The following is a 280,928-nucleotide window of genomic DNA, read 5'->3' as shown; positions in this document are numbered from 1 at the left end:
ATACAGGATCTTAGTTCTCCAACCAGATACCCATGCCTCCTACAGTGGTAGCTCGGAGTCTTAGCTGCTGGACCACTAGAGAAGTCTCATAAGCTCTGTTGAACTTAAAAACAGATGTAATTCTTAGAAAGTTGAGCTTGCTCGGACTGTCTGTCCTGTATTGCCCTACCGTGTACCCTGGTACTGAAATATTACCAGAGAGTGTTTTAAACCGGTGAAGTTCTAGAGAGAAGTTTATTTCTCTTTATTGGAAGTTCACAGTACTGCTAATGGGAATAATTTTGTTGTGTTTGGCGTGCAGAAACCCTTGAAAGTATCAATTTAATTTTTTCCTCTTTCTGGTTAGACTTCTCAAAATGAAAATATTATTAAATTTGTATTTTTTTTCTTTTCGTAAGAAATTTCTGTTAACAGAGTTTACATGTTTTTTACTTTTTTTTTCCCCCCAAGCCCAAAGCACTCTTCTTTTCAGTTTTTCTCTGTATTAATTGTTACTTGTATTTTCTGTCTCAGCCATTATTAATACCCTTTATACATATGACCCTAAAGCAGAAGAATATACTTAGAACTAGTCCTAAAAAGGTATATATTTTTACATAAGCATTCAGAGTTTTCTGACACTATAATGCATTTTTTATTAAACCTTAAGCTAGCATCTCATATTTCTACATGGTTAAAAAACTTGAATCTTCAGCAGGGTATTAGTGTAGCTTAGTTATGTCTAATAGTACTCTCATTCTTCAGGTTTATATGAGTTGTTATAAAAAAAACTTGTTCAGATAGGCAGGAATGGAGACCAGTGATTAAAGGAAATCCATTTCCCATATGTTCAGCTTTTAGGAACCCCTCGTATGGGCTACTAATTTGCTTGAAATGGTTTCAAGCTTGGCATTTTCTACTTTTAAAGCAGGGTGGCCCAGTGTAGTTATTAAGGTCCACAGTGAATTGATTTTCAAGAAATGTACGCTCAGTCACTCCTAACCCAAGTTGATCTTACAGATCCAGACATATGTTTTTTCAGGGCCAGTCTTGAGGGTTAATAGTCACATGTATAGGTGACTTAGGGTTTTTAATTTGGATAGGAATTCTTTATAGTTGTTGGGAAAAAATATTGGCAAAATTTCTCAGTATCATAATATATGTGACCAACTGCTACAGATTTGAGCCAAAGTTTATTTGACAAAGTTTATTTTATAACTCAGGACTGTTTGAAATGCTTGTCCCAGAAACACTTGAACTTAATCAGAAACTGAGGAGACCACAATGTGCAGTGGGTGTAGTCATTTGGTCTTCCTGATTCCTCTCAATGAGATCAAGATAGAGTGAAAATATGGGCACCACAGTCTTCCAAAATTGTCTTGAACAGTGTTTGAGTGTTTCTTTTGGAATTTGAGTAGCTTTTGATGTTTTAAATAATTATTTTTAGCCAGGAATCTCTTCCCTCCCATAAGGGAAATAATGTCTCTCTTTTAATTATCTGTTCGGTTATTATGGGGATGGCTGTGGAAATGTAAATTGACTGAACTTATCTCTATAAATGAGCTTTTTTGCTTCTAGAAAAGTAGTTGTTTATGCAAACATGGGTATTTTATGGTTCTGGGAGCTCACTAAGGGCTTTATGATTATTTTTCACTTAGGCTCTGTGTTTGGAGTTGGGAATTGTTTACTCATTACTGCTGTGGTGAAGGTATTAGCTAAGTTTCATTTCATCATAGTTTCTGTATTTCAGGCCATCTTGCAAAACAAATTATTTTGAAAGATAACAGTTTTAGGTAGTGATGGTTATCTTTTGAGAGCTATAAAATATAAGCTTATAGCTTATATTTTTTAAATATCCATTCATATCATTTTCTCTCCTCACTGTCTAAGAAAACCATTAGAAAGTAACTTGTGACAGACCTAGCAGTTTGTCTTAAATTTGTAAAAGTTTCATAATGGATTAGATACAAAACCTTAAGATAGTTGACTGACTTAAAAAATACTTTCTCTTTTTCAGGTTAATAAAACTAGTTTGTTCCTTACCTGTCTCATGAAAATGATTTTTTCTTGATTTGGGAAATTTTGATTTTCTAGCTCTATACTATATTGTTACAGGTCATATGTCTAAAATGTTACATTGTCTGTTGACAGTGTTTTTTAAGGGTTCTTTTTACTGTACTCTTACCTAGTCTTCCTCTCCTTCCAGTATACTATAAACATTTAATAAATGTATTATTCGTTAATTGAAATGCTTTTAAAAAGTACAACAACCTGACACATTTATGCTTACTTTTCAAATCCCATTGAAATATTTGGGGTTTTCCCCATTGAAATATCTTTATTTCCAGAATGTAATTTTCTCTTTGCTTGAACTTTTCTGTTTTCAGGGAAGTATTCTGAGTAAGTCTACTTAATTTGAGGAGTTTTTGTATAGGATTAACTACCAGCTCTAATCTGCTTCTGATTTTTGGCAGCTAATGAATCCTTAGGCCCCTATCTGGGTGTGGACTTGCATTGTTAAGGGTCTGCTCATTGATTTCTGTCGATTCAGCAGTTTCTGTTGATAACAGCAGAACTGTTATTGTAGAAATGAGTTGGAGCAGTCGTGACTATTAAAGAAAAAAAGAGCAAGTACTTTTAGGATCTGCTGAGTAGTATAATGAAAGACTTGGAGCATGTTAGTCAAAGGATTGCTGGGCCATCGCCTGTTTCATATTCATCACATAGTCATGGAAATGTCTTTTGAAAAGACTCATATAAAGGGCTGTTCTGCTACTGCTTTGTGAAATGGAAGATTGGAATTAGTTGCTTAAATGGAAAATGTTCTCTTGTTGCAGCCTCTTTGAAATGTGCTGCTAGTGGGAGCTGCAGCTTCCTCCTGCTGACTCTGAGCCCCAGGCTTCGGTTGAGATGGTCCTTTCAGAAATGTGGAGCTTAGTTCAAGCCTGGATTTCAGTGGGTAGCACCTGGCATCTGTGGCTAGAAAGTCCTATGAAGTGTAAGTGCTTTATTCTCTCCTTGTAAAGAATCCCTTTTCCTTTCTTCTTTCTGCAGCTTAGCAGAGGGGAAAAGCAGTGAGCAGTGTACTATAGGGTCTACTGTGTCAGGATTTGGTTGCATTTTCTTAATGATTCAGTGATTAAAACAAGATTGCTTGTTGTTTGGATGCCAACAATTTTTAAACTCTCCTGGAATTCAAAATAAAGGGACAAATTATGACCTCTTAATATATAGTACTGGCAGTATCATCCTGGGTAATTTTTCACTGACAGTTTACTTAGAAGATTGTGATATTCAAGTTTCCCAGGTTTCTTTAGAGGTCACTCTTGTCTTTTATTCTTGTTCCAAAGAACAAATATTTGAAAAGAGAGGCACCATTGACCAGTGGATGGGGCAGCATCAAGATAAACAAGGATGCTTGAAATGAGAAGACAGCTCTTTTTTTACTTTGGTTCCACTTGACACATTTACACATGGAGCAGTATGGGAATTTTCTAGGAATTGTCCTAGGAAATACATATAGCTGCCATCTGAGTTTAGTTAAAAAATGAAAAACTATGATAGCATAATGAGCATTAGAAGATGCAGATTTTATATTTGGTTTAGTTGCCTCAGATTAGCTGCTTCTCTCTCTCTCTCTCTTTTTTTTTTTCTGTTTCAGAAATACTGGTAATATTTCAAAGTAAGGTCATTCTAGAAAAGATTCCCATTTAGGGAAGACTTTTAAAGTTTTCCTCCCCTGAGATTTTTCTGAGATTCTTAAATCTTCAGATTTTGGTTAGGAACATATTGAGCTTCATTTCATTGCTAAAGCAAAATATATATTGGAAACAAAACCAAGGCTCCATACAAGAAAGGCAAGCAGAGTTCGGCAAATGAGGACTCTGAATGAAAAACATCTCATCCTTTCAGGGCCCTTGTTTTCTTTATCTGTAAAGAACTGGTTTGCTTGTTTTCTCTTGCTCTTTCACTTTCTAAACATTGTGGATTCTGCTCTTAACAATTTACTCCCAATCCAGTAAGTATCCCAGCTGCCTAGCAAAAGAGTAGGCTTTGTGTTGGGGAAGTCAAAGAGGTGTTGTAGGTTTATGAGATGATAGCATCTTGTCATTTTGCTTCATATTTAGTAATTTAATATGTGCGTGTGTGCTTTGCGTCCAATAATTTACGACCCTGTGGTCTATAGCCCGCCAGGCTCTTCTGACCATGGGATTTTTCAGGCAAGAATACTGAAGTGGGTATACAGGCAAGAATACTCTAGGGGATCTTCCTGACCCAGGGATTGAAACTTGCATCTTCTGCATTGGCAGGGATTCTTTACCCCTGAGCCACGTGGGAAGCCCCTGATTTAATATAGATTTCTTTATATTGCTCTATGGCTAGGGAAGTTTTGAAAAACGCAGAAATAATTAAGGTTGTTCTTCGCGAAGAGTCGGACACGACTGAGCAACTTCTCTTTCACTTTTTCCTTTTGAAGAGCTTATAATCTATTAGAAAAGATGAACAAAGGCCCAAATAATTACAATATAAAGTACTACAATTGAACTGTTGCAGTCAAGGGTACCTCAGTAGTAAGGAAAAAGGATTTCTCCTCCAGTATTTTTCTTTATCTCTGGCTTTCATGAGTTTGAATATGATGTGTTTAACATTTGTTTGGGAGAGTTGGGGACAGGGTCATCATTCCCTGTTGCCCTCATCTGGGGTGCATGGTCTTCAGCACCTCCAGTGTCCAGTGTTCTCCTTGGTGGGGCTTTCTCAGTGATTGTCATCCCCTGTGGCATTCACACTCTATCTTGCATCTGGTGGGTCTTGTGCAGGATAAATTTTTTTACCCTTACTTCAGTGGTAGGAGACCTCTGTGGTGGTATTCTTATTACAGTATGATGGGCTTAGACCTTGTGCCCTGCCCTGTAGGGTGGAGGGTTTCTTCTGTTACCCTTAGTATAATAGCAGTGGGCCTTACTTAATGTGTGCCTTGCGGGGGTGGGGTGTGTGACATGGTTTGCTGCCCCTCCCACACCAAATAAGACTTTTATTCATTAGAGGAGAAGGGTCTAGTCAGAGCTTTTTGTATCCTTTCTGCAGTTGTGGCTACTCCTGTCCTCTAGGATTGTGCCACCAAAGAGGTTTTCTCTGGTTTCCTGCTCTATCCCGGTTCTTTCTCCTGAATATTTGGTGGAGTTGCGTGGATAAGAGCCTGTCAGAGCAGAGCAGAGCAGATCAGATCAGATCAGTCGCTTAGTCGTGTCTGACTCTTTGCGACCCCATGAATCACAGCACGCCAGGCCTCCCTGTCCATCACCAACTCCCGGAGTTCACTCAGACTCATGTCCATCGAGTCAGTGATGCCATCCAGCCATCTCATCCTCTGTCGTCCCCTTCTCCTCTTGCCCCCAATCTCTCCCAGCATCAGAGTCTTTTCCAATGAGTCAACTCTTCGCATGAGGTGGCCAAAGTACTGGAGTTTCAGCTTTAGCATCATTCCTTCCAAAGAAATCCCAGGGCTGATCTCCTTCAGAATGGACTGGTTGGATCTCCTTGAAGTCCAGGGGACTCTCAAGAGTCTTCTCCAACACCACAGTTCAAAAGCATCAATTCTTTGGCGCTCAGCTTTCTTCACAGTCCACCTCTCACATCCATACATGACCACAGGAAAAACCATAGCCTTGCCTAGACGAACCTTTGTTGGCAAAGTAATGTCTCTGCTTTTGAATATGCTATCTAGGTTGGTCATAACTTTCCTTCCAAGGAGTAAGAGCCTGTGGGTGGTGTGAATTCCCCCTGAGTCTCAGGGATTTTATAGTTCATACTAGCCCACCCTCAATCTTTATCAGTTGTTAATAATTTTAATTGAACTTTGATTACCTGGTTGTCTGGTGTTCCACATCTCTTCTTTGTCCTGCCACAGTTGAACCAACACTTGTCTTCTGTCTCCTTGGAGAGGTGTCTTTAATTTTTAGTTTACTTGCTTGTCCTGGGACCTGAGCTTCCTGATCATTTAAGAAAAGTTACTATGGTGTTTGATTTTATTTATTGTTACCTGGAAAGCAGTGTTCTTTTCAACTTTCTACATCTTAGGTGGATGTGGAATTCCACTCAGGCATGTAGATTCATTTATTTTAAACCCCACGAGATATTGTTGCTTTATATAATCAGTGTTCATAGATATTTACTCACATACTTAGCCTTTCCATTATTATTCTTCATTCCTTCTTAATTTCCATGTTTCCATCCAGAATTATTTTCTTTCTGCTTGAAGAACAGCCTTTAGTTTTAGTATTTTCTTCTTTGTTCTATTAGTAATGAACTCTTTCCTATTCTTCTTCCTTTTTTTTTTCTTTTGGTCTCAAAGTGTCTAAATTTTGTTGCATTTTGGAGGGATTTTTTTGCTGTAAGTAACCAACTGACAATTATTTTCTTGATACTTGATTCCCATTTTTTATGTTGGCAAGTCAGCTATTGGTCTAATTAACTGTTTCTTTAAAGTTAATACATATCTTTTTCTCTGGCCTCTAAGATTTTCCTTTTTGTCTTTAGCAGTTTTTTAGCAGTGTTATTTGATGTGCTTAGGTCTGGTTTTTCTGTCCTGAGGGTTTACAGAGCTTCTTAAACTGTGGCTTGGCGTCTTTTATCAGTTTGGAAATTCCTCAGCCATTATCTTTAAATATCGGCACCCCCCCTTTTTTTTTTTTCCACTTTTCTCCTGAGGTTTCAGTTGTATGTTTGTTAGATTTTTTCACTTATATCCCATATGTCACTTACATTCTTCCCCTTCTTTACTTTCTATCCTTTTTTGAATTTGTACTTCAGGTCTTATTTTTCTATTGACCTATTTTCTAGCATAGTATTCATGTTATGCTAGCATGAATTTCATATTTCATAGCATAGATTCATGGGGTCGCAAAGAGTCGGACACGACTGAGCGACTGAACTGAACTGAACTAGCATAGTAATCTTTTTTTCTGTTGTCCAATTTGCTGTTTAACCCTTTCATTTGGGTACTAATTTCAGTTAACATATTTTTCAATTCTACTATTTCCCTTTCTTTTTTTTTTTATAGATTCCATTTCTTAATGGAAATTCCAAATGTCTAATTTCTTGAATATGTTAACCAGCTACTTAATTTTTCCTGTTTATTTTGAAAATTCATAACTTGAAAGAATTGTATTGTGAACACTGATTCATAATAAGCTCTCTCCTCAAACTGCCTGTTCCCATTTGCTTTTTCTCTGTTTCTTTTTCTCCCTTTTGGAATCTTTCAGAAGTAAATTGCAGATTTTATAATGCTGTATCCCTAAATACTTTTGCATATTGTTTGTAAGAACAAAGACATTCTACTAAACTAAAATCATTGTCACATTAAAGAAATTGAACATTGATCTACAATTATGTTATCAAATACATAACCATATTCAATTTTCTCAATTGTTTGACAGATTCCTTGCTTTTTAAACATTTTATTTTCCCTAATACAGGATCCACTCAAGGATAATGCATTGTTTTTAGTTGTTACATCACTTTAATTTCCTGTTTTTTTTTTTTTAAATGATAGTGATATTAAAAAACAAATTCAGGCCCATTTTATCTTTGTTCTTAATATGACCCACTCACTATTTTGTCTCATTGTTTTCTCGTGATAGTGTTTAGCTTAAGCCGTTTTTGGAAGAATTCTGTATGAATGAAAAATTGTTGTTTTCAGCAGTGAAAGTGAATCACATATACTCACTTAAAATCTGTTTGTCCCATTACTGGTGATACTAAATTTTATCATTTTGATCGAGACATCACAGTTATTTTAGTTCTCATTTGATAATTCCATTATCTAGATAAGTTATTTTCTATTGTCTGTTTCTACCCCCAACCCCCTCTTTTGCTTTTATTTGATAAATACTGGATATATTGTTCATGAAAAGTTGAGATAATCAGTGATGTTTTTCTCCTGAGGTAATTTCTTTTGTTTCTGACAGGATTTTATCATAGGACCAGATTCCTTTAGTCTAAAAAGCCCTTAGATTTTGATAGGGATTGCACTGAATCTTCCCTGTAGCTCAGATGGTAAAGAATCTCCTGCCTACAGTGCAGGAGACCTGGGTTCGATCCCTGGGTCAGGAAGATCCTCTGGAGAAGGGAATGGCAATCCAGCCCAGTATTCCCGCATGGACAGAGGAGCCTTGGCGGGCTCAAGTTAGTGGGGTTGCAGAGAGTCAGACACGACTGAGCGACTAGCACTGCTACTGCTGCATTGAATCTGTAGGGAACTTGGGCCAATTTCAACAACTGTGGAAGTCTGAGCTTTAAACTTAGAATGTCTTCATTTATTAGTGTTTTCTTTAATTTCTTTCACAAGTATTTTGTAGTTTTCAGTGTAACAACTTGCTTTATTTCTGAATATTTTGTCCTTTTTGGAAGCTCTTGTATATGTGGTTGTTTTCTTAATTTCCTCTGCAGCTTATTTATTGTCAGTATTAAAAACAACTGATTTGGGGGTATTGACTTTGTATTTTGCAACTTTGCTGAATTTCTTTATTATTTTTAATAGGTTTGTGGGGAATCTTGAGTATTATCTACATAAAAGATCATGTCATATGTTAGCAATGATCATTTTACCTCTTGTTGTCCAATTGGAATGCCTTTTGTTTCTTTTTCTTGCCTAATAGCTCCGACTAAGAACTTCCAGTACTATGCTGAATAGAAGTGGGCATCTTCTTTTTGTCCCTGAGTTTTTTAAAGTTTTTTTAAGAGTTTTGAAAAGTTTTCAGTCTTTGAACATCGAAATGATGTTCATTGTGGGTTTTTCATATGTAGTCTTTATGTTGTGACAGTTTCCTTCTTTAGTATACTGTAGATTTCGGTTTTCTACTATTTAAGTTTTTTCTTTTTTTCCATCAGTATTCTTAAGGGGTATTGTTGATTTGTAAGGTTTTTTTTTTTTTTTTTTTCTCCTTGTAGTATCTTTGTCTGCCTTTGGTATCAGGGTAATGGTGGCCTCATAGAATTGGGAAATGTTTCCTCGCTTTTTCAGTTTTTGGAGTGAATTTGAGAAGGATTGGTGTTATTTCTTTAAATATTTGATAGAATTCACCAATAAAGTCATCTGGGCTTTTCTTTGTTGGAAAGTTTAGATTACTGATTCAGTCTGTTCACTAATTATAGTAATATAGTCTATACAGATTTTCTGTTTCTTCTTGATTCATTTTTGGTACATTGTATATTTCTAGGAGTTTGTCCATTTCATCTGGATTATCCAGCTTGTTAGTGTACAGTTCATAGTATTTCTTATCATCTTTTTTATTCCTGTAAAATTAGTAGTAATGTCTTTACCTTCATTTCATTTCTTTTTTCTTAGTTAAAATCTAGCTAAAGGTCTTCCCAGGTGGCTCAGACAGTAAAAAATTCACCTGTAATGCAGAAGACCGGGGTTCAATCCCTTGGTCAGAATGATCCCCTGGAGAAGGGAATGGCTACCCACTCCAATATTCTTGCCTGGAGCCTGGCAGGCTACCGTCCATGGGCTCGCAAAGAGTTGGACATGACTGAGTGACTAACACTTTGAAAGGTTTGTCAATTTTGTTAATCTTTTTCAAGAATCAAATCATGGTTTTTCTATGTTCTATTTGTCTTTGTTCTAATCTTTATTATTTCCTTTCCTATTCTAGCTTTGGGCTTAGTTTTTTCTTTTTCCTTTTTTTCTAGTTCCTTAAGATATAAAATTAGGTTGTTGATTTGAGATATATTATTTTCATTTAAGTATATATGTATAGCTATGAATTTCCCTTTTAGCATGTTTTCACTCCATCTTGGATGTAAGTTTTGGTATGTTGTATTTCCATTTTCATTTGTCAAGATGTCTTCTTAATTTCCCTTCTTTGACCCATTGGTAGTTCAATAATTGATATTTAGTTTTTTCATATTTGTGAATTTTCCAGTTTTCCTTTTGTTAATTTCCAGTTTCATTTCATCTTGCTTTATTTATTTATTTGCTTGTGTGGCATCTTAGTTGCCACACGTGGGATCTTTGTTGCATCGTACACATCTTTCATTGTGGCGTGAAGGCTCAGTAGTTGCAGCTTGCTGGCTCTAGAGCACAGACTCAGTAGTTGTGGTGCACAGGCTTAGTTGCCTGGCAGCATGTGGAACCCCAGACCAGGGACCAAACCTATATCCCCTGCATTGGCAGATGAATTCTTAAACACTGGACCATCAAGGAAGTTCCCTTTTTACATTTATTAAGACTAGTTTTGTGGCCTAACATTTGGTTTATCCTGGAGAAATTTTAGCCTTTTTGAGGTACATTTCCTGTTTCCTGTACTGGCCCAAACTGGAAATCTGGACTATTGACCAGTCCTCTTCCTTGGTGAGCTCTGAATTCCACTTTTTATCTCCCTATTCTTGTGAGATTCCCCAAAACTCTTCAGCTTCTTAAGCCTCTTGTCTTCCATTTCAAATACATATATAAATGCCTTGAGGGGAGAGGTAGAGCCAAATATTAGGCTGAACTCTCCTCTTTCTTGTTTCTGGAATCAGTAGCTCATGTTCTAGATGTTTTGGTAGTTCTGATGTCTTCAAACTAGTTCTTTTGATATTTAATTAATTTTTTTCTATTTGTTTTTGGCTGGAAAATTGGTGTAAAGCTGGCTAGTATGGTAAAACCAGTGTTGAGCTACTTGATTAGTGCTATGAACGTTACAGCTTCAGATTGTTTAGGGAGCATGTAGTGCATGAAACTAACTCCTATATATTAAAAAGCTTCACTATGCTTTCCAAAAAAAAAAAAATGTAATTTAAATTTTTACAAAAAGGATTTTATGATAACATTTGCATCTTCATTTTTTAAATGTATACCTTGGGAATACCTTATATTAGGGCTGCAAATTCATATTTATTCTTAAAGACAGTTCCAAAGGACATGTTAAATAATATTAAAACATCATCAACTGTGCTTGAAAAATAAGTCTTTGCATCCGTAAACCCAAGTTAACAGTTCTGCAGAGGGACATAGCTGTTCTGTTTTATTTTGTCTTTTGGTTCTGCCCTTCATTTTTGAGATCTCTATTTTTAAGGATATAAGGGTATTTGTCAGAAATACAGATAAGATTTATAGAGAAATAGAGATAAATATTAATCAGAAAGATACGATTGATGTTTTTTGCTAGTTTCTGCCATTCAGATTAAAGCACAACATGACACTGCACTATCAATGCACTTTTCCACAAGGGTTCTAACCTGGTGGGTTGACAGATTTCACTAGAGAGAAGGACTTCATACTAGTTTAATCTAATAAGCAGTACTGAGTTTTGTTCTGTTTCTTAAACACAGATATAGAAAAACCACACAAAGCAAATGTATAACTTGTTGAATTAAGGTAGATGTTTTGAGTGACTTAATCTTTTTCTCTTCCTGTTCTGTACAGGACTCTGGGTCATTTGACCTCTTGAGTTTCCCTACAGTCTTGATTTTGTTTATTACGTAGTTAGGATGCAGTTCTACTTTCCTGTGTATTTCCTGCAGATTGCCACGTGGATCCTGAGGCTTAATGAGGTGCAGGTTTGTTCCTTTGTCCTTGTGGTGATCTGCTCTTTCAACAGGAAGCACATAATGTCTGATTGTCTGTCTTCATGATCTACTACTGTGAAACAAATTATCCTGAACTCCCAAGACTTTGTGACTTAAACCAGAAACCATTTCATTGTATCTCATACCTTTGTAGGTCATGAACGTGAGGAAATTCAAGCAGGGCTCTGTGAATGATTCTTCTCCATGAGGCTTCATTTGGTGGATGGACTCTTCTGCACTCTGAGATGACTTCAGTTACATGCTTGACACTCTGGTGGCAATGGCTGGAAGACTTGACTTAGTTGGGCTTCATTTGCTTTCCATGTAGTCTTAGGCCTCTTTCCATTGTCGCTCTAGCAGAGTAGTAGTCTGAGTTTTCTTAATAGTAAATGTTAAAGAATTTAAGGGCTTCCCTTGTGGCTCAGGTGGTAAAGAATCTGAGTGCAATGCAGACCTGGATTCAATCCCTGGGTTGGTGAAGATCCCCTGGAGAAGGGAAAGGCTACCCACCCCAGTATTCTGGCCTGGAGAATTCCATGGACCATATAGTCCATGGGGTTGCAAAGAGTCAGATACGACTGGGTGACTTTCACTTCAAAGAATTTAAAACCACCACAGTAACCAATGAATATTTTGGGGAGATAGTTTGTTGTATTTTATCACTTATCCATGAATCTTGCTTGTAGCAATTATTTCTGAGGTGTTCTAACAGTGGTGATTTTCTATTCCCCTCCTTTCCTTTTATTAACTAGCATTCTAATGTTAAAAAAAAAAGATGTCTAATATCCTGCAAATAACCTCTCCTCGTTTATTTAGTTGTTACTCACATCAGTATGTACTCATGGATTTTGTTTTATTTTTGAATTATCCAATAGTATCATAATTTGTTACTCCCAGGTTTTGTAGTTTAGGCCATTGAGAGCTTTTTCGGTTGGCACCTATGTCCTTTAGTTTTTAAAATATTTTTCTGGCCTACATTCCTTGTAGTGATGCTGTTCTGCTCATTGTCGTCCCCGCCCCACCCTCACCCCCCATTGCTATATATATGGCATTTGAACTCAGCGGTTTCTTTTTTGTGAAATTAGTGTTTTGTTTTTTTTTTTTTTTACCTTTTAGAAGGAGGCATAGCTAAGGGAGTAGTATTTCCAACTTCATAGAGCTTCCTTTTCTGTTGTTTTCAGATAGTATTTACAGATATGTTGGTTTGATTTCTAAGATTTCCTGGCTTTGTTCCCTTCTTTTTTCCCTTTTGTCTCTGTTGTACTTGTTCTGTATGATATTCTTTTCACAGCAGTTTCTCCTCATTTGGGGCCTTGCCCTGACTTCAGTTTCAAGAATTGATAGAGGCTAGATGGTTCCATCTAGCCTCTTACGTAGGCCTGTTTTACTCACTTGCTTTTGGATTGGGCAAAACCTTTCTGTTTTCAGCTGCAGTCTTCAGATGGTTTCTCTGTTTTCTAGTGACTGCCTGTTGACACTTTTGATGTTCTCTCCTCTTAGATCCATTAGATACCTTGTTGTTTCTCTCTGCTTCTGTTTTTACTAAGGTTGAAACAGGTCTTACAGATGTCACTGGCATGTCCCCATCCACTTATGTTTTGGGGTTCTTGGAGATAACTAGATAATACCTAGTTTTGTTGTAAATGTCTATAGTGTTTTGGTTTTGGTCTTTAATTGCTCTTGTTTTCATTAGGGCACTTATGGTTATTCTAAGGCTTGCTATTGGCTATTTTTTAAAATATCAATTTGAGCAAGATATATTTTGATGGCATATTAAATCATAGATACGCTTAGGTTATTGTTTTGATAATGAATGGCTAAAAACTATGTGGCTTAGAAGATTTTTTATGACATGGTAGGGATAAAAAGTACAAAAAATTAATAAATACATTGTATCAAGAAGGAAGTTAATGTTTCAGCTTGGTTTTTATCAACTTATTACTTGATTAAAGCTAAGTTTTATGTCATTAAACATTGTGAGTTTTAGAGTCTCTTTTCAGTTTACCTTGGGAACTTATATAGGCCATTTCTTTGACTTTCCAATTATTTTTGGAAAGATCTTGAAGAATCATTGTGTATTACTTGTGAAGTGCTGTCTTCCTAAGAAATTAAGTAGATAAATCTATGTGATCTCTCTCTGTAGTTGGCTCTGTTATTGAATTGAGATTGAAAAAATTTTTCAGTCTGTTATTACCAGCCCATTTTAGCCTGCTCCCATGAAGAGGCCGGAGAAGGCAATGGCACCCCACTCCCCTACTCTTGCCTGGAAAATCCCATGGGCGGAGGAGCCTGGTAGGCTGCAGTCCATGAGGTCACTAAGAGTCATACACGACTGAGCGACTTCACTTTCACTTTCACGCATTGGAGAAGGAAATGGCAACCCACTCCAGTGTTCTTGCCTGGAGAATCCCAGGGACGGTGGAGCCTGATGGGCTGCCATCTATGGGGTCGCACAGAGTTGGACACGACTGAAGTGATTTAGCAGCATGAAGAGGCAGTTTGGTGTAGTTTATCAGTTGTTAATTAGTTGCCTACTTTATACTGAATGAGTTTGTTCCCAGAGTATCTTTCAAAATAAAACTTTTTTAAGTCTTACAAGTTTTTATAACTTGTAAAAAAGAGACCAAATTTACAGAGACCAAATTCTGTGCTTTCATTCATTCTATTTATTATTTCCATAGATGCTCCTGTGAAAATGATTTTAGTAACATATATAGCACTTTGGCAGATATAAAAACATAAGAAAAGTAAGTATGTGAGATAGTTTTTTTGCTGTTTTAGTCAGCAACTAAATATTGAAATGTGAGAGAGTGAGGTCGCTCAGTCGTGTCCGACTCTTTGCAACCCCATGGACTGTAGCCTACAAGGCTCCTCTGTCCATGGAATTTTCCAGGCAAGAGTACTGGAGTGGGTTGCCATTTCCCTATTTAAATATGAAATACCAATGTATTCTCCTATTTATGGATATATTAAGATAGCGTCCAAATACAATTCTCAGAGTGAACAAAAGCTTACTTTAAATGGATAAGAGAAGAAATATCCAACTTATGGATTAGCATTGGGAGCTATACAAAGACATTTTAGTTTTATCAGAAACTTTGAGACATTTTTCTTTATACTCTCCCCCTCTACACAATTAATAATTCTAATCAGCAAGGCTTAGATCTCTTTCTTCAATTGATAACTTTCATGCCTTCCTAGAATCAGAAGATTTTAGGTAGTACTTTTGTTGAGCTCAGCCTATAAAAATATGCAGTAGTTTAAAGTTTTGACTGAATTGGTTGGTAATTTATCTTTCAGATTTTTTCTTTCATTATACTTTAGTCTAAATAAGTTTGTGTGTGTATTGAGGTTGCATGGCATTAAGGTTGTTTAGAAAAGTAGTTTTTATGACTTTTTTTTTTGTCACTTTTAGGTTCATGCATGGGAGATTTCAGACCAGTTGTTACAGATCCGGCAAGATGTAGAATCATGCTATTTTGCTGCACAGACCATGAAAATGAAGATTCAGACCTCATTTTATGAGCTCCCCACAGACTCTCATGCCTCTTTACGGGACTCATTACTAACTCATATCCAGAACTTGAAAGACTTGTCACCTGTTATTGTAACACAGGTAAATCCTATGCTTCTCATTAGGAAAATTTGTAAGGCTATTTGGATTTATCAGGTTAATTTTGATTAGCAATGCTGGGCCATGAGAAGTGATGTTAACTTTTTAAAGACTCATTGCTGTATTCTTAGAAGTGAATAGAATGTGAAAAATTTAATGTGAAAAATTTAAATCTTTGTATTTATCTTAGAAGTCATTTGATATCAGACTAACTTAAATAACAAAATTGAGGGAGGTGTTTAGGTTTTCACAGTCACGTTATGTGTGTGTGCGCACATACACACACACTCTTATTACTTTGTAGATAATAAAGTACTGTCCTGGGTCAGAGGTCTACATAGTTGCCTTTTTAAAAAATCCTTTCTGGACTGATTAGCTATTAAAAAGTCTCATGAATGAAATGGTAAACTAGAGCATCTGGCCTTTCCACCTTAGATAGGGAAATACATTACAAAGGAAAAGTGGATGACACTTCAGTGAATACATACTCACATGTGTTCTCTGCCTGGCATAGAAATGCTCTTGAAGAGAAAGGAGGCTTTTGCATAAGACTTCAAGATAAGAAATGAAAGGAGAAGGGATATGGCACTCTATTACTGAGTGAGTCAAAGGGCTAACTGTCAGTAGCTTTGGGTTTTTGACAAAGTATATTTTATAAGTCCATGAAGTTCTGTGGTATTGCTAAATAAAAGTAAGTATTGATATAGTCTGAGGAAAATCTACAGTCTGTTCTTTCTGACTTCTTTTTGTTATGTTTTAATTTGGTTTTTCATTTTTAAAGGCTAAATTTTAAATCCCAGCAATTTGTAGTTAGCCCAGAAGAATTTACATGATACATAGCTGTGTGAGAAGAAGAGTGGTATCACAGTCTAAGTTGTCATATTGTTTGGAAGAAATTTAGTTTCTTTGCTTTCCAGTTAATATTGTTGGTTACTCTATTTCTGTTCACCTGTCTATTCATTTATTTAATCTCTCTTTTTACTCAGCTGGCCTTAGCAATAGCAGACCTTGCCCTACAGATGCCTTCCTGGAAGGGATGTGTACAGACATTGGTGGAAAAGTAAGTAGCTTGTTTTGACTATATGCTGGCATTTGGAATTACCATTAACCTATATAGAGAAATTTGTTAGCAAAAGCTGGACATTTGGATTATTTCCCCCAACTTTCCAGTATTCTTGCCAGGATAATCCCCTGGACAAAGGAACTGGTGGGCTATAGTCCATGGGGTTGCAAAAAGTCAGACATGACTGAAGGGACTGAGCATGCCCAAACTTTTGGCATAGAATTATTTATTATTAACCTTTGTTACAGTTTAAGAAAATGATTTAAAATTTAAATACTCCAGAAGTATGTCATGTGGAACGTTAAAGACTCATATAGTTTACACACACACACACACCCCCCCGCCACACCCACCCACACTCTTCTTGAATTAACTACAACAAAAAACCTTTGTTGTCTTGTGGATCACTCCCACTAACTGTCATATCAATGGTCTTTATAAAGATATAGTCAGAATGTTTATTCTTACTAATTGGGATTCATTTCATGTCTATAAAAAGGACAGTATTATTTTTAGATATATGGAGCTTGCTGCTTTGAATAAAGCATTTCCTCATGATCTTGGCAAGATAATCTTGATATTTGTTTGCATTTTGGCATTTGGTTAGAAAATTATTTTTAAACAAAGTGGATGTCCTTTTTACTACCAACTATAGTGTGTCGTTTGTAGAAGGCAATGGCACCCCACTCCAGTACTCTTGCCTGGAAAATCCCATGCAGTCCATGGGGTTGCTAAGAGTCGGACACGACTGAACGACTTCACTTTCACTTTTCACTTTCATGCAATGGAGAAGGAAATGGCAACCCACTCCAGTGTTCTTGCCTGGAGAACCCCAGGGACGAAGGAGCCTAGCGGGCTGCTGTCTATGGAGTCGCACAGAGTCGGACGTGACTGAAATGACTTAGCAGCAGCAGCAGCAGTATAGTGTGTCATTAAAACCTTTATGTAGATAGTTTATTTTTTGTTTTAAGAAACTTTTTATTGATAATATTATGCATGCTCCTTGAAAAAATTCTAGCAGTATGGAAGCTTTCAAAGTAAAAAGCAAATATTTTTGTCTCTTCCTATTCATATATTTTATAAGTAACCACTATTAGTGACTGACTGTACAGCCCTCTAGACTTCCCTTTAAGCATTTTAAAATAAAGAGATGTATATGTGTATTAATATGCATAAACATGTATTTTCTTCAGTTATATGTATTAATATGTTTCATATACTTTTTTCACTTAATTGTGGACATCTTATGTTATGACATAGATACTCATTATAATGTCTATATATTCTCCATTGTATGATATCTGTAACCTTTTTTATCCTAATATGAGGGACCTTTACATTTTCCCAGCATTTTTGCTATTATTAAAAAAAAATACTTGTGCATATACATCTCCATGTGTGTGTGAGATTTTTCTGAAAGATAAATTTCTGAAAGTGGAATTGCTGGGTCATAAATTATTTTGCAAGTTGAAAGTTTGATTTCTAGATGTCCTTCCAAAAGAGTGTGTCGGGTTTTCTCCCCTTTAACTATAGTGAGAATTCTACTTTGTTGTCATGGGTTATTCTGATGGCTGTTTTTAATCTTATGTGATTGTGTATTTTTGGGCTCTAAATAACTTATAGCTCTCCTCTTTTCTTACCTAGATATAGCAATGATGTAACTTCTCTGCCTTTTCTGCTGGAGATCCTTACAGTGTTACCTGAAGAAGTACATAGTCGTTCCTTACGAATTGGAGCTAATCGGCGTACAGAAATTATAGAAGATTTGGCCTTCTATTCTAGTACAGTAGTATCTCTATTGGTATGTTTGAAATACTGAGTTGCTGCCTATGTGCAAAAAGCTTTGGTGGTTATTTTGTAATTCAGTAGCACTATTGTAAAATAGCTTTCTTAGCAAAATTTGGCAATGATAATACTATGGCTTTTATATAACACTTTACAGTTAAGAAGTACTTCAGAAACTATACTTTTTGAGCTTCTAAGTAATGCTGTCAGGGTGGTATTGTCTCCATTTTATGAATGAGAAACAGGTTTTAGAATTACACAACTGCTAATTCAGAATTTGAACTCAGGTCTTCTGATTACATATCCCTTGTTCTCCTCCTTCCTGCTACCATCTGTAGGCTCTTGAGTAAGGACTGTGCTCCAGGAACTGCATATAAATTTACTTAAGGAAAGGATCCTCTCTAAGGGATAAATTGAGAGTTTTTGATAGGGTGGTGGTACAGGACTTTATTTGACCTTTGAATAATGTCATAATTATAGAATATACTGTTCTTTAATAAAAAATAGTTAAATGTGCTTGCATCCTTTTTGATTAGGTAGAAATTTTAATGTCCTCAACCAGGGTAGGTAAAGTTACGGTCCATGGGCTGTTTGTAGATGAAGTTTTACTGGGACACAGTCATGCCCGTTCAGTTACATGTTGTCTGTGGCCATAATTTTGGGCTAACACAGCAGAATTGAGTAGTTTTCACACAGACCATATAGTCTGCAAAGCCTAAAATATTTACTATCTGGCCCTTCTGTGGAAAAATTTTGCTGATTCCTGAACTAATAAATGGTATTAAATTGATTATTTAGCCCATATACCATTTTTAGGTTTTGTGTCCAGGTCAATTTCTCGACAGTGTGGTTATAGTAGATTATTTTTCAGGAATGTATTTCAGTACTTCAGCATCATAGAACTTTTCATTTGAAAAACAAAGTTTTGTTTAAAATTGTGTTCATTAGAAGTTCATTGGAAAATTACTTTTTTAAGTTAAATGTGTTTTCAATTAACCATTTATTTTAAAGAAATCGTGTAATAGAAAGTTAGAAAATATAGATAATCAAGTTACATTCAAACCATCTATCACGCTGTTAATCCTTTAGTATGTATCCTCTGTGAACATGTATACAGATTTTGAAAATCCAAATGAGAATATGCTTCACCCACCCTTCTGGAGCCTGCTTTTCCAGTCCTCCAGCTTCATCTTTCCATTTCAGTAAATTTTTGTATCATCTAATAAATACCTAGACCATATTCACATTTCCTGAGTTGGTCCTAACATATTATTTGTAGCATTTTTTCATATCAGTAACTAGTCTAGAACCATGCCTTGTATCAAGTTGTTATGATCACAGTCCCTCTTCTTCCTTTTTTCAAAATGACACTGATTTGTTGAGACTGGACTAGTTGTTTTATAAAGCATCTTCTTACTTCCTGGATTGTCTTTGTGTCATTTAGTTTGTTTTTCTGTTCTCTATAATTCCTCTAATTGGAAGTTACATCTAAAGCAGCTCTACTCAGTAGGAATTCCTCAAGAGAATTAAGCCTTAAATGCCCTAAGGTATCTACAGTTTCTCCTATATACCATTCACAGGATGATTGAGAAAATAGACACTCAAATCATTTTCTGCAGGACTTAATTCTTTCCCAGGAACCTGGTAAGAAAGACTGAAAGACTTTGATAGGTTAGTTTTAAAAGGTTAAATATTTTTAGCTAGAAAACAACTTAGATATTTCGTGCTGCAATTTATCAGAAGATATACGTTTTGGTTGACCTTCTAAAAGCATCACTTTGGTTAGTGATGCTGTGCTAGGATTGACTAGATTAGAATGATGACAGTTTGATTCTTCCATTTATTAAGTTTGTTTCTCCCCTTACAATATAATGCAGTTTGTATGAATGTTAAATTCTAAGTTTATAATCCTTGCCTTAATAATTTCATCGTGGTTTGCAAAATAAAGTTTTGCTAATTCTTTCTTTCTACGTGTATATTAACATTCTTCTAAGTTCCCACTAGAAAGGCAGGATGAATCTTTAATTTTTAATTATTCTGTTTTCTGTATAAGGATTTTGTTTTTAAGATTACTTAAATGTTACTTTTTCCCCTTGACTTTCTCTTTATGGTGTATTATGGGCCCATGAGTTTCATTGATTCAGGGTCTTTGCTTAAGTTATCCTTTTGATACTTTAAATGTTACAACTTTGGCCACTGGAGCACATCTTTATTTCCTCACAGAAAAAGGTAACTAGTAATCATCTAGTTACTGCTTTGCCCCAGATCTAGAACCCTTGGTTCCTTTTAGTATCAGTTTGGGTCCAGTCAGGAGAGAGAAACCACCTATTAATTTATTGGGACTATTCAATATAAAGAATGTTTAACTATAATAGGTATCTGTAGTAACAAGGGATTGTCTAATAAAAGGTAAAGAGAGCTCTAAAGAGTATAGAAATAAAACAGATACAAGGAGCAGTCATTAAGGTCAAGGCTAAGATAGAGTTTCTAAGGAAGGAAGAGTTCACCCCTCTCCCAGGACTGAGATTCAAACCCTGTTGGTGATGGTTTGGTCATGGTAAAGAAGTCACCGTGGTGCTGCATGCCACTGAAAATCTCTCCTCTCAAACTTGCTAAAAATCTGCTCTCTAGGAAGGCCAAGAACGTTGTTAGGGAAGGTATCTCACCAGAGGCACTCTGCAACAGAATCAGCTGGGTGTGGGAATGCCAGAGGAGGCTACTGGCCACTGTGTACTGTAGGCACTGGAGAAGCTAAGTGCACTCAATCTGTTGCTAAAGAAGAATGTACATTCCTTAGGGGCCAGGAGCAGTTTGCTGAAAAACTGTTGGTAAGGATGAGAGTTGGTGCTGGAGAAAGTGCTGGCCAATATACTGCAAGAGCTGGACACCAGAGAAACTATGAGTCTGGGGCTGAAGAAGCTGCATGTTCTTTAGAAGGCTGCTTAGTGAGCACACTAGAATCAGGAAGCAAAACCCTTTTCCTTCTGCACTTTCTCTCTAGTGACCTTCTGACAAAAAGTTAGTACCAGCTGGCACAGGACAAAAATATTTAAAGGGCCCAGATCCATTTTCACAGAGTAGTTCTAAAAGGGTGAATTTGGAGCTGAGAGGCAATAGTTCTGCAGCTGGCCACAGTCTTGCCTTTTAACTTAGCTCCCATAGGTGCTCTTTTATACATATTTAAACACCAGCGCAGTGGTGTAACAAGCAGATAGAAAATATGGAACTGCTACAGTCCTCACTTACATTGATTGCAAGGCTGTAATTGGTATATATGGCTTTTTTCTTCCACAACTCATTTCATGTTTTCTCTGCTGCTATAGGTTGAATATTTGTGTGTGCCCCTGCCTCGAAATTCATATGTTGAAAACGAATCTCCAAGGTGATGGTATTGGAGATGTGGCCTTTCGGAGGTGATTAGGTCATGACAGTGGAGCCCTCATGAATGGGATTAGTGCCCATATAAAAGAGACCCCAGACAGCTCCCTTCCCGTTTATGCCATGTGAAGACACAGTAAAAAGACAATTGTGTATGAAACAAGGAGCAGGTCCTCAGCAGAGACTGGTACCTTGATCTTGGACTTCCAGTCTCCAGAACTGTAAGAAAGTTTCTATTGTTTATAAGCCACCTGTTCTGTATTATTCTGTGAATAGCAGCCTGAATGGACTAAGACACCTGCCCTGACCAGAAACTTAGCTGCTTGGGATTCTTTACTCTGTGAATTTACCCAAGACTTCATTCCCAAAAAGTCTGAGCCCTCAATCATCCTGCCTTGTGGATTGTTGTTTCTATAGTTTTCCATTAACCTTTTGGGCTTGGAAGTAACAAAGAGACTCCCTAGAAAATCCTCTGGGTTCCAGACCTAGAACTCCTTGCTTTGATTATATAGAAGCAATACAGTGTTTCACTGGTAATTGTGATTCGTCACTCTAGTCTGTAAAGTAACTCCTTTTCCTGTTGGTTCAGTGGCATAAGAAGCTCCCATTGTCCAGGTGGTATTCTTATGTTCCAATTCACTGGAATTATTTTTGAGTTTCCTGTTGGAAACATACTTTCTTTGGGACCCAGATCTCCAAACTAATAGAGCTCAGAGTTGCCCATTACTGTACTTCCTTTACTCTGATACGAGTTTCTTGATTTGCTATGATACCATCATGGTTAGATGTGGTATTCTTTGAGTCTATGAATGATAATGTTGACAGAAGCATTATAAGCAGGGAAGACGGTTCTATATCCAGAATTTGTGCCTATTCCTATGAGAACAAATCTCTGCTTCCTCCATGATAGAAACCAATATAATCAGTGAACCTGGTCTCTGTGGCAATTGGTGCCACTGGGGACTCAGTGTTCGTCTCTGCTGTTGACAGACACTCATCAGTATTGTTTACCTGTTGAGCCTTGGTAAAGTGGAAATCCATGTTAATATATGTTTAGCCTCCATCCCTACTGCTCTGGCCACTTTGTTTATGAGCCTATTGAGCAAGCACTGGATGGCTAGGGAAAGAGGCTGACATTGTTAGAGTTTGTCATTTTGTCTATCTATCATTGGGAAATTCCACTATAGTGATGCTCTAGTGGGTATTCACATCAGGCAGAAATCTGTGCCCATTTATATGTCATTCATATACCTCTTTCTCAGACTTGCTTGTCACCAATCTTCCAATCTTGTTTCTGCCAAATCCCTGATCATCTATCCAAATGATTGACAAGGGTCCATGAATAAGTGGCGATCCAAATTTCTGGTCATCTCACTGCAGATATGGTGGACAACTATACATACTGCTTGAAGTTATGGCCACTAGGAGGGTTTTCCTTCAGCATTGGCCTTCACTGTGGCCCCGGAGTGGGCCTGTAATCCTGTAGCTGTCTGCCTTCAGGTGGTACCAGCATATGCAGATCAATCTGTAATCCAGGCTTGAATGTTTTCTTCAGTTATCCAGTTGTAAGGAACATCCCAGGAGGCCACAGGCATGGATTGAAGGGGATGAATCAATGTAAGAATAAGTGGTGTCAGAGAATCTGAGCCATCTATACTCATGTAACATTTTTGTAGCTTCCAAATCTTCCTGTACTCAACCTCTTTATATCATTTTCATCTGATGACAAGTCTCTTGTTATGCATGCCCAATCTTAAGGCTAGGTAGTTCAGTCAATACTTAGTTCATGGTGGGAAGGTCAGGCCACATAATCACCTGATGTCCTATGGATAGGCCTGCCCAGGTCTTATAGTAAGCCAGAAGCTGATTTTCAAAAGACAGATAGTTACCTGTAGAAGAGTGCATAGATTTGTTCCAAAATTCTAGATATTTGCACTATGATGTTCCTATTGGTACTTCCCAGAGACTCCATACACTCACTAAATGAATACTCTCAAGGAAGTATACTTGTGTCAATGTTTGGCTCAATCTAGTATTGTAGTCCAGCCTTCCTCAGTCTAACACCTTTCTGCGTGTTTCCTAGGTTTCTTTAGACACATTTAAGTGAAGCTTCACAGTTGTATTGGTGTATAAGTTGTTTCCTCCTATTCCCCTAGAACATTCTGAGATTTGACCCTAGTTTATGAGTATTATTGGGGATGTTTGTGGACGGTGTTGAAGAGATTGGGCATCTTCTTTCAAGGCCTCTGTCTCAGATGGGGTTATTACAGGGCTTTGAAGCTGAGGAAGGCTTGTGTCAGACACTGGAAGGCAGAGGCTACTTCTATTGGTAAGGGAGACTCAGAGTGACTTGGATTACCAGTTTCATTAGGGTCCAACTGGATGTCCCCATTCCAAACTTCAGAAGTCTGCTGTTTACCAGTCAATTTCAGAACTTTGACATGAGAAACTTGGTAGGACTGTAAATTCAACTGTTGTTTGTAATTCAGCAAGCCACACAATTAAATTTTGTATATGAGTTTGAGCAATATTATAAGAGCTTCTATTTAGAGCTGGAATGCTAGTCATGTTGCTAGTTCTCAGACTGTGACTTGAGCTGGGTTAACAGACCCAAGCTTGTAATTTTGTAAGCACTCAAATGACTAAAAAAAATTGAGCAGCCGTGATAGTCCTTATAGTTATTATTACTGCCATGATGATCAAGTGCATTTAGCTACTTGGACTTGATTTAGCACTTCATCATAATTGATGACAGGTGATATCATCATGGTATCTGAAAAATATTGATATACCTTGTGGGACTTAATAAGGTCTATAAGTCTCTCGTGTCTTTTGTCTTGTTTTAGAACTTAGAGGATTAAATTAGTCCACAATTACCAAGAAAAATATGTACTTGGCTGTGATAGAAGATACTAAAGACTTCTTAGAACTTTTTTCATTTAGTTCCCCCATTTTCTCTTTAATGTTTTTATTCTATCTTTTTATCTTGTCAGTATTACACTTTGTGGTCCATTCAAATGGACTTATTCCTAAATATTGTATTCAACTTTAAATTTAAAAAAATATTATTCTTCTTGCTCTTGAACTGAGCCTGGACTCTAATATTTTTCTCCCTTCATTTATTCTCCATTTTGTTAATTCAAGATCAGTTATTATTTATTCTTATTCAGTCATCCTGTCTGACTCTTTGCAAACCCATGGACTAGAGCACACCAGGCTCCTCTGTCCTCCCCTCTTTCCTGGAGTTTGCTCAAATTCATGTCCATTGAGTCAGTGATGCTGTCTAACCTATCTCATCCTCTGCTGCCCCTTTCTCTTTTAGCCTCAACCTTTCCCAGCATCAGGGTCTTTTCCAGTGAGTCAGCTCTTCACATCAGGTGGCCAAAGTATTGGAGCTTCAGCTTCAGTTCTTCCAGTGAATATTCAGGGTTAATTTCCTTTAGGATTGACTGGTTTGATCTTCTTGCAGTCCAAGGGACACTTGAGAGTCTTTTCCAGCACAATTCGAAAGCATCAGTTCTTTGACACTCAGCCTTCTTTATGATCCAACTTTCACATCCGTACATGACTACCGGAAGAACCATAGCTTTGACTGTACATGCACCGTTGTTGGCAAAGTGATGTCTCTGCTTTTTTAATACACTATCTAGGTTTGTCATAGCTTTCCTTCCAAGGAGCAAGCGTCTTTTAATTTCCTGGTGGTAGTCACCATCTGCAGTGATTCTGGAGCCCAAGAAAATAAAATCTGTCACTGCTTCCACTTTATCCCCTTAGGTTTGCCATGAAGTGATGGGACCAGATGCCATGATCTTAGTGTTTTGAATGTTGAATTTCAAGGCAGCTTTTTCACTCTCCTGTTTCATCCTCATTAAGAGGCCATTTAGTTCCTCTTCACTTTCTGCCATTAGAGTGGTATCATCTGCATATCTGGGGTTGTTGATATTTCTCCTGGCAATCTTGATTCCAGCTTGTGACTCATCCAGCCCAGCATTTCAAATGATGTACTCTGCATATAAGTTAAATAAACAGTGTGACAATATACAGCCTTGTCATACTCCTTTCCCAATTTTGAACCAGTCAGTTGTTCAATGTCCAGTTCTAACTGTTTCTTCTTGACCCACATACGCGTTTCTCAGGAGACAGGTAATGTAGTGGAACTCCCATCTCTTTCAGTTTTCCACAGTTCATTGTGATCCATAGAGTCAAAGGCTTTAGCACAGTCTGTAAAGCAGAAATAGATGTTTTTCTGGAACTCCCTTGCTTTCTCAATGATCCAGTGGATGTTGGCAGTTTGATTTACCTTTTCTAAACCCAGCTTGTACATTTGGAAGTTCTTGGTTCCTGTACTGCCAAAGCCTGTCTTGAAAGATTTTGACATAACCTTGCTAGCATGTGAAATGAGCACAATTGTACGGTAGTTTGAACATTCTTTGGCATTGCCCTTCTTTGGGATTGAGATGAAACCTGACTTTCTCTAGTTCTGTGGCCACTGCTGAGTTTTCCAAATTTGCTGACATTCTGATACAACACTTTTTTAACAGGATCATCTTTTAAGATTTTTAATAGCTCAGCTTGAATTCAATCACCTCCACTAGGTTTGTTTGTTGTAATCCTTCCCAAGGCCCACATGACTTTATATTCCAGGATATCTGGCTCTAGGTGAGTGACCACACTATCATGGTTATCTGGGTCATTAAGTCCTTTTTTGTATAGTTCTTCTGTGTATTCTTGCCATGAATACACATGAAATGTTCCCTTGATATCTCTAATTTTCTTGAAGAAATCTCTAGTCTTTCCCATTCTGTTGTTTTCTTCTATTTCTTTGCATTGTTCATTTAAGAAGGCCTTCTTGTCTCCCCTTGCTATTCTCGAACTCTGCATTCAATTGGGTATATCTTTCCCTTTCTCCCTTGCCTTTGGCTTCTCTTCTTCCTCAGCTATTTGTAGAGCCTCCTCTGACAACTGCTTTACCTTCTTGCATTTCTTTTTCTTTGGGGTTGTTTTGGTCACTGCCTCCTGTACAATGTTATGCGCCTCCATCCATAGTTCTTCAAGCACTCTGTCTACCGAATCTAATCCCTTGAATCTATTCATCACCTCCACTGTATAATATAAGGGGATTTGATTTAGGTCATACCTGAATGGCCTAGTGGTTTTCTCTACTTACTTCAGTTTAAGCCTAAATTTTTCAATAAGGAGCTCATGATCTCAACCACAGTCAGCTTTTTAGGTATTGTTTTTACTGACTGTATAGAATGTCTCCATCTTTGACTGCAAAGAACATAATCAATCTGATTTCAGTATTGACCATCTGGTAATGTCCATGTGTAGAGTCATCTCTTGGGTTGTTGGAAAAGGGTGTTCTATAACCAACATATTCTCTTGATAAAACTGTTAGCCTTTGTTCTGTTTCATTTTGTACTCCAAGGAGAAACTTGCCTGTTACTCTGGATATCTCTTGACTTCTTCCTTTTGCATTGCAATCCCCTGTGATGAAAAGGACATCTTTGTGTGTGTGTGTTTGTGTGCTAGGAGATGTTGTAGGTGTTCAACGAATTGGTTAACTTCTTCAGCATTAGTGGTTGGGGCATAGATTTGGATTACTGTGATGTTGAATGATTTGCCTTGGAAACAAACTGAGATCGGACTGTTGTTTTTAAGATTGCACCCAGGTACTGCATTTTGGACTCTTTGTTGACTATGAGGGTTACTCTATTTCTTCTAACAGATTCTTGTCCACAGTAATAGATATGCTGGTCATCTGAATTAAATTCTCTCATTTGAGTCCCTTTTAGTTCACTGATTTCTAAGATGTCGATGTTCAATCTTGCCATCTGCTGCTTGTCAGTGTCCAGTTTACCTTGATTCATGGACCTAACTTTCCAGGTTCCTGTGCTATATTGTTCTTTATAGCATCGAACTTTACTTTCCTCACCAGACACATCTACAACTGGGTGTTTGCTTTGGCCCAGCCAATTCAGTCTTCCTGGAGCTATTAGTAGTTGTCCGTCCATCTTGAGTGGTGCTGTACGGCATGGCTTACAGTTTCATTGATTTACGCAAACCCCTTTGCCATGACAAGGCTGTGAAACATGAAGGGGCTGAGATGATGAGTGCTAAAGACAATTCTCTTGATAAGATTATATTAATACAGAAGTGGAATCTAAGAAATATAGTTGTTTCTGAAACATATGTATCTTTGAACCAGTCTCTACCTCTGTGTAGCTCAGCTTCTCAGGTTAGAAAGTGGAGATAATAAAGATAATAATAGTATATACATACTTGTACAATTTTAGTGGAGGTTAAATGATTTAAGAGCAACAAGACAGTGTCTGGCAAGTAAAAAGCACTTTTAACTGTTATTGCTATCCTTCTCAGTATCATATCTATAAAGTGATTGTAAAAATATTTCATTTTTAACAATGTTTTAAATGTAAAAATTGGTATTATTTTTATAATTATTTTTTTCTTTTCAGATGACTTGTGTAGAAAAAGCAGGAACAGATGAGAAAATGCTTATGAAGGTCTTTCGCTGTTTGGGAAGTTGGTTTAACTTAGGAGTTTTGGACAGTAACTTCATGGCTAACAATAAGTTACTAGCACTCCTTTTTGAGGTTTTGGTAAGTAATGGCTTCATTTATGAAATGGCTTTTGTTTATTTCTGGCACATAGTCACTTAAACAGTAACTGCCCTTATGGGATATAAGAGTGTTTTCGGATGTTTGCAGTGTGAGTAGGAAGTGTATGGTAAGAAAGCAGCACTGTCCCTTCCTTGTTGCCAAATACCACATTAAGATATTATTTTTAGTGCTCAGAATATAATGTAGTTAGGTTTAAGAGAAAAGCAGTTTTATATGTAAATCATTGATTTACATATTAAAATTCAAGTAACAAAAGTACCATTGGCATCTTTTTCGTTATTTTTAAAGTATAAAGTTGTGTGTTTCTAATAATGACCATTGGGTGGTTGAGACAATTACAGATCAGAATATTATATTCGTAGTTGAGATAGTTAAACATTAAGGTATGTATAAGATGAATTTTGGGTTTTTGAGATTAAAAGTCATGTCTTTTTATATACTGGTACATTTCTTTCTTAAACTTTAAAAGTAATAATGGCTAGTAGTACATTCCTCTGTCTTGGTTGATGGGAGTGCTTAGAATAAGACTAGTTTTTAGAACAAGAAGCAGCAGTATCTCAAGCACAAATGTTAAATTGGTCTTTGGAGGTGGGTGTGACTTTGTCTCTTTCTCCCTGATGGTTTTCCTTCCATGAACACATATTAGGGTGGAAACTCTGTATTTCCATACTGGGTCTATGCTGGTAAACTATTTAGAAGATGCTGGCATGATATTAATTGATATCACTGGATTTAAGAAAGAAAAGGAAAATGGATTCTTCAAGGAGACGTTTTAGATATTATATATAATGTTTTTAGTGTATTTTTGCTGTCATTCTTGCATCAGAAGCTAAAATTCAGGAAAATTGAGATGCTAGTAATTGTTTTGCTAATCATTATCTTTGTTTCCATGTCTGTTGATGCCATACCTTAATGATAATAATTCTGATTTTCATCTCACCAGGTTGTGTGAAAGAGTAGTCAGTATTAAAAAATTCAGGTCCCACTTTTTTTTTTTTGAGTATATAAATATGATAACATATGAATGGAGGACAGTCTAAAATACACTTCATACTTCAGTGATGACTTTTGGGAACTGAGATTGGGGTAAAGAACAAACTAATGTGCCAGATATATTGCTCTTGTTTTCTCTATTGATCCAGTGTCATGACCAGTCCTCTGTTACTTAAGAATGTTTCTAGAGTCAGGGTCAAATATATTCTCATTCTTATATTCTTTCAGTGGTTTGCAGTCATGCCACATAAAACTAAATAGTTTGCTTTGTGCTAGGGTCTCCCTGGTGGTTCAGTTGTAAAGGATCTGCTTGCCATGTAGGAGACGTCAGTTTGATCCCTGGGTCGGGAAGGTTCCCTGGAGAAGGAAATGGCAACTCAGTGCAGTATACCTACCTGAGAAATCCCATGGACAGAGGACCCTGGCAGGCTATAGTCTCATGAGGGTCACCAAAAGGGTTGGACATGACTTAGCAACTAAACAAATGCTTAGGCCAGGACCTTATTATATAGCTTTTTTTCTTACAGTTTTTAAAAAATATTTTAAAAATAATAATTGATACATACAAAAGAGTAAATTTCAACATTTATTTAACTTTTGAAACATTGTAGTACAATGAATATTTTTGAGTTCACCACCACTCAAAGAATAACCTAGTTATTCTTTGTGTAATTTGTGTCTTTGTGCTTTTCCAACCCTGCTTTTATAGCTTTTTACCCCCTTGGAGACTCTAAATGTCCTTGTTTTTTATTATTCACAAATGACCAGTATGCCTTTACTAAATGTATCCAATCTCTGGACTGTTTAATAGAACCCCTAGAGGCCTCCCCCCTTGAACTTTCTGATGTGCTCTAGTTTGTGTCAGTTGCATCCATTTGCCATCCTGGGACTTTTCTTTACTCTGCTATGGATTGGATTAACCTTTTTTTTTTTTTTTTTTTTGGCCCGTCTCAGATACTTTCCTCAGAAGGCTATGTGGGAAATAAATACTGAGTTTTTGCATGCATTCTTGAGAAATGTTTTTATTTCATTCTTAATTAATGATTTAGCTTAGATATAGAGTTCCAAATTCAATATTCTTATTCTTCAAAATTTCCAAGGCCTTGTTTTCCTATATACTGGCAGGTATCATTACTAATGAGATGAGTAACTTGATTTTTGCTCCTTACCTTCTCTTTTCCCCAGAAGCTTTCAGAACCTCTGTTTAACCTTAGTATTCTGAAATATCACAGTAATGTGTTAGGTTTGAGTCGCTGATACTTACTTGTTGAACCTTTTCACTTTAAATAGTACTTGAATATCAGAAAAAAGATGGAGAAGATTTCCATGGAAAATAGGGCAGGGAACACAAGGCATTCCAGGAGGGACTAGTAAATGGGAGAAAATGTGAATTTTAGAAGTCATGTGACCATCCATGATTGAAGTACCAAAAGGCAGATTTGCTTGGCAAATAGTCAGAAATAGGAAGATTGATGGATGTTGTCTCATTGAAGGCCATGAATATTAGGCTGTTGTGCGTATATAAAGTACATGTTCAGAAACAGGCTTTAATTGCTATCCTATTGGATTACAGCTTAATTATCTTACTTCCCTATTCCTGCTACCTCCCAGCAACAGGATAAGACCTCATCAAACCTACACGAAGCTGCTTCAGACTGTGTGTGCTCAGCTCTCTATGCCATTGAGAATGTGGAAACCAACTTGGCATTAGCCATGCAACTTTTTCAAGGAGTCCTGACATTGGAGACAGCCTATCATATGGCTGTGGCACGTGAAGATTTAGATAAGTGAGTAATTATTAAGGGCAGGAGACCATACAGCCTGGGATTCTTTTAAGTCACCTTCTTTTCATTCATATTTTGCCACTGAAGCCCTGTCTCTAGCTTCAGTTATTCTTTAGAGTTTACAGCTAAAATACATACCAAATCTTAACTGTACCTTCAAGTTTTAACATCCAAAAATTTTCTCCAAATTATGGAAGGAAATGAGAATGAGATTGAAGAGACTTAAAGAGTCTTCTTCATCTCCAAATCTCTCAGACATGCTGCCACTTAAGTTTGCTAGATTAAAAAAAATAAAAACCTCCATTCTTCATGACCCCTGTGTAAATATATACATTGCATCCTCAAGATGCTCTGCTATTCACCTCTGAACCAGGAGTGGAAATCAAATGCAGAGGGAGATGTAGTGATCATGTAGAATAGTAAATTTTAGCACTTACAGAGGATAAGGCTCTTAAGAATTAGGGATGACCTTTGAAGTATCAAGTGTGATTTAATGGGAATTTTCTTCAGATGTTTTAATAATTGAGAATTTGAACTGACTTACATTTGCTTATATGTTTAAAAGTATATGATTTAAGGAACGATGTTTGCTAAGGAGATTGTGCTACACCATAGCAAATAATCACTACATGTCTCTTAGGCCAAGGATTGTTTCTTTATTTGATTAACTGTGTCTGTGAGTATGTGCACATAATATACAGATATCTGACTTGGTGTTCTTATTCCTTTTTCCTTTACAGAGTTCTGAATTACTGCCGTATTTTCACTGAACTTTGTGAAACTTTTCTTGAAAAAATTGTTTGTACGCCAGGCCAAGGCCTTGGGGACCTACGAACTCTGGAACTGCTTCTTATCTGTGCAGGGCACCCTCAATATGAGGTAGTGTTTACACTATGCTAATACCATTATTTTTCAATTGTATGTTGTATATTGTCTACATTCTATTATCTCCTATCCAGCTTTTTATTTGTGGGAAATTATAGTTTTATTTTTAATTAATGTCATGAAGAGTTTACTCTGCTGTGAATTAAAAAAAAAATTATATGTCAGCTTCTGCTTTGATTCTTTTCTGTTTTCCTACTTGGTTTTAGCTGGGCTGACTGATACATAGCATGAAGGAACCTGTTTGAAACAAAGCTTATTACTTTTCCAATGAGGCCCCCTCTCTAGCTGTAGTTATTATTTAGAGCTTTATAGCTTAAGAAATATACCAAATATTAACTGTTCCTCCAAGTTTTAAAATCCAAAAATTTTCTCCAAATTATGGATGGAAATGAGAATGGGATTCAAAGGACTTAAAGAGTCTTCTTCATCCCCAAATCTCTTAAGACATGTTGCCACTTTTAAGTTTATTAGAGTAAGAGAAAAAACAAAAACACAACTCTATTTATTTAAAAGGCTTTATCTCCTCTTAATAGTATACGAAGTGAGAAGAACTCCCAAGCTTGGTTAGCTCTATTTAAATAGCTTCATTTTGGATCTTTGATGGGAAAAGGATGGTAGGGCCCCTCTAAGGGAGGGGCCCAGTAGTTCTTGTGAGTCTCAGTGTTTTTTCTGTGATCACATAGAAGATAATATGTGTTTGCTTGACATACTTTCATGACAATATCTGGATTTTGTTGAAACTCAAACAGTTTTGGGCAGAAGTATTGTTCTACTTAATAATAATCTCTCCTTTAAATAGTGCCACATATAAGATAAGCTGTGGTTTGTACAGATATTTGCAGGTTTATCTGCTGAAAGGTGTTTTAATCTCAAAAAAATAATTTCAGAATTTAGGGAAAAAGACTAAATTTTAAAGAGATTTCTGTATATGTTTCTCTAAATTTAAAATTCAGTGTACTGCTGGAGAAATTTTCTCAGGCCTAGACAGAGAATGTAAAGCCAGTCATCTTAAATGTTGAGTTTTGGGTCTAACATGGAAAGATAATTTGGGAAGATAATAATCTGCTAGAGAAAAGGTGGCTGCTAAACTGGTTCCACTCATACTAGTTTAAAGTGTTTCTTTCCTATTAGCCCTAGTAATAATAAAACTGCTTTCTTTTCTGGTCCAAATAAACCATGTTTTCTCTTTCTGTTGATAGGTAGTAGAAATTTCCTTTAATTTTTGGTACCGACTAGGGGAGCATTTGTACAAAACGAATGATGAAGTTATTCATGGCATCTTCAAAGCTTACATTCAAAGGCTGCTTCATGCCTTGGCTCGCCACTGCCAGTTGGAACCAGATCATGTAAGTTTTCTTCTCTATTTAATCATGTCTTGATTTCCTCTTCTTTCCAGTGCTAACTTGAAAAGGAACTGAAAAGATAGAGAATAAAGCTAATGGAATCTGCAGGTTTTCTGTCACTCTAGCTTACACTGAGGAAGTCAATACCAGTTTAATGAAGAGTGCTATGCCTATGTAGAAAGAAATCAGTCCTGCTGAGTCGGTAATTCTTCTGGGAATTCACCTTAAATAATTCTGCTGAAGAAAAAAATTGTTATGTACAAGGCATTATCTATAAATGTAAAATATGGTAAATCCATTTACAAGAGTATAGAAGAGGAAGTTCCTTGGTTAGGAAATTCCAGTGGTTAGGACTTGGTGCTTTCACTGCTGTGGGGCCCAAGTTCAATCCCTGGTCAGGGAGCTAAGATCCTGCAAGCTGTGCTGTGTGCCTTCCCCACAAAAGAGTATTATAGAAGAGTTACATAAATTATTATGTAGCAACTTGATGGATCATAATGCAGCAGTTAAAAGTAATTACTTGACTTCTCTGGCCGCCCAGTGGTTAAGACTTTGCACTTCCAATGCAGGGGGTGCGGGTTGGAGAGCCAGGATCTCCTGTGCCATGCAGCCAAAAAAGTAAATGAAAATAAATAAAACCAAAAGAAACTATAGAAAAAATAATACATTTTAAAAATAATAACTTGAGATAGCAATAATTGGTATCCTAAATGAAAAAATGAAAATGTAAAATTTTATGCTGTGTATTTTTAATAGTATAAAATATAAAAAAGTGGTTGGATTAAAACTAAACACAAAAATGAAATATTTGTGTGAGGACATGGAAAATAACATGAGTCTCCCCTGAACACATAAGTGCAAATTTTTCTTTATATTACTTATGCTGATTTTATAGTTTAAAATGTAGAAATAACCTATTTGCTTAGAAGAAAATATACAAGAAATATTATAAAATGGTTAATTGGAAAATGCTTCAACCACATTCTTTGCTTAGTTATTTCAAATTTTATAGTGTTTATTTCATCATTTTGGTTGGGTAGTTTAATATCTCTGTCCTTCAGCCTATAAATTGGAGTGGATTTTTTTTTTTTTTCCTATTACTATTAAACCTGGCATGAAAACTGTCTGTGCTCTATATCTTAATGTTAATGTTGTCATCTGAGTTATGGTATTTTGTATTTCCACAGAACTTTAGTGATGATTTAGTTCAGTGGTTTTCACTACTTTTTTTTTTTTAAACTGAGGAGTCCTGTCCTCAGGATTCCATAGTGCTTGGAAGCATGATAAGTAAATAAAAACAGGGCTACTCTGGTTTAAATGGCTGTGTTTGCTTGATCCCTTTCTTCTCTCTGCTAGTTCTGTGGTACCATTTCCCTTGTAGGTAATTCCAAACATTTGTAGGTGTGCCGTGCTTCATAATTCATTATCTCATCCGAGTCAACCATTATTTCCTCCTCATTCCTTGACTTTAATTTTTTTCATCTTAAAGCAAGAATGTTGAATTAGATTAGCAATTCTCAGTAATACTAAGGGCTTTTCCCAGAAACTCATGGTCCAAGATTCTTACACATACCCATAACATAATTAGTTATGTTAATCTCATAATTAATCTCATAATTAGTAAACCTTAGTGTACTCACAAGGAGGATATTAGAGTAAGGAAAACTTCAGAAGCATGAAATGTGAATGATCTCTGTATTTTTAATGAAAAAATTTAAATATACAGCAATGGTGAAATAATTTTACAATGAATATCTGTATACCTGCTGCCTAACTCCTACCATTAATTTTATTACACCTGTGTTATGTATCTGTGCACTTATATAAAATTCTTTTTAAAGTCTAATATTCTGTTGTGTGTCTAGTTGTGGTAATGGTTGATTTTGGTAGATCTTGAATCATGAAGTTTCAGAGGCTTATTCAGTAATAAAAAGCTAGACTTTATCTATTATAGATAGACTTATATTCTAGAACACTTTCCACCTCCACCACTCCAGATTTTTCCAGCAACAGGCAGGATGTAGCTTGGACCTGCCAAAAAATGTTTCTCATAGTAAAGGTAGAGCATAGGTTGTATTGATTTGACATATCTTAATGTTTGGGATACTTTCTGTGGTAAAATATCTTTGTGATTTATGCAATTTATCTTTTTATTCATTGGGACTGAACTGCTTAATGGGTTTTTTATTCTTTTAAAAGTTAGTGAAAGCCTTAGTGGGTTTAAAACAAATGTTACCTGATTTGAAATTTCAGGAGGGGGTTCCTGAGGAGACTGATGACTTTGGGGAGTTTCGGATGCGGGTGTCAGACCTGGTGAAGGACTTGATTTTCTTGATTGGATCTATGGAGTGTTTTGCTCAGGTAAGCCCATTTGAAGATTCTCATCAGCTTTACCAGTCATTTTAATTGTGTTCACTTCTGTGTCTTCTCTAAGTGTTCCATCTTTTTCTTCAATCTTGATGGCTAAATGGGACAGTAGATATGCAGGTGCCTAGCACACTGCCTGGCATATAGTAGCTATGTTTATTTAGTATCTTACAAGCCAATTGCAGTGAATAGTTCAGTTATTGTTTTACACTATATTCTTGCTAGTGAGAGCTGTTCCACTTGTACCGTTGAAATGGAAGATCATAGATAAACCTTAAAGCCCCCAAGATACTTAAAGGGAATTTGGACCTAGCCAGGAAAAACAGATAAGTTTTTCTGCTTTTAATAATTATATATCAACTCCTGGCCATCTTAGTTATTTGGCGTTTCGTTTATTCACAGTTATGGTTAGATTCCTTTGCAGTTTCATCCCAGAGATGACTGTAGTAGAGTAGAAGAATCATGTCCTATGGCTTTCCTAATAATCAGTGAGTAACATTTTAGGTCATAAGGTTACAGTCATCACCATTCCATGTCACTTAACATTAGCATAATATCAGGTGGTTTTCATATTGCTGGATCATGCGCTGAATCCTGAAATACTGATTTTGATGGCTTATCAGTCATACTGAACTGACCTAATTTTGAAAATGGGTAACCCATGCATTTGGTGTATTTTGGGGTATCATCTGATTTAGAAAGTGTTAAAATAATTGTAACTGTATTTCTTTATATTAAGCAAAGTGTGTTTCTTGACCTAATCACAAAGGGTAGGGATTCTTAGAAAGCAGATTTAAGTGAGATCCCCACTAAATCACAGGCAGATGCTCTGTGCTCAGATTTCAACTCTTTTCTCACTGGCTCCGTGACTTTGAACAAATTACTTGTTCTCCAGACCTCAGTTTACAAATGTACATTAATTGTGAGTCTTGTCCAAGATGTGTACTGTGGAACACCAATCTCATGAGATGTTCTTTTCTGGAAAAATATAGTTCTGTCAACTAAAACTGGAAAATGACCTAAATAGTATATTTAAAGGTTCTGTGAAGTCATACAAGAGAATTGTTTAATTTCATTTTACCTAGCAGTGTGTTATTTGATTTCAGAAACCTAGACTAACAGCCAGTCACACTGCACTGATGGCTACACCCTGGGCAATGCCAGGACAGCTCTGAGTATTCTGCGTGCTCTCTCCCACCCACCCTTGCTTGGACATGGTATTGTGATGGGTGCTTCAGAACAGCTACTTTGTAGGAATTTAATCTGTACTGCTAGTGCTGATGCAGACAGGTAGTCAAAATAATAAACGTAAAGCCAATGCATATGCGGAGGTTTTACATCATTTTTAAGTGTGTTAATGTATTTATCGGTTACCAGACCAAGAAAAGACACTCATGTAATTTGTTTTGTTTTTTCCATAATACTATTTTGTAGGGGCAGATGATAATTTGATGTACTCTTGGGAATCTAAATGGATTTGTTTCAGATATTAAACTAGTGTTGATTTAGAGTTAGTGAAGATTTGAAAAATGAAAATACTATTCTCCCCTGGCTCTGAGAGATAATTAAATTTAGAAACAAGGGGCTGAATTTAACTAACAGGTTTTTTGTTTTGTTTGGAACTCTACTCTGTTTTTCTTTTAATGGATCCATAATCCACCTCTTCTTCTCTAGTTATATTCTACTCTGAAAGAAGGCAACCCACCCTGGGAGGTGACAGAAGCGGTTCTCTTTATCATGGCTGCTATAGCAAAGAGTGTTGATCCGTGAGTGTCTATAAGTCTTTTGCTGGGAACTCTTAATATCAGAGGAAGGAAAATTGCGCCATTTTTCCTCATGTGGGATATGTTTGGAAACTTGTAGAACTTCTTTCTTCTATAATGCTGTCTAGTCTTCTGACTTCTAAGAGACTAGTTCAGAGTAGCATGCATTGCTGATATCCATGTTTTAACCACATTTTCTATAGTTAAAATTCTTTTGTTCTTGATGCTAGGAAAAGAATGCTGATTTATTTTTCCAACCCAGGCTCCCTTGTGAAAGTTGGTATAATCAAAAATTTATTAGACTGTTAAATTGTTGGCACTTGCTTAAAAGCATTTGAATAGGTACTAATTTGGCTCTCACCTGCTTTTGTGATCTTGGGTAAGTTATCCTTACAAATATTTAATTATATTGTTCTCCTTTTTTCCTGTCTTGGAGAATCATTTTTAAGTTTCAGAGAGGCACAGCATAGTTATCATATTTCTTAAAAGAATAGCAAAATCTAAAGGGGAATTATTTTTGTTACTGCTGTTGGAAATTTTTAAATTATTAGAATTTGATTTCTTCTTGCTTAGCAAAGAAATCCTATTTATTATTTCAACATGAACCCTTAAAAACAGAATTTACTTTGTTCTCTGAGTTTATAAATTGATGCTGATATCTTTCAAATTTTCCTGTATTGTATGTAATCAGACACCTGCAGTTGAGCTCTCTGTACAGGGCTTTGGTTGGAGAGATGGTTAAGGCATGTATTCATAAAATGTACAGTGCTTCTTTCTTAGCTGGCTTTCAGGGTCTAGTCAATGAAATCTTATATACTTTCTAATCAGGGAAATATTTAAGGAGATCAGAGTTGGTTTGTTTTTCTCTATTAAGAAGTTCTGAAAATCCCATGGACAGATGAGCCTGGTAGGCTGCAGTCCATGGGGTTGCAAAGAGTCAGACATGACTGCATGACTTCACTTTCACTTTTCACTTTCATGCATTGGAGAAGGAAATGGCAACCCACTCCAGTATTCTTGCCTGGAGAATCCCAGGGACGGGGGAGCCTGGTAGGCTGCCGTCTATGGGGTCGCACAGAGTCGGACACGAGTGAAGCGACTTAGCAGCAGGTAGCAGGAGAAGGGCTCGGAGAAGGCAGTGGCACCCCACTCCAGTACTCTTGCATGGAAAATCCCATGGACGGAGGAGCCTGGTGGGCTGCAGTCCATGGGGTCGTTCGAGTCAGACATGACTGAGCGACTTCACTTTCCCTTTTCACTTTCATGCATTGGAGAAGGAAATGGCAACCCACTCCAGTGTTCTTGCCTGGAGAATCCCAGAGATGGAGGAGCCTGGTGGGCTGCCGTCTACGGGGTCGCACAGAGTCAGACACGACTGAAGCGACTTAGCAGCAGCAGCAGCAGTCTTGACTCACTTATCACACTGTTTGCTTTTAAACCCTTTTTGGTATCTTTTGGAACCTTCAGTAACAGTCTGAAGATTACGCTAATGATCTAACTGATTTGTGATTGTGTATGAGAAAGGATGCGTAGGGAGTCTCAACACTAGTTTAGTGCCGTCAGGAAACATAAGGCATAAATGAAAGATTTTATTTTGTTTTTTCTTTATCCACATTTCATGCCAACTGCATGATTACAGGTGTGGGTTTGTTTTTATTTTTGTTTTTTAACGTATAAAGGGCTTAATAGACTTAGTTTATCAGGAAGGAGCATTCTTGTGCTAATCCAGGATTTATTTAAACATCTTTCATTTCTGGATTACATTCTGGTCATTTGCGGGGCATCCTCCCCTCTGCTTAAAAGAACTTGAGCCTGTATCCTTGAGGGGTGAGAAAAAGAGAAGGAAAAGGAAAAAATAAACTCATGGAGCTGTGAAAAGTATTTGGATAACTTTAATTTTCCCTCATGTTTTAAGTCAGAGCACCTTTATCTATTCCTGCAGCTTTTGTCTTGATTCTTTAGTCAGTGAGCTGGGCCACCCATGCTTACCTGTTCTTAAGGTTTCCATTATCCAGCCGTAAGAAATCTTTTGGAGAATAACAACTAATAGGAAGTGGTCTATAAGAATTATTTATTCATTTAGTTATTCAGTAATATTTATTTATTGAGTGCCCACTATGTGCCAGGCACTGTTCTAGGTGCTGCAGATATAGGAATAAATAAAGTGAATTCACTAAAAGACATTGGTCCACAGTAAATGCCTACCTGTCCAGTTCAAAGAGCTTTATTTGATAGCAAGATGTGTCTTTAGACACTTTACTGGCATTTAGAAGATTAAGGAGCAGTATGCTTCTCAACTGAAACAATGATAACTTCCATTTCTGTCTTTTACCCCTTTTTGAGGGTTAAAAATTTTTATACCAGATTTAAGCACTTTTACCCAAATGGTTACTTATTTAGAAAGAAACCCTTAGCAATGATTTGTGTCATTGCAGCCTGTTTATTGGCCATAACCTCACCTCTGAAATTGTTAACTCTGAGTACTTGCCTTCTAAACTCAGGGAGAACAATCCAACACTCGTGGAGGTCCTAGAAGGAGTTGTCCGTCTCCCAGAGACTGTGCATACAGCTGTGCGCTACACCAGCATTGAGTTGGTTGGAGAGATGAGCGAAGTGGTCGATCGAAATCCTCAGTTCCTTGGTATGTGTGAACGCTCCCCTCTGTAGCTACTGCTTCTGATTTTTCTGATTTCGTTCTTCCTCTCTTACTTTTGCTTTTGTTCTCCTACTTTCTCTTTTATTGATAAGTAGACTGTTTCTAGACACCGAGAATAGATATGAGTTACTGCTCAATTCATACATTTTATAATCTGATCACAGTCTTTGGAGAAAGAACCTTTGAAAATTAGATCTCTAGATAGGGTGACAGTTTGCTACTAGTACTCTGCTTCAGCATAAATATTTCTGTCTTTGTTAGGCTTTGGCATAGGCTTGAGCTAATCAGACTCTCCTGTAGTTCTAACCTAGAAGCTGCCAGTAGACTAGAGCAAAGGGCAGGGCATTTCACTGTTAAATACATACACTATTTAAAAACTAAGAATTATTATTGAAACTAAGTAAGGACAAACTAAGATGAAGAGTGTTGAGTTGTATAACCTCTGGCTGTCTTGAAAAAATACAGATGTAAAATAATTTTAGAATTGAAAGTAAATTTAGAAAGAATTTCTTCTAATTCCCTCATTTTCAAGATAAGAAAAGTGGAGTCCAGAGAGACTAGAGAATTTATCTAGGTTAATATAAATAAAGTCCCACTGACACTCAAGACACATATTCTGAGAATTTTAAGAATCCTTAAATTTGTGAGTATGATTAAGTTTGATGTGCTGTGCTTCTCGCTTTTTTTTTGACTGTGCTGGGTCTTTGCTGCTGCTCAGGCTTTCTCTAGCTGCGATGAGCGGTGGCTGTTCTTCGGTTGCAGGGCACGGGCTCCTCATTGCAGTAGCTTGTGTTGTGGAGCACAGGCTTCAGTAGTTGCAGCATGTGGGCTTATGCTTTGCAGCTTGTGGGATCTTCCCAGACTGAACCCTCTCCTGCACTGGCAGGCAGATTCTTTACCACTGAGCCACCAGGGAAGCCCTGTGCTTATCTTTATTACTCCCTTTTGACTTGATTTTATTTTACACATGATCTCTTTTTTTATTGCCTGAAACTCTTACTTAAAAAGAGCTGTGTTGGACTTCCTTGATGGTACAGTGGATAAGAATCCCCCTGTCAATGCAGGGGACATGGGTTCAATCCCTAGTCCAGGAAGATTCCACATGCCATGAAACAGCTAAGCCCATGTGCCACAACTACTGAGCCCGCGTGCTGCAACTACTGAAGCCCATGTGCCTAGAGCTGTACTCCGCAACAAGAGAAGCTGTAGCAATGAGAAGCCTGCCTGCCGCAACTAGAGAATACCCCCAGTCTCAGAAACTAGGGACAGCCCAAGCGCAGCAACAAAGACCTATTGTATCCAAAAATAAGAGAGAGCTGTGTGTTCCTGTTCTCTTGTATCTGTATACAGAGCATATGATAGGTAGGCTTACATTGTAGTTGAGCCACTTTCAAGTTCAACATACCATTAAAATTTTTTTCAAAATACCTTATTTTCTAATTCTTAAATTTCTTCACTTATCTGCCACATCATTTGGCTTTCTCTTCTGAACAGTTTTTCCACAGAGAAACAAAGTGCATTTACCTGTTTGTTAACACTTATCATTCAGTATCACCTTGTGTATCGTTTAAATTTGTGCCTTAGTTAGAAGACACAGTGCTGCATATTCATACTTACTGTAGAATAGTCAAAATCACAAATATTCAATTTGTGAATTGAGAATATTTCAAAATATTCAATTTGAGAATCACTGAGGCCTATAGTATTGGACAGGGAAGCCTGGCATGCTGCAGTCTATGGGGTCACAAAGAGTTGGACACGACTGAATGACTGAACTGAACTGAATAGTATTGGAGTTACTTGGACTAGGTTTTAGATTCTAGTTGATTCTCATGCTAAATAGGCTGTGTGTTGTGGGAAAGCAAAGGTTCCTGCTGGGTTGCTGCCTTATTTTTCTCATTAGGCTAAAAATGGAAATAACTTTTAAATGGGCTTTCAGAGAGTATTTCTTTTATGATTTGGTATGAGGTTACTCTATAGTTCACATAAAGTGCTCTTTAAACATGGATGATTTTTCTTAGGGTTTTTTCATAGAAAAACTTTTACAAAGCAAGGTAAAGGATAAGTAGGATTTGCGGTATACAAATTTGCCTTTATAATCAGTTTTCTTAGAACACTTACATTGGTAACAAGTAAGACATAATGAATTAATTCCTCTCAAAGTGCTAAGGATCTGTCGCTGTGGTTTTTATAATTATAAAGAAGTAAGTGTAAAAGTGTCAGCTTTGGGTAACTTGTCATTGTCCTGATTAATGTAGGTGATTTCTTTTTTATTTTTTGCAAGTAATGATTAATCTGTGAGTATTGTGGTACTCTCTGAGTTTTGTCTTCTTTCTTACTTTAACTGTATTCTTAATACTTGGATGGTTATATCCACCAGTGTTTCAAACTGAGTCATTGGTTTTCAAACCGTGCTTTGTGAAGCCCTAGCAATAAGCAGCAGTTCATGTCCACAAGGTAAGAAATGCAAGATAAATAGATAGGCCTCGGAGCTCTCTGACACTGTCTGTCACTGAGATCAGCTCCATTTTTATATGTAAATACCTTGGGGTTTAAACATATTTCATTTTTTTAAAATGGTTCTTTTGCTTTAATAAAGGAGAATATAAATCTCTGTTCTAACAACCTAGAAGTTTTCCTTAAGCTTCAAATATGTGATCTTTATGTATGACTTTTCTCCTTAGACCCTGTGTTGGGCTATTTGATGAAAGGCCTGTGTGAAAAGCCTCTGGCTTCTGCTGCAGCGAAAGCAATTCATAACATTTGCTCTGTTTGCCGAGACCACATGGCTCAGCACTTTAATGGACTCCTGGAGATTGCCCGTTCCCTTGATTCCTTCATGTTGTCTCCAGAAGCTGCTGTGGGCTTGCTAAAAGGTATTTACTTAAGATATTAAGAAAGAACAGTCTCTAAGCCACTTCTGGGGATTATCTTGTGTCAAGTTGTATCCCCCTTTTCAGTTGCAATTTACTCAATGATGAGGAAGATCACTCTGGGAGGAGAGGATGTGTGATTATGTGTGCATGCATTCTTAGAATGTTTTAAGGCTGTATAACTAATTCAAAGTGCTTATAGAATTTATATCATGATCTTAGATTTTGAGTGGAGTCAACATATTGGAACTAAATCATAGTTCCTTTTTGAGTTGAAGGAAAGAATAAAAAGGGAGACCAAATAAGCATTGCTATACCAAAGAGATAGGTGGAAATTTAAAGGTAGTCTCCCTAGATCAGTCCTGTAACTCAAAGCCAGGGGTTCTGGTCACTTAATGGTCTTTAACCATTACTAATTAGTTTACACTGAATGACTGAGAGGCAAACAGCCAGGGTAGTGATGAAACTCAAAATAATAGAAGAATTAGAGATATTAATACTTGGGGAAAAGACTTAGACGAATGGCTATTTTTTAATATTTGAAGGATTATTTTATAAAAGAGGGAGCAGGTTTATTTTATGAGTAATTGATTATTGACAGTTTACTGGCTTTTAGAAAGAAAATGCTTTCTAACCATGCTTTCTGCAAACAGATTGGTGTGTCCTGTCAGGTAGTGAAGTTCTGACAGCTGGTATATCAAATCAAAGATTGGGTGATAGGACCTGTGCAGAACCCTGTAAGTTTCTGTGAGTGGCAGACAGCCTTGTCCGGATTGGATTACTGTTCTTTCTCACTTCTGTGATCAGGTTCCCTACCAGCCAATGTAACTATGCATTTTTAAGACGGACTTTATTTTTTAAGCATGGGTTTTTGTTGTTTCTCTTCAGAGGCGTAGATAATGAGGCATTAAATCAGGTCATATATTTTTTTCACTACTAACTGTGGGTATTGCTGCCATCTTGTAATTTTCTAGTGAAATTTAACCTTGATGATAGCATGACAACTAACTTGTAATAAAATGTGGTATCCCAGTTATATTGGTGGTATCTTCTAGATGGAGAAACCTTTTTAGTAACATTCTTTTCTGTAGGGATAAATTAAAAGGAAAAATTGTGTTTGTTAGATTTTTACCCCCTCTAGTTTTAAGTAAAAAATCTAATTCATGGTTATAGACTGTTAAGAAAAATCATTCAATATTTTATTCAAATTTGAAGGTTTGAATTGATTACTGTTCTTTTGAATAAAATTTTAGGAGATGAAAAAATAATAGTCAAAGGGTATAGCATAATGTGTAACCCTTTGGATGTTGGGGAGATACTTCAGCATTTGGTAGGGATTGTGACACAAGGGAAGCTGGATAGGAAGGATCTGGGCCTTCTGTCCCCACTTTAACCTACCTCTATTTCTTTTTTAATCTGTTTTATTGGCGTTCCAAGTTAAGATTTTATTTGGGGAAAAGGAGAAAGGGGAGATTTTTGCAACTATTTAAAAGTGAAATAAAGACAAACTTAACTATTACTGTTCTGTTCAAAGCGCTCATTTTTACAGGTAAAGAAACTGATGGTCTGAGAGAATGTCTTACCCAGTTCGTAGGGTCTGTTATGGTAGAACTAGAGTTAATCTCTAACTTCAACTCATTCTACTTCTTGGATGATAAGAATTGCCTATAGTACTTATCAAAAATAAAGGCTGTCCTTGACCCCTGGGAAGTTTGAGAACCATTGTACTATGCTATATAAACTAGCTTTGTCATTGGCCTTGTGAAGATTTTTAAAGTCTTTGAAGGATTGGAAGTGGAGAGACATATTTTAACATCTTTAAACCAGTAGGCTACTGAGGAGAAATAATTTAATATTAACTTCAGTTGTGAATGTCAATGTGAAAGTCTTTATGATCTTCCTAAGCCCAACCATAAAATAACAAAATACTATAATTTTTTAAAAAGTGCTGATCTTTTTAAAAGAATAGAACCAGTTAGCCTTTGTAAGCCATATACTGTAAACCAATGAATTACACCTCAGTGTGGCTTTTATTTTCTTCATTTGTGTCATCCTTTGTCTTTCAGGGACAGCTCTTGTCCTAGCCAGATTACCTTTGGATAAGATTACTGAATGTCTTAGTGAACTATGTTCTGTTCAAGTTTTGGCATTGAAAAAGGTGAGTCTAATTAAGAGGTGAAACAAATATAGTGTGTTTATATGATAGAAAAGAGAAAATTCTTTTATTTGCAGGTGGTCTTTTAACTACCTAGAAAAGTCAAGAGAATGAACTGAGACGTTATTAAAATTAATAAATTTATCAAAGTAGCTACATATATGAAATAAGTATTCCCAAATCAATAGATTTTCACTGTATCAGAAATACCATTTAAAAGATACAGTGGAGAAAACACCATTCAAGTTAACTTCCGAAACCATAACCTACCATGTTTCTTTGAAGACTGTTGCGAAAATGTCAGCTCTTCTCAAATTACATTTATGGTGCAATAGCAGTGAGCATACCAATGGTAGTTTTAGGAGAACTTGATGAAATGACTCTAAAGTTCATCTCTAATGATATACTGGTAGAAGTGTCTAAGAAATTTTAGGAAAGAAGAGGAAGCAATTTGCCTTAACTCTTAAAAAGATATAATAATTTTGAAGCTTTATATTATAAAATTATTATATAAATATATATTATATAGTATAATACATATAATCTATACTATAATAAGAATGTCTATAATATCCTAATCATTATTAAAGTAAATTGGAAAAAATTAAATAATACTGTTTTCCTTTTTTTTTTAAATATAAATGTATTTAAATTGGAAGCTAATTATAATATTATATTGGTTTTGCCATACATCAACATGAATCCGCCACGGGTGTACACGTGTTCCCATCTTGAACCCCCCCTCCCACCTCCCTCCCCATCCCATCCCTCTGGGTCGTCCCAGTGCACCAGCCCCGAGCATCCTGTATCATGCATCAAACCTGGACTGGCGATTCATTTCACACGTGATAATATAAATGTTTAAATGCCATTCTCCCAAATCATCCCGCCCTCACCCTCTCCCACAGAGTCCAAAAGACTGTTCTCTACACCTGTGTCTCTTTTGCACTGTTTTCCACTGTACAATGATCTATAGTAAAAGTTAATATGCACTCTTGGCCAGAATGCAGTAAGATGGAGGAAAGTAGTTTGCTAATATGAATTTAAAAGTTTTTACCATTTTGAGTAACTTTCAGGAATCTGATTAAGGAAATAGAGATTGAGACAGAGGTTGATGTACAGAGGCATATGTTGCCATGTTTGCTGTAGGTTTGTATGTTTAATGACTGGGTATTAATATCTTTCTGTCTCTTCAGCTGTTGTCTCAGGAGCCCAGCAACGGCATATCCTCAGATCCCACTGTGTTCTTAGATCGCCTTGCAGTCATATTTAGGTAAGAAGGGAAATGCCAGGTTCCTGCCCTGGGTTAAAATCTCTAATGAGACTACTATATAGAAGTAAGAAAGTGTTTTTTTCCCCCAGTTTCTGAGTACGTCCTGTAAACTTCTTCTGTCAGAAGACTAATTTACTCCTATTACAAACTGCAAAGGCAAATTCTAAGAATTTATTTTTGGTAAACTTTTGTCAGAAGACTTTAAAATGTAATTAATTCTTTTGGTCTCTGAATCAGTGATGCTCAAACTTTGAAAAGTGAAAGTGTTGGTCCGACTCTTTTGTGACCCCACAGACTGTAGCCCACCAGGGTCCTCTGTCCATGAAATTCTCCAGGTGAGAATACTGGAGTGAGGAGCCATTCTCTTCTCCAGGGGATCTTCCCTACCCAGGGATGAAACCCGGATCTCCCATACTGCAGGCAGACTCTTTACCATCTGAGCCACTAGGGCAGGCCCTCTCAAACTTCAACCTGCATCAGAGTCACCTGTGGTGCTTCAGTTCCCAAGGCCGCAGATTGCTGGGTCCCATTCCCAGAGTGTCTGATGGATTGGATCTTGATAGGACCCAAGAATTTGCATTTCTGATAAGTTCCCAGGTGCTATTGCATTGTAGTCCAAAGACCATACTTTCATAATCATTGCTATGTAATAGTGTATGGGGGCAAACAAATAATGAAGTCTCTTCCGTGACCAGGTGAAATTAAACCTTCTTTGATGTTAAGAGGAGCCTAATAATTAGAAAAGCATTAGAGCAACAGTATTCAGAGAGTGATCTTTCTTAGTTGCATAATATAACTTATGTGTCCTATAGCTATATCTGGAATATCAATTACTATTTGTATAAAAACCTATGTGGAAGAAGTTGAAACTGAGGTGCTGTTTTAGCTTGTTCTTACCTACAAGTATCTTTTTCTGAGTTGGTATAATGCTTTTCTTGTATAATTAGGGGAGCCCCTGTTGCATACCATTCTGAGAGCGTATTAACAGTCTTATTTCACAATAAATGAAAGAAAATCTGCAAAAGGTGAAATGCCTTAATGTAAAGAAAAATTATATTTTTTTATATTGGGCTTCCCTGGTGGCTTGGCAGTGAAGAATCCACCAGCAGTGTAGGAGGCTTGGATTCAATCCCTGGGTCGAGAAGGGAATGGCTCCTCTCTCCAGTATTTTTGCCTGGGCAATCCCATGGACAGAAGAGCCGAGAGGGAGGCAGTCCATGGGGTCGCAAGAGAGCTGGACACGACTGAGCAACTAAACAACTACGACAGCATATTTTTATTGAGTTGCTGTTGAGCTTTTTAAAATTAAAGACTTGTTTTCCTTTAAAGAGGTTGGTAGTTAAAATCATAGTTTTTGTTTTTTCCTGCTCTCCTTCAAGTTAGTGGATTCTAGAACTAGGTAGATAGGTGAATTCAGTGTATTGTGGTGGGCTCACATTGTGTATCATTGAGTTTAGAACTGTGGGAAACATCTTTGGTAGACCAGTTTCAAAAGCTTTTACCTTCTAAGTGCTGGGAATGAAGCAGTACTTGAGTTTCCGTAGTGGATTCGGACAACTTGAATATATTTATTAATTTGGAAAAAACTACATATTCAGGTTTATGAAAGAAAAAAAAAAATGAAAAGGATAGTTGTAGTGCCCCATACCTGCAGCCCATGTACCCAGAGTTGACTATCTGGTTTTCTTTAATTGGTGAGAATGATACTAAGTAAACTAACAGGGATTAGGGCTCTGTGTCCTTGATGAAATTGCTCTTCTTTCACTAATTTGGATCATTGTCTTTCCCCAGACACACCAATCCCGTTGTGGAAAATGGACAGACTCATCCGTGCCAAAAAGTCATACAGGAAGTAAGTACTAATCGATGCCTGTGGAATAAGGCTTTCTTCCTTTTTCCTTATAAGACTCTAGGGAGCTAAAGTGAGAAGGTACTGTCTTCTAGGTTCGTAGGAAGATTCAGTTTGTTGATATGCATTCAGTATCAATGAAAAGATGAATGGAACTATCCAACTAAATATTTTTGATTTTAGATTTGGTAAGAAAACAGGCTGTAAGGAAACACCGTGAAAGGCCAAAGTAAGAAGAGATTAACTGTGTGAATCCTAGAGTTGTTGAGAGGCCTGGTCAGTACTGGCAGAATATTTTTGACAAAGCTGATTAACCATCATAGCTTCCTCTTTGACAGTACTTCCTTTGTAAAAACTCAGAGTAACATGAGGATCAGAGGGCATGTTTTGAGAAGTGCTTTTCAGACTTAAGGGGAGAAACACCAGTTATCCTTGAGTGTTCATTGGTATCAGATATCTCTTCCTTTAACTTGTTCTACTTCTTCCCATCCTAAATCAGAAGTTCAGAGTTTAGGAAAATAGACATCTTTGTCTTTTTAGTAAAATTAGTCATGCTTCTCTTCTGTTGTAAAGAATTACTGTGCTTCCCTTAAGACGTGGTTGTTTTTATTGATGGATAGTGTATTGAACCCCAGCACATAAACACACACCCACTGACCAGAATCAGGCCATGTGTGTTCCTGTAAAGAAAGATTTCCCCAAATTATTTAAAAGTCAAATCAGTTGTTACCAACTTGGGAGCATTTTTCTCAGCACTTAGTTGTTCATTATTTTCTTCCTTGTGCTCTTTTCACTTTCGACTCAGATATGGCCAATTTTATCTGAGACTCTAAATAAGCACCGGGCTGATAATCGGATTGTAGAGCGTTGTTGCAGGTGCCTCCGTTTTGCTGTTCGCTGTGTAGGCAAAGGATCCGCAGCCCTGCTGCAGCCACTAGTCACACAGGTGAGTTCCCTGAAAGATGGAAAATGTAAAGGATACAGAGTTTTGAAATAGGAGGCTTTAGAACAAAAGCTCTTGCTAATGAAATGAAACACTTCAATATTTCTTAAATACAAACTAAAAAATATTTGAAAGATAAGCAGTGCCTGTGGTGGGTGTGTTATTTTTATGGCAAATAGCCTGTAATCTGTTCTGTGTAGTGATAGTCTAAATAGCAGCACATCTTAGTGTAAAATTCATACATGGGAATGATGTTAATGAATCAGCTCTTATGTATTAAGCATTTTATATTAATTTCCTTTCTGAAAATGTGGCAAGTCAAGCTTTGCTATTTCTGGCCTAAAGAGATTTTCTTTTTTCTTCACCATAGTTAGTTGTTCATATAAGTGTCTTATTTGTCAGGAAATAAATTTGACTCGTTCAATCAGCATGATTGGTATGTAATTATGGTGGTGTGGCTCTTGTACATGGCTCTCTGAGATCATATCATCTAGAATATTCTTTTGAGATGCCTATGACTAGTGACTTAATTCACTAAGTAATTTATGCTGGGGCCCCAACCTAACAGCAGGGCCAGAACTAGATTTAGGCAAGTGAGCTGCCATGACCTAGAATTGATGGAGGCAAGGCAAAGTGCCAATCTTGCATTTGCAGGACTCTGAGCAAGTACCTTCTCAAATTTTGCACTCATCTGTGAGGAAAGCTACTACAGGGCTTCAGGCTAGACCTCACCCACTCAACCAGAAGTGGCCTTCTCCAACTGGGCAGGGCATCTATTGGACCGACCCTGACAGTGAGTGCCCCTCAAGTTCTTAAGTTCTGCCTCACTCTTAAGGAAGCTCTTATCCTGAACCAGGGTCATCCTGTTGCTGTGTCAGTTGACACTTACATGATCACGCTTCCTTAAATTATAGATTTGATTGAAGTTTGTAAAGGTAAATATGTTAACAGAATTTTTTTAGTGATTTTTCTGCGTTTACTATACCCTGAGTACAACAGTATGTGTTACATTTAGACTGTGTTCAGTTCTGGTCAAGTGTCTTCTTCAGTGCAATACATCATGGGTCCTATACAATGTGGTTTAATTCCCCTTTGCTATTGGAGGATATGCCCATGACTTCTGGGCTTCCCTGGTGGTTCAGATGGTAAGGAATCTACCTGCAGTGCTGGAGACCTGGGTTCAATCCCTGAGTTGGGAAGATCCCCTGGAGAAGGGAGTGGCTACCCACTCCAGTGTTCTTGCCTGGAGAGTCCTATGGGCTGAGGATCCTGGTGGGCTACAGTCTATGGGGTCACAGTCAAATAGGACGAGCGACTAACACTTTCAGTCATGACTTTTATATTACTCTTATTCCAGTAGCATAGGGTAGCATCTTATATAGGAGGTATGTTCAAAAGTCTGTACATGTGACAAAAAACCTACAAATTTGAGGTCACTAAACTCCAGCCAGTGGGCTTGTCACTTGTTTTTGTAAATAAAGTTTTACTAATAGTCATGCTTAATCATTTAAGTATTGTTTATTGGCCATTTTTGTGCTTCAGTGGCAAAGTTAAGTGATCAAAAGATTATACAGCCAGCAGAGCCTAAAACCCTTTGCTATCTGGCCCAGCCTATAACTTATTCATTAAGTACAGCATACAATTTTGAGTATATAACACTAAACAGATTCATAGCTTCCATCTCGTATTCTTTTCTCGTGCCATATGCTGATAAGAGCCAATTACTGGACCCTTCCACCCCACCAGGATCAAAGAATTGAATTTATGTAATAAGATCAAAACATGTGTGTTATCATGGCTTTTTTTTTTTTTTGGCCTCACTTCTTGACTTGCAAGATCTTAGTTCCCCGACCAGGTATTGGACTCCAGGCCCCAACAATGAACGCACTGAGTCCTAACCACTGGATGACCAGGGAATTCCCCTGTGATGGCATTTTGAATAGATGAATGTATGGTGGCCTAATTTTTGGAGGATAGAAGGGTAAAAATTCTAAACAAATAATTTAAATACATATATTGTATTAAAATTTTTATTCTCTAGAGGTCTAGATAATCTTGATTAGAAACACTGTTCTTTACCCAAAAGATTAAATAAAAGAGTTTATAAACCAATTTAAACAATGCCTTCTGTCTCCTCTAAAATGAGGGGCATTTGATACTTTGTTCCTACTGTGATTGTTTTTTTTAAAGAATCATCTTTAATGCATATAAGAGCAACCTGTTGGTTAGAAAGTTTAGGTATACTTTATTAGGGCATATATATTTGCATTTGTATATGCAAATATAACAGAAACCTCGGATAATAACTTATGAATAGTTCCAGTCTGTAGTATTATACAACTCTCCTACAGCATTGTTTTGAAAAGGTGAAAGGTTGAAGGCTTGAAAGAACTCTAAATAGAGTACTTGAAAATTATTGAGCCCTATGGTTTAGAAAATGTTTCCAACAAGCTTTATTACGTTGTCTTAAAGAGAAGAGACCAATCTATCTCAGAATTTCTTCCCTCAGACAGCTACCTAAGCTGACACTCTTTGAGAGATGAATAATTGAACTAATTGGTTTTTCCCTTGGCAGATGGTAAATGTTTACCAGGTACATCAGCATTCCTGTTTCCTGTACCTTGGTAGTATCCTTGTGGATGAATATGGCATGGAAGAGGGCTGTCGGCAGGGACTACTAGACATGCTCCAGGTATGTTCTCTTGGAGGGTCTGAAGGCCTAGCAGTGTGTTCTTCACCATGTCTTTAATTCTGTTGCTTTTAGTTTGCTTTTCAAGCATAATGATTTCCTAATATGGAGGTAGATCTTCCTAGTTATTCTGTGGACAGCCTGCTTGGAAGAATGAGAGAGAGATTGACCACACAAATGTGCTGGTCATTACAGTTATTGCTGTCTAATTTATGTTCTCCAGAGATAGGATTTTTTGGGAAGGTGGACAAGTGGATTTAAAATAAAGGGATCTCTTAGCTCAAGCATGATTGTATTTTTAATTTCTTGCCTGAACAGCCAGTGAACTAGTTTACTTAGCAGGGATGGTCTCACCTTAGGGTAAATAGCAGGCATTGGAAAAGGCTTCTCATATACTGTTTTTACCCTCTCCTAGTCAAAGAGGGGAAAATATATTAGGGAGTTAAATCATGGTGCTCCTTTTCCCAAGATGTCTTTCCCTTTAAAATTGCCATTTCATAATTATTATTATTAAAATGTCAGCTACTCCCTTAGTTGACGGATCATATCTAGTACATAAGCACAGTTGTCACTTTCCGAAACTTCTAAAACTTTGAGATGACGTCTATCCAATTTCCTCAATAGAAGTCTGTACCCTAAACCCTTTCTGAAATGTAGACCTCATATGTGAAGACTGTTTATGTCAACTGAGAAGGATTTTTGTCTTCCCTTTCTTGATCTGAATCTCATCACAGTCTTTTTCTTATCTGTGCTTTACCTCTTTGTTCTCTGTGTATGTTGTGATATTTAGCAAGTCTGTATCCCATGGCATTTATTTACAAGCATTTGTTTTAAAATCATTTCTGTTTTAGGCACTGTGCATCCCCACCTTTCAGCTCTTAGAACAGCAGAATGGACTCCAGAATCACCCTGACACAGTGGATGACCTATTCAGGCTAGCCACAAGGTCAGTCCTTCTGAAAAGCAACCTTTTCTTTTATTGATCATCCTCATCATTGCTTGGTCTTGTCACCTAACACTTACCTGTTTCTTTCTCTGTAAAATGAGGTAAGAGAAGTAGGTAGAGTAATTATTCATAATCCAAAGTTAAATCGTGAACCAGAGTATTCCCATAAATGAAGAAGAGTTGGATAAGCACAAGGGGAAATAACTGAGCTCCTTTCATAAAGGAGGGAACACACCCAAGACAATAAAAATGAGTTTTGCAAGAAACATTTGACTAGACAGTCTCTAGAATCCTGTGTGGTTTTAATGTTTTGTGCTACTATGATGTCATGCTTTACTTCAGCTTTTTCCTTGAGAAGCTTAGCATCCTTAAAATAGAATCATATCTCAGAATACAATTTTTTTAGACTTTTAAGGTACTTTAAAAATTATCTGGTACTGTACTTCCCATTTCTGCTCCTAGCCTGCCGCCCTATTTGTTGCTTGTTTGTATTCATTCTTAGTCCCTAGCTCAGGAATTTGATCCAAATCAGTTGGTAATGAACACTTTTTTTGGTTAGTTTTTGGACAAGTTAGAAAACCCTTTTTATTTATTTATTAATTTTTTGAGTTGGTATGAGAAAACTTGGGTGAGCCGTCAACCTGTTTTCCTGGTGTGTTTCTTGAAAAATTAATCTCAAGAGATTCTCTTTGTACAAATGATTGCCTGGTAAAATAAATTTGGAATGTTATTTTACTTTTTCTTGAAGATTTTCTATGAACATTAGAGGATCTGAGAAAATTGGGAAGTATAGATTTCCCATATACCCTTAGCTTCCCCCTTCCTTCCCTCACAGCCTACCTTGCTATCAACATCCCCCACCAGAGTGGCCCATTTATTAAAATTAATGAACTTCCATTGCCACATCAATTTTAAAGTACTTACTTTACATTAGGATTCTGTCTTGGTGGTGGTATTCCAAGCGTCTTGTTTAGTCTCTAAGTCGTGTCTGACTCTTTGCGACCCCATGGACCATAGCCCACCAGGCTCCTCTGTCCGTGGGATTTTCCAGGCAAGAATACTGGAGTGGGTTGCCATTCCCTTCTCCAGGGGATCTTTCCAACCCAGGGATCAAATCTGTGTCTCCTACATTGCAGGCCAATTCTTTACCGTTGAGCCACCAGGGAAGCCAAGGTCTTTCTATGGGTTTGGACAAGTGTATGACATATACCTGTCATTACAGTAGCATAGAGAATAGTTTTAGTACTGTCAGTATCCCTATGTTTTACCTATTCATGTTCCTGCCCTCCACTACATCAATCACTAACAACCATTGATCTTTTTACTATCTCCCTAGTTTTGCCTTTTACCCTGGCTACATTTGTATAGCCTAATTTTGTAATTTTTACCTTGCCTATCTTTCCATACCAGGTTTATTCAGCGTAGCCCTGTTACTTTGCTGAGGAGCCAAGTTGTCATCCCTATCTTACAGTGGGCCATTGCCTCTACTACCCTGGACCACCGGGATGCCAATTGTAGTGTCATGAGGTTCCTACGAGACCTCATCCATACAGGGGTAGCCAATGATGTAAGTACAGACAATGTATTAAATAGTTTTTCTACTTGTATCTCATGATCACCTCATATATCATTCCTTAGGGAAAAAGAAACATCTCATTTGATCTGTGTTGGTAGGTGTGTTCCATAGTGGATCATTCACTAACCAAAATATCAATTAGTAGATTTAAGACAACCTATACTATGTGTTGTAAGCTGTATAAACTAGTCTAAACTGTCTCTGCTTCCAAGCCATTTGGTGTCTTAATTGAAGAGAGAAATAGAGTTGTAAAGAACTAAACAACAGCAGCAAGGCAATATTTGATTGTCAGATAAGTGATAAAAGTTGTGACTGCTGAGATCAGAGGAGGGAAAACTCTTTGGAAAGAAGTAGGTTGGGATAACTTTCTGGACTAGGAGGGACCACAGTGGAGCCATTTGGATGGATTGGAGGAAAATCTAAATGGGTATATAAATCATAATCAGAGAAAGGACTAAGTTTGTTAGTAGATTCTTCAGAGACCTTTTTGGCTGGAGGTAAAGTGGTTCACAGAATTTTCAAACGTAGATTTGACTAGATGTAGAGTAGAATTGAAAGTAAGGAAGAACAGTGAAGAAGTAAGTATGTGATAGACTAATTGAAGAGTTTTGACAGTAAAAAAAGAGAGGGAAAGAAGACAAATAACTAGAAGTGAAAGGCACTTTTAAAGGTTTTTTCCAACATATTAGAAATACGTATATTCAAAGACTAAAAGGAATAAAATAAGTAAGATTTTTTTTTTAATTTATTATTTTTGTGGCCACACAACAGCATGTGGGATCTTAGTTCCTTGACCAAGGATCAAACCCAGACCTCCAGCAATGGAAGTGCAGGATCTTAACCATGGATCCCCAGGGAAGTTCCTAAGTAAGATTTTTTTGATAGAGAAGATTAGATATTTTATAGAAGTCTTCTTTTTTCAGTTGCTTTTTAAAAAAGAAAATAGGAATACTTTATTTTTTTACCAGAATAAAAGGCTAAAAGGATCACTACCCTTAATCTCTAACCATTGTTTCTCTTCTGTGTTCTATTCATGAAAAACCTTAGAGTTAAGATTAATCTCAACTGAAGCTCTTACCCGTTTCCTTGAAACTAAATTCTTAATATTTTCTTCCTTGTGACAGACAGTGCACCTTGTGAGTCTAGCTATTATATATACTTTCTTTTCTGAGCAAGGAAATTACTAAAGGGGAAAGAGCACTTGCTCTTCAGAAAGTTGAAATTAGCACTTTCCTATTGTTCCTGTTTTCTTACAGCATGAAGAAGACTTTGAAGTACGGAAAGAACTAATTGGACAGGTGATGAACCAGCTTGGACAGCAGCTTGTAAGCCAGCTGCTTCACACGTGCTGCTTCTGCCTCCCCCCATATACCCTACCCGATGTGGCTGAAGTGCTCTGGGAGATCATGCAGGTTGACAGACCGGTAAGATTGTTTTCATAAGGAACCCACTTCCAGTCCTGGACAGTTTCTTGAGAGACTGACTCTAACTTTGAAACTAGTCCTATTGTATGCTCTTGGAACATAATTTAGGCACATTGCTAAGTTTAATTGTTAAATAAAGGAGCCAATAGAAGGATTCTAGAGAATATGTTTGTGTCACCGTAAGAATCTAATACAGTAGTATTTTTGTTTTTCAAAAAAGTACTCTTTGAGCCCTTGCAGAGTGACAAGTTTATTCCAAACATCATTGATAAGAGACATAAAATTTCTGTACTCTTACTTTTTAATAAATATATTTGGTTTCCAGGTAACAAAAACCTTATTATATACATTTAACTTTACAAAAAATGTTGAATTTGTAAGCCTTTGTTATCTCTTATCTTTCTGATCATGACCTTTCTAACAGGCTAAGATGATATGTCTTTATAGTTTTAATTTGCATTCCCATTATGATTGGTGACACTGAGCATTTTTTGTGTATCTGTTGGCCTTTCATGTATCTTTTTTCAAGAAACGTTTGTTGAGGTCCTTTGCCCATTTTTTAACTGGGTTATTTGGTTTTTTGCTAGACTTCTGTGGGTTGGTTCTTTATGTATTTTAGATACTAACCTCTTACCAGGTATATGGTTCACAAATATATATTTTTTCCCCTTCCTTAGGTTTTTTTTTTACTTTGTTGATGGTTTCTGTGCAGAAGCTTTCAAGTTTGATGTAGTTTCCTGTGTTTATTTTGCCGCTTGTGCTTTAGGTGTCGTTGCCAAAAGATCATTACCAAGACCTATGTCACAGTACTTTAGGCTTTTGTATTCTTCAAGGAGTTTCATGATTTCAGGTCTGTGTTTAGTCTTTAACCTGTTTTGAGTTACTTTTTGTGAGTGGTGAAAAGTAAGAGTCTAGTTTCTTTGTTTTACATGAAAATATTCAACTATCCCAGCATTGTTTGTTGAGAAAGCTATCTTTCCTACTTTGGATATTCTCATCTCCTTTGTCCTATATTAGTTGACAGTATACAATTTAGTTTCTTAGTGTTTTATTTCGGGAGATACTGTGGTTAACTTATGGGTCATTTTGGATGCCAGAATGTTGTCAATTAAGAATTCGTTCTTCCTGTTTGCCTCTGCTTGTTTCTGTCTGAGTGGTGTGTTGTCTTCCTTGGAGGCAACACTTGGAGCATTCTGTGGTACTTTAAACATTTATTGTGGAATATTACTTTTGGTCTAGTCTGTGGTGATCATGTGCTTAGTCGTCTGTGTCCGACTCTTTGTGACCCCATGGACTGTAGTCCACAGGCGCATGTGTCCATGGGATTTTCCAGGCAAGAATACTGGAGTGGGTTGCCATTTCCTTCTCCAGGGGGTCTTCCTGACCTAAGAGCTCGAACCTACATCTCTTGTGTCTCCTGGATTGGCAGGCAGATTGTTTTCCACTGTGCTACCTAGGAAACCCCATTGTGATCATAAATTAACATAGTGGAAAAACACATAATGTAAAAAATTTAGGTATAAAAAAGTTCTTTTACAGCTAAAAACTGTGACCAAAGCATACATCCTACTTAAAGACATGAAGAAAAATTAGAGCCAAAAAAGAAAACAAAAAGAGCAACAAGATAGAATTTTCTTAACCCAAAGACTAGGCAGTTATCACAAAGGAACTGACTGGATGTGACTTCTACTGAGAGAAATGACCTTAAAATCCTTAAGATTCTGGATTCATATTTGTATATACACTTTTTTAAATGTTTACTTGTTTTACTTTTTGACCCTGCTCTTTCTAGTACCTGAACTTTTGCTTTGGGTTGCCCTTGATCTCTAAGCTCAAAAGATTTTTGGCAGCAGTCTGATTTTTAAAATATTGCATAAGTTTAATGATAGAAACAATAATAACTTCATCCAGAAGAGACTTTACTTCCAAGGTAGAGGGCTTCATCTGAACTGATGTCTGCTGCCCCCTTGAAGGGAGCCTGGGCATGCCTTTATAGACTGTTCCAACCTTCAGTAGGTTGGAAGGCCAAAAACAGTACTTCTGTTAACTCCTTTATTTACTTCCAAGTGGAGCACTAATGCTACGAAGGAAAACTTGTGGGTTTTTGTTATTACCTGTAGGGTCTCAATTGAGTAAGCCCTGCCTCCTTTTAAAATGCTTATCCCTCTTCTCTGTACAGACTTTTTGTCGGTGGTTAGAGAATTCTTTGAAAGGTTTGCCAAAGGAGACAACAGGGGGAGCCGTCACAGTGACACACAAACAACTTACAGATTTCCACAAACAAGTCACCAGGTGAGTGATCAACAGCAGCTGGCGTATGTGGAAAGAATGTCTTTGTTTCTTATATCATCTTAGTTACAAATATACCCAGTAATATTTTTGTGTGTATACCTTTATAAATTAAAATTTTGTGTCTTCTTAACTCTTGAATTGCACAAATTGGTGTTGGAAACCAATCTGTGGGGAAATACCACCATGTGTGCCTGTTTTATTGTTCATATGTATCAAATATATCCTAATAGGTAAGTGGAAGCATTGTGTCTTCCAGCAGAACAACAGTGCCTTGAACAGCTCACTCAGTTCAGTTCAGTAGCTCAGTCCTGTCTGACTCTTTGCGACCCCATGAATCGCAGCACGCCAGGCCTCCCTGTCTATCACCAACTCCCGGAGTTCACTCAGACTCCTGTCCATCGAGTCAGTGATGCCATCCAGCCATCTCATCCTCTGTCATCCCCTTCTCCTCCTGCCCCCAATCCCTCCCAGCATCAGAGTCTTTTCCAATGAGTCAGCTCTTCGCATGAGGTGGCCAAAGTACTGGAGTATCAGCTTTAGCATCATTCCTTCCAAAGAAATCCCAGGGCTGATCTCCTTCAGAATGGACTGGTTGGATTTCCTTGCAGTCCAAGGGACTCTCAAGAGTCTTTTCCAACACCACAGTTCAAAAACATCAATTCTTTGGCCCTCAGCTTTCTTCACAGTCCAACTCTCACATCCATACATGACCACTGGAAAAACCATAGCCTTGACTAGACGGACCTTTCTTGGCAAAGTAATGTCTCTGCTTTTCAATATGCTGTCTAGGTCCAATATGCTATCTAGTGAACAGCTCACTATCCTTCAGGAAATCTGTATCTTTTAAAGTCCTTCCCAGCCCTTATCCATATTCAGGGGTCAAGAATGCAGGTGTCTGACTAGGTGAAGCAGTGGTTGTAAAATATTATGGAGCGATGTAGACTGATTGGGAAATTTTTGCCATGCCTAATTTAGAAGATAGGCAAATTCTAATTGAATGCAGGCCAAACGAAACCTCTCTCTGGGACACATTAGTCCCATGAGCCACTTGCTTACAACCTAGTTAAAATGTTAAGTATACATGTACGGGTTTGTTTGGTTGGTTTTTTTTTCTTACTGTAAACATAATAAACATTTTAAATATAGCTACATAGTCTTCCTAATTACAGTTTTGTAGCTGTAAGACATTGATTGATTTCCTTACAGTGCCTCTATTAATTTTCTTTTTTTTAGTATTATGAGTAATATTGAATATCTAGCCTTTAACTTCTTTTGACTCTTTTCCTTAAGAAATAATCACTGACTCAAAATTATGTGACTTTTATGGTTCTTGATAGTATTAACAACAGCAACTTAAACTGGATTTTGTAACTGTGTGTTAACCTTGCTCTGATATTTCTTTTTCTGTCTAGTCTTTAGAATTTTGACTAAATTTTAGGCAGTGGCTTATATTCATACAGTTGTGCAATGATTTTAGGTCCAAAAGTGAGTTATTGCAGTAATGTTTGTAATAGTGGAAAAGAAGAAGGAAAAAAATACATGTGATGATACAGAAAATATATATAAGAGATAAAGGGAGAAAAAACTATCGTATAACCCAATTTGCACTTAAGATTTTTTTGATTTAAAATTTTGATAAAATACAAACAAAATTTACTGTCTTAACTATTTTTTAAAACCATTTTTAAGTGTATTATTCAGTAGTATTACTACATTCACACTGTTGTGGAATTAACCCCAAATTTTTTTTATCTTGCAAAACTGAAAGTATATTTATTAAACAACTCCCCTTTCTCCCCCTTCCTCTAGCCCCTAATAATCATTGGTCTACTGTCTAAGTTTCAGTTCAGTTCCATCTCTCAGTCGTGTCGACTCTTTACTCATAAAATGAAATCATATAGTTTTTGTCCTTTTGCGATTGACTTAGCATAATGTCCTTAAGGTTCATCCAGCATTGTAGCAGGAATCAGAATTTCCTTCCTTTTAAAGGCTGAATAACATTCCATTGTATGTATATGTTGTATCTTCATCCATTCATCCTTTGATGGACATTTGGTTGATTCTGCCTCTTGGCTATTGTGAATGATTCTGCTATAAACGTGAGTGTATAAATATTACTTCAAGACCCCACTTTCAGTTCTTCTGGACGTATACCCAGAAGTGGAATTGCTGAATCATATGGCAATTCTGTGTTTAATTTTTTTTTTTTTCGCATAACTGCCATACTGTTTTCCATAGCAGCTATACTATTTTGCGTTCCCATCAATGGTACACAGGTTCTAATTTCTCCATATCTGTTTTTATTTTTGTTGCCTGTGCTTTTGGTGTTACATTCAAGAAATCATTACCAAATATAATGTCATGAAGCTTTTCCCCAATATTTTCTTCTGAGAGTTTTATAGTTTTGGGATTTACACTTAGGTCTTTGATTCATTTTGAGATAATTTCTGTATGTGATGTATGTTAAGGGTCTGACTTCATTCTTTTGCAGTTTTCCCTGCACTGTCCATTTTTCATTGAATGGTCTTGGTACCCTTATTGAAAGTCATTTATATGTAAGGGATTTATTTCTGGACTCTATTCTATCCCAGTGGTTGTCTTTATTTCAGTCCCATACTGTTTTGATTATTATAGCTTTGTAATAAGTTTTGAAATTGGGAAATTGAGACCTCCAACTTTGTTTGTTTGTTTGTTTCAAGAGGTTTTTGGCTATTTGGAGTCCCTTGAGATTTCATATGATTTCTTTTTTGGACTCTAATCCTAGGTTTATTCAACATAATCCTTTTATTCTACACAACAAAGTAGTACAAACACAACATCATCTAAAATACTACAAAGTTACAAAACTCAAAACAGAAAATTTATAGTACTAAGTCGACAATAAAGGCCAAAGAAGCAGTGTACACATTGCTGAGGTAAGCTGCCTGGCCACCATGAATACCAGCACAGCAGGGGGAACTGTGTTCATATGAATTTTAGGATAGGTTTTTCTATTTCCACAAAAAAATGTCATTGGGATTTTTGACTGGGATTGCATCGTATCTGTTGATCACTTCATTATAGCATTGACACCTTAACAATATTGGGTTTTCTAATCTGTGAACATAAGATGTCTTTCCATTTATTGGTGTCTTTAATTTCTTTCAGTCACATTTTATAATTTATTTTACTCTTTTTCATGCTGTTGTAAATGAACCAATTTGTACTTTTAAAAGCTGTTCTATTATATACACACACACACACACACACACACACACGCACGCAGGCTACTTTATTACAAATAATAAGTAGTAAATTTATGGAAAGATGTACATAAGATTTTCCTAACCTGTGCTATTTGTTGTTTTTTTTTTCATGAGCATAGTATATATACTTTTACAATTAAAACCAGACCTAGGTTTTTAAAAGGAGATAAAACTAAATGTTAATCTTTTTTTATGAGAATTGATTTCTTGTTACTCTCAAAAATAGTTTACTTTCTCATTCCCCAGAGTCTCCAATAATTTTTTTAATGTTAAAATCCCTAATCTTTGAGTATTACTTTTTGTAGTTTACAAAGTGGCCTAACTTCATGTCCCAGAAATAACTGACTTTGGGCCACAGATCAAGTGACATGCATGACTTAAAAATAGCATGTGACTGCCTTCATGACATATTTTGCCAAAGGAGGAGATCTCCTCTCTAGTAGATAGTCATATACTAATTGGGATAACCTTAAAAAACTCTCTCTTTTTGTTTTTTTTTAAACTATGAATCTTCCCAGTAGAAGTAGTATTCTACCTACAAGGTGTCTCAGGGGAAAGTATAACAGTTGTTTCTCTCTGCTTCTGTTTTTCTCTGTTTTATCCAGTGCTGTTCTTTAGAAGGACAGGATCATATTGGCCCTAGATTAGGGCGAATGAGAGCATGGGGAGAACCTTCAAAGGAGGACTGGGCTTAAAGTCAAGGCTGTTGGTTTGAATCTTGCCACTTACTGTTACTTTGCAGGAGATTTTTTATCTGTAAAATAGGGTTAGTGATACCTAGCTTATAGGGTTATGGTGAAATACCAAGTAGAAATTTAAAGATGATCTGGCATGTAGTAGGTGATCAGTGAATGTTAGTTCTCTTCTTGGAAAAGAGCCTGCCAGACTGTCATTATGTACTTGCAAAACTAGCTAGAGCATGTCTCCCTCAGCTCTAAGGCAGCCACCCACACATGGAATAAGTCTCTACCAAGTTCACATTTCCTCATCCAGACTAATACATGATAGATAGAAATACAGCATAAGTCTGAAATAGAAGTCATGGACATTCCATAATGTAAGGAAAATCTTGAGGCTAGGAAAATGAACCCAAATAATGCATTGCTTTGAACAAAAATATCTGTGATCTTTGTCCTGTAATACAGGAAAATAAGATACATTATCAACCTGGCCTGCTTGATTTCTTACTGCTAAGCAAGTTTTACAGCTCCTTCTTTAGCAGGCTGTGACATATGGTGGGAAATGAACAGAAATAAGAGGTAATGTTGAGGTTCTAGAGAAAGGATTTGAAATTGCTCACCTCCTCTTAGTAATTCTCTTTCTCTAGTGCGTATATTGCCCTTGAACCTTCTGTTCCACACATGACTCAGTCTCCCTTTTGGTTTTAAGGTCCTGTTACTCCTGCCTCAACATGCTGCTTTGTTTGCCATCGTAGCAGGGAGGGTAAACTGGTTCAGTTTCATTTCAGCAAGTCCAAGCCTGTTTCTCATATGTACTGGTAATTAATTCCCTGGCATTTTTAGTTGGCCAACTTGAAGAAAACTGGAGTTTCTTCATTCTAAAATATCATTCTTGCTTTCCAGATACTACTAAGCATGTCCAGAAGAATTTTTGCTGTCATTTCCCATTTCTCTTGTCTTGGTGCTTACTCTGTGAGTGTCACTTGCATGAGGATCTCAAGGTCAGAAGATAGGAATACGAAGCCCTGACACTAGAATAGGCCTGTATGGGGGTGTCTTCTTTCTGAATGAAGTCAGTAGTTAGAGCTTGATTACTTTCCATATGCACATCGGATGAAAAGAGCTACATTTCTCAGCACACTACTGGGATTATGGGGCTTGAAGAATAGTGACCATGAAATTACTCAAAGGTACAATGAAAGTCTCCTGGGCATGTATCTGGAGAAAACTATAATTTGAAAAGATACATGCACCCCAGTGTTCATAGCAACACTATTTACAGTAGCCAGGTCACAGAAGCAACCTCTAAATGTCTGTCAACGGATGAGTGGATGAAGACGTGGTGTATATACACAATGAAGTTCTACTCAGCCATTAAAAGGAATGAAATAATGCCGTTTGCAGCAACATGGAAGGAGCTAGAGATTATCATACTGAGTAAAGAAAGTCAGAAAAAGAAAGACAAATAACATTATGTGGAATCTAAAATATGACACAAATGAACATATTTACAAAACAACAACAGACAGATAGAGAAAACAAACATATTTACCAAAGGGGAAAGGGTTGAGGGAGGGATAAATTACACCACATTTTCAATCAACTCTACTTTGATTATTTAAAAATAAATAAATAAAGGATAAGGATTAGGATGGTGAGACTAGAAGTCAGAAAATTCTACAAAAATAATGGCAATTTTGAATGAATGACTATAAATAAATAAATAAGTGTAAATTAAAACAATCCCTAAATATTAAATACCAGGAGGACTGAGGCAGAAAACAGAAAATAGTTCTAGTTTTTAAGGAAGTTTTTATTTTATTTATTTATTTTAAATCCATTTCTTTGGACTTAATCACCAAGGACACTTAAGTTAAACATTGACTAAAACTCTTGACAGCAGAGCAGTTCTGACAGGATTGGGGGCAGAAGCTGAGCTGATTCGAGAAACTAACCATACCTCATTTCACCCTGTCTCAGCACAGTTCTCCTGTACTTGTATTTGGGTTTCAGTACTTTTTCTTGTGTCATGAAAGAGGCTAAGAATGGAGTTGTCATTTCTTTTCCATAGTTAACCAGGATCTCTGGCTGAAGAAGGGTAGAATTGAAGAACATGTAAGGCTTTAGGATCGCAAAAGATTTTGAGTCTCTAACATTATCCTGAGTTTCTCTCTTTCCTGTTGTTTTAGTCCCTTATAATAACAGTAGCACACCACACAGTGACTTTTCTAGAGTTACATATCTTCCTCCTTCATGACTTTCAGAAGCATGCGTGATAGGGGTTCACTCACCAAGGCTGCCTACTTAGAGTCAGTGTTGATTTAGAAATAGAGAAATGTTATGCTTTTATTGAAACATGTTAAATTCACAGGGCAAATGGCAGAATTTCCATAAAACTAGAAGATCTTCTTTAATTTCCTTACATTTTTAGGATGGAGGGAGACTAGAAGAAAGTTTCTGTTTAATCAAGTCCTGAAATCTAAATCAAAGTTCTTGGTGATGTTTCAGACCCTATAATAAATAGCTGGGGAATCCAGATGTAGGCACTTAAGGTGATGGCTCTCATTACCTTCTTTTATGCTGGATCACGGTTAGTGATTCCCACTCTGACATTTAACCATTACAGGAAGGAGAGAGCTTTCTTCTGACATTGACTCCTAGGCTATAGGCTGTGGTCCCTGATGTTTTTCAGCGCCAAAGAGAGTGCCACATAGGGTGAGCATATTATTAATTGAATGTGCTTTGTTTTCCACTATTTTAGCTGAGCCTCATGTTCAGTTACCATATTATGAAGACTGGCAGAAAAGAATGCAGCTGGCATCAACAGGTTTTTTTGGTGACAGTCTTAAGACAAAGGAAGCCTTTTGAAAAAACAGGGTCAAATGAATATTGGGCTATTCATACCACCTAGGCATCTCTGTGCTTGCCTGAAGACCAAGACCAGCTTCCTCCTCCTCCCTTTGTTCATACCTTAACCCTTTCCTCTCTCCTCTCCCTTCTCCTCCCACAGCATGAAATCTTGAGCAGCCTGTTCAGCTAGACTGATTGAGAGTTACTTGCTGAATTGGGCTTTAAAACAAAATGTGCTTTTGGAAAAGAATGAGGAAACAAGGGTACCTAAGTTAGCTCAGTTCATAGAGTTAAAATGATCCACCTTAGGTGAATATGCTTGCTTTTTTACTTTGAGGGTTCTGACTTTTCTTAGATTTATCAAGGACTTTAACCAAGTATTATTGTTATTTGGCCGCACAGCATATGGGATCTTAGTTCCCTGATCAAGGATCGAAACTTTGCACCCCTACAGTGGAAGTGCAAAGTCTTCCACTGTTCTACCAGGGAAGTCCCACAAACAGGTTTTATTGTTATAGCAGCCTATATTTGTCAAATGCTCTTTTGTTACTATTCTGTTATCCTAAGCACTTTACATACAGGCATTGATTTAATCCTCAGAACATTGTGGGGTAGATAATGGATGAGGAAACTGAGGCAGATGCTCAAAGACACAATGAAACCAAGATTTAGACCAAAGCAATTTTTTCTCCAAAGCCCACTCTTTAAGGGCCACATAGCTTATAATTATTCCCATATACAGTAGTTAATATTTACCCCTGAGTTACAGAAAGATCAAAAGTAGGGTCAAGAGCAGAGCTGGGACAGTTCTCAGGGTCCCTCTAAGTTGTGGTTGCTTTTCAGTGTATTATACTTTTCTTATCAGGCAGGGACCAACCTACCTTTCTTTTCTTTTCCAGTGCTGAGGAATGTAAACAAGTTTGCTGGGCCTTGCGAGACTTCACTAGGTTGTTTCGATAGCTCACACTCCTGTACTGTGCCTGTCACCCAGGTGAGTGGTGGCTGTCAGGAGTACTTGAGGGTGGGCACAGGTTTTAATGCCCAGGCTGGGACTAGTACTATAGCTGGAGTTGTGGATGCCATTCACCCCCATAAGAAAGTTACTGTTGCAGAATATCTTTTTAAAAAAATTCCTCCCTTCCTCTTCTTACAGATATTTCCAGAATGGTAAGTATGTGTGGTGACAGATGAGAGTACTTTTCAACCTGGCTGTTTTGGTGAAAACAGTGCTGGCCTTAAAGCCATGATACATGGCACTGCCCTCCTAAAACTGATCTTTCAGATTTGAGGAGCAAAGAGGCTTGTTCTTACCAATTTTTATAATTTTAACACTGAAATGCCAGGTTTTTGACCGAGGCAGGAGGTATAGGAAAGCAGCTGGCCTATTTGTCTAGCCCCTGATCATCACCAGTTTTCTCCATGGACTTTCTGATTCCGAAGTAAAGCAGAGAAGCTTAGCTGAGGGAGGGAAGGACCGAGTGGTGGGATCTGGGTGCCTGTTTCTTGACTGAGAGAAGAAAGGCAGCTCTCCTGTAAGCCCACTCTGTGATGTCTTAAGCCAAATTTATCCTTCTTGGAGGTAATTCTTGATGAATGTGCAGCCCTCTCATTGGTGGTTTTGTGATTAAATGCTTTATGGGTGAAGATGCTGTTCAGCGGTGCCTCCCATACCAGAAATTGTTCTAAACTTTGGTTTTTTAATTAGTAATATCATTTGGAATCCTCAAGTTTTGCAGTGTCTGAATAGCTAATATTGATGCACATAGGGTTATTTGTGCGTAGCTGTGGGTATTCATAGCTAACATTTATGGAGCCCTGATTGCATGTCTGGTACTGTCCTGAGTACTTTGTATCATGTACAAAGCGTATTATATACTAACTGTAAGATAGTCCTCACACAGTCCTCTGGATTAGTTACTATTATTATTTCCATTTTACAAATGAGGAAATTTGTAAATGAGATTTGAAGATGTTAAGTAATTTGCTTGATGCCACAGTCAGTAATTGATAGACCCACAGTTCACTTTTCTGGTGTCAGAATCTTCACCTTTACCCACTCTACTTAAAGCTTTTACATAGTACCCTTTACATAAAGTCTAGATCAATGGTTTTTAAACCTTTTTTTAGTAGGCAAAGCCTTCTTTCAAAATAAAATCTTGCATGAAACCCCAGTATTTATTTAAGCAGACTTAAATGGAGGTTTCCAGGTTTGGTTTTGGAGTGGGCAGCCTGGATCTGCTGGCTACTCCTTACCCCTACATATTACCCCTGAGCACACTCAGAATTGGAAAACAATGACAGACAGTATTTCATTAAACCAGTAGCTCCTTTAAAATCACAAGGTAAAAAATCCAACTACTACTTTTCCTTTGTTTTTAAACTGAAGTTCTTACATCAGAGGCCAGAGTGAGGTACTAGAGCATGTATAGAAACTTCTGCCTTGTGGTTGACTTTATGACGTGCTTGCCATCTCCCGGACCACAGTTAATTGACTGTCTTCTTTCTTTTGTCAGGAATGTCTTTTTTAATTAGAAGACAGGAAGAAAACAAAAACCAGACTGTGTCCCACAATCAGAAACCTCCATTGTGGCAGAGGGGCCTTCACCCGCCACCAGGGCATCCCGCCAGACAGGGAGAGACTGCAGCCTTCCAAGGCCACCCTGCGGAGTTCCTGTTTGGGGATGTGAGGGAGAATCAGCTGTTTAGAGAGATGGCTGTGGCCTGTCCGGCGTGGTGGGAGGGGAGCTGGTTTCCTGGTGAACTTGTTTCTAAAAGGAAAAATAATTTTAAGGAAATAAAAAAGGAAAAAAAAAAAAGGAAAACTAAACTGAAACTACAATTGAAACATTCTCCTGGTAGCAAATGACACGCACACTTACATACATGCACCCACACACACACATGCTAGCACGCATGTGTGCACACAGAAAAATACAAGTACAGAACTGTCTGCGAAACAAAAGCATTTACTTAGGGAAGATGGGAATTCAAATGAATTAAACAGCTGCAATTGGAAGGAAAGGGTCAAGATCATCTCTTAAGGTTTTCTTTTGTCCTTTCCTTCTCTCCTCCCCTCTCTTCTTTTCCTTTCCCCTTCCTCTTTTAATGAAAGTGAGTCAAAATTTCTCCTCGTGTCCCAACTCGTGTCTGGTCCCAACTGTTTATTCTCACCTTTAGAGTTGTTCACATAAGAAGTAAGCAAGGCACCTGTTCTGCTTTTTATCATGGTCACATCAATGATATTAGGACCTGCCAGGGCCAAAATTCATGTATACCCCAACTCTGACCCTACTCAATCTCTCTAAGTCCACTTCCAATCTACCTTGGATTGTCATCTTTGGAGAGAAGAGCCAAAATTAGGGTGAGTGGGATACAAATACTTTTTTCTTTTAGTTTTTTTTTCCTTTTTCGTTAATTTTTTACCCATAGACTTGAGAGAGGAAAACAGAAGGTGGGAGAATGGAAAAAAGTGTTTACAGGGCTAACTATATTACTAAAAAATGTGGAAATCATTTGACTTCATGGGGGGTGAGGCAGGAGAGGAAAGCTGAAGCAAGCCCTGATGCTTTCAAGGAACTGTAGCCCTGCACAGGCACTGGACACAAGAACATGTTCTGTCTGGTGGTGTCGCCATCTCAAGAACAAATCAACAGCAACAAAAGAAAGAAAAAGAAAAAACAATAAATTTTTAAAATTTAATCAGTGTTTGTTTTTCCTTCCTTTCACTGCCTCATAAATCTGAGATGTACAGCTGGTGACTGCCTGAGTGAATAGTCTTAGTTGTTCTCTAATAGATGTCTGGGTACGGAGGTTGAAAGCCAGGCCCCGCCCAGTGCCCAGACCGTTCATATTTCAGGGGAGTGGCTCGCTCTGCGTCTTTCATTCTTCCAGCTTACCCTAAAACTCCTGCTATGTTCTGTCCTCCTGTATGGCCTCAGTGGGTAGGAGAATGGGTCATTTGGCATGTTAAACAAAATGTAGTGTGTTCTTTTTGCAGTGGCCATCCAAGTAGATTGTATCCTAACTACTGAATAGTCAATCTTAAAAGAGCCCTGTAATGAAGAGTCATTGACATAAAATAAGCTGCATGTGTTTAAGGTGTACAGTTGGTAAGCTTTGACATAGGGTACACGCATGAAACCATAAAGACTAAGTTCTTTTCCCAAAAGTTTCTTCATGCCTCTTCCCATCCTCTGCCACACTCAAGTACCCACTGCTCTCCTGTCATTGTGGGTTAGTTTGCATTTTCCTGAGCTTTATGTAAATGAGATCATACAGTATGTTATAGTAATTGGGCTTAGAGCTAATAACCTTGACCACAAAGTTGCATCTAGCATTTGGAGTCCTTGAAACAAACCTCTCTGTATAATATCAGCTCTGAGTTTTATTCTCTAAAGAGGCAGTGTAATAAATGGAGAAAAAAACTTGAGTATGGAACAATATTTGGAATAAGATGATCAAATTCTGGGGATCAGCACCTTACCTTAGCCATCCTGCTCATTTTCTGGCTAAACTAAATTTTGAAGCCTAATTCAGCCTTAGGTCCTTACAATGACCCATTGACTTTGGTCTGTTTAAGGAATTTGGCTTTTATCACAGAAAGTCGTATCTGGGACTAAAAGATGTAGAAGACTTAATACCACTCCCCAGCCACCACAAAATAGCCTTTGGAATATATATCTTAGTATATATCAAGAACATCTCCACAGCTACAATATTGAAAACCAGAACTGTTACTAATGGTTCTCACTGTACTTTTCAGTGTCAGATTGTTTAGACTACTTAATACAAATAGTCTTGCTAACAACTTTTGTCATAGCAAGGATACCCACCTATATTTCAGTTTAAAAGGATCAGTTTACTGTCTGGGATCAGGTATCCTAATAAAATACTGTCTTCCTGCTTGACATTGTCTAGTGGGAGTAGAATGAGTCTTACACCTGAATTAACCTGTCATAAAGTTCCCACGGAGCTGTTCCCTTATTTCCATGACTGACTTAGCCAAGAGATTTTAGTCATGATTGTGTGAAACACAAATCACCCATTGGGCCTATTCCCAGCAAGATTTTACTAAGGAGAAGTAACTTGTAATTTTTGTACCTGTTCTATAAAGATCAATAACTTGAGAGTGTATTGTAAATAAGATAGGATCTTTTGGATGGCATCCACACTTCATGAAAAGTACATGTCCACATTGTGTAGCTCTGGTACTAAGTCGCTTTACAAGGATGAAAGCCAAAAATCCAGAGAAGTTAAATATCCAAGATTTTGCAACAAGGTATGCCCAATTTTGGTGAGATGTATTACTAGCAAGTGAGAAGGTTGCCTTGTGAGAACACTCCTCTGACAAAAATGGGGGAAAGCTATCAATATTCTCTCCTACTGGACAAAGACTGAGAAGTTCTTCAGGTTAGTGAAAAGCTGAATAAGAGGAAGGAGTCTTGAATTAAAAAGGAGTATTATGTCGGATACAAGGATGAACTTGGGGAGAAGAAGCCTTGAAGAACTGAGGGAAACTACCGCATGCTAAAGAGGTGTATTCATCCCCGGGATCATGAGCATCAGTATTCTGTGGATTCCAACCTGCACGCTAGCAGAGGCCACCAGGGCAAAGGCCACTACCAAGTGGATCTGGAGCCTAGTGGAGCAGTGAATGGCAACGCTCCTGGCTTTAACTCTGGAACTTAATGATACTCGATATCTGCTACTATGGGGCCGGCAGAGCGGGGAGGGGGCGGGAGTGCAGTGGCTAGTGTTCCATCCATCACTGGCTACTACAGCACGGTTACCCTCCAGGAAATGATGGCCAGGTGTGCTGCGGTTTTTGCTTTTTGCTTTCATTTTTGTTTTATATAAGAAATCAAAATGTAAGTAGAAGCCAAAGGAGGATCCTCAGCAGCCCACTGCACTGCCTGCAGTATTGGAGAAGTCAGTCCAGGGATGGTCGCCTACTTCATTATTTCATCTACTCTGGTGAGAATGGCAGTTCATCTCTGTGTCTTCCTTGCAAAAAACCATGAGAGACATTCTAAAATGTACCCTCCAAGCCATCCAAGTCATCCAAAACCAGGGAAGTCGGAGAGCCAGTTAAATCAGTGATAGCTAGGGAGACACGATCACTAAATGTAAAGCAATCCTTTGGATAGGGTGCTAGAACAGAAAAAGTATGAGATTAAAAACTAACGAAATCTGAATAAAGAGTGGAATTTAGTTAATTAATAACGGTGTGTTCACTTTGTTTCATTAGTTGTGACAAATGTTCCATAGTAATGTAAGGTATAGTGTGAGATGTCAATAGTTGGGGGAACTGAGTGTGGGTCATATAGGCACTCTATTAGCTACTTTCCTGTAAATCTGAAACTATTCTAAGATTATTATTTTCTTTTAATCACTAAAATCTGCACAGGCCACTTAACCATATGAAGATGCTCATCCTTGTTCATCATGAGAAATGGTAGAGATACTATTTCTCACCTATCAGATTGGCAAAATCCAAAAAATTGGCATTATAATCTATTAAGATTGTGGGGAAACAGCTACACTCAGAGATTTATCTGGATTTTGAAAATATTTAAAATTAGACACATTTTTATCCTTTGACCCAGAAGTCCCATTTCTGTGGATTCATCCTAAAGATATATTGGCAAAAGTAATAAAAAGACATATGCACAAGCTTATCCACTGTAGTGTTGGGAATTTAGATGAGAAAGACTATGAAATGATAATTATTGAAGCTACTACATGGGAATTTTATACCATTCTCCCTACTTTCACAGATGTTAAAGATACTCCATAATAAAAAGATAACAGCAAAATTGTTCAGGTCAGAAAATTACATCTATAAGCCAGATTCAAACAGTGAGCTCCCAATTTGTATGCATTGTCCTAATATATTTAATAGCATATGAATATACATGAGGCTAACAGATAGTAATGGTCCTTAGTTGAGATCCAGCCCCTTTTCACCATTTCTTATGGGAAAATTGATTTGGACAGGATCTTAGACTCTGCACACATTTAAAAGTCCACGTCCTTGCTTCAGCCGGCTTCCTCCTGGAAAGCAAAGCCAGCCAGCCGAGTGCTTGTGAAGGCCTCACTGACTCATCAGCCTGGAAGGCAGGCCCTCCCTGTGTCAACAGCCCCAGAGCAGGAGGGCAGGTGCTGGGGTAAAGAGAGCTAACTGGCAGGAGAAATACAGTCCAGTAGAACAGCATGGGAGCAACTGGTGCTGAAAAATAATAACTGAGTCTGTTTTTAATATTTATTAATCCAAAAATACATAAATGTCCCCTTTCTATCCCAGGTTCTTAGTTTCTCAAGGGAGGTAGCTGCCAGACTTAGTATCTGGTGTAATACTTAATCTCTCTCTGGATGTTGTGAGGAAATGAGGCTCAAACTGTGTGTGTGTGTGTGTGTGTGTGTGTGTGTGTGTGTGTGCACGCGCGCGCACTCAGTCGCTCAGTCATGTCTGACTGTGAAGCCATGGATTGTAGCCCAGCAGGCTCCTCTGTCCATGGGATTTTCCAGGCAAGAATACTGGAGGAGGCTGCCATTTCCTCCCCCAGGGGATCAATGCTAAAGCTAGGGAACTCCAAAGTCAGGCCCATGCCCTGCAGAGGACCTGCCAGGGAGGTCTGACCCCCAGCACTTGGCTTTTCTTGCCTGAAGAAGTGAGGCACCCACAAGAAGGGACTGCTCTGGGGCAACTCCCTCTGTACAACTAGGCCCCCTGAGTTGGCAGAGTTCCTTCCCTCCACACTGATGCTGATGGCCAAGTTCCCCCAGAGCCAGTCCAGGAGAGACATATGCAGGAAGACAGAGTCCTCAAAGCAAAACTGGCTTCCAGCTTCCCTCAGCTTCTGAGGAGAACCTGGAACTCAGGCCTCTTTTCCCTCTTCTTCTTGACCCAGATCCGATTCTGGAGACCCCAAGATAGGACCCTGCTGCTCATCAGGTGCCCCCAGGAACTTTTGCCCTCCACATCTCTGCACAGCCACCCAGGAAACCTGGGCCAGTCACCACCCACAGCCTCCTTACTGCATGCCAACTGGGTGCATGGGCCAGGGTCCCTGTGCAGCACTGAGGCCTGGCATGGCAGGGGTTTGGGCTACAGGCTGCAGATGCTGCTGGGACAGCCAGATGTGATGGAGCTCCTTGAACTGTTCCACCATGCGGTCTTTGAGGTCTGGGTTTGAGATCTGTAGCCGGATGCTATCAGCTGACCAAGAAAGCTCCCCCGAGAACATCTCCAGCAACATCCGGGCTGCTACGGGTACCACCTAAGCGGGTGAAGAGGAGACAGGATGGGGTGAACTGTCTGGATCGGCAGGGCTGTCTGATCGAGTTATGCATGAGGGGATCTACCAGAGGGCAGGTGGTAGTTCACATCTGCCAGAAGAAGGGGCACCAATTTCTACTTTGTAGAAAAGCAGCTTATGTGTGAGCAGTGCCGGTCCTCAATTAACTCTGATCGCTGAATTCACCCTACCCAGACAGCCCTGCCCCTCACCCTGGGGCAAGGGCCCAGGATTTCCCAATATTCAAAGCAGAGTTCAGGAGGTTGATGATGGGAGTATACCTGTACAGTGATGAGCTTCTTCTCCCGGGGTTTGCAGTCAGGCCACTCCTCCCCGAAGCAGAAGAAGATCTCAAATGGAGGTGGGGTGTTGGTCTGGCCCTTCTGGAATAGGATGAGCTCTGCATTGAGAGTAAGACCCTTAGTCAGAGGCAAACACCAGGCCCCTGGATGAAAAGAGACCCAGAGAAACATGAGGTGGGGCCCTCACCATTGAGGAAGTCCTCCAGGCTGAAGAGCTTGGTCTTGACCTCCCGTTGGATGGGGTTGGGGTGTGAGCCCTGGGCTGAGGCGCAGGGCCCGCTCCAGAACACCTTGCATTGGCACAGGCGGATGGCATACAGATCCTGGCCTTGTAGCTGAAGGATGAGCCCACGGTCCAGGACGTCCAGCAGCTGGTTGGTATAAAAGCGCTGCTTCTCGCTGGGGATGTCCTCGGGGCTGGGGAAGCGCACTTGCTCCAGGCTCACCGGGCCAAAGAGCTCCACCTGCTCCTGGGTGGCCTCCAGTTGGCTGTAGAAGAGCCGGCAGCCTTGAGGGTTGCTGATGGTGAGAGCCCGGGGTGGCCGTCCCCGGTACTGGAACTTGATTTCCAGGTCAGTCACTGCAGGACAGAGAGGCAAGCCCACCCCGCCCATGAGCCGCATGCCTCCCCATTCTGCCATCCACTGATCTCTCCCTCTCTGCCCTGCAGCCAGGCCATCATCAGTCCCCCCCACTTTCCTCCCAGCCAAGCAGGGACTGGTATGGGCATTTTTGTTCTTCTCTTTGTCATCCTCCACCCTCCTAGCTGCTCCTCCCTGCCCGCCCTCCCCCCCTCCCAACCTCCCGTGGGTTCTTACGAGGCAGCATGTGGGGGCTGATCAACAGGTCGGGCAGGAGGTGTTCGCCTGTGGGGGCCAGGCTGGTAGACAGGGGCCCAGGCTGCGGTTGCGAGCTCGGCAGGACCTCAGAAAACACCTCCCCAAAGTCAGCGGCATTGCCAGGAGCAGGGACCAGCAGGTTGGGGCCTGGAGCAGGGGGAGCCAACACCACAGGCGGCTGGAGAGTGGGTGGCCACTTGACATCCTCTTTGGGTAAAGAATAGGGTGCCATGGCAGGGCCGGGCTGCACTGCTTCTATAGAAGGTGGGAGTGGACAAAATTTTTATGTCACTTCTAGGAACTGCCTCCAGGCTCACCTACTCCCAGCCCTGGGCCATCCCCCAGCCTCCCTTCAGCCCCCTCCCAGGTACCTGTGGTCCCCGCAGCTCCTCCTTATACTAGACCCCCAACCACATCACCTCCCAGCCCCACCTGTGATGCTCAGGCCTGGTAACATCTTCTGGAGCTGAAGAGAAGACACAGGCAAAGGAGGAGCGAGGAGGCCAGAGAGAGAAGGAAGGACAGGTTATTAAACTGATCCAATGCTGAAGAATGAGACCCACAAGGCAACTCCCTGGTCTTCAGCTTAGGCGAGGCCAGACACTCAGGCCCAACTCTGCCATCCCAGGCATGTCAGTAGGCTCTTGGTACCCCAGTTTCTGCCTCTGCAGGTGGGAATACCTGCTAAGCCCCAACTACTGAGGCTGAGACCATGCGTGAGCATGTTTTCTACCAACAGAGTCCCAGGGAGGTTCAAGGTGGTGACTTTGTTCTTGTCCCCAGAATCCCAAGAGAAGAAACCCAGAGAAGGGCTGCAGAAATGGCAGCAGGCTCCAGAGGAATGGAACTGCCCAGTCCTGCAGTGGAGTGGGACAAGCAACCAGGCCTAGCGAGGCCCAGGGCAGCGGCACAGGCTGCCAAGCACGCCCCCAAGCTCACCTCTTCCTCTTCTTCTTCCTCAGCATTATCCTCACTGGGCTGTGACTCTGCAGAGGAAGACAGAAATGAAAGACCGGAAGGTAGTCAGCAGGGGAGAGGGAGGCTTCAGGGCTCCAGGTGGCTTCTCTCCTGCCCAGAGCTGCCCAAATACAGAGGGAAAGGCCACACAGCCACCAGCAATCACTGGGGACACCGCCCCTGACCCCACGGCGCTCCCCTCCCTGGGTCACCCGACCTACATTCACTGGGTCACCTGACCTACATTCACTGACGGAGCCAAGAACCAGGATCGGGTGAGGAAATCAAACCCGGCGGGGAGGGGCCTGGTCCATGCCAAGCCGCTCCTAGCCTCACCAGTGATCCACTCCTGGGAGCCCTGGGTTTCTGCCCAAGTGGCACGTCCCCAACCACTGCACACTGGAGGGGCCCCAGGCCTCCATGCATAGCCCCCTAGGTGGCCCACATACAGCCAGGCAGGATACCTGCGGGAGCCGGGCCATTGGAGCAGACCTCGTAGATCTTGTAGGGCTGAGGCGGCATGTCCCGGGGCCCGTCATAGATGAGGCGGAAGTCACGGCTCTTGTTCAGGGCACAGCGCAGGTTGGCCTTCCACTTGGCCGGATCGGCCTCGTCCACTCCCTCGGTGTACTTCCCCGTCTCCTTGGCCCAGGCCTAGGGCAGGAAGACAAGACAGACAACCACAGAGAACCTCTCCCCTCACCGAAGCCCAGCCCCTTCAGGCTGGGGGGAGTCACTGCTGTGAATGAGAGCATCACACAGGCCGAGCCCAGCGCCCATCTGCAAGGTGGGAGTTAGGAAGCCAGTCTCTTACGCCTCCAACAAGCTAGAGGAATTCTAGATGCTTTGAAAGGCATCATATTCACTAGTCTTAAGGTGGCTGCTGCTGCTGCTGCTAAGTCACTTCAGTCGTGTCCGACTCTGTGCGACCCCATAGACTGCAGCCCACCAGGCTCCCCCGCCCCTGGGATTCTCCAGGCAAGAACACTGGAGTGGGTTGCCATTTCCTTCTCCAATGATGAAAGTGAAAAGTGAAAGCTAAGCCGCTCAGTTGTGTCCAACTCACAGTGACCCCAGGGACTGCAGCACCAGGCTCCTCCGTCCGTGGGATTTTCTAGGCAAGAGTACTGGAGTGGGGTGCCATTGCCTTCTCCGTCTTAAGGTGGCAAACAGGTATAATCTCTAAGGAGGATGGGATAACATGGTGGATAAGAGGGGTCTGGAGAAGAACTGGGTTTGGATCGGAATCTTCCACCGCCACCTGTGTGCCAGGGCCACATCACTTTGCCTCTCTTTGTTTTGGTCTCCCCATCACAGCACCTGCCTCACAGTGTGGTGGTGAAGACTCAGGCTTAATGCCCATAAAGCTCTCTGAACTGTGTCTCCCCTTGGGATGGACTCTGTACACTTGGGCTGTTGGTATTATGATGATAATGATTTTTTTGTGGAGGTGGAGGGCCTCACCATGTGGCTTGCGGGATCTCAGGTCCCTGACCAGAGATTGAGTCGGGCCATGGCAGTGAAAGCACTGGAGTCCTAGCCACTAGATCACCAAGGAACTCCCAGTACTGTTATTTTGGAAGGTAATTTGGTTGATCTCAGGATTACACATTTCCATCCTTTAACCCAGTAATTTGACTTCTGGGAATTTATCCGACAGATAAAGATGCATCCACACAAAAGCTTGTGCATATAAGCTTATTCATTGCAGCTCTGTTTCTAAAAGAAAAAGACCCTCAATTATCTAAATGTCCATCAATGGGGGCTGGTTAAATTATGGCCAACCCATAAAATGGAATATTGGGCAACAAGAAAAAAAAAAAGGAGGAAGTTTTTTATATACTGACATGTTGTAATCTTCAAAAAATGAGGTGCAGAAGAAGATGTAAACATCTACCATTTTTGTCAAAAGTAGGCGAAAGGATCGGAGAAGGCAATGGCACCCCACTCCAGTACTCTTGCCTGGAAAATCCCATGGACGGAGGAGCCTGGTAGACTGCAATCCATGGGGTCACTAAGAGTTGGACATGACTGAGCAATTTCACTTTCACTTTTTTCACTTTCATGCATTGGAAAAGGAAATGGCAACCCACTCCAGTGTTCTTGCCTGGAGAACCCCAGGAATGGGGGAGCCTGGTGGGCTGCCATCTATGGGCTCGCACAGAGTCAGACACTACTGAAGTGACTTAGCAGCAGCAGCAGGGGAAAGGATAGGCACATATTTGCTTGCCTATGTACAAAAATCCCTTAGGAAGGATAAACAAGAAACTGAGAATACGAACTGTCCCAAAGGAGGAGGTTGGATGTCTGGGAGACTGTCTCCCATTTGGGAGACTTGTTGCATTTTACACTTTTTTAAATGTTGAATTATGTGACCATGTTACTTATTCAAAAATGAGAAATGGATTTGAAAGGAACCTTGAAAAGACAAACACTACGTGCAAAAACTAAGCAACACATGGCCAAAACTTTAAAAATAAGCATTCTCTTCGACCCAGAAGAACTCTAGGAACTAATCCCAAAGAAAACCATTTGAGATGTGCCAAGGATAAGAGTTTAGAGGGTGTCCATGGCAGTGTGGTCTTCAACATGGAGACACTGAAAGCAACCTAAGGTGTCCCAAATCTGGCATTTGGTGACTAAAGTGTGCTCCCTGCTCCGATGGAACATTCAGTGGCATTTAAATGTGGCATTTGTTGGAATGGGAACGCCGGTCCTGATGTTGGGTGGAAAATGCAGGTTACAAAATAGAATCTATAGCTTGATTCCATCTTTTGCACTTCATATACACATGGAGAAAACTGATAATACAAGCAAAAAATATTCATAGTATTAAGATTATGGGGGAATTCTGTGGTCCTTTAAGCGCATGTGTACACCAAATGTGCATCCTGGACAGGCGCTCATGTGTGATGAAAAAGTACAACGAGGAAGAGGAGGAGGAGTTACCCGAAGGTCTCCTGGGGCCCCTCAGTCCTCACCTTGCTCCGGGGATCGGATTAGAAAGGTTGCCCAGTGGTGATGCCTGCAGCCCCTTAGCCCCGGCCTGGGGTTGCTGGCCACAAGGCAGCTGGAAGAGTGGCCAGTCTGATGTAGGGGGGAGCCCTCTTCTAGGGAAGGGCCTTCAGAGGCCCAGGGCTTACCTTGAAGATGGTGTTATCTCCATCATGGCTAGGGCCGTGCCGTGTGGCATGACGCCAGGGGATGTAAAACAATTTCTTTTCCCCGTTGACCCACTGAAGCCCTGGGTACTGGCAGCTGTTGACCTGGGCCACCAGCCAGGGCTTCAGCCGCACGCGCCGGGGCGGAAGCAGGGCGGCGGGGGCCGGCTGGTTCATGGCACAGGTGTCTGCCAGAGAGAGCGGGGGCAGTTAGTACACATTAGAGGGCCGAGCCATGGCCCGTAGGACTCCCCCTTCCTCCCAGCACAGGAGGCCAGAGTCGTTCCAGCCTGTCCAGATGCTTAAGTCAGTTTTCCTCTCTAAGCATCAGCTTTCCTGTCACAAGGTCCCTGAGTCTGGGCTTTGTGTTTGAGGGAAAGGAAGGAGGGGTACACAGCTGCAGTGGACACTGTGGGTGTCCCACCCAGACGTCCTGTGCCCAGCGGGGCAGCAGTTCCCCAGCTGCTGTGAGTCCAAGCGCAGCACGGAGCTGCCCATTGCCGGAGAACTGCCCTCAGCTGCCCCACTCCAGGGCCAGGCCACCCCGCCACTCTGTGGGGGAGAGCCCACAGTCAGTGAAACACTCAGGGACAAAGGGCTGGTCCCCTTGCTTCAGATGGAGCAAATGTGCGCTCCAGGGTCCCCACAGGTTCTAGCTGAAGCCAGTATCCGGCTGAGCCCACATCCTTGCTTAGCTTTCTTCTTGCTTCCCCTGTTCCCCTCCCTCTCCCTCACCAAACCAACTTCCAAGAAACTCTGCTAAGACAAGGCAGAACCTGTGAGTCAGGAAGGGGTTTCCACACCCAGTCCTCAGAGCTTCCTTCCTTCCTTGGTTTCCCTCAGGGATGAAGCTTCCCACCCTTCTCCGACCTGGATATCTTGAAAGAAATCCCATGAGCCAACTCCATCTACCGCCTGAATTGCTGGCAAGGACAGTGGCCACCAAACTTAGAACTTCTGCTTTTCAAGGCAGCAATTTCCTAGACTCTGGTTCCTCCACCAACCATGCATTCATTCAGCAGCACCTTATGTTTGCTGTGGGACCCACACAGATAGGGTCCCCACCAGAGGGAGTGCCACCCCCCACCCCAGGCCACAGACTTGCCTCCCAAGTCAGAGGCCAGCTGGCCACAGGGAATCCCTGCCTCCTCCACTCCACCTGCCAGCTCCACTCCCCTCCAGACCCTGGACTGAAACTTCTCTTGAGCCCGCTTTCACTCTGCTCCACTCCTGCATGGTTTCTCCCCTGCACTTGCCCCTCACCTGTGAGCCCAGGGTCAGCGACAGAAGGGACGGAGCCAGCATAGCCCCCCGTCCCGAGACTCAGAGAAGACTCTGTCGATGGGCAAGGAAGGAACAAAGGGCTGAGCCACACGGTGAGAAATGAGGCTGCCTCCCACCCTGGGCCCTAGGTTTCTGAGCACATGTGAGTTAGGTGGGCGTGTACTTGTGTGTGTAAGAGGACACACGCTGCGCAGGCACCATGCTCCTCTCCCACCGCCTTGGTCCACCCGTCCCCTCTAGAAGATGCTGCACAAGTGATGGAGAGGGAGTGGTGGCCATGACGGTGGTGTAGGGATGGGGTGGGCCAGGGTCTTTCTCAGAAGTCATGCTTCCTGGAACAAGCGTGCCAACACTAGCCCTCCGGGCTGGGTCCCGCAACACTCACAGCTCCCTCTCCAGAGCGCCATGGGCTGCCCTGGACTCTCCTCCACTGAGACAAGTGGGGCTCCTATTCCGCCCACCACAGCCTCCCCCACCCAGACGTCTTGCTTACTTTCCAGGTCAGGGGGCAACCTCTTCAAGGGCAGGAGTGCCTCCGGTTCTTTCTTCCTCACCACTCGCCCCTCCTGGGCGTCTGCATTTACTGGACCAAAGTAGGACCTAAGGAAGGCCAGCCAGATGTTGGAAGCGTCCGTCCTCCAGCTGTTTATCACCCCACCTCCACCCCACTGCCACCCCAACCAACCCTGCCCTCCCCAGGATCCTCCTCCGACTCAAAGGTGAGACCAGACCCAAGAGGGAAGCTGTGAGCACTGTGAGGCAGTGAGGGTCTAAGGTGGGCAGGCTTGTCCGGGAAGGGATGACTGAAGGAAATGAGGTATCTGGGTGGCTGATGTAAACACTCAGTGGGGTGGGGATGAGAAATACCCCCGTGTGGCAGAAAGACTAGGGTTCAAGTCAAGACCAAGACAGCCTCCCCTGCGACAGACTACATCCTTGCTGAAGAACCTTCTGACAGCTAAAGCCACCCAATCACAGGCTGGACTGTTGCTGGGAGCAAAGGCTTCTGGGAGTACACAAGTCTTGGTGGGCTTCCTGGCCTGCACTGGGATACACACACACACACACACACACACACACACACACACACACACATCATCATCATCATTATCCAGGCCTGCTTCAGAATGTCCCCTGAAATTCCCTGCCCAGCACCTTTCTGGGTTGTAACGGCTAAGTGCCACCTCCACGCTGCTAAGGATTCTTGTCTGTGGGCCTCTCCCCAGAGCAGTGCCCAGCACTGGGCTGGGACAGAGAGGATGGGAGAGCATCCGGCCCTGCCCCCAGGTCTCAGAAGATGGGTGGCTCGGTTCCCCTTTCTGCACTAGCCTCCACCCAGCCCTAGGGGAAATGAAAGTGGCCAGACCGGACAACTCGGAAACCTGACTCACTATGAGCTGGGGGAGGGAAGGGATGTGGAGAAAATCACATTTGGGTCCCCCCGACCAAATGCTCCATCACTCATCCTGTAGCCCATCCCCCAACCCTCAAGCCCGCTGGCAGTCATCATCCATTGTGTGATTCACAGCATTGGAGAGCTTCATCCAATTTGTGTCTGTAGCATCCCCATGCCTCCCAAAGGCCTGGGTCCTAGAACAGACGGGCGACAGTCACAGCAGCAGGCCATTCTGGCTGCGAGAAGGTGGACCGAGGAAAGTTCTGTTGACAGAGGGCAAGGCAAGCTTCCCTGATGACCCCCACACATGGTCAGGCCTGCAGCTGTGCCAGAGGTGGTGAACTGGGAGGCCAGGAAGGTCGATTTCTCTGCCCAGGGCCAGGAGGAAGTCAGGGCAAGGCCTGCCGCACTGCTCTACAACACAAACCACTGACCTCTTGGCAGTAAGGTGCAGCCCCTTCTAGCAGCACAGGGAAGGACTCTGGAGAGGGCCTCCCACCTAAAGCCTGGCCATGGCCAAGAGAGGGTCTGCCCAGCATGCCACACAGGGAGCTTCAGCCACAGGTTTCCCTGCATCCAGGGGCATCAGGACCAGGCTCAGCATCAGCTCCCCAAGGAGGCTGCTTCCTGCCTGGAGATGGACTTAGACCTGATGCAAGCTATCCCAGTGCCAGGAGTTCTGAATTTCAGTGCCTTTGCGCTCCATCCCTACTTCCATCCTGATAGAAGCAGTCACTCAGATCCCCAGGGGGTCCCAGAAGCACAGCCCTGAGAAAGTCCATTCTACATCCCTCCCCCACAAGGAAAGCAGCTCACGAGGTAAAGAATCTGCCTGCACTACTTTGCTCTAGAATACCAGGTTCTAACTCTGGGTGGGGAAGATCCCCTGGAGGAGGGCATGGCAACCCACTCCAGTATTCTTGCCTGGAGAATCCCCTGGACAGAGGAGCCTGGTGGGCTACAGTCTATGGGGTCGCAAAGAGTCGGACACAACTGAGCAACTATACACACACACACACACACCCCTCGTGGCTGCTGAGAGGAGGACTTGACTTCCCATCAGGATGCAGGCTGGTCAGGGGGTCTGCCCTGATTCCTCAACAGCTGTGCAGGTTTGCAACCCCCAAACTAGCCTTGTGGATTAGAACCCTGAAAGATGGAGGAAAGCCGGATGAGCATACATCAGCTTCCATGGAAACATCAAAGGAGGAGTGGCCTGCTGAGGACCTGTTAATGTTAAGTCGCTTCAGTCATGTCCAACTCTGTGTGACCCCATAGACGGCAGCCCACCAGGCTCCACCGTCCCTGGGATTCTCCAGGCAAGAATACTGGAGTGGGTTGCCATTTCCTTCTCCAATGCATGAAAGAGAAAAGTGAAAGTGAAGTCACTCAGTCGTGTCCGACTCTTAGCGACCCCATGGACTGCAGCCCACCAGGCTCCTCTGTCCATGGATTTTCCAGGCAAGAGTACTGGAGTGGGATGCCATTGCCTTCTCCGGCTGAGGACCTGAGGAAGGCCCTATTATAGGGGAAGGGGCAGCCCAGGAGCATCTCTGGAGGTACACAGGCCCCACAACTCCTGAACTCCCAGGAGCCAGCCACAAGGGAAGCCTGAACACTGTGGGTACCAGGGACCCTCTAGGGGAGGAGGCTCTGCAGCCCCCAGAACTGCGCGATCAGCAAGCCCTTGCACCTCCTGAATTTGATTCAGACGTTTCCCGCAAACTCCACACCAAACTCCTGGAGAAGGCATGGGTGCCCTGCGTCCATCGAGACTTTAAGCCCCTCCCCCTCCGGGGGAGACGAGTTGAGACTCCAGGGCGGCAGATGCGGGCAGAAAGACGCTTCCCTTGGCTTCCTCTGGGGGCACGGTGGGGTAAGACCAAGGCGCAGGGCGGGGAAACCCCAGGGTTAAAAAAAGGGTGGTTTCCCAAGGCTTCCCTTGAGTTGCTGGTAGCCCCAGTACCCAATCCTATAACCCTGCTCTGGCCGGGCTGCCTCTCCCGGAGACTCTAGCTTTCTCCATCGACGCTGCCCTCGTCCTTATTGGTCCTGGTCACTCATCCCCGCTCTGGGCGCGCAGGGAGCCCCAACTCGGCTCTGCTCTCAAGATCGTCCCCGCAGGCGCCGCCCGGGGCTGCTTGGCCGCGCCTCCTGGCCCAACCCACTGAACTACCCCTACTCCCTCCCCGGCCCTGAGCTCTGGTTTAGGGTCTGCCTCTCCTACCGCTCCTCAGGGTGGAGGCGCCCCCGCCCTCATCCCCGCTCTGATGGGCGCAGGGTGGCGGCGAAGCCAGGGAAGTCCCCTCCGCCCCAGCTCCCCAGGGCCAGATCCGGTGCCTCCGGGGCCACAGAGACAACTGCGCGCCCGGGCCGCGCAGGTGTTCACCGTCTCCTATCCCACAACACTGTCACACTGGTCTCGCTTTCCCTCCACTTTTAGATTCTCGATTGTTTCCTTCTGATGTTCGGGGGAAGGCTGTAGAGGAAACTAGTCTACGAAGTATCTCGTCCGTGGTTCTTCTCGCTCAGGAGGGTTAGCACCTTCTTTTCCCCGCTGCAAGTAAAAGGACAGCCGGCGCCTCGCCTGACACCATCTTCCTACCCACTCTCTGCCCTAATTCTTGCCGTTGGCCTTAAGATCCAGGGAGAGATGAACCTCTTAAACCTCATTCTGTTACTGGAAAGGATGAGGGGAGGGCTGCCCGGGGAAGGCGGATCGGAGCGTACAGAATTCTAGGGGAAATCGGGGCTTTCCCTCCATGGCCCCAGGCGGGCGCTGCCCATCCACCGCAAAGGCGAGAGGAAGGGAGAGAAGCCGGAGAGCTGGCGCCCCTGGCATCCGTGCGGACTCCGCCGCCCGCGCCTCCGGGCTCCTCGGGTGCCTTCTGGACCAAGGCTGCTGGTGCGGGGCACCGCACTCTGATCAAGAAATAGGAGCATCTTGGAGGCCCCCACAACGGCGGGGCGCGCCCTGCCTTGGGCGTTCCCCACCCTGAGCTCGGGCACCTGGAAGAGCCGGACGCTGACCCCTCCCGCGCGCCCGCCCCGCTTCAGTCCCCAGCCCGCCGCCGGCAGGTGCCCCGCGGGCGCGGAGAGGAGCGCGCGGCTGCCTGGACCTACCTGTCTGCTGTGCGCCCGCGTGGCTGCGCCCGGGAGCCCCGGCCAGGCGGTGGGGCCGAGCTGCGCTGTCCTGGAGCCGCGCTGTCCTGGAGCCGCGCGGGTCCGCCCGCCAGCTCGCCACTTCCGCATCACCCGCCCCCGCCCCTGGGCCGCGGCTGCCCAGCCTCCGTGCGCTGGCAGCGCCCCGCCCTGCCCCGCAGAGCCACCCTGGGGTCCCCACGCAGACTCAGCGACCGAGGGACGGGGCTGAGCCCCGGGCCAGATTGGTTCCCCTGCAGCCCAGGGCCTGGCGGAGACGCGCGGCAGCGCAGTGGCCTGGACGGACTGCTGGGCTCCTTGAGAAATCTGGAGGCGCAAGAGTCGTTCGACAACCTCAGCCCCCCACCCTACCCTGCCATAGTGATCGGCTGGGCCCGGGAACTCTCTAGCCTGTCCCTCCGGGAGCTCTAGATCGGTGCGGACACTGGCGATCAACCGAGCCATGTACGAGCATGGTGGGGGTACTAGTCGCCCCTGGCCTTCGCCCCACGCGCCCGCGAACCCTTCCGAGGGTCGCCCAGTAACCAGCCACTGGCATCCAGACTCAGACACTCGCTCCACGAGGTGCCTACAGACAAGGATGCTCAGGCTACTCTGATTCTTTCTAATCTTCAACCTTCGCATCTGCCTGCCCCTGCTCCCCCTCCCTGATCGCCTTGGGAACCTCTGTGGGTCAGCGCCTTGGTCTCTTGTCCCACCTCTTCACTCACCGCTACCTTGACCATCCTTCTGCCAGTCTGAACGTTTTTTGGTTTCGCAGGCAGGCCTCGCTCGCTGGTCGCAACCCTCACACTGTCCAGTTACCTCTCCTGGAGCATTCTTCCCTTGGGAACTCCTGCTCCTCTTCAAATTTTGTTTCAGCATCACCTCCTTTGAAAAGCTTACCTTGACTTTGTCTCCTAGGTAGGGTTCCCAGACCCTGAGGCTTATCTTCACTGGTTTTCACTTAGGAGTTTAATGTCTGATTTCCACTAGAATCAGCTTACTCAGGAACCACACCTGTCTTTTCATCTCCTATTTTCTATAGTAATTTTTAATAAAAAAACATTTTTATATGAAGGAAATTTATGTCAATCGATTACATCTTAGATAGAAACTAAAATATATAAGTTCTAGAAAGTACTCTTTGCCCTTTAAAGTTTAGCACCTGTATTCTTAACAAACACAGGGGTAGCAGTTAGTTGATGAATCAGAACTTTGACCTTCCCTTCCTGCCTCCATCTCTGTAGAAATACCTGGGTTAATCTTCACCCCTGATCTGTATCATTGCTCGTTATGTGTTGTCCTTTTTCTCCTCTCTTGCATTTCTCTCCTTCTCCCCCACTCTTGTAGCCCTAACATAAAATAGAAATATAATCTTATATAAGTATTGTATTATTTGCATCTGTTGAATATGTCACTATTTAAGATTTTTAAGATTTAAAGTGTGAATGCAGAAAATGAGAATAGGGAGATCGTTCTGTATTTCTTTCTTTAAAAGTGAAACTGCTGTTTAAATTGACCGACTCTTAGCGACCCCATGGACTGCAGTCTACCAGGCTCCTCCATCCCTGGGATTTTCCAGGCAAGAGTACTGGAATGCGTTGCCATTGCCTTCTCCAAATTGAAAATAGTTCCCCCCAAAATACAAACCTTTTTCATTGGAGGTGAGTTGTGCTTAATAGGAAGTATTCTATGTTGGACTAGAAAATATATCTGGAATGATCATCAAGAAGAGTCTTCTTTTATTGCTAAATGCCCCACACTCACAGTCTAAGGGAGGCTAAGACTAGGATTCTGCACCCTGCCCGCCCCCAGCACTATCCCCAGTCCTCAGGTGAGGCCCCCCACCCTGAGAGCCCCTGAACTTTGTTTAAAACCATTTGGGGGATTTCCCTGGTGGTACAGTGGCTAAGACTCTGTGCCCCCAATGCAGGGGGCCCAGGTTTAATCCCTGGTCAGGGACCTGGATCCCACCTGCTGCAACTAAGACCTGGCACAGCCAAATAAGTTTAAAAAAAAGAATCCTCTGGAGGCTGTGTGTAGAAGAAGGGGCACTGCCCTTGAGCTTGCACCCACTTCTGCTGTGTTCAAGCTCAGGGGCCTTAGGCGGGTCCTGTGAATCTCATTTCCTGCGGTAAAAGGGGAGGTGATGGTACTATTGAGATCGCAGCATTGGCATGAAGCTCCAGGGCCAGGGGCTATGCAAGGGCCCCACACCCCTTGGGTTCTGCCTTCCCCAGGTTCAGGGGAACCTGAACCAAGAAGCACTCTGGGCCAGAGACACGGCATCAGGAGGATGGGGTGGAGACAGAGAGCATCTCTCAGACTCTTCCAAAATTCAAGGGTCCCCTTGCTTCCGGATGCTGACTTATGGTGAGGCTCAAGCAAAGGAGAAGTGAGACTGCACCAGTGACCCCATGTGATCACTCCAAGTTCCCCCGCAGTGGGGCCGAGGCACACGGGGAACAAGGAGACGTGGCCTCCGCAGCGCTGGGAGCCTCGGCAGAGATGTGTGTCCACACCTCTCACTTCCAATGGTGAGACAGCCTCTGCCCCCACTTCCCCTGCTTGGGGCATCAGATTGAGGGTGTGGTGAGAGGCCTGATTCCGGTTGAAGCCACGGTGCGTGTGTGTATGTGCAGGGGTTGGGGGTGGGGGGAGCCACATCACCAAAGGGAACCGAAAGCCCAGTGTGAGTGGTGGGGAGAGAACCTAGAGGTCCTTCAGGCAGCCGGACAAGACCCCCTCCCGACTCTAGACCCGTCCCCTCAACACAGCCCCGGGACCCACCCCCACGCCCCGCCTCCAGGAGACCCGGCCCCTCAGTCTGGGCTGTCAGGCTTCCCAGGGGCCAGCCTGGCCCTTAGATATTCACCCCCATTTCTGGGAACTTGTTGGTGAGACACTGGGCTCTGGGATCCAGCTGGCCCAAGCCATACCCTGGCTCTCCCCTCTGGAATGGTCTGATCCTGGGCAAACCTCAGACTCAGAGGACCCCCAGGTCCTGCCCGTAATGTGAGAATGATAACCTGAGAGTCACAGTGAGCCCTTCAGCCAAGCCAGGTGAAAGTAGCCAACCAAAGTCTGCTTGGTCTAAATACCCCTGCCCTCCTGGAGTTCCACCTGTGGAGCCAGACAGACAGTCAGTGCCTCAGGAACAGAGCTGGGCCAAGGGCGCCCTGTGGTCTCTGCACAGGCTGAGCAGAGGTGCCACGTGGTCTGACCGGGCTTCATGCTGCCACTCTGGCTCCTGCCTGCAGAGGACATGACACCGTATCTGACACGCATCACCATGGCCCAGGACACCACAACTGGGGCTTCCTTCCCCTTTCTCACTAAACCCTCCTCCTCGGAGCACTCTGAGGTGTGAGCTGGAAGTCCCCCACTCGGCCAGCACTGTCACGCTGACGCCTCTAGACCTCACGTCCCCTCTTTCCCAAATCTGCACTCTTTCTTCAAATGGCCTGAGTCCCAGGAAGCTCCGCCGCCGCCCTTGTCCATCCCCAGGCCCCCTGAGAACCAATGCTACTTCCCTTTTCCTCCATGGTCAGCCCCTCTCCTCTCCCTAATCCTCAACAATCTGGCGCCCACCCTTTGCCCACGGATTCTGCTCTGGACCTTGGACCCACAGCTCCAGCAGTCCCTGAAACCCTCAGGTATGCCTCAGAAACTCCAATCTCTGTGTCTCTTTCTCACTTCAACCCTCAGATCCTGAGATTTCACTATTGCTTTTCTCCCCATCCACTGTAAATAAATCAGCTCGGTGTCTAGTGTCCTCCTCAACCCCACGCCACCTGCCCCCTGCCCTGCCTCTTGGTGCAATCGTCATTGGTCCTTCTGCCAATTGTCCCCCACTGAGACATGAGGATGCCTTTCACCCAGATCCTCATCTTCGCACCCCTTCCTCCCATCTGCCCTTAGTCTGATTCAGACTCTCCTACAATCTGCTTAGTTCAGTGCTTTGCTTACACCACTTCCCTCCCCTCTCCTGGGCTGTGTCAAGGAAGGGGCCAGGGCCTCCATCCTTCCTGCCAGTCTGGAGGACTCACTTTAGAGCATGCAGCTGTTGGACAAGGAGGAAAAGAAAGAGAAGGAAGTCCAACCTGGAAACAGCAGCCCTCCAGGGCTCTGGCAGTGGAAATGGCTGAGCCCCTGCTTTGTGGGGGAGGCCAACCCAGTTCCAAGGGAACCAGCAAATGGACTTCAGTGTTCCAGCTTGTCTCAAACAGACTTGGCTGAAGCCTAGAGTTCATAGGTGTCCCCACTAGAGAGAGGGTTCCCATCTAGATGCATAAGGACCACCCATCATAGATGTGGGAGGCAGGAGGCCCCGTGGCTTCTCAGCCAGATTCATCTCAAGTCCCTGAAGCTTACAACCAAGGCTCAGGATTCCCCTTGGGGCAGAGACTATTGTCCCTCTAAGGTGGAGGGGGTGTGTGTGTGGCTCAGCTATGTCCAGGATGGCAGCATCAGCCCAAGGACACAGGGGGCCTCTTCTCAGCTCACATCTGGACCTCAGGGTGGTGGAATGAGGCCAGAGCCACCCTGGATGGGAAGGGACACCCAGGATGGCTCTGGGAGTCCAGAGGAGGCACTCTCTGACCTGGAGGAGCTGGCACGTGAGATTATGGGAGGGAGCAGGGGGCAGGATATTTGTCCCACGTGGCTTCTCAACACTTCATTGTGGGAAGGGGATGTCCAGGCTGTCCCTCTGGCCTTCTAAGGAGTGGGCTGGCTGGGGGTCGTGGCACGAGCACATCACGTGTGTAAAGGCAGGGCAAGGAGCTCCTGGGGGCCCAGGAACCAACAGAGCTGCAGGTACAGGTGTTTGGTTCTTCCCAGCCAGGTACCCTTGGGCCAGAGCTACCGCCCTGTAGGAATCAGGCCTGGGGGCCCAGTTGGGGAACCCCTAGGCTGCTCTGCTGCTTCTATGGCCTCTGATGTTGGGGGCAGAAAATCAAGAAAGCAGAGGGCCCTGAAGGCTGAGGACTCTGGAGGTGGGGGAGGTCTCCTAGGGCAGGACCACTCCTCCCAGAGAAGGGGAGTGGGTTAGGCCTCTCTGGAGAGGAATCCAGAGGGAGTTCTTACCAGGCCAGTGTCCTGGAATCTCAGTGTTTCACAGTTTTCCAAGCCGGGAGCCAGCTGGCACTCTGATGCCCACCCAGGACCCTGTGCCACGCAGACTGGACCCATGCCACACTGGTGGCATGCAGGATCCAGGAGTCTCTGCTGATCTGTGCCAGTCTGTGGACCAGTCTCCCCTACTTCTTTCAGCCTATCTTCCTCCCTTTCTTCTGAAGCAGCACTTCCAAAGCTGCAGGGAAGACGACACGGCCTGACAGCTTATCCAGGCCCATCAGTGACTTCCAGGACAGGGACAAGTATTTAGTGTGTAACCCATTATCCACCAAACACGGGTCACATTTGATTCTCATAACAACTGTGCAAGGCAGGGATATGTACTATCTTCATTTCATAGATGAAGACACCGAAGTTCAGAAAGGTTAGGCTGTTTCCCCAAAGGCACACAGCTACTAGTAAAATGAGGCACTGGGATTTGAACCTGACTATGAGTGATCTTTGATCACTTTAAAGTCAGACAGACCTTGAAGTCAGGTCACAGCTGTCTGATCCTGGGTAAAGCATTCAGCCTCTCTGAGTCTCAGTGTCCTTGTTTGTAAAGGGGTTTAACACCCTACTGTCAGGAAAGAACTGCTATTCAGTAGGGGGGTTGGGGGTCGGGTTGTCTAGCCCAGTGCCTGGCACACAGCAGCAGAAGTGATGATAATTTAAACATAGCAGCAGCTACTCCCCAGAGTACATCCTGTGTTCTGCTGGTTCTGGGTGGCTACCTCACTACAGCCAGCTGTCCTCGCTGAGTCCCTGGGGTAGGCAGAGCCAGAGAGGCAGGCAGATCCCACCCTCTGCCAGCCCAGAGCGCGCTGGGACTATCCTCCCACCTCCAGCCGCCCACCCAACACTGGGAGAGGAGAAGGAGCCGGCTGCTAGAGGCCTCCTTCCTCATGCTCAGGCCCCGGGGGATGGTCTGTACAGAAGATGTGGCCTGTGTGTGCTGGGGCATGCTCATGGCCCCTGAGAGAGGCTGCCCACTCCCCAGCCGCCTCACCCTCAGAAATAGGCCCAGGAGAAGGTGTAGGGTCACAGAACAGAGCTGGGTGGGTGGATGGGGGACTGTGGGAAGGGGCTGACCGCCAAGGGGGGGCAGTATGAAGTATGGGAAGGGTTCTCTATCCTGATCTGATTGTGGTGACAGGTATACAACCCTGTGCATATGCCAAAACTCAGAACTGGACACTAAAAAGTTTTCACTGTATGTAGGGCATTAAAAATAAATAAAAAGGGCACTCAGAAAATCCAAATTCTACATGTCAAGAAGTTTTAGGAATAGAGACTTCCCTGGGGGTCCAGTGGCTAAGACACTGTGCTCCCTGTGCAGGGGTCCTGGGTTTGATCCCTGGTCAGGGAACTAGCTCCCACATGTCACAAGACTTCGCATGCTGCAACAAATATCCTGTATGTGGCAACTAAGAGCCAGCACAGCCAAATAAATGAATAAATAAAAATAACTATTTTTTAAAAAGAAGTTTTAGGAATAGGAATAGCTTAAGAAATGTATTTAGCTTGTAATTTTCTTTTCATGGAAGCAAAAGACCTATATATGGTAAACTGGCCTTAAAGAACTCTTTCAGTAAGTCTTAGATAAAAATTCTAAATAATTTTTAAAAGAAAAGTAAAAGAACAGGCTCAGAACACAGACGCTGGGGTGGTGATTGCCCCGACCCTTTCCATTTCTTCTTCCCTCTGCCTGGCTCTTCCGCCCTTCCCCTGCTTGTCCTGACTTCCTCCCGCTCTCAGGAAGCTGAGTACTGTCTCTGGGGTTTGATGACTTCTCACAGGCCCCCCGACTGCCCCAGGGACTCAGAAAAGGGGGCCACCTCAGTGTGGGCAGCTCCAGATAGGAGGCGTATGAGGCGAGGTTGTGGCAGGATGCAGGTAAAATTAAATGGAAGCAAGTTTAGAATATCTGCAGAGATGTGAACAAGATTGGGCTTCCCAGGTGGCGCTAGTAGTAAAGAACCCGCCTGCCAATGCAGGAGACATGAGACACAGCTTTGATCCCTGAGTTGGAAAGATCCCCTGGAGGAGGGCATGGCAACCCATTCCAGTATTCTTGCCTGGAGAATCCCATGGATAGAGGAGCTATCCGTGGATAGGTGGGGTTACAGTCTGTGGGGTCGCAAAGAGTCAGACATAACTGAAGCAACTTAGCACGCATGAACAGGATTGACAAAGCCACTGTGAAACTTCCAGGCCCCCAAGGTGAGCATCAGTAGGGAACTCACCATCCACAGAGGGTCTGGGGGGGTGGGAAGGGGGGGTTGGGGGGGTTGGGGGGGTAGGGGGTCCATCTGTTCCACCCTCCTGCCCTCTTATTTCTTTCCGATGCCTCCCCTTAGCCAATTCCGCCTAGAATTCAGAGGCCAAAGGACCCCATGTCACACAGGCCCAGCAGCTTTGGGGAGTGAAGTAGAGCAGAGAAAAGCAGAGGGTGGTGAGGATGGGGGGGCAAAAGGTGAGAAACCAAAACGCTGGGAAGGGAGGACTCTCCTGGGGAAACTGGGGGCATACCCTGGTCCCATGGTTACCTCAGGCTTCTACCGAGGGCCAGCCAGCCATCCTAGCTCTTCCATGGTGGGAGTTCCTGGATGAATGAATGATAGATGGGAAAAAGAATGGGTGACAGAATGAATGGGAAGGGGTCTGTTTCTATCGGCACTAAGAACAAGGTGGGTCCTTTTCCCCAGGATTTCCACCTTTCCAGGCCTTTAAGGAGTACTTCCTAAGTACCCACTTTGGGGCCCTACAGAGGACCCTGAGCAAAACAAGCTGAGGTCACGGGCTGGGCAGGATGGGGCGTGGTGGGCCATCAGGTACAGGGGGAGCCTGAGGGTCCTGCAGGATAAAAGGCCTGGCTCCTCCTCTGTCTCCCCGGAAACCTTCCCTCCCCAGACCCCACCTTCTCCATCAGGGAAGGACATGGGCCGGGTTCACTGGGCTCAGTCAGACGTTGGCGCTGCCGAGGAGCGGAGGAAACCGAGGGACCTGTCACCTCGAGTAGCACCCGTGTGCTCATCCGTGGAGCAGCGGCCATGCTCCCCAGAGCAGGCCTCCTGGTTGGCGGAGCAGCGCCTGGCCTTGGACCCGCACACACTCTGAGTGCCCTGGGAGGTGGGGCTGGTAGCTGATGGGGAAAAGGAGGGTAGCCACCATTCCCACTGAGCCCTGTCGCCTGTTGGTGCCTGGGGGCTGAGGGGAACTATGGACCAGCTCAGGAGTCCACACTGGAAGGTATTTGAGGGGCAGGATGGAGCCACAGGGGCAGCCTCCCGGGAGCCTGACTACAGGGCTACCAGTAAGTCCTGCCTGGATCTTAGAATGCTCATTTCCCTGAATGTGGACCTCTGCCCTAACTCAAAATCTGAGGTCCGTGCAGCCCCACAAAACTCCATCACAACTGCAGCCTGTATCCTGGGGCCACCACCCTGTGGCCATCTCCCTGGCTCAGTCCTGCCTCCTGTGGCCCATCTCTAAGGCCATCTTTCTTCAGGCAGCTCTCCTGCCCACTTGCTCTGCCCAGGACCTTTCCCAGGGACAACTTACCTGGATGGGACAGGAAGACAGTAAACTGTCCACAAGTAAGCCCTAGAATAACTGCTAAGAAAACAGGAAAAAGTTTTTTTTTAAAATCATTAAAGGAATAATTAAAATGTTATACAAGAAATTACTGACTTGGAACTTGCCTGGTGGTCCAGTGGTTAAGACTCCATGCTTCCAATGCAGGGGGCATGGGTTCAGTCCCTAGCTGGGGCACTAAGATCTTACCATGCAGCATGGCCAAAAAAAAAAAAATTCACTTAATACAAAAGGAGGCAGTCTAGGAGAAACAGAGGAACAAAAATAGGAATGATATATTTAGAAAACAAGTAAAATCCTGAATGCAAATACAACTATATTAGTAATGTGAATGAATTAAACATTCCAATCAAAAGGCAGAGATCATCAGACCAGATTTAAAAACAAGATCCAACAAAATACTGTCTATAAGAAGCATACTTTAAGATACAAATAGATTTAAATTAAAAGGATGGAGAAAATTTTATCATACAAACAGCAACCATAAGAAAACTGGAGGCACTATAGTATCACCAGACAAAATAGATTTTAAAACAAAAAACGTAACTTAAGGTAAAGATGGACATTTTATAATGATAAAAGTATATTCCATCAGAAAAGTGACAATTATAAACGTGTGTACCTAACAACAGATGCTTACTCACTCCACATGCAAAAACTAACTCAAAATGGATCAAATCCTATATGGAAGAGCTAATACTATAAAACTCTTACAAGAAAACACAGGGATAAGTTTTTCTAACCATACACTTGCCTATATTCAAAGCTATGGTTTTCCCAGTAGTCATATACAAATGTGAGAGTTGGACCATAAAGAAGGCTGAGCGCCGAAGAATTGGTACTTTTGAATTGTGGTGCTGGAGAAAACTCAAGAAAGTCCCTTGGACTGCAGGGAAATTCAACCAGTCAATCCTAAAGGAAATCAACTCTGAATATTCATTGGAAAGACCGAAGCTGAAGCTCCAATACTTTGGCCACCTGATGTGAAGAGCTAACCATTGGGAAAGACTGCTGTGAAAGACTGAAGGCAAAAGAAGAAGGGGTTGGCAGAAGATGAGATGATTAGATAGCATCACTGACTCAATGGACATGAATTTGAGCAAACTCTGGGAGATAGCAGAGGACAAAGGAGCCTGGTGTGCTGCAGTCCTTGGGGTCGCAAAGAGTCAGACATGAGTTAGCAACTGAACAACAACAACCATATACTAGGCAATGACTCCTTAAATATGACACCAAAAGTACAAGCCACAAAAGAAAAAAACAGATAAATTGGACTTTACCAAAATCAAAAACTTTTGTGCTGCCAAAAAAAAAAAAAACAAATCATAAAAAATAAAAATGACCCACAGTATGGGGAAAAAATATTGGCTATCTATATACCTGATAGGAGAAGGCAATGGCACCCCACTCCAGTACTCTTGCCTGGAAAATCCCATGGACCGAGGAACCTGGTGGGCTGTAGTCCATGGGGTCGCGACTGACTTCACTTTCACTTTTCACTTTCATGCATTGGAGAAGGAAATGGCAGCCCACTCCAGTGTTCTTGCCTGGAGAATCCCAGGGACGACGGAGCCTGGTGGGCTGCCATCTGTGGGGTCGCACAGAGTCGGACACGACTGAAGCAACTTAGCAGCAGCAGCAGCAACATATACCTGATAAGTGACTTGTATCTAGAATATATAAAGAACTCTTACAAAAAATAATAAAAAGATAAGTAACTCGATTTTTTAAATGAGCAAAAGACTTGAATAGACATTTCTCCAGAGAAGAAACATAAATGACTAATAAGCTCATGTAAAGATGTTCAACACGATGAGTCATTAGACAAATGCAAATCAAACCACAAAGAAATACCAATTCACATTCACTAGATGGCTATCATCCAAAAAATCAGATGATAATAAGTGTTGTCAAGGAAGTAGGGAAATTAAAACCTTCATACATCACTAGGCTTCCCTGGTGGCTCAGAAGGTAAAGAATCTGCCTGCAATGCAGGTGACCTGGGTTCAATCCCTGGGATGGGAAGATCCCCTGGAAAAGGGAAACGCTACCCACTCCAGTATTCTGGCCTGGAGAAGTCCATGGACAGATGAGCCTGGCAGGCCACATTCCATGGATTGCAAAGAGTCAAACATGACTGAGTGACTTTCACTTTATCACTTATCACATCCCTGGCGGGAATGTGAAATGATGCAGCCAACTTTTGAAAACAATTTGGCAGTTCCTCAAAAAGTTAAAGTCACAGTTACCATATGCTGTAGCAATTCCATGCCCAGTAATATACCCAAGAGAAATTATGGCATCTGTCCTCACAAAATCTTGCACACAAATATCCACAGCAGCATTATTCATAGCAGCCAAAAAGCAGAAACAACCCAAATGTCTATCAGCTGATGAGTGGATGAATAAAGTATGGCACATACACACAATGAAATATTACTTGGCAATAAAAAAGAATGAAGTACAGATACATGGTACAAAATGGATACATTATGAAAACACTATGCTAAATGAAAGGCCGGACAAAGGGCTACTTACATGAAATGTCCAGCATAGGCATACACATAGAGAAGAAATGTAGTCGAATGGTTGCCTAGGACTGCGGTATGGATGGTGGCGGGAAATAGTGGGGGAAATGCTAAAGGGTGTGGGGTTTATTATAGATAAATGTTCTAAAATTGATCACAGTGATGACTGCACAACTCTGTGAATATATTAAACTATCAAATTGTATGCTTTAAACAGGTGAATTTATGGTGTGTGAATTATATCTCAATAAAGCTGTTACCAAAAGCCCTAGATGAGTAGGAGTTTGAGATCAATACTGGGTGCCAAGACATCTGTGGCCTCAAGATGGCCCCAGCTGTGGTTTTGACCCACTGGCCTCCACCCCCTGTCCCTCTGACCCCCTCTCTTCATATGACCTGGAACAGACAGCTGCCATTTCCCCTCCCTCAGCCCAAGATCTTGCTTGTGTCAAAACTATGGAGTGGAGCTATGGTGCTGAGTGAGGTCAGGGCCTTGTCCAGAGGATCCTGGCAAGTCTTGGCCCCAACTCCTGCAAGATTCTCTCTTCTGGCCAGCCTTCATGGGAAGGTCTGCATGGGCAGCTTCCTTCCTGCCCGCAAAGGAAGTCAAGAGGCAACCATTCAGTTACATTTCTTTACACTGCCATTCGGGGACAGGACCTGGAGCCATGGCAGCCACGTGGGGCTGTGCGCTGTGCAGCTCGAGGAGGCCTCATTCACATCCCTGCCATTGTGAACCCGTTACAAAACTTTCCCAGCCCATGGAAGGGAGAGTTTTGTAATGGGTTCACAATGGCATTGTCTTGTTAAGCTCTCCTTTTCACTAATTTGCACAAGGTTGCCTTACAGTCTGAATATGTGCTACACAGAGCTATTTGTATTAAAATGAGTTAGGGTTAAATAAAGCTAAAAATTTAGATCCTCAATTGCACTAGCCATATTACTACTAGGGGCTCAGGAGCCCCGTGGGGCTCTTGTATTGGACGGGACAGATATAGAACATTTCCGTTGTCACAGAAAGTTCTATTGGACTGTGCTGCCCAGAACCAGCAGAGGAGGTTTTATGGGATCTTGAGAGCAGGACTATGAGGCATTGGAAGAAGAGAAATGGGTGGGAAGAAGAGGAAATTGCAGGCAGGAAGCCACACATATTTCCTCTCCTCTTTGCCCCACCCTCTCAGCTTCTTCATGCCCTAATGATGTCCCCAAGGGTCATTATTTGTGAAAAAGAAAGTCAAAAAAGAGATTGGGGAAGTCCCAGTTTTCCCAATCAGCCCAAGACTGATTGGCAAGCTCCCCTCCAGGCTGGAGAACCTCGTGGCTTCAAGGTCCCTGTGTGGTGCCTGGAAATATTCTGCCAGTACTACCCAGCTCCAGATGCTGGCTCTGTGGCAAGGTTCAGATAGGCAATCTGACTGCACTGGTCTCTCTTTACCAAAAAACAGTAGCAGAAAAACACACACACTCCTAAAATCCCAGCAGGTTCCATCCAACAAGGAAGTACTGAGTTCCAACTCTGCTATTACCCTGTGAGCAGTGATGGTCAAGTATGTGGGCTGACATTGGTACTTGAGTAGGTATGCTGCAATTTGGCATGATCCCTGGAATACAGTGGGAGGGACCCCTGCAGGCATTTTAAGGTGCAGAAGAAGTCCTTTCTGGAAGGGGCTGGCAGCCTAGTTATTCTGAATCAGGCAGAGGAGTGGCCAGCTGTGGGATACAGCTGTGGATTAGAATCAGATCTGTGATAAACAGCGCTCAGTCAGGGTAACCTTTGCTTGGGGTGAACATGATGTTGTGAGCGGGGAGAGAGGATCCTGGGTAAATATGGAGGTGGAGACAGGAATCACCAAGAAAGGAGTTTCAGGGGCGAGTGGGTGACTTGCAGGGGCAGACTGGGTGGGGGAGAGATGGGATCCTGCACGGCCTTTTCCCAAGCACCACACCCAAATGAAACCATGTGATGCTCACAGGCTTGCATGTGGTAGTGTGGGCCAGGAGATGGGTGTGGAACAACAGACCTTGTTACCATTGGTCACGTTGGGGGGACTGATAAGCAAGGAAGAGCTGAAGCAGGTGTCATGATGCACTTTGCCTTTATAACATTGTGATAGCATACCTCATTTGTTACAGCTGGCATGGTTTGAAAGGTTGCTGTCGTTTAGTTGATAAGTCATGTCCAACTCTTTTGCGACTCCCTAGACTGTAGCCCACCAAGCTCCTTTGTCCATGGGATTTCCCAGGCAAGAATACTGGAGTGGGTTGCCATTTCCTTCTCCAGGGGATCTTTCCAAGCCAGGGATCAAACCCAAGTCTCCTGCATTAGCAGGTGGATTCTTTACCACCAAGCCACCGGGGAAGCCCCAGACTTGAAAGGCATTAAGTACAAAATTTAACAATTTCCTTATCCCTATCTCCCTCACTCCTTATAGCAACCTTTTGCTTCCAGCCACAAAATCCAGAGGAAAATCAACCTGCTGCTCTTGTCAGTACAACCGGAAGAAGGGGAGGAACAGAAAGTAACTTATGTTGGGTTCTTTTGTGTACCAGGCGCCACACACGTGTCAGGCACACATCACATGTACATTGCCTCATTGGACTCTCCCAACCTACAGCAGTGGTTATTACTTCCTTTTACAGATGGAGGGGCTTCCCAGGTGGCTCAGCGGTAAGAATCTGCCTGCCAACACAGGAAATGCAAGAGACGTGGGTGCGATCCCTAGGTCCAGAACATCCCCTGGAGTAGAAAATAGCCACTCCAGTATCCTTGCCTGGAGAATTCCAAGGACAGCGGAGGCTGGCAGGCTATAGTCCATGGGGTTGCAAAGAGTCAGACACAACTGAGCACTCGTATGCACGTATTGCATTACAGATGAAAGATTTTGGCTTAGGGAGGTAGAGTATATGTGGTAAGGTTAGCATATAAGCTAAAGGCCCAGGAGAAAAGAGAATTCCCCTCCAAAGGGGTTAGCTAAAGAGAAGTTTAATAAGGGACCATTTACAGGTCTGCAGACATGGTTAAGAGAATCACCAGGGATGCTGAGGGCCAGGAACTTGTTAGCAGGGATCCACTGCCACCCTCTGGGCTGAGCAGATAAGGGGCAAGAATAGTGTGGTGAGCAGGAGGCCAGGAAGAAATACCCCAACCACTCTCCTCTCCTACCCACAGGTCCTGCCTGTGCCTCTCTTTGGCTCACCCAACAGGAAGACAGAGGGCATGAAAGCCAGGGTGAAGCAGTCTGTAAGGCGTGGAGGGGGAGGATGAATGGAAGAGGTAGATCACTCAGCACAGACAGTAAGTGGTGGAGCAGGATTTGAACTCAGGACTCACTGACTCTAGACCCGGAGCCCTTCTGCTGCCATACTGAGCTACACACGCTACTGTGCGCACAAGCCCTGCTGAGTCACAGACGTGGGGACACCCTGTCGAGTAAGGACTCAAGCCTGGGCCAGAGTTATTCCTTGTTTCTGTAGCCAGAAAGTTCCTGGCTAAAGAAAACAAGAAAGCATTGGTTTTTGGTGAGGATGGTGGCATCTGGTTCCACTAGCTGAGCAGAGAAATATGAGCCCTTTATTCCAAGCCTGACATTTGCGTGCACCTAGGGTCGTGTGTTCGTGCCTCTCCCTCTGCCAGGGGCCACGTCCCGTATCCCTCGGCCTGGCCCAGGGCGTTCTGCCCATTGCTCTTTCTGATTTGTTCATCCCTATATTCCTGTATCTGGCTCAATACCTGGCGCCAAGAGGCTGTGATCAGTTGTGGTTGAAACTCAACTGCCTCTCCCAAACAACACCCTTTCCTGGATTTTTATTTCACAGAGTGACTTTTCCAGAAGTTTCTGTACCTTCTGTGGCAGACAAAGAAGGCTAATGTTAGCTTTTCAGGTTGGGCTTCAGCAGGAGATGACAATGATGTCGATAAAAATAATAATATGTTTTGGGTGCTTAACACGTGCCAAGTACCGTAGAAAGACTTCTACAGGCATTGTCTCATTGACACCTCTTCTGCGAATTCTTTCAGTTCAGTTCAGTCGCTCAGTCATGTCCGACTCTTTGTGACCCCATGGACTGCAGCATGGCAGGCTTCCCTATCCATCACCAACTCCCGGAGTTTACTCAAACTCATGTCCATTGAGTTAGTGATGCCATCCAACCATCTCATCCTCTGTCGTCCCCTTCTCCTCCTGCCTTCAATCTTTCCCAGCATCAGGGTCTTTTCCAAGGAGTCAGCTCTTCTCATCAGGGGGCCAAAGTATTGGAGTTTCAGCTTCAGCATCAGTCCTTCCAATGAATATTCAGGACTGATTTCCTTTAGGATGGACTGTTTGGATCTCATTGCAGTCCAAGAGACTTTCAAGAGTCTTCTCCAACTCACCTGCACCTTAATCCATTCTCCAAAGCACACACCTCTGCAAACACGCATCCTGGCAGCGTCTCGCCTCAGGCCCCAGCTGTCAATTGCTCCCATCTTGCTTTGGAACTTCCCTGTTGCACGGCGCTGGACACCTCAGGAGCCCACTTGAACACTTGTTCACACCTGACTGGGAGCAGTGAATGCCCTTCGAGGCTAGCGCAGGGGAAAAGTGTTTCCTCTTTCCAGCTGAGCTGCTTTCACACAGATGGACCTGTGGGATTGGACACACAGATGCCCAACACAGTGATCAGCTCCTCCACAAGGCGGTCTTGTATCAGCTTTCCATCCTTCCCACCCCTCATTCCTGCTCCCTGGGATCATATTCCAAAATAAACCCACATGTAAGCCTTTGTCTCAGGCTCTGCTTTCAGGGAACCGAGGTACTATCATTACCCCTACTTCACAGGGGAGGGACCTGAGGCTGAGAAAGGTTTGATAACTTGCCAAAATCATATAGCGGATAAGGGTGGGGCCACTGAAACATTTAGGAAGGAAAGCAAGGGTATGAAATTCTCCTCTCTGGGAACAGGAGATTGGATTTACCAGGGATTTTTTTTTTTTTTTTTTTAATTTTTGGCCTCATTGCACAGCATGTTGGATCTTTGTTCCCCAATCAGGGATCAAACCTGGGCTCCCTGTAATGGAAGCATGGAGTCCTAACCACTGGACCACCAGGGAGTCCCCTTACCAGGGAACTGTAATAGAATTTCTGACGGTGTTGCATGTCCACTGAAGTTTGTAGATATGAATTTGAAGTGAATCTAGTCACCCAAGTGTGGGGATGTTCTCCAGCGATACTCAGGTGCTCTGACAGAGGATGGAGGGGCTGGAGTGGGCACGGTGGGAGGGCAAGGGTGTGGGGGGCTGGCCAGAGCAGGAAGCAGCTGGGAGCTGGGGTGGCCAGGGCGGGTGCTTGGGTTCTTGTGGTGATATGGAGTATGGGCCCTGGGGCCCCAAGGGCCTGGCATTGAATCCAGGCTCCGTGGTTTACTTCCAGGGTGATTTACCTGACTTCTCAGCTGACTTCGCAGCTAACCTGACTTCTCAGATTCCTCATCTGTAAAGCGGGAATGATGGGGTGACCAACATCCCAGAGGAGAAGCGATAAGACCTAATGCCTGTGTGCCAGGCCCTGTGCTGAGTCCTCTTTCCAGCCGTTAACTTGCTAACCCTCACACACCGATGAGGTGGGTGCCGTTAGAGCCACAGAGAAGAAAAAGTAGCCACTGAAAGTTAAATGACTTGCCTGAGGTCACAGCAGAGAGCATCAGACTCTAGACTGACCTGGAGTCTGCTCTTAGCCTCTCCTCCACCCAGCCTCCCGGGGCCCTGCTTCTGACAGACATCACTTTCCTTAAAACTGGTGGGAGCCCAGCTGCCACTTCCTTGTTCCTCTTCCAGCCAGCTGGCCCTGGTGCTCTTCTGCTCCCAGGAGCCTGGCTCCAGGCTTAGCCAGGCCAGGTCTCAGAACTGGCCCATAGCTGCCCTTCCTGCCCCCTGCTGCCAACTGCTGGGGACCTTTCAGGGGTCCACACTCAGTGTGGGGGGGTTGGGCGGGGGCGAGACACACCTTTCCCTTATGGAGCTTGGCGAGGGGGCTAGAGGGACCTTTAGCCCTGTCCTGGGCCGAGGGTGGGGAGCTCTGGTTTTCTGGCTTTTGTGGCTGGGGCGGGAGGTGGGGGGGCAACGACTGCTATGGCGGGATTCGTAGCTCCACCCTCCATGTCCCTGGGCCTGTGAGCTGGGGCCCATCCCCACCTCCCCTGCTTCTCAGCTGCACCGAGGAGTTTCCCAGGCTTGCGGTCCACGTGACCAGTGTCTCTCACTTCCTCCCTTTGGCCCCCTCCCCCTGCGGAGCCCAGGGCCTAGCCCGGCCCCCTGCCTGGACTCACAACGCCCCCTCCTCAGGCCAGGCCTGAGCCCAAGATCTGGAAATGGGCTGGGGAAGGAAAGTCTTGGCATTTGGGGCCCAACCTGGGGCTATCAGGAAAGAAATGCAGAGGTGGAGAGAGGAGGAGGAGGAAACCAGGAGTCCTTGACTTTGGAGACCTGGAGCATCACCCCTTGTTTTCATTTGTTTACCGAGCACTTAATCTGTGCCAGCCACTACCCTACCCTAAATTCCTTATCTCCATAGTCTCGCTTAGTCCTCACTGCAAGTCTATAAAGTAGATATTATGACCAGTTTACAAATAGGGAAACTGAGGCACGAAGTTAGAGGCCTACGGGCACGTGGAATTGGCTGAGCCAGGATTTGAACCCAGCTCAGTTTGCTTCTCCTATACACAGGTGAAGAAGGGAACCCCAGGGTGGCAGAGTGACCCAAGGGTCAGGGAGACCAGCGGTCCCAGAGCCCAAGAGTGATGAATTTGTGGGGGTTTTTTTTTAGGACTGGCTCCTGGACCCTATGCAACAGAAGTCACCCCCACCTGTTTCCAGCTTCTGGCCCCCCAGGCACTCTCCTGCACCTCTGAGCCAGGGCTGGGGTCAGGATGGGGCCTGGGGGCCCCGGGTGGAGGTGCCATCAGGGAGGCAGGCACCACAGGCCTGGATGACAGACACCAGAAGCCCTCCCTGAACAAAGGCTGGGTGGGAGGCGGCCTGGTGTGTCCCCACCCCCCCTCCCAGTGCCTGCTGAGCCAAGACCATAGTCAGCAAGGCGGGGCGAGCATGGCCAGGGCCGCGGCCGTCCTGCTGTCCCTCGTTCTGCAGCTCGCAAGCCAGACACTGGCCCCGGGGACCAGCCGAGGTAAGTTGGGGTGCTGAGGGTTTGGGGATAGCCAGGTGGGACCTTACCTCTTGCTCAGCCCAGTCTGAGGGAACAGCTGGGCTGGGAGGGGGGCTGCCTCCTGGGGCCCTGCCTTGCGGTGTGTTTGCCTCTCCGGCCAGCCTGAGTCCTCCCCATCGGTGGAGGAGCCAGCGTGGTGCCGGCAGCACAGAGACTATGACATGAGGTTCTGGGGTCCTGGGGCAGGAGGGGGCTTCCTGCTCTGGCCTCGGGAGGAATTCCTGCAGGCAGCGGTGGGGGAGAGGCTGCCCTGGAATCTGGGAGTCTGAAGTTAATTATTTGTCTTGAGAACAGAGGGGGAAAAAAAGAAGGTCCGCCATGGGAACTGGCTTTGAGTGTCTGTGTCTGGCTTTCCTCCAGAAGGACTGGCAGAAGTAGAGGGGTCAGTGCATGGATTGTGTTGGGCGGGGGAGGCCGGGAAGGGAGGGGAGCTGAGGACAGTTCCATGGGGAGCAATCAGGCTTTGCACAACAACCAGGAGCTCTTCTCTGCAGATCTCTCCAGGCAAAAGACTGGCTGGATCTTCCCTGAGGTCCCAGAGGACCCCAGCTTCTCCTAACCCCCTGACTGTGTTTGCTTAAGCAGGCAGGCAGTGGCCTGAAAGGAGGAATCATGGGGCATGGGGTGTAGAGCTGAGGTGAAGGGTATAAGATACCGGGACCACCCTTGGCCACCCTTCAGGGGGCTGGAAAGGGAGCTAGATACCACACCAGGAGAGAGAGCCATTCCAAGTGACGACACCCTGCCCAGGGTTTGGGTGTCAGGGTTTAGGAGAGTGGGCTGAAAAGCTAACAGGCACTTGGGAAAGGTCACATTTGGATTTGCTGCTGGGCGCCTTCAGATGTGGAATTTAAAGCGACTGTGCCAGGAGAAGAGGAGCAGCTGGAGGCAAGCAGACTTCAGCCTCCAGAGTGGAGATAAAAGGGGAGAGGAGCAGAGCTGGGGAGATGGGGTGGGGGGATAACCGGCTGAGAGCAGAGACTGATGGAGTTTGGGAGGGGTACCAAGAGGGCAGCTGAGCCCGATTTCTAGGTAGGTGGAGGTGGCATCGAGCTTCCCAGGTGGCGCTAGTGGTAAAGAACCTACCTGCCAATGCAGGGGACCTAAGAGACAAGTTTCAATCCCTGGGTCAGGAAGATCTCCTGGAGGAGAAAATGGCAACCCACTCCAGTGTTCTTGCCTGGAGAATTCCATGGACAGAGGAACCTGGAGGGCTACAATCCACGGGGTCGCAAAGTCAGGCACGACCAAAGCAACTTAGCACGCACCACAAAGGTGGCGTTAACCAAGCCAAGGAACTCAGGACAAAGCAGATTTGGACAAAAGAAGACAATTTAGGTTTTGGACTAGACTTTCCAACCCACTTTGGTGGAGGCAGTCAGGGGGCTGGGGAGTGAGCGACATTGTGCCCTTGCTTCCTTGGACTAGCGTTCACCAAAAGCCCTTCCAGCCACCCAGGCCAGCCTCACTAATGAGATGCCTCTGAGAAAGGACTCTTCCCTTTCCCTCCTCCCCTTTCTCCTCCTCACCTGCCTCCTGCTCCAGACCCTCTGCTGCCCTGCCACCTCACCCAGAGGAGGGATGATGTTTGGGAACCAAGCCTGGAATCAGATGATCCCCATCTGCATGGTCTTTATTTTCCTGACTGTGGAATAGAGATCAAAGTGAGGTGAAAGTGGCCTTCCCCAGCCTCTCCCAGGACCCAGTGTCATCTAGAACCCGGGACAGGCTGTCTTCATTCTGATGGAGCCTTGAAAGCTAGTAGGGGCCCTGCCAGCACTTTCCCCAAACCCTTCAAGAAATGCAGCCACATCCTGCTTTCTGGAGCACACCCTGCCCAGTGTGGGTTGCCAAGCCCCTCTGCCATAGGCCTGGAAAAGAGTGGCAAGGCTTGGGCATGACAGCAGGGGGGAGAGTTGCCCATTGCTGTGCCCAGAAGCGGTGTCCTTTCTGAAGATGAAGCCGAGCAGATGGAGGCGGGATTTGCTCACAGACCCCAGGTCCCTGAAAGCAGGCCCATCTTTCACTGGTCTGTCTCCCTCTCCTGCTGACTGTGTTGACTTGTGGGCCCTCCCAGCATGACATGTCAGTTCCCCAGGCTGTCCCTGGCAAAGACCCTGGTCTGAATAAGGCTGGATGACCCTGGCACATCCCCCATGGCTGAGGACCCCTGCAGAGTCAGAGCAGGCTACAGGGAAACCTGGTCTGTATCCTCCCCCAGGCTCCCAGTGAGCTGGGATCCCTGGGGCTTCTACCTGCCTGAGGTTCTTGTTACTGTCGTTCAGTCAGTAAGTTGTGTCTGACTGTTTGATACCGCATGGACTGCAGCACACCAGGCTTCCCTGTCCTTCACTATCTCCCGGAGTTTGCTCAAACTCACGTCCATTGAGTCGGTGATGCCATCCAACCATCTCACGCTCTGCCACCCTCTTTTCCTTTTGCCTTCGATCTTTCCCAGCATCAGTGTCTTTCCCAATGAGTCGGCTCTTCTCATCAGGTGGCCAAATTATTGGAGCTTCAGCTTCAGCATGAGTCTTTCCAGTGAATATTCAGGGTTGATTTCCTTTAGGATTGACTGGTTTGATCTCTTTGCTGTCCAAGGGACTCTCAAAGGTTTTCCCAGCCTCACATTTCGAAAACATGAATTCTTCGGTGCTCAGCCTTCTTTATGGTCCAGCTCTCACATCCCTACGCAGCTACTGGAAAAACCATAACTTTGGCTATACAAACTTTTTTTTTTTTTTAGCAAAGTGATGCCTTTGTTTTTAACATGCTGTCTAGGTTTGTCATAGCTTTACTTGGGAAAACTGGTCTGGGTCACTTTTGTCCACCCAGGGCACCCTCCTCCTCCTCCAATGCTTTCCAGCCCCTCACAGACCATCTCTCCTTCCCAGGACGGTGGGTTTGGCAGGTGGACAAGGGTGGGGTATAGGACTGATATTGGGAAGACAAACCCAGGAAGCCTTGCTAGCCCCTCACCCATAGGCCCTCCCTGGATTCTTGTGCCTTTAGGTGGGGCCATCTCCAGGGAGCCCCTTGGCCTTGCTGACATCCAGGACTACCAGTCAGAGGAGCCAGCCCACTCCTCAGCCCCTGCTGGGGTCCCCGAGGAACAGTGGCGCCCCCTGGAGGAGCGGCTGGAAAGGCTGGAGGCAGAGGTCACGGAGCTCAGAGAACAGGTACCATTGAAGGTGGTTGGGTGTGCAAGGGGCAGGGCAGGCCTGGCGTAGTGGGAAGAAAGGAGGGAAGGGGAGCCTGTGGGACCCTGAAATAGAATTTTGTTTTAAATGCACATATAAAGGCTCTTATCTGAACAGTTAACACTGGTTCTTTCTTACACGAGAAGGACCTCCAGGTATCTGTCAACCAGATTTTCATTTTCTTTCATGTACTTGGTGGACATTATGGAGTGCCTACTTCATATAAGACATTGTCAGGGAAGATTTTGGATGGATAAAGATCTTTAACTGTTGGGTAATGGGGACTGGGTCCCCTTTTGTCTAAAGAAGAGGACTGGGGGCCCATGCTCCTCTGGGAGCCTGTCCAGACCCCAGGCCGTGAGAACTGGCGCTGTCTAAGCGGGATGCTGCCCGGAGGTGGGCCCACCTCTACTCCGTCAAGTTTCCTTCTCATCCTGCCCTGGCTTTCATACCCTGTGAAGACAGTGGGGGAGGCTGAACCAGTGCCTCCCACCCCCACCTCTTCCCCAGAACAAGGACCTGCAGGGCAGGGTGACGCAGCTGGAGTCCTGTGAATGCCACCCGGCTTCCCCCCAGTGCTGGGGGTCGGGTCAGGCCTGGCCCGAGGGGGCTCGCTGGGAGCCCGATGCTTGCACAGCCTGCGTCTGCCAGGATGGGGCTGCAAACTGTGTCCCCAAGCCCGGCCTGGCCCACTGCCATGGTGAGTGCCATCTGCCTGCCCGCGGGTACCACCACCCTGGGGCCTGGAGATGGCCCTGAGTGACAGCACCGTGTCCTCCCTAGGCTGCAGCCACAATGGTCAGGCCTATGGCAATGGGGAGACCTTCACCCCAGATGCCTGCACCACCTGCCACTGCCTGGTGAGTTCTCACGGACCCCCGGGATACCCCACCCCTGTCCCCCTCACCTCAGCTGCCTGTCGCTGCAGCTGGTGTGCAGAATGTTTAGAAGGGGGCGTTCTACCTGCCATCCCTCCAAGCCTTGCCTCTGGCAGCCTTCAGTTGATTTTGAATTGTTGTGCTTTCTGGAGCTCAACCCCCGCAACACACACAGAGGGGTTCTTATCCTCCTGTACCCGCTCCTCACCTGTGCACCCTCAGTGTCCCCCACTCATGCGTCTGTCCCTGTCATCTACCTGCCTCTTCTCCCTCGCTTGGCTCCACCTTCCTCCAGCCTTCCCTTATTCACCCCTCCATAGGAAGCCCTCTGTTCCCTTCCCAGGATCTCCCCACTCTGGAGATGTGGCTGGCTCTTGAAAGCGCTGGTTTCCAAGGGTTGAGAGTGGCAGGAGATGATGGGGGTTGGGGAAGGACGTCCCTTTTCTGCCCTTGGGCCAAGGGTAGCCTGCAGACTCTGAGCCCGTTCAGCCTCTTGCTCCTCCGGTGGGTCCCAGCCTGGGAGGAGGTTTTGGTTCTGGAGGATCACCCTCCAGAGTTCCACCACCTGCTTCCCCACAGGAAGGAGCTGTAACTTGCACCCAGAAGCCATGCCCGAGAGGACCCTGCCAAGAGCCAGGAGCATGCTGCCCACACTGTGAGCCCGCTCAGCTTCCTGTCTGCCCCAGCCCCACTTCCCACACTGGTTCCGGGGCCCCCAAGCCTGGCCTGCCCCCTGCTAGGTGCCCAGAGGGTGCCCGCCTGCTTGCTCCGGTTTAGGGAGTTTGGAAGCGAAGTGCAAGTCAGCAAATGCTGCCTCTGGCCTGGGACTGAGCCAAAGGCTTGACATGATCTTCTTCCTTCCCTCTGGGAGCTTCTAATCTAGTGAGAAGATGAATTTACATAGCTAGTGTAATACAAGATTTAAGAGCCAGTAAACAGATTAAGAGGAAGCAGAGAAAGGTAGTAAGTGGCCAGTTGCCAGAGGAGAGGGCAGGGAGGGCTCTATGGACAATGGGTCATCCAAGCTGGGTCTTCAAGGGAGAGTGGGGTTTCCACAGAAGGAGGGTCCTCTGCACACCAGAATGCGGAGATACGTGTCACAGCAAATCAGCCTGGGAAGGCCAGTGGGAACAGGCTGCTATAAGCCTTGCAGTTTGGACATTCTTCTGTGGACAATGGGAGCCATTGAAGGCTGCAGAGCTGGAGTGTGGCATGTTCCAAGAGGCATTTTTGGAATATTCATCTGGTATGGGCTAGATGTAGGAAGAGCAGGTAGGGGGTTATTACATGCCCAGTGGTCTGGGCATGGAGCCAGAGATGACAGTGGGCTACAGAAGAAAGGTTGTTTCTAAGGAACATGGTTGTATGCCATAGAACAGTGGACTCCGAGCTTTAGGAGACTAGGACCAGTGACATGAAGAGAGCTGGGCGGAAGTGGAGGCAGTGATTGCTGCGAAGTATTACTAGCTCATAGTTAGGAAGATAAGGTTTCCAGGTTCAGCAAATAAAAACAGGATGCCCTGTTATATTTGAATTTTAGATAAATAGCACATATTTTTAAGTGTGTCCTGTGCAATATTTGGGGTGTACTTATACTAAAAATTTTGTGTTGTTCATCTGAAATTCACATTTGAGTGGGTGTCCTATATTTTATCTGGCAACCATACTGCAGGAAGAATAGCAGCTGGTAGTTTGAAAGGTGGGACAGGGGTCCAGGCACTGGTTGAGGTCTGGCGATGTAGCCTGAAAGTCTTGGCCAAGATGAGATGAGGAGTAATGTCTTTGGAGTCATTAGATCTCAGTGAAAAGGGACACACACACACACATGTGCCCGCACGCGCACGCACATAGCTTGTAAGATAAATGGTGCCTCAGGGCCATTGCTAGCCCATATGATGTCTTAGAGAGCTGACTCATTTGAAAAGACCCTGATGCTGGGAAAGACTGAAGGCAGGAGGAGAAGGGGACAACAGAGGACGAGATGGTTGGATGGCATCACCGACTCAATGGACATGAGTTTGAGCAAGCTCTGGGAGTTGGTGAAGGACAGGGAGGCCTGGCATGCTGCAGTCCATGGGGTTGCAAAGAGTCGGACATGACTGAGCGACTGAACTGAACTGAACTGATGATGTCTTTGGTGAAATTTTTAAAAGTCACTCTTCCCTCACTGCTTCCACGTGTTGTAAAATGATGGGCCTACTGATATTAGAGTCAGACAATATACTGCCATCTGCTGAAATGTTGTAGTAAATATACAAATCTGATTCTCACCTGAACAGTGCCCCTTTGATGTTGCGTCCTTGTCTTTGGCCCCAATTCGCTGGGTCTCTTACTTGGGGCCTGGCCCTGGTTTTGCAGGCTGCCCTGGAGGCTATAGGGATGGGGAAACGTGGCAATTGGAGCGCTGTGTTATCTGCACCTGCCAGGTAAGGGAATCAGAGCCTGGCCCCAACTACCAGCTACATCCCTGCTGTCTGGCATACCCCAGGCCTGACAGTGCTAAGCCTGACCTGGGGGCCAGGCAGGGCTGCTGCTGCCACCCTGGCACTGAGCCCTGGAGCTGTCTAGGCCTCCACTCGGCTTGGGCAGTGGAGAAGGCAGGAGGGCTCAGTGTCTGTCCTGCAGACAGGGACAGTGCGGTGCCAGGGGCCCTCATGCTCAGAGCTCAACTGCCTGGAGAGCTACACCCCACCTGGGGAGTGCTGCCCCGTCTGCCGGCCAGGTGACCTGCCCTTGTCTTGCCTACCCCCCAACCCTGGCCTCAGCCCCAGAGGGTTCCATACCTACCTGGGGTCATGCCTTCCCCTGTGTGATGACCACCCACCTTGCTCTCTGCTGACTAGCTTGTCTTTCTGGCAATCCTTCCCAGGCTGTGAGTATGAGGGGCAGCTTTACGAGGAAGGGGCCAACTTCTGGTCCAGCTCCAACCCTTGTCTCCAGTGCTCCTGCCTGGTGAGTCCCCCGCACCTTTGCCCAGGCCCTGCTCCTCCTGGGATACCCGTGCCTGCTCTGGGCCGCACCTGCCACACTTTCAGCCTGGTGCCAGAGAGATCCTCCCTCCATCCCCGCCCTGTGGCCCAGCCTGCTCTCTCTGGGAGCCAGAGCCGGAGGCAGCACAGCTGTGGGTGTGTTACAGAGGAGCCTGGTTCGCTGCGTGCCCACGAAGTGCCCGCCCATCCCCTGCCCCGAGCCAGTCCTGAGGCCTGGGCACTGCTGCCCAACCTGCCAAGGTGAGAGCCCCTGCCCCTTCCCTGGTGGAGCTCCAGGTGGGGCTGTTAGGCTGTTTCATCAACCCAGAGCTCACGCTGCAGACCCCTGACCTGGGGGTTCCGTCAGCGGGGGAGCTGCGCCTGACCACACCTGCTCCAAGTTCTACCCTTGTCACTGAGCACTTGTGTGCCTCTGGGAGAGTTACTCCGTGCCTCAGTTCCCCATCTGTAAGAGGGGGATAATGATACTGTATATACCTCGATAAACATTGACTATTACCTGCTTTGCGCAGACACCCGTGGACCCTCGAGGCGGACCACTAGAGGGTGACACTGAGTCACAAACTAGGACTGGCAAAGGCGGGATTAAATTACACGCAGATACTATACAAACTCAGAGGAAGGAGACCTAGGGGAGACCTCGTCCAACCTGGGCACGGAAGGGAGGGCGTCCTGGGGGTGGTGGGTCCGGACTGAACCTCAAGGCTAAAGAGCAGTTCGCTAGGTGAAGGACAGAGGGCATGCCAGGAAGAGAGGGCAGTTTGGGACTGACACTCCATGTGAGGTGGGCGTGTGTTGGTTGGGAAGGCGCAGGCTGGTGGGCGTGGCTTACACTGAGAGGTGGGGGGGGAGGGCAGAGACAGGTGGGCGTGGCCATGCTGGCCCTCGAAGACCTAGAAAATCAGGCCAAGGAGCTTGGGCTTGACCCTGCCTTGGGTGCTAGGAAGCTGGGGCAAGGGGTCCAGGCAGAGGCAGGATCTGGTGGGGTTTAGGCTCTGAGGAGGACCCTCAGAGGGCATGTGGAGGAGGGAGGGTCTGGCTGAAATTTCCACCAGGCTTCCTTTCTGCCTGTCTCCCCCAGCTCAAGGCTGCACAGAAAATGGTTCTCACTGGGAGCATGGCCAAGAGTGGACCACCCCTGGGGACCCCTGCCGGATCTGCCAGTGCCTGGTGAGTCCCCATGCTGCTCTGAGGCTGTCCCCACCACTACCCGACCCCGGGTCACCCAGATTCATTCCTTCACTCCACTGAACACATCCCAAAAGGCACTGTGAGGGGACAGAGATGGAGGAGACCCAATTCTGGAGGCTGTGAGGCTGGGGAAGGGGTCGTGCCCCATATGTCCAGTTCCAAGCACAGTAGGTGGGCAGCATGTTTGTGAACCCAAACAAGGCGCTTCAGGCTACAGGAGGAGTGAGGCTGGGCAGGCAGGATGTGACGGGGGCACAAACTCTAGGGACGGAGAAATACAGTTGATCTGAGATGTCCGGAGCCCTGCTGTCTGAGCAGGAGCCACTCCGTGTGGACACTGAGCCCTCAAAATGTGACCATCCTGTTTGAGATGGGCTTTAAGGGTAGACTATGCACTGGATTTCAAAGACATATAATGAGAGAAAGATGCATAAAATGTCTCATTAACACTTCATGTTGATTACATGTTGAAATAACTTCTTGGATACATTGGTTTGAGTGGAATATAATGTTAACATTTAGTTCCATCTGATTCTTTTTCTTTTTGAATTTTGACTACCAGGGAATTTTAAATGACATACGTGGTTTGTGTTATATTTCTATTGGGCAGCACAGATCTAGAAAAACTTCGGGGTGGGGTGGTGTTTACTTAGGTCTGAATGAGTGAGTAAGAGGAGGAATGGGGGGACACTCCAGGTGCTATAGACTGAATGTGTGCCCCCCTCAAATTCATATGTTGAAATTTTAACCCCTACATGATGGTATTAGGAGGTGGGGCCTTTGGGCGGTAATTACTTCTAGAGGGTAGAGCCCTCATGATTGGGATTTTGTTGTTGTTCAGTTGCTCGGTCCATGGGGTCTAACTCTTTTTTACCCCATGGACCGCAGCACACCAGGCTTCCCTGTCCATCACCATCTCCCAGAGCTTGCTCTAACTCATGTCCATCGAGTCGATAATGCCATCCAACCATTTTGTCCTCTGTCATTCCCTTCTTCTCCTGTCTTCAATCTTTCCCAACATCAAGGTCTTTTCTAAAGAGTTGGCTCTTCGCATCGGATGGCCAAAGTACTGTAACTTCAGCTTCAGCATCAGTCCTTCCAATGAATATTCAGGACTGATTTCCTTTAGGATGGACTGGTTTGATCTCCTTGCAGTCCAAGGGACTCTCAAGAGTCTTCTCCAACACCACAGTTCACAAGCATCAATTCTTCAGCACTCAGCCTTTTTTTATAGTCCAACTCTCACATTCATACATGACTACTGGAAAAACCATAGCTTTGACTAGATGGACTTTTGTTGGCAAAGTAACGAATGGGATTAGTGCCTTTATTTATATATATAAAAAAAAGACCCCAGAGGGATTTCCCTGTGGTCCTGTGGTTAAGACTCCGTACTTCCATTGCATGGGGCACAGGTTTGATCCCTGGTTGGGGAACTAAGATTGTGTGTGCCACAGAGCACAACAAGTACAGCCAAAAATAAAAAAAGACCCCAGAGAGCTCTCTTGCCCCTTTCACCATGTGGGGGACACAAGCAAGAAGACAGCCATCTATGAAGCAAGACTGGGAATATCCCCTAGAGGAGGGCATGGCAACCTATTCCAGTATTCTTGCCTGGAGAAGCCCATGGACAGAGGAGCCTGACAAGCTACAGTCCAAAGCATCTCTAAGAGTTGTACATGACTGAAGCAACTTAGCAGGCACTCATGCTTGAAGCAGGAACGGGCCTCTCACCAGACATTGAAACTCCTAACACCTTTATTTTGAACTCCCTGGCCTCCCACACAGTGAGAAATTTTTGTTGTTTATAAGCCACCCAGACTACAGGATTTTTATTACAGAAGCCTGAATGGACTGACACCAGATATAGGGAAGAGTCAGGGCAAAGCCTGGGGGAGAAAGGCAGAGACACGAAGGCCTCACGTCCAGGCAGGGTGCACGCCAAGGAAGGCTGTGATTCAGAGGGCTGAAGCCAGAGCCACAGAGCTTCCTGACAGCTCAGCAAGGACGAAGGACTCCACTGTGAAGGCCATGGTGCTCCCACCCCCTTGTTACCATGTGCTTCCCTGCTCTGTTCACACTGACACCCCACATCCCCACCCCACCTGTAAGAAACACTCATGGGGCTGGAGGTAGCGAGCCAGGTATAGGTGTGAACACCAGGGACTGGGTCTGTCTGGGAAAGACCGTGGGGAGTCGTAGCAGCTGTGTGTTTGTTAAGTGTCAGCTTCTGGAGGTGGATGCCACACCACATACTTATCTTATGCCCATACAAGGCTGTGAGGACAGCACTATTATTGTCTCCTTAAAAATTTTTTATTTCATTATTTTAAAAGTTCTTTATTGGAGTTTAATTGCTTTACAATGTTCTGTTGGTTTCTGCAGTACAACAAAGTGAATCAGCTATCAGTTCAGTCACTCAGTCATGTCCAACTCTTTGCGACCCCGTGGACTGAAGCATGCCAGGCTTCCCTGTCCATCACCAATTCCTGGAGCTTACGCAAACTCATGTCCATCAAGCTGGTCATGCCATCCAAAATCTCATCCTCTGTCATCCCGTTCTCCTCCTGCCTTCAATCTTTCCCAGCATTAGCGTCTTTTCCAATGAGTCAGTTCTTCCCATTAGGTGGCCAAAGTATTGGAGTTTCAACTTCAGCGTCAGTCCTTCCAATGAATATTCAGGACTGATTTCCTTTAGGATGGACTGGTTGGATCTCCTTGCAGTCCAAGGGACTCTCAAGAGTCTTCTCCAACACCACAGTTCAAAAGCATTCATTCTTCAGGGCTCAACTTTCTTTATGGTCCAATTCTCACATCCATACATGACCACTGGAAAAACCATAGCCTTGACTAGACTAGAATCAGTTATGCATATACACATGTCACCTCCCTCTTGAGCCTCTCTCCCACCCCTCTAGGTCATCATAGAGCACCGAGCTGAGCTCCCGGTGCTATCGCAGCAGCTTCCCATCAGCTAGCTATTTACACATGGTACTGCATGTATCTCAGCGCTACTCTCCCAACTCCTCCCCTCCCCTACCTCCTTCCCTCGTGCCATAGGTCCATTCTCTACGTCTGCATTTCTATTCCTGCAAATAGGATCATTCTCTTTTTTTTCCAGATGAGTAAACTGAGTCACAGAGAACTTTAGGTGACATGCCACGTTATACATCTGTATTTGTTTTTAGGGCTGCAGTAACAAAGTGCCACAAAGAGTAGCTTAAACAACAGTGATTGGTCCTCTCATGGTTCTGGAGGCAGAAGTCCAAGACAGAGGTGCTGGCAGGGTTGGTTCTGACTGAGAACTGTCAGGGAGACTGTTCCAGGCCCCTCTCCAGCTCTGGCGGCTGGATGGCAATCCTTGGCACCCTGTGGCTTCTGCCTTTGTCTCCACATGCTGCTCTCCCTGTGTGTGTCTGTGTCCAAATTTCCCCTTTTTAAAAGAACACCAGTCGTTGGATCAGGGACCACCCCCTTCCAGCCTCACCTCATCTTATGTGATTACATCTGCTACAACTCTATTTCCAAATAACGTCACATTCTGATGGGGTTAGGACTGCAACATAAGAATATGAAGGGGGACACAATTTGCTCATAACAACATCTAGTTAATGGATAGCTAGGACTCGAAGGCTGTTTTGCTACCTGGCTACGCTCTGATGGCCCCTTCCTCTGCCCCCCACAGGAGGGCCACATCCGGTGCCACCAGCGGAAATGTGCCAGTCTATGCCCATACCCTGCCCGGCCCCTCCCGGGCACCTGCTGCCCGGTGTGTGATGGTGAGTCAGCAGGTGGTCAGGGGATTGGAAAGCGGATGGACAGCCTATCACAGGCCTCCTAAGAAGACCAGGACACTGACTGGCATGTGGCCCTGAGGAGGGTCTCAGGCACCGTCTTCCCAACAGGCTGTTTCCTAAACGGGCGGGACTACCGCAGCAGGGAGCCCGTGGGCTCTGGGGACCCCTGCTTGCACTGCCGCTGTGCTGTGAGTGTGGCTGCCCGGCAGGGAGGGGCTGGCGTCTGGGCCTGCCTCTCGCATGTTGACCAGGCCTTTTTGGCAGAACGGGAGTGTCCAGTGTGAGCCTCCGCCCTGCCCACCCACACCCTGCAGACACCCAGGCAGGACCCCGGGGGAGTGCTGCCCTGTCTGTGACAGTGAGTGAGGGCTCCAGTCACCAGGGGGAGGGCTAGCCGCTGCCCCAGGAGAGGCTCTGGGTCTGGGGGTTGGGGTGGTTGCCTCTACAGAACCTACAGAAGCCCCCTTGAACCAACCTAAGCTCTGTCACCAAGGGTGAGGGACGAGTTCTCACCTCGCCTCATGGCATGCTGGGCACCTGGGGGCTGGCGGAAGCTGGCAGGCAGGGCTTCCTGGAGGACACGTTTGACTGTCCTTATCAGGATGGGGGGGCGGTGGAGGCCTCAAGTGTGGTGAGACTTCCCCATCAGCCCCCAGCCCTGTCCCCCTGCCCCTCTGTCCTCCTGTCCAGGCTGTGAGTACCAGGGACACAGGTATCAGAACCAGGAGACCTTCCAACTCCAAGAGAGTGGCCGCTGTGCCCGCTGCTCCTGCCAGGTAGGCAGTCCTGCTGTCTCACATCCCAGGTCTGTCTTGTCCCCTGAGGGCCTCTCACCCAGCCTCCCTCCTAGGCTGGTGAAGTCTCCTGCGAGGAGCGCGAGTGCCCAGGCATGCCCTGCACCCTGCCTGACTCTGGCCCCAAGCCCTGCTCAGGTGTGTGTATTGGGGGACGGGGCAGGGAACAACCATGAAAGGGTGCTGCTCACAGCAGCCAGGAGTGTTTCTTCACAGTAAGGGGGGGCACATCCCTAAGTCCACCAGCCATTCCAGAGTGGGTTCAGAGGCTGCTGTGGGGATGGCAAAGCTAGGGTCCTGGGAAGGGTTCTGGGTAGTCTGGGAAGGACAGGGATGGATGGAGGTGCCTGGGTTGCCATGGTGACACGCATTCCCTGCCTCACACCACTGTAGTCTGCGTGCTTGATGGAGAGGAGTTTGCTGAGGGTGTCCAGTGGGAGCCCGATGGCCAGCCCTGCACGACCTGCTCCTGTCAAGCTGGGGTGCCTGTGTGTGGGACTTTGCTCTGCTCCCCAGCCCCCTGCCAGCACCCCACCCAGCCCCCGGGTGAGTGCCCTGCCCCGAGCTAGCTTTCTCCCCCATGCCTTGACCAGTTCACCTTGATGGGTAGGGCTCTGACCCACCTGCCCTGCCCAGGTGCCTGCTGCCCCAGCTGTGAGAACTGCACTTACCATGGCCAAGTGTATGCCAACGGGCAGAACTTCACAGACACAGACCCTTGCCACACCTGCCACTGCGAGGTACCTCCCCAGGCTTGCTGCTACCCGGCTCAGCCCCTCCCAGGACCCACCACCATTGCCCTCTCACCCGCTCCCAGGATGGGACCGTGACGTGCTCCTTGGTCAACTGCCCTCCCACAACCTGTGCCAGGCCTCAGAGGGGACCCGGCCAGTGCTGCCCCAGGTGCCCAGGTATGTACTTACTGCACCTGTGTGGCTCAGGGGACCCTTGACTCTAACACTCCATGGCCCCTTGGGCCCTTAGTGAAAGTGAAAGTCACACAGTCATGTCCAGCTCTTTGCTACTCCATAGACTATACAGTCCATGGAATTCTCCAGGCCAGAATGCTGAAGTGGGTAGCTTTTCCCTTCTCCAGGGGATCTTCCCAACCCAGGATTGAACCCAGGTCTCCCACATTGCAGGCAGATTCTTTACTAGCTGAGCTGCAAGGGAAGCCCAGGAACACTGGAGTGGGTAGCCTATCCCTTCTCCAGCAGATCTTCCTGACTCAGGAATCAAACCAGGGTCTCCTGCATTGCAGGCAGATTCTTTACCAACTGAGCTATCAGTCAAGCCCCGCTTGGGGCCTAACCTTAACCCTAACTTTAGACAGCAATGGCCTTCTGAATTGTTTTCAGTCTGACACAGCTTGGAACTCTCTGGAACTCACAAGGCAGGGGTGGGAGACACGGTAGACATGTTTGTCCCTTCATGTTACTACACCCACCCTTCTCTCCCATCTTGCACTACTTCCTCTTCCACTGCCCGCACACCTGGATCTTGTGTATCTACCTGTACAAGATGGGTTCAGATGACAAGTGTTCAAGTTTTCCATACCATAGGCTGGGAGCTGGGATGTGGTGTGCCCTGATCCCCACCCACATGGAGAGTGTGCAGGGCACAAATCACAAACACAGGCAGGCACGTGCACTCGCCCTTCAGCTCTTCACCCTCAGAGGCACACACATCTGCCTGCAGGTAAAGGGACTACACACATACACACACGCGTGTGTGCTCACAGATATACCCTTGCGTGTGTACACAGCCCCTCCTCCTCCTCTCCCTCCATGGGGACAGCTTCCAAGTGGCACTTCCGCGGTGGCTCTGGACTCAAGGTGGGAGGGGCTGTCAGCCTGCTCCTTGTGCTGTCTCTGTGCCCCCATCCTGCCCACCCCCCACCCCACTGTGCAGACTGCGTCCTGGAGAAACAGGTGTTTGTGGACGGTGAGCGCTTCTCGCACCCCCGAGATCCCTGCCAGGAATGCCAGTGCCGGGAAGGCCATGCCCACTGCCAACCCCGGGTCTGCCCCCGGACCTCCTGTGCCCACCCGCTGCCTGGTGTCTGTTGCCAGAACAACTGTAATGGTGAGGCGAGCAGAATAGGGGGTGGTTTCCGGGATTGCTTGGCCTTTAGGCCTGGAGAGGGCAGTGTGCCCTTGGGGGAGGAGGGCCTCCCCCGGGCCTCTAGCTGCCCTCTCCTCCAGGTTGTGCCTTTGGTGGGAAAGAGTACCCCAACGGGGCCGACTTCCCCCACCCCTCCGACCCCTGCCGTCTGTGTCACTGTCTGGTGAGTCTGCCATGCAGATGGGAGGAGGAGTCGGGGGAGGGAGGGTGGGGCTTGGGGAGACCAGGAGAGGTCAGCCAAGATCAGGGTGGGAAGGTATGGGGTCTCCTCCACCTTCTACGCTAACTGGCCCTGGCCTGGTCCACCTGTAGGGAGGCGCTGTGCAGTGCCTGGCACGCCGCTGCCCACCCTTGCCCTGCCCAGAGCCGGTCCTGCTGCCCAGAGAGTGCTGCCCACAGTGCCCAGGTAGGCGCTGAGCCCCTCGCCGCCTCTCCAGGCTGGATCCCCTCCGCAGCTTGTCCCCAGCCCCACTGATGGAGGCTCTCCCCTGCAGCCGCCCCCTCGGGCTGCCCTCGGCCAGGGGGCTTGGTCCCCGCCCGCCACCAGGAGCACTTCTCCCCGCCCGACGACCCCTGCCGCCGCTGCCTCTGCCTGAACGGCTTGGTGTCCTGCCGGAGACTGCCCTGCCCTCCTGTGCCCTGCACCCACCCGCACCAGGGGCCCTGCTGCCCCTCCTGTGACGGTAATGCTCTGGCCATCCCCCTCCCTGCCCTGTCCCCCCTTCTTCCAACTCCACCCCTCGCCTTCTTGGTGCCCCTCTTCCTCCATGCCCCTCTTTATCTCCAGGAGGGTGCCACCTCTTTTCCCCACTTCCTCCTGGCCTGCCCCTCCCACATTGGGGTTCTCACTAAGAAAACGGGGAAACAGTGCCCACCTGATCCACAGGGCCTGGCAGGGTGGGGGGTGGTCTCCAGGATGGCTTGGCCTTTAGGGCTGGGAGGGCAGCGTGCCCTGGTAATGCACCTGGTACTCCACGAGCCCCCAGCCCCTCTCCTGCCCCCCTAGGCTGCCTGTACCAGGGGAAGGAGTTCGCCAGCGGGGAGCGCTTCCCTTCGCCCACTGCCAGATGTCACATCTGCCTCTGCTGGGAAGGCAGCGTCAGCTGTGAGCCCAGGGCCTGTGCACCTGCCCAGTGCCCCTTCCCTGCCCAGGGTGACTGCTGCCCTGTCTGTGATGGTGAGGAACAGGGACTGGGGGGTGGGCTGGGAGGGCGGGCTCAAAGTCTTCTTTACTGCCCAGCGCGCATGCTAAGTCACTTCAGTCATGTCCGACTCTTTGCGACCCCATGGATTGTAGCCTGCCAGGCTTCTCTGTCCATGGGATTTTCCAGGCAAGAATACTGGAGTGGGTTGCCATTTCCTTTTCCAGGGGATCTTCCTAACCCAGAGATCAAACCCAGGTCTCCTGCGCTGCAGGCAGATTCTTTACCATCTGAGCCACGAGGGAATCCCCTTTACTGCCTTCAGTTCAGTCACTCAGTCATGTCCAACTCTTTGTAACCCCATGGACTGCAGCACACCAGACTTGCCTGTCCATCACCAACTCCCGGAGCTTTCTCAAACTCATGTCCATAGAGTCAGTGATGCCATCCAATTTACTGCCCTGGTATGGATCAAAGATATTTATTATGATAAGAAAAAAATCCCTGGACTAAATTCTAGGTGGATTTTCCCTATAGACTGGACAAGGGGCTTCTTTGCAGACCAAAGGGGAGAAAGTCTGTCCTTTGGCCAGTCCATCCACCCCCCTGCGCACCCCGCCTCCACTGCCAGCACTTAGCCCTGCCCTTTGCCCCCAGGTGCCCTTTGAGCCCTTGAACTCAGGCCAGGTCCAAGCTCAGAGTCAGACGACCGGTCTCCTCTCTGATTTCCACTCCTCCACCTTGGCCTCCCTGTCCTCTCTTGAAGGCTGTGAGTATCTGGGGGAGTCCTACCTGAGCGGCCAGGAGTTCCCAGATCCCCGCGAGCCCTGCAACCTGTGTACCTGCCTCGGAGGCTTCGTGACCTGCGGCCGCCGGCCCTGTGAGCCCCTGGGCTGCAGCCACCCACTCACCCGAGCTGGGCACTGCTGCCCGACCTGCCAGGGTAGACCTGCCCTCCCACTGCCCCTGTCAGTGGGTCTGGTCCCTGTCACCCTCCCCTGAGACAGCCTCGCAGCAAGCCCACACCCTGGATTCTCCTCGGGTTCCTCACCCCATTCTCAGCCTCCTCTGGGTCTCTGCTGTCACCTCACGCTGACTGTCGTACTCACCAAATACGCAGAAGGTCTGTGTGGCCAGACCTTCACGTTCTTCGGCTGTCACCCTGCCTCCCTCAAACATGTCACGAGGCTCGAAGCCGTTCAGTGATTCCCACAGCCCTTGAGTCACCCAACACGCCCAGCACCTTCCTTCCCTCCTGGCTTCCTTCATCCACCCTCCCAAGCCCAGCCCACCTCTCACCTTCATTTCCAGGTGCCCCTCCCTCACATCCGCCTCCCACCCCGGCCTGTGGTCTGCGATCTTACTCTCTGTCCTCCCCTGCTTCACGCACACAAGTCTCTCCACCGTGGTCTGGCCAAAGTCTTTCCTCCCATCCCTCCCCTTCCCAGCCATTCACCTCTCCCTTTCGGACTGTAGCTAAGCTTTGGTAGAGGACCCCAGGCCCGGCTGTGGTGTGTGGCCCGGTGTGTGTGTGTGTGTGTGTGTGTGTGTGTGTGTGAGTGGGTGGGTGGAAGGCTCCGCTGATTGCAGCCCCTTCCACTGCGTTCCCTTTTCTGCCAGGATGCCTCTATCATGGGGTCACTGCTGCCCCTGGAGAGACCCTTCCTGACCCACTAGACCCCGCCTGCTCGCTCTGCACCTGCCAGGTGAGGTGGTCCTCTGGGGGCTTGGGAACCCTTCATCCCTTGATCCTCCTCTCTGGCAAGAAAAAAGGTTATTCCTCCTCCTGGGCTGCACTCTGCCTGTGACATCCACTGGGAGCAGGATTGGGTTCAGGTCTCCCGGGGCCGGGGCAGGGGGTCAGTACGGGTACCCCCCACGGCAGGGCCATGTGCAGCCCTGTTTGAGGGTGTGATGACACGGGGGTTGGGATGTGGCCGGGCGACCTCTCTCCCCCAGGAAGGCTCCATGCGCTGCCGGAAGAAGCCGTGTCCTCCAGCTCTCTGCCCTCGCCCCTCTTCAGGACCCTGCTTCTGCCCCGTTTGCCACAGTGAGCACACACGCCTGCCCCCACGCGCTTCTCTGCCCCTCCTCCCTCCCTCTCTGCCAGGCCTGAGGTGGGACTGGGCAAGGTGGCTCGACCCTGCAGCCTCACCCAGGACACGTGTCGCCCACAGGCTGCCTCTCTCAGGGCCAGGAGTACCAGGACGGGGAGGAGTTCGAGGGGCCCACAGGCAGCTGTGAGCGCTGTCTCTGTCAGGTGTGGCAGGGAGGTGCCCGAGGGGCTGGGGGCAGGGGGAGCAAGCCACTGAGCCTGCCTCTCCCACAGGCCGGCCAGGTCAGCTGTGTGCGGCAGCGCTGCCCGCCCCTGTCCTGCCCGCTCCAGGTCACGGAGCTGGGGAGCTGCTGTCCTCGCTGCAGAGGTGTGCCAGGCTGATGGGGGCTGCCCCCTTGTTTCCGTTGCTGGGTCCCGTATCCCTCCATCTGCCCCACCGCCCTCCCCTCAGCTGTCCTCCAGCCTTTCCACCTCCCTGTCCACCCTTCTGGCCTGCCCACACCTCAGGACTTGAGCTCTCACCATGCCCACCTTCATCTCTTCCTTTCTGTTCCTGCCCCTGGCCTGCCCAGCCCATTTCTCCTTCTAGACTCTTACTGGAATCTCCTCAAAGCTATCCTGTTCCTAACCACACCCCATTCATATCGGTTCAGTTCAGTTCAGTCGCTCAGTTGTGTCCGACTCTTTGCGACCCCATGAACCACAGCACACCAGGCCTCCCTGTCCATCACCAACTCCCAGAGTTTACTCAGACTCGTGTTCATTGAGTCAGTGATGCCATCCAGCCATCTCATCCTCTGTTGTCCCCTTCTCCTCCTGCCTTCAATCTTTCCTGGCATCAGTGTCTTTTCAAATGAGTCAGTTAGTTGCATCAGGTGGCCAAAGTGTTGGAGTTTCAGCTTCAGCATCAATCCTTCCAATGAATATTCAGGACTGATTTCCAGGCTGTCACTGTTTCCATTTCCCCATCTATTTGCCATGAAGTGATGGGATCAGATGCCATGATCTTAGTTTTCTGAATGTTGAGTTTTAAGCCAACTTTTTCACTCTCCTCTTTCACTTTCATCAAGAGGCTCTTTAGTTCTTCTTTGCTTTCTGCCATAAGGGTGGTGTCATCTGCATCTGAGGTTGTTGATATTTCTCCCAGGAATCTAGATTCTAGCTTGTGCTTCATCCAGTCTAGCATTTCTCATGATGTACTCTGCATACAAGTTAAATAAGCAGGGTGACAATATACAGCCTTGATGTACTCCTTTCCCAATTTGGAACCAGTTTGTTGTTCCATGTCCTTCTAACTGTTGCTTCTTGACCTGCATACAGATTTCTCAGGAGGCAGGTCAGGTGGTCTGGTATTCCCGTCTCTTTAAGAATTTTCCAGTTTGTTGTGATCCACACAGTCAAAGGCTGTGGTTCATAATGGTACTCATGATAGTTAACATTTGTTGAGTACATACCATGTGCCAGACCCTGAGTTAGGCACTTTATACACACCATCTTATCAGGTAGGTATTATGATTAATTATTTCCATTTTACAGGTGAGAAAACTGAGGTACAGAGAGTTAACATAACTTACCTGTGGTCACTTAGCAAGTAGGTGGCAGAGTCAAGATTTGTATCTAGGCTGCCTGGTCCTAGAATAGGGGTCTTTTTTAGCCTATGAAGAAGACCCTAACCCCATACACTGCCCCAAATGGTATAAGAACCATGAGTATCTGCTTAGCCTGGGAGGTAGGCAGGACAGAACAAACCTCCATTTAATGGGTAAGGAAATTGAGGCTTGGAGAGATGGAGTTACCTTGGGCACATGACTAGTGATGGAACGTTTCATTCATCCCGTGCATGCCTACTAAGTCGCTTCAGTCCTGTCCGACTCTTTGCAACCCCATGGATTGTAGCCTGCGAGGCTCCTCTGTCCATGGGATTCTCCAGGCACAGATACTGGAGTGGGTTGCCATTTCCTCCTCCGAGAGATCTTCCAGACCCAGGGATCCACGCTGTGCCTCTTGTGTCTCCCGTGTTGGCAGGCAGGCTCTTTACCTCTAGTGTCACGTGTATGTATCGCCCTCCTGCCGCAGGCCCGGTACTGCTGCTGGTGCTGGGCTGTGACGGGCAGCGCTTGCTGCCTGGCTTGGGGTCTAGCAAGCAAGCAGAAACAGGATTAGAACCTGGGTGTTCTGACCCTGACCCGGTGTCTTTCCCCTCCAGCACACACAGGGGTTCTGTCCCAGCTTCCTACTCCAGCCCTGAAGAAGCCCCTCCTGGTTACCCACATGCCCAACTGACTATGCAGAGTGGGGCAGGGGGTCGGGGCAGACATGCAGAACCCAGACTCAGAGCTCACCCCTGCCCACCTTGGACACAGGCTGCCTGTTTCATGGGGAGGAGCACCCCGAAGGCAGTAGCTGGAAGCCCCCTGACAGCCCCTGCTCCTCCTGCACGTGTCACGAGGGTGTCATCACCTGTGCCCGCATCCAGTGTGTCACCTCCTGTGCCCAGCCCCACCAGGGGCCCAGTGACTGCTGCCCTCGGTGCTCTGGTATGCCCTCGATGCCCGGGGAGGGGTGAGGCGGGGGGTGGCAAGGAGGCAGAGCCAGTCAGCATCTCCCTGCCATTGCCCTGGGCTGGGTGGCCCCCGTTCTTATACACACTCCAATCTCTGAGGTTGGGGGGTCCAAGGGGCAGAGAACCCCCACCCCCGGCATGGCGGCCAGTCTGAAAGTTCCCTGGTTCTGTTCTACTCTTACCCCACCCCACCCGTACCCCTCCTACCCCCCCACCCCCCCAACCTTCACCCTCCAACAAGACTGTGAGCATGAGGGTCGGAAGTATGAGCCAGGAGAGAGCTTCCAGCCCGGTGCAGACCCCTGCGAAGTCTGTGTCTGTGAGGTAGGGGAGGGCACCGTGGAGGGGCAGCCTGGACACTGTGGGGAGCAGGCACTGTGGGGTCAGGGACAGGCGTGTGTCCCTGAGGCCAGGGAGTGAGGCAGAGGCTCCGGGTGAAGGGCCAACAGGGCCAGGAAGTCTGGGGTTGTGGGGCAGGCAGTGTGTAGGCCCATCCGGCTGGAGTGGAGGGTGGTGTGGGTAGAAATCTGGGGGGAGGCACCTGGGAAGTGGTTGGGGACCCTATCGGGGGAAGTCTGTTTGAAAGCACGGTGAGCCAATGGAAGGGTTTTGAGCAGGCAAATGATGTCATGGATCAGGAGATTAGGCAGTGGGACTGGGGAGGGAAGATGCCCTGAGCTTGCAGAAGGCTCAAAGGTCACACAAAGGCTCATGCCCAAGTGACTACAGGAGCAGGCACCCCATAGGTCACCTCTGAGGATTGGGGCGGGGGGTGAGGGGCAAGTCTGGGGAGAGGTTGAATCTCTCTGCAGACGGGAGTCTGACCTGCACAAGGCAGACAAGAGGTGCCTGGAGTCCAGGGGAAAGGGGGCGGCTCTTGGCTTCCGTGGCCCGGACCCCACCCTCTGCTCTCTCGTCCAGCTGCAGCCCGAGGGGACACCCAGCCTGCGCTGTCACCGGCGGCAGTGTCCCCACCTGGCGGGCTGCCCCACCAGCCAGCTCCTGACCCCAGGCCCACAGCAGTGCTGCCCGACCTGTGCCGGTGAGTCCCCGGGCTGGGGGAGGCCAAGAGGGCAGGGCTGCCATCCCCCAGAGTGACACCAGAAGGGCCAGCCAGCTCTCCTCCACAGTCCCAGCCCCTTCCTCAGTCCAGTGGGTTGTTCTAGAAGCCCACACCCTAGCCAGTGAGATCTGTACGGCCCTAAGGGGAAACCAGGGAAACTAATTGTTGCTGGGAGAAATATCAATAACCTCAGATACACAGGTGACACCACCCTTATGGCAAAAAGTGAAGAGGAACTAAAGAGCCTCTTGGTGAAAGTGAAAGAGGAGAGTGAAAAAGTTGGCTTAAAACTCAACATTCAAAAAACTAAGATCATGGCATCTGGTCCCATCACTTCATGGCATATAGATGGGAAAACAATGGAAACAGTGACAGACTTTATTTTCTTGGGTTCCAAAATCACTGCAGATGGTAACTGCAGTGATGAAATTAAAAGACGCTTGCTCCTTAGAAGAAAAGCTATGACAAACCTAGATAACATATTAAAAAGCAGAGACATTATTTTGCCAACAAAGGTCTGTCTAGTCAAAGTTATGGTTTTTCCAGTAGCCATGTATGGATGTAAGAGTTAGACTATAAAGAAAAGCTGAGTGTCGAAAAATTGATGCTTTTGAACTGTGGTGTTGGAGAAGACTCTTGAGAGTCCCTTGGGCTGCAAGGAGATCCAACCAGTCAATCCTAAAGGAAATCAATCATGAATATTCATTGGAAGGACTGAATGAAGGAAGAAGCTGAAGCTGAAGCTCCAATACTTTGGCCACCTGATTCGAAGAACTGACTCATTGGAAAAGATGCTAATGCTGGGGAAGATTGAAGGCAGGAGGAGAAGGGGAAAACAGAGGATGAGATGGTTGGATGGCATCACAGACTCGATGGACATGAGTTTGAGCAAGCTCTGGGAGTTGGTAAAGGACAGGGAGGCCTGGAGTGCTGCAGTCCATGGGGTCACAAAGAGTCAGACGCAACTGAGTGACTGAACTGAACTGAGCTGAAGCCTGCCACCTCTTGTCCAGCAGGTGGTGCTACAGGTTTGCAGTTGTGCAGGCTGCTGGCTTGTTGAGGGCAGGGATCTTAGGACCAGAGGGGCACTGGGTGGTCCAGCTACAGAGGTGGGGAGAGCTATCCTTACCAACACCTGCTAGAATGTGCTGTAGGGGGAGAGAAAAATAATTATACTTATTAAGCACCTACTGTATGCCACGTACTGCTGCTGTTGTTCAGTCACTCAGTCATGTCTGACTATCTGTGACCCCATGGACTGCAGCACGCCAGGCTTCCCTGTCCTTCACCATTTCCCAGAGCTTGCTCAAACTCATGCGCATTGAGTCAGTGATGCCCATCAGCCATCTCGTTCTCTGTCGTCCCCTTCTCCTTCTGCCATCAATCTTTCCCAGCATCAGGGTCTTTATTAATGAGTCAGCTCTTCAGATCAGGTGGCCAAAGTATTGGAGGTTCAGTTTCAGCATCAGTCCTTCCAATGAACACCCAGGACTGATCTCCTTTAGGATGGACTGGTTGGATCTCCTTGCAGCCCAAGGGACTCTCAAGAGTCTTCTCCAACACCACAGTTCAAAAGCATCAGCCTTTAAGGTGCTCAGCCTTCTTTATAGTCCAACTCTCGCATCCACACATGACTACTGGAAAAAACCTAGCTTTGACTAGATAGACCTTTGTTGGCAAAGTAATATCTCTGCTTTTTAATATGCTGTCTAGGTTTGTCATAGCTTTTCTTCCAAGGAGCAAGCATCTTTTAATTTCATGGCTGCAGTCACCATCTGCAGTGATTTTGGAACCTAAGAAAATTTAAAGTCCGTCACTATTTCCATTCTTATTAAGCACCTACTGTATGCCACGCACTGTACTTGGTGCTTTTAATAAACAGTTTCACATTTAATTCTCACAGTTACCCAGTGACGAGGAATTTTACAGATGAAGAAATTGAAGTTCAGAGAAATTGATTAATTTGCCAAAAATGGCACAGGCTCTGAGTGCTGGAGCCAGGATTGGACCTGGGGTACCTGGCTCATTGTGCTTCCTTCCAGACAAAATGAACAGAAGTGGGAGGGGCAGGCCAGGCAGCCCCATGGTCCTTAGTGACCTCAGGCTGAGGAAGCCACACTTTGTCCATTTCCAGGCCCCCCATCCTAGCAGAGTTCCTTGTCAAAAGTCCAAACTTTTCTTGGCTGAAACAAAAGGAAATAGGATTTATCTTCCCTGGAGTGACGGTGTTAGGGCTATAAGTATATCCTGGGCTCAAGAAATCCTGGGGCACAGTAAGGGCGCAGGCAGTCAACGGGGCTTTCGTCCCTGCTCCCCCAGCATCTCCCATACTGCATTCTTGTCTTCACAGAGGTGCTGAGCCACTGCACAGAGCACCTGCTGGGGTCTGAGTTGACCCCACCAGACCCCTGCTACAGCTGCCAGTGCCAGGTGAGCCCTCTTTCCTTGGGGGCTCCTCCAGCCCCCTCTTTTTCCTCCTCTGTAGCTGTGACTCCTCTCTTTAGCATCTCCAGGCTTCCCAATCACACCAGCCCACTTATCCTGAATGTCACATTCCACCTAAGCCCTGTGCCTTCCCTGCGGTTTCTTCCTGTGCTGTTCCTATGCCCTTCCATAGGACCTGACTTGGCTCTGCATTCACCGGGCCTGTCCTGAGCTCAGCTGTCCCCTGCCTGAACGCTACATACCCCCTGGGAGCTGCTGCCCCGTGTGCCAGGGTTCGTGCCCAGTTTTGTTCTGCATCCTCAGGACATGAGCCGGGTGGGAGACAGGAGGCATGGTCTATGGGCCAAGTGGGCAACCTGGGGTGTGGACTCCGAATGCAGGCTTTGTTTTTTTATAGAAACAGAGGGCTGTTCGTTAGAGGAGGGACCCGTGAAGTGGAGGGAGGCAGGGAATGGAGCCTGGATTCTCCAGGGCCAGCCAGAGGCTTGTCAGGGGGCTCAGGGACCCCAGGCCCACTTAGCAGGGCATCGCACTGCTGAGCTGGCAGTCAGACCAGAGAAAGTTCCAGCCTCTGGCTCTTTCAGTATCCTGGACGCTCTGGATATCCTGGGCGCTGGCGTAAGGTCTGCCATTTAGTCGGCCATGGTGCTGCTGGTTGAAGAAATTAACACCCTTAGGGTACTAATTAGATGGGGTGGGCACTGCCCTGCCCTGGGCCTTCAGGGTGAGCTCATGCAGCCAGAATGACAGTGCTTCCCCATCCCCATTTCTTTGTCCTCAGAATGTGTGGTGGAGGCTGAGGGCCGGACAGTGGCGGATGGAGAGAGCTGGCGGGACCCCAGCAACGCCTGTGTCACGTGCACCTGCCGTGTGAGCTGGGGGAGGGGGGTGGGGGGTGGAGGACCTTATAGACAAAAGTGAAGGGCCTCAGGACACTGGACCAGAGAACATGGGGTCTTCCAGGTAATTAGAAAAAGGCGCCCCCTCTGAGTGAGAGGGCAGAGGTACCCCTGTGTGAGGACAAGCAGCTGAAGGTGATTTCACCCCCTACTTGATCATGAAGTGGGTGCCCTTGTAGGAGAAGGGTTGCTTGCCTAGTCCCTGATGCAGAAGTGTGAGGTCAGGGACTCCAAACCCTATCGGAAGTCCCTAGAGCAATGACATTTGTCTTCAGCGGGGCCATGTGGAGTGCCGCCTGGAGGAGTGCCAGGCGCTCACCTGCCCTCGCGGATGGGCGAAGGTGCGGGAGGCTGGCAGGTGCTGTGAGAGATGCCAAGGTGCGGGCCAGGGCCATGGGGCTGGGGGTCGGGGGCGCGGAGCGAGACCCAACGCGAGGGACGGGCATCTGACTCTCGCCACTTCCCGTCCCCTCAGCCCCCGCCCCGTCGTGCGCGCACCAGGGCCGGCAGGTGGCCTCCGGGGAGCGCTGGGACGTGGATGCCTGCACCAACTGCTCTTGCGTGTCAGGCACCGTGCGCTGCCAGAGCCAGCGCTGCCCGCCGCTCTCCTGTGGGCCCGTGAGTGCCAGGGTCTGGGGCGGTGGGATGGGTGGGCATGTGGCACAGCCCACCTGAATTGGAGCACCGGGGGAAGTAGGACACCGGGCTCGCCCGGGTCGTGCAGTGTCTGACATGGCCACGAGGTGGCGTCCTGACCTCCGCCAGCAGGAGCTCGGGAGCCCCGGAGCCTCCCTGGAGATGCTCGGTCCTCCGGGGAGGCTCAGCGCGGGGCCTGGCCGGGAGCGCGGCGTGTCTGACCGTGTGCGGGGCGGAGGCCAGGACGAGGCCCCCGCCCTGAGTCCCGGCAGCTGCTGTCCTCGCTGCCTGCCCCGGCCCGCTTCCTGCATGGCCTTCGGAGACCCTCATTACCGCACCTTCGACGGCCGCCTGCTGCATTTCCAGGGCAGTTGCAGCTACGTGCTGGCCAAGGACTGCCGTGGCGGGGACTTCAGGTGCGCCGCTCCCTCTGCCTTTCTCCCTGCCCGCCTCCCACACCCGGCCCTGCTGACCTCTGCACCCGGCCTCCCACCCGCAGCGTGCACGTGACCAACGATGACCGGGGCCGGAGCGGCGTGTCCTGGACCCAGGAGGTGGCTGTGCTGCTGGGAGACGTGGCCGTGCGGCTGCTGCAGGACAGGGCGGTCACGGTCAGTAGAGCCAAGGATCCGTGGGCCGGTCGGTCAGCGCTGTCCCCTTCTCTGTCCCGACCTCGCTCCTCCTCCCACGTCCCTTCTCCAGGTGGACGGGCGCCCTGTGGCCTTGCCCTTCCTGCAGGAACCGCTGTTCTATGTAGAGCTTCGGGGACGCACGGTGGTGCTGCACTCCCAGCCGGGGCTCCAGGTGCTGCCGGGGCCAGTGCGGGGAAGGGGGCGCCTGTTCTGTAGGAGGGGTAATACCAACTACCTGCCAGGCCATGGGGCCAAGGAGCTGAGAGAGTTCTGCGGGATTCTAGGGGGAAGAGGAATCAGGCCTAGAGAACTCCAGGTGTGATGAAAGGAGTTCTGAGCCTGGTTTCCAGCCGCTGATGTGCTGGGGCTCTTAGGCCATTACCTTAAGCCAGTCCTCTGAGTGAGTGAGTGAAGTTGCTCAGTCGTGTCCGACTCTTTGCGATCCCATGGACTGTAGCCTACCAGGCTCCTCCATCCGTGGAATTTTCCAGGCAAGAATACTGGAGTGGGTTGCCATTTCCTTCTCTAGGGGATCTTCCCTACCCAGGGATGGAACCTAGGTCTCCCACATTGCAGACAGACACTTTACCATCTGAGCCACCAGGGAAGCCAGTCCTCTGGGCCTCAGCTTTCCCATCCTTCAAGCAGGGGAAGCGGGGGGTGGGGGGGTGGGGGTGTGTGCAATGTCAACTACCCTCTCCTAGGTGGTTTCAGAGATTCCAATTCCCATGTCAAAGAGTAATTCACTCCCTTGCCTCCAGCCACAAGCACATTTGTAAGTATACAAAATATGGCTTATCTACACTTAGGATGGGGCTTCCCACTTGACACTAGTGGTGAAGAACGTGCCCGCCAATGCAGGAAACATAAAAGACGCAGGTTTGATCCCTGAGTTGGGAAGATCTCCTGGAGGAGGGTATAGCAACCCACTCCAGTATTCTTGCCTAGAGAATCCCATGGACAGAGGAGCCTGGTGGGCTATAGTCCATGGGGGTCGCACAAAGTCAGACATGACTGAAGCAACTTAGCACACACAAAAACTTAGGATACAGACTCTATTTGTGCTTTGTCCTCTGTAAGGCCTGAATGCCCGTGAGGGAGTGAATCTCTGGAAGTGGGTTGCATTTCACGGGGAAGCCTAGCTCAGGGATGATGACGGGAGAAGGTGCCCTCCTGAGGGAGCTGTGTTCACCTCTTCACGTCTTCTGTGTTTGCCCAGGGCTGACACCGCAGGTGCCTTCCTGGCCTTGGCCAGAGCAAGCCTCCCTTCCATGAGGCACTCCACCTGTCCTTTCTCCTCCCCTCCTGCAGGGGGCATGCTGACACACCATGGAGACGGGCCCTGGGCTTCCTGGGGCCCCTGGCTTTCTCCTGCTCTCCAGCCCCTGCCTCTCTGCACAGGTGCTTTGGGATGGGCGGTCCCAGGTGGAGGTGAGAGTGCCTGGCTCCTACTGGGGCCACATGTGTGGGCTCTGCGGCAACTTCAATGGGTTTGCCCAGGATGACCTGCGGGACCCTGAGGAACTGCTCCGGTCCACTGAGGCTGCGTTTGGGAATAGCTGGCAGGTGAGTTGCACAGAAGTGAGGGGTTGGGGGAGGCACAGTTGAGCCTGAGTCTCAGAGCAGCCCTCTGGTAAGGAAAGGGGGGGTTGGGCTTTGGGGCTTTCAGGAAGGTCTGGGCTCTTCTTGCTTGTTACAGTGCTTGGGGGGCGGGGGGCGCCTGTTGGAAGGGATCTCATCAACTGAATCCCCAAGGCCTACTTCATCACTCGCTGACTCTAAGTCTCGGACAAGACACTTAACTGCTCTGGGCCTTGATTTGATAATCTGTAAAATGGGGGAAAGGAAAAGTAGCTGATGCTTTCTTTGCTGTTCTTGTAAGGAAGTTTTTGAGACTACAACAAAACATTTGGTGCAAAGCTCTTGGAAGAACATAGCACACAAAAGTCAGCTGCCAGGCCGCTGACCTGATCAAGGCCGCCTTCCCCATCTAGGTCCCAGAGGGCCCAGGACCTGGTCGGCCCTGTTCCAAGGGCCGTGAGGTGGATCCATGCCGGGCAGCAGGGTACCGTGCCAGGCGTGAGGCCAACGCCCGGTGTGCGGTGCTGAAGTCCGCCCCGTTCAGTCACTGCCATGCTGTGGTGCCACCAGACCCCTTCTTTGCTGCCTGCGTGTATGACCTCTGTGCTTGTGGGCCCGGTTCCTCCTCTGACACCTGCCTCTGTGATGCCCTGGAAGCCTATGCTAGCCACTGTCGCCAGGCAGGGGTGACACCGGCCTGGCGGGGCCCCACACTCTGTGGTGAGGGGGTAGCGCCCAGTGCAAGCTGGGGAGGGGGTGACACGGAGGGCTCAAGTCTGGACAGGAAAGGTTAAGGGAGGGTCACGGGGTTGGGTGGGGAGCCTGGGGACTGGATGGTGACCCCTCCTTCCACTCTGCCCACAGTGGTGGGCTGCCCCCTGGACCGCGGCTTCGTGTTTGATGAGTGTGGCCCACCCTGTCCCCGCACCTGCTTCAACAAGCACGTCCCCCTGGGGGAGCTGGCAGCCCACTGCGTGCGGCCCTGCATCCCCGGCTGCCAGTGCCCAGCGGGCCTGGTGGAGCACGAGGCCCGCTGTATCTCACCCGAGGCCTGCCCCCCTGTCCTGCTCACTGGGGACCAGCTGCCCAGCACTCCACGCAACCCCAGCCAGGAGCCTCAGGGGCCAACCTGAGCCCGGACGACACTGACCGGGACTCATCTGGACATGAAGTTTCCTTTTGGCGAGCATCTCCTGCCCCACCTGGGTGCTGGGAGGCTGGGCGTGGCTCCCACAAAGACCCCAGCTGTGTTGCATCAGAAACAGTAAACTCAGGGTCCACCCTAAGGTTTCCTGGTGTGTATGTGTGCTTCCTCCTGGTGCTGGGGTGGCGGGGGAGCTGTTTGCAATGTGCGGTCCAGAGGTCAGTGTCCAAGAATTGGGGTGGTGGCAGCTATGGGGACTCAGACCCAGACCGTACACACTCCCTGAGCCTGCATCCCTGGGCTGCCCTGCCTGCCACACCCTGGGCTGCCTGGGAAACCCTGCCGTGGACAGGAGGAGGACCCAGGAGTCCCATCCCAGCCCTGTGCTTACATGTCGTAGGCACAGCCTGTGGCCCCTCTGCGGGGGCTTCTGTGGATCCTTGTGCAATCGTGCAGGGGCTGAGGAGCCCAGAGAAAGGACTCAGTCCCCACATCGCATCCCCTTTCCTCGTGGTTTTGGGGATATTGAGAGCTCAGGCACCCTGTGGGCCACTCTAAGATCTGGTGACACAGGGACCCCGCGCCTGGGGTGAGGAGTGGGAAAACAGTATGTACGTGATGACACGCAGACCCATGAGGGACTACACACACAGACCCTCAGAAGCCCGGAGAAGTCCACGCAGACCCATGAAGGACTACACACACAGGCCCTCAGAAGCCCGGAGAAGTCCACGCAGACCCATGAGGAACTACACACACAGACCCTCAGAAGCCCGGATAAATCCATGCAGACCCATGATGGACTACACACACAGACCCATGAGGGACTACACACACAGGCCCTCAGAAGCCCGGATAAATCCACGCAGACCCATGAGGGACTACACACACAGACCCTCAGAAGCCCGGATAAGTCCACGCAGACCCATGAGGGACTACACACACAGACCCTCAGAAGCCCGGAGAAGTCCACGCAGACCCATGAGGGACTACACACACAGACCCTCAGAAGCCCGGAGAAGTCCACGCAGACCCATGAGGGACTACACACACAGACCCTCAGAAGCCCGGAGAAGTCCATGCAGACCCATGAGGGACTACACACACAGACCTTCAGAAGCCCAGGTAAATCCACGCATGCACCCCGTGTGTGTTCGCAGCTACACCCACCCCTGATGGACATGAGGGCAGGGGACACGTGTGCAACTTTCAAAGACATCCTTATAGGGAAAAGAACCTGGAGTCTGAAATTGAAAAACAAAAAATCTTTTTTGACAAGAAAAGTCTCTTTTCAAAGAGAACTCTTAATTCTCTCTGCCACCTATCAGCTGTGTGATCTTGGTGTTTTAGGGACCTTAGCTAAACGATTGGGGTTGGGGGACTCAGTTCTCTTGGTGGGTCCCCCAGTATTCCAAGAGGGTTGAAGGGAGAGCCAGCTGAACTGAGACCCCGTGCCTGCTTGTTCAGCCCGCTTCTGCTGGGGCCCCTTTCAGGGAGCTGTTCCAAGACTCAGGCAGGCCAGGATACTCCTGACAGCAGGGGAAGATGACAGACCGTCTCATATGCCCTTTCTTCCCCCTTGTCGTAACTTACGCAGTGTCCTCACCCTTTTTATCTCCTGTGTTGCGGGAAATAAACAATGACCACAGACGGTTTGGAGCAAGCACTAGGGAAGTGCGTTACAGTTCACACTTGGGACCACATTTTCCTGGAGCCTGTTTCTTGGGCTGTGTGTCTCCAGATGAGGGAGACAGTGCCCTGTGTTAGTTAGGGCAGCTTACACTCTGGGGCCTGATCTTCTCATCTGTGGAATGGGGATGAAGATGATACCAGTTGCTTCACAGAGTTGCTTCAAGAAAGGATCACACATCCACAGCAGCATCTTGTGTCCTGGCGTGCAGTAAGCTGTTGGGAGCTGCTACCTGTCTGGGCATGTTGTTGTTCAGTCGCTAAGTCGTGTCTGACTCTTTGCGACCCCATGGACCGCAGTACACAAGGCTTCCCTATCCTTCACCATCTCCCAGAGTTTGCTCAAACTTATGTCCATTGAGTTGGTGATGCCGTCCAACCGTCCCATCTTCTGTTGTCTCCTTCTCCTCCTGCCTTCAATCTTTCCCAACATCAGGGTCTTTTCCAATGAGGTGGCTCTCCGCATCAGGTGGCCAAAGTATTGGGTATATGTCACATCTATAATGCAGTTGCAAGCTTCATATATACAGTTTTTTTTTAATCTACAAGCTACTTTATTTCCATTAGAAAAATATTATCTCTATAAAATTTGGTCCAGTTTCTTCTCCTTTACCTCTACCATTCAAACTTTAATTTTACTCAAGTAAAAGCAGAATCACATATTTGACATAACAAAATACTTCGCATCATTAAATTAAGAGTTTAATTGAATTAGGTGTGCTCATTCTTATTCTGCAAGAATAGTAACTCATCTTTCCTGCATGTTATTTCCTTCTACTTTTATTTTTCTGAGTTAAGTAAGGTATGTTTGTTTTCCCACACCCAGCAATACAAGTGTTATAGAAGTGTAATTTATAATAGTGGTAACTAGACTCATCATTAATCTTCAATTCATGTTCTGCTGCTGCTGCTAAGTCACTTCAGTCATGTCCAACTCTGTTTGACCCCATAGACGGCAGCCCACCAGGCTCCCCCATCCCTGGGATTCTCCAGGCAAGAACACTGGAGTGGGTTGCCATTTCCTTCTCCAACGCATGAAAGTGAAAAGTGAAAGGGAAGTCGCCCAGTCGTGTCCGACTCTTTGCGACCCCATGGACTGCAGCCCACCAGGCTCCTCTGTCCATGGGATTCTCCAGGCAAGAGTACTGGAGTGGGGTGCCATTGCCTTCTCCCCAGTTCATGTTCAGTTCCCCTTATTGTATGATATTTTCATAGTATTTCAACCTTACACTTTCCAACGTTCAGTTCCCCTTATTATATGGTATTTTCATAGTATTTCAACCTTACACTTTCCAACAAAGATTAAGCTATTAGTTAAAAAATATTATTAAAATTCCAGACTGAAGAACACTGGGCCCACTTAGAGTCATGCTATTGCGAGAGGTCTTTGCACAGCTATTGCTTTAATCTCAACACAGTCTCCTTTGGGCAAAGCAGCAACCTGGTAAGCAGCTCAAGCAGGAAAGCTACTCTGGAAATATTGTTTGTAGATGTTATTGACAGTATTGAAGTCATTTATGTCAGCCAGCAAAACAGTTGTTTTTACCACATTCGTGAAGTTGCAGCCTGCTGCTTTCAGAATTTCACCCATGTTTGTAAGAGCCTGTTTAGTGTCTTCTGCCACCCTTCCTGGCACAAGTTGTCCACTTGCAGGGTCCATGCCTAGGTGTCCTGAAATGTAAATGGTCCTGTCGACTAACACAGCCTGTGGGGACCAATGGCCACTGGGGCTTTCGCTGTGCTGATCACTTTTCTGATCAAAGATGACATGGCTAACTTTTTCCCTTGCTGCCCCTCGGAGACAACTATCCAGTATATGACTCTTGCTCATGCCTCTCGGGACTCCGTATATATAGTTGACATTTGAACAACATGAGTTTGAACTACACAGACACACTTATACTCACAGTTTTTTTCAGTAGTAAATACTACAGTACTCCACCATCCCGACAGGTTGAATCCTCAGATATAGAGGGCGGATTGTAAGTTATATATGGATTGTTGACTGCAGCAAGGGTCGGGGCTGCTAACCCCTGTGTTGTTTAAGCATCAACTGTATACACAAAGCAGATGTTCACGCGGGGCTGCAAACGAGCACCTGCACACACCTCTCTCTGTCAGAGTCACAGTCCTCACCCCACACTGCCACCCACGTGGCCAAGAAACCTGGATCCAAGTCAGGTCAGCGTCTCTATGAGACTTGGCTGAGGCCCAGGCCTGGCTCAGATGTCAGGGCCCTGCATTACTGAGCTCAGGAGCCTTTGTCTCCTTCTTCCCCCTGTCCCCAGCTCCTGGCCCTTCTCTTCTCCAGGAGCAGCAGGGAGTGGGGTGGGGGACACCCTCCCAGGCCCCCAATTCCATGGAGCAGGCAGCCACCCTGGGGGACCTAGGGCTCCCTTGTAGCCCCAAGCAGGCCTTGGCCCTGTACCAGCACCTCTTCCGGTACCCTGCAGGCCTAGACCAGCTCCAGGCTGCCCTGCGGCAGGTGAGGGCCACAGGGCACCGTCTCTGAGAGGGCAGGTCTCCGTGGGGTCTGATTCCACATTGCCTCCCCAGGTGCAAGAGGGCCGAGCCTGCCCTTCGGTCCTGGAACTGCCCACCGTGCTGCTGCAGATGGAGCGGAGCCAGCGGGCCCAGGAGCAGGTAGGGTCAGCCGGCCAGGGGGTACGGCAGAGGGCAGGGCGAGTGCCCCCTCACGTCCCAGCATCCCACCTTCCTGCAGCTCCTGTGGGATTTGGAGCTGCTGACCGGGGCAGGGCTGGGCCTCTTCTGGCCACCCTGGGCCCAGTTCTGTGGTCTGAGGGCCCAGGTCCAGCACGCACAGAACCAGCACAGCAAGCCCTACAGCAGGACCGATGACAACGCTGAGCGGCTGTCGAGTGGGGTGAGCTGGGGCTCGGCTGAGAGCTGGGGGTCAGTGAGATACTGGGGCACTTGCAGCGGTCGAGAAGTGGGAGGAACATGGGCTTTGGGTTCAAATCTCTGCTCTGATGCTTCTGTGGACCGGAAGCCTGTTTCCTTCCTCGGCTACAGGATGGGGAAGATAAGAGCTCTTTTCAGAGGGCTGCTGGGAGGCCCATTAACTCATCTGTGTAGAGGTTTAGCACCCTGCTGGACATACAGGACTGTTCCGGCCTGTTACTGTTCCGTAATGAACTGTCCTAGCCCAATCAACTGCATGGTGACTCCATGCCTTTAGCCATGGCTGCAGTGAGAGAGGAAAGCAGGGCTGATGGGGCCCCGAAGACAGAGGCGCTGATGCCCAGGTGCCCCTGAGATGGGACTCCGAGTAGCCCCAGCCCCGGGTCCCTCCCTCCAGGGCTGGTGGCCCTCCCCCTGGCCCGCCACCCCAGGAAGGACGGTGCTGTGGTGACTGGAACCAGGATGTGCCTCCCAGTCCTGGCTTGGCACCCCACTGCCTGAGACCCTTTGGGCAGGTTAGTAGCTGTAGCAGGAGTAGGTGTTAGTCATAACTATTGGGGAAGTATCCAGCAACCATTTTTGGCCAGGGCTACAGTCTCATCTGAAGGTTGGAGTGGGTAGGAGGGATCTGTCTCCAAGCTCCTTGACTTGGAGGGAAAGGGGAGGGGTCACACAAGGGCACAGAAGCCAGGAGATGGATCCCTGGGGGCTGTTTTAGAGGCTCCCTACCACACTGAGGGATGATGCCACGTGGGCTGGGGTACCCCCCCCCAATCCTTCCAGAATTCCAGGCTGTGCCCACCGCCCCAGACTGAGGACTCCCTGAGCCAGAACCATCAGCTCCTGGAGGGGTAAGTCTCCATGGAATTCCGTCCACTCCATGTTGCCACACAAAGTGACCAAACCCAGGACCCTTTGCCCTGTCGCCCTCCAGCACCCTGGCCAGTGACCCCTCCTCATGCCCCTAACTCCTCCTGGGGCTTTTACTCAGTTGAACCCACGTGGTTGCCCCACAGTCCCTGGAAAGGATAACCTCAAGTTCCAGCTCTTGGCATCCATTGGTGGGTGCAGAGGAGGGGGAGGGGAGGCTGCCATGGACTGAGTTTGGGTGATGGGGTGGGAAGACTCCTGCAGCCTGCTGTGGGTGGGAGTCCTATACCCCCCCAACCCCCCACGCAGCAGAACCAGAAGCAAGAGGTGTGCCTGAGGCAGTCCTTGCACTCCTGCAGGGGGCGGGCAGCGGACCCGCCATCAGCCCCGGATCTGAATGAAGCCAGCCTGGATGCAGACCCAAGGCAGGAGAGCCCTGGCTTGCCTGAGGAAGGGCCCACATCTGGTACTTTGACAGGAGGGGTTGGCAGCCAGGAGAACAGAAGCCCCTGGGTTAATTTCAGTGACATGGATGCTGAGCTTAGGTTGGGGCAAGCCGGGAAGCCATCGCCCCAAGTTCCAGGATTCTGGTTCATCCTCACCTATTCTTCCCCCCACCTATCTTTTTGTGGGGGTGCCAGGGCAACCAGGGACAAAAAGTAGGTTTTCTTTTTTAAAAAATAATTTTATTTATGTATGTATGTTTGGCTGTGCTGGGTCTTCATTGCTGCACAGGCTTTTCTCTAGTTGCAGTAAGAGGTTACTCTCAGCTGTGGTTCAGGCTTCTCATTGCAGAGGCTTCTCTTGTTTCAGAACACAGGCTTCAGTGGTTGCGGCCCTTGGGCTCCGTACTTGCTGCTCCCAGGCCCTAGAGCACAGGCTCAATAGTGGTGGCTCACAGGCTTGGTTGCTCCACCGCCTGTGCAATCTTCCCAGTTCAGGGATTGAACCCGCGTCTCCTGCCTTGGCAGGAGGATTCTTTACCACTGAGCCACCTGGGAAGCCCCAGGTTTTCTTTTCTATGCCAACTCCACCTGACTGGTGCCAGCCATCTCAGGCACTGTGTCCAGGAGGATCCTGAAGCTAAGCTGGGGCTCAAAGGAGAGAGTGCTGGGAATGGCTGTCTGTCCTCCCTGTCCTCCAGCGGGGACGGAACGGAATGGCAGCTCCAAGCTGCCACCCTCATGCCAGGCACTGGGGAAATACAGGGGACAAAAGAGACTTGGCTAGTCACTTGTCCTCATCTCTGAGGAGATCGCAGCCTAGTGAGAGAGTGTGACAATAAGCAGGTGATTAGAATTCATCAGGATGGATGCTGTGAGCCCTGGGTCTGTTCATTTAAATGAAACAGGCTCTCAAATGATTGGTTAAATAATAAGCCTAGCAAAGTCACAAGCTTTTCAATTGTGACATTGTGTATGGGCAAAAGAAGGAAAGTACAAATGATTATTTTCTGATTGACAGAAATTTTACAAGTATATTATCTCTTGGGACTACATCGGCGGAAGATATCTATTACATCATTATAACCAGTGAAATAAATGATCCAGTAAGACAACAGATCAGAATTACAGAGGGACAGGGTTGGAGGCTATTTTCACAGTTCATGGCAATAATTTCTGAAGGCTTGGGACTCGTACCAGATGTCTTTGTTCAAAACTCTTCCAAAGACAGATTTGTTTTCACAGAGAACATTCCCATTTGGTTACTGTTATGAATATTCACACATTCATGTTGCATAAAGATGGCATTTCTTGTGAGAGTTCTCAATTTAAGACCTTATGAAATCAGGTTCTTTTAAGTGGTTTTATGAATGCAAAATGATGCTCCTTCCTCCACAGCTGCAAAGGAGCAGCGACATTTCATCTCTTTTTTTAGATTCCTTTTGTTAATTATAAAGACTTGCAGTTTTTAGACTAGCCTCTGGCCTAAAATTCCACTTCTTGAATTTCATTTGATTTTGCCTTCCAGAAACCAAGAAAGAGCTAAAGAGGATTATCCTTAATAATAGAAAAGTCAGGCGCCTATTGTGGGGCTGGACAGGACTTCGTGTCTTTGCCACAAGAACAAAGTAGGGGTGTCCTTAAGAGGGACTGGTAACCCTGGCAGGCCGTCCCTTCCTGCTCCTGGGCTGCCTCTGGCAGTTTTGAGGAAGACGGTGTGTAGGTTCCTCCAAGGTGGTCCTTGGCTGGGAGGGTGAGGAAGATGGGGTCAGCTGTTGGCAGGCAACCCTGACAAGCAGACACACAGCAGGCTGTGTAAATAAAGGTGGGATGGTGAGCTGCGAAGGCCGTGCAGTTCCAACACCAGCCCTCAGGGTACCCTACCACCACCACTCGGTTCAGTCCCCTCACCTGCTGGGGACTCCCTGGGCTTCCTGGTTCCAGTTTAGGGGTGTGCGTGTGAGGGGCTGGGACATGAGCAGACATCTGTCTTTCTCCTTCAGGTTGCTTCCAAGAGCTGAACGCTACCACCAGCAGTAGCCCTGGAGAACCAGGAAACTCAGAGTTCAAGGTGAAAGGGTGAAGTTGCCTGGGCAAGACCCCTCTCAGATGGGGGATAGCAGAGGTGGGGTCTGACTGGGAGGAGACTGCTCGGGTGGGAAGCCCACAGCCAGGTGGAAGAAGGGGCCGTAGTTAAAGCACCTTTTAAACTACATAACATGGGTTTGGGGCTTCCCAGGCTATATAGTCCAGGAGGTTGCAGAGTCAGACGTGACTGAGTGACTAAGCACAGCACAGCACAACATTTACAAATTCAGGAGTCAGGGTAGGGGCCTAATGGAAGTAAGGCCCACTGGGGCCCTGGGGTCTCCAGGCTCCTCCTGGAGGGAGGATTCCCTCACAAACCTGGGACAAAGTGTTCTTCCTTCCTAGGACCTGGCCCAGAAGCCAGAGGGGAGCCAAGCAGAGCCCACGCCCCAGAGGCCCCATCAACTATCATCCAGAAGCCTACAGGAGAAAAAGCTGGCTCAGGGAGCCCCAGGACCCCCAGGGCTCCCCTCCCCGGGCCTGCCAGAACCCCAAGATCCCCTGGAGGGGCTGGGCTGGAGCTTGGGCCAGGAGAGAGCAGAACAGAAGAAACTGCTAAGGATTGAGATTCCTCACAGTCAGAGAGAGGGGGACCCTCAGGGTCAGGGTAAGAGAGAGAAGACAAACCAGTGTCCGAGCGGGGAGGCCACTCAGGCTCTGATGGAAGAGGTGTCTCAAGGTCAAAGGTGTGAGGGCCTCCAGGGTGAGCACAGAGGGGCGCCTCAAGGTCAAAGCCAAAGTCGCCTCAAATGCGGGAGAAAGGAGGCCCTCCCAGAGCCGAGTGCAGATTCTCCCCGGGGTTCGGAAGAGAAGATCGTCCAGTCTCCCGAGGGCAGAGACTGTATCCCACCTGCCTGGGAAGAAGCTCGGGGAGAGGGGCCCCGGGAGAAAGGCGGCTCCCCGGGGGACTTCTGCAGGTCCCTGGGGGAACGGATGGGGCAGCCTGGGGGAAGGGCGGGCACAGGGCCCCAGGGAAGGCCCACCCAGCTGATGCAGGTTAAGACCGATGGCCTGAGAGGAAACAGCGCACCGGCCCTGGGAGCGCAGGGGCCCCTCCGGGGAGGGTTGCGGGCTCCGCTTCCGCTCGCTGGGCCCCCGACTCGGCCACTGCTCCCAGGCCCAGGAGCGGTGATGCTAGCGGCCCCATGCACTGCGGGCTCCAGGCAGCGGGAACGGCCCGCTGCTCTCCCAGGGCACCTGGGCCCGCTGCGCGATCCACACTCGCTTCAAGGCCCAGGAGGAAGCCCTGGCCCCGCGGAGCAGGAGCTGGGCGGCTCCACGGGGCTTCCGGGCGCCTTCGGGAGACCGAGGGGTGCTGCGGAGGCCCCCAGAACCTCGAAGACCGCCTGGCCCGAGCCCCTGAGCAGAGACCGGGCGTCGGCGAGCGTGAGCGCCGCGCAGCAGGCGTCGGCTCTGCAGCGGCTGCTGGAGCTGAACCGCGAGGCCAGGCGCCGGCGGCAGCGGGACCGCGAGCAGCAGCGGCTCCGGGTGCGCGGCCGGGCCAGGCGGGCGGGGCCCAGAGGGGCGGCCTATGGGCCACTGACAGTCGACTCCTTCAGGTCCTGGAGCGCCTCCGCATCGCCAGGAACCGCCACTGCCGGGTGCACCCCCTGGAACCCCCACCGAGCCCAGCTCAGCTCCCACCACAGGCAAGACCCCTAGGAGAAGGCGGTGGGGCCACAACGACCCTGCAGGGGCGGGGGCCAGTGGCCGAGCTGGGCGCGACCTGGATCGCTTTGACTGGCGTCTATCCCGCACTTGGGATAACACCTGCGGAGCAGGCCGACCCTCCAGAGCACAGAGGGTGCTGCCCTCTGCTGGCCGCTTCGAGCCCGGGGGCCGGGAGGCACCGGCTGGCGCTCAGCGTTCCGTCCCGCCCCAGGAGGACGCGGCAGGGCGACGACGCGCCCTGCGGGAACAGCTGGAGCAAACGCACCGGGAAAGGACCGGGCGGCTGCGAGCCCTCGGGGCCAGGTGAGGGGACGGGCGGGGAGGCTTGTGGAGTGGTGGCGGTCACTTTTTCCTGACATCTGGAATGAAAGTCCACTCTTCCCCAGGAACACCCAGAACTTCCAGCAGCTACTGTGGCCCCCCGGCGCCGCGGAACCTGACGAGCATCGCTCACCCTTCTGAGGCCCCTCTAAGTCTCTGATGAATCCTCAAGGAGATGATTAAAGAGACGGGGGGTTAAGGGAAAAGCAAGAAGGCAACCGGCAGGTCAGAGGGAGTTTCAGAAAGGCCCAGAACGCAGCCTCAGCGCCTGGGAGAGCCAGACACAGACACACATGCAGCTTCGCCCCACCAGGAGGTGTGTTATTTCTTCTTCCCTCCCCTAAGCCCTCTGCCCTGCTCGAGGTCAGAGGGCCAAATCCCGGGGATCGAGTAGCGAGAAGGCCCCATTCTTGCGGAAGAAGGATTCAATGCGGCACATCTTGCAGGAGACCAGTTCTTGCTTCACTGGGGGGCCTGGGAAAAGATGTCAGAGGCCAGGAGTGGGTTCCTGGGAAAAGAATGGGCAGAGCAGAGGAGCCCTGCCTGCATAGCCCTATGAGTCTGCCTGTGTTGTATCCACTTTATAAGTGTGCAGAAATAAAAAGAAATGCTTCTGAGAAGCGGGAGTTACAGGGAAACAGGGAGCTGGCTGCCCGCCCATCCGGGTCAGCAGTGATCGCCAAATGCCAGTCAGCTGTGTGCCAGCACCCCCCCCCCTCCCCCAGCCTCGGAAGCCTTCACAGAGGCGGGTGGTGGGACTCCCAGCCGTGCTTGCTACAGGGACAGACAGAGCTGGACTTCTCTGGGGCAGACAGGGCTTCTTTCTACCTTCTGCTTTCATTTGGAAATTGTTCCCTTTCCTCTCCCTTTAGGGAGAGGAAATCCTGGGGCAAATCCTTGGGCCCTGGGGGGATTTTTTGTTAAGGCCAAATTTCAACTGTTTATCCTCAATCATCCACCTTTTCTGTGCAGGAACTGGAGAAAACACCTGACTGAGTAGTCTCACTTGAAATTCATGACCACAGCCAGCAAAGGAACTCTCATCAGGCAGCAAGCCCAGGACACTCCCTGGCATATTCTCTGTCCCACACCTTGACTCTTCAGCTCAAACTACACCACTGCCTTCGCTCCTCTCCCACCCAGCTGACGACTATGAGTCAATCCAGATGGACAGCCTTCTTGCCAATACCACGTCCTTACATATCACCGTGTTCCCCCCAACCCTGCACCTTCTCCCTGCGTGATCCAGCCTCTGGAGCAACCTGGGTGAGCCCACCCACTCTCAAGGCTTTAATTTAAAGAGCACCTATATTCTGATAACCCCCAAACCTGTGCCTTCAGCTCTGACCTCACTCCAGAGGGCCAAATCACCGACACCTCCAGCACAACATAGCAACGCTGACCTTCACACCCCCCGCACTCTCCCTACCCCCCCCACCCCCGCCACCCCCCAGTCTCCCCTGCTGTAGCTGCTTCAGTCAAACACCTGCGTGTTACCATTGCATTCTCTTCTTCTGTCATTCAAACCACCAGTAAGTTCCATTGAGTCTTCCTCCAAATCACATCCGGAATAGATTTCAGCTCAACTGCTAATCACTCTAGTCCAAGCCACTGTCATTTCTTGCCAGGATAACTCAACCATCTGCCAGAGTTTGTTCTTAACCCCGAATAGGCCACAACCTACAGAACAGTCAGGGTGATTTTTTTTTAAGTAAATCAGTATCATTCACCTGCTTAAAACTCGCCGTGGCTTCCCCTTAAACTTAGAATAAAACCCAACTCCTCCCCCTCGTCAGTTAGCTCACTCGGCCTTTAGGTCCTGAGAGAGGCCTTTCCTGACAATCCATCCTAAAGCGCCACACGCCCCTGCCTCCTCGCCCATCACGTCGTTTCATTCTGGAACTTGGCCCTCTCTTGCTCTTATGTTTCTCCACTAGAATGGATGCCCCCAAAAGGAGTGTCCATGTGTCTCGTGTGTCTAGTGCCAAGAGCGCTGCCTGGCTCGTGGCAGGTTCTCTGTGAGGTGGATAATTTCTGGGAGGTTGGGGCTCACCCAGCTGCCAGCCGTATGTGAAGTTGGTGGTGATGGGGAAGAGGTAGCGTTTCTCTGGCATGTCCAGTTTTCGGGTGCTGAGGTAGCGGTAGCGGCCCTGGAAGTTGTGGGAGATGCCTTCGTATAGCAGGGCCCGGGTGGCAGGCGGGACTGGGTACATTTCTGACTGAATAGGAGCCTCCAGGGCGGGGCTGGAGGCCCTGGAAGGAACTGCTTTGGGGGCGGGCGGGGGTGAGAGTGGAGCTTTGGGGGGCAGGGTTGGCAGCTTGAGCGGCAGGTGGGCTGCAGCCTTGGCCTTCTGCTTGGCCTTCACCAGGGACCCATACTTGTGGTGCCACTCGCAGCGCAACATCTTCTCCCTCAGGTATTCCTCCTTCCAGAAGTTCTGCCGCACCGTGTCCATGCTGAGCTGCCGAGACATGGTGGCAGAGGAAGGAGCAGGCACGGGGTGCCTGCCACCAAGGGGTGAGCACAGCAAGCAGAGTCCCTCTGACAGCAGGTGGCTGCCCAGGGACAGTCACTCGGCAACCGTGCCTCACCTCACACAGGGCCATGCCCTCAGCACGCTTCACCTGCCTTGCTTGCTGGGGCAGCCTCAGGCCAGGGCCCACTGGCTAAGAGCCTTGACCCCCAAACCTCTTGCCAGACTCAAGCTAAGTATCTCTGGCTTCCAGGTTTGCTGTGGTTCCTGCTTCTATCCCTTGAGGTCCCGACCCCTCCCAGCCAATACAGACTCAAGCGGGGGCACCAGGGGTCTGGACGCAAGCCTGCTTCCATTCCCCCTGCCAGAGCCGGTTACCTTTAATTCAGAAGACCGGGCTGGCACAATCTTCCTGGTCTAACTCTTCTAGGCCTGGGTCTTCGGCAAAACCTTTTCCAGCCTTGCCAATCAAATCCCCCCCCCCTCCTCAAGAGCCTCCTTCCACACATGTCGTTTCTAGCACCCAGCCTCAGATTGGAGAGAAGCAAGAACGTTATTTTAATTTAACATCAACAATGACACTGTGTAACAGCACAGGGAAGAGGCAGTGGAGAGAAGATACTCAGGTTTCCTGTACCCCAACCAGCCTTAATTTTAATGGCAGAGCCCCAGCAACTGGAAGCCCCCCAGCTCTGGTGCATCTCAGTGGAATGGGAAGGGGCAGGGAATTGGAACTCAAGAGGCTAAGATCTTAGAGAAGGGCTGATGGCAAGCCCAGGGAGAGGCCTCAAGGCAGAGGAGAGCCCTCTAGCGCAGGTCTTCAGCTGTGAACATGCCCCTGGCCCTGCGCAGGATGGAGTCCTTGGCAGCATCATACGGGTGCTCCTTGGACGGGATCTCCAGTACGGCGGGAATGGAGCGCTGGTGGGCGTCAAGGGCGTGCCGCACCATCTCTGCGATGTACTGGTTGATAAGGATGATGCCGATGTCATCCCGGTTTAGAAACTGCCTGGAGGGAGAGATGAGAAGGGAGTCTAGGGCGGCCCACTCTGAGCTGGTGGGCTTGGCCACAGATGTAATGGGCTTAATCCAGAGAGCGCAGTGGACAAGAGAAAAAGGTGCTACACTTAACTCCACTCCGTTTAGAGTCAATTTCATTCAAAAGCTAAGGGCATGGCTTCTACCCCACCCCCACCCCCGCCGCCTGGAAGACTCCCAAATGATCTGCTAATGAAGATGAGGGTGCCTGCTGGTGCGTTCCTTGTGCTGCCTTCAGGTAAGAATGGGAGAGGAGAAGACTATATATGCCAGTCTCTTTGTATCTGCATAAAGAAATAAGCAGAAAGATATGGAAAAAAAATACATGGTGAAGGAAGTAATGAAGTAGAAGAGGTCAGGGGTTGAGAGTGTGACTTCTCAATGTGTAGATCTTTTAAAGATTAATTTGTAAACCACATAAACATGTTAACTTTTCAAAAGGAAACAGATTAAATTTCTAAACACAAAAAAAATTTTTTTGTACCACACCACGTGGCACTTGGGATCTTAGTATCCCAAACAGGGATCGAATCCTTGCCCCCTACTGTGGAAGCATAGAATCTTAACCACTGGACCGCCAGGGAAGTCCCCATAAAAATTTTTAAGGGGGGAAGGCGTTGTTCAGACCACTCATGGTCTATGCTGATAAGGGCAGGGGGTGGATCAGAGGGGAAGTTTGGCCTGAGCCAGGAACAGCATAGGAAGAGGAAAATCAGTAATGAAGGAATCATACTTTCCACACAGAAGAAACCTGGCACTGGGCTCTTATTTTCTTGTGACCACCCACACATTCATTAATTTATTGACTCACTAAAAACTATTTACTATTAAAAAAATAAAAACTATTTACAGAGTAGTTACTCTTTACCAGACACTAAGGCAGGTTAGATTTGATGATTTCAGAGGTCCCTTTTGGTTAGAAACTTGAAAAGATCTTGAAGTAAAATTTGTCCTTCTCTCAAGACAACTCGAGTCACTTTACCAGACTGCTTAGAGATCAGCCTCCTGGGTCAGGGCTGATCATACCCCAGGCAAAAGAAACCAGTCTCAGCCAGCAGCTCAGGGCTGGGCTGTTTAGGGGAAAACAGGCAGGAGAGGTTTGTTCCTGGCATTTGGCATAGGGGCTCCAGAGAAGGGGTGTGGGAAAGAACAGAGGGCTAGCGCTCTCAACTCTAGTCACCAGGTCACCTCCTGGATTAAAGGACATGCCTGCACCCACAGCTTGAAGCTACTGCTTTTAATCCGGGACAGGAAATGAAGATTTGAAGCGCAAGGTATCAGTAGAAGGTAGGACAGTCCTGATATTCTGTCCGCTGAGTTCAGGACAATGGGAAATTCCAAAGCAGACTGAGAGCTGAAGGAGCAGAGTGTGGCCCTCGCTTAAGAAAGGCAGAAAAGGTGAGACTGGGTTCAAATCTTTGCTCCATCTTTTTCCGAATTGTATGACTTTAGTGTGTGCCTTTAACCTCTCTGAACTTTAGTTTTCTTACCAGTAAATGGGAATAACCCCTATCTTACATGATGATTGTGAGCTTCTAAGGGAGAAAACACTTGAAAGCCCGAGCCCACTGCCCAGGTGTTCACTGAGTGAGTGGTTCCTTTAGGAGTCAACTCACACGAGTCCAGCGCTTGCAATGACCGGGGCCTGCTCTACCGGTGAACCGGGAGCTGAGAGTGGCCCTTTCCAGGCCTGGGCACCCTGGAAGTTCAGCTCTGGCGGGACAGGTTGGACCAAAGGGCGGTGCCCGTCCTACATGAGCGGTTCCTCTTCTTTCCTGACACACGGTCATGTGAGGGGGGGCCTTTGTGGACCCGATCTAGCCCTGGTCCCACCGAGCCCCGAAAGGGAACTTGGGCCGCAGTGGCCTCCTCTCCAATCGGTGGACCGACTTTCCCGACCCTCGAGGACGGGGTCTGACACTTCAGCCAGTGTCGCCTCCCGCCCCCTCCCCTCCCCGCGCTCCCACCAGGCAGCAGAGGGTCCAGTTCAGGCCTCGCGGGCTACCTTACCGGAAAGTGTCTTCGATCTCATTGATGGTAGTATCCTTTTCCACCACCAGGAAATTAGGGTGGCGGTTCTTGTTAAGCTCCCCTATGCCGCCCAGCAGGAAGCCAGTCACAGTGTCCTCGTCTCCGATCACCGCAATTAGCTTCCCCCTCCCCGCCATCCTCACAGACCACCCGAGATCCTCAGCGACCGCCGGGTGTCGCCGAAGCCCCGCCTTCGCAGCGCACAGCCTTTTCGGCCGCACCCCCACGCTTTAGACATGCGCAGTTGTACCATTCCGCCTCCTGGGAAATGCGCATTAGGAGCAGAAGCGCCTGACTCAGAATACGCCTGCGCCATAATGGGAGCCCCGAACGCGGGGACTACGATTCCCAGAAGTCCGCGCGGCACAGTCGACTCGCGCAGGTAAGTTCGCTGGTTCTTTAGCCAGGTGAGGCAACTGCTGTTAGACGTCTGGACGCCGAAGGAGAGACGGTTTCTGTTCTCCAGGGTAAGGTCCGAGTCTTTTTCGTGTATGTATGTAACTGTGGCACGTAGTTAACAACTAGTACATATGTGCTCAATTAATAAAAGGATAGATAAGTTAATGATGATACTCTTTCGTGAGTAGTGTGTCAATTGCTAAAATGTGAAACGTACGTGGAAGCACCCATCAGGTGTAACTAACCCATGGGGGAGAGGAGGCGCGCGAAGAAGGCCGCTAGCTGGATGAGGCTGGTAGCGATGAGGACAAGAGGGTGTTGTTAGGAAGAGAAACAGCACGTGTGAAGACTTAGGGACTAGAGAGAACTAGTGCCTTTAAGGAAAGGAAAAGAATTTGGGAGTTATCCTGAGGACAGAGTTATTCTGAAGCCACTGAAGGATTTTAAGCAAGAGAATGATACGGCCAACTTTATGTATTAGCGATAGGTTGAGACCTGTGCTGTGTGAGCAGGCAGGACTGAAGGAAGAGAAACCGTTGTGGGAAGAGATGATGGTGGGCAGAACCCAGGGAGTGGGAATGGGGAATGTGAGAGTCTGGTGGAAACAAGAAGTATTTAGAGACAAAGAGAATAGAACTGGTATTAGATATGTTTGGGGAAATAGACAAGATGACTTCCAGGTTTCTGGCCTGTGCAGCTAGATGGACGGGAGTCACATTCCTGAGAGAGTGAACTCTGAGATGAACATGTTGAAGGAGAAGGGGCCACTCGCTCCCCCTCCCTTCTAACAAACAGGCATCCTGGCATCTGGCATTTGATCTGTGGGTTGAGAGCACTTGAGCCATCCGGATGGTCTGGTCTGGTGGTTACATGTGTGATAGGCTCGGGATTTTAACCTAAGTGGTATGAATCTCGGCCTTGATACTTAGAGGTATGATTTGGGACTCATCACCAAAATTCTCAGGACCTTATCTCTTCAGGTAATAATGTGCCCATCTCACAGATCTGTTAGGATTAAGTGAGGTAGAGTCCTTACATGCTTAGCAGCTGAGGCCATGCTACCACTGAGGGAGAGCAGCGGGACTGGATATCCATAAACACATCCCCTCACAGGTGGAGGGCAGCAGGAGGAGGAGGAGGCCGGCAACTTAGCAGGAAAATGCTCCCCATCTTGGGGCGAGGTGGGAGGGGAGGCAGAGAGTGAGGAAGGACGTGAGTAGAAGCACTGGCTCGGTGCCTGGCACAGGGCTGGCCCTTAATGGCCATGAATGGCTGGGAACTTGAGAAGGGATCTCGCCCTTCAAGGGTCTGTCAGGTGAGGGAGGGGGCTGTGAGAGCACCCCATTCATCACACACACCTTCATTCAACCAGCCTTTATCAACTGTGGCCATGGAGAGGCTGAGGACATGAGATTGATAAAATACAGTTTCTGTCCTCAAGGAACTCTCTCAGGACTGAAGGGAGAGTAAACATATCACAGGGAGGGAGATGGACTTACAGAAAGAGAGGCCCTGGAAGGGTCTTGAGGGGGAAGAGAAGGACGAGAGGAGCCAGGAGGCAGACATCCTTTGAGTGAAAAGGTAGGGGATGGGCATATTTGGAGCCAGGCCACGTGTGTTGGGTTTTCTCTGGTCAACCCACCACTATGTGCCGAATGTCTGGAATGAATCTAGAGCTGGGGGATCAGTTGAGTGAAGCTGCCTTGCCCTGCTCTGGCTACTCAGTTGCTTATTTACTCGTTGGTCACACCTGTCTGTATTCGACCTCCTAGGTCAGGGAGCGCAGTCTGGTGGGGCAGGCCCACCCTCAGATTCACTGTTACAGACTAGGGTAGTAGTAATAAATGCAGCCAGAGATGTGCCCCAGGGCAGCATGAGAGCTGGGGGGCAGGTCTGGGAGGATAGGGAGGGGTTCAGGAAAGCTTCCTGTTGGCCAGGAAGGTGAGGAGGGTGGAGAGGCAAGGATGTTCCGGGGCAGAGGCCCAAACTGCAGCACGTGGGTCTGGGAATCTAGAAGTTGTGAAGAGGGTAGGAGGTGGAGGGTGTGGTGAGAAAGGGTACACCACCAGCTTGGCTGGAGGTTTCAATGAATGGGTAGGGAGGCTCTGGGGGCCTTGTTAGGACACGTAGACTAGACTAGAAGGGAGCCACAGAAGGGTCTTAGACCAGAGAGGGCCACAGTTCCTGTAATGTGACCACCCTCCTCTGGCTGTAGTGTGGTGAGCTGGAGGGAGCTGCTGGTGGATCAGGAAGGAGGGACCAGTTCAGGAGGGAGGCCCTAAGCAAGGTCGGGCTGGAGGAGACCCAGCTTTGACCCAGGACCTAGCTGGAGTGACAGGTTCCTGGGTTCGTTTGTGGTTCTGCCTGCCTGCTGGTTGAGGAGCATTCCTGCATGAGCCAGGGGTGACTGTTTTTTAAGGTCCTGATTTTGAGAACATCCTTGAGCTCAGTCTGAACAAAAACTGGCCTCCCAGTAGTCCCTGGGGCAATCTTCTACAACACAGTGTCCCCCTCCCTCTCCCACCCCCAGCTCTCCGGGAATCTGAGGACTAAGCCCACATCCCTGACATGCCCCCCTTTCTTTGCAGCATTCTGTCAACATTCCAGACCTCCCCAAATAGATGGCCCAGAGGGGTGCCTCTCTGCCCCAGGCCCTTCCCCTGGACCTGACTCGGTCCTCGAGGGGACAGGCAACCAGCCTCTGCCTCCCAAGGCCTGGTTGAGGGTCAACAGCCAGAGCTGGCCAGCCAAGGAAAGCGCACACACACAAGGCACAACCACACCTCTGCGACAGGCCGCACTTTATTTGGAGTTTTCCGCCTAAACGGCTCCCAGCTGAGCCGCATGACATGTGCAAAAGCCCCCCAGAAAGCTGGGCCTCGCAGTGTGTAAAAAAGGCCCCCCCATGGGGCAGAGCTGTGCAATTATTAAAAAAAAAAAAAAAAAAAAGAAAGAAATCAGTCCCCCAGGAAGCCTGGCTGGGGTCTCAATCGCCTGGGGCCAGGACGTGTGTGCAGCTGCCGCTAGGTACACTTTCTCCTCTGACTGTGCTTCGTTTTCCAAGTTAACGCTCTGGGGTTGTGGCCACCAGAGGGGCTGGACGCAGTCCTCAGCGGCTAGGAGGCCTGGCTGGCAGTGCGATTTGAGGGTGACCTCTCTCACACATGCAGACACCCCCAAACACGTGCTCCTCCACTGGCCTCAGCCCCACCAGAAAACACAGGGCTTCCCTGGCCCCCCAACCCCCAGTTCACCCTCAGGTCACATTTGAGGCGAGGGACACTGCCCTGAAACACACAAGGCCCTCCAGCCAGAGGGCCTGGCAGCGAGGGGGCAGTGCCACTCCGTCCACATCCCAGGGCAGGTGTTTGTGTGTCTGATTCTGCGAGCGTGCATCTGGGTGTGGCCCGTGTGTGTGTGTGTGTGTGTGTGTGTGTGTGTCTGTCTGTCTGTGAGTGTGTCTGTGAGTGTGTTTGGCCAGAGGTGGGGGCCGAGGCTGGGGGGAGGCACTTCTGGGATTCAGGGCACATTGACTTTGAAGGGGCTTCCGGGGACACTTTCATCGCCCCACTTGACGATGAGGATGTAGTCCCCTTTCTCCTTGACGGTGTAGGTGACGTTGTACACCCGGTTCCCCATGTGCTTCACGTATACCTCCTCACAGGGGGTCTTGGGCCCGTGCACGCCCACCATCATCATATTGGTGCCTGGAGAGAGAGGCAGCGAGGGACAGGCTCACCCCCAGCCCTTGGCCCCACGTTCGCGCACACTTGCCCACCCTGGGAGACCGCCCCCGCTCCCCCGCTCCGCCTGCTGCCTGCCTGCTTTGCTGCAATCCACAGTGAAGGAGTTCTTCTGGCCCACAAAGGCCTGGGACAGCCCGGGGCCCCGCGTCACCACCTTGCTGGCATCTGAGGAGAACTTGGGGATGGAGCTGTAGCTGGAACCCCGGCTTGAGGACGACTTGGTCACAGTCTCCACCAGAACCGTGGATGTTTCATGAAGGCTGTGGCCTCCAGAGAGCCGGGGACCTGAGGGGCAGGGTGGGGTGGCCACAAGCCGGGTCAGAGGCCTGCTCTTCCCGAGGCGGTAGGCCCCGTGTGGCAGCTGACAGCCCACGTTCCCTTCCTCAGCTGCAGCATCCTAGGAGCAGCAGCCCATTTCACACAGGGCTCTCGGGCAGGCCTGTCTCCAGGTCTGGGGCCTCCATGGCTCTGTCCACCCTCCCCCACCCTTCTGGGCTTTGTCTGGGACCCCAAGTCACACGGTAGGTAGAGCCCTGCTTTAAAAAGGAACAAGTATCCAACCAATCCTTCACACAGCTTCCAGAAGGAAAATCAGGTAAATGTCTGCTGAGCTCTGTCTTCTTGGAAGCCAGAAATGGGGATGCCAGGAGGGCAGAGTTAAGTGAAAACTTGGGGAGCCACCGCAGGGAAAAGATTAGTCAAGGGATGGACAGTAGAGAGGGATTTGATTTTTTTTTAAATGATGTGCACGAGTCCACACATAGAAGGTGGGGAATGGCACGTTGTGTAAAGCCAGGCCCACTTTATTCCTGGTAACCTGAAACACTGATGTTTGGGGCCAACTCTGACCCGGATGTGAACAGCCACTGGAGCCAGCCCAGGATAGGCTTCCAGCCCAGGGTGGGACCTCAGCCCACCCAGAACACTCACCTGTGACTTTAGCCTTGAAGGGGCTGCCCACGATGTGCTGGGGGCCACCATACTTGATAGCAATGAGGTAGTTGCCAGGAGCCATGGGAGTATAAGTGACCACGTGACCCTCGGGACACTCCCGACAGTCCAGCTGCACCTTGGAGGGGCCATCAATGGTGACAGACAAGGCCCCTGAGCCTGCATTCAGGGTGTTGACGATGAACTCTGACGACACGCCTGGGGACCAGAGGTAGCAAGGATGTAGGTAAGAAGGGCTTGGGGCCCAGAGCTGGGATGGGCCCGGGCTCCCCGGAGCAGACCTCTGCCAGGACTTGGGGCTCATCAGCACTGTCCCACCCCTCTCCCCAGCCCCAGGCACTCACCTGTAGTGCCTCCCTCGAGCCCAGGACCATAGGCCGACACCAAGCCTGGGTCCCCAGCCTGGCTCTGCTCCCCAACTCGGATCTTGAAGGGACTGCCAGGGATATGAGCACCGTTGAACTTGACGTCGATGGAGTGGACGCCATTCTCGTGGGGGATGAAACGGATGGTGTGCTTGTCTGTGGGGGCAGAGGTTGGTGGGTGAGCCTTAGTCTTTCCCCTCCCCTTTCCAGAAGGTCCTAGCCTGGCAGGGACAGGCCAGCTCACCACTGTCCAGCTCGGAGACATAGCACTCCTCCACTGCACCCGAGGGCGTGTGCACCCTAGCGTCGATCACGCCCCGTGCGCCGTTCAGCTGCACCGCAAAGGACGCCGGCTGATTCACCTTGAGCCCGGTCTCCTGCAGAGACCATGGAGGGTGCTCAGACTCCTGGGAGGGCCTGGAGGGCTCATGTCTGCAGCCTGGCACTGATATCCCTTCCTGCCTAGCCCGGAGGCTCCCTCCTCCCACCCCCAGCTGCCCCCTGCCGCCTGACCCAGCTTAGGGAGGCTCTGAACAAGGCTGTGATGGGAGGCAGACGCTGGGTCTTTGGCCTTGGCAACCACCTGCTATAAGGTGGGGCCACCTGGCTGTGCCGGGCATGGTCGGGGACCAGAGATGATGTGTCCTGTCCTGGCTGGGGAGGTTAAGACCCAGATACCATAAAGCTGGCCTGATAGCAGAGAACCCAGTGCTGGGATGGGAAAAAGAGGCATGTGGGCTGGACTGCCCTGGGGGCACTTGATGGGGAAGGTGGGGCCGATGGGGAGGTTTGGGGGGGCAGGTGGTGAAGATGAAACCAGTTCTAGGATGGGGAAGGGGGCGGAGGACACAGCGGCACCTGAGGCTGCCAAGACTACCCCAAGGGGCAGCTAGCATAGCTAGAGCCCCCTGTTGTCCAAACACTGGGAGAGAGGGGCCACCTGTCTGGCCCTTCCAAGGTCACTGCTAAGTCCCTGGTCACATGGGCATACCATCCTCTACTCCTGCCCATCCCTCAGGGTGGCAGGAGGGCCCCATCCCCCCCGGGCACACACCTGGAGGCTGGTGACAGTGAGACGGCGAGCATCATCTGAGAGGGAGGCCACGGGTACCACGAAAGGGCTGTCTGGGATGTGCTCGTCGTTGAACTTGATGGAGACCTCGTAGTCACCTGGGGAGAGAAGACCAGTCAGCGCAAGCTCCAGGACGGGACAGCAGCGGGGGAAACAACCCCACCCTGATCTCAGCCCCAGACAAGCTCCTAGGTCGAGCTCAGCTCTGGAGACACATGTTCCCAGGAGTGTAGAGTGGAGGGAAATGGGGCAGAGAAACTGCAGCGGCCCAGGTGAGGGGTTGGTTTGGGAGCCCTGTCTCCTGCCGGGGCGAGCAGAAGCCTGGTCTGGAAAGTCAGGCAGGCCCAGCAAGATGCCCACCTGGCTCCTGGACGACATAGGAGACCCCGCACGAGCCGTCCTTGCGGTCCTCAAATGCAATTTCTGCCTTGCTGGGACCCTCCACGGCGATTGATAGGCCCCCGGCACCTGCTTCTCGGGTCCAGATGCTGAACTCGGCTGGAGACAGAAACGGGACAGGGGCAGCTCTTCAGCACCGTCACCCACCCTGCTGGCTGTCCTCCCCCATCCCCCATCCCGGGAACCTACCCCCTTACCTGGCACGCCAGCCACCCCTCGCTCCAGCCCCGTGCCTCCAGCCCGCACCTTGTGGGCACCACCTTCACCCAGCGGCCCCACGGTGAACTGAAAGGGGCTGCCTGGCACATGCTGGCCGCGGTACTTGACAGTGACCGTGTGGGGCCCCATCTCCTGGGGCACAAAGCGGACGCTGTACGCGCTGTCCTCCCCCTCCACGATCTCGGCAGCTTCCGTCTTGCCCGACGGGCTGGTCACCTGTGCGGTCATGTCCTGAGAGCTGGCCTCACCTGCAGGGGGTGGGGAGTGTCAGGGCGACACCAGGGCTGCTCCAGGCCCTCACCCTTCCCTCCCTCCCTCAGTAAACACCCCCTCCTCTGCTCAGACCAGCAGCCTCCCCATCCTGTCCCGAGGGACAGAAGGCCCACCTCCCTGTGAAGAGCCCGGCCCGGTCCTGCTCACCCTCCTGCTGCCGGGTGATGCTGCCAAAAGAGCCCAGGCGCTCCCGGCCCAGGAAGTCCCCGAAGACGGCGGGGAAGGGGTCTCCGCCAACCTGGGTGGACTCCTCCACCCGCACCTCGCGCTTGGTCTCCCCGCCCCGCGTCTTGCTGATCTCCGTGCGCTCTGTGCGGGTGTATGTGTGGCTGCTGCGGGTGAAGGTGCGTGTCAGGCGCTCCTGGGCGGACACCATCTGGAACCAGTTCCCTGTGGGACACGTGGAGCAGGCGGAGGGGAGGGAGGTGAGAAATAAGCCAGAAGGACAGAGGCCCCGGGGACAGGCTCTGGGCCGTCCCGCAGCCCCACCCCACCAGGCTCTTCCAGCGCCCACCTGGGATCTTGAGGTTGAGGTCACAGGTGCTGCCGATGGTGGCGATGGATGGCGCCTGCCTGCGCCGGGTGATGCTTTCCTTCATGCGGCCCTCGCCGGTGACCTTCACTGTGAAGGGGCTTCCTGTAGGGACAAGAAAGAGTGGGTCAGCCACCTCAGGTCACTCATCTCCAGCCTCCTGGCCCATCCCGGCCACAGCCCAGAGCCTTACCAGGCACGTGCTTGTCAGCGAACTTGATATTGATGATGTAGGTGCCGGGTTCGGTGGGGCAGTAGGTAACTTTGCACGTGCCATCCTCCATGTCCTCACAGTTGATGTCCACCTTGCTAGGGCCTTCAATACTCAGCCCCAGGCCCCCATAACCTAGCAGGAGGCAAGGGACACGTCTCCCTCAGTCCCCACTGCCATCTGCTCTCCCCTCCCCAAACCCCAGGCTCCGCCCAGAACCGACACCCAAGGAGCATCGTAACCACTAAGGAAAGATGGCTCAGTAGAAGGAGGGGTGAGCCAGGCAGTGACCCAGAGGGTCAGGGATAGGTAGTCTGGAAATTTCTCTAAGGCAGGCCTCTTGGGTTTTGGTGAGTGAAGGAGAGACAGACTCAGGATGGCTGAGCTTTCTCTTAGACACAGGAGAAGCGACAGGGGGACATTTACTCTTCCCAGGTGGGCCCCAGAATGGGAATCTCAGCAGAGACTGGGCCAGGAAGTTCAGGAGGGGAGGTTATGGTCCAGGGGCGCTGTAAAGGAAAGGACTGGTCCCCACTTGAGGCACTAGCTACAGTGAGGGGTCTCCGGGGCAAGAAGCACCTGCATTACGAGTGTCCACGATGAACTCCGCCACCTGGAATGTGTGTCCTTCGGACAGGCCCTTGCCCCAAACCCGCACCTTGCTAGCATCCCCAATCTCAGACGGTCCCACCAGGATCTTGAAGGGGCTGTTGGTGACATGCTTGCCGCTCTTGCGCACGCTCACCACATGCTCCCCAACTTCTTTGGGGGTAAAGGAGATGCCTGTTGAGGGGGAGGTCAGGCATGAATGGAGCTCTGGGCCTGGCAGTAGTCCTTTCCCAGCTCCCCCACCTTCCTCCCCTGGGCCCCTGCCATGGCACCACGCTCACCGATGTGCCGGTTGGGCAGACGCTTCAGCAGACAGGGCTCCTCGTTGCCCGAGGGGGCACGGATGCTAGCGGTCAGCTGGCTCAGGTCACTCTCGGTGATCTTCAGGGACACATCCGTGGAGGTGCCCACATTCAGCTGTGACGTCCTCATTGAGTCATCGCCTAGGGGAGAGTTGCCATGTCAGGCGGGCTGACTCCAGGCAGGCCCTGCCCTCGTGGGGATCAGGAGGCTCCCTGGACTCAACAGAGCCTTTGCCCACCCCCCTCAACCCCCAAAGCAGGCACAGAGAGACTGGGGAGAGCACAATCTCCATGCACATGTTAGGGGCCCGAGATTAGGGATGAGTCAGCACCCCAGTCCTGAATGGGTTAAACCTCTAATTTACATAAATTTAAATTCTGAGTCAGGTAATTTAGTAGGACCAAAAAAAAAAACTGAGACTAGACCGCACAGCCCAGTTCCCTTACCTGCTGTGTGTTGCCCCTCCGGGCCTACCAGTTTCCTCACCTATCAACATCCTGACTTAAAAGACTGCGAGAGTGTGTTTCAAAGGGTAGCTGAGTGTTTCTCACTTGCTGTAGAGAACAGCGTACTCCTTACACATATCCAAAAATGACCTCTTCCACCTGGAGGGCACCCTACCCTAAGCACCCGAGACTTGGACGTGCCGGGCTTGCACAGCCATCGTGTGCCGGGGTGTGCCCACGCATCCACCCACCTGTGATCTTGGCTGTGAAGGGGCTCCCGGGGATGTGCTTGTCGTCGAAGCGCACGATGATGCTGTAGTCCCCAGGCGCCGTGGGGAGGTAGGACACGGTGCAGGTGCCGTCCTTGTTGTCCTTGCAGGTGATCTCCGCCTTGGACGGGCCCTCCACGGCCAGGGACAGGCCCCCTGTGGGTGGAGGCGGGGCCGCGGTCAGAGGGCCTCACCCCTGCCCCGCTGCCCATCCCCAGCCCCTGCCGGAGCTCCCCTCACCTTCCCCGGCATCCTTGGTGACAATGGTGAAGGTGGCCGGCTTGTTGACCATGCCATGGCTCAGGCCTGGTCCGTAGGCGCTGACGTGGCGGCTGTTGATGGCGTCCACGTAGAACTGCAGGGGGCTCCCTGGGGGTGGTGGGGGAAAGGGGGCTGGGTCAGCAGTGAGCACAGGGGCTGCCTGAGCCCCCCTCGGACCCCCACACCTTCCCACAGCCTCCCCGCCAGGCCCTGCATCTGTGCCGACGGGGCCTCCCACCAGGACACCAGCCTTCCTGGGGCCTCACATGTGTCTGCACACAGCACATGCTCAATAATTATGAGTGAAAGAAGGCCGATGAGGAGGAAGTCACTGTGGGCTCCCCTCAGCCCGGCTCAGCCCCGACTCACCAGGGATGTGGTTGCCGTCATACTTGATCCCCATCTGGTGCAGGCCCTTCTCGGTGGGCGCGTACCTCACTGTGATGGTGCCATCCTTGTTGTCAGTGATGTTGGGCCGGGCGGTCTTCCCAGAGGGCATCCGCACCTCCCCTGCCAGGCAGACACGGGTACGTGTGGGACCCCAGTTTCTCCTGGCTCCACCCCCTTGCTGTCCCAGGCTCCCCCGCCACCAGGAGACAGCCAGGAGGCCTCAGGGTGAATCCTGACCTGGGAGACAGAAGGCTGGAGTCTTGAGTTCCAGCTCTGCTCAGCTTGCTGTGTGACCCCGGGGAGCTTACTTCCCCACTCTGGGCCCCAGCTTTCATCTCTTAAGGAGGAGCTGGGCCTGGACACATGTCCTCCCTTGGGGCCATCCTGCCACGGGGCCCTGGGGCAGTACCTGTGAGTTCCCCTTTCTGCACAGTGAAGGGGATGACCAGGTTGAAGGGTCTCAGCATGGACTCCATGGGTTCTGCAGGCACCACCGGCTCCTCTGTGGCCTGTGGCGGGGGAGAGGGAACAGTCACTTGGCTGGGAAAGGTCTGGGAAACTCAGCCTGGGCCGTGACTGAAGTCAGAGAAGGTGAGGAAAGAGCAAGATGGTTAATGGTGAAACCAGAGGGCAGAAGAGGCGCGTCAGCTGCAAGAGAAGAGGTGCCGTGCCCAGCTCCGGGATCCGTCTGCCCCGCCTGACTTCCCGCCTGCTCCCCAAGATGGCCCCCAAACCATGCCCCGGCCCTGGCCACTGAAGAAAAGAGATGAAGGAAGAGGAGACGGGGGGCGAGTGTGGCCCAGGTGGGAGGGGCAGTACCCAGTGTGTGGGATAGGCGCTGGGCCGGTGCAGCTGCGGCACGTCTGGGGGCTCCTCCACGCGGGGCATGGCCTCACACGCCTGGGAGGCAAGGCACGGGAGAGTACGGGCTGTGACAGGCCAGTCCCCACCAGCTCGGGTGACCACAGGCTGACTCAGAATGGCCCAGGGACCTGATACCCTGGGCTGCCCCTAGGGCAGGATGGCTATCTTGGGTGCTTTACTCTCCTGAGGGCTTCCCTGTCCTGCAGGGCCACCTGAGGAGATGGACGGGGATGGTGGGCCCGGGGGTCAGGTTCCACCAGAGAGCTGCCTGACGCCCAGAGGGGCCAGAGGCAGGGCTGCATGCCTCCTGGGTTGGGAGGCTGCGGGAAAGCACAGGCCCCACCCTGGAGCACTCTGGGCCCAGGATCCATCGAACGTGAGGACGGGTTCTGGGGTTCCTTGCTCCCACTAAGAGGGCCTGGCCCCCCTCCCTGCCACCCCCAGCTCTGCTGTGGCCACTGAACTTACCAGCACGTGGAAGGGGCTGTTGGGGATGTGCTCGCCTCCGAAGCGAATGGTGATGACGTACTTGCCGGGCTCGGGCGCCGTGTAGTAGATGTCGAAGGTACCGTCGTGGTTCTCGACCACATCCACGTCGAGCTCCGCCCCGTCAGGTGTGGACACCGTGCACGTCACCTTCCCCTTGCCTGCGGCTTTGGCATCCACTGTGATCACCGTCTCCTCCCCAATCTGGATGCGAGGGCCCAGGCAGGCACCTGCCACACAGGAGTGCCCGGTCAGGGGTCCGTGGGACCTGTGCCCACTCCCCCCGCTCAGTTCCAGCTGCCCCCATCGCCTCAGCCCACACCAAAAAGAGAAGAAAAAGGACACTCACCCAGGCCGTGACCTCCAATGGACACTGGAAATAGAGAAAAGCGTAAGCCGCAGTGTTACGGATGAGCTGGGGTGGGGGTGTGTAGGGAGGGGAGGGGCAGGGGTGGGTGCCCACCTGTGACCAGGCACTTGCTGGCGTCCCCAGTGGGCAGGGCATGGATGCGGAAGGGCGAGTAGGGGATCTCATCGCCGCCATACTTGATGGTGATGGTGTACCGGCCGCTCATGTCCGGGAGGTAGGACACAGTGTACGTGCCATCCCCGTTGTCTCGGATGTTGGCCTTCTTGGGCTTACCCTCAGGGTCCTGGGGGAGAAGCAGCGGTTAAGGCCTGCCTGTGCCCAGACCCTGGCCTGAGAGGTGGGCAGCACAGACTCACCAGGATCTGGACAGTGAGCAAGCCCTCCCCAGCATCCCGGGCATCGATGGTGAACTCCACGGGCAGGCTGGCCGGGATGCCAGAGGCGTTGAGGCCAGGGCCGCTGGCCCGCACCTTGCTGGCATCGTGGGCTGGAAGCACCTTGATCTTGAAGGGGCTTGAGAGGCAGAAGGGATAGACAGTTGGCTGAGATTCAGGGGGAGAAGGAATCTCATCTCATTTTGGGCCTGGAATACCCCCTACATTCACGAGCAGGGAGAGGAGTCCTGGCAGGGAGGAGGGACCAAGTCAAGCCTGAGTCTTAGGGGAGGGTCACAAAGGTGTGGCCCTGACAAAGCCTGGGCATTTCTTCTGCACTCTCCAGGAAGATGCTTCAGATGCTTTGAAGAGAGGCTGCAGGAGGCTGCCTTGTCACACCTATTTGTAGCCACATGATGCCTTTTCCCAAGGTGCTGATTTTGTAGCTAACTAGGGGGACAGCCCAGCCAGAGGAGAGCCCCTGGGGCTGTGCCACCTCCAGGGTAGAGAAGAAGATGGGCAGGGGGCCCTTAGGAAGAGTGGGATGGTGCAGCAGAGAACAGATGAGGCGTAGACAAGTAGGGGAGTGTTTGCAGGGCCCTGGAGTGGCCCTGCAGCTGTGGCCCTGGTGAGAGCTCCCCAGAGCCCAGCAGAGCACAGAACCCCAGGCTGGGCCTCACCTGCGTGGTACCTCCTGGTCGGCGTACTTGACAGCTACTGTGTAGGGCCCGTCCGTGGCTGGGGTGTAGTGGACGGTGTGGGTGCCATCCCCATTGTCACGCACCTCCACAGGCTCGGCCACACCTGGGCAAAGGGAATAGTCAGCAGAGCCTCCTGGCACCCTTTCCGTCTCCTTCCACCTGGCCCCAGACACTCCATACCTGTGGGGCCCAGCACGGCCACCTGCAGGGGCGCCCGGCCAGCTTGGCTGCAGTCCACTGTGAAGGTCTGGGGTACCCGGGCCCTGACGCCGGCTCCCAGCCCTGGGCCCGAGCACTTCACCTTTCCAGGGTCCACCACATCTTTCACTGGCACCCGGAATGGACTCCCTGCAAGGAAGACGGTCGTCAGCCCCAGCCCACCTGCCCCAGAAGGTCTCCCCGACTCAGAGGACCCAGGAAAGCGAGGCTTCCCCTGCCTTTGAAATGCCCCTGGGATACCAGACCAAATGTGCAAACACTTAGAAACTTGCTAAGAAAATGTAACAAGGAGAAATAAACTTGGCTACAGAATATATACCCCAATAAAAATTAATAAAAGTAAAATTTAAAAACAAAAACCAAAAACTTGGCTACAGGCTGAGGCAGGGTGAATCCACTTATTTAGGCCACATGCCTGAAAGAAGGCCCTCCTAAATTAGTAAATTGCTAAAAGAAGTATTTGTAAAAGAAAATGAATTTTTTCCAGCATGAAATTAGATAAGTAGGGCGGGGACAGTCCCATTTCAGCAAGCCCGGGTAATGTGATAATTGAAGACACCAACCATTCCCCACCCCTGCTGGAGGGGAGGGGGGTTCCTGGCTTTGCTGACAGAGCAAGAGGGTGTGAGAGGCTGTCCTGACACTGGCTTGGACTGTGAGTGATGGAACTCACCTGAGATCTGGTGCCCCAGGCAAAAGGGCCGAGACACCAGTGCTGGGCCTCTGGGAATGAGCTGTACCCGCCGCCCTGCCTCAGCCCTCACCATGGCACCCGTGCCTGCCTACTCCTCGTCCCTCCTGCTGGTTTGGGGCTTTGCTCCTCCTCCTACTTCCTTCCAGTTTCCCTCACACGGAGCAGGCCCCCTGCTGGCCTCCCCGACACCCCCTCCCGCCCCCAGTGCACACCTGGAATGGGCCGGCCCCCGAAGGTGATGTTGACGTCGTAGTCGCCGGGAGTGAAGGGGATGTACTCCACGGTGCAGCTCCCGTCCTTGTTGTCCTTGCAAGACATCTTGGCTTCCGACGGGCCCTCGATGGCTAGGCCTAGGCCCCCGGTGCCAGCTCCCCTACAAGAGGACAGCCCTACATCAGCGCCGCAAGGACCAGTGAGTTGGGATGGAGAAGCAGGTGAATAGGGGTGTGGGGCCAGCTGAGAAGAGACCAGCAGCTACAGCAGGGAGGTTTGCAGCCTTGACAGAGGGTGGGTGGGGATGAGGTCCACACAGCAGGATGAGGGGGAAGAGCAGGTGGCTGGGCTCAGGGTGGCCACAGCATCAGGGTCAAGTTTAGGAAAGGGGCAGGCGTACCTGGTTTCCACAGTGAAGCGGTTAGCTTTGTTGACCAAGCCCCCCTCCAGGCCTGGCCCGAAGGCCCGGACACGGGTGGGGTCACAGCCCTCAGTCACGCCCACGCGGAAGGGGCTCTTGGGCACGGCCACGTCATCGTACAGCACCTCCACCAAGTGCGCTCCTGGAAGTCAGCCACACGGCTCAGGTCAGGGTGTGCGCGGTCCCCACCACCCGCCCCTCTGAAAACGCTGGGGCCAGACCTCCAGCGTCCCCGCCCAGCCCGCCAGCGTCCCGCCCAGCCCAGCCCCTCACCCTCTTCGTAGGCTGTGTACTGCACGCGGTAGGTGCCGTCCCCGTTGTCGGTCACGTAGGTGTCCGTCTTAGCGCCCGAGGGGTTGAGCACGCGAGCCGTCACATGGTTCCCACCCGTGGCTGTCAGGGATCTCGCATCCACAGTGAACTCAGTGGTCACTTCACGCAGGACACCTGGGTCCCAGGAGACGAGCGCTCAGCCCTCACATGCCTGCCCACCCCTGCCCTCCCTCCCCAGCTCTGAGGCGGCGGCTCCTCTCTACCTGCTACTCCCCAGCCTGGACCATCCCCACAGCCCAGGCCCTGCTTCCCATAGCCCCTGCCTTCCCTCTCTTCAGCACATAGTGACATTCTGCTCACCTGAGTCTCCCCACCTGGCCGTGGGCCCCTGGAGCGTGGGGCTGGCTCTTCCAACCCTCTGCATGCCCCACCCTGCCTGGCCCAGGGTCTGGCCCCCAGCAGATAGTAACTCAGTCACTGAACTGAGCTGAACTATCTCCTGACTCTCGTCGCCCTCGACCCCAAAGCCTTCCCTCTGTACCATCAAATGCAAGATTCTTTGATTTTCAGATCGGCTGATGAAAGTTGAGGATGTCCCAAGGAAAATGGCCACAGGCAGAAGCAATCTTGCCACCCAGACCAAGGCAAAGCTCCATGCCCTGCCCTTGGCTTTGATACCTTCTCAGGGGTATCTGAGCCCCTAGGACGCCAGTGCTGCCCCCCAAGCCCTCAGCCCCGCTTCCCTCTTCCCCTGACTGGTGACATGACCAGCTCCAGGTTTCTCTCACTCACCGTGCGGCTCCACACCGGGCCCTGAGACCTTGACCCCACTGGTGTCGACTGCGGGCTGCACATGGACGCGGGTGGGGAACTTGGGTACAGGGTGCCCGCCGTACTTGATGGTAATGGTATAGGTGCCAGGGAAGGCGGGGCTGTAGGTGATGTGGTAGGTGCCGTCCGCGTTGTTGTGGATCAGCACCTCGGCCTTGACGCCGGCGTCCGACAGGATCTCAATGGTCAGCTCGGCCTCGCCCGCCTCTGAGCAGTCCACAGTGAAGGTGGCTGCCTCCCCAGCCTTGCCGCGCTCCAGGCCTGGCCCACTGGCCCGCACCTTGCTCGGGTCAAACACGGGCCGGATGGTAGCCTTGAAGGGTGATCCGGGGATGTGGGCTTCGGCAAACAGGATGTTGATGGTGTACTCGCCCGGCTCCGTGGGCAGATAGCTGACGGCACAGGATCCATCCCCATTGTCCTGGCACTCGATCTTGGCCTCGCAGGGGCCCTCCACGGTCAACCCCAGGCCACCGGTGCCCGCTCCCTTGGTGTCGATGGAGAAGGGCGCTGGTGTACCTACCAGCCCGCCCTTGAGACCAGGGCCATAAGCACAGACCTAAAAGAAGGAGCAGGTGTGTGGGTTACCTCGACTGGTCCCACGCCCAGCCTTCGTGGCTCCCAAATCAGCTAAGCACTTTCAACTGTAGCAGCTCCCACAGGCTGAGTCCTGATAACAATTCCACGTGAGGAAACGCAGGGAGATTAAAAAATCTGTCCCGGCTGATGGACCTGGGGTTGAAGCCCAGGTCAGATCCAAGGCCAGGCTCTTAATAACTAAGCTGTCTTGATATGAGTATATATGGAATGGATAAACAACAAGGTCCTACCGTATGGCACAGAGAACTGTATTCAATATCCTGTGATAAACTATAATGGAAAAGAATATTTTTTTAAATGTATGCATTTGTATGCATGTATAACTGAATCACATTGATGTACAGCAGTAATTAACACAACATTGGAAACCAACTATACTTCAATAAAAATATAAAAAAACAAAAACTAAGCTCTTGCAAAGGCAAGTCCTGAGCTGGGGGACTGCCTCGGCTCTGGGCCCTGGCTGTGCTCACCCCAGGACATAAGGCCTCTGGCCTCGGCCCCTGTGAACTACCCACCTTCCCTACAAGCCCCTAGCTCCCACCCGCCCCTACTTCCTCACCTTGGAGGGGTCAGGGGGCAGGACGCCCTCCACGGCGAAGGGGCTGCCAGGCACCGGGTGACCATCATAGGTGATGTCCACCTTGTAGGGCCCCTCCTCAGGGGGCATGTAGCGCACCGCCTGGGTCTCAGCTCCACCGCCAGGCTCCAGCTTGCAGGGGATGGGTCGTCGCGAGGGCGAGGTCATCCGCACATCCAGCTGGCCCTGACCGCCAGCCCCTCGTGTGTTCACAGAAAATGCCTGTTCCTGCCCCACAGCCACCTCTGTGTGGAGGGTGAGGGACACGGTGAGCAGAGACTCCAACCCACCGCCCCCCTCAACCCTTCTCACTGCACGGGCAGCTCCTGCCCCACTTACTGCTGTTGAGGCCTTGAACCTTGACCTTGCTGAGGTCCAGTGGCGGTGCCACGTTCACCACGAAGGGGCTCTTGGGGACAGGGTCTCCACCATAGGTCACTGTCACTGCCATGTTGCCCTAATGGGTACAGCAGGAAGTCAGAACTGAGGGGCTGAGACCCAGCCCGCCAACATGTCCTTGGCCAACACAGACCAGAGGCTCAGAGACCCACGGCTCAGAGACGGGGAGGCAGGAAACGGGCCAAGACGCCAAGCAGGCCCTCTGGGACTGGAAGAAGGAGCCCCACGCCCCCAGTCAGCCAGGACAGGAGGGCCGGGGAGGGGGCACACCTGCTGCACGGCCGTGTACTTGACGGTGTAGGAGTAGTCGTGGTTGTCGATGATCTCGAAGTCTCGCACGGCTTCGCCCTTGGCGGCCCCAGCAAAGTGCACGTCCAGCTTGGCCTTGCCAGCTCCCTTGGTCAGCACGGTGAAGTGAGTGGGCTTCCCAACTTCCACACCTGGAGGGCCCATCCCGAGACGGTGGTGAGGGATTGGCGGCCACCCCGCCCCACCCCAGCCCTGCCCCACCCAGACAGCTACCTGTGCGGTTCAGCCCAGGGCCCTCTGCCTTGACCTTGCTGGCATCGTGGGATGGGTCCACCTTGATGTGGAAGGGGCTGGCGGGGATCTCCTGGAGGGAGAAAAGGCTTGGTCAGGGTGGACACGGGCAGTGTCTGAAAAGAGTCCCTTGTCCCTTTTGCTTCCTCTGAGGCATGCTGTCCACACACAGGAAGTGCTCAGTCAGGGGCAATAGAATTGTCCCCAGATGACAGCCTCTCAAGCTGCTGGCTGGGATCGGGTAAGGGGGTGAGGTTAGGGTTGATAACCAAAACCCAAGCACAGGGTACCTGGTTGGCAAACAGCACCATGATGGTGTAGCGGCCTGCCCCCGGAGGTGTGTACTTGACTGTGAAGGTGTCGTTGTCATTCTTGATGATGTCAAAGTCGATGTCAGCCTCTGAGGGGCCCACCACGCCAGGGGCACACTTGATGCCAATGCTCACATCGCCTGAAGGGAGGCAGGCACGAGGCCATGAGTTGGGGGCTCCACAATCTCCTGCACGTGACGGGTCCCACTCCGGGAAACAGGTGGAGGGCACCAGCGCCTCCTGCCCGGACACCCCCGGCTCCGCCCCCACTCCCTGCTCCTGGACGCACCTTGCCCCGCCTCGCTGCAGTCCACTGTGAAGTAGGTGGGCTCATTAGCCTTGAGGCCTGTCTTCTCCACGCCGGGGCCGTACACCTTCACCCGCTCAGGGTGGCTGCCCTCTCCCACGTTTACCTGTGGGGAGGAGTCGACGGTCAGCGTGGGGCCCCTCCCTCAAGGTCCATCCCTTCCCCAGCACTTCTAGGCCCGGTCTTAGCCTTTTCACAGGGGCCATGAAGTGGGGAGTGGGGACAGGGCCCAGAGACTGCCAACATCCCTCCACTTGGGGTTCCACCCTCCCTCTGGGGTTGCTGGCAGGGGGCACGGGGCTTGGAGGACACACCCGGAAGGGGCTCTTGGGCACGTTGACGCCTCCCCAGGAGACGATGATGGTGTGCTTAATGGGCTTGGTGGGGACGTAGGAGCAGCGGAAGGTGCCGTCGCCATTGGGGATGACCTTGATGTCGATGGGGCAGCCGTCGGCGTCCTGTGGGCATCACCCAAAGCAAGGTTCTTAGAGCGCCCCGGCCGTCTCAGAGCTCCCGCGCCCTCTGCTGGGCTGCTTGCCCACCATCAAAGCCCCTCCCCGCAAACAGATCACAGACCTCCAACCACTGGAGCCTAGTGCCAGAGCTCTGGTGGCCAGGGCACACCCTGGAGAGCTGAGGAACCAGGTTCAGGGTCATCTGTGTGGCCTGGTCTCTGAGCCTAGGTCTCCAAAATGTGTTGTCAGGGGAAAAGGCTCAGCTAAACCAATGTTCTTAAAACTGAATAAACAAACTTTCAAAAAAGAAACATCCTCCTGGACCAAAGAACATATTCATTAACCTCTAGGGGTCAAAGGACACCATTTTGAGAAACTCACCTGGAAACCAATGTCTTAACCATCTTTAAATTGCAAATGGTTAGCATAAAAATACACATCTGGTACAATGTTTTTTAAGATTATCATCAATAAGAAAACACAAAACTTTAGACTTCCCATAGTTCAAATGGATTCGTGAGCATCAGTCCTGTAATGCCTTGAGGCCCTTTTCTTTAACCTACCCTACCCTCCCAGGGCGAGGGGCAGAAAGACGGGGCAACACCCTACCTGGGCGTAGAGCTTCAGGTCTCCCTTGCCAGCAGCCCGGGCATCGATGGTGAATTCCGCTGGCTTGTCCACAATGCAGCCGGTGGGCTCCAGGCCGGGCCCAAAGGCCTTCACCTGTGCAGGGGCAAGAGTGGAGGGCTGAGCTGGGGACGGGAGGAAGGTCTGTTCACCCTGGCGCAGGCCGGGATGCGGGAGCTGGGGACACACCTTGTCCGGGAAGCAGTCGGGTGGAGCTGGGTGGATGTGCGCGATGAAGGGTGAGTCTCGGATGTCCTCATCGTCACAGATCACGTGCACCGCATACTCCCCGGGCTCCGTGGGCCAGTACCGCACGTCGCAGGAGCCGTCTCCCTTGTCATCACACTCGATCTTGGCCTGCGAAGGCCCCTCAATGGAGAAGCCTGGGGCAAAGGTGGGGGAGGGTCAGGGGGCACCAGAAGCGACTTGGACACCCAGAGAGGTCCCCCATCACTCTCCCAGCATCACCACCCCAGTCACACCCATTCCAGCGCCTGTCTCATCTCAACACTGGCCCAAATTCCTGCCTCCTGCCCCCCAGTCACTCCCCAGTGTCCCTCCATTACACCACTCCCCGGAATTCCCACCTCGGCCACTTACCCAGTGTCCCCACCTCTGTGCCAATGGCCTCCACCACAAAGTCGGCTGACTTGCCCACCTGGCCAGTTTCCAAACCGGGACCCCAGGCCCGGACCTTCTGTATGCCTGCCTCTGGGCTCACCTGCACCTCAAAGGGGCTGGGAAAAGAGGCAGCTGGTGTCAACACCCCGAGGTGCCCCCACCAGAGGTACCCCTCTTCCCTTTGCTCAGAGCCCCAGGCAGCCTGCCTCCCTCCGCCCACCCTGTGAGGGCCCAGGCTGGAGGGCTCAGGGCTGCGTGGTGCTCACCTGCGGGGAATGGCGTAGCCGCCCCATGTGATGGTCACCACGTACTTCCCAGGCACCACGGGGTAGTACTCACACTCGAACACGCCATCCCCGGCCTCCCGCACCTTCACCGGCTCCTCTGTGCCTCCTGAGGAGACGTGGGAAGCGGAGGATCAATGATCTGTGCGTCTCCGCATCTCAGTCCCCTCAAGGACCCCTGGGACTGTGCTGTGGGACAGTCCCTGGCTGAGGACAGCGCTGCTCGCGGGCACCGTGAGCAGGCACCGTGTAACAGCCTAGTGCAGCCTTCCCAGCTTGCAGCCTGGGAGGCTGAGCCAGGCCGGGCGGTTCACCTGAGGTCCCACAATGTCTCTGGTCAGTGTCTTTTTGGAGCCCCTCCCCCAGGGAGGGTGCACAGTGCTGTCATTGCCCTCAGGGGGTCAGAAGCACTGGCTGCCTTTCCTCCCAGCTCCCCGACCCCCCACCACGGCCCTGGGCCCTGGTACTCACTTGGTCCCTTGACTGTGACCTTGAGCTCCCCACTGCCAGCACCCTTGGTGAACACCTTGAAGTCAGCCACTTCTTTGACACGCACACCCTTGGGCTGCAGGCCCCGCCCAGAGGCCCTGCAGGCGTTGGGGTTACAGGCTGGGAGGAAGAGGAGAGGTGAGGTTGGGGGCGCTGAGGGGCCCTAGACGGAGCCTCAGCCCTTACCACCACTCATCCCCACCTCACTGTGCGCAGTCCTGCTGACCGACCCACCAACTCCCGTCCCCTTTCCCCAGGCACAGGCCGTGGCCTCATGCAGCCCTCCCCTGTTGCTCCCTGGCGCCCCCAACACAACTGAGAGCCATGCTGGGCAGGGGGCAGCCACAGCGCCCCCAGACCTCCGTCCCCAGGCTGGTTACAAGAAACCCTTCCTTCGGGGCTCCTCCAAGTCAGGATCACTTGGGACAAAGGCCGGGCGGAGCCCAGAGCTAAGACAGACTGGGAGGGGCCTTTCATTCACCCCACGGCCATCCACCTAGAGCCATCCGAGCCTTCTCGGAGCCACCACAGCAGCTTCAGGAGCCGAGTCATGCCCCAAAACACTCAGCCACACCATGGAACGAGGGAGGGTCGTGGAACGAGAAGCCTGCCACAGATCACAGGCAATGCATGAAGGTCAGCCTGCTGCGGAACGCGGCCGGTGGCAATGACTTTGCTGCTGAACACAGACCAAAGGACAGGGATCTCAGCCTGCCACGGGACACATAAAATGGCACAGAACCCAGGGGGTGCCACCAAACAGGCAACGATGTATCATCCATCCAGGCCTGCCCCGGAACACAGACAAACGGCACAGCGTCCGGGCACTGCCACATAACAGGCGACAGCACGGAACCCAGACCCTTCCCACATAAATCACCAGGCCAGTCCCAGGAGACCAGAGCTGCCACAGAACAGAGGCAAAGGCGCGGAACCTGGGCCTGTCACAGAATGCCACGGAAGGGGGGGGCGACTCCACCCCGCTCGGGCCATGCCACACAGCACAGGTGAGGCCAGTCAGCTATGGCCATGCCCGGCCCGCCTCTGCTGGTGTGTACTAACGTGGCACCACTTTCTTGGCCTGGTGGACGATGGGCACAGAGGGGGCAGGTGGCGGCGGCAGGGGCTCTGAGTGGCGGAGAGAGAGTGGGGAGTCACTGCCTGAGAGCCTGGTGCAAGGCGGGCCCATGAATATGCCCTTCCGCCCACATGGTCCGGTCACTTCCCCCTCAGCCCTTCTACCATGGCCCCTGTCTGGTATCCTTCACAGTGACCTGACCGTCCTCGGGGGCAGGGGCTGACAGACGAGCTCTCGGGAGCCCCACCCCTGGGCTCTTCTTTCTGCCCACTTTAAGCCTGCAGAAGGCTCCCCCTGACCCCATCCCCACCCACACCCACCCCCCGGTTGCAGTGCTTCATTTTCCATAAGTCCTCAGACTCGGTGGCAACACTCTGCGTCCTGGCCTTTGGCGAGGGGGGTCATGGGGGTGGGTGAAGGGCCTTTACCTTCTGCCACGTGGACAGGGAAAGGACTGCGGGTGATGGGGGCTCCGGCGAAGGCCACGTGCACTGTGTGGGGTCCCTCCATCACAGGCCTGTATGTGCAGCGGAACGTGCTGTCGCCCTTGTCCTCCAGGGCCACCTCCACAGTGTCCCGCCGGCCCTGCGGGTCCACGATCACCACGGCAACATCCCCAGTGCCGGCCCCTGTCACGACAACAGCCGTCAGCCTCTCCTGCTCGGGTTTCCTCACCCTGAGACCATGGCCCCCAGGCTCCCCCTCCCAACCAAAAAATAGTCATGGGGTGTCCCTCCTGCCCGGGTTCCCTCACCCTGAGACCATGGCCCTCTGGCCGGGCCCTGCCTCTGGCCCCCAGGTCTCCCCACCATGAACAGTCATGGGGTGTCTGGTGGAAGGGCCCATCCCCACCTGCGGTGTAGATGTCAAAGTACGTGGGTTTGTTGGCCACATTGCCCACGGGCTCCAGGCCGGGACCACGGGCTGACACCTTGTTAGCATCTCCCAGGGCCATGCCCACGTTCACCTCAAAGGGGCTGCGTTCGATGTTCTGACCAGCAAAGAGCACGGTCACCTGGAGGTCAGAGGCCAAAGGTGAGCTTCTAGAAGAAAGCAGCTCTGAGAGGGGGGTTGAGGGGCGGGGCAGAGCCAAGCGGGGTGGCAGGCGGGTGGGGCTGGTGCATGGGGGTGGGGCGGGGTGTGAGCTGAGAGAGGGGTCCATTCAGCCAGATGCAAGGATGTGAATGGAGTGGGGAAGACATGGGAGGGCCTACAGGGGGATACCTTGTGCAAGCCGGCGACCTTGGGCACGTAGGAGACAGCGTAGGTGCGGTTCTTGTCATTGTTGGGAACCACCTTGGCCTACGGGAAGGGAAACGATCGGCGTCAGAGCTCCTCCTGACCCCACGCCTTCTGCAACCCCTATGGTGAGGCCTCCCCCTTCTCCAGCGTTGGAGGGTGCCCCCAGCAGCCATCTCCAGCCCATTCCGCTGTTGGTCCGTGCTCTTGTCTGATCCCCAGTGGCCTCTCCATACCTCCTCGGTGTGGCCCTCAGGATCCTCGATGTAGACCAGAACCTCGCCTACACCAGCGTCCACTGTCTGCACGGTGAAGTGGGCAGGCTGAAGCACGGTGTTACCCTGGGGCTCGATCCCTGAGGGCGGAAGGCAGAGCCGCAGAGTTTAGGGAAAACCATCCTAGCCCATGTCCAGCTGCCCAGCGAAGACCATCAGGGCTTAACACATACCAGGCCCATAGGCGATGGCCTTCTTGGGGTTCACTTGCTTGGAGCGAACGGGGGCGCCAGGTTTGAGTTTGGCCTTGGGGAACTGGGACAGGTAGGTCATGACCGAATGTTCATCCACGTTGGGGTCCACGATCTCCTCGGGAGCAATCACCTGCCAGGGAGGAAGGGAGTCAGAAAATGTCCTCTGTCCCCAGCATCCTGCCCAGGTAGACCCAACCCCACCCTGGCCCTCTCCGGGTCCCTTTGCCCTCTGCCTACCTGGGGCACCCCGAGCCAGTCGTCCGCCTGCTGCATGGCCTCCCGGGCGTTCTCCACAGGCTGGTTGGGGTCCCAGGCCTCCCAGTCAGGGCAGAGGCCTGGAGAGATGGTGGAGAGAAGCAATGATGAGGGGGAAGCGGTCAGCCAGGACACAGAGCACTTGCTCCACCAACACCCTCCCAGGCCATGGGTTCACACTCCCTTCCCATACGGCCCCAGGCCCCTGATCAGCCGGGTTCCTGCTGACCCCCAACCTTACAACCTGTCAGCTGGGATGCCCATCACTGTTTAGACACATTGCAGCCCTCCCGAGCACCAACAATAAGGCCTTTCTGCCCCAGCTGACGCAGCCTGGCACCAGTCCTGCCAGCCGGCCTCCGGCCTGCCCAGGCCCCAGCACCAACCCTGAACACCAAACCCCAGGGAGCGCACCCCTCGCAGACCCCCCGCCTCATTCCAGCAGCCTCAGGGGTAGGCAGTCCCCGTCCCACAAGTGCCTCTGACCCATCTCCTGAAAGGTCTCCTCACAGCTGCCCTGAAGCCCTAGTGTCCATGCGCTTCCCACACCAGCCGCAGAGCATAGGGCTCTCTCTGCTTCCTAACTTCCGCCTCCGGGAAATGAAGGCACTGAAGGGCTTGAGAGGCTGAGTTCTCTCTGGCCGCCTAGAGCCCAGCCCTCCTGATGGGAGGACAGCTGAGGCAGCCACAGGTCCCTCCTGGGAAAGGCTGCAGGGTTAGGGGGTGCTGGGTCCCAGCCAGAGCTGGCGGAGGAGGGTGATGCTCCCTGGCAGGGAGGGGACCAGCTCAAAGGCTGGAATCCATGACTGGCCAGAACAGCTGAGCTCACTGCTGGCAGCCGAGCCAGCCGTGGGCAATGGCTCAGCAGCTGGGAATGCTTCCCAGGCGGCCGGTGCCCCCTCCTCCCACCCTTTGCTCCCCAGCTGACCCCAGGCTCGGGGAGGATTCCCCCAGGGGGACATGGCTCCAAGAGGTGGGGAGATGACAGATCGTCTCAGGAGATGAGGGTCAGAAAGGGAGCTGTGCGTGGGGTACTGTTCTCATCTGTGATGTCTAAGTCTTCTCATGGGCCCTCAGTGGCCCCCACCTGCCCAGGCCAGGCCTGGGTCACCTGCCAATGGGGCAGTGTCCCACCAGCCTCAGACCACATCATCCTGGGCCTTAACCCCTTCTCAAAGCTATCCCAGGGGCTTGCAAAGAACAGCCTTCTCCAGGCCTAAAGTCCTGGCCTTCTCTCTACAAGTCCCACCACATTTTCTTTCTGCTGGCTGAGCAGAAATGACCCTTGTGTAGCAAAATAGGAAGTTCACGGAGCAGGGAGTTCCAGGTCCCCGCCGGCCTCTGATTCAGTTCCGCCACAGATAAGCTGTGTGACCTGGGACAAGTCACTGGCCTTCTCTGGACCTCAGTGTCCTTGCCACTGCAGGATCTGGCAACTCATTGGGAAGGGTCCAACTCCAGCAGTGATTCTCAGCTGGAGGAGGAGGCCCTGATTCCCCCAGCCCTGGGACACACATTCTGACAAACACAAGCCTTGGCATCACCAGCTCATCCCACACCCCTTCCCGGGTCGGGGAGCCACAGTATGCCGTGGGTCCACTCACCAGGGGCACAGTTGTCCACCAGGGCGCCCAGAGCTTTGCCGTCCTGCCAGTCCCGGTTGAAGTTGGTGATGGGCAGCTGGGGCACCTTGTTCTGGATCCAGCCGAGTAGACGCTGCTTGGGTGTCTGCTTGCGGGCATCCTCGTCGTCCTCATCTTCCCACATGGGCATAGAAATGGAGTAGTGTAGGATCAGGGTCCAGATGAGCCCCAGGATCAGCTTCAGGTTCCCATCCACGATGGCCTTGCTGTCTGCAGGGAGGAGGAGACAAGCAGGGCTCATGAGGGCCCCACTTCTGATGCAGCACCCTCCCTCTCCTGGCCCAGCTTCTGAGGCTGCTGCTTAAGCGTTGGGTCTGGACTCCTCCTCCTGGAACCTACCACTTCTCTGCCTACCACTGTTGCATCCCGCAAGGCCCAGTCTTTGATGTATCTCCCACCCGCTTCAGAACATGGCTGCATCCCAATATGTCCCTTGGGCAGGTATTTTCAACTCTTTGACGGCACTTGCATGGGCCTCCTATCAGGCTACAAGCATCTATACAGTTATGCAAGATTGTAAGTCTCTAGGGGCAGACACTGTTTTGTTTTGTTTCCTTTCTTCTTTGTGTGATGTACAACAAACTGTACATATTAGAAAGTACAACTAGATACATTTTGACAATATGTGAAAAATGAAAACATTAGTCGCTCAGTCGTGTCCGACTCTTTGCGACCCCATGGACTGTAGCCCGCCAGGCTCCTCTGCCCATGGATTCTCCAGGCAAGAATACTGGAGTGGGTTGCCATTCCCTTTTCCAGAGGATCTTCCCTACCCAGGGATTGAACCTGGTTCTCCTGCACTGCAGGCAGATTCTTGACCATCTGAGCCACCAGGGGAGCCCTACCTTTGACAGTATGTGCATAACCACGAATCAAGATAGTAAACACTTCTACCCTTCCTCAAAGTTTCCTTTCTTTTGTGATTCATCGCTCCTGCCCCTCCTAGTCTATACTTTGAGACAACAATCTGCTCTTGGTCACTATACATTAGTTCGCATTTTCCAGAGTTTTATATGAATAGAATCATAGAGTATGTATCTTTTTTGTCTGCCTTCTTTCACTCTAGATACTGTATTTTTCTCTCCATATATTCAGAGCCTAGAACTTAGTAAAATCTCAATAAATACTGGTTGAATGAACATTTTAAAAACTGAAGTTGGAGAGGAGTGGGACCAACCTGGTTCCAGCCAAATTCTTCTTTGAATGCTATAAAATGCTTTTGGAACAAAGTTCTGGGAGGAGGGGCTGGGGACAGTACACGTTCTGTTAATGGCAGGGACCAGTGAGATTTCACAAGAGCTGGGGGAGTGTTACCCATGTGGACTCAAGTCTCAGGAGCTGAGACTCTAGACCCATCCCGTCCCTTGATAAATATTATGGACCAGAACTCCAAGATTTGGGGGCTGGCGGGGGTGGTGGTGCGCCTAGTTCCCCCATAACAGCCAGAGAGAAACATCCAGGAGCTGGAGGTGGCCTAGAGTATAGGTCATTGGAAACCAGCTTACTTGTAAAGGACAAGGCAGGCCTGAAATCCACCAGCTTCCCTGAGCACTGCTTTCAGGAGGTTGGGAGGGGGTGAAAGACTCAGCCTTGTTTACTGGTGTTACCCGAGAGATGGGAAAGCGCGGTGTTGGAGGTGCCCCCTTACATATCTTTTCCTGCCCGCCCGGCCTAGATCTTGAAAGACAGCCTTTAGAGAGTAAAGATCCCAAAGGTGTCTCCTCTTACGTATCTTTTCCAGAATGCGCCCCCACACACACACCCTGTCCCCAGCATTTCCCCAACCTGCCCCCTGGAGGGGAATCTCAGTCTCTCTGTCCCTCTGATCTTGGGCTCTGGTCCCCTTGGCTCCCCCACCCTTTCACTGATTCATCCTTCCTTCCCCAGCAGCTCCCCAGGCCCGCCCCCTCTCCCCCTGGCTCTGCTGCAGCACAATGGTTTGGCAGCTTGCAGATTCCATGACACACTCACTCCCAGCCTCCCGGTGCTTTGGTGCGGTCTCTCTCAAACACACACAGGCCCAGGACACTTTCACACAGCCTTGACACCGAGGGCCTCATGGCCTCTCACTACCCTGACAGCCTCCAAAGCTGGTGCTGACACACCCAGAAGTGCTTCTTGCAAACTGAAGCCAGATCCTTGGGATGGAGGCCCTGAGGCCGCGAGGATCACCAGGATTGGGAAGGGGTGGAGGGGGGGGGCGGGTGAGGGGGGTCATTCATATTTGCTGCAGGGAGAGGTTTCTCCCCAGCAACTGGCTTTGGGCCAGACAGCAAGTGGCAGGAGAGGGGTGGATCCAGAGTCCCACTCTGGGAGCAATGACCTTCCTCGCCCTCCTCCCCATTGGAGGCCAGGCAGAGGAGGGGAGCTCTGCTCAAGCCAGGCCTCTTCCTTCGTCGCACCCCACTGGGGATACCACCAAAGGGGTGGGAGGAGCTCCAGAGCCAGTCCCTGAGGGCACCCCAGGCCTTCGGTGGAGTGGGGGGAAAGGAGAGGACCAGTGAGGGAGGGGCCGGGACAGCTGCTGCCCCCTCCAGCCCCTCCCTCGGCGGTTGGCTCCAGGAGAAGGAATAGCAACTGGGGAACAGCTGCGGGGCTGAGCGGCCTCTAGGCCTCTTTGTTCAGAGGGGCGGAGGGGGCGGTGCGGGTAAGGAGGGCACACCGCCCCTTTAACCCAGACTGTGTACCCGGCCCTCCTTCAGAGGAACTGCTCAATGCCCAGCTCCCACTCCACTCCTGGAAAGGGACGTGGGGGTGCCTAGAGGCTCACATTCAGTCCTGAGATGGTACCCAGAGAAGCCCCCGTCCCAGCCCCTTCTCACCACTAAGCGGGACCAAGGGAATCAGAGGAAGCAGAAAGGGGGAACCCCTGACACCTCCTTCCCGATGGATGGGTAGCCGCTGCTGTCTGTGCCCCCTCCCCTGCAGCCTCCGCCTCGGGCCCAGCAGCTGAATTGCTGACAGCTTATCTCATCGGCCGCGGGAGTCAGCCACTTGGCCCAAATGGGGAACAGTTCCCCGCAGGAAAGGGAAAGAAGGGTTCCTTCCCGCCCCCAAGCCAGCTTTCCCTCCTTCCCCCTCTATTCTGAGAAGGCCTCTCCACACACAGTTGAGCCAAGGGGGCTGGAGCCAGAGGCACCGCTGTTGGGGAGGGGAGAGGTGTGCGCTCAGGAAGGATGAGGCCAGGAGAGGGGCCAAGCGCCCCCGCAGCGGGGAGGGGAGAGGGAGGCCGAGCCATTTCCTATAAAGTCTTGGTGAGGCCCCAGGCTCTCCCCTCGGGATCCCACCTGGGACAGTCAGTCCAGGCGGTCAGATGGTCAGATCGCAGCTGCCAGGGGGGTGGAAGGGCCCAGGGCTGACTCCTCGCTGACCCCTGCCCCCCCCCAACCACACACACTCTTGGGCAGCCCTAAGTCCCACTACACACACCAGGGTGGCCCCCTCCCCCACCCCCTGTCCTCAGCCTTGTCCTCTGGAAAGCTCAGAGACATCTGCTGTGTCACGGAGGCAGGGCTATTTCCAGGCCGGAGCGGGTGGGGTGGTGGGGGGGCAGTATTGGGGCAGGAGAGGGTAAGGCGTAGAGGGGACTGGACAGGGCCAAAGGGCCCCAGACTGACCTCAGCTACTAATTCAGGAGGCCCAGAGATGCCCTGAGGGAGGCTGAGGATGGACAGACCTTCAGTTATCTGAAGAAATCTCTGGGGCAGCCTGGGGGTAGGCATTGGGCCCCCTGTGAAAGTCCTCTTCTGGGGCCCTGGGGTGCACCCCATCAAGGGGCGCTTTCCTGAAAATCACATCAGGACACTTAAGAGTTCACCATAGGGGTAAGGGTCTTGCCCAGGCCCCCAGCCTGAAGGGGTGACTGCAGAGCTGAGAGGGAACAGCCAACTCCTAGGCTCTCAGAACCCATCCTTGGCTCCCCCAGCTCTCCAGCTTGGAGTGCCTCCCCGCCCCCACCCAGCACTGACACACCTTCCAAATCTGGTTACACTCAATGACTTCCTCCCTTTTCCAGGCCTTGCCTCCCTCCCCTCAGCCCAGATCATTAGCTGTAGCCAATCGGGGCTTAGGGGGTGGGCTGGGGCCGGGAGTGGACTGGAGGGAGCCCCCTCCCTGGCCCGCTGAAGCTGATGGAGGACAGGCAGGGGTTAAGGCTGCCTGCGCTCGCTCAGAGCCTTTTTAGGTTTCCGAGGCCGGGCCCTGCCGGCTCTGGCCCCTGGGCCTGAACCCAGCTGCCCAGCACATGCCGGCGGGGGGCCCGGGCCCCGTGCCCGCCCAGCCACCCGCTCTCCCGCTCTCCTTGGGATCCCTGGGACCGGGCAGCGATGGGGACCTGTCTTCAGCCTCTCCTCCCCGGTGGAGGTGCTGGGAGACTGGGAAGCCATTTGCTTTGTCTGGGGTGGAGGGGGCGCCCCCGGGAATCGGCAATGAGCTTTGGCCCCATCCTCTCAAGCCTGGGCTGAGGGTGCGGGTGGCAAAAAAGGAGACGAGCGGGTAGAAGCAGGTTGGCCAAGAGCGTGCGAGGGGGTCTGAAGCTGGAGGGCTCAGAAACGGCCTGGGCTGGATGCCCCCGGGGGGCGCCCTCGGGATGCCGGCCGACCAGAGCGGCGTATGAAGGCAGAGCCCCCTCGGGAGAACCGGGGCAGGATCCTCTCCCGGTGCCGGGCCCCCCACCCTCAGCCCTGCCTCGGCTCCCCGCGCGCCCTCCCAGCCCCGAGCACCCTGTCCCCGTGGGCCAGCCCCTCGTCGGGGTACTGCCCCCTCGCCGCACGCACTGACCGATGGACACCAGCTTGATGTGCTCGCGTTCGAGGAACTCGAGGGCCACGGACACGTTCTCCAGCTTCATCTGGCGGAAGTTGGGGCGCGGGTGGAACTTGCGGTACATGCGCTTCTGGCTGAGCACCTCGAGCAGCGCGATGAGGCGCAGCCCGTCGCTGAGGTCGCGCTGCAGGTCGGTGAGGCGCTTGCCCACGCACTTAAGGTGCTCGTTGCACCAGCGCGTGAACGTGTTCTGCTGGATCTTCTTCCACGGCGCGTCCTCGGCCAGGTCCTTCTCCGTGGACGGCATGTCGTCCACCTCGTCGCCCAGGCCGAAGCCCGGGGCCTCGGAGTAGCCGCTGTTGTTCATCATGCTGGCGCGGGCTGGGGCGGGGGTTGGGGGCCGGCGGGGCTCGGGCTAGTGGGGCGCTGTCCGGGACGGGACCGGCGGCTGTGCGCTCCGCGGCTCTGAACTTCTCTCGTACCCCTGGCTGGCGGGACTCGGGCGGGCCTCCTCGGCTCCTTGGCCGCGCTCTGTCTGTGTGTGTCTCTCTCTCCCTCCGGGGGCGGAGCGGTGCTCTGGAAAGTGCGGGCCGGGCTGAGGCGGGGGGTTTAAGAAGCCCCCGGGCCGCGTCCCCCCCGCCGAGCCCGCGGCCCCCGGGTCCACGTCAGAGCGCCGGCCTCCCAGGAATGCCGCCCGGCCCGCGGGTGGGGGCCGCGCCGAGCCCGCCGGCCCCGCCTCCCTTCCTCCCCTCCCTCCCCTCCCCTCCCCCACGCGGCCCTCCGTCCAGGCTGGGGTCCCGGGTCTGCGACCCCCACCCCCGGGGAAGGAGGCTCTGGCCCGAGGCCGCCAAGCTGGACAGATGAATAGTGGAGCTGGAAAATTAGGGGGACTGAGGGCTCCCAACACCCCAAAATTAAGCATCGCTAGTCAGAGATGAAATATATACCCCCCACCCTGCAGGACTAAAGAGATGCAAAGGGAAACTGAGGCCAGTGGTTAGGGCAAAACACGCTGATCGGGTGTTGACAGAATTTTCTGGACTGGTTGGTGGCAGGGCTGTTGACAGGGCCGGGGAGACCTGGCTGTTAGCCCAGGGTATTGTCCACCTGCGGACCGGCAGGGGAAGTGTGTGTGCTTGTGTGTAGATAGACTGAGAGGAAGCGACAACTCCGTGCAGGCCGATTAGGGAGAAGGCCTGGGTGGGGGTGTTCCACATTACAGGTAGAAAAGTCTCCTCTGCAACCAAAAAAAAAAAAAAAACCTCTGCAACTCCAGGGTCCCAGGGGAAAGACGGATGTCACCCCTGACTCAGTGTCCCTGTCACCAGTCCGTTTGTCCTCATCCTCTCAGAATGAAGCTGAGCTCAGGAAAAGTGTACCCAGTGAGTCACACTGTGCCCCCTTCCCCCAAGTCTGACTCAACTAAGGTGACGCGAGAGGAGGCAGAGCCTCTGGCCTGTACTACCAGGGAGCCCCCTGGGCGGTGTGCCCATTTGGGCCACTGGGCAGATCCTTCCAGTCAGAGGGCAGGTTAACCAGACAAGAGACAGAGAGCCCTGCCCAGAGCAGCCTCGGGGAAGTGTGATGGAGGCTGGGGGACACGGAGAGCCCTAGGGAGCCCTCCAGGAAGTCTGGGCAGGACTGGGCTCAGGATAAGCCAAGGGCAGCTGACATCAGGGAAACTGAGGCACTCAGAGCAGTTGGCCTGGGATGAGGTGAAAAAGCAGTAGAATATACTTACATAAAGAAACTATGTATTCTGAGATTCTGTAGGATAACATGTATTCCACACCTCCTGGTACCCCCTTTAGGCCAAATTTCCTCCACTTTCCCATCCTTCTGGACCCTTAAGTTTGGGCCCCAACTCAAGTTGTGTGATGACTGAAATTGGGCATGTTTCTGGTGAATCATTTGACCTTATTGCTCTTCCCCAACCAAGCCAAGAGAAAAGGGAAGGGATGGTGGGCATCTCTGTGAGGGAAGAAGTTCAGGAGCTTGTGGGGAGGGGGGTCAGCGCTAATGGTGAAAGGGCTCCAAGAATGATTTCTTTCCCTTCTCATCAGTTAGGGAGGGGGAGGAGGAGAGAAGGGACCAGAAACAGAAAAGGGACCTGCTGTGCGTGACTTCAGTCGGGGGGAGCTCTGGGGGCCCTGAGAGTGACAGGCGAGATATAAATAGCTTGGGCCCCACGGCTCATGTTCTGTCGGCTGCCTGTGACGAGGTGCTCAGGAATTCCACTCTCCTGTTGGCACCCCCTTGCCTGTCTCCAGAACTCTCGCTCCCCCCATGCCACCTTTGTCCCATGGCCAAGACCAGCCATCAGCCATCAGTGTTGTCTGTCTGCTTGAGAGGCTGAGCTCTCCTGTGGAGAGATGCCCAGCTCCTGGGGACACATGACATGTAGCTGGGTCTCACAAGGGAACTCTGTGTGTGTGTGTGTGTATGTGTGTGTGTGTAAAAAGGCAGACTTCTGACACCCAACCTGAGATGCCAGTTTGGGGTTCAATGATGAAGAAACTGAGATATATAGATCTGGAAAAGGATGGATCCCTCTTCCTGAGCTCCTAGGGAGAAGAGAGAGGGATAGAGTGGTTTTGCTTGGAGCTGACAGCATTTTACAAACCCTAAAGGCTCATAGTCTTGTTTTGAGGGTGTTTCCCAAGGTCCTCCAGTAAGTTGAGGTGCTCTCTTAAGGTGGTAGGAGTTCAGAGGGAAGCCAGCAAGTGGACAAAGGACTCCCCTCTCCCACTTCTTGTTCCCTCTCTTTGGGAGAGGTCTGTGTGCAGTGAGTGAATGGTTGGCAGAGGGTGCCTGGTGCCAAGGATGGTTCCCGGCACCCTTCTCACACCTCCCCTCCCCCCTCACCCCAGAAACCAGAGCCCGTTGCTCTCCAGGATAAATCAGGGCCTGACTCAGGCCCCAGCCAGCCAGTCACAGTCAGCTACCCAGGCACAGGTTGGTGACTCAGCCCTCAATATAGCCCATGAGCCCGGGCCGGGCCATGAGAGCTGGAACAGGCCGTGCACAATGCTGGTCCTGGGGCCTGCCAAGCGGGGGCCCCCTCCCGGAAGAGGGCTGATGTGCTCCTCTTGGAGCCAGGCAGGGGCTCCTGGAGGGGCTTACAGGGGCTTTCATCAGCTGAATATTTGGGGGCTTTGCTGTGTGGCTACAGACTGTTTATAGCCCCCTGACTCACCACCCACTGACCTGTCTCAGGAGACCAGGTTTGGCCTTTCACCTGGCCCTGCCTTTCCTACCAAGGGGCACTACTTCTCTGCCACCAATGCTGGCCATATTTAACTTGAGCTGAGAAGCATCTGAGTGAGCAAGTCCATGTCTGAAGGGCCATGTCTGAAGATCCTGTGTTTCCATAGTCATCTGTGATGGCACCAGGCTGGCCAGGCTCCCAGCAGGCACTTTGTTCAGTCTGTGATACTGACATGGCCCTGGCCCAGGTGTGGTAGGGTTGGGAATATACCTAGGCTGAATTCCAGCCTCTTCACCTCTGGTTCTATAGCCATGATCAGGCAATGTAACTCTTTGGGCCCTCAGTCTTCTTATCTGCAAAATGGAATTAATAGTACTCTCATAGGGATTTTTTTTTTTAATGGGTGAAGATGTGAAAGTAGATAACAGGTAAAATGATTAGCATGGTGCTGGGCAGCTCATATGTGATCAGAAAAAACAGTTTGCATCCTCTGCTGGTATCCTGGGGACCATGTGGGTTCTAGTGAGCTGGGCCCTCCTCACAGCTACCTCTGCCCTGTGTGGCATCCACTGCCAGCATCTTCCTCGGCTCCCCGTTCCCTTCCTTGCATCCTAACACTCCACCTGCCAGAATCAGAGCCAGAGTACTACTTACAGTCGTTAGAGCCACCCACCCTGCCTCCCAATAGCAGCTGGTCGTGGACAGAGGTGGTAGGTGGTGTGCCTACCATGTGGCCTGGGAAGGGAAAGCAGAGGAGGACCGTGGTGCAGGGAGAGAGCAGAAAGTTATGCAGAGGGCAATAGAGGGGGGGAGATGGAGGCCCCTGGAGGTATTTTGAGTCCTTGGTTCTATCTGTACCTGGGCCAGGGTGTGTGCTTGCCTGTGACATCCCTGTAGATTTAAAGCTAATTCAAGGGACTGTTTCACATTCAATAGGTAGACCTCTTTAATCTACTCCAGTTAACAGTGCACCTGCAAGACCAGAAAGCAGGGTCCAAATCAACGAAGAGCACCGTCTTCTAAGATGAGCCCACAAGGACAAGCGTCCTAAAGGGAAGAGCTCCATATTCTAAACAAAAAGACTGCAGAAAAGTACTACTTTCCTGTCATTGCAGGTGCTGGGTTTGGGCCTGAAAAGAACCAGATAAAAGTCCTTAATGGAGGCTGACTGCCTCCCAGAACATAACCTCCATCTTGGCTTCAAATTCGAAGTTAAAGCAATGATACTCTGGTGGGTAATCTTCCGGTCCTTTCCACCGCACATTCTCCAGCCAACTGGTGGCTGGACTAAACTGGATAAAAAGCACAGTCTCAACAGCAAGGGGACAGGGTAGCAGGTAGATTGTGAAGGAATTTCAATTAGGTTACAACTGAGAATACACAATCTAATATAGTTGAAAGCAGTGCAGCTCAAATTTTATTGTGCATACTAATCAACTGAGGATCTTGTTAAAATGTAGATTCTGTGTCTGGGTTTGAGCTGAGGGTTGAGATTCTACCTTCCTAATGAGTTAACAATGCTCATGCTGCTGGTCCGTGGAGCCACACTGAGTAGCAAGGGGCCAGTCCCCTCTAAATCCCTGTCTTCAAAGAGGAGTCATTTAGAGGGAGGCAAAAGGGACCTGTGGCACTGCCTTCAATCTGCCTACGTGCAACCCTGTGTTTAGGGGCTGGTCACCAGTTGGGCCCTGGCCCCAGGTCTCCCAGGGGTCCCAGTCAGCCTTGCCACTCCTCTGGGCTGCACACAATTTTAAAATCTCCTAATTCTAAATGTCTTTGCTACTCCCCCTAGGAAAAGACTGTGGAAGAAATGAATTCATTTCGTGCTCAGCAGTGTCCACCCCAGTATATACTCGATAGGTATGTGCTGCTTTGGATATTTGGAGAAATGAAACAAACTCCCTTGGTATCAGGTAGAAAGGAGGCAGAGATAAGAGTACCAGGAAACCAGCAGTTATGGGGACCATTCTGCCCACCATGGTGTATGAATACACTTGGGGACTTTCTTTTATTAATTTATGGCTGTGCTGGGTCTCTGTTGTTTTGTGTGGGTTTTCTCTTGTTGGGGCGAGTGGGGGCTACTCTTCGTTGTGGTGTGCAGCCTTCTCATTGTGGTGGCTTCTTTTGTTGCAGAGCATGGGTTCTAGGGTGCATGGGCTTCAGCAGTTGAGGCTCGCGGGCCCTAGAGCACAAGCTCAGGAGTTGTGGTGCCTGGGCTTAGTTGCTTCACTGCACGTGGAATCTTCCTGGACCAGGGGTTGAACCTGTGTCCCCTGCATTCACAGGTGGATTCTTATCCACTGTACGACCAGGGAAGTCCCTGTGGGCTTTCACATGGAAACATCCATGATGAGAACAACCTGTCACAAAGGGTTCTGCAGGAACGAAGGTCAACAGGAACACTCATAAATTATTCTCATCATTCTGCTTGTTCCCTCTGCCTTGCTCCAAACTTCAGGAGGCTGACCTTGAAAGACTGTCACCTGGGCACCTCTGCTTTCTAGCTGCTAGTTGGGATCTGCCAATGAGACACACCAACATAGAACTGGCAGGTGAGAAGAGAGGGAGTAGCAGCATGTACACTGCCCATCTCACCATGGCTCTGACAAAGGCCGCAGCCCCTGTAGCCACTGTGTGTCTGGCCCACACCAGGTTTCCAGCTCTTGCTTCCTCCCCTTCCCCCTTCAAACCCATGATGGCAGCACTTTTCCACTATTGCTGGTGCCTGGTGCTTGCTTAGTCGTTCAATCGTGTCCAACTCTTTAGGGCCCTATGGACTCTAGCCCGCCAGGCTCCTCTGTCCATGGAATGTTCCAGGCAAGAATACTGGCATGGGTGACCATTTCCTACTCCAGGGGATCTTTCCAACCCAGAGATCATATCTGCTTCTATCTCCTGCATTGGCAAGTGGATTCTTTACCACTGAGCCACCTGGGAAGCCCCCTGGTGCCTAGGGACTTTGCCATTTCTTGTTGGTTCTCCTACCTCTGCCCTCTGCACAGTCTGTTCACTCAGAACTCTTCAGTTAAAGCTTTTCTTTTTTTCTGGTCTGCACTGCATGGCTTGTGGGATCTCAGTTCCCCAACCAGGGATTGAACCTGGGCTGTGGCAGTGAAAACCCAGAATTCCAACCCTGAGGCTACTGGACTCCCTTCAGTTCACTGCTAGGAGCCTGGGTGATTTTAAGTCTTCTTTGAGGGAAAATAGCTCAAGAAGTCATAAGAACTAAGCCATGAAGGCCCCCAAGATCTTCTCAGGGCATCCTCCTCACAGGATCCAAGGGCAAGCCAGGTGGCCCCCCTCACACAAAGCACCCAGATGATTCAGTTTCTCTTCGCTCAAATGAGTTCCTCGAGATTGGGGTGAGTGTGGACAGAACAATCCATTTGTGACTTGGCTGGCCACACAAGGAGCCGACCTCATTGCTGAGGTCACTGGCCGGGTTAGAAATTGTAGGGAGGAGCCAGACCCTTAGTGAGTACCTGGTTAGAGGGGAACCACTCTGTTCTGGTTGTGTTGAGGTGCTGAACAAGTAAAAAGCCACAAAGTCTTGTAATTCAGTTGACATTTAATTACAAGGAACCCAGGTTCTGAGACAGGGCAGGAGATGGGAGCCAGCAGTTCCCCGTAAGCCTGAATGGCGGAGGCTAAGGAGATGGGGACACGGGGAACATGTGGGTGGGGTGGGGCCGCTGGCACAGTGTGTCCTGCCCAAAGCTGAGGGTAGTGGCCACTGGGAGTCTGCCCCACGGCTGGCCCAGGCCTGCCATCACTCCATGAGGCAGAACTCTGTCTCTTGCGGTCGCATGTTGGGTAACACATACAGAGCCACAGCTGCAAGAGCCAAGAACACCACAGGCTTCCACATCCCAAACATGTTCTGTGGGGACCAAAGACAGATGGTGAGTGCCCAGCCTTCTGAACCCTTCCCTAAGTCAGAGAACGCCCTGCCTACTGGTGCTGAGAGATACCTCAGCAACATCATTACGGTCCAGTCTCTCTTACCTCCTGGGTGACCGCTGCAGACAATGAGCTCCGGCACCACTAGGTATCTGGAACAACACTGGATCACCTGAGTGGGCTGCCTCTACTCACGTCCCATGGGGTGGAAAGAAAACCAGCCCCTGTGTGTAGGAGGCAAGCTCAGGAGCAGATTTTAGAGCATCCAAATGGTTGCCATAAAGGATTAGATGCCATGGCAGGAAAAAAGAGGGTAAATTTAGGTCCTTGGGAGAAGCAGAAGCATCATTAGCTTGATGGAGGAAAAGTGAACTCAGAGTCAAGAAGGAGGATGTTAAGACTTGGGGGGAGAAGGGAAGAAACTGCACCACGGAGTATAAGCCAACGTGAGGTTCTTATGCAGCCCAGACTGTCTGTGGAGGATGATATCCTTAAAGGATGAATTCAAGGAAGCCAGTCACTGGCCCTGGGAGGCAAACACCAGGGTCATTAAAACACCTCCAGTCACCGGGCCTGGTGACTGGCTTCCTGAGCATGTGCTAGAATAACTCACTACGCTAAGGATGCATTTGCTCAGAGAAAAATGGGTCTAAGAAGACTTTTCCTGGGGAGTGCTGCCTCATTTCATTGTGGCATCACTGTTATGCCTTTTAGGTGTACTGTTTTCACATTTACTTTCTGTTTGTCCTATTGTTTTCTGTTCTGTTGTTTCTCCTTTCTTGCCTTCCTTGGGTTAATGTAAAAGTAATTATTGAATATTATCTTTTGGCCTTTTGGCCATACCTCTGTATTCTAAAAAGAGGATTTTTAAGCCAAGTATAAAGATCAAAGAAAATCTCCTACATTTGTAGAAATAGGTACTGAGAAGAATAGAAGATATGAAATGAAAGAAAAGCAAAACCATGTTGGAAGTGCAAATACAGAGTAATTCATGTGAGAAGATAACTGAAAAGGGAGCTAGAAAAAACATTTACTCAGATGCTTACAACCTGACATGCATTGCGAAAAATGTCAGTCTGGGACTTCCCTGGTGGTGCAGTGGTTAAGAATCTGCCCTGCAGTGCAGGGGATGTGGGTTTAGGACCTGGTCAGGGAACTAAGATCCCACGTGCCACAGAGCAACTGAGCCTGTGAGACACAACTAAGACCCGATGCAGGCAAATAAATAAATTAAAAATAGAAAAATATTAGCCTGATGTTCTTAAAGGAGGAAAGAGCTGAACCCATAAATATGAACTGGTGGCCTTTTACACTCGGCAGAGGCGAGACTTTAGACTGGTTGAGGGGAGGGTGGGTGTGGATGTCCCTAAGGAGTGAGTCATGTCAGGCTTTCTTTTCAGACTGCATTACTGAATTGACTGATCAAGAAAATCCGTGTTTTGGGGACTTAATCAATGTGTTTGACAAGATTTTCCATGCTGTCCTTGGAAAGAATATGAGAATCCAAGAGCAGGCTGACAGCAGCCTGCTGCATGAGCACTCACGTGTGACCAGTGAGCCTGAGAGCCTGCAGAGGGCCTCCAGAGGCTTGCCCTCACCTGTAACTCAGGTGAAGACGAGATGGTGGCTGGTCACCCCTGAGCATGAGGTGAAGGTGGGAGTGAACATATTTTGAAACCACAGGGCCAAGAGAAAAAACAAACAAAAACAATCTATAGGTGAGAACAGTGGACAATGAACTAGATTTCACAGAGCTGAATGGAAAATTCTGTCTTGGATCCAAAAAATCAACTGCAGGCAGAGGACAGGGAAAGAATGCTCAGCATATGCAATGTGCAAAGGGGTTTTATAAACAATACATGAAATAAGTTAGCAATGTGATATTAGTTAGCAAGAGAGCCAATGAGATCTGAGGCTGCACTAAGAGGCTGCTGAATGGTGTCTTCCTAACTACTTGGAAGTAACCAAGGAAAACTGCTCAAAATAAGGAGAGATACAGTGAGACAGGATGAGAATTCTTTTTCGTTTTTTTTTTGGTCACACAGCATGGCATGTGGGGTCTTAGTTCCTCAACCAGGGTCTGAACCCATACCCTACCTGCAGTAGAAGCACAGAATCTTAACTACGAGACCACAGTGAAGTCCAAGAGATTAGAATTTTATCTGATGCTAATACTAAGACCTTAGAATCTGATTCACAATTTACTGGCTGTATTACATAACCTCCCTAGGCCTTAGTTTTATCATGTATAAACTGACGATAGCTACCTTGTTGGGTTGTTGCGAGAATTAAATGAGTTGATACTTACAAGGTGATTAGAACAGTGCCTGGCATATAGTATGCATTATGTAAGAAGAGTATGTGCTCATTATTATTTTTGTGGTGTTCTATCATTTATAAAATATTTTCATATACATAAACTCATCTGTTCCTCATATGAGGAAGCCAGAGGACTTACCATCTTTTGCTTACATTTGAAGAGACTAATGTTCAGATTATCCATTTTTCCCACTGGGACTGAGCTGTAAGTAAGAGATAGACTCACCCAACATCCCTGCCACACTTGCTACTCGACTCTGAAGCCTCAGTTCCTAGATGGGGGTCGGCATACTAGGGCGCAGCCAGGCTCTGGGCTAACAGGTTCCTCCCAGAGGACCCTTACCCAGGAGTTCCTTCAGCTCCCTTGGACCAGGCCTGGCTGGGTGTGAATTGGTGAAAGGTTATGGCTGAATGCTTTGGGTCTCATCCCACAGGGAGGGACTCAGAAATCCGGGAGTGTAGAGGGAGAGAGTCCTCACACCAAAGGAGTTAGACCGTCCGACAGGAGTAACTAGGATGTCTAAGAGAAGGGAGGAGACGGGTTGAAGAGAAAATAAAAGGTGAGGAGGAAAACAGGAAGGAGAGAAAAGGAAACAGAGATAAATGCTACAATGAATGGTCCAGCAGTTACTCTGAACCTGCGTGTGCTCTGAGCCAACTGCACCCCATTTACAGGGATGTTAGAAGAGAGGGTAACCCACTCCAGTGTTCTTGCCTGGAGAATCCCAGGGACGGCGGGGCCTGGTGGGCTGCTGTCTATGGGGTCGCACAGAGTCGGACACTACTGAAGCGACTTAGCAGCAGCAGCAGAAGAGAGCCCGGGTGATGGAAGTGGCAGGTGAAGCATGAGAAAGGAGCCAAAATGGGCCAAGGGAGAATAGTTTATGGGTTCTGGAAGGGTTCTACTTTGGGGTGTTCTACATTCTACCTCCTGAACTTGGTGTCCTGTTAACAGATCAGATTACGTGGACTGGTGCCCAGAATATATCAGTTTGGTTCCCTGAGAACACAGCATCTCTGGTGAATGGAAACTTTTCACCAATACCACATCCTCTTCAGAAAGTCTAGCTTGGGAAGCCAATTACAACAGAATCTGACCCCTCAAAAGAGATGTGGGTTTCTTTTTCTGATTTTTTTTGGAGACCAGAATTCCCAAACCAGAGAATGTCTCAGTAGGAAGTATATAATATGGTGGAGTTTGATGCCAAGGCTGACAGACAACTGAGACTGCCCTCATACAAATGACCCTGGGGCTCACAGCTCTCCAGACCTCCTCTCTCACCCAAGGGGGGAGGCGGTAATTAATGGTTATAGTGAGAACTTAGCTCTAGGGCTAAACAAAGACAAAGAGCAGCCAGGCAAGCCTTGCAGTCAGACATCTCTCATTGGAAGTAGTTGAAAGGGCTCTGAAAGTAGCCACAAGGCTGCAATCATCCAGATTTTTCCAACCCAGAGGACAGAAACTCAAACTGTGTCAATGGTGAGCATTCCAATTCCCCACACGTTAGGAAGACATGCTCTGAGATGCTATGGGCTTTGTGGTAGCCCAATGGGAAGCCAGGACTAACACTCAGTCATTACTGTCACCTGTTGTAAAATGGCAAAAGCAAGCAGCAAGCCACTGAGAGAAAGGGTGAAGAGGAGAGGCCAGGGCAACCTGCAACCCCCTCTACCCCTGGGAAGGAGAGGACGCAATACCAGTACCTGCATTAGGATGACGTCTCGGCCCACCAGCACCAGAGCAAAGCCGATATGACCACCAGGCCTACAAGAGGCAAGGAGAAGATGGGGGGATCGGGGGCGGGGGATGACTGCAACATGTCAAATGAGGAAGAGGCACGAGGAGAGACCAGGAGATGAGAGATGGTATAAAAAGACAAACACACATGAATCCAACAGATAATGAAGATGATAAAACAAAGGGAAGAGAGAAAGAGATTAAAAGGTTAAACAACAGGTCAGCAAGAGCAGTGGTGTTTCTTTTCCACAACTCGGGCCTGGATCTTCTCGTAGGTGGCCTGCAGAAGACGCAAAACTGAACGGGTTAAAAGCAGCAGCTTAGGTCCAATTCGGGACCAGGTTTCTGGCTTGTCATATCCCACTTGTATCTTGTCAAGCCAGAATTATCTGCACCAAGACATTTCTTGTGGATCAGTACCTCTGGCAAAGTGAAGCTCCAGGGAGTAAAGCTGGGTGCTCCAGATGTGCAGGATGTCTGCTCCGCCTGGGTCACTCTAGGAAGGGCAGTCTCCTGCCAGGCCACCTTGCCCTTTGTTAGCCATGTGTTTTGGCTGCTTTCCACCAAGTCTGTGTTCTGGGCTCTGGTCCCTACCATCCCCTGGAGTCTGATGCTGTCATTGTGAGACAAAATGCACTAAAACAAGCTGACAATGGAGAAGGTCTAGTTGTGACTGCAACCGTCTTCCAGACAGAAAGTGGATTTGCAGGTAGTAACACATATGCCAGAGAAGGCAATGGCACCCCACTCCAGTACTCTTGCCTGGAAAATGCCATGGACGGAGGAACCTGGTAGGCTGCAATCCATGGGGTGGCTAAGAGTCGGACATGACTGAGCGACTTCACTTTCACTTTTCACTTTCATGCACTGGAGAAGGAAATGGCCACCCACTCCAGTGTTCTTGCCTGGAGATTCCCAGGGATGGGGGAGCCTGGTGGGCTGCCAGCTATGGGGTCGCACAGAGTCGGACATGACTGAAGCGACTTAGCAGCAGCAGCAACACATATACCAGTAGAGCTGCCTGTAAAAGAGGCAGGACCCATGGAGGCAAAGGGACATCTCCATAAGCAGACACAAGAAATGTACTAGATTTTGAAGTAGAAAAATCCAGGCTGCTGTCTAGAAAGATGGCACATGAGGCAAGGAGATCTTTGAGGAGGAGGTTCTGAACAGGCATGTGGCGGGATATAAAGACTTCAAAGAAATGGAACCCTGCAGGAGGGGCTGAGCTTACTCCTACTTCCCACATCCTAAGTCAAGGTCCTCTGTCAAAAGATTGACAGAGAACTATAACTGGGTCCTTGGCCAGTGCCACAGACTGACAGAAAATTTCAGAAAACCTTAAGAGTTGACTGGGACATCCCACCACAAGAGACTTACTTTCTTACCCTGTGTTCAAAGGGACAAAAATAATCAGTACTGTAAACTGAGGACTTCTTCAGATACTAATCAAACCCTTCAGAAATCAGAGCCCCCAGTTAACTTCAACCAGGGCAGAGATTCAGCTAGTATGTTCCTGTATAGATGTACCAGTTTTTAAAATATAGAAATGCTTTTGTACTGTTGGTATGTTACCCAGGACACTCCTGTCCAACCTCCCAAGATCTGGTAACTAGAGGGTAAGGGCTCTGGTTGGCCTCCTGAGATTGGCCAACGGCCCTACTGTACAGATGGAATGTCCCAGCACTTCTGATGGGCTCCGCCCACTTCCTCATGCCTGTAACACTATATAGAACCCAGGAGGCACACCAGCCTCTCCACACCCCTCACGGCAACAGAAGTCAGCCCTAGAGGTGCACCTCGGGAAAGCAGGACTGGATGACTTGCCCAGGCTGACAGAAATGCCCATCAGTGTCCTCAGCGCAGCGCTAGCAGACGGTGACGAACCCTCCTGAAGTAACAAGGGCTACCTCATAGATGTAAGGAGGTGGGACTCCAACCAGCACGCCACGGTTCCCAGAAAAGGTGGTCCCCACCTCCACTCCCATTTCCCCAGTAGGGTGCCTCAGAGCTTCCAGCTCTTGTTCCTGCCGAAGTCCATCCAAGGGCTGGGCCTCCCCCAAACACTGGGCACTTGCAACCAAGATCCCATTTCCCCCACGATCTAGCCTTCAGCTATGGTTACCTTTTTGCTCTCAGAAAGTTTGAGGGGGTTGCTTTCCTCTGAAGCTCCTTCGTCATCCTCCTCCTCCTCCTCGTCTTCGTCCTTACCCTCCTGGCTGGGGAACTCTTCGTCTTTCTCCTCCTGATCGTCTTCGAACTTAACCTCTTTAGGACCTGATGGCTCAGAAACCATTCCGTCCTGGGATTCCTCCTTTGTTTCCTCCTTGACTTCCTCCTCCTTTTCCTCTTCTGTTTCCTCTTTCTTCTCCTCCTTTGTTGGACCATCCAAGGATGTGTGGCTGGCCTTATAGTACAGCACCACCTCCAGATTCTGTGGGCGGGGGCAGGACCGGGGATGCTGCTGTCACCTTCAGGAGGATGCTCAACCACCTCGGGAACACGTGCTTCCTGGTGTGTCATGGTGCATACACAGTACTGTGTCCCAGGACCCAACTGATGCCCCTGTGCACCATGTGGAGGGTAGCCACACCCAACTTCTCTGTGCCTGTACTACACCTATCTGGGACTACAAACCTACCTGGGACCACACACCTACCTGGGACCACATGTCTATCCGGGACCACACCTGCCTGGTACTACACCTATCCGGCTGTTAGCCATTTCCAACAGTTCCCAGAGCTAAAGATCCTACACCTCAACTGCTGTTTCCTACCCTTGCATGGTGGCTCCCATTTTATCCAATCTTCTTCCATCTTTGTGTACACAGGGCTTTGAATAAATTCCTTTCTTTTCATCCATTTGGTGCTTCTCTTGGGCATGTGTCTAGGAAAACAACCTCCCACCCCTCCACAAATTGCACTGGGCTACCTGAAACAGTCATCTAGCCTGGGGGCTAAAGCTCCAGATCCGAGTGGTCCGTATTCTACCCTCCCCTTGACCTCACAAGAAAAGGGAGGACCAAACCACAACCAAGATGGATCTACTCTAGACGAGTTGAGACCCCAGAAGCTTCTCTACAGTGACCTCATCTGGTCACAGTGGTGATGAAGATGAATTTTATTCCCAGGATCTCTGGTAACTTCCTACTCGTCTGACTACTAAGGTTACTACTCACCTTCGTGGTCTCAAGGCCGCTCTTGGTACTCTCTAGGCTTGGCTTGGCCACCTTTTTATTTTTCACCCCATTGGCATTCTTGTTCATGTTCTTGTTGCCATTCTTGCCCCTGATTTCCTTGGTAACAGAAGACTTCTTCTCTTTGAGCTGGCGGAGCTCTTCCTGGCAGCACTGTAGCTGCCCCTCCAGCTGCTCCTGCACAGCCAGGAGCCGCCCCTGCTCATCCATGCTGGCCTGGTACTGCAGCTGCAGCTCCCGCAGCTTGGCCTGCAGTTCTTTGATCTGTTGGTAGTGGAGAGCCCATTACCCGTGGCTGGGCCTACGTGATCAGTCTGGCCCCTGCCTGGGGGTCCCGGCCTCAGAATCTCCCTGCTAAAGCCCGGGGGGAGGCAGATAATACAGAAAATGTGAAAACCGTGGAAAATGAGCCTCAAAAACAGTTTTACAAAGAGGTTCTCCCTAACTTGAGGCACCTGACTTACATCTAGTGTAAGTCTAATGTGATTAAAAAAAAAAAAAAAGGATGACTTAAATTATGCTTTTACTATGAACTGGTGGGGGAATGACTGCTGGACTAACTGAACCATGGGACTTGACTCAGGCTATTTCTCTAACAGGTCAATCATTACTATAGGAACTGTGTCATATCCTTCTGAGACCGGACTGGGCTCCTGCACCTTGCCCTGGAAACAAAGGCAACTGCCAACCCTGCTCACTCCTCACTGGTTTTTGTCCTTCCTGGCTTCTGGCAGCACACTGTGGCCCCCGAGGTAGGTACCAACACTAAGCAACGGAGGCCCATGTGTTTCCTGCTCTCTGAGCCTCTCCCATGCATACAGTGACCCCCACTGGACAGTGGACTACTCCTGGTCAGAGTCAATGCCCTCTATCCCATTCCTAGGGATGCAGAGCACTCTGCTTGGTATTATGAGAAATCCAAAAGACCCGGCCCTGTCCTTGAGGGGCTTACAATCTAGTTAAAGAGACAAGGTGGAATACACACAAACTAAAGAAAATTGGCAGGTAAAAAAAATGCAACTCTACAGAAGTGCTCTAGGACAAAAGAGAGAACAAAATGGCAGAGGGGAAAAAAATCATTTCAAGAGGTCTTGATGATCAGTAAATTCCAGAACAGTGGGCGCCTGAGAAATGCCCGTCAGAGGCCCAGCAGATTGCCCCTGCTGCCTGGGGTTCAGTCCCTGCTCCGTCCCTCCACCAGGAGGACGGCACCTGTACAGAGCTAGCAGTGAGCTCCCGTCTCACCCTCAGCCTCTCTGAAAGGACTCCAACCTCCTTGGGTTCTGGGGACACCTATGAGAAGCCCTGCCTCGCTCGCTGAAAGCAGTTACCTCATTCTTGTCCTTGTCGTTTTGGGAGGCAACGGGCTTCTCAAGGCCTTCCATGCACTCCTTGAATTCCTTCTCGCAGGCATCCAGCTCCTCCTTGAGCTCTTTCTGCTCATCCAGCAGCTTCTTCATTCGCTGCTGCAGCAGCGTGTGCTCTTCCTGGCTGAGCTGGTACATGGCCTGCACACCCTGCAGCTTGATCAGCACCTTGGCGACCACGTCCTCAAGGTGCTGTGGAGGGCGAGGAGTGAGGAGGGCACCCTGAGGAGCCCCTGCCCTCCACCCGCTCTCTTCGCTGGGCCCTTTTTTCTCATGGGTACAAAACACTGGCCGAAAGGATCTGAAGCTGCCCAGGGGGAGAACACTGGATTTCTTCCCATGAAGAGCACATGACTGTGTTGATGAAAAGTCCAGAATCTTAGACTTCCGTCCAGATGGAACTGCATCTCCATAGGAAGTGGGGAGAGCACCTCATTCATTTCCTGACGGTCACCCAGCTCAGCTCTGAGCCCGCTGCCCACTTCACCTCTTGGGCCCTTCCCCGTGGCCTCTCCTAATGAGACAAGAACCATTGTCCCCTGTCTGACCGGACACCTGACTGCCTTTACCTCCACATCTCCAGGCTTGGCCAGCTCGTCGTCCATGCTGCTGCTGACGTAACTCTTGTGACAGGTGTCGGAGCTGCTGCTGCTGCCATAGCTTCTCTTATAGGTGTCGGAGCTGCTGCTGCTGCTGCTGAGGTAACTCCGCTGATAGGACTCACTGGCACTGGTGCTGCTTTCGTAGCTCTTGAGGAGGCTCTCTTCGCTGGCCTGGCTGCTGCTGTAGCTCTTTTGGTAGCCCTCATCGTCATTGATGTTGCAGCTCTTGTGGCAGTTTTCATTGCTGGTGGTTGTGCTCGTGTAACTCTTCCTGTAGGAGTCCAGGCTCATCTTGATTGAAGGGGACTGGTCTTGGAGCAGCTGCATTTCTTCCAGACAGAGCTGCAGGTCAGCCTGCAGCATCTTCTGCTCCTCCAGAAGCCGTTCCTGCTCCTGCTGCAGCAGCTCCTGCTCGGTCTCACTGGCCTCGTACAGCTCCTGCAGGGCCTGCATCTGGGCGATGATCATCTTGGACTGGCGGGAGTGGGTGGGGAGACACCAGCGTTACTTCAGATGCTGCGGTCCTTCCAGTGGAACCCCTCCTGGTGAGGATGTCTGATATCCCAGGTCAGGAAATGGCACACCTGGCCCTCCCAGCTCACTGCAGCCCAGGACTTCCACTTAGCCTGCAGGTACCTGGCATGTTTCAATTTCTTACTCACTGGAGAAAATCTCCTAGGGCAGACACTCCGCAATTTCTGGGCTCTCATTTCCCCTGGCTTCTATGCTCTGGTAACCTCCTCTCTCCCTGGAGCAGCACTGAGTGGGTCTCAAGGTCACTCAGCCTCCCGTCTCTCTTCTTAGTCAGGTGGATCCATTATCCTGACCTCTGAGGCTCAGTCCCCTCCTCCACTCCCAATTCTAAAATCAGCCCTGGCCACGAACATGAGCATATGAAGAACTCCTCCCTTGGAAGATGAAGACTTCCAATCAGGGTCTCACTATGAGTCCCTCTCCTGCCTCAATTCCAAATCTGGCTTCTGGGCATGCTTCCTGGGCCCTCTGGGTCTGGCTTCTTGGCAGCTGATGCCCAGGATGAGATCTGATCAGTTAAGGAAATATTTTCTATTTCCTGGTCTGGTTCCTGGTCTCTGTTATCCAGGCTGAAATCGGATGCCCCTGGAACCTGATCAACCAAATCACACGGTTTGGACTTCTGCTGCTCTATGCATCTATCTGCCTGTCTAGGCTAATATCTGAACAAATCGATCTCACCTAAATGGAAACTGTCTTCCTGCTCTTCCTTGCCTACACTGAGGCCTCAGACCAAATGCATCTCCCAATCCCGAACATACTTGTTTAGAAATTTCCACTAGTATGACCTCAGAGGCCTGACCACTCACTGGTGTTTGAGACACATGGATTCTCTAGTCTAACGCCTCTGACCTGGCTGTTACTGCTGCAAAGTTCCAATCCAATGAAGACAGTGAGGTCAGTACCAAGAACCCCATATGCTGGGAATTTCTCTTAGAAACAAATGGCCCCAGATATACCTCATGTAGAATACCAAAAGGTTACAGATTTGGATCACTGGAAAGCGAACTTCTCAATCATCAACCAGCTCATGAGGAAAAGACAACATGTTTAGAGTCCGTCCTAAAGAACCCAAACAAACACTAGGTTGATCTACTTCCAACTACATCTGGAAAATGAAGTATTAAAGAGACTGAGTTCAAAGTATCAGGAGATCACAGACTTCCTGATCATCACAGTGCTTCAGCTGGGCATCCATCCGGAGGAGCAGCTCAGGCCTGACCTAAAGCCGTGACTAAGGAACCCATGAGTGGGCTTCAGCTTCCTCTCTGCTCCTGGCCCAAGAGGCCTTCGGAACTCAGACCCTGCTATGGAGCCCCTTTCCCTAGCATACTGCTGCCCCCAGAACTGTCTCCCTGCCTCTTGCTATGGTTACCTTGTTGTGACCACACTTTGAGGACTTAGGCCATTTGGGATCCTCGGGATTCTCCAACACTTCCCGGAAGCTGGACTCCTTGAAACGGTGCAGCGCTCCTTGCAGTTCTAACTGTTCTTTTACTATGTTCTCTTGGTTCTGTATCAGTTTCTTCTGCTCCTCCTGCATGCCTTGGTAGAGCATCTGCACTTCACACAGGTCCTGTAACTTTGTGAGGAGCTCCTGACTCTGTGAGGTGGAGTGGAAGGAAGTGGGCGGCACTGTGATAGTTACACGGAAAGACCTCTGCCTCCTTCCCTCTGGGGACCCTTCCCTCAAAGGAGTTGGCTTTGCTCAGCCCACCTGGGATAGGAGGGGAGTCTTTCTACACAGACCTGCCAGTGGAGGAGTAAAGACCTCCTGTGGGTGGATGTCTTTTGCTTTTTACAAAGTGATTTCAAGGACATTTTCTCCAGATGGACTAAATATCTAAAATGCTGGACAGATTTCAGAGTTGAGGTTGTATTTCAAGATTTAAAGCCCTAATTGGCTATATTGAGCAGTTTTGTGTGAGGAGACTGGTGAGAAAGTGAGGAGTTAAGACAAAGTTCCTTTTGCATCCTTTCACTTCTCCTCAGGTCGCTCACATCCGGGAAGGGCCTCGCAGCTGACGGCCGCCCTGGCCGCCATTACCTTATGGAAGAGACCAGACTTGGGGAGTGGGAACGTGAGCCTGTGCAGCTCTTCTTGTAGCTGGCCCTGCTCCTCCTGCATTCTCCTCTGCTCCTCCAGGAGCTCGCACTGCTCCATCTGCAGCTGTGCCATCTCCTTCTGGCTGGCCTTGTAAGTCTCCTGCAATTCTGTCAGTCTGAAGAGCAGCGCATCACACTGTGGATGGGGCGGGGCACGCAGGGTGGTCAGCGGACCACGCCTGTGTTCTGTCCTGTGATTCACGAGGGTCTCCCTCCCTGTGGTCACCTTAGACTGATCACCCCAAGCCCCACTGCGCCCCCTAGAGGCCTAGATGTTGAACGGGAACCCCAGCAGGCGGCTCAGGGCTGAAGTTTGGCTGTGCTGGATATTTTGCCTACTAGTCCTCTCTGAGGGTGGTTTTCAAGACAGTGTTGGCAATGCCCCTCCCTTCTTACCTCCCCCTTGCTTCTTTCCTCTGGTGAAGACCATTTTCCCACCGTGCTGGGAATTCTAGTTCTCCAGTTGTTTCTATAACTGATAATGTTCCTTACCAATAAGGATATACTTTCACCCTAATTTCCCCCCATATTTGTTTTCATAATCAGCTTTAAGAATCTTTAGAGAAGTACGGACTATTGCTAAGCTAGGGTTGAGAAGATGAAAGTATCCTATGACTCCAAAAACCCAATCTTCTAGTATCAGACTAGTCTCAATGCTCTTTTAGGACTAGAGAAAAGACTGCCTCTGTGTGCCAACATCCTTCTCCCTTCCTATGGTCCCCTCCCCTAGTAGAGGAAGTGATGAGCGGGATATGGACCCCCTGGACCTCTCAATGGAGTCGATGTGGAGGGAGAAGGGAAAGTGAGCCTGGGTGTAGAAAGGCAGGTGGACTACTACGGCAGCCCAAAAAACATCTCCAGCTCTGTGTCTTCGGAAGGCCTTCCCCTGGAGACATAGCCTGCTGTGGCAGGAGCAAATGAGTATTCTAGGAGTATTTTGCATCATGTGTTGACATTTTTCCATTTCCTGCCAGTGATCAGGAGCTGAAAGTACTCAATAAGGCTAATTAATAATGACTTGCATTTTACACACTATGGAGAAAAGGGAAAGTGAGGAAGGAAGGCCTTATGGATCACCAGGATTTTTCACTAAAACAAAGTGAGGTAAGAGTAATATTCTGCTCAATTTAAAAAGGGTAAGATTTGAGTTGAGAATTTAACTACTCTGAAGTCATGGAATAAATCCTGGAAAAGCCCAGGTTCTTCTAATAACCAATCAGCACTCAGGGCACCAACCATGCCTTCTGACAAGAGCAGCTACAATCTGCCTCAGAAAACTGGACCTTCTCTTTCTAGTTCTAACAGTCATAGCTGTGCATATGGGCCTACGTGTATGTTCTCCTCCACAAATGACAGGATATCACTATAGTTCTAAAAATCAAGTATAAAGTCTACGCTCATGGAATCATGTGTAAAATCTTCAGGTGTTCAGACTGGACCCAGATGTATTGATTCTACTAAGCTGTAGCTCAGGCTCAAAGTGAAGGTCAAGTCAAAGTTTTAATGTTAACAGCATGGGTTCTGCCTCTGTTCCCTGCCTTTCCACACTCAGCTGTGACTGGACAGGAAGTCCATCAAGCCTTTCGTTTGCATGACTTCATCTCTTGCCCCTCTACTTCCTCTCTCCAAGGCTTGGGAGACCTCACCTGTCTTAGTTACAATTACCTTATTAGCACACTTCCCTTTGTCCTCTAGGATGGACTGGGTGCTCCTGAGCTGCTGCAGCTCCTGCTGGCAGAGCAGGAACTCCTGCTCCAGCTGGTCATACATGTGCTTCTGCCGGTCCAGCGTTTCCTGGCTGCATTGGTACAGCCGCTTCGTCTCCTGCAGCTGGGCGTGGACCTCTGCACTCTGGGGTGGGGACGCAGACCCCGCCATTATCCCCAGAGACCCATGGCCACTCTCTCCCCTCTCGGGCAGGGGCTAAGGGGTCCTACCCTGTCCTTTCCAGGTCTAGGGGGGAACTCCCTGAGATGGACCAATCCCTAACAGGCTCTCCACAGATACTGGGGGCTTCCTCTCTGGGGAGGCAGGGAAGGGAAAGGGCCTCCTTTCTACAGTCATTTTGGACTTAAAATCACAGGAAGCCGAGCGTGTTGTGACCCTCTGAGGTCACCTTTCCACTGGGCACAGTCATAGTTGTGTATACGGACCTACATATATGTTCTTCATGAATGACAGGATGTGATTATGGTTCTAATAGTAAGGTATAAAGTCTCCTCACCAACAGCTCCTCCATAGAACTACCATCCCTTTCTCCTGCGGACCCAGCCTCTCGTGGGAGGGTCTGCCGGGCTACCTTCTCCCTCACCTGAAGCTTGTTTTACCTTCTCGCTGCTCTCCTGGTAGGTGGTCACAACACCCCTGAGGTGCTGCACCTCGGCCTCATGGCAGCGCAGAGTGTCCCGCAGGTGCTGCTGCACGTCCAGCAGCTTGTCCTTCTCACATGAGATGCTCTGGCACTGCAGCTGCAGCTTCTGTAGCTGGCACTGTAGCTCCTGCGGTGGAGGGGGCCTGGGGCAGTGCCTCTGCAGTCCTCCACCCACTCACTCTTCTGCTGGAATCGCCCTCAGACACAGACAGTCTGAGAATCCACTGGTCCCTGCCCTGCACTTACAGGCTGCCCTCTGGTCCAACGGGGGACTCGAGGGCAGCTGGAGTCCTGGACCTGCAGTGCCATACAGGTGGCAGCTGGAGCTCTCTCAATGCTCTACTCTTCTCCCCACCCTGCCCACATCTCTTGGCACCTGAGCAGCCCCTCATCTCGGGTTGCTGTTACCTTCTCACTCTGGCTTTCTACTGTGCTTTTCATGACTTTGAGCTGCCGGAGCTCAGCCTGAAGTTGTAGCTGCACCTTCAAGAGCTCACTCTGTTCATCCTGGCTAGCATCGTACTTCTGCTGCAGGGCACAGAGTCTGGTCTTCAGCTCCTCGTTCTGTGGTGGGGAGGATGTGGGAAGAGTGGTTACTCGCAGAAATCAGCAGACCCCTCTCCACACCAGAGTGGTTCTTTTTGCTGAGCGGACATCTTGAGGAGCTCCCCTGGGCATTAGCATTTAGTTTCTTCTCTGCAGCAGACGCTCCATCACGACTACCATTCTAGAATGCAATGCTGTGTGACTTCTCCACTTGCTCTCCAGTTGGCCGTACCCCTGGCTGCAGGCCAAGAGTCAGTAGAGCGCAGCCCACCTCTGTCTTCATCCTCCCTGGAAGCGGTAACTCCAATCGGGCCCTTCTGCCCTCCCCTGGTGCCCGGCCCTATCCGTGTTTACCTGGGTGACGCTGTGGGATGTCTGAAACCGAAGCACCTCATTCTGTGCACACTTGAGCTCCCTCTGCAGCCGCCTCTGCTCCTCCTCGCTGGTCCGGCGATGGTGATGTAGCTCTTGCAACTCACAAGTCAATTTCTTACACTGTGTGGGAAATGGAACAGGAAGCCTGAATTACTACAGGGACCATATGAACTCTGGGAATGGACCTAGGCAGAGTATGGCAGTCCTTTTACTGGAATATTCCATGAAAGGCACACAAGTGAGACCCCAGAGTCTGATCTCTTGCCATAGCACCTGTCTCCCTTGTTGACCTTGTGTCTAAGGAGATGCTGCTGACACAGGCCAGGAGAAGGTAAGAGCGAGGCAGTGAAGGAGCTGGCCTTTCCCTACCTTGCTCTGCATGTCATGCATCTGCTCCTTGGCTCCCAGCAGCTGCTGCCGCAACAAATGCATTCCAGGATCGGGCTCCAGGAAATCCTCTTCTGAGGTCTGAGACTCTGCTGACCTCATAGTCCGTAGCGTTTGGGACTCCAGCCACCTTTCTGTTGCTCTTCGTGTCCTGTAATTCAGAACCCCAGAGCCACGTTCGGGAGAGCGTTCTGCCCAGCACAACCTGCCAAGTATGCCTGGTCCTGATGCCTTCATTTTAGGCAAAAGACAGTTAAGGAGCCTTCTCTTGTGATTTACCTCTCAAACACACTTGAAGGATGACAGAAAAAGTCCCCAGCACCTCAACCTGCAAAGGCATGTCTGGCTCTGAGAGACCCTAAGGGTACTAGTCCAGTCAGGCTCCAGGCTGGGACTGGAGTCAAGCCAGCTCCAATTTGGAGGCAATGCATCCTTAGACTGGATCAAGTCTGGGAGGACAACAAAGGAATTGCTTCTCCTCTACTCCAGAGCAGAGCCAACCAGACCTAACTGCCTACAGTGGAAGAAAATGAAATTTCAGAACTCGCCCAGCTCTAGTCCTGAGACATCTGGTTGGATCCCCATACCTGCTTCTCAGCAGTATTCAAACCCTTCAGATACCATGGGAAAGACCAGCTCTCCCACAGTGGAGGAAGGCTGGGGAGCCTGACATCTGCCTTCGCCGGTTCTACTCAGGGAATAGCCCTGTCCTAAAGAGCCCTGTGGGCCTGTGGGCTGTACCTCTCACTCTCCAGATCTGCAAGCTGCCCTGTGAGGCTGCTGTTGCTCTCCTGCAGGGCCCGGTACTCCTCGTTCAGGAAGTGGTAGCGTTCCCGCAGTTGCAGCAACTCTTCTGCAGAGGACAGGCGGAGAGGTGAGACCCCAGGGAGGAAGCACAGATGACCAGCCCCCAGTTTTCTAGCCCAGAAATCTGGCTGCATAAAGCTGAAGAGTTTCTTTTTCTAGAGATAGATGAGATATCCCATGCAGAGGTTTAGAAGACGGGGCCCAGAAAGTTTCAAGTTGCAATGGGTCTTTGTCCTCTTTCAGTGTGCTGCCCTTCTTTTCAACTTCCCAGAAGACTGGCCCTGGGTGTCCATCTTCAAAACTTCAAGCAAGAGGGCCGGGGTGGGGGGTGCGGAGATGGCAGGGGAAACAAACAAAACCAACCAAGACAGCATCTTCAGATTTTTAGGAGCTTTTGAGGGTTTAATTAATTAATTGTGAGGGTTTTTGGTTTATTGTATTTAAAGTTCCCACTCAACTGTTTATGGTTAGTGCCCTTACACTTTTAGTACAAAAAGCTGAGAGTGTGAACTTCCAGTCCTCAGCTTTCAGAGACAACCCAGGCATCCTTGCACTTCTTGTTGTCCTTTTACTTCCTTTATCATCACACCCAATCTATCGGCCTGCACGTGGTCAAGAATTCTTTCTAATTATCTTTTTTATCTGCCAGCGAAAAAGCTCACCACAACTGAACCTACAAATCATACATCCACAAGCATCAGCAGAGATCTGGTTAAAATGCCCAGCATAGATCCTAAGTTCCAGATACCAATACTTTTTCATGATGTGAAAATAGAAACACACATATCTGCTTTGTTTTTTCATGATTAAGAATTAATTCTCTCAGAATACTAATTCTGCTGATGTTTAAAGAACACTAACTTGCTCCAATTAGAGCCCAAGGCCTATCTTTCCCGCTCTAAGAGTCAAGGCCTATCTTTCCCGCTCTAAGAGTCAACACCCTGACATTCACTTCTAGTGTTCCTTCTTTAGTCCAATCAAAAGTCTTCGGCATACTCCAGATTACCATAGAAGGAAGGAAGGAAACTAATCTTTAATAAAAGCTAACCATGTGCTAAGCATTAGACCGGATGATTCCCGCCTTGGCGTTAGTTGTGTATGAGTGCTTTCAGCATACTAGGCATTTCATTTAATCCCCAAAATAGCCCTATAAGGTTTTCTTTCTTTCTTCCTTTTTAAATAAACTTTTAGTGTTAGAATAGTTTTTGATTTACAGAAAAGTTGCAAAGATAGTGTGAAATTCCCTGGGAGTATTTTTACCCAGCTTCCCCTCTTGTTAACATCTTTCCATGGGTACATCTGTCATGAGTAAGGAATGAACACTGGTATATTACTGTTAACTAAACTCTATACTTTATTCAGATTTCTCTACGTTTTCCCTAAGGTCCTTTTCCTGTTCCAGAATCCCATCCAACTATTAAGTTTTATTAATCAATTTTCACAGCTATGGAAACCGTGAGATAATAACCAGGCTAAGTTTATCCTGCTAATTAGCAGAGCTGAGATTCTGAACAGCCCAAGCCTTCCAACTGTGTTAGCCTCCTTCTCAGAGTATATCAGTCCAAAGGCGCTTCTGAGAGGCCTGTTACAGCTGGGAAAACTTGCAGTTCTTTTGATTCCTTGTTGACTGCCTTTGCTTGACCTGGCCTAGTACAGGGCCTCCCATTATACTCAGATCATAAATCTAGCCTCAGAATAAAGGCAAAGTCTCTGATGTCATGAAGCCTAGCAACTCACTGGGAGACTCTGAGCAGAGCTCTAAGCTTTTGTGTACCTCATGTATTACTAGAAATAACCTCTGTTCCTCTCCAGCTGTCTTGTGCTCTGGTTTGTTGCCCCCTAAAACTTCTACTTGGGGAGGGCTGTGCACTATGCTGTGCTTAGTTGCTCAGTCGTGTCCAGCTCTTTGTGACCCCATGGACTGCAGTCCACCAGGCTCCTCTGTCCAAGGGGCTTCTCCAGGCAAGAATACTGGAGTGGGTTGCCATGCCCTCCACTCAGATTCTTTACCATCTGAGCCACTAGGGAAGCAGGAAGGGCTTTAGCACAGGCAAATCAACAAATGTACGATGGCTCTGTGAGGAAGAATTCTCAGGGAACATCTCCATGGTACTGTTTCTTATACCATCATAGATTGGTTATATGACCTCAAGCTTTTCTCTCTTACAGTCTTGAATCTCACCTAGAAGTTTCTTCTACAGGTTCCCAATTCATGATCTAAGCCCACCTTCTTGCAGCCTAGCTCCCTCTGTTTGATTTGACTCACAGACCGGGAGGAGGGCTCACTTTCTCATACCTTGCATCTCAGAGAAATCTGAGAGACTGAAACTATTGGAAGGGTCAGAGTTCTTCATGTCTATTTCTGCACGGAGGGAGGTGATCTCCATCTCGTACTCTCCTCGGATTCGGTCCATGTCCTCGAGTTCATTCTGCATCCGGCAGATGTCCTCCTGCAGGGAGGCTATGTCACTGTTGTGTTCAGTCGCGGAGTCCTCCGCTGCTTGCCGCAGAGTCTGGATCTCAGCCCGGGCTAAGTGCAACTCCTGTTCTATTTCCTTAAGTTCACATTCCTTTTCACGCTCTAACAGGGAAATCTCCTCCCGCAAGGACCGCAGCTCACCTGCAAAGCCCAAAGATGATATTGAGATGATCAAGTTATTGAGATGATCAAGGTAAAAGGCAGGTTTATTTCTTATCTGGAAACTCCTGACAACCTGGTCTCTACCCCATCAGAGAAGTACAGCTTCACCTGATGTGGAATAAAGGGAATACCTAAGAGAACAGAGTCAATCTAGGTAGTAAGGTGCAATAGGAAAGCAGATCTTGAGGCTTTGCATCAAAAACAAATTAGGCAAAAAAAAACAAAAGACAAACAACAACAAAAAAAACAAATTAGGCTACCCCAAGCAAAAAGTATTAGGTACTTCTATGAAATCACCTAACAGTTAAAGACCAGACCTAATTTTCGGCATTTTACTTATGCCCTGAGTCTTCCCAAAAAGTATCTTACTAAAAAAACACTTATAGATTATTCTCATCTATTCAGTCTGGGAGCTTAGAAATTACAGAGGCTCAGATTTTCAACGAACTGCTTGTGTAAGTGCTGGTCCCAAAACAATGTGTATTTAGAGCTCACAGCTGAAATTCAAATGTAAGCTCATAGCAAGGTAATCAAACAATGGGGAAATAAACTAGATGCCAATCAATAAGGGATTGTTTAAATTGAAGAAGATGAAATAGAATATTGGCTGCCATTTAAAAGAAAGTGGCAGATCTATAGAGAAAACATGAAAGGGTTTCCATAATATACTAACTAGAAAGAAAAATGAGCTGCAAAATACATGGTATTATCCATTTTTGCAAAAATATTTATACGTATAGTATATAACACAAATATATAGAGACATAGAAAAGGGTCTGGAAAGATAGAAGTCCTCAACCATAAAACACAGTTGCTGCTAAGGAATGATTTAGCATGTGAGAGGGATTTTTACTTTCCACATTATATATATATATCAGTGCTTTGATAGTTTTCACAACAAGCCTATATTTTATAATATGTTTTAATGTACAAAATAAACATGTCAGAGCTCTCAGTATCTGTGGAGCATCTCAGGGTTTCTGAATAGAGGTACTCATTGGGAATCAGGAGAACCTAAACGTGGAGCAAGAGTAAAAAGATATTGCCACCAACACAGAATTCAAAATTTGGGGGTCAGGATTAGGAAATTAGGATTCAGTTAGGAGGGTCAGGACTATCCCACAAACTCTTTGCAAGGCAGCTTCTCCCTAACCCTTGCCCTCAACTCCCTTCAGATTTCAACCTTCCCTAGCCTCTCCCCCAACCTTCTCAATAAATTAAGCGAAGTCCTTGATTAAATACTCTCATAGCCCCTTGTACTTTGCAGCGTGTGCGTTATTAAAACACTGGCCTCCCCTTCACTTGCAAGCTTCATGAAGACAGGAATCATGTCTGTTTTGCTCACCATTATAGCTCCAGGATCTGCCAGAGACCCTAGCATAATGTACTCAATAAATATTTGCTGTATACATGCATAAATGAGGCAGGGGATACATCTAGTTCACAAACTTTTACTGACGACTACCGGTGCAGAATTGTATGTTTGGGTATTAAAAACAAACAAACACTAGAACAGAAAATGGAGGTTTGACTAGAAAAACTTGGACATACTACAGACATAAACGCTGAGCCGATGGGGAGTCCGGAGGCATGGGGGAAGGTCTCTGGCCCTACACTGCCAAGCTCACAGGTGCAGTTCCGGGCACACCTTTTGCCAGTCTTCCTTTCTCTACAAGCATCCTAGCTGTCTCCTCTACTTAGTCTACTCAACAAGTATTAGTTGATCACCTCTGTGCCAAGCCCAAACATCTCTGCTTAGATTCTCTGACTTCCTTCCTATTCGAAGGAAGCCAAGTCCTTGCTCTTTTTACTACTGAACAGTCTGCCCCTTGGAGCATATAGCCTAGTGGGGGAGACACACAAGTCACCGGCCATTAGGATAAAGGCCCCGGGTGGGTTTTCTGTCAGAAACCTCCACTTCCCCACTCTGCCCCTGATGTTCAGGTTCAAGTATCCCTGAGGTTTTCCTCTATGTCTTTAAAAAAAAAAAAAAGGACATTCTCAGATCCACTGAAGAATGACGGAGGGTCAACCTTGAAAAGCTCTTAATTAGAAACACTCAGGGGCAGCGGGGTGGAGCTTGCGGGCACCAGGGAGGACCTTATCTGGAGGCTGGGCTGGGCGGCCCCTCACTGGGGCGGCCTCGCTAGGAGTTGGAAAGGCCGGACCGGGGTGCTGAAGAGGGAGCGCCGGTTGGCAGTGAGACTGGGGCCGTCGGGGCGACGCCGAAGGCCCTGGAGCCGGGCGAGGGGCACAGAAAAATCAGTTCTCACTCACTGGTTATGGCCTCCATCTCACTGGCCCGCCCCTCACCAAGCGGTCTCTCTGTGGGGGGGCCTCCCGCCGCCGGCCGGTCCCAGCCCCCGAGGGGCTGTGGCGGCCGGAACGGCCTCTGAACACCAGCTACCTCTGATCAGGGCCGCGCGCGCCCCCTCTTGGCGGAAACGGGCAACGCGCGTGCGCAAGGACTCCTCCGTGGGGTGGTGTTTGGGCGCCTTCCCCAAACCTTCCCTCATAGCTCAGTGGGTAAAGAATCTGCCTGAAAGGTAGGAAACCCGGGTTCGATTTCTGAGTCGATCCCCTGGCAAAGGAAATGGCAACCCACTGCAGAATTCTTGCTTGGAGAATCCCATGGACAGAGGAGCCTGACAGGCCATATATAGTCCATGGGGTTGCAAAGGTTGGACATGACTTAGTGACTAAACCACCACCACCACCCGCCGCCCCATCCCACCCCTGGGCTTACGTGAGGTCTAATGCTCTAGCGGATCCTTTCTTTCATCATACCAACATGATCCAGTGTGACCCATCCCCCAAAAACGAAACACCAGGAGCTGTCCCTTGACTTCTTTTCCGTTGTTTCTCTGCTTCTCTCCAAGACATGACTACTGGAATTATGCGTACTCACCTTCTCCATTTCACTTCCCCTTTCCTCGTCAAGCTCAGTACAGTCAGGCTTCTATCTTCACTGAAACGTCTCAGAGCCCTCCGTCTTGCCCAATCCAATGGCCGTCTTACTTAGCAACTTTTGACAGCACTGATCACTGTCTCCTTGAAGCACTTTCTGCTCTTGGCTTCCAGGTCACCAAATGCTTCAGTGGTTCCTCCTACTTCAGTCTCTGTTCATTTCTCATTGCCTGTGAGACTTTTAACTTTCAGAGCATCCCTGGAACCCTTTTCTCTCCTTTTCCTGTATCTCTCCATGTGATTTCACTGTGATCTCCCATGGATTCAAATGTAATCTATATGCGAATGACTCCCAAATTTATATCCCCAGTCCTGATTTCTCCCCTGGTTCTAGATTCATATATCCAGCAGCTTCCTTTAATATATTGACTTAGATGTCAATAGCCATTTCAAACTCAACATGTAGAAAACATGTCTTAAAGGGTTCTCCTAGCCCTGAAATTTGTTCCTTGTCAAGTTGTTCGCATTCCAGTAGATGACACCACCATCCATTCAGTTTCTCAAGGCAAAGTCATCTTTCATGCCTCTCTTATCCCCCAATCCAATTCAGCAAGTCCTGAGAGCTCTAAATTTCAAATTGTATTCTCAATCATCTCCATTTCTACTGCTCTAATCCAAATAACCACCATTTCTTTGCTGGACTATTGCAATTATTTGCTGACCAGACTCAACTGTTTTGACTCTTTTGTTGTCATTCAATTTCCACAGAGTAGCCAAAGTATTCTTTTAAGAATGTAAAGTGGATCATATCCCTCCAGCCCTGGCTAATACCCTCCCATGTTTTCCACTATACTTAGAATACAAGTCAAACCTCTCAGCTGGCTTATAAGGTCCTCTGTAATCTGAACTCTCCCAATTCTCAGAACTCTCTCTTAGCAAAATCCCCCACATGCACTTTGCTCCAGCCACGATATCTCTCAAACACATGAAGCTTATTCTTGCCTCTGGGCTTCTGCAGTTGCTAATTCACCTGCCTGGTATGCATGTCCCTCAGATCTTCTTCATGATTCAGGTCTTAGTTCAAATGACCCCTTCTCAGACATTTCTAACTACTCTATCAAAAATACACTTCCATCTTACCCCCATCCATATCATATTGTTATATTTTCTTCCTGAACTGATGGTGTTTGTCTGTTTTCTGCCTTTCCCATCAGAATATACTCTTCATTAGGGCAGGGATCTGATCTATGTTGTCCATAGCTAGTCCTCCAAGTATACAGGCACTCAATAAATGGTTGATAAAGCATATAAATCAGCCCTATTTTACGGCTAAGGAACTGAATCTCAAAAAGATAAAAGTGACTTGCTCAAGATCACAAAGCTTGTTATGTGCCAGAACTGGGCTCAAGAATCTAGGTGACCTGAGAACAATGCTCACACTCTTTCCCCAGAGCAACATGGCTCCTGCAGTTTCTCTCCCTCCCTGAATGGCAATCCACTCCAGAATTCTTGCCTTGAGAATCCCATGGACAGAGGAACCTGGTGGGCTACAGTCCATGGGGTCGCAAAGAGTCGAACACGACTGAGCGACTAACACTTTTACCTCCCCTCCCACCTCAGCACCTTTATTGTCTACTTTTCCTGTTTTATTTTCTACCTTTGCTTACGTCTTCTTTCCCTCCTCCTCTCCCACCTTGGCTTGCTCCTCTCCAGGCCTGCTTGCCAGCCTTCCTTATTTTTCCATTTATACTTCTCTTTTGGCTTGATCTCAGTTCTGCCTGGAGAGTCCCTGCAGTTTTCTAGGGCAGCTCCCCAAAACCTTCCCAAAGCCCACAGATGTAACAAAACCTGCCTCTTTATTTGGTGGCACAGTGGACTGTAGGATGTCTGCCTTGCTGCTTCCCAGAGACGTGGGCGTTAGAAACAAAAGGGCTTTGGGGGCCACTAGGCTGCAGTCCATGGGGTCGCTAAGAGTCGGACATGGCTGAGCGACTTCACTTTCACTTTTCACTTTCATGCATTGGAGGAGGAAATGGCAACCCACTCCAGTGTTCTTGCCTGGAGAATCCCAGGGACAGCGGGGCCTGGTGGGCTGCCATCTATGAAGTCGTACAGAGTCAGACACAACTGAAGTCACTTAGCAGCAGCAGCAGCAGCAGCTCGGTCCTCGGTAGCAAGAGAAGCATTCTCATCTGAGTCCCCTCCTGTCACTTCTCATTGGCTCACCACTCTTCCCATGATGCTCTTGGAGGGATGGGGGAAAAAGTAATATGGTTTGCAATTCAACCCTGACTACCTACCCCTGGCACTGACCAGGAGAACAAAGAAAAAGGGGAGAGACTGAGGGGAGAAGAGGGAGTTAGCCTCAAGGAAAGGGGGTGAAATGGGAGGGCAAAAAAAGGGAAGGAGGAGGGGGACAGAAGAGTCAGTTAGAGGTGCAAAAAAAAAAAAAAAAGGAAATTAAGAGGGTAATGGAGAGATGAGGAGAAAAGGGTAAGAATAGTAGAAGAAAGTGAGGAGAAAGTACCGAGTTCGGCTCCATTGGTCTGCTGTGCCTCTGCTAAACCCTCAAGACACAAGTACTCGGATGACTGCCTACCCGCCAGTCCAAGTGCAAGAAATTACCTTGGAGCTGTTGGATCTGCTTAGTGAACACCTCTGCCTGCTGGGCGCTGGCCAGCCGCTCGTCCTCCAGGAGCCCTGCAGGGACAGGGGAGCTGGTGTCAGGCTGGGGACCCAGTGCCTTTGGGCCCAAGCCCTCCAGCCCCATCACAGGTGCTCACCCTGCAGCTCCAGAGAGTCATCCTCATGCTGCCCTGCCAGCTCCCGGGTTTCCTCCAGTTCTGCCACCAGCCGCAGCACCTGAGCCCTTAGCTCCTCCAGCTCCGTCTCCGTGAGGCTCAGGCCTCGGTGCTTGCTCATCGACAGGGAGCCCGCGTTGCCACCTTTCTGCCCTGAATCATCCTCTTCTTCCATCTCTTCTTCCTCCTCTTCCTCCTCCTCTTCCTCCTCATAGAGAGCTGGGAGTAACACTTCCCCTAGGAGAGAACCCCCCCGCAACATCTCGCCAGTGAGTAAGAGCCAACTTTCTTCCCCAGTCCTTAGAGGGCCCTCCACCTCACTGTCCTTAGAGGGCAGAGATGGTATAATAGTGCCACCTGCTGTCCCCCAAGGAGCCCCTGGGCAGCACCTGCATGCCTGAGGAGCCCCGAGGTGTGAGAGTCAAGTTTGGAGGTATCCATCCCCCTCCCAGGCGCTTTCTGGATCAATATTGCCTCTGGGGCCTCCAAGGACTGCCTTCAGGTGGACTGAACAGCCAGGGACCGGCTTGCACAAGGATACCTGCTTCTTCCATCCTTGTCTCTGGGTACAAGTAGTCAAGAAAGGATTCAGACACTGGGTGTGTCTTTAAGCCAAACAGGGCAAGAATTACAGTTTGGGGGTTTGTACAAAGTTTACAAACGATCCAGGTGGCTTGTGAGAAGCTAACCTTTCCATGATAAGAAAGTGTTGCCTGTCAGTAGGCAGAGAAAGAGAACATCTGAATGAAATGATCTAAAGGATTTACTGGACAAACACTGGGGCCCTTCCAAACATATTCCATTGCATAGCCTTTTTGAAATTTTCTACCAAGTCCACTTTTCTTTTCCCTGCTGAGTGTCTGGGGGTCTCCTTTCCTCCCCTGCTGACCACAAGGCAGTTTTTAGGGGGAAGTCATAGGTTGTACTTGTGTGTAAAAGAAAGCCTGCCATTTTAATGAGTTAAGAAACTGGGGTGTGCTGGTCTCCAGTCTCTGGCTGGCAAGCACCCCCTCCTTTACTGCAATGCAGTTCCTCTAAATAGCAAAACCTTATCTGGATGGCAACTGTTTTGTTTTAAAATTCTGAATCTCTGGTCTGGTTTTGTCCAGTAACCACAGCCTAAGATTCATCTGGGACCCCTGGCATCATCTGTCTCCCCGGGGTGGGGGGGGTGGGGGCAAGATTGTCCACACTGGATGTGCACAGGGACCTTGGGACCCTTCACAGGAAGTCCTGGCAACAGGACCAGCATCCTTCTAGCATCCTCCGGGTGTTGGCAGCAACTGCCAAGTCACATGGGTGTGGTGGGAATACCTATGTGTTGGGAGGTTGGCCTTTTCAGCAGCCCCCTTCCCAGGCTCCCTCTTTCAGGCAGTAAGATAGCCTAGAGAACCAAAGCCACCAGGCTTCCATTTGAAGTCAGTGGTGGCAGCACCAGAAAGACAGTTCACATGCTCACTTCCCTGCTTTTCAAAATAAGAGACAGCTTGGGATCTGGGTCGGGAGGCAGAGAGAACAAACCCCCTGCTGAAAGGCTGCTTCAAAGCTCTGTCCAAAGAGGCCTCTTTCTCTGTCTGGCAGCTCCCTCGGGACACACAACCTGGTTAGCTGGTGATTAGAACCCCAAAAGGATGTACCTTGAACTTCCCTCAAAGCCTGAGCCCTGAGGAGGGCTAGCAGGTGCTGAGCGGAACTAGGGGGAAGGTGTGTGTCCTGGCTCAGAGTTCTGGAGGGTCAGAGGGAGGAAGGAAAATTGGGTGAGGGGGAAGGAAAGAAAGCTTTATGGGAAAACTCACCCTCCATAGCTTGCATCCCCCGCCGTTCCAAGGACCCCCAGCGTTGGCCCTTCTTCCTCTCGCAACCCTCGGACACCTCATAGGAGCCTAAAGTGGTCACTGTGGGTCCTGTGAGCAGGGAGAGAGGAGGGATTGTGGTGGTGCCAGGGTGGTTGGGGTGAGGCGGGGAGGGGAAGGGACACACCTTCTAGCCCTTCGGAGCCCTTGGGGTTTTCATTCCGGTGGAAGTACTTGGCTCACTCTCCCAGGCACTGCGACTCCTCTCCCCAAGCTGCCCCTCAGGCTGGGCCTCTGGGGACCCCGCCCTGCCCTGCCCATCCTCCTCTGCAACCTCTGTTCCAGGCTCCTCTCCCTTGCACAGGCAGAAAGGGTGTGTGTCTCTTTAGCCCAGAGGGGACAGGGGGGTAAGATGGACAAGAATGGCAGAGGATGGGAGCCAGTAAAGAGGCTGAAAGGGTGAGGTAGTGCGCCTAAGGGGAAGGTGGGGAGGGGGGCCGGCGATGGCTGGCGGGGGTCGCGTGGACCGGAGCCCCTCCCCTCCCCTCCATCTCTCCCTAGACTTCGTGCACCCCACCCGCGCCCCGCGCTCAGAAGCTTTAGGGGTGCGAGCGGGTGCAGGATCTGTAGAGACCCTAGGGCTGGAAGCAGTATGAGGCTGGAGAGTCGAGACTGAGAAGGCTCAGGGCAGGGACTGCCAAGGAGGATGCGGCCAGTGTGGGGAAGACCCAGCCGGGAAAGATGGAGACCGGGCCCGGGTTGGGGGCAGGATGGAGGGAGGAGGAAGACTTCGGACGTCAAGGTGGGGAGTAGCGGAAGGGGCAGAGGCCGTGGGGGTCTGGGGGGAGGAGAGATGGAGAAGAGGAAGGAGAGGCATTGGTGAGGTGAGGGAGGGGCGCTCTGACCTGGGCCCGGGCAGCTCCAGCCCGAGGCGCCCGCGCCGGCCCCGGCGCCCGCCTCCATGGCCGCTCTCGCCACCGCCGCTGCCTCCCGGAGCAGACGCCGCCGCCACCGCCGCCGCCGCCGCGAGGCCGGGTACCAGAGCCGGGTGCGCCGGGGAGGGAGGGCGGGCCGGCCGAGGGGGCGGGGCCTGGCCGGGCCACCTGACACCGCCCCCGCCGCCGCCCGGAAGCCGGTCGGCCGCCGCAGCTCCCGAGTTCCCCGAGGCCGAGCTAGCGGGCGATGGGAGGAGACCCGCGAGGAGAGTGCGAGCAGCCAGGAGTCGGCTGCGCGGGGGGACCCCCTCTGCTCCGTGTGCCAGGATCCCGTCTCGCTCGGTGATGAGGCAGGAAAACCAAAAGCATGGACGGATCCTCCCGGCCTGTTTCCTGAAAACACGCGAATGCTTTTCCACTCCTCTGGCTCCCTACGGCGCAGGGCGCGCCCCCCAGCTCCGCAGTCGGCGCGGACCCCGGCCACCCTCCCCAGCCTCAGAATTGCGTGAGGGCAGGAGCGGGGAAACTGAGGCCAGGATACGTGAACTCGGGGCCCTGATCCTTCTGTTGTCCTTGAGTGCGCCCCTCACCAAGCCAGAAGCAGGGACCCTCTTAGGAGCGGCGGCTCCGTGGCCCTACACAGTCCTTAGTGTCCGAAGGCCGCCTTTCTCCACCGCTTGCCTTCCTACGAGCCCTACTCCCGGTGGGCTGCGAGCATGACCCCCACTCATCCTGCACGCATAGCCTGTTCAGGGTGGGCACTGCTGATTTACACTCTTAAAAATGGGAGATGTGAAACTTCCGCGGGCTTATTTCACTTAACTTCATCATTCATTCAAGGAACGTCTACCAGGGGCCAGGTCTTGAAGAAGCAATTGTTCTCACATCTCTGAAGGTCTTAGCTAGGAAAAATATTGGTACACTTGAGAACTGGGGCGTCCCAGGACATCCAGAAAAGCACTGGGAGATTCCTAAGCCAGGGACACACACCAGTCCCTTCTCTCGCCCATCCACTCGCAAGGTCTTTGGCATATATTGTCTTTGTCACCGCCACAGGCTCCCAGGTTCACGAGCCCTCCATATTCTTCAGGGGAGAACCTTTCTTCACCTGGACATCCCCTACTTATCCTTCAACACTCAGCAGGGAGTCATCTCTAGGCAGCCCTTCCTAACGCCCCCTCCCACCCCATTATACACACCCTATCCTCCTTTCTTTCTAGGGCAGTGCCAGTCACTCAGGGTTGTCATGGTCAGGTTTTTAATTTTCTGTCTGCCCATTTTCTTGAAGACTGGGAAGCTACCAAGGTCTTCTGTGTATCTCTAGCATCTGACAAATTCTCTTACACGTAGAATGAATGAGTAAAGGTAAATCTCCCAACTTCACATCTGTATATTCTGCTTATCATTTAGTATATGATCTCACACTCAAGGAGTTCAGTGTTGCCTGTTGACAATAATGTTGCCTCTCAGCCTCTGTCTCTCTTTCCCTCCCTCCACACCCTGCCTCCTCTCCTCACCTTTCTTCCTCCCTCTCATACTCCCAGCTCAGTATGTGCTCAGAGAGATGGTGAGCACAGATCAAGATGTTTCTTGTGCTCCCTGGGGGATAGGGCTCCACTCCGGACCTTGTGGTTAATGTGATCCAGCTGTGGGGAAAGACTGCTGGGCAAGTCCACCCAGACCCCTTCCAGAGGGACTGCTGTAGACTTTAGGTTTGTCAAAACTTGGGGAGCAGAGTGCTTGTCAGGGATGGTGGAAGGGGTTGGCATCAGGAAGATGAAGGGCACAGGGTTCCCAGAAATGACAGAGTCTAATGCTGGAAGCAGAGTGACTCTTTGTTCTGCACCAGCCCAGCTCCTTCTGGTTCTGACTGACCAGCAGGGTCAGTTAGCAGACCTTGACTGCTGACCTCTTGGCTAATAGAGGGAGGGACTGGGAAGGCAGTTGTCAACTATAACATCCAAGGGTCCAGGCTCTCCTCAGGGAGCTCTGATCCTGAGTATTAGGACTAATCTCTCCTTGGCTCCTGGGTGCAGGTCATCATTTACCCTTGATTTGAGGAGTATTCAGGGGACACCTGAACCAATCTATTCTAGGGACCCAAATGTGGGTAATCCCTGAGCAGAACAGTACTGGGTTGAGCATGAGAGTGGAGATAGGAGGCAGGAGGTATGGGGGGAAGTGGACTGCGGTCCAGGGATGCATCTCTGAAGGGCTTGGAGTGCTGGGAATGCCAACCAGGTGATCAGCTTAGGGGGATGATCTGAATTAATCCTCATAATCCCTGGACCCAGGACTCAGCCTCCCTCCTAATCCCATCCCAGCAGATCATCCTCTCTGAAGACTGATGCAGCCATTTATCCCCATTTACCCTTATTTCTAAATACCTAGATCCTTTCATTAAAAAGAAAAAAAAAAAGAAAATCTTTTAAAGATGCATAAAGTACAATACAGAAAGTAACATAATAAATATCCATGCACTTACCACTGAAATCTAACAACTGTTCATTTCTTGACACATTTGATTCAGATAGCCCATCTATTATATATTTACTTAAATATATGTATTTACAAACAATGGACAACATATTGTCACTCTGGTTATTTAACTTATATGCAGAGTAGATCATGTGAAATGCCGGGATGGATGAATCACAAGCTGGAGTCAAGATTGACAGGAGAAATACCAACAACCTCAGGTATGCAGGGGATATCACTTTAATGGCAGAGAGTGAAGAGGAACTAAAGAGCTTCTTGATGAAGGTGAAAGAGGAGAGTGAAAAAGCTGGCTTAAAACTCGACATTCAAAAAAACAAAGATCATGGCATCTGGTCCTATCATCACTTCATGGCAAATAGATGGGGGAAATGTGGAAACAGTGTCAGATTTCATTTTCTTGGTCTCCAAAATCACTGCAGATGGTGATTGCAGCCACAAAATTAAAAGACACTTGCTCCTTGGAAGAATATCTATGACAAATCTGCTGCTGCTGCAGTCGTGTCCGACTCTGTGCGGCCCCATAGACGGCAGCCTACGACCCCATAGATGGCAGCTCCCCCGTCCCTGGGATTCTCCAGGCAAGAACACTGAAGTGGGTTGCCATTTCCTTCTCCAATGCATGAAAGTGAAAAGGGAAAGTGAAGTCATTCAGTCGTGTCCAACTCTTCGAGACCCCATGGACTGCAGCCAACCAGGCTCCTCCGACCATGGGATTTTCCAGGCAAGAGTACTGGAGTAGGTCACCATTGCCTTCTCCAATGACAAATCTAGGCAGTATATTAAAAAGTAGAGATATCACTTTGCCGACAAAGGTCCATCTAGTCAAAGCTATGAATTTTCCAGTAGTCATGTATGGGTGTGAGAGTTGGACTATAAAGAAAGCTGAGCGCTGAAGAATTGTTGCTTTTGAACTGTGGTGTTGGAGAAGACTCTTGAGAGTCCCTTGGACAACAAGGAGATCCAACCAGTCAATCCTAAAGGAGATCAGTCCTGGGTGTTCATTGGAAGGACTCATGCTGAAGCTTCAATACTTTGGGACTTGATGCGAAGAAATGACTCATTTGAAAAGACCCTGATGCTGGGAAAGATTGAGAGCAAGAAGAGAAGGGGGCGACAGAGGATGAGATGGTTGGATGGCATCACTAACTCAAATGAGTTTGAGCAAACTCCGGGAGATAGTGAAGAACAGGAAAGCCTGGCATGCTGTAGTTTATGGGGGTCACAAAGAGTCAGACATGACTTAATGACTGAACAACAACAAACAATAGACAATACTGGTTTGTGTGTTTTAAAAAATATATTTATTTTTTTAATTTAATTAATTTATTTTACTTTACAATATTGTATTAGTTTTGCCATACATTGACTTGAATCCGCCATGAGTGTACATGTGTTCCCCATCCTGAACCCCCCTCCATCCTCCCTCCCCATCCCATTCCTCTGGGTCATCCCAGTGCACCAGCCCCGAGCACCCTGTATCATGCATCGAACCTGGACTGGCGATTCGTTTCATATATGATATTATACATGTTTCAATGCCATTCTCCCAAATCATCCCACCCTCACCCTCTCCCACAGAGTCCAAAAGACTGTTCACTACATCTGTGTCTCTTTTGCTGTCTCTCATTCAGGGTTATCGTTACCTTCTTTCTAAATTCCACATAATGTGTTAGTATACTGTATTGGTGTTTTTCTTTCTGGCTTACTTCACTCTGTATAATAGGCTCTAGTTTCATCCACCTCATTAGAACTGATTCAAATGTATTCTTTTTTAAATGCAAACATTCATGCTGTTTCATATAGTGCCACTTCATAAATTTTAACTGCTGAATACTGTTTCATGGTTTGAATATACCACAATTTATTTATCCATTCCTCTGCTAATGAGCATGTTCAGTATTCTAGATCATAAGCAATGCTGTGATCAACAGTGCTGTGTGTGCCTCTTTGGCATATATGTAAGCACTTCTCTAAGGTAGATACCTAGAAGTAGAATTTGTGGATCATAGGATACATGCACCTTAAACTTTACAAAGTATTGCCAAATTGTTCTATGAAGCAGTAGGACCAATTTACATTCCACCAGCAGGGGCTTCAGTGCTTGTTTAGATTGATGAACATATTTATAAATCTCTTTGCTCATCATTCCTTCTTGCATTTCATGCCTTTCTTCTTATTTCAGTTTCCTTCTTATGAAGTGTATCCTTTGGTGGCATTTCAGAAGTCTCTGAGTGGCAAACATTCTCAGTCTTTGTGTTAAAAGATCTTTTATTTCAAAACACAAATGGCAATTTAGTGGGCATAGATTTTTAGGCTGACAGTTTTCTCTTGGCCTTTTGAAGATATTCTACTTTTTCTATAATCTTTTGCAGTGAATAAGAAGTCAACTGCCAATATAATTGTCCTTCTAGGTGAACAGGCTTGCTTTTAAGATTTTTATTTTTCTATTCAGTATTCTGCAGTTTCATGACAATCTGTTTATAAGCTCAGTTTCAACCTGAGAACCATGTCTTTCTTCTTTTTGGAAAATTATGGATCATTATCTATTGGAATATTACATTTCCCTCACCCTCTCTCTTTTAAGAAACTTTATATACATATAAACTTTATATGTATAATATACCAGTACATTGCATTTATCAGTTGCAATGTCATGTCCGACTCTGTGACCCCATGGACTGCAGCACACCAGGCTTCCCTGTCCATCACAAACTCCCGGAGCTTGCTCAAATTCACGTCCATTATGTCAGTGATGCCATCCAACCATCTCATCCTCTGTTGTCCCCTTCTCCTCCTGCCTTCAATCTTTCCCAGCATCAGGGTCTTTTTCAAAGAGTCAGTTCTTGGCATCAGGTGGCCAAAGTATTGGAGTTTCAGCTTCAGCATCAGTCCTTCCAATGAATACTCACGACTGATTTCCTTTAGGATGGACTGGTTGGATCTCCTGGCAGTCCAAGGGACTCTTAAGAGCTTTCCACAGTTTGTTGTGATCCACACAGTCAAAAACTTTGGCATAGTCAATAAAGCAGAAGTAGATATTTTTCTGGAACTTTCTTGCTTTTTTGATGATCCAGCGGATGTTGACAATTTGATCTCTGGTTCCTCTGCCTTTTCTAAATCCAGCTTGAACATTTGGAAGTTCACAGTTCACATATTGTTGAAGCCTGGCTTGGAGGATTTGAGCATTACTTTACTAGTGTGTGACATGAGTGCAATTGTGTGGTAGTTTGAACATTCTTTGGCATTGCCTTTCTTTGGGATTGGAATGAAAACTGACCTATCCCAGTCCTCTTCCTTATGAAGTATATCCTTTGGTGGCATTTCAGTGCAAGTCTTTGAAAGTGAAAGTGAAAGTTTCTCAGTCATATCCTACTGTTTGTGACCCCATGGACTGTATAGTCCATGGAATTCTCCAGGCCAGAATACTGGAGTGGGTAGCCTTTCCCTTCTCCAGAGGATCTCCCCAACTAAGGGATCAAACCCAGGTCTCCCGCATTGTAGGCAGATTCTTTACCAGTTGAGCCACCAAGGAAGCCCAGAAATACTGGAGTGGATAGCCTATCCTTTCTCCAGCGCATCTTCCTGACCCAAGAATCAAACTGGGGTCTCCTGCATTGCAGGCAGATTCTTTACTAACTGAGCTATCAGAGAAGCCCAAAAGTCTATGAGTATATAATATATATGTGTGTGTATATATATATATATATATATACACACACACATGTATATAGTGTTCTTTTCCTCATGTCTTTTAACTATTCTTTCATATTTTGTATCTCATTACTTTCCCCTTTCCCCCCTTATTTTGAACACTTTCGTCAGCCTCATCTTCCAGTTCATCAATTCTCTTTCCAGCTGGGTCAAGTCTACTGTTTAATGCATTGAGTCTTTAGTGGTGTATCGTTCATTTCCTAAAGTTTTGTTTTTTTTCCCTCAGTGAGCTGCTTTTCTTCATAGTGCAATATTTTCATTATTGTTTATTTTCTTGTCTTTCATCTTTAACACTTTTAAGAAAACTTATACACTGCTTGTCATATTTGTCTATTATGCACCATTCTTAGTGTGTTAATTGTCCTGTCTGCTGTGTCTGCCAATTCTTCCTTATGATGGATTGCGTTCTTGTCTAGCTTTTAATATTTTATTATGAATTCTTTTTCAGTAGGTGTTTTTGACTTGTCACTTTTTAGTGAGATTTCCATTTATTTAGTGAGATATACCTTGGGTTATGAAACATGCTTGGAGAGCTCTTTCCTGCTTTCTGTGGCTGTGTGGTATTCCTAGGGATTCCTGTGGTATTCCCAGGGAGTCCTGTGGTATTCCTAGGGATTTTCCTAAACCAATTTATATTGCATTTCTTGGCTTGAGGATTCAGCATCATGCAGATAAACCCAGAGGCAACACAAGCATCTTCTCAGGCTTGGACTTCAGTTTCTCAGAGCTGACTTATATTTCTTCCCCTTTTTTCTCTGCTTCCTTGAACTAGAGTGTGCCATTTTTAGTCTTCCTGCCATGGATAAGGTAGATCTTCGATGTTCTAAACTTTAATGTAGAAGGTTCAGTCCCGGCTCTTTGTGTCTCCTGGGCTGAGGGGACATAGCCTAGAACTGAAAGCAATATATCTGTTATCTGTGTCTGAAATAAACCATGGGCTCCTGTGATAGCTCTTTTCCTTCTTCCCCTCTCCCTTCTTTGTTTTGTATTCCTTTTTTCTTTTCTTTCACTTTTTGGCCACACAGTGAAGTATATGGGATCTTAGTTCTCTGACCAGGGATTAGAAGCAGAATTAGAAGCAGAATCTTAACCACTGGATTGCCAGGGAAGTCCCTTGTATTCCTTATTAAATTCTGATATCTGGAAATTTCAAAGTCAATTTTGCAATTGTTCATACTTTAGTTTTTAAATTCTGTTTTATGCAATATTTCTGTGTGTGTTTTAGGGGACACTAGGTGAAGGGAGAGCTACGTTAGTTCAGTCTGTCATGTTGTCAGAATTTTCTTTCTAGATTCTCTTTACCTTTAGTAGTATTCCTAATAATCCCTGTCGGTAAGGTACATTATAGTTTGCAAAGGGCTTTCACATACAGTTTCTGATTTAATCCTCCCAACTTTGAGAAATGAATATTATTGTTCCCATTTTACCAAGAGGAAAGCTGAGACTCCAAATTGTAACTTTGATCCTAGCTTTTGGACTTTGAAGCCAGTGTATTTCATAGCTTGGATTTTGCATGGCGGGTTTGCCTTTTCTTGACCTCCAACTCAGACCCACTCCTCAGTCCTGACCCCCTGCTCTTTCTCTGAGGCTGAGAGGCTTTCTGCCTGACAGGAGGCAACATTTTGGCTCTATAACCTTCTCAGGTTCCAACTGGAGCCTCGGTGGGAATAATGGGCTATCTACAGGACATGGCTAGTGGGGAAATTGACTGGCAGCTTGTCCTGAGTCCTTTATTCACTCACCACTGCATCATCTCTGCTTCTAACTTTAGAAAAGGCAGGCAGTGTATACTTGTGTGTGTGGTGGGGAAAAGAGAATGGAAAAAAAGAAAAATCCAGGAAAAGTAGGGCTCGTCCGGGATTTGAACCCGGGACCTCTCGCACCCTAAGCGAGAATCATACCCCTAGACCAACGAGCCACTGATGGTTATTCCTTGCCAGATGTGCCTTCTCTGCCACCTCAGCAGCAGCCACAGTCTGTGGTTCCTGGAAGAGTTTCTTCGTCCAGGCTGGCTCCCAGCCCAGGCCGGCTCCACTCCAGCAGGCCTCACCTCTCAGCGCGCTCTGCTCTTCCCCAGCCCACTGCAGGGACTGTTCCATCTTCCCTGTGACCATCCAGCTCTCCCCCAGGCTGCCAAGTGGAGTTCATAGGGTGCTGCTGGGGAAGGGCAGAGAAGGGGCCAGGCTCCCCCAGCTGCCCTTGTGAGAAGCCCAGGGCTGAGGGGAGCCAGTTTGGTGTCTCCCGCACCCAGAATGAACCATTCTTCTTTCTTATCTCATGATTAGACCACCAGAAAAAATCCTCCAAACTCATCAGTCTCCTACATGGGGACCGAGAAACCTGTCCTCGATCACCCTTGATTAGGTGATAGTTGCTAAATGACTCAGTTTCTTCATCTGTCAGTTGGGGAAGGAACACTTGCCCTGTCTCACAGGGTCATTTGAGGATCAGGTGAGAAAACATAAGTGAAAGCACTCTACAGGGACTTCCCTGGTGGCCCAGGGGTTAAGACTCCCACTTCCAGTGCAGAGGGTCGGGTTTGATCCCTGGTCGGGGAACTAAGATCCCGCATGTCTTGTAGCCAAAAAGCCAAAACATAAAACAGAAACAATAACTGTAACAAATTCAATAGACTTAAAAAAGAAAGAAAGTATGCTGCAAACTGTAAAGTGCTGGAAAAGGAAAGGAGTTATAATGATGTAATCTGAGGGCAGGGAAAAAAATACACTCTAGGAGACCTGCCACTTAATGCTTACGGTAGGGTGAGCGGTGTGATCTGCGCTTTACAGCTCCTTCTTAACTTCATGGCAGCCTTGTGAGATAGCTGTCACCCCACTGTAAGAAAATGAAACTTGGCAAAACTCAGCTTACACGGATCACATTTATCTGAATCCAAAGCCTGTTTTAAACACAGTACACATGCTACCCAGACTTTCTAGAAAACCAAAAATGGGAATACATTCTGTAAATACACACACTCCCTCCCTCACCCTGGCCTGCCCTGTTCATCCTATCCAGGGAGGCTGCAGGGACGAGCTGGCCAATCAGCTAAGGGTGGCCAGGGTGGGGTTCTTCAAGCTGGGGTTCCCCAAATGAGAGAGAGGCAGGAGGTCACCCCTCTAGAAACTGGGGCCTTGTAGGAGACCCAGGAGGCTCCAGCACGGCACCACACCCATCACATCCCAGGACGCTTGCTTGCTTCCAGGGGTGGGGCTGCCCCCTAGGAAGCTGGGAGCTTCTGGGGGGACAGAGATCTATCTTATTGATCTCTGGATCTAGGCTGGCATCTGGCACTTGGCCATACTGCTGACAAAACAAATGACTCCCAAGCACTTCTGTGTGCCTGGCCTTCGGTAAGCACTCTATCAGATTAATCTCATCTCACCCTCACAGCACAGTTGCTGCTGCAGATATCTCTCAGCAAATGACTGTGGAATAAATGAGTGCAAGAATGAAGAAAGAAAGTCAGGGGTGTACACAAAAAAACCCACCAGGGGCAACAGATACTCACCTGGATCGAGGTAAAAACCATAAGCCTGAAGAAACCCTCTCCACCATCCACGTAAAAATAGGCTTCCTAATAAACCACCCTCTTCTCTTGGATAGGAGGAAGAATGGTTCTCACTTTAGAGAACAGATTGGCCAACATTCCTTTGTACTCAGGGGATCAAATTTTATTATCTCCATCCAGGAGTGTCTGGACCAGATGACTGACTCAGCTAACTAGTCATGGCCAGAGAGAAAATCAACAGCTCATCTATTCTCAAACCAAAGGGACTTTTTTGGGTAATTGTTCCCCAGCTTCAAACTGGCTTATAAATAAAAGCCACTCAACGCGTCATTCCATTACCTCAGTATGCATTCCCTAATTGTTTCTCTCGCTGGGTGTGCCAGGGAGTGAGGTGGCTCCTAGTAAGGGCTCCAGGGGGAATTTGCGGAGAATGTTTCAGGGCTGAGACTGGGGTTGGGTCCCAGCCCAGGCTTCTTTCTGGGGGAGTTGATGGAATTTGAGGCCAGATCCTTCTCAGTGTGGGCGGTCTTGAGCAGTGTCCTGCCTAGTCAATACCAGTAAACCCTTCTTTGCCCAGAGCCATAAGACACTCTTCCAGTCCAGCGTTTCTCATGATGTACTCTGCATATAAGTTAAATAAACAGGGTGACAATATACAGCCTTGACGAACTCCTTTTCCTATGTGGAACCAGTCTGTTGTTCCTTGGCCAGCTCTAACTGTTGCTTCCTGACCTGCATACAAATTTCTCAAGAGGCAGATCAGGTGGTCTAGTATTTCCATCTCTTTCAGAATTTTCCACAGTTTATTGTGATCCACACAGTTAAAGGCTTTGGCATAGTCAATAAAGCAGAAATAGATGCTTTTCTGGAACTCTCTTGCTTTTTCCATGATCTAGCAGATGTTGGCAATTTGATCTCTGGTTCCTCTGCCTTTTCTAAAACCAGCTTGAACATCAGGAAGTTCACGGTTCACATATTGCTGAAGTCTGGCTTGGAGAATTTTGAGCATTACTTTACTAGCGTGTGAGATGAGTGCAATTGTGCGGTAGTTTGAGCAATCTTTGGCATTGCCTTCCTTTGGGATTGGAATGAAAACTGACCTTTTCCAGTCCTGTGGCCACTGCTGAGTTTTCCAAATGTGCTGGCATCTTGAGTGTAGCACCTTCACAGCATCATCTTTCAGGATTTGAAATAGCAGCTACCCACTCTAGTATTCTTGAATAGCTATCCACTCCAGTATTCTTGAGGCTTCCCTGGTGGCTCTCGGATGGTATAGAATCTGCCCACAATGTGGGGGATCTGGGTTCAATACATGGATCAGGAAGGTATTCTCATCCCCTGAAGAATGGGAATGGCAACCCACTCTAGAATTCTTGCCTGGGAAATCCCATGGACAGAGGAGCCTGGCAGGCTACAGTCTATGGTGTCACACAGAGTCAAACACAACTGAGCATGAAATGTGTTTTAGTAGTTTTAGCTTCTTTGCCAAGAGCCATAAGACATCCTTTTCCCACCCGCACACTTCCAAATGCCTCCAAGATGGTGGGTCAGGGAGAGGATCGCTTTCCTGGTGGCAATCCGTTGGCATCTACCATGCGTTGATTTCCAAAGTGACTGTGTCCTGGCTCTAAGCAGTAGGAGTTCAGGCCCTCGGTGACTCATTTGTCTCTACATTTCAAGGCCAGCAGATTAAATTCTCTAGGGAGAGTCATGATTCTGCCTCGGGGTGGGGATAGGGGATGGGGGTGGTTTCTGTCCTTTCCTCCCAGATATGATGATGGCATTTGTTCAAGTAAACCTTGGATGATTTCTCATTTTCAAAAGAGCATGTGTGAACCTTTCCCTTATCTCACCACGTCTTTGGAGAGCGACGGGTCAGTATTTAACAGACAACGTTGTCACAACACATCATTTCAAGCTCGTTGTCACCTCCTATGCAGGAAAAACACAGCAAAAAGCGAACACTGGTTGCTTCTGGAGAGGGGGATTGGGAGCCTGGGTGGGAAAGAAATGTATTGTTCACTGTATATTCTTTTGTACTTTTTGAATTTTGAGCCCCTGGCATATACAATCCACTCAAAACAGGAATTAAACGATAAAACACTAAGTGGAGAGAAGCAATGAGTCAAGCCTCCAGAGAGCTGAAATGTCCTGTGGATCAGAGCAGCCTGGCAGAGCTGGTATTTGGCCCCCCGGGGAATGGTTCTGGTTTGTGTCCTGTTCTGAATCCACGCCTTGTGTGGCGCCTATACTGAAGGTACTCTCAGCAGTAGACCCGGGCCAGTGAAGCTGGTGCTTGTGCTACTCAGGAATGTTGTTAAGGACCTTGTTTATTATATCACACCGATGTCTCCTCTGTGAACCCCCCTCTTTGCCTCACATAATCCGAAGAATGGTTAGTTTGTGTTTGCTTTCTGGACATTGAATTTTGTAAATGGGGCCCCTGGGGAAGCACGAACGTGTGGTCCATCAATAGCGAGCTCCCGGAGTAGTTGTATTTCACTCTCGCCCCTGAACTTGCTTCTGTTGTTTCTCTCTCTCTCTCTTTTTTTTTTTGTTTGCTTTCACATTTGATTAATAATTTCTCATTTACCCTATATAGTTCTGTAAGCCTTCCTTAAACTATCTCTGGAAAAGGTGGGAGTATATATGAATACACTACTAAGGACAATAGGGGGATAAAAACCCTGAAACAAATCAGAAAATCTCCTCTTTCACTAAGGCTTTCTTTCTTTCTTTTTCTCTGGATAATTAGAAGTACTAGAAAAACATAATTTCTCTTAATTCTTTTCCATTTGGTTCTGGGCATTTATAAGTTCAACTTGAAATCACTGGTTCTCAATTGGAGGGGAGAGGAGCAGGGGGCAATTTTGCCTCTTGGGGGGCCATCTGTGTCTGGAGACATGACTGGTTATTATCACGGGGGTGACGGTGGTGCTGTCATCATCCAGAGGCCAGGGATGCTGTTAAACATCTTCCATTGCACAAGACAACCACCCCCATCCCGATCCCCCCAGATCATCCAGTGTGGCGGTAGTGCTGAGGCTGAGAAAACCCTGGTCTAAATGCACCTGATGTGATATTCTGTAAAGCCTCAGTGTATTGTCATGTTCCTAAACTAATAACCCTAAATATGAAAAGGGCACAGTATTGTATATTAAATATACAGTTGCCCTTTAAATACACAGGGGGATTGGTAAGGACCCCCTGCAGACACCCAAATCCTCTGATGTTCAAGTCCCTTATATAAAATAGCATAGTGCTTGCATATATTCTCACACATTCTCTTGGATACTTGAAATTATCTCTAGACTACTGACAATACCTAATACTTATAATACCTTGTAAATAGTTATAAATACAATGTGAATGCTATGTGAATAGTTGCCTGCATAAGGCAATTTTAAGTTTTGGGTTTTGGAATTTTCTGGAATTTTTAAATATTTTGGTTGACCCTTGCAGAAGCAGAGGGTCCACCATATCTAAAATGTCTCCAGTTTTTATATCATTACCCTTCTCCTTTACCACTTGTCCTCTCCTTAAAATCTCCCTTCCTCCTACTCCATGGCTTCAATGACTGGAAATTTTTTATCTCTTGCCAGTGAGACTCTATGCTTGAGCAAGGCTCAGTTGGCCTCAGCCCCACAGGGGCATTTGCCTCCTTTTAACTGTGGCTACGTTGCCCTCAGCTGGGACCCATTGCCCCTTCTTCTGATGTGGGGTGGAATAGAGAGGAAAACACTGTCTGGGAAGTTGTCAGGACAGTAGAGGGAGAGGCTAAAGATGCAGCCACTTGGCCTGAGGAGTGGGAGTAAGAGGCCTCTCTTACCCATAACGGTTGGACTGACAGCCCAAGCCCAGGGGCTGCCCTCACAGGCTCCTGTCAGAACCAATTGCAGAGGTGGGTACCTCAGCAGAGCCCTGCTGACAGCTGAGGTGGACTAAGTCCACTCAGCCCAGGCTGACACATCACTGCGTGCCCTGCCCAGGGATGGGCACTTAAAACACTGCCTTCAGGGGGGCCTCTGGCCCTGGTCTTAAGGACCCAGGGCACAGAATATGCCAACTCAGGCAATCTAGTGGGGACCAATGGGCCTTGCAATTCCTGGACAGTTAGCTGGCTTTCACCAGGAACCTCTGCGAGGAATCCTACCTGTGGGTGAGTGTCTGTGTGGAGCGTGTGTGTGTGCTCATGCACACGTGTCCCTGTGTGCCTGGAAATGTCAGCCTTTCAGAAATGGCTGACATGTCTCCATCTAGTATTTCTAGTTCAGGATTCAAGGGACAGATTTTTGTCCTAAAGTGTGGTTTTCTGGGAGTTTCACCTGGAGAAGCTGAAGTCCTTGCTTAACTTGTCTAACTTGGAAGGAATCAAACATAAACTCTTTCTCTCCTGCAGTAGGTAGCAGCTCATATCTCTGCTGAGCTTTCAGACCTCCAGCTCTTGCCTTTTGCTGGGCTCCTCAGATTCCTCCAACATAGCTCAGCAGTCATCTTAGGATTTGAGGGGAGTTTATATGCAGATTTGAAGGCTTCTCCTTTCATGGCTTCCTTCATTCTCAGAAACCCACCTTCAATTTCCAGCTGCTCTGGAGTCCCAGGCTCTGTCTTGTGACTCTCCAAGTCAATAAAGGCTGGACTTTGCTTGAGGAGTCCTAGCTGGTCCTTGCCCTTTAGATGGGGATTGTCCTTAGGAAAAATCCATTTGAATGTAGATGGTAGGTGGTTCCTTTCATTCAAGGGTTGAGTCCCCTTTATTTTCTGCCTGTTTTGAGGATACTTTATAGTGCTTTCAAATAGGGTTGTTTTTTTTTTTTTTTCACATTTTGTCCAGAGTTTATAACTTTTATCTATGATGGGATTCATCTGATCCAAATGACTGCCATTACTGGACCATCCTTTCACTTTTTTTTTTTTTTTCATCCTTTCACTTTTAACTTATCTATATATCTATAGTCTACTGAGGTTTGGAAGAAGATACACTCATAAGGGCTGAAGTGTAGTGTTGAGTATAAGTGCAAGCAGAGCTTTAAGTATTTTATTTATTTTGGCCACTCCATGTGGCATGCAGGATCTTAGTTTCCCAACCAGGGATCAAACCCGTGGGTGCCCCCTGCAGTGGAAGTGCGGAGTCTCAACCACCGGACCACCAGGGAAGTCCCCAAGCAGAGTTTAGAGTGGAGCTGGGGTCACTGGGGTGGGCTTCTCAGCAAATCAGGCTAAGAGCTGGGCAGGTCTGGGATGGGCAGACAGGAGGAAGTCTGGCCGCTGAGGCACTGCTGAGTTAACAGCAGGGGCAGGTGTGAACATGGTGTGAGAGGGACCACAGCACACCAACCTGGACCTGTCTGGGGGAGTTCTGAGCAGGAAAGGTTCCATCTCTGGGGAGACTCGCCATGAAGAAACTGGCAGCCTGGGATGCCTTAGACCTCTAGGCATTGTCGAGTTGCCCCTGGACTGTTCCATGAAGGCTGTTCAAGAACACTCTCTATCCCCTACCCTTTCCTGCAGCCTGAGGCTGGCTGAGCCCAAGACCCCTGGAGAGGGAGACTTAGGGGGCACCTACCACAATGGGGCAGATGGTGTGTAAACACCTACATGGATGTAGTGGTGCCTGAAGCGAAACGAAGAGGCTTGCCTTCAACAGTTCCACTCAAAGGGAAAAAGAGTGGTGGAAGGGTCTTCATTAAATATGGGTCAGCATCTCCCTACTGAGTCCACCCTTATTTATTCCAGCCTGCAGCATCGCATATCTGGATTCTGTGAGCCCAATCTTTTATCCTCTGAAGAACACACAATCGGCTTTGGGGCCACAAAAGGTTTAGATGGGGGTTTGGGGTCTCTAATCTCAAACTTTGTCCTTAGGAGGCTTAGGATCAGTACTGATCTTTCAGGGAGCCCCAAAGTGGCTTTGGAGGAGAGGGTCTTTGGCAGGGTGGGGGGAAAGTGGTGGGGGAGGATGATCTATAAGAGGAATCAGAGGGGGTGGGGGACATCCCATGAGCAAGATGTCAGAGGAGGAGGAGTTTCTTCTGTTCAAGAACATCTCCTTGGTGGGGCCGTGGGATGGACCTCAGTACCACCTCGCCCCTGTCTGGGCCTTCCACCTCCAGGCAGTCTTCATGGGTTTTGTCTTCTTTGTAGGGACGCCACTCAATGCCACAGTGCTGGTGGCCACACTGCGCTACAGAAAGTTGCGGCAGCCGCTCAACTATATTCTGGTCAACGTGTCTCTGGGGGGCTTCATCTACTGCATCTTCTCTGTCTTCATCGTATTCATCACCAGTTGTTATGGGTACTTCGTCTTCGGCCGCCATGTCTGTGCCCTGGAGGCCTTCCTGGGCTGTACAGCAGGTACTGCCGGCGAAGGGAGCTGGAGGGATGGGAAGGATCCTGCTTCAGGATGGGAGCCAGGGGCCAGTCTTTTGGGTTAGAGTGGACCCCTAAAGAGGAGTCAAGGGGGTAGAAGTTTGGTGTTCTTTTGAATGCTGAGGTAGAGAGCCACCCAGAGGTCTGAGCAAGTCCCAAACTCTATTTCACTCTCCAGTCCAACCCTTCCTCTCTGTGCTTTCTCCACACTGCCTGTATTCCACTCTGCCTGCCAGGATGAGTGGAGCTGTTTACCCCATTATCCACCCATTTCATCACAGGTCTGGTGACAGGCTGGTCACTGGCCTTCTTGGCCTTTGAGCGCTACATCATCATCTGTAAACCCTTCGGCAACTTCCGCTTCAGCTCCAAGCATGCCCTGATGGTGGTCGTGGCCACCTGGACCATCGGTATTGGTGTCTCCATCCCACCCTTCTTTGGCTGGAGCCGGTGAGAGTGCAGGGCAGTTATGCTGACTTAGCTAGAAGCTCAGGTTCTCAGGGCAGGAAGAGAGTGGGGTATGGTCATTGACCTCTAATTTTTAAAGAGCTGGAGGAATAGAGAAGGGAAAGGGCTGTGGGAGACAAGTGCTAAGGTTTACTCTGTGGTTGGAATTGCTAAAGGTTGGCTATTGAGGACAGAAAATACCCTCTGCCTGACATAACTCTGGGTTCTAAGCAGAGAACACAACCCAGAAATCTCAGCTCCCACTCTACCAATTCTTGCTGTGAGCCTCACGGTGAACAAGTGCTTGGTCCCTTGCAGATTCGTCCCTGAGGGCCTGCAGTGTTCCTGTGGTCCCGACTGGTACACCGTGGGCACCAAATATTACAGCGAGTACTATACCTGGTTCCTCTTCATCTTCTGCTACATTGTGCCTCTCTCCCTCATCTGCTTCTCCTACTCTCAGCTGCTGGGGGCCCTTAGAGCTGTGAGTGGCTTTTGTGAGGGTCAGGGAGGAGGGGTCACAGGGCTCTAGATGAGAGGGAAGAGTGGGTATGTGCTCTAGAACACAAAACACCCGGAAATGTTCACAGCCAGGGTGAGGGGTATCAAAAAGCAGTGCAGGAAGCAGGGACAGGGAGATGAGGAGATGAAGAGTGAGGTGGAGTCATCCCAGCTCAGATGTATCGAGAGATGCCTGTGATTCCATCCAGTATCACGGACTGGAGAGAGAGCTGGCTCCATCTTGCCTTCCTCAATGAAAGGGGAACAGAGGAACTAGGTCAGAAGGTGGGATGGCAGAGAGACAATTAGAGCAGATGGCCCCCTTGTTGAAAAACGTCCAGAGACTTGGGGGTTCAGGGCCAGGGAGCAGAAGGCGTGATGTTTTTCTGCGTTCTTTCCAGGTTGCGGCTCAGCAGCAGGAGTCAGCTTCGACCCAGAAGGCTGAGCGGGAGGTGAGCCACATGGTGGTGGTCATGGTGGGATCCTTTTGTCTCTGTTACACACCCTACGCTGCCCTGGCCATGTATATAGTCAACAACCGTAACCATGGGGTGGACTTACGGCTTGTCACCATTCCTGCCTTCTTCTCCAAGAGTGCTTGTGTCTACAATCCCATCATCTACTGCTTCATGAATAAGCAGGTAAAGTTCTCTTTTAAAAAAAATTTGTTTGGGGCTGTGCTGGGTCTTTGTTGCTGCCCACAGGCTTTCTCTAGTTGTGGTGAGCAGGGGGCTTCTCACTGCGGTCACTTCTCTTGTTGTGGAGCACGGGTTCTAGGCTCAGGCTTCAGTAGTTGTGGCACGTGGGTTTAGTTGCTCTGCCTACCCCAAATCCTGAATTGAAGCTAATAACCCAAACTCAAGACAAATCAAGGATGGCTCCTGTTTTATAGAGCCAAACATTCTGCTTTGAGAATTGTTTCCTCAGTTCCAGAAGCAGATTAAAAACTAATGAGGAAGCTCCTGGGTATTAACAGAACTGGCAGTCCTTTCCTAGTTGGGAGCACTTTCTAGTAATGGTGGGTGGGTGGGGGTACTGTGGGGTCACTTTTGACAGTGCTCTCCTGGCTACCCACTCCAGTATTCTTGAGCTTCTTGTGGCTCAGCTGGTAAAGAATCTGCCTGCAATGCGGGAGACCTGGGTTCAATCCCTGGGTTGGGAAGATCCCCTGGAGAAGGGAAAGGCTACCCACTCCAGTAATTCTGGCCTGGAGAATTTCATGGCCTGTATAGTCCATGGGGTTGCAAAGGGTCAGACACAACTCAGTGACTTTCACTTTCACTTCACTTTCTTGGGACGGGGTGCTTTGTGAGGTTTCCCAACAGTGAGGCCTCAGGGTTAGCCAGAACGTGTAGGGATTATTACTGTAGATCCAGGAGGAGTGAGTAGCATTAGCCTGGACTAGCCAGCTCTCAGGATTGAGAAGACATAATCAATACTGCTCGAGGAGATCCCATGTATAAGGCTATGGGGATACAAAGATCTTTTTTCTCGCATGCTTCCTGAGGTTACCTCCTCTGTACTGGTCTGCCAAGGAGACTATCTGTGCTCTTTCCCTCTAGTTCCGAGCTTGCATCATGGAGATGGTGTGTGGAAAACCCATGACAGATGAGTCTGAACTGTCTAGCTCCCAGAAAACCGAAGTGTCTACTGTCTCTTCTAGCCAAGTTGGCCCCAACTAAAGAGCCATACTGGCCTGTGTGCAGTGAGGACTTTACATTTGAGGACATTTCTACTCTCTCTGTCAAAAACCAAACCACTATCAACATAGAAAATGGGAAGGGGAGTGATAGCAACTTGAGGGGTCAGTTTCCCATTTTCCTACTATTTCCTTCCTACCTACAAAGCAACTGCTGCAGCTGGGTGGTCTTCTGACCTCCTCAAGGGCCACTGCCACAGTCATCAGCTTCTACTCTTAAGTGGCACAATTTATAGCGTTTGGAGAACAGATTTCTATGTACAAGGCAACTGTAAAGGAGTATGGCTAATTTTTCAGTGTACAGACAATTATTTTCCTTTTCAGAAATTTTTTTTCCCTCCTGGGGATCCGTTCAAAGATGATACATTTTGAATCAGAACTTAGGAAAACACCTTGGAAATGAGACATTAAATTAAAAAAAAAAAAAAAACAAACCCTTTAGTAGGTCCTAAATGAGTTTGAAAGAACTTTCTTATGTTGTCACTGCCAGTAACAGCTATCACTTGGACATGCCCATAAATGCCTGCACCAGCATGAACTATTACAGGTGCTTCCTCCCCCTGCCCCCACAGCTCTTATTTGGCTAAACCGATTTATCTGTCTTAAGCTGCGTATTTACTAAAGTCAATAGTTCAACTCCCTTCATGTTCTCAAAATGAACTGGCACATCTCAATACTGCTTATAAACTATACACAATGTTCAAAAAACTGTTTTACCTTATATTCTGTCTCCCCACACCATGAAGAAGAGCCTTTTTGAAATAAAAATCAAGATAAATGTGTGTACATTCAGAAATGACTGTGTTTGGTATCAGACAATTATGTAATGAGCAGCTGGGCTCCTCTCCAGTTACATGGCCTAAGAGAAGCAGAGAAGGGTTATGGCTGTATAAGGATGCTAAAGATTTCAGTAACCAATTTGGGAGAAGGTAGCAACTTCTCTGGGTTGGGGTGGGGTAAACCTTCTAGGAGAGGTCCATTTTCTGTGACATTTTATAACCCCATAATTCTAAGCAAGAGTTCCATTTCTTAAGAAAATAAAGGACATACATACCCTTCAGTGAATGTAAACAGTTTTATTTAGAAACAGATAGGTACCTGTTTGCATTATAGAATATAAAACTTAGTTTACACTCTATAAAAAATAATAACCAGTATCCAAATTCAAGACAGCTAGCATTCACAGAATACACAATGTGGGTGTGTAGCTACTGTTCACCAGCCTCAGGCTTGATTTAAACCAAAAAAAAAAAAAAAAAAAATCCAGGAGGGTCATTAAGAGATTAGAGTACAAATGCTTATTGATGAGCACCCAGCATCCAGAAGTCGCTATCTTAGCAGATGGAGGTTTGCTTTCTAGGTGCATGACTTTAACATAAAGCCTGGGTTCTCTGTACCTAGTGACCTGCGAGGCTCTCCTGCCATACAATTTGCGCTGTGCCCTCTCCAAGCCAGGGTTGGTGGCATTATTAATTATCCCCGGTCTTCTTAACAATTCAAATGGGGAATCTGGAAGGCAGAGAATTTCCATTTCCTTATATGGGGGTTCAAACAATGTATCCACTCTCAAGAGCTCAATGCAAAGGCCAGGGTGAAGTTACGTGATATCTGGCCTTTTACCAGGCCAAGGAGCCCACCTGAACATGATTGTGGAAGACCAAAGGATACACCTAGGTTCAGATTATAATAATCACCCAGCACCACCTGAATGTATTATCAAGAAAGATATATGAAATAATAAAGGTTATATATATATATATATATATTTGTCTTAGTAACCTGAGGGCTAAAAACTTGGAATACATAATTCTTCTCAAAAGAGGTCCATGTGTATGAAAGGGACCAAAAAAAAAGGCAGTTTCTTGTTATGTAAAATATAGGTGAGTTGGGAACAGAGGTGGTTTCTTCAGCTCTTTCTACAATGTCCCTCTCTTTGATAAGGACTGACAATGTTGATCCATGATAAACGTTTTTTGGCAGCAGGGAGATGGGGACATAGGGAGGGATGGGTCTAAGGCAGGAAGGGTGAGCGACGGTCCTCAAACCAAAGAGCCCTCTCATCTCTGAGCCTTAGCTCAGCCTCCTCAGCTGACACAGAAACAGGCCCGGTAGTAAGTGGTTAGCATTCTGAGGTATGAGGATCCCTGGTAAATTCAGCAGCATGTGGTTTTCAGCAATCAGCTCACAAGGTAAGAACACTGCAACCAAGCCCCTAACTAATACTGCTATTGAACCACTGTCCAAAAGAGAAAGGGAAGAAAAAAATCCCCACCACAACAGGAGGTTCTAAGCTTTCATTTAAGGTGTTCCAATTCGTCTACTTTCTTTTTATCTTAGGGTTTCTTAAGAGAATCCTCCTTCAGTGACCGCTTCTCTCATTAAAGGCACTTTCAATGACATGATTGGAAAGGAGCACATTTTGACTGCAGTGAAATCAAAATTAGTTCCTTGGAACACCTGGGGAAATAGGAGCTGAATGGGGCACTGACTGATTGAATAAAGACAGGCTTGAGCGCTTCAATAGACGCACACCCAGAAAAAAGCATGTGCCCTAAGAACACTTGGATTTTTTCTTTAGTTTTCCAGCTGTTTCTATTTATATCTCTGTAAAGAGATCACACTCACTACTTGATTGATATTCAAGACACTGGCCCCAACTTTTCCCACCACAGCTGTGCTTGACAAAATTAGCAAACAGCTAGTCTTACAGGGAAGGGGTGGGGGGGGAAAGGATGAATGAAATAAAGTCGATTCAAGCTTTCTTATAGCACAGGGATCTGTCCTTGCCCAGATAATGCTAGGACCTGGACATGAAGCAATTGAATGAAACATGTGGCCCCTACTACTTATGAAATATACTTATCAATAGGCAAGTTTAAGTGTTCTCTCTCTAAATAGTGAGGAATATTTCTTCCCTTTCCTCTCTCCTGAACATTTCTTATTGATCTCAGGCTTAAACTTAAGTCAAAATTATAAAAAATTACATGATAAGGGTTGAGAAAGAGTGAAGGGCTAATGTTTGCCTACAAGTGTGAGTTGAGGATGTTGATCCTTCATATCAGACTCCCAACCAGAGAACAAATACAAAAATAAACACACATGTTATACATAATACAAAGTGTAAATCTACAAACACAAGTGTACTAATTAGAGTTGTTCCTCAGAAGCACGGTTTCCCTCCTGTCCCTCAGAGAGGAGGAGGAATGGGGACGGGATCATTTCTGTTATAACTTTTCATGTCTTAAAAAGTTTGTAATAACAGTCTCAGTAGCGCAATTTCATGTGAAACCAGAAGCTGTAAAAATAAATTATTTTGAAGAAATGTGGGTTCCTCTGTCTGCAGCTCAGAACTCATCATGTCGTACTAAGGCCTCACCAAAATCTGTGGCCTGGCTGCCCACAAATAAATCATACTTGTCAACAATCTCCTCCTTGGTAAGCTTGCCATCCTAAAAGCAGAAAGAACAGTGAACTGAGGCGAAATAAATGTTTCCATTTCAAATTTAGAAACACTGCTATCATATAATAGGGAATCTAAGAATTGTCAAGATTTAAGATTCTAATTCCCACTAAATTAAATGTGAACTCAGTACTCATGGCCCATCCCCAACACACACACACGGAAGAAAAGAGCAATTAATATATTTCCTTATCAAGAAGGTTAAAAGGATGAAAATAATACAGCTGAATAGGACAATGCCAGCAGTATGGGTTTATTTCTTGGGGAGAAAATGCTCCCTTTTCAGCAAAATGTGGGACACCTCCTAGATATGGGTAAGAGAGAGTTAACAAGAGCCAGGAAAAATACTTCAAAGTGAATCAAGTCACTGTCTAACAGGGACAATGAAATCTGTTACTATCAAGCATAGTTTTCAACTCCAAAATGCCCTGCTGCTGCTGCTGCTAAGTCACTTCAGTCGTGTCTGACTCTGTGTGACCCCATAGATGGCAGCCCACCAGGCTGCCCCGTCCCTGGGATTCTCCAGGCAAGAACACTGGAGTGGGTTGCCATTTCCTTCTCCAATGCATGAAAGTGAAAAGTGAAAGTGAAGTCGCTCAGTCATGTCTGACTCTTAGCTACCCCATGGACTGCAGCCTACCAGGCTCCTCTGCCCATGGGATTTCCCAGGCAAAGTACTGGAGTGGGGTGCCATTGCCGTCTTCACCAAAATGCCCTAGCTACCAATCAGATACCAGACAGAACCCCTAATGGAGGTCCAGATCTTATCTCAAGAATTAGCTAGGGCAGATTCCCAAGGGATGACTATGAGTTTCCTTTCCTCATGTCTCAGCACCTGGCTACTGAAGAGACTGAGCAAGAACTCAAAACAGACTGACCCTTAAAAAGGCTCAATGATAAGAAACTACATAAAAACCAAAGATTAATCTAAATAAAAGAACATTCAGAATTCTAAAACCCCCCATCTCTAAAACCCCCATCTTTAGACGGATTTTCAGTCTGCTCTAAGGACAACGTTCTCTGAAAAAGGTGACAGGGCTCAGTAGTAACACCACTGTTTCAATGAACCAAATGCCTTCTGAGATAATTGGTCAAGGACTGATGCTGAAGCTCCAATACTTTGACCACCTGATATGAAGAAGTGACTCATTGGAAAAGACCCTGATGTTGGGAAAGACTGAAGGCAGGAGGAGGAGACGACAGAGGATGAGATGGTTGGATGGCATCACTGACTCGATGGACATGAGTTTGAGCAAGCTCTGGGAGTTGATGATGGACAGGGAAGCCTGGCGTGCTGCAGTCCATGGGGTTGCAAAGAGTCAGACACAACTAAGAGACTGAACTGAATTATAATAGAGAAAAGCTGATTTATAAGCTACAACAAGCATACTTGTTAAAATTTAAGAAGGAAATAATCAGCTTTGAGTAGGCAAAGTGAGACTGTAAAAGGTAAAAGAACAAAGGAAATAACAACAAAAAGGCAAAGAACATTTCTTGGGGTTCCAAAGATAGCGGATGAGGCACGCTGGGCACAGGCTATACCCAGAGGCTCTTGCTGAGGCCTAAATTCCGCCAGTGCTAAGAACACTGGGCAAAGGGATTTCTAAAATGAGGGAGCACAGAGCCAGTGCTGCCCTGTCAGTTTCAGTCGCCAACTTCAGCTCCATACAGACTCAGACTAATTAAAACCTTAGATGCTCTATGTACATTAATAGGAATTTTTTAAGCAATCTCCTAGAGACAGACTTGGACCATTGCTAGACTGCTTGGGCCTAGTCAGACTTACCTTGTTTTGGTCTGATTCATAGACCAGGTGCCTGGCTTCTGCCTCAGCATGGTCATAATCTGAGGGGAGAATCCAGTCTTTGGTCTCTTCCTTATCCATCTTTCCATCACGGTTCTTATCTCGAAACTCAACAAACTGTTCTCTCTCCGTCTTGACCCACTCTGGCTCATCAGCATTTCCATCGTGGCTGTACATATCACCTGTTTGAACAGACATCCATACATAAGATGGGTGTGTCTTCTCTCAAAGCCTGCCCCATGCAAATCTGATCTGACCTTTCTTCCTCACTCATTAGTTTGGAATCTCACAGGAAGTTATAAGGGTATTTTAGGTTGGAGAGATATTATGAAGTAAAGCATTTTCCTGATGATCTTGCAAAAAGAACTGTTTTAAAAAAAGGCAGAAACTGGGATTTTCAGGTGGTCCAGTGGTTAGGAGTCCATCTACCAATGCAGGGGACACGGGTTTGGCCCCTGGACCAGGAAGATTCCACGTGCTACTACGGGGGAACTAAGCCTGAGAGCCAAACTGCTGCAGCCCGCTTGCCTAGAGCCTGTGCTCTGCAGTGGGAGGAGAGCTCACCACAGTGAGAAGCCCAGGCCCTGCAACTAGAGAGGGCCTGTGTGCAGCAGAGGACTCAGCACAGCCATAAGTATTTTTTAAAATGCAGAAACAAAGGGAGATGACTAGCGTCAAGAAAGGTAAAGACCAACTTTCGTAAGACACCTGTTCCCTGCGTTCCATTTCACTACAAGGCAGTTAATTAACCTGACCACTGATTTTAGAAAGATGTGGTTGTAAATCCTCAGGAAAATCTGAGATGTAAAAGTGTCTGTAAATGTAAAACAGTCCAACTGTCTACAATCAATGCCTAAATATACTTTACAATGTATCTCTTAAAATGATGGGCATTGTCTTTTGCTACTTTCTATCACATGAACTGTGAAACAATTTGGTCAACTACTTGGTAAGAGGCAGCTCCTTTTTTTTAAAGCAATGGGAAAATCTTGAAATTATTTTTGAGGATAATAAAAATAACTTTAGGGACTTCCCTGGTGGTCCAGTGGTTCAGATTCCATCAATTCCTGATTGGGGAACTATGATTCCACACGCCAGCAGCGGCATAGCGGGAAAAAAAAGAAAAAAGCTGTACTTGAGAGAAACTGCCTTGAACGTACAGCATCTAAAGTAAACAACTCGGAATTCCCTGGCAGTCCAGTGGTTAGGACTCCACATTTTCACTACCAAGGGTGGGGTTTGATCCGTGGTTGGGGAACTAAGATCCCACAAACTGCATGGCATGGCCAAAAAAAAAAAAAAAAAAGGACAAAAGGAAACAAATTAGAAAACTTCTACAGAAACTACAAATAGAATACAGTGAAAAGGAAAGACGAAGAGGAATCAACAACTCCTGGTTGCTTATTCACCCAAGGGTCTCTTTTGTTCTGTTCCCTAGTTGCCTAATACCAGTCTAGGTTGCCTACAACTCCTCAGTGCCAATTCCACAGGGCAGTTGGGATGCGCTATTTTAGTGCAGTTCACTACGTGGCTGCTGAGGAAATGAAACCTGGCTAGTCCCATACTGTGTAGCCACAGGCTATGAGGAAAGGAAACGTGGCTAGTCCAAACTGAGATGTGCTACAGTGTAAAACTTTTGAAGACTTGTGTGGAAAAAAAAAAAAAAAAAAAAACCCTTGATAATGTGGAAATTATAGTATTTTGGAATGTTAGATTAAATAAAATACAGTTTTGAAGTGAATTTCATCTGTTTCTTTTCATTATTTTTGATGTGGCTAATAGAAAAGTTAAAATTACATCTGGGGCTCACATTCACATTTTGATTGGCCAATGCTACTCAACACTTTATCATGACCCACTATTTCCCATGCTGGTCTGAGTTAATGATGTGCTAAGAGTTGACCCATGGAGTAGATTGTTTTTATTGGTGAACATATCTTCCAAAGTTTCCCAGCTTCTTCTAAGAAAAACACTAGAAACAGACTTACCAATATATTCCTCCAGATCAATGAAACCATCAGCATTCTTATCTATATCTTCCATTGTTTCCTAGACAGAAGAGAATAATTAGATCTAGTATTTGGATGAATTAGTTCAGGCAATTATTTAGGACAAGTAACTGTGCTTCATTAAACACACACGTATATATGTGTTAATGTATATCTATTCAAGTATGGTTAAACCATAGGAAAGAGTGTAAGCAACAAAAGGAGAAAGTTTCCATTGAGAATCCTCACTCTCACCCACCTGTACTACTATGTCCTTCATGTAGTCATACTCCTCAGGGTGCAGAAAAGCTGTGAACTCCTCCTTTGTGGCAATCAGGTCTCCATCCTTGTCTGCCATTTTAAACCTCCGCTCATCTCTAACCATCATCTGTTTATAGTTAAATCCATCATCAGGGTCTGGATCATCTAGGAAACAAAAATTTAGGTCAAATCTTAAAAGACTTCCAGAAAACATGAAAATGTACGGAAATCAATTTCCAAGAACAATAAACCTAGCATGGAAGAATTAACTTGGTTACTCAGGGAAAACTACAGCAGTCTAAAGACATTCAGTTTTGGTGATCAAAGACTACAAAGTCAGGTCTGAGTTGAATGTAAATTCAACATGGAACCCTGGCTCTTGGCCTATGTGATCCGTTACATAAATGCTTCACTGTTATCGATATCAAGGCTGCTGGAGGGCTTCAGTTTTCTAGTTATATCCAAGGGGCAGTGGTGGCTCTAAAGCCACATGGTCTGGGTTTGAATCCTAACTCTACTACTTCTTAGCCATGTGACCTTGGACAAGTAACTTAACTGTGCTTCAATTTACTCATCTGTAGAATATAGACAGTAACAGCGTTGGCCTCACAGGATTGTTACGAGGTTAAATAAGCAAATAAATAAAAGTTAAGTGCCTCGAACACTGCTTGGCACAGAGCTGGCTTTTAATACATGTTAACTATTGCTATGTTTAGGAAACATTATTTAAACATTTATTAAACATTAGGCTCTCATTAAGAAGCCAGATATCAAAGGCCTTCTACCCCATTACAGGCCATTTGGATTCAATACCAGAACAGCACTACTCTGAAAGGTCACATTTTAGTTTCTTTGGTCAATTCAGAAATATACCATGAGATACAAGTTCTGTTCACTACCCCCACTTCCTCCATTTTTATAAAATTCTAGAAAATGCAAACAAATCAAGTTACAGAAAACAGATCAGTGGATGCCATGGACAGGGCACAAGGAAGGTGAGGACTATAAAGGGACACAAGGAAGCTTTTGGAGGTGATGGAAATATTTAATTACAGTGAGGGGCTCACTGATGCATACAAATATGGCAAAACTCATCAGTTGTGCATTTTAAATATGTGCAGTGCAATAAATTATATGTCAGTTATACTTCAATAAATCTGTTACAGAAGATAAATATTAGATTACAACCAAATTGAATTTGGACCCATCTGTTAGGATGCTGAACTGCACAAGCAATAGTTATTGTGGCTCAGCTGGTAAAGAATCTGCCTGCAATGCGGGAGACCTGGGTTCGATTCCTGGGTTGGGAAGATGCCCTGGAGAAGGTAAAGGCTACACATGCCAGTATTCTGGCCTGGAGAATTCCACGGACTGTGTAGTCCTTGGGGTCGCAAAGAGTCGGACACAACGGAGCGACTTTCACTTCATTTCCTAAGAATCTAGAAAAATGAACTTCAAATTGAAAAAATGTGAAGGAGTTCATGGCAAAAAAGGGGGAAAAACAAAACAACTTTTCAATCTGAGCTGCTATATGGACCAAAATAAGATAACACGTGAAGATATTTTGAAAAGTAAAAGACACCACATTAAAGGTAAGAAATGATTGTTCCCAAAACATATTGATCAAATAAAAAAAGATATAGCACTAGTTTTTATTAACAAACCAACCAACCCACAGGGCCCCTTACTAACACTACACTACTGACTTGTGACATTGTAGTTCAGTCTTTCCATACTTTAAGTACAGCAAAAACAACAACAATAAACTATTGCTCTATTTTGAGTTAAGCGACTTGAAGCTTCATTCTTTGATGAGGTCAAAATTCTGTAAGACAGTTTACTGATTAAACTGGGGCTTTGGGGACCCTATGTGTATACTCAAAGCCATAATAGATTAGAGACTGAGAATTTAAGGAAAATACTACCTCACTCAGATACTAAGTCATTTCTTCTAAACAAATAATCAGTACAAACTATGTAACATAAATAAGATAACAGAACTTACATGTTAAGAGTAGATTCTTAGCTGAGAGCCCTCTTTCCTTAGGTAAAACTTGGTGACTAGGATCACACACACATATATGAGAATGAAGAAGAAAGCTACAGAATTGTATTTAATGACTAAACTCGCATGCCTATCATCACTGCTCAGAGTGCCCTATCTGTCCTAAGCATCGGTTTACTGGGCCAGCTGGCTTGCACACAGTGAAGGGTAGGCTCGTGATCTAGTTTTGGTTTTGGTATAGGCAGGGCAGATCTTAGCATCTCATATTTTACTTGTGGCAGAGACGGGGTTAATGTTCCTTTTGTGGAAAGCAGATATTAAGACACACCCTAATTAGAAGCTAAGATGATTTCTACCTTAACTCAACTGAGTCAAGAACACATTTTCACAAAAAACTCCTCAGCACTTTTGGAAGGCGCCTCCTTACCCCAGCACTGTCCACCCCCAGGCCGCCAGGGAAAGATGCCTTATAAAGACATTGTTTCTCCAGCCAGTGCTTCAGCTTATGCAGAGTCTCAAGTCAGGAGAAATACTCATTACATTGAATCATTGGCCCTGTGAGGTAACAAAGCTCTCAACAGATTTGTATGCACATAATCATAAAAAGAGTTTAAAACTCCTTCTGGACAGTGAGTGCCTAGGTCTGAGCTGAGATTTAGTAACACATCATTCTGTTGAGATAACCAATTGCCTACCCAGTACTTTGTATTTATAATTAATCCCAAACACATCAGGAAGCTCTGGGTCTCAGCCAGAGAGCAAGAAGCATGGTTGTCTCTCTATCTGCACTGACTTTTTAATACATGTGTTCTTAATTGGGAGGAGGATATGTTTGGTTCTTGGCTAAGTGTCAAGCATGAGAGAGGTGGCCACTCTTGTCTCAGGAATGAGAACAAGCCCCACACAGAAATAAAAATCTGTTCACCAGAAATGCATGCAGTCCTGTAATTAACACGGACAGCTGGTTATCCAATGGGGGAAACAGACCATCATACAGTCATTGCCTGTTAGTCAGTGATGGAGAACGCCTGCTTTCACCCAGAAATTTATTTAATTTCCAGAATAAAAATGCAAGAAGTAACATTTATACATTCTTGTTTAATCTCAAACTGTGACCACGTACAAAAGAGGAATATCACTAACAAAAACACCCTAAGTCATCAACTTGGTAAGATCGCCACCTAGCATTTAATAGCAGGCAAGTGGAATAAGTAAAAGAAAATTACTAACAGGTGGCCTAAGCATACAAGCTACCAAAACAACAAAAAGCAATCAAAGTCACATTGATTTGCCTCGAAGCATTTGCAAAGCAGGCTAATAAACTCATGTGTCAGAGAAAACAAATGGGAAATACTCATTTCTAAACTTCAGTAAGCAGACATATTGAAATAGTTAAATTTCATCAAGGAATGCCATTAGACTTGATCTTTATTTTAGCAAGGGAAGAGAGTAATTTTCCTCCTATTCTCACCAGTTACAAAGAAATCTAATTTGTTTTAAATTTCAGGTCCAACGCTTTAATGTGACCGTGTCAAGAGACATCTCAGCCTCCTGCTTTGCATTGTTGGTACAATGCAGCCTTTTGAACAAGAATTTACTCCAAAAATGGTCTATTTTAGGGATGACAGCTAGAAAAAAATGGGAAAATATATCTGAAATGCTAAAAGATGTAAAAGATGTCAGACCTTAGAAAACCAAAATAAAACAAATTTTAAAAAATAAATAATATACAAATTCAAAATTAATAAAGTGAAGGAGAATCAGCACAGCATCAAACTATCTAAGATAAGTGTAATTTCTTCCTTTCCTTCACTGCTTGACCCATTTGTTTCTTTGACTCAAGACCATGGTCTCCACCAGGCTGACACCTTGCCCCTTACCCAGGTAAGTGCCATAAGTCACGTTTCTGTACTCATCCCAGGAGATTAAGCCGTCTTGATTCAAATCAAACTCCTGCCATTGGTTTTCAACATTGTCATATATGTATTTCTTCTGGGCGTGCTTAATCCAGGATTTCAGCTCCCCCTCCGTCACAAACCCATCTTTATCCGCGTCTATTTTATCTACAATCATTCTACAAGACAAAACAGTTACGTTTCAAGGTGCCGGCTCCACAAGGCTTTTTCCCCCAGAGAGTAGGGACCTACCTAAAACGTAGCCGTAGGTGGCATTTTTATACTCCTCCCAGGAAACGAGGCCGTCCTCATTGAGGTCATGCCCCTTCCACTGCCGCTCTACGTCCTCGTAAATCCAGCGCTTTTGTGCAAATTTAATCCAGTCTTTGAGCTCATCCACAGTGACAAACCCGTCCTTGTCGCCATCTATTTTACTTACAATCTTTCTGTAGAAAATGCAGAGAAATCCAGCAAGAGGTTAAAAGGACACAAGGCTCTGGACTTAGCCAGATGTGTGCTGTGGCCACGGGTGTTGCCCAGGGCTAAAGGATGGAAATAAAAATTGTCTCCAAAACAAAACTGCCAGATGGGCAACTGAAAATTTTTCTCTTGAGTGCCTGTTGCTGGTCTGAAATGAGTCATCCAGATAAGACAAGCACAGTCCATGGCTGGTGTACTTGGAACCAAAAGCAAACTATGGACTATCCCTTTAGAGGTAGGCTTCAGCCAGTGGTCAGAATTTTGGAGTGAATATCCTTTCCTATCTGGGTTCTTCACTCTTAGCATCAAACAACATGCAAATTTTTATATTTTTTCTTTATTGCTCTTAGGAGAATCTCTATTTCTGGGTAAATAATCACAACCACTGACTTGGTTTTCTAAAAATTCAAAAACTGTAACCAGATTTTTTTAAAAATTCAGTTTTTTTTTTTTTTTAAACCAAAACACTTTTGCTAAAAATATAAAGATATCAAAAAAGTTCCAGGATCAGTTATACCTAAAGTCAAGATTTTTCTTTTAAACCCCAAAATAGGTACAGAGACATAAGCATGCTTATACATAAAAAAAAGGGGGGCCAGCAGTTATTATACACTATATTGAATTGGATTTTTACATATAACCACAAAAACAGAGAGCTCTGAAGAAGTAATGTGGTAAGAACATACATCCTTGATTATGAGAATGTTAATAAGCTGAGAGGGTTAGGGTGCAGATGATAAACCAAACTACAAGGCTAAAGAATGAATATACTTTGCTCTTCATAAGCCTTTCTTCCAGCACTGTCATATTAATAACAGACATTTTAAAAAGACTTATTTAAGGATTTCAAAATATGTGCATGATATGAAAACTTCTGTTAAAAGATGCAATTGCTTACTTATAGAAGCTAAGACTGCTTATGTAAAGTCACAAAAACTTTTTTTTTTTTTTACAATTTTACACACCAATTATTTAATGGCCTAAGAGCAGTAATAGTCACTGACTACATTCTTTAAGAGAGCCAGGAAAAGATCATGTAAACACCCCTTGGCCCTTTGTAGGGAGGCTCAAGTCACAAGAACTTTAAATCAAAACTTCTAATGGAAGTGACACAGTAGAAGTCCATTATGCACACTTATTTCATCACATGGAATACTTTAGAAAGAATTCAAGGGTCAAGAATTAATAAATAATTTTTCTATTCTTAAAAAAAAAACTTCTATTGGAACTGAAATCTTGGCATACCCCTATGCTCTATTATTTGCAGGACTGAAAAAGACTGTCATTTCCCAGTCTGTATTCTTATGAATACAACATTGGAAAGTGATTAGAATCAGAGAATATAAGTGACACAAATTCACCTCAATATTGATTGATATGCTGTTAGCCACGATTGTCTATTACTTAAATCCTGTAATTAACAAGCATTTTCCTTCAAAGAATCTTATAGTTTTTACTCTAAAATATTTTTTTAAAAAGGTAAAACAGTAAGTAAGTGTTAGTCGCTGAGTTGTGTCTGACTCATTGCAACCCCATGGACTGTAGCTTGCCAGTCTTCTCCGTCCATGGGATTCTCCAGGCAAGAATACTGGAGTGGATTGGCATTCCCTTCTCCAGGGGATCTTCCCTACCCAGGGAGCGAACCTGGGTCTCCTGCATTGCAGGCAGACTATGGTTTGAGCTACCAGGGAAGTCCCCTAAAATAGTAAGAAGTCACCTCAAATACCCTTCTGTATCTACATGGACATGGGACAAAAAATTTTTTGCAACTTGAATCTGTAGAATCTTAACAATATTAATAAATTAGCTTTTCTTACTCTTTGGGGGGCTGTGCTGTGCAGTACGAGAGATCTGAGTTCCCTGACCAGGAATAGAACCTATGCCCCCTGCACTGGAGTGCAGCATCTTAACCATTGGACCGCCAGGGAAGCCCCAACAGATTAAGTTTTACCTGTTCAAAAACCTCTACATTATCTATAATGGAATCCAGTTTGTGTCTGAAAGGCATTGGCTACCAAGAGTTCCACTGTCCTATTAAGAAAAAAGGCAAGGTACTTATTCCCAAAAGGAAATTTTAAACTATTATTAATAGCCTAAAGAGAAGCATCACTAAGATAAAAAAGGCATGACTCTTTAAGATGGGCTTTTCCTAATGAAGTTGGCTGAATGCTATTCTATTCATCCCAACAGAAATATCCCAAATGGTTCAATTCAGACGTTAGCAAACTTTTTCTGAAAAAGTCAAATATTTTTCACTTTGTGGTCCACATATCATCTGTCACATATCTTAAAAACAATAGTAAAAATAACCACACAACTATTTAAAAATAAAAAAGCTATCCTTATCTTTCTAGTTATCCAGCCTACAGGCAGTTGTCAAAGTACACTGGAAGTGGACACAGCCTATTTTTGGCATGAAGCTCTAAACTCTGATCTTTAAAAGCCCATGTTAATTTATAAAGCTAATGGTATTGTATTTCTATGACACTGGAGAACACTACAAATGCATGATGCCACTAAATAAGCATTTACTCTAGGACAGACACAATGCACTTAAGTGGATATTATGTCATTTCTAAGAGGTGACATATGCCTCTACATTTCAAAAAGGCATAAAGCCAAATCCTTTGGCTTTTTAAGAACCTGGGTCAATAAAAGGATTCCAGGACGGTTCAAAATATTCCAGAAATTTTCAGCACGCAAAATTTTACATATATTCATATACTTGCACTTTACTTTAGCTTTCATCAGACTGCCAAAGGGATTGGGCCTGTGACCCCAAAAAAGGATGATGAACCGCTCTACTTCATTTCGATATCAAAATAAGTGAAAACTTTACTAAGGACCACCACCTCAAATTGGATAAATCATCATGTGAAGGACACATAAATGAAAATTAAGTATATTTAGACTGCTTAGGGTGGGGTAAGGTTGAGAATACACACAGAAGAAAAAAATGTTCTATTTAATTATTCATAAGACACTAAAACCTGGATGTTAAAATTGTTTTTAAGTGCTTCCTGTAGCTTTTTAGATATTATTACTAAAGATTTAAAAATAGTAGTGAATTTTTGCAACTAGAGGTATAAACAATGCTCTTATTTCCTAATAATCACTGGCCTCCTAGATAGGAGGCCTAGATGGAAAGGGGAAACTGTCGTACCTAACCTCTGGTGTACAGTCACATACCAAACAATGTTCAAAAATGCCATAGTAAGCTACTTTAATAGAAAAAAAAGTTCACCTGAAATTCTTGCTTTCAACAGTACATCACCTTATTAATGGGCTATTCGTTATTATCTCCACATGTGGGAGAAGCAAACCGGACTTGGTTCATTCACACATTCCATGAAAAAGATCATTTTAACCATCTTATTCTTATCAAATATGGAGTCTGTGCACGTGTTGAACTTTTGATATTTACTGAGGACTAAAAGAAACATTTTTTTCTCTACTGAAGGCTGTTAGCAGAGCAATCCCAATACCTGCACAGGGCCAGAACACCGACCGCCACCAAACCTAAAGGCCCTCTGTTATCTGACAGTAATTCTGCAGAGACGTGTGCAGACCAAAATCTAGGCTGGACATGCATGTTATTAACAGGCAAGACATGACGACTGAGAACACCCGCATGCACCCCTATTTTCAGCTTGGAATGTTAGCACAGTTAAGAGATTAAAAGTGAGCACAGCCCTTCAAAGTCAAAAAACAACCTAACAGAAGACTGACTCTGATGCACTTGTTTTCTCTATTTTCAGTGTTTTGGGAAAGTTTCTCATTCTACATGGCAAAATCTTTCGATTATTTCTGTCAGTGTTTAAGAATACTGTATCCTTCAGTTGGCAGATAACTCACTGAAAGAATAAATTTATTTTGAAGTACCACTCAAAGCAAACCCTATAATGTCTTCTAATCACAGCACTATCCATGGGAAAAATATTTCTGGAAATTCCTATGTGATATAACTTTTCAGACAACTCTGTTAAATTTAGTTCAGAAAGCTACACAGATGGTCACTATTCATTGAGGAGAAAATGTTCACCAATTAACCTGCATTTCCTTAAAAAGCAAGCCTTTGAAAGAACTAAAAAAGACATTCTCAGACCCTCAGTTAGAAATAATCAGCTGGAATTCTACCAAATCAACTATTTAGGTAAAAAGATGCCTTCAGAGAGAGCCACAGAACCTGACTATGGCCCAGCTGTTTACTGCAAGAGCAACGCATACTCTGATAATAAGATCACAGCTTAATACAACCTTCTGAAAGCCAAGGTTGATTTGGTTTTGCTTTTAATTAAGCAAATACCTGAGAATGAACCAAAGAGGGTGAAGGACATCCTTGGAAATCATAAACTACAGAAATTAGTCAGTCCAGGGGTCTAATTTGCAGTTTACTATCCACTCAAAGACTTGGCATGGTCAACAACAAAGAGGTCACAGACTGCTTTTAAAAATTAAAAGCAACAGTGTTGAGAAAATCCCCATGTAATGTTCCTTTGGGATCAAGATGATGCGGTTTAAGCCGAGTCCTATAGTATCTGGCACTTTAATGCATAAATGACTTTGTTTTGTAGAATGAGGTAAAAACTGTTTTCAGTTTTTACTTCTCCAATTCAATGGAGAAATGAGGAAAGAGATTAAATTTTAGCGGTAGCAATTCTATGGTTAGCTTTCAGCAGATGTAGTTCGGTACAGCTTTACTGGGTGACTGAGATAGAAGAGAAAAAAGGAATGAGTTGATTTATAACAAAAGGTCATTATTCTAACTAGCCCCCGAGAGCTGGCACCTTACCCAAGTCTCTCCTTGCTCTCTTCTGGCGTCAGCTGATCAAAGGTTTTTGCTTCTTCGGCACCCAAGAAGGCGTCGTGGTCATAATCAAAACTCTGAGCATCATTGTGAACCTTGTCACTGAGCTGAGGCTCATGATGTACTCGGTCCTTCTTTTCTGTGGGCTTGCTCAAGGCAAAGGCCGTGCACAGGGACAGGCACATAAGAAACTGTCGCAGGTCCATGATAACCAGATCTTAAAGAAAAAAGAAAGGCAGTTCAGTCAGTATGCTTAATAATTCAACAGGAAATTAAAAGCTCAGACCCAGTAAAATTATTAATTTGACATTATCCTAAATACAATTATTTAACCCATAAAAAAGTGTGCTAGAATATGAGACTTTCTAGTTTTACTCTGAGAAATTTTCACCACTCTCCTTCATCTGATTGTAGGCTGACAAGGAATTATAGGAACAAGGAATTACAAGGAACATCCATCTTGTAAGTAGTCTCCCTTTATGCAGACACAGAAAACGAACCTGTGGACATAGAGGGGACGTGACTGAGCGTGCATGCATGCACATGCTTCTGAAAGCTTATCAATGTTCTTTTTCATGCTATTCCATCAAAACACCCAAACTCATATACAAAGATGCTTTAATCAATGATGATATTTTATGATTAAAAAATGAAAAATGAACTAAATCAAAGAATTAGTAAATACGTATTAAACCACCACTACCACCACAAAGTAGATATAAGTGACTGTTACATTCCAGAAAAGTCTATGAAAACAACAAAAGCATGTTGCAAAACAATGTCAAGATCTCATTTATATAAAAAGCAAAAATCAACTAACCTCTCCAGGTCGCTTATATTTGCGTAAAATATAACACATATGCATGAAAATGGTGTGGAAGGATAAACATCTATCTATAAATAGCAACAACGCCCTAGGCTGAAGAAGAGATGGGGGTGGGGTGGTGAGGCTGGGATGGACTGAACTTTAATGCTGTACTCTGTTGTGCTATCTTCCTTTTTCTAAATGAGTACATTACCTTTTTGTGCGTACTTTTTAAACAATATGATAAACATTAATTTCATCGTTAGGTAGCATACATTTTCAAGCCACTTCTCCCGACTGGAAAAGGAGACATATTTATTCTTAAGGAAAAAAACATATATTTATTCTTAAGATACAAATGCTATTTTTTAAGTAAAATAACACTGCCCAAGGAGAAAAACACTCCAGGCTACTTCAATAATTGAACTAATCAATCAGATCAGTGGAAGAGTAGAGAGAAAATTAGATTTAGTGGCTCTCTCAAATGTCACAGTGAGTATCTCTTTATTTTAGGACAAAATGAAACTTTCACTGCAAACTACAAATAATTCTTTAAATAAAATTCTTTAGAGATAAGGAATGAGTTTTATGCTGTTATTCTGTGACATATTCAAATGATATCTATGATGTTAAAGGCTTACAGAATCAAGTAAAAATCAAGAGTCATAGCAACAGTATCTTCCTCATGCCTATTAACAAGGTGACCTCACATTTAGGAAAATTTTATAAATGACTAATTACATCCCCAGAATAATAGCCTACCAACTCTTGCATAATACCCTGAAAGCTTTTGCAAACCGCCATTGTTATAATATAATTAATGCTTAAACCTGGGAACACTATCAAGGCCTGGGAGGGATACTGTGTAAAGTTTTGATACCGTGTAATATACAGAAATGTAACAGATTGACTCATTGTGATTTAGAAGGAAAACTACATTTAGGATTGAGACTTAACATCTTGATACAGTGATAAAAGAAGAATGTCAGCGTAAAAGCCAAGTGATTCAGCTTTATCATTTATCCATCTCTCTATCCTTTCCCTTCACAATTAAACTCAATCCTGCCCCTCTACAGGTTCCTTCATTCTGTCAATCAATACTTCTCAGGACTTCATAATCCAAAATCAGTCTTTCTCAGACCACACTATTACTTCACCCACATGATACCCAGGAACTCGTCTCTGTTTCCACACCACCTACTGTCTCCCTGCAATCTAGGTTTCTACTGACTACTGATGAAAGTGCCTAAAAACATCACCAAGGACTACCTACCAGACAAAGCAATGGTTTCACTTTCATCTCTCTGCAGTGGCAATGAAAAATCTGTACTTTAGCAGATATTTAAAAATATACTTTTTGTGCCCACGTGTATCAACTCCTGGCTGTTCGTGCTTGTGCTTAGTAAAGTTTGACTCTGCCAGTAGTGTTTGACTCTCATGGACTATAGCCCACCAGGCTCCTCTGTCCATGGAATTTTCCAGGCAAGAATAATAGAATGGGTTGCCATTTCCTCCTCCAGGGGATCTTCCCAAATCAGAGATTGACCTGTGTCTCTTCCGTCTCCTGCATTGGCAGGTGGGTTTGTTACCACTAGTGCCACCTGGGAAGCCCCCTTGGCTGTTAGAAACTTTAACAAAAGGGCTCTTGTTTTATGAATACAGACACTAAAAAAGGCTACCAAATTTATTTAAATCCATACATATAAAAATGTCCATTAGAAACAAAGGGTATCTCCCAAGACAAAGGACATATAACGTGGAAAGATGTGAGAAAAGTATAGAACAACTTATACAAGGCTCCTGAAGAACTACATCAGCACAGTTATTTCTGAAGCATCTTTCCCTTTTCAACCAAACTGAAACCAAGTAATACAAAGCTAACAGACCCTTTTCTTTCTCCATCACGATAGCTTGCTTATATGGCTTTTTACCGCATGATCTAGATGGGGCCTGACCAGAGGTTTATCAATTTTGTCTACGCTTTCAAAGAATAGGGGAAAAAAAGGCTTTTGGTTTTTTCTATTTTAAAATCTCTATTGCCTCTGATCTTTATTATATCCTTCCTTTTGCTGACTTTACCCATCCTCCCTGGTAGCTCAGATGGTAAAGAAGCATCTGCTTGCAATGTGGGAGACACAGGTTCGATCCCTGGGTCAGGGAAGATCCCCTGGAGAAGAGAATGGCAATCCACTTCAGTATACTTGCCTGGAGAATCCCAAGGACAGACCACGCGGTCGCAGAGAGTCAGATACGACAGAGTGACTAACTCTTTCTTTGCTGACTTTAGCTTTTGTTTTTTTCTTCTAATTTATCTTAGGTGGTAGGTTAGGTTGTTTGAGATTTTTGTTTTTTCTTTTTTGAGAAAGGACTTGTAGCACATGATCTAAAGGTAAATCAATGGTTGTGAAAAATACATCTTCCCACTTCCATTTTTCAAGTGACTTATAAGTTTCTCTCATTCAAATTCTGCCCCTCCCTCACAAAGAGTAACATTTAATTGTTGATACTGTTCAGTTGCTATGTCTGACTACATTTAATATTTTTTCTTAAAAGAAAAACAAAACCAGAAAACTAGACCTGCACTGTCCAGGATGAGAGCTGCATGTGGCTACCAAACACCTGAAACATGGCCAGTGTGAATTAAGGATGTGGTATGTTACACTTTATGATAAAAGAATGGTACTTTTGTATGTACTGGATTATTAAAATTAATTTCACATGCTTTATTAATAAATGTTGTTCAGTCGCTGAGTCATGTCTGACTCTTTGTGACCCTGGGGACTGTAGCCCACCAGGCTCCTCTGTCCACGGGATTTTCCAGGCAGCAACACTGGAGTGAGTTACCATTTCCTCCTCCAGTGGAATCTTTCCAACCCAGGGATGGAACCCACATCTCTTGCATTGGCAGGCAGATTCTTTACCAGTGTGCCACCTGGGAAGCCCCTTGTTTTAAATATTCACTTGATAAAAAAAAAATCCCCCCCACCCCCCCCAACCAGCAGGAATCTGACTGGGGACTGAACTCATGCCCCCTGGCAGTGGAAGTGCAGAATCTTAATCACTGGACCACCAGGGAAGTCCCTCATCTGTAAGTTTAAGATTACATATGTGGCTTATATTATATTTCTATTTCATTGTGCCATGTTAGAGACATAAATAAAGGGCTAGAACAGAAAATGTATCAAGTTACTACCATATTTTTGCACTATGTCAGCCATAATGGTTTCCTACAAAGTTATTTTCATGAATTGTTCCAGTAAATTTATAAGGAGAGAGAGGTAATAGCATAAACTTGAATTTCTTTCAGTAACAATGATAGCCTTACGAATCAGTTTTACCCATTCAAAAATTTTCTTGAAAGCTTTAAATTCTTGCCATTTCTCCTTTCCTTCCCAATCATTTTTAATAAAAATGCACTGGTCACAGAACAGTTAAAAGTTGATTCAGGGAAATTTAGAGGTCTGGATTAAATTCAGCTTCTCAAGAACATTAACAATGAGTGACCCCACAGTTATTCTAGTTGACCAAAGACCCACTGCTCAGTGTTAACAGTGGGAGAAACGGGCGTGGTGGTAAAATGCCAGTTCTGTGAGTTGGATATTCGGGGGCGGGGGGCGGGGAGGCATTCCTCTGCTGCTGCTAAGTCGCTTCAGTCGTGTCCGACTCTGTGCGACCCCAGAGACTGCAGCCCACCAGGCTCCCCCATCCCTGGGATTCTCCAGGCAAGAACACTGGAGTGGGTTGCCATTTCCTTCTCCTATACTGCAGCAAAAGAGGAATCTCAATGCTTAACTGTCTACCTCAATTGGGAATTGAGGGCAAGAGTCTGATAGCAATTTAACAATACTCAAGTTCTTGTTATAAGGTCTAGGAATTAAAGCCACCTGGGGATCTACCTGACATTCTTCACTTCCAGACTTTAGTACCACCAATGGATCATACTAAGGTAATAACATCACCCTTCATGATTTGATGAGAGTTGTAATAATGACAAACCATTTATTCGGCGTTTCTCTAGCAATCAATGGAACTGTTCATTAATACATTCTAATTAAATCATTTGTGTGACTGAGGGTATACCTTTATAAGCTAGCCAAGTATATAAAAGTGCAAAATTTGGCTGTAGGAGAAAAGCTTCGAAATGGCTACTACTTAGGTTTCATTAATTCTATAACCAAAGCAACCCAGCGCAAACTTAAAATTTTTCTTGCTAAAGAGTAAAAAAAAATTTCCTTAGGAAATAAATTCGAGAAACCCTGGGAGAATGAAGGTTTCCTTTTGGCTGGTGAAACTTCAATAAATTATTAACTGCCAAAGGAAAGCTATGTAAAATGTAGGGGCAAGAGATTTGGTTTCTAGTTGCAATTTTGCTGTGCATATGTAACACGCACAAAATTCTTGGGAATTTGGTAGTTATTTTAGCTCAACCTTCCTTTAGTGCCAAATGTAAATAAACAATTTAAAATCCTAGATGAAAAGACCTATCTACTATGATCACTCCAGCTGCAAGTGGTCTGTATATATTCCTCTAAAGAACTTTATAGAACTTGTTTGTACCACTCCACAATAATGATCATAGGTTATCTTAAGTTGTCTCCTTAGCTCCTCTATAGATGTACTTTAGGAAGGCAGGGATCTCAGCTAAATATAAATTAATACTCATCTGTAATCCCTAATGGACTTCCTTGTGGCTCAGTAGTGAAGAATCTGCCTGCTGATGCACAAGTTGCTGGTTTGATCCCTGGGTCGGGAAGATCCCTTGCAGAAGCAAAGGGCAACCCACTCTAGAATCCTTGAGTGGAAAATTCCAAGGACAGAGGAGCCTGGTGAGATACAGCCCATAGAGTTGAAAAGAGTCAGACATGACTGACTGAGCATCCATCATCGTAATCGCTAACACTGTCTCTTGTGCTTTTTGTATACTAACACATTTTATTGCATTAGTTGGACTGTACTTGGCAGCAATATAGCTCCTGCCTGCCACCAGTGCTCCCCATCCCCCAATTCCCCTTACTGGATCTGGTCATCAGCCAGCAACAAAAAAAGTGCTATTTCAGCTGTCTTAACTCTAATACATAAATTACAACATCAACAGCAGCCATATTTAAGAGTTCATAGAAAGACTGGAACTAGGACTTTATGGCCTAGTAAGCATCTCCAATGGCTATTCCTGGCTACACCTCTGTGCTTCCAACACCCCTGGCACAATCATTAATGTGCCACACACAGAGGAAAACGTGTGTTAAAATCAATGAACGGATCTCTCGTACTGATGCACTGTACAGAAAATGCCCTGAGTATCTTTTGACACATCACTGGATAAATGCAGGCAAGTGATTACATTAACAGTGATGATTATAAGTTTACTAGCCATTCAGGCATACTCGATGCATCTTTGTTAGCTTGTGTTTCTCCTAGTGATTCTCAAAACAGTCCTGTTGGATACCCCTGAATCCCTGTAAATCTCAGATTTAGGCCAAGATAAACAAACTCATCTTCTCTCCACACAAATACAATTTACAGGTTATCTGTGGAGCCGCAATAGTACTAGATATACATAAATTCAACGATGACCATCGTTTGGTCCTTGGTTAACTAAATCTACCGAATAAGGTCAAACGTGCATGTGCCTTGTGTCAAGCTCCATTCTATAGCAAAAATATAAGTTATCAGAAATCCTATGGTTCTCTACCTCTAAGCTACAAAAACAAACCATAAGAAACCTTATTTCCAACTCATGCTTATTTTATGGTTCATGCCAGGAAGTGACTGCAATTCAATTCTCAAGGACATTATTCTAGGACTTTATACACTTAGGACTTCAGATCAAAACTCCTACTAAAGTTTTAGCAGGGGATCCACGGAGCTTTTTGCCTTGAAGCAAAAGCAGCTTTCAGAATTGAAAATCACTGGACTCGATCAGGGCAGCTGCAGGGAATTAAGTTTACTTATGAACTCAGCATGCTAAAAATCAGAACTAGGATCTGGGGCTAAAAGCAACGAAACCATGTAATAATACAGTTCCTTATTGGAGTTTTTTAAAACTATTTTCCGTCGCTGACCGAGGCATGCAGCCAAACATGCTAGAGATATTCTTTTCTTTAAAATTATAAACAACTTTAAAAAAAAATCACATAGGGTCTGTATGCTTTCTTCCCCCCTCGTTTCTACACCCTCCAAGTCAGCGAACACGACTTTCTTGGCAGATGCAGATGTCCTCTCGGGATGTGGCCTTGGGGCGGAGCTGGCGGACACAAGCAGGCCCAAGCGTGGGAAGTGGCAGGGAGCTGTAACAATAACGCTATCTGACTGCCCTCCGACCTTCAGGAGACAAACAAGCGTGACCCTTTAGGATGAGGGACCTCGTGACTGGCGGGGCCCACGGCCAGAGGACGTGGCAAGCCAAGAACCAAACAGTACCCCCCACAGGACGCAGAGCGGGGAGCCGGAGCTCTCAGGGACCCAGGCCCCTTCCCAGAGCGCGCGGGAAGGCGAGCTGCGGCCTCTAATCCAGGCTGCACGCCGAGGGCCGGGCAGTCACGAGCAGTCTCAGGCCCCAGAACCACAACAGGGCAAAAACGGGGACCCTGAGCCAAAGAAGCCCTGCCGCGCCGGGAGCGAGGCCCAGAAGACAGAAAGAAAGTGAAAAAGGAGACGGCGGCGGCAGAGGAATTGTGTACCGTGGTACCTACCTCTCTCCGTCGCACCCGCAGCCCAGGCTGCCGCTGCCACCGCTCTCCCACCGGCTTAGCTCTGGCGCGCAAGCCCCGCCCAGCCGGAAGCGGCTCCGCTCCCCGCCGCTGTCCTCCACGACGGCAGCCTCCAGACCAATCATCAGCCAGCCCGCTGCCTACGCGCAGCTTCCCCGGGCAGCCATTGGCCCCACAGTTGCGTAGTAGGGATTGGCTGGAAAGCGCCACGTCCCCGCGAGCGCGCCGGGTTGCGTGGACAGGATTCCCGCCCAACTCCTGTCCTGGGCCCTGTGGAGTTGGCGGGTTGTAAGAAGGCAATGGCAACCCACTCCAGTACTCTTGCCTGGAAAAATCCCATAGACGGAGGAGCCTGGTAGGCTGCAGTCCATGACGTCGCTAAGAGTCGGACACGACTGAGCGACTTCACTTTCACTTTTCCCTTTCATGCATTGGAGAAGGAAATGGCAACCCACTCCAGTGTTCTTGCCTGGAGAAGCCCAGGGACGGGGGAGCCTGGTGGGCTGCGGTCTATGGGGTCGCACAGAGTCGGACACGACTGAAGCGACTTAGCAGCAGCAGCAACCCCTTACTCTGGTTGGCGTGTGGGCGCGGCTGTCTGGCCGCTACGTACCGCTTCGCAGCGTGACTCGGCCTCTGCAGGGCTTCTTAAATTATCCTAGTTATCTTCATGCCCACAAGAAACCAGGGCCAAATTAATTGAATCATTCGCCAAGTATGTTGAACAGCCCTACCCACGTCTTTCCCTTCAGCTCTGCCGCCTAGATGGGTACGTACCCTGTGCTGTGAGTGTCATCATCTAGATGTTTCCAACTGCCCGCCCTTTCATATCTCTGTGCTGTGCTTAGTCGCTCAGTCCTATCCGACTATATGTGACCCCGTGGACTGTAGCATGTCAGGCTCCTCTGTCCATGGGGATTCTCCAAGCAAGATACTGGAGTGGATTGCCATCCCTTCCTCCAGGGGATCTTCCCAACCCTGGGATCGAACCCAGGTCTCCCGCATTGTAGGCAGATTCTTTACTGTCTGAACCACCAGGGAAGCCCTTCATTGACATCTCTATAGTCTTTCATTATCAACCGACAGTGAGCTCGTTTTCCAAATCCCCTGCCTTGTGAATGACAATACAAGTCCCAGTTCACAGAAATCCCAGTTTGGTGTTAGCTGTAAAAGCCTTTCCTGACCTTGCTAGGCATAGCAGTTCCTCCCTTATTTACCTTAATACACTTTGTATCTTTGGTATGTATGTTCATGCATGCTCAGTCATGTTGGACTCTTTGCAACCCCATGGACTATAGCCTGCCAAGCTCCTCTATCCATGGGATTTCCCAGACAAGAATACTGGAGTGGGCTGCCATTTGCTCCTCCAGGGTATCTTCCTGACCCAGGGATGGACCCTCCTCTTTTTCGACTCCTGCATTGGCAGGTGGGTCCTTTACCACTAGAGCCACTTGGGAAGAACAAATTTTGCTATAAAACGCTTTTTATCCATTTGTCCTCCAGACTAAGCTCCAGGAGAGAGATCTGCCTTTATTCATCTTTGTACCTGAAGCTTTCAGCTTACTGCCCAGTTCAAAGTAAATGCTTAATAATATTAAGTGAACTGAATGGGTGGAACCCATATGATGTCCCAATTGAAGAGGAACACAGAAAATCATGAACTTATTCATTTTCAAGTCATGAAGTTAGAATTAAATAAGGATAGTTCAGTTGGTAAAGAATCCTCCTGCAATGCAGGAGACCCGGTTCGACTTCTGGGTTGGGAAGATCCCCTGGAGAAGTGATAGGCTATGCACTCCAGTATTCTTGGGCTTCCCTTGTGGTTCAGCTGGTAAAGAATCTGCCTGCAATGCAGGAGACCTGGGTTCGATCCCTGGGTTGGGAAGTTCCCCTGGAGAAGTGATAGGCTACACACTCCAGTATTCTGGCCTAGAGAATTCCATGGACTGTACAGTCCATGGGGTCTCAAAGAGTCGGACACGACTAAGTGACTTTCACTTGCTTCACTAAGGGCTGCTACCTGTGCAATGTCAATGGAATATAAACCTACTGTGTTCTTAGCACATAAAGCCTGTGTAGTTTAAAATCCAGTTGAGACAAGTAGTGTGCTCATGAGAAAGTTAAATACAAAGCAACTTAGTTTACTTTAAACATCAAGGTGAGAGGTTGACCAATGCTTTGGGAATTCAAAGGTGTGGCCGTAACCCTTGGTAACAGCCAGAGAGGGCTTCCGAAGAAGGTGTGACTCAGGCTGGACTAAAAAATTCCTGAGCACTATTTAGCAAAAGGAATAACTGGAAAAGGGCATGTGGGGGACAGAGTAGGAGTTAAATTCTTAGGTCAGGTAGGGGATGAGGGAGATTAAAAGGGAGGATAGGGAGGGGAGAGCCTGAGCTCTGAGGAGCCTGAGCTGAAGGCAGTGGGAATTGTGGGTCTTCTTCTGAAGGTTTCTAAGCTTGTGACTTTGTGGCAGGTGGAATGAGGTTAAAAGTGTTCTGTCAGGGAGATGCATCTCCATACAGGTTAACTATAGAATAAGCTGCATCAGGAGCCACTTTAAAAATTATTTTGAAAATGCCTCCTTGAAGTCAGGCACTGTACTGCTACTGCTAAGTTGCTTCAGTCGTGTCCAACTCTGTGCGACCCCATAGATGGCAGCCCACCAGGCTCCCCTGTCCCTGGGATTCTCCAGGCAAGAACACTGGAGTGGGTTGCCATTTCCTTCTCCAATGCATGAAAGTGAAAAGCGAAAGTGAAGTCACTCAGTCATGTCCGACTCTTAGCGACGTCATGGACTGCAGCCTACCAGGCTCCTCCGTCCATGGGATTTTCCAGGCAAGAGTACTGGAGTGGGGTGCCATCGCCTTCTCCCAGGCACTGTACTAGGTGCTGGTAAACCCACAAAGAATAGGACATGGCCCCTGCCCTCAAGGAACAGCTGCCTAGTGGAAATGCCACCATCTTGGAAGTGTTCTAGAAGAGGCTGGATAAGGTAGTGGGACTCTGCCAGAGATGGGGCACCCTTTAACCCTGAGGTTCCCTATGAATGGGGTTTGGCCTAGGCAAAGCAAGAGAAATGCAAATGAACACTTGTATATAAAAGAATTTTAAAAAGTGGGAATAAGCATTTCCTGAACTTAGTGACTGCTTGGAAGAAAGAAGTGAAAAAGGAGCACTCAAAAATTTAAAGTTTTAATTGTAGGAAACTGGGAGAATGAGCTAGGTGAATGGAAGATAGGGGAATGGAGTTGAATTAAAGACACGATGAGTCTAAGGTGATAGGAGAACATCTAAAAAGAATGAACCAGTAGGCTGGAGGAGATACTTAGGGTCATTGTCCAGGCAGCAGCTGGTGGAGCCATGAGAACACATGAGGTTTCTGAGGAGAGAAAAGCAGATTAGGCCTCTTGGGAGCCCTAGAGTTAGAAAGTCGGTAGAGGAGGAAAAGGACATGAGGGCTGACACACGTCAAGAAATATCACCATAGCTGTACCCAAGGCCCATCAAACTGTAAGGGAAGCACCAAAAGACTGTTTATGGCAGATAGAATAATGTCAACCTCAAAGGGCTGATAATATTCTTCAGACATCCTAACTATTCTCATATGGTGCTACTGAACATTCACTCCGCAAATGTATTGTTTCCTGTGTGCAAGACACTGTTCTAGGCACTGGAGGTACAGCAGTGAACAAAATGGACAAAACTCTCGCCATGGAATTCTCCAGGCAAGAATACTGGAATGGGTAGCCATTCCCTTCTCCGGGGGATCTTCCCTGACCCAGGGATCAAACCCAGGTCTCCTGCATTGCAGGAAGATTCTTTACCATCTAAGTCACCAGGGGAGCCCCAAACTCTCTCATGGTGCCTATGTTCTGGAATGTGGCCTATAAACAATATACAAAAGCAAAATATATAGAATGAGAGGTGGTGATAGATGCCTCAGAATAAAATAAGGCAGGAAAGGAGACTTCCCTAGTGGCTCAGTGTTTAAGAATCCATCTTGCAGTACAGGGTATGCGGGTTTGATCCCTGGTCACAGAGCTAAGATCCTACATGCCGAGGAGCAACTAAAGCCCGGCACTGCAGCTACTGAACCTCAGTTGCTCCAGAGCCTGCACACCACAACTAGAGAGTCTGTGGGCCACAACGGAAGATCCCTCATGGTGCAACTAAGACCCAATGCAGCCAAATAAATTATTTTTCAAAAAATAAGGCAGGAAAGGAAAAAGGAAACATTAGGACCATCAGGAGTGGTTTTCAGTCTTCAAGAGGGTAGCCAGAGAAGGCTTGTGAAGAGGATGACACATGAGTGTGAGTGAACATCTGAATTTGGTGAAGAACATCCCAGGAAAAGGCAACAGTGAGAGCAAAGGTCCTGAGCTTCTGGAGCCTGCTTGGAGTGTTTGAGCAACATCAGGAAGTCAGTGTGTCTGGGTAAAGTAATTGAAGAGAGTAGAGGATATGAGGTCAGAGAGGTAATAGCAGGGATGGGGGTGAAGATGAGAGGGACACCATGGAGGGCTTTAGGCCATTTTAAAGTCTTTAGCTGCTACTATGATTGAAGTAATGTGGAAAAGACTGGCTGTTTACCAAACTGTTTCCTCTTATCCTGTGACACAGCTGGACTACATTTCCCATTATCCCCCTTCTCGGGATATGGCAATGTGACAGAGCTTGGGCCAAATGATGTCCACTACTTCCAGTACTGGCCATGCAAACCTGCCATGGGCCATTCTCCAAGCTCTTGCTCTTTCTATGGTAACCCTGGGAGCTGTGTAGCACAGATGGCAAGTCACAAGAGCCCAGGGTCCCATTAAAGAGCTACTCCCTGAACAGGACATCCTTCTTGAACTTTTTCTGTGTGTGAGAAATGAAGTTCTGTTGATTATTTTATGCCATTGATATATTGGGGCTTATTTCTTACAGAAGTAGCATTACCTTAATACAGATGGGAAGCCATTTGAAGGTTTTAAGCAGAAAAGTGACATGCCTAAGATCTTAAAAGGGTCACATTAGGGACTTCAGTGGTGGCCCAGTGGCTCAGACTCCATGTTCCCAATGCAGGGGGCCCAGGTTCCATCCCTGATCAGGGAACTAGATCCCACATGTTGCAACTAAAGATTAAAGATCCTGTGTGCTGCAACAAAGACCTGGTTCAGCCAAATAAATATGTTTTTAAAAAATAAAATAATGTTCTGTAGAAATAGTAGTATTAGTCACTCAGTCGTGTTCAAATCTTTGTGATTCCCATGGACTGTAGCCTGCCAGGCTTCTCTGTCCATGGGGTTCTCCAGGCAAGAATAGTGGAATGGTTAGCCATTCCCTTCTCCAGGGGATTTCCCTGATCCAGGGATCGAACCAGGGTCTCTTGCATTTCAGGAGGATTCTTTACCATCTGAGTCATGGAAAAGTATGTTACCATCAATAGAAAAAAAAAATCAAGCCAACCTTTAAAAAAAGGGGGTCACATGAAATTGAAGAGGGTAATATTAGAAACAAGCCACTCATTTAGGTGACTTTTACAACAATACAGATGATGATGGCTTGGTCCAGGGTGATAACAGTAGAAATTCTGAGAAGTGTCAGATTGTGTGTATATTTTGAAAGCACTTTAAAGGTGTTTCCTGATGGTTTGGAAATGAGATGGAGAGAAAGAGGAGTCAAGGATGACTCCAGGTTTGAGTAAGCAGAAATATGGAGCTGCCATTTACAAGGATAGAAAAGACCTTGTGGGGAGCAAGTCAGTATTGAGAGGTTTTTTTTTTTTTGGACATGTTGAGATGCCTATTAGAAATTCAAATGGAGTTGTCAAGTAGGCAGTTGGCGATCACAGTGTTCTGAACTAGAGAGATACATTTGGGAGTAACTGGTTTATGTGTGGTATGAACCATGAGGTTTGATTAGAAGAGACCCAAGACTAAGTCCTGCAAATTTCTAGTGTTTGGAGATGGTGGTGATGGTGGTGGTGGAGGGGTGTTGATAAGAATGAATTAGCAAAGGAAACTGAGAAGAAAAGCCAGTGAAAGAGGAGAGCATAGTGTTCTAGAAGCCAAGTGAAGGAAGTGTTTCCAGGAGAAATCACGTATGTTACATGCTAACAAAGTTATGACCAACCTAGATAGCATATTGAAAAGCAGAGACATTACTTTGCCAACAGAGGTCCGTCTAGTCAAGGCTAGGTTTTTCCAGTGGTCATGTATAGATGTGAGAGTTGGACTGTGAAGAAAGCTGAGCGCCGAAGAATTGATGCTTTTGAACTGTGGTGTTGGAGAAGACTCTTGAGAGTCCCTTGGACTGCAAGGAGATCCAACCAGTCCATTCTGAAGGAGATCAGCCCTGGGATTTCTTTGGAAGGAATGATGCTAAAGCTGATACTCCAGTACTTTGGCCACCTCATGTGAAGAGTTGACTCATTGGAAAAGACTCTGATGCTGGGAGGGATTGGGGGCAGGAGGAGAAGGGGACGACAGAGGATGAGATGGCAGGATGACATCATTGACTCGATGGACGTGAGTCTGAGTGAACTCTGGGAGTTGGTGATGGACAGGGAGGCCTGGCGTGCTGCGATTCATGGGGTCGCAAAGAGTCGGACACGACTGAGCGACTGAACTGAACTGAACTGAACTGAACAGAGGGGTGAGGACTCATTGACCATTGGCTTTAGCAATGTGAAGATCAGGTTTGGTGTTGTAGTGGAAGGGTTCAAGAGAAAATGGGAAGCAAAACATTGGAAACCCTTTTAGGGAGTTTACTAAAGGGGAAAAGAGTGGGCAGAGAGCCCAAGAGAGGTTTTGTTTTATTTTTTTCATGTTTTTAAATGGAAGAAATAGCAGTTATATTAAGGAAAAATACCAGCATGTTTGTTACTGATGGGAAGCCTCTAAGAGAGAGAATCAAATTGATGATGAAGGGAGAAGGGAGAGTTGCTGGAGCAATGTCCTTGAGTAGGTGAGGTGGGAGGGGACCCAGTACAAAAGGGGAAGAGTTGGACTTTGCTTAGAGCTAGGCAGTTCTTTTAGATTAACAAGGAGAGAATCTAGATCTACTGGTCTGGTTCTAGATGAGTGGTAGGGGTGGTCAGTGAGAACTTGGAGTTTTCTTTCAATTGCTACTATGTTCCCAGTGAAATAGGAAGCTGGGTCATCAGGAGGCACTGGGGGAAGCCTCCCACCCAAAGGAGAAGATGTGAAATAGCCATTCAGCAGAAAGAGCAGATGAGGGGAACATAGTATGAGCTCCAGGCAATATTAAGGACCCTCTTGAAGAGTGAGATAATGTTAAGGTGAAACTGGGTAGTATGGCATGTGATTTTTCTCTAGGCAAGTTTAGTGGCGTGGGGAACTCCCTAGCGGTCCAATGGCTAAGACTCCGTGATCCTAATGCAGGGGCCCTGGGTTCAACCCCTTGTTAGGGAACTAGATCCTGCAACTAAGAGTCTGAACGATGAAAAATAAAGATCCTGCATGCCTCAACTAAGATCAAAGATCCCAGGTACTGCAACTAAGACCTAGTGCAGCCAAAAAATAGTTTAGCGTCATGGTGGAGAGTTCGACCCGGTCAGTTAATAAAGTGGAAGAGGTGCAAAGGCGCTGAGGGTACTTGCAAGAGAGTGATGGTATTCAGGATGGATCATGGAATCTAGGCTGGAGGAGAAGGGAATGAGGATGTGAGGACAGGAAGGGATAATGAAAACCTAGAAGGAGCAAGAAATTGCAGGATTGGTGGGGTCAAAGGATTATCGGACTCAGGGAAAGATAGGAGATAGTATATAGTAGGAGAGTAGAAATGATGGGGTGGGTGCAGTTATTAATGGCAAACTCTAGGGTAAATTGGGGAGGGGGGGGTCAGTGACTGAGGAGGGTGAAGGACAAGGACAGTGACTAGGGTATGGGAAGGATCATCTATGTGGATACTGAAATCACCAAGAATTAGGACATAACTCATCCTTGGCAAGACCAATGATGATCGAGGAACTTACTTTTTAGGCCTCCAACCATTTCAGTCTGAAAACTGCTTCAGTGAAGAAAAATACCCTCCCCTAGGATAGCCTAAATCAAAGCAAGATGTCCAGAAAAGCTTTCCAATTGGAAGGTTGGGTACCTTTTCTGAAATACGTATAGTCTGGCTTTTATTGAATATGCAATATCGTGCATTTTAAATAGAGACCAGTCCATGGTCTCTCTAGCAGACCCTCCTTAGTGACTCTCTTCATCTATAATTTGTGAACCCTTGATTTTACCTATACTTTGAGCCTGGAACCTCTGATTTACCTGTAGCTTGAGCCTGTGTCTCCTCTCTTTGGCATATCTAATATGTACTAACAAGTTACTCTATTTCAAGGGAGTATGGTATGCAAAAGATATTGAGCCAGTGTTTGTAGGGCTGAGACAATAGAAAGCCTTATTTCTGAAACTCAGAAAGAGAAACTCCCCCTACAACACACACCTTGTCTTACCACCTCCCGCGGGAAACTTGTGTAGCCTCAGACCCAAACCACCATTTGGAACAGCAGGGCCAGGCTAGCAGGTCCAAGTCAGGAAATGCACTAAGGAGGAAGGTCTAAGGCTTGAATCAAAACAGAGGGACTAAGGAGAAAAATTGGCAAAAAGGAACATTTAAGGAGAGGCCTTTGGCTGGAATTCATTTCTGTCCCCTTATCCTTGTCCAGAGGAGTCTGAGCAGAGAAGAAAACACATGTCTCCTTTGGTATGTGGCCTTACTTTGAAGTTTTAAATTAGATAAATAGAAGTGTGGCGAGGCATCTCTCAGTGTGCTTCGTTTCCTTCTGTTACCACTTTTCTGCATCTCCCCTCTTCTCTGATTTCCGCCCTCCACCTTCCTCTTCAGCCCCGTTTTGTTCTCTTCCACCTCTTTTCTGGTTCTGGTTCTCTTTCCTTCCTTCTCTCTCTCTTGATCCTGGTCTTTCTGAGAGCGTATGTTCTTGTGCTGGAAGGGAGGTGAGGTGCAGTGATGTGTGGTGGTGAGGATGCAAAGTTACGGACCAGAATAATGCTGGAATAACGCTTCTCATCTGGGAGCCATGCTCCCAAGCGATTCTCCAGGGAAAGGCTATGCTGTCAGCGTGAGACGATTCTAGTTTTTCCTTAGGTGCAGCTTTTCTCCTCCCCTCCATAAAGACAGTATCGCACAGAAAGCTGAATGCTGCAGAGTGGTGTTGGCAAGGGTCGTATGATTCTCTCTACTGTGAAAGGGTGGCTCAAATAGAACTTCCTGTGAGTATAGGAGAGAAAAACTTTCAATAAGATGTAGCTTGCCTTATGAGCTCTTCTATAGGCACCTAGATACTTCTGTTAGTTTTTTAAATCGTCAACTGTTGATAATAGGTAACTTGTAAGAGTTAGTGGCTTATTGATAATACTTTACTCTAGAAAACATAAACCACTGTACCTTCTTTAAGGATCTCTCTCTGGTCAGACAGAGGCACATAGGAAATACTTAATGCATGTTAAATGAATACATGGATGGATGGATGAGCCTTGGTGCATGGAAAGATAAGGGCTGGGCCTCAGAGAAATTTGATCCCTACACCTCATCCCTCCCGGGCTTCCCTGGTGCCTCAGATGGTAAAGAATCTGCCTGCCTTGCAGGAGACTCGGGTTCGATCCCAGGTTCAAGAAGATCCCCTGGAGAAGGGATCAGCTACCCACTCCAGTATTCTTGCCTGGAGAATCCCATGAACAGAAGAGCCCAGTGGGCTGCAGTCCATGACGTCATAAAGAGTCAGAGGCGACTTTCACTTTTGTTCCTCACGGACTTCCTCCTTCCCACTCTACACAGCAGAAGGTTGGGATTCCCATGGAGACCAGAGAAGGAGAAGGAGCTCCTCCCTCTGCAGAGGCAGCCCCTCATGCCTCCCGCACAGCACAGAGAAGGCAGCTCTAGTGACAGCCGTGTCCTGCTAGTCTCTGTCTCTTTTGAGCCACTTGCAGGAAGCCCAGGGGCCTCTGGTAGCTCTGGAGGTGCCACACTTAGGGTTTCACTCAGCCCAGTTGGAGGTAGAGAAGAACAGGGCAAGAAGAAAGAGTGTTGAGGCAGCTATGGCTGGTCCCCCACTCCCAACCCACAGCCTCCTGGAATCATTCCCAAGACCCTAGAACCTGAACCCAGGCTGGTCCCAGGAAGGCAGTGGATGAATGCCGTCACCGTACCTATGAGTGGGGCCAGCTGAGGCCCAGTGGAGGCTGCCAGAGTGCTGAGGAGCGAGAGGGATTGTGGCCCAGAGGGGTTCTCTCTTTCCCACTCTCCGTAGGTGAACGAATCCCTCCAACTGAGGTCACGGGTGCAAGGGATGGAGTCTTCACTCGGAGAGGTTTTTTTTTCTAGGTTAAAAAGGAATGCAATTGTTTGTACTTTAATTCACAGAGCACACTCACAGGTTCCAGCCAACATGTGTGAGGTGCTTATTACGGGCCAGGCACTGTTCCAAACAATTACACGCATTAATGCTCTTTTAACCCTTACAACAACCTCCGAGAGGTCAGTGCTGCCATGGTCCCCATCTGATGCATGAGGATTTTGAGGCCCCCCAAAGTGAAGTCACTTACCCATGGTCACATCGTGAGGAGGCAAGGCCAGAATCCCAAGCCAGATAGCCAGGCAACAGAACCCATGTTTTTACCACTACATCATGTCAACAGGCAGTACCCATAAAACGAGGCAACCAACATGGCTGGGAGAGGTTAACCAAGTGAATTTCCCCAGGAGATTCAGCTAGCTGAACAGGCAATGCCCTTGAACCCAGATGGCCTGAAGCCAGAGCCTGTTCTTGGTCCACGTGGCTTGAGCTACTTAAGGGTGGCTCACAGCCCAGCAGCTTTGGCATCACCCAGAGCATGTGAGAAATGTAGTCTCAGGTCTGCCCAGATGCTCAGAATCAGAATCTACATGTTAACAAGATCCCTAGGGGGGCATTTGCACATTAAAGTTTTAGGAAGGACCATATAGATCACATCACCCACAAATGGGGAAGTGACATGTTCAACTACACAGGTACACTTGGGGATGCTGTCTTTTCCAAATGTAGCTCCCTCTGTCTCTCCCTCTCATCATCCAAAAGTTTTAAGAGGCTGGGGTGTAAGTGTCCTTCCAAACTGAAAGTATACGCTACTTGGCCCAAAGAGAAAAGAGGGGTTCCTTCAGCTCCAAGGAAAGAACAGGGTCCTAAGGACATCCCAGGATCATTCGTTGCAATCAGCCTAGGGACATCTTGGGAGCAACAGTTCCGATGACAGAGATGTCCTGTGACTCTGAAATTCTAGCTGTTCTCTCAAGTCCTAGAAATAAGTTTGAAATATTCTCTAGCTCTATCTTCTTCGACACTAATCTCATGAGATATGTTTTGAGTGTGTGTGTATGTACGTGTGTGTGTGTTTGAATGTATGTGTAAAAACATTAATGACTCATCATTGTATTAGCAATCACATAATATTAAAAGGCAATTCTAGACTTGCAGAAAATGTGGGCCAGCAGTCAGCTCTGCTTACCATAGAGAACAGAGGCTGAAAACTGGCAGCTTCTAGGCTCACTTTGGTCTGCAGGAACCTTTTGTTTCCCCACTAAGTTTGGCCTATACTGTACTTTGTTGGGCTTCCCTGGTGGCTCCGATGGTAAAGGATTGTCCTGTGATGCGGGAGACTCGGGTTCAGTCTCTGGGTTGGGAAGATCCCCTGGAAAAGGGAATGGTAACCCACTGCAGTAGTCTTGCCTGGAGAATTCTAAGAACCAAGGAGCCTGAAAGGCTACAGTCCATGGGTTCACAAAGAATCAGACATGACTGAACAACTATCACTTTCACACTATAGATTTTTATGAAGTGGGGGGTGGGGGTGTATGTGATATAAAAATTCAGATTTTTGTTTTTTCTTGAAAAATCAGATTATCTGGCAATGCCAGGCCTGTGTTGCAGCATGGCAACCATTAATGAAACTTGAATCGAAACATTCACTTTTTCATTGCCACAGTCCCCATCACCCCCTACTGTCTCTTCAGTGCTGAACCGTGTCAGCCCAGCTGTTGTTTTACGAATAATAGGGATGAGGGGAAAATTAGCTGTTTCTTCTATCTATGACACGTAGACTCTTTACTCCTTTATAACACCTGCAGATGTTTGAGTTTGAATCCCTGGTTTGGATAAAAGTTGGCACAGCTCCTCTGGGACCTACGCACTCCTCCAAATATAACATGATATTCTGGCTGCCTTATGAGCCGATTTGGAGGAATAATTTCTTAGGGATGTGGTACATGAATATTTATTGAGCTCCTATTGCATTCTCAGACCTGTGCTTCCCACTGTAGGAATTCAGAGGCATACAAAAAAGTTTAGTATTGGTTGAAGAAATAAGACTTAAACCTATGAAACAATTAGGGAACTTATGTTATGAAAGAGAGGTTATGAGCAAGGCAAGATGTGCCTGGACAGGAAGGTGTTGTGAGTGTTTAGTCTCTAAGTCGTGTCTGACTCTTTGCGACCCATGGACTGTAGCCCTCCAGGCTCCTCTGTCTATGGAATTCTCCAGGCAAAAATACTGGAGTGGGTTGCCATTTCTTTCTCTAGGGGACCTTCCTGACCCAGGGATTGAACCCATGTCTCCTGCATTGCAGATGGATTCTTAACGCTGAGTCACCGGGGAAGCCCCAGTTGTGAGTGTGTCTGGATGATTAGGCAGGATTTAGAGTGGCATCAGGAAGAAGGGAGCAGAGGAGGATGAATAAGTCATGGGAAAGGATAACTGAGGTTTGACCAGAGCAGAAGATTTAAGCTGGAGAAAAGAAGGCAGAGAGCTCCTGATTAAGAAGGAGAGAATAATCAGGTGAGATAGGTAAGAGATGGAAGGCTCATGCAGGATCAGCCATGCCAAAATGAGTGGATTTGGGGTAAACTAGAACCTGAGAATACATCGGGAACTGGCTGCTGTTTCCAGAACATGCCATACTGTCTTACACAGACTCTGTGTCTCTTTCTAGGATCCCTGCCTCATCCGCCTTGGCCAGCCCACTTGTACTCATCCTCTGTGACTCAGCACAGACCCCAGGTCTTCTGGGACAGCTTCCCAGGAGGAGTGAGGGAGTTCTGCCTTTGTGCCCTCAAGACAGGAACACCCCAGTCTTGAGCTTTGAATGTTACCTGGAAGGAGAGGTTATGTGATTTGGGAATTTACCCATTTGACTCCAAAAACTATAAACCCCTGAATGGGGTGCTGTGTTTTTCTTCACTGTGACTCCAAAGCCTTCAACAGTGTTTGGCACTTACCAAGTGCCCAATATGTGTTTTTGAATGAATGAATGAACTAGCAGGAGATTGCTGCAGTGGCCCAGGCCAGAGATAATAAAGTAGATTAGGGTAGGATCTGTGGGCTTGGAAATGAACTCAAGAATGTAAAGAATATTTCAAAGAAAGAAATGGGGGTGATGTGGTGCCAAATAGACTAGGGTGACTGCAGATCCCAGAAGAACTGGAACCAAGGTACAGGAGGATAATGGTGATCCTGACAGCAAAGGGAAGTTGGGATGGGGGGCTGGAGGGAATTTTATTCCTATGTCTGCAGAGCAGAAAGATTCTCCAAGATGTGGGTGCCCTGTGCCCTCCCTTACCTGAGCTGTCCTTTTTGTTCTCTGTCTTTTTGCTGCTCCTGGAACTCCAGTCATTTCAGGATCGAGGAAATGAAGGTCAGAAGGAAAAGAATAGAGCATGAGACTCTTGTTTTAAAGCTTGTTTCTCATTATATTTTTCTTGATGCAACAAAAGCTTTAGAGGCAGATATAAATATGAAAAAGGACAGCTGTGGCTATATTGGGTGGATGTGACCCATATTAAAGCACCAGAAGGAAAACTAGAGAAGGGGGAGGTAGGATGGGGTGGGGGTTTGGGGAGCAGAACCCTTGACGCTGATTTTGCTGAGGTGGAGTGGGCGTGACTCCATCTGTTTGGCATCTCAGCCATTTATTTTATTTGCTGTAAGTTGCATATTGCTGTTGATGTGCAAAAACTGCTAAAACTGCAACCAGACCAGAACCTGCCTAAATGAGGAGAAAAATCATCACTCCAGGGCTTCATGCTGGGAAATGAAAGAGAAGAAACTAAACATCTGTACAAAGTAATTGTTTGAGATGGGGAAGCAAAAATTAAATGTTCCCTGTTTCTCACATCTCTCTGATCCATCTTGGACATGACAGCCCCGACTCGGTTGCCATGGCTCCCTGGCTGGTCCCATCACACCTAGCCTGCCTCTCTTCAAATCGCCGTCACAGCAGCAGCCAGCTTGACCTTTTAAAAATGTAAATGGGATCACAGCACTTCCCTATTTAAAATGCCAAGGTTCCCATTACACTTAAAGCTTAAATCCATTGGCATGGCTTCCCAGGCCCTGCCTGGTTTGGGCCCTGCCCACTTCTACATATGTCCTCTACTAACATCCCCACTTCCCCTTGATCTTCCTTCCCTTTCTCTACACTGACTCATTAAGCTTCTTACTCAGGGCGAAGCCTCAGTCTTACACCCATTTGTTCCCTTAGTGTGCACAGCTTTTCCCATCCTTTATCTGACTTCTGTGAGTTTTTCCTTTAGGTCTTCAACTTCTCTGACCTTTCAGAGATATTAAAATCTCTCTGTGCCAGAGATTGCCAGTAGGCCCCCAGCATCCCTTCTTCCCTTCTCCTGCTGAGGCAGAGCATCTAATTTTGTGCTGGGCCCATGGCTATGTGGAGTAGAGGCTTCATTTCCCAGCCTCCTTTGCAACTGGGTGTGGCTATCGTTATTCAGTGTCTAAGTCATGCCCCACTCTTTGCAACTCCATAGACTGCAGCACACGAGGCTCCTCTGCCTTCCACTATCTCCTGGAGTTTGTTCAAATTCATGTTCACTGAGTCAGTGATGCTATCTAACCATCTCATCCTCTGCCACCCCTTCTCCTTTTGCCTTCAATCTTTCCCAGCATTAGGCTCTTTTCCAATGAGTCGACTCATCGCATCAGGTGACCAAAGTATTAGAGCTTCAGCTTCAGCAACAGTCCTTCCAGTGAATATTGAGGGTTGATTTCCTTTAGAATTGACTGGTTTGATCTTGCAGTCCAAAGGACTCTCAAGAGTCTTCTCCAGCACCACAATTTGAAAGCATCACAATTCTTTGGCGCTTAGCTTTCTTTCTGGTCCAACTCTCACATCCATACATGACTACTGGAAAAACCATAGCTATGACTAAATATAGGTGTGGCTAATGAGGTATAAACAGAGGCTGTCCTAAGAGTAATAAAGAAAATCTGTGAGTTAACATTTTGAGACAATCAAAAAGTTGCTTCAGAATATCTTGTTCTGGGAATTCCCTGATGGTCCAATGGTTAGAACTCTGCACTTCCACTGCCTGGGGTCAGGAGTTCCACCCTTGGTCAGTGAGCTAAGAGCTTGCAAGCTGAATGGTGTGGTAGAAAAAAAAATGGCTGTATTAAGTCCAGAGCTCTCCTGTTCAGATTGTGATATCTTACCCTGGAACTTCATTACAGATCTCTGTGTGATATACCAATGACAACCCCAGTATAAAAAATTCTTCAACATCAGGCAACTAATAAGTCTTTTTCTTGTGTTATCACTTTTCTACTTTCAGCCCAAGTTAGAATACAAGTTAATATTTATTGAGAGTTAACTTATAACTGCCTCTAGATTTGCTGAGGACCAGCCAAGCACTTGATGCATATGGGTTCATTTTATACTGACACTATCTGGATGAGGTTGGCGTTATCATAATTTCCACTCTATAGATCTGAAAACTGAGGCCCAGCAGAGTTAAGCAATGTGCCCAAGGGCTCATAGTCAGAGCAGTGACTTGGGCCCAAACCTATGTGAGCACTTACCCACTATGCGACTTCGCCTCCTCTGAGCTCTCCTGATTTTCAGTTTATTACTGGCACTCATACATACAAAAAAACTTTCTTTTTTGAATTCTGTCTCTGAAATGCTGGTCCCTGTTATGACAAAATCTCCTTCTTTGGTGTTTTTCTCTTCTGGTGACATTTACTAATTCATTTCTGTTCTTCCTTTTCTTTGACACCACATGTCAAGTTTGCTGGAACTCTGGTTCCCACTTGATCTTTGCTCTCTGGCTGTGGTATCCTGAGGTCTAAGTGTGCTCTGCTTTTGTCTCTCTCATACCAACCAGTCCTAAGAGTCAACCCTAAGTCATCTGTACCTACAATGACATTTCCTCAGACATGGAGAAGACAGGCCTACATGAGGGAGCTTTCCAGAAAACACTTTTTAAAAAATGACCACAGAAGCTCCATAAAGTCCAAGCAGAGGCCAAGTATGTAGGTAAAGGAACTCAGTGATAGAGGAAGTTTTCAACAATGTTTTGATTATTTCTCAGTAGGAAATCTAGGAACTAGATTAGAAATTAGGTTTTACTTTTCCACTGTGTCACTAATTTATTCTTAATATTGAAGAGGTTACTTTTCATTTTTTATGAATATCCTCCTCTGAAGTCAAGCCCACATTGCTTGTGGAGGACAATCAGGCAAAGAGACCAGGAAAAGGTTTCCGAGTCAAGAATACAGACTGGATTGCATGTGGAAGGGCAGAATTTCATGTACTTCCTTGTGCCCCTTAACCAGATTACTTGGTTTCTGGGTCTCTGGGGCAGACCACGTTGGGGACATCAGGCTGGCTGGATTTGAGTCATGTACCTGAACAGGTTGTGCTGATGCAAGTCCGCAAAGATCAGACAGAGGGCCTCGCTCTCCCCTTTGGCCATCAGCTGCATGAGGCTCTCGCTGGGCTGGGAAGCTTGGAGTTTCTTCTGTACTAACTAGATGGAGGAAAGAAAAACAAAGCCAGGTTGTTAAGGTCTTAGCATCTCTGCATTTTCCTAATATCATGGTCTAGAACCGAAAGTGTTAGAACCTGAAGTGTTCCATCAGACAAAGCCATGCCAGCAGCTCAGAGAGGCAATTCTGAGGCTATATCTGTTTGTTTTGATCTCTATTGTTATAAATTTCCTTTGATGTCCTAAGAATAATATTGTTATTGAAAACTTTAAACATAATTTAGTGTAGGTAAGCTATTCTTAACATACCTTACTGTTATTGAACAGTCTATTAATATAAACTTTAATAAAACTTACCGTACTTGGTTTTATATTTAAATAGAGGGGGTTAAATGTTTATTGTAGAAATTTAATGTTTTTCAAATTCATTTATCTAAGAAATATCCTGTGTTGAGGTGCTTTTTATGCCAAAGCAAAATTGCCTCTTTTCTTGTTGCCTGTGATGCCCCTCGGATGTTCTGGTTGTGCGGGTGTGTGTGTGTGTGTGTGTGCACATGCTCAGTCACATCAGACTCAGGCCCCGTGGACTGTAGCCCACCAGGCTCCTCCGTCCATAGAATTTTCCGGGCAAGAATGCTGGAGTGAGTTGCCATTTCCTCCTCCAGGGGCTCTTCCTGACCCAGGGATCAAACCCATATCTCCTGCATCTCCCAGATTGGCAGGCAGATTCTTTACCACTGCACCACCTGGGATGCCCCCAGTTGTGCACGCTGCTCACGTTCATTTAATATTAATATTTACTGAATATCAACTATTTGCCAGGTGCTGGGGAATCTCAGTGAAAAAGACAGATAAAAATCTCAGCCATTGTGGAGCTTATGTTGTAGCTCACGTCAGGCTTCGGTTCATTAGACTCCAAGGCCTGAGGCAAAAAGGCCCAGGTGGCTTCCCTGATTTCTATCAAATATTTAAAGAAGTAGTAACATCAATTCTTCAAAAACTCAGAAACAGAGGAGGAGGGAACACTTTTTAAATTAGTCAATAAGGCAAGTATTATTCTGATACCAAAGCCAGGCTATCACAAGAACACTACAGACCAATATCTCTAACGAACATAGGTGCAAAACTCTTAACAAAATGCTAGCAAATCAAATCAAACTATATAGAAAGGATCATATACAACATAATGTAATGGAATTTATTGCAGGAACACAAGGCTGGTTTAACATCTAAGAATTAAAGTAATATATGGGCTTCCCTGTTGGCTCAGTGGTAAAGAATCCACCTGCCAGTGCAGGAGACCTGGGATCTATCCCTGTGTTGGGAAGTTCCCCTGGAGAAGAAAATGGCAACCCATTCCAGTATTCTTGCCCGGGAAATCCTATGGACATGGACAAAGGAGTCTGGCAGGCTACAGTCCATGGGGTTGCAAAGAGTTGGACACAACTTGGCAACTAAACAACAACAATATACTATATTAATAAATAACAAACAATATGATCATCTTAGTAGACAGAGAAAAAGCACTTAGCAAAATCTAATACCCATTCATGATAAAAACTCTTAATAAACAAGGAATAGAAAGGAATTTCCTCTATCTTATAAAGGGCATCTACAAAAATCCTATAGTTAATATCATACTTAGTGAAAGACTGGATATTTTCCCCCTAATACCCGGAATGAGGCAAGGATGTCTGCTTTTGTTACTTTTATTAAACACTGTGCTGAAGGTTCTAACTAATGCAATAAGCAATAAACAAATAAATGGATCCAAATGAGAAATGAAATTAAGTTGTATTTATTTGCAGATAACAAGAATGTATGCAAAAATTAGAAAATCCTAAGGAATCCATGAAAACTACTACAGCTAATAACAATACACAAAAATCGATTGTATTTCTATATACTTTCAATAAGTGATACAAAATTAAGATAACACAATTCCATTCACAATAATATCAACAACAATCAAATACTTAGCAATATATTGAACAAAAGAAGTGCAGAACTTATAAACTGAAAGCTGCAAACATTGCTAAGGGAAATTAGATTGATATAAATGGAAAGACTTTGTATACATATGTACTGAAAGACTCAATATTGTCAAGATGGCAATTTTCCCCAAATTGTTGTATAAATTCAACATGTCCTTACCAAAATTCCAGCAGGTTTGTTTGTTTTTTTTTTTTTGCAGAAATTGGCAAGTTGATCCTAAAATTTACATGGAAATGCAGAGGATCTGGAATTGGCTATTCCAAAACAATTTGAAAAAGAGCAAAATTGGAAGATTTACAGCACCCAATTTCAAAAATTAAAATTCAGAGGTTTCAAAAAACTTACTATAAAGCTTCGTTTATCAAAACATTGTGGTATTGGCACAAGAATAGCAAACAGATCAATGGAACAGAACTGAGAAGCCAGAAATAAATCCTTACGTTTATGGTCCAATGCCAAGACAATTCAACATGGGAAGGATAGTCTTTTAACAAACGATACTAGAACTGTTATAACATCCACATGCCAAAAAAAAAAAATTACTAAAAAATGTACCCTTACCTCACATCATACAAAAATATTAACTCAAAAGGGATCAAAGACCTACGTGTAAGAGCTAAGTCTAGGGACTTCCCTTGTGGTCCAGTGGTTAAGACTCCATGTTTCAAATGGCAGGGGCTCATATTCAATTCTTGGCTGGGGAACTAAGATCCCACATGCCACATGATGTGGCAAAAAAAAAAATTTTTTTTTTTAAAAGAAGTCTATACAACTTCTTGAAGAAAATATAGGATAACACCTTTGTGACTTTGGGTTGAACAAAGAGTTTTTAGTTAAAAGATCTATTAAAGAAAAAATTGATAAACTGCACTTCATCAAAATTTAAAAGTTTTGCTCCTTAGAAAACATCATTAAGAAAATGAAAAGACAACTCACAGACTGGGAAAAAACATTTACAAGTCATATATCTGATAAAGGACTTATATCCATAATATGCAAAGAGCTCTTACAACTCAATACAAATTTTTTTTTTTAATAAGAAAAGATTTGAATAGAAATTTCACCAAGAATATATGTAAATGGTTAACATGTCTATGAAAAGTTTCTTGACAGGAAATCCTAATTAAAAACACAACATATCCCCTAGAATAGCTTTAATTAAGAAGATAATATCATTGTTGGTGAAGATGTGGAGAAAGCAGAACCCTCTCACATTCCTGGTGGGAATGTAAATGGTACAGTCACTTTGGAAAAAGGTTTGCCTGTTTAAACACAAACTTACCATATGACTCAGCAATTCCAAATTCTTGGAATCTACCCACAACAAATGAAAACATACCCTAATATACATCTATACAAAAACTTGTACACAAATGTTCACAGCAGCATTATTCATAATAGGCCCAAACGAAATAACCCAAAGCTCTCCCAGGTGGTGCAGCAGTAAAGAATCTGCCTGCTGATACAGGAGATGCAGATTCGATACCTGGGCCAGGAAGATCTCCTGGAGGAGGAAAGAGCAACCCACTCCAGTATTCTTGCCTGGAAAATTTCATGGACAGAGGAGCCTGGTGGGATGCAGTCCATGGGGTCTCAAAGAGTTGGACAGGACTGAGCACACATGCACAAAAATGATCCAAATGTCCATCAACTGGTGACTAGACAAACAAAATGTGGTATATCCATGCAGTGGAATACTATTCAGCTTATTAAAAAGGAAGAAATTATTGATAATCTGTGACTCTGACATAGAGTTGGCCTCATGCTATGATATGAATGAACTTGAAAAACCTTACGCTAAATGAAAGAAGCCAGACACAAAAACTATATATTATAGGATTCCATGTATATGAAATGTTTCAGAAATATGAGTGGAGTTTGAAGACAGATCAGTGGTTGCCTAGGGTAGAAAGTAGGAACAAAATGACTGCAAATGGGCATGAGGGAATTTTTTAGGGTGATAGATATGGTGGTGATGGTTGCAGAACTCTATTTACTGAAAATGCTGAACTGTACACTTGAGTGAATTTTAATCAATAAAGTGATTAGAAAAGGCCTAAGGCAGGGATCGCCTTCCCAGGGTGCTCCCATATCAGCTTACCCAAGCTCTACAGCTCAGCTCTGGCCTTGGCTGGAGGAGGCCATAGTGTCCACTTACCTGTGAGTCTCCTGAGGGACTGCAGCTACTCTTGGGTACCAGGCAGTGAGTGACAAGAATCCTGGGGTCTTTGGTGGTGATGGACAGGCCCTTCTGCAGAATTTGAATGAGCCGGATCCAGAAGTGGAAGACAGTCTTAGGATGGTCAGGGTGGAGTTTTAGATAGTATATCTTCTCTGTGACTGTCCTCAAACGCAGGACACGTTGAAGGTGGTCAGAGACCTGGAGCTCCACAAACTTCAATGGGAGAATCCTGAAGACGCAAGGGAAGACACACATTGATAACACACATGGTCCAACCCTGTCTTCACTAAAATGAAGAGTGTCTCCTTTAGGACCAAGGCTTTGGGGGTGGGTAGGAGTGAATGGTTAGCACAGTGGTTCACAAACTTCAGGGAGATCAGATTCACCTGGGGAGCTTGGTTAAAATGCAGACACCTGAATTTACCCCCAAAGATTCAGATTCAGTAGGTCTGGGGTGGGGCCCTGGAATCTGCATTTTAACCTCCACCTATCCTGCCACGATTCTCATGTTGGTGTTCCCTGAATCCTGCTTGAGAGGGGCAGCCTGGGAGTAAGGTATCTGAGATCATAGGGATTTTTAATTTTCTTCTTGATAGAACAACAGGAGCTGGGTCCCACTGTCCAGCTTGTCCATTCATTGACCTTAAGGCCCCAATTACTCTTCCCAAAGGAGCTAAAGTTCAGGGAGCTGGCTTTGGATCTGGGATTAGTCAGCTGAACTGGGATGCACTTGCTGTAGGGGGTGCTTAGAACATAACGGAGAGGTTTATTATTGAAGCAACATGGAGCAATGAAAAGTTAACTTGGGCTTCTGGGAATATTTAGAGATTCTTGAGATATCCTGCAAATTACTTGAAGAGGCTCAAGCATCTAAAGGGGCCACTGCACACTGCTGTATTTAAAATGAATAACCAGCAAGGGTATAGCACATGGAACTATACTCAGTGTTATGTGCCAGCCTGGATGGGAGGAGGATATGGGGGGAGAATGGATACAAGTATATGTATGGCTGAGTCACTTTGCTGTTCACCTGAAACTACCACAACTTTGTTAATTGGCTATACCCAATACAAAATAAAAAGTTGGAAATCTGAAAAAATAAAGGGCCATTGCATCCCAGACAATCATAATATTACAGTTCCAAGTAAGACTTCATTCAATTCACTTTACCAGTAGGAAAACTGAAATGCATCAAGTAACTTGGAACTCAAAAATTGTTTTGAGTCTGCTGCTGCTGCTGCTGCTAAGTCACTTCAGTTGTGTCCAACTCTGCACGACCCCATAGATGGCAGCCCACCAGGCTCCGCCGTCCCTGGGATTCTCCAGGCAAGAACACTGGAGTGGGTTGCCATTTCCTTCTCCAATGCATGAAAGTGAAAAGTGAAAGTGAAGTCGCTCGGTCGTGTCCGACTCTTTGCAACCCCATGGACTGCAGCCTACCAGGCTCCTCCGTCCATGGGATTCTCCAGGCAAGAGTACTGGAATGGGTTGCCATTGCCTTTTCTGGTTTTGAGTCTAGTCAGTTGCATAAGGTCTAGAACCTGCATCTCCCAACCAATGCTTCGTCTCCTAGACCCCTTGGCTTCCTTGTCCCTTGCCTCAAAGTAGAGAGACTTCCTAAGAATTCAGTGCAGTGAGTGCAACAAGAAGGAAAGTGGGGATGTAAACTGGCCCTCCTTCCTATCCATGTTACATGCCTCCCCCTTTGCCCCACTTCAGGATGCTCACCTCTTCAGGATGATCTTGGGGGCTGTGGATGGTTTGTTCCATGTCTGGTTCTGCCTGTGGTGCCATTTGACACTGGCCATGAGGAGGATGTTGGGAAGAGGCAGGCAGGGCACGGAGGAGGTCACCCCCAGGGCCATGGTGTTGTAGGCTTTGTAGATGTCTATCCAGTCCCTGCCCTTTCTGACCTGCAAAGCAGTCCCCCAGGCACAGTCTGAGAGTTTGGCAGGAGCAGCAGCGTGTTTCACGAGAGAGCTTCTCAAACTCAGCACTGTTCACATTTGGGGCTGGATAATTCTTTGTTTGGGAGGAGCGGGCTCTCCTGTGTGTTGTAAGGTGTTTAACAGCATCCATGGCCTCTGCCCAATAGATGCGGACAGCAGTGACCACCCCAACCCCACCCCAAACTGTGACAATCCAAAATGCTTCATTCAGACATGGCCAATGGCTTCAGACATGGCTCCAGTACTGGTGGGGCAAAGTCATCACTTGTTTGGAACCACAGTTAAACCTCTATTGGTTAAACAACTGTAACAGTATTTACTTTGCCTATTGTGTGTTGACCAAAAAGTTCATTTGGGTTTTTTAAGCTGATATGGAAAAATCGGATGAGCTTTTTGACTAACCCAATATTAGCAATTGCCCACAAGAGTTCCCTGAACATGTGTCACACTTCCATGAATCCTCCCCAGACCGTTTCCTGACTTTTAATTAAAAAACCTGCCCTTTGGCACTTTCTTGAGGGGCCCTATTATCTCCTGCATCTTTTTTTCACTGTCAGGCCCCTGTAACCCCCAAGTGCTGCTTATTCTGGGTCCCATATGGCCCAAGGAGAGCCCAGGCAAGGAAACAAAATGCACTGAGTACTCCTGTACTGAGGCCTTTCTTCCCATGTTTCCCAGCCAGGTCAGTCCCACCTCTTTTACAACAAAGAAAACTGGTGCACAGGTCACCTGCACCATGACATCCCCTGACGAGAAAAAAATGGACCAGACTCTGAGCCTAGATCTCTCTGGGTGCCCGACTTCTATTCTTTCATCCATCAGCATTTCTGCTCTAAAGCCGTAAATAGCATCTCATTTTACTGCCTCTTTGTTCATCTACTTTGAACTGACAGCCTGGAGGATGAAGTAAACTAAGGGATTCAGAGATCAAACCCTCCCCTCAGAGCAGAGAACCCTTGACCTCTCTCCCCAGAGTGACTGCAGGAGAAAGCCTATCTGGGTCTCTGCAACGTCAGGGTCAGGTGTGGGTAGCCTTGCCTTCGGTTCCTCTCTTTGCCTCAGTAGTCACTCCACTGCAGTTCCAGGGACAGACTCTCCGTCACATTGTGGGAAGAGATTTAGAGGAATCAAGGAGTGCCATTCGGAGCGGCCCAAGAGTACCTGGACAAAGTTGCTTTCAAACACCACTGATTCAGGAAACAGGTTGAATTCTGGAGAATGAACCATCTGGCCAAGCAGTCCCTCCTCCACACCCAGGCCCACTCCAGGATTTGGTTCCCCATCCACAGGAAAGAGGCCCCTGAATTCTTCCCAGGCATTCAGGGAAGGGAAGGTTGGATAGGATCTTGTGACTTTTACTGTCTTCTTCGATTTGTTCCAAGTCTTTCTATGTGGAACTGATGACAACATTTCCGCACATACTCAGGGGCCTGCTGCGCATTTGTCCTGGGTCCTCTTTCTTCCCTCCTGGCCTTGGGCAGCCAGCCAAGGCCTGGGGCCACCAATCAGCTCACAATGATGAATGGATGACATCATGAAAAACCAGGGCAGGCCTGCGGGAAAGGGAAATGAAGAGGAGCCTCCCTTTTCCTCCAGAGTGCTTTCACAGCTTGCTGCATGCCCCGACAGGCCCCAGCCCCCTTGGGACCTGAGGACACAGCTCCCCTAGAACTTGCTGACCCAGGCACAAAGCAGAAAAGGAAGGCTGTTAGGAAGCTCCTTCCGCTGTTAAGAGGAAAGTCCCCTCCCTGCCTTTCAAGCCTTCCTTACTCCAAATGTGACCTACCCTCAAAGAGTTTTAAGGGCGGTGGTTGATTTAAAACAGCTTTCCAGAGCTCTGTACCATGTGGGCCCCATGTGACCTGGTCTATCTGCAGTAGCCTCTGCTGGTTCTGGGAGAAGCTGCAGGACTGTAGGTGCCTGCTCTATACTTTGCTACCACTGTCTGGCTACTTCTGCGGGGCTAATTTCCCTAAGGAAGTCAAACTGAAGAACAGTAGGAATAAGTGGTTTCTTACCCAGAGGCTGTCTGGGTGGGGGTGCCAGCTGAGAGGAACAGAATCCCAATGAGCCACTCTGCTAGATCAACATGCCCTGCTTCTTCTCAGAGAGTGAGTATGCCTCAACCCTGAGCCAGAGGAAAAAAGAGCCCAGATCTTGGGGCAGCTAGATAAGAGGCAAAGAACCCAGCAGACTGACCACCACTCCTACTGACCACTACCACTATTTCAGGGAGAAATCCTATTCTAGTTTGAACAAAATTCCAGACTCTATTAACCACCAAGGTAAATTCCCTCATCAAGGTCAAATGCAATCAATTTAGAAAAGCAATATGACAACCAAAAATATGCAAAGTACAAGCGGGGAGGTTTATTTCTGTATTTCATTATCAAGCCAGGGAGAAGGCTGAAAGGTCACGAGGCTTTCCTTTGCTGATTCCGTCACCCACCTCTGGTTGTTTCTATTATGCTCCGGCTCTATAGGCTCTCTCATGGGCACAACAACTTCTACCCTCACGTTCCTTGTTTTCCTTTGTTTACCATATGGGGAAATGTCTTCTATGGTAACATTCTCTAGGGATGGGGTCAGAGACCACATCCGGTGGTTTAAATTTCCCTGGAAACAACACGCAGTAAAAAGTGATGATAATTAGTACACTGATACGGTGCTTTTCACAGCTAAAGCTTACATGCTGCAGTAAAGCTTAGATGTATGGTTTGGATATATTTGACCATTGGGTCTCTAGTAATAGAGCATCTGGTTTTTAGTTGGCATGAGTTTGTGGAATAAAAATTGTGTTTCCTGGCCTCTCTCTCGGCTAGCTAAGGCTATAGGGCAAAAATGATGCAAGATCAGGAGGTGGATGAAATTTCTGTAAGGAATCATCATGGG

At 47.7% G+C, this 280,928-nt stretch overlaps 10 protein-coding genes, 2 long non-coding RNA genes, 1 other non-coding gene and 1 pseudogene across 23 annotated transcripts in view; 4 read left to right on the top strand and 10 right to left on the bottom strand.

Moving 5' to 3' along the window:
* TNPO3 (transportin 3) overlaps positions 1–67,420 on the top strand; it is a 79,129-nt gene extending 11,709 nt beyond the window's left edge. The window contains exons 1-24 of one of the 4 annotated variants that reach the window (XM_055590872.1): positions 2,863–2,977; positions 14,948–15,148; positions 16,132–16,205; positions 17,853–18,009; positions 27,848–27,991; positions 30,617–30,792; positions 31,530–31,668; positions 32,874–33,020; positions 35,271–35,378; positions 37,059–37,150; positions 39,649–39,788; positions 42,488–42,679; positions 43,330–43,413; positions 44,743–44,834; positions 46,028–46,104; positions 47,896–47,956; positions 48,759–48,899; positions 51,472–51,588; positions 52,437–52,531; positions 53,942–54,098; positions 55,364–55,531; positions 57,711–57,823; positions 65,498–65,589; positions 67,112–67,420. In XM_055590872.1, coding sequence (XP_055446847.1) covers positions 15,026–15,148; positions 16,132–16,205; positions 17,853–18,009; positions 27,848–27,991; positions 30,617–30,792; positions 31,530–31,668; positions 32,874–33,020; positions 35,271–35,378; positions 37,059–37,150; positions 39,649–39,788; positions 42,488–42,679; positions 43,330–43,413; positions 44,743–44,834; positions 46,028–46,104; positions 47,896–47,956; positions 48,759–48,899; positions 51,472–51,588; positions 52,437–52,531; positions 53,942–54,098; positions 55,364–55,531; positions 57,711–57,823; positions 65,498–65,558 — 2,658 coding nt within the window. In that variant the 5' untranslated portion in view covers positions 2,863–2,977; positions 14,948–15,025 and the 3' untranslated portion in view covers positions 65,559–65,589; positions 67,112–67,420. Of the gene's footprint in view, positions 1–2,862; positions 2,978–14,947; positions 15,149–16,131; positions 16,206–17,852; positions 18,010–21,455; positions 21,593–27,847; positions 27,992–30,616; positions 30,793–31,529; positions 31,669–32,873; positions 33,021–35,270; positions 35,379–37,058; positions 37,151–39,648; positions 39,789–42,487; positions 42,680–43,329; positions 43,414–44,742; positions 44,835–46,027; positions 46,105–47,895; positions 47,957–48,758; positions 48,900–51,471; positions 51,589–52,436; positions 52,532–53,941; positions 54,099–55,363; positions 55,532–57,710; positions 57,824–65,497; positions 65,590–67,111 lie in introns of those variants that run through there. The other 3 variants (XM_055590869.1, XM_055590871.1, XM_055590873.1) reach the window with 3 other exon arrangements.
* Positions 67,421–71,845: 4,425 nt separating this feature from the next.
* IRF5 (interferon regulatory factor 5) lies at positions 71,846–84,053 on the bottom strand. The gene is made up of 10 exons (XM_055590874.1): positions 83,958–84,053; positions 79,932–80,038; positions 78,137–78,342; positions 75,458–75,647; positions 74,976–75,022; positions 74,469–74,502; positions 74,016–74,291; positions 73,385–73,777; positions 73,177–73,295; positions 71,846–72,877 (listed from the first exon to the last, which is right to left on the bottom strand). Exons 3-10 carry the CDS (start codon positions 78,329–78,331, stop codon positions 72,632–72,634), a joined length of 1,500 nt encoding a protein of 499 aa, XP_055446849.1. The 5' UTR covers positions 78,332–78,342; positions 79,932–80,038; positions 83,958–84,053; the 3' UTR covers positions 71,846–72,631.
* Positions 84,054–102,280: 18,227 nt separating this feature from the next.
* KCP (kielin cysteine rich BMP regulator) lies at positions 102,281–131,697 on the top strand. Its single transcript, XM_055590868.1, has 40 exons — positions 102,281–102,381; positions 105,433–105,599; positions 106,131–106,320; positions 106,404–106,480; positions 107,078–107,158; positions 109,364–109,450; positions 109,635–109,728; positions 110,570–110,658; positions 114,365–114,458; positions 114,585–114,664; positions 114,741–114,834; positions 115,167–115,252; positions 115,327–115,408; positions 115,664–115,816; positions 115,907–116,010; positions 116,088–116,181; positions 117,182–117,355; positions 117,475–117,557; positions 117,707–117,800; positions 117,889–118,077; positions 118,401–118,571; positions 119,303–119,479; positions 120,157–120,242; positions 120,496–120,586; positions 120,714–120,796; positions 120,866–120,959; positions 122,956–123,129; positions 123,397–123,479; positions 124,077–124,197; positions 126,569–126,648; positions 126,836–126,935; positions 127,445–127,533; positions 127,838–127,940; positions 128,038–128,180; positions 128,442–128,614; positions 128,698–128,809; positions 128,901–129,002; positions 130,232–130,396; positions 130,825–131,131; positions 131,276–131,697. The coding sequence occupies exons 1-40, from the start codon at positions 102,303–102,305 to the stop codon at positions 131,542–131,544; spliced, it is 4,914 nt and encodes a 1,637-aa protein (XP_055446843.1). The 5' UTR covers positions 102,281–102,302; the 3' UTR covers positions 131,545–131,697.
* A 2,448-nt stretch (positions 131,698–134,145) lies between these two features.
* Positions 134,146–135,014, bottom strand: LOC129659477 (2-iminobutanoate/2-iminopropanoate deaminase-like; annotated as a pseudogene).
* A 37-nt stretch (positions 135,015–135,051) lies between these two features.
* On the bottom strand, positions 135,052–144,432 carry SPMIP1 (sperm microtubule inner protein 1). 5 transcript variants are annotated; one of them, XR_008718085.1, is made up of 3 exons: positions 140,195–141,632; positions 139,391–139,521; positions 135,052–139,290 (listed from the first exon to the last, which is right to left on the bottom strand). XR_008718085.1 is itself a non-coding variant. In XM_055590866.1 (2 exons), the coding sequence occupies exons 1-2, from the start codon at positions 144,031–144,033 to the stop codon at positions 141,924–141,926; spliced, it is 531 nt and encodes a 176-aa protein (XP_055446841.1). In that variant the 5' UTR covers positions 144,034–144,432; the 3' UTR covers positions 141,869–141,923. The 5 variants fall into 5 exon arrangements, 1 of the variants encoding a protein (XP_055446841.1); XR_008718086.1 differs by adding an exon at positions 142,519–143,749 and having other exon boundaries at positions 135,054–139,290; positions 139,391–142,033; XR_008718084.1 differs by lacking the exons at positions 139,391–139,521; positions 140,195–141,632 and adding an exon at positions 143,057–144,432 and having other exon boundaries at positions 135,052–138,298.
* Positions 141,405–142,663, top strand: LOC129659480 (uncharacterized). The gene is made up of 3 exons (XR_008718088.1): positions 141,405–141,541; positions 141,625–141,875; positions 142,532–142,663. It is a non-coding gene; the product is annotated as an uncharacterized LOC129659480 (long non-coding RNA).
* A 135-nt stretch (positions 144,433–144,567) lies between the features above and the next one.
* ATP6V1F (ATPase H+ transporting V1 subunit F) lies at positions 144,568–147,358 on the bottom strand. Its single transcript, XM_055590867.1, has 2 exons — positions 147,082–147,358; positions 144,568–145,042 (listed from the first exon to the last, which is right to left on the bottom strand). Exons 1-2 carry the CDS (start codon positions 147,237–147,239, stop codon positions 144,841–144,843), a joined length of 360 nt encoding a protein of 119 aa, XP_055446842.1. The 5' UTR covers positions 147,240–147,358; the 3' UTR covers positions 144,568–144,840.
* A 2,929-nt stretch (positions 147,359–150,287) lies between these two features.
* Positions 150,288–178,299, bottom strand: FLNC (filamin C). 3 transcript variants are annotated; one of them, XM_055590864.1, is made up of 48 exons: positions 177,670–178,299; positions 172,852–173,100; positions 171,230–171,327; positions 170,972–171,122; positions 170,760–170,878; positions 170,509–170,586; positions 170,137–170,299; positions 169,713–169,913; positions 168,189–168,326; positions 167,700–167,826; positions 167,413–167,549; positions 167,002–167,195; positions 166,795–166,908; positions 166,045–166,188; positions 165,713–165,836; positions 165,403–165,563; positions 165,095–165,185; positions 164,843–165,012; positions 164,513–164,630; positions 164,156–164,418; positions 162,955–163,552; positions 162,163–162,336; positions 161,869–162,031; positions 161,468–161,628; positions 160,523–160,690; positions 160,322–160,445; positions 159,624–159,780; positions 159,361–159,550; positions 159,247–159,270; positions 158,880–159,127; positions 158,367–158,447; positions 157,957–158,056; positions 157,527–157,667; positions 157,137–157,265; positions 156,879–157,052; positions 156,160–156,321; positions 155,849–156,052; positions 155,252–155,404; positions 155,041–155,163; positions 154,674–154,916; positions 154,232–154,501; positions 153,996–154,133; positions 153,618–153,733; positions 152,808–152,940; positions 152,543–152,719; positions 152,178–152,396; positions 151,323–151,532; positions 150,288–151,208 (listed from the first exon to the last, which is right to left on the bottom strand). In XM_055590864.1, exons 1-48 carry the CDS (start codon positions 178,022–178,024, stop codon positions 151,021–151,023), a joined length of 8,163 nt encoding a protein of 2,720 aa, XP_055446839.1. In that variant the 5' UTR covers positions 178,025–178,299; the 3' UTR covers positions 150,288–151,020. The 3 variants fall into 3 exon arrangements, with proteins under 3 accessions (XP_055446839.1, XP_055446837.1, XP_055446838.1); XM_055590862.1 differs by lacking the exon at positions 158,367–158,447 and adding an exon at positions 169,269–169,334 and having other exon boundaries at positions 177,670–178,298; XM_055590863.1 differs by lacking the exon at positions 158,367–158,447 and having other exon boundaries at positions 177,670–178,297.
* A 6,227-nt stretch (positions 178,300–184,526) lies between these two features.
* Positions 184,527–212,265, bottom strand: CCDC136 (coiled-coil domain containing 136). The gene is made up of 18 exons (XM_055590861.1): positions 212,158–212,265; positions 211,256–211,363; positions 209,442–209,696; positions 209,284–209,358; positions 203,407–203,730; positions 201,045–201,156; positions 200,286–200,454; positions 199,896–200,036; positions 199,404–199,559; positions 198,952–199,122; positions 198,290–198,475; positions 196,566–196,760; positions 195,894–196,121; positions 193,952–194,458; positions 193,347–193,574; positions 191,998–192,279; positions 190,945–191,253; positions 184,527–184,742 (listed from the first exon to the last, which is right to left on the bottom strand). The coding sequence occupies exons 1-18, from the start codon at positions 212,213–212,215 to the stop codon at positions 184,632–184,634; spliced, it is 3,615 nt and encodes a 1,204-aa protein (XP_055446836.1). The 5' UTR covers positions 212,216–212,265; the 3' UTR covers positions 184,527–184,631.
* A 6,637-nt stretch (positions 212,266–218,902) lies between these two features.
* On the bottom strand, positions 218,903–221,953 carry LOC129658633 (uncharacterized). The gene is made up of 3 exons (XR_008717467.1): positions 221,909–221,953; positions 221,154–221,232; positions 218,903–219,290 (listed from the first exon to the last, which is right to left on the bottom strand). It is a non-coding gene; the product is annotated as an uncharacterized LOC129658633 (long non-coding RNA).
* Positions 220,244–220,315, bottom strand: TRNAP-AGG (transfer RNA proline (anticodon AGG)). The gene has a single exon. It is a non-coding gene; the product is annotated as a tRNA-Pro (tRNA).
* Positions 221,954–227,907: 5,954 nt separating the features above from the next.
* On the top strand, positions 227,908–231,262 carry OPN1SW (opsin 1, short wave sensitive). Its single transcript, XM_055589522.1, has 5 exons — positions 227,908–228,262; positions 228,559–228,727; positions 229,043–229,208; positions 229,627–229,866; positions 230,788–231,262. Exons 1-5 carry the CDS (start codon positions 227,908–227,910, stop codon positions 230,905–230,907), a joined length of 1,050 nt encoding a protein of 349 aa, XP_055445497.1. The 3' UTR covers positions 230,908–231,262.
* Positions 231,263–231,985: 723 nt separating this feature from the next.
* Positions 231,986–255,256, bottom strand: CALU (calumenin). 2 transcript variants are annotated; one of them, XM_055590855.1, is made up of 7 exons: positions 255,122–255,256; positions 247,610–247,841; positions 242,590–242,783; positions 238,436–238,602; positions 238,177–238,237; positions 236,171–236,370; positions 231,986–234,373 (listed from the first exon to the last, which is right to left on the bottom strand). In XM_055590855.1, the coding sequence occupies exons 2-7, from the start codon at positions 247,828–247,830 to the stop codon at positions 234,269–234,271; spliced, it is 948 nt and encodes a 315-aa protein (XP_055446830.1). In that variant the 5' UTR covers positions 247,831–247,841; positions 255,122–255,256; the 3' UTR covers positions 231,986–234,268. The 2 variants fall into 2 exon arrangements, with proteins under 2 accessions (XP_055446830.1, XP_055446831.1); XM_055590856.1 differs by lacking the exon at positions 242,590–242,783 and adding an exon at positions 242,323–242,516.
* Positions 255,257–263,446: 8,190 nt separating this feature from the next.
* Positions 263,447–280,928, bottom strand: part of GARIN1B (golgi associated RAB2 interactor 1B) — a 20,418-nt gene continuing 2,936 nt past the window's right edge. Inside the window, exons 2-8 of the mRNA XM_055590860.1 lie at positions 279,198–279,589; positions 277,816–278,000; positions 276,064–276,316; positions 271,831–271,952; positions 268,751–268,788; positions 265,309–265,479; positions 263,447–264,370 (exon numbers count right to left, since the gene is read on the bottom strand). Of these exons, the coding sequence (XP_055446835.1) occupies positions 264,357–264,370; positions 265,309–265,479; positions 268,751–268,788; positions 271,831–271,952; positions 276,064–276,316; positions 277,816–278,000; positions 279,198–279,446 (1,032 nt within the window). The 5' untranslated portion in view covers positions 279,447–279,589 and the 3' untranslated portion in view covers positions 263,447–264,356. The remainder of the gene's footprint in view (positions 264,371–265,308; positions 265,480–268,750; positions 268,789–271,830; positions 271,953–276,063; positions 276,317–277,815; positions 278,001–279,197; positions 279,590–280,928) is intronic.

Source organism: Bubalus kerabau, chromosome 8, assembly GCF_029407905.1.
Source record: "Bubalus kerabau isolate K-KA32 ecotype Philippines breed swamp buffalo chromosome 8, PCC_UOA_SB_1v2, whole genome shotgun sequence".
In the NCBI taxonomy this organism is placed as follows: Eukaryota; Metazoa; Chordata; class Mammalia; order Artiodactyla; family Bovidae; genus Bubalus; species Bubalus kerabau.
Note: the sequence above shows the minus strand (reverse complement) of the source record. Positions and strands in the feature narration are given on the sequence as shown.

Excerpts from the sequence above, each read along its gene's own strand:
- IRF5 (XM_055590874.1), bottom strand. The coding sequence starts at position 78,331 with ATGAACCAGCCGGCCCCCGCCGCCCTGCTTCCGCCCCGGCGCGTGCGG. Across the intron at positions 75,648-78,136 it reads GAGATAACACCATCTTCAAG|GCCTGGGCCAAGGAGACGGG; the intron begins GTAAGCCCTGGG and ends TTCCTGCCCTAG. Across the intron at positions 74,503-74,975 it reads AGGAAGAAGAAGAGGAAGAG|CTCCAGAAGATGTTACCAGG; the intron begins GTGAGCTTGGGG and ends TCTTCTCTTCAG.
- SPMIP1 (XM_055590866.1), bottom strand. The coding sequence starts at position 144,033 with ATGTCTCGGCAGCTCAGCATGGACACGGTGCGGCAGAACTTCTGGAAG. Across the intron at positions 142,034-143,612 it reads CACATACGGCTGGCAGCTGG|GCCCCCCAGTGAAGCAAGAA; the intron begins GTGAGCCCCAAC and ends ATCTTTTCCCAG.
- CALU (XM_055590855.1), bottom strand. The coding sequence starts at position 247,830 with ATGGACCTGCGACAGTTTCTTATGTGCCTGTCCCTGTGCACGGCCTTT. Across the intron at positions 242,784-247,609 it reads GAGAGCAAGGAGAGACTTGG|AAAGATTGTAAGTAAAATAG; the intron begins GTAAGGTGCCAG and ends CATTTTCTACAG. Across the intron at positions 234,374-236,170 it reads ATGAATCAGACCAAAACAAG|GATGGCAAGCTTACCAAGGA; the intron begins GTAAGTCTGACT and ends TTCTGCTTTTAG.
- OPN1SW (XM_055589522.1), top strand. The coding sequence starts at position 227,908 with ATGAGCAAGATGTCAGAGGAGGAGGAGTTTCTTCTGTTCAAGAACATC. Across the intron at positions 229,209-229,626 it reads TGCTGGGGGCCCTTAGAGCT|GTTGCGGCTCAGCAGCAGGA; the intron begins GTGAGTGGCTTT and ends CGTTCTTTCCAG. Across the intron at positions 229,867-230,787 it reads ACTGCTTCATGAATAAGCAG|TTCCGAGCTTGCATCATGGA; the intron begins GTAAAGTTCTCT and ends CTTTCCCTCTAG.
- ATP6V1F (XM_055590867.1), bottom strand. The coding sequence starts at position 147,239 with ATGGCGGGGAGGGGGAAGCTAATTGCGGTGATCGGAGACGAGGACACT. Across the intron at positions 145,043-147,081 it reads GAGATCGAAGACACTTTCCG|GCAGTTTCTAAACCGGGATG; the intron begins GTAAGGTAGCCC and ends CTCTCCCTCCAG.
- CCDC136 (XM_055590861.1), bottom strand. The coding sequence starts at position 212,215 with ATGGAGGCGGGCGCCGGGGCCGGCGCGGGCGCCTCGGGCTGGAGCTGC. Across the intron at positions 203,731-209,283 it reads GCAGATCCAACAGCTCCAAG|GTGAGCTGCGGTCCTTGCGG; the intron begins GTAATTTCTTGC and ends TGGGCTTTGCAG. Across the intron at positions 196,122-196,565 it reads AGTCTGGTCTCTTCCATAAG|AGTCAGGAGCTCCTCACAAA; the intron begins GTAATGGCGGCC and ends TCCACCTCACAG.
- FLNC (XM_055590864.1), bottom strand. The coding sequence starts at position 178,024 with ATGATGAACAACAGCGGCTACTCCGAGGCCCCGGGCTTCGGCCTGGGC. Across the intron at positions 170,300-170,508 it reads AGGTCGCCGGCTTGCACAAG|GTGACCGTGCTCTTTGCTGG; the intron begins GTATCCCCCTGT and ends TCTGACCTCCAG. Across the intron at positions 157,266-157,526 it reads TGACGGCAACCACATCCCTG|GGAGCCCCCTGCAGTTCTAC; the intron begins GTGAGTCGGGGC and ends CACCACCCCCAG.
- KCP (XM_055590868.1), top strand. The coding sequence starts at position 102,303 with ATGGCCAGGGCCGCGGCCGTCCTGCTGTCCCTCGTTCTGCAGCTCGCA. Across the intron at positions 114,835-115,166 it reads GTGCTGCCCTGTCTGTGACA|GCTGTGAGTACCAGGGACAC; the intron begins GTGAGTGAGGGC and ends CCTCCTGTCCAG. Across the intron at positions 128,615-128,697 it reads TGCCGTGGCGGGGACTTCAG|CGTGCACGTGACCAACGATG; the intron begins GTGCGCCGCTCC and ends TCCCACCCGCAG.